Below are 288,358 nucleotides of genomic sequence, written 5' to 3'. Positions count from 1 at the left end.
TTGTCAAGGCTTAAAAATCGTTATTTAACCCGTCTCCTCCCCTTCATCTACACTGATTGAAGTGGATTTAACATGTGACATCAATAAGGGATCATAGCGTTCACCTGGATTCACCTGGTCAGTCTAAGTCATGGAAGGAGCAGGTGTTCTTAATGTTTTGTACACCCAGTGTATGATTAAATCGAATATTAAGATATTTAACATTGATGATTGTGAAGTGCAAGACTATCATGCGCAAGACTATATTCTATTTGAACTTCACAAATCAAAACCGTGTCTTTTTATCAGCTAGGCTATATCAATATCTTGAACAATAAGTCAAATTGAATTAACTAAGCCTCAATTTTTTTGCCATAATAAGATTATTTAATGAGAACGTGACTATTATATCATAAATAAGCACAACAATATCTTGTCATTAACTGTGTTGATATTTTTTTATGCCTCATTTACATATTTTTCAGTAAAAAATTAGTTCTTGGAATCAGAAAAATCTTAATTAGATAGGTAGCCTCTTCTGTCATGCTGTAGAAAATTAAATAGCATTGCTCACCAGAATATAACAATAAATTAATAAAAATGAATGCATAATCAACAATCGATTTTACATTTGTAAAGTTGTCTCTTTAATTTCTGCTTCTCTTGCGGAGCGTGGATGTTTTGTGAATGACCGGGGAAATGTCCTGCGCAAAATGTCTGGTGTGACTGGTGAAAAGGACTGAAAACAATCCAACATGTTTCTGATAGTACTTGTATCTCAGTTCGTCTTGGAATGGATATTATGACAGGCTACATGTGAGGCCTACAGTCAGTGTCCAGACTTCAGTTACTATTCCTGTTCCCATCTGAACTTCAAAAGGTGCGCAAACCAGGGGGGGGACGGCCACGCCCCGCAACCCCTACTTACGCCATCTCTGGCTGGCAGGCCAGACCAGGGCTGAGAGATTATGTCGTATAAGGACAGAGATGGCATTGTGCTCCGGACACCAGATGGTGGAGAGAGAGATTAGCTGCTCTGGTCCGTTTCTAAAGTTTCTTTTGTCCAACACTAAGCGTGCACTGTATTCCTGAGAAATGTAGAGGTGGTGTCCATGAATCCAAGGTACTCATCTTTCTTACCAGGGACAGGTGCCAAGGTTATCAAACCGGTTAGGGGCACAAAGAAGTCAATTGTGGTGGATCAAAGCTATACTGCGGTATTTAATAACACACACACACACCCTTTCTGCTAATTGCTTTGAGGCAATAATACTGATGAAACAGTGCAAGGATCAAACGGAACGGAGACAGAGTGGCAGTGAGGGTAAGAGGTCAGGGAGTCTGGTGGCATACCATCTAACTCCTTCTCCACTGACAACTCAGAGCTAAACCTCAAGCGGGACATTTCACTTTCTGCATTACATTTATAAGTTCAACTTAAGTGAAGGATTTTCATTTTATGACTGCATAAAGTCATTTCCGCAGAAACATGATCTCAACGGGTTGTCACAGACCGCACGGTTAAAGAACTGTTTCAGCACATTATCACGGCTATAAAGACTCCATACACGTGGTTGACACCACGCGATTCACTCTCTGTGGCCGTTTGTTGGGATGGGAATCTCTGGGGCACATGAGGGGCGCAGTGATGGCATTTAGGACCATAGCAATCACACTGAGCCTACAGTGACAGATGACATAGACACGCACACACATTAACATAAAGCCAGTCCCTTTCCCCAGAGGGGAGGCTAACTTACATTTTGATGTTCTCATGGTACTGCTTGGTATCGGAGGGCTGGTTGTACAGAGGCTGGGAGAGAGAAGAAACCGATGGAAAGGTTAGGTGATGCTGCCAGAGGTGAGAATCCTGTTTCACAGCAGCAAGGAACATCAACTCTAGAGGGTTAAACATACAACTTCCACACGACTTCCCTGCACACGGTCTGGTGTCACTGCAAAGTTACTACGCTAAATACAGCAACGCAATTTACCCATTACATTCTACCTACAAGATGCTGAACAGAGTCAGACATAAGACAAATGTTATGAATTCATGCATGTTTTATCAACCTAACCGAGAAAGGTCTGTCAAAAAGTTTTGGCTCACATTGTGTACACGGTTCTCCCCGAAGAATGAAAGAATGGAAGTTATTTGTTATCATTTAAGGCAATGTTCAGCTCTAGATTGCTGGAAATGACAGGTGTTAAAAAAGGGGAGGATATGTTGAGTTTACCCCCGTCCGGACCTCCCCCTGGCGTACTCAGCAGCACCACCTTCTTACAGATTCCTGGGGAAAACCCTGGTGCACCATCATTCAATAACTCAACCAACTCAACCATTACATTCAATTATTACTGAATCTATTATCCATTCAATCAAAATCCCATATAAATCTATGTCTATGAGACAGAGTGAAACAAAGATCTTTGCTCCATGATAGTATATAACTGTTAATGCTGTGCCAAGCTGACAACGACAAGCAGTGGGTACAACGAGTACATGACACCCTAATTCAGCCCCTCTCAAGAGACAGGACTGTACAGAGTGAGAACCGACTCATAAGCGAAGGAGACCATCTTTGTGTACAATTTGTATAAGTTTGGCCACAAAAACAAACAAAACATTTTTTATTTCATGGCACAAGGGGGATTAAAAGTTGTTTAAACCAATGAACGACAAACACCTTCCCACGGGTCAAACATTTGAATCTGAACTTGTTGTTCTCCACTATATTTTCAGTTGCTCACGACAAAACTCTTCGAAAGCGAACATTAGGTATTATTGTCAAACCCAAATCAGCTTATAAAGAGCAAGTATGATGTCCGACTCCCAATGATAATATACAGTACTGTCAGTAAGATCCTCTCTTCCAGACAGCAGCAGCTCATTTATGAAACACTGGCCGTGTCTGGCTCCTAGCCATCAGAGACAGACAGCGCCATCATTCTGCCCGTCCATCTCGCTCTCATCCCTGAACAGAAGAACGAAACCCACCTCGGCCTGTCTCCAGGGCCTGCTCCCTACACCCCCTGCTACACATGGACATCTTTCAATTCCGACAAACTCCTCCCCCTCTTTCTTTCTCCTCCCTCTAACCCTCCTCCCCTGCTACTTGTCCCTCCTCCCTGTGGTCAAATAATACAAGTTGCTAGATATTTTATTCAGATGACCATTAAGAGGTGAGAAAACATCAGAGGCTCACCAGTTCTACTCGGGGTCCCAGTCCTTCCAGAATCCAGTGAGCTTCCTCTGCCTTTTTCTGAGGAGAGAACACACAAACATACTCAGCACATATCAACTACAAAGCCTCACGTCTCCCATCACCAAGGCAACGCAGCAGCTAGCTCACTCAATGAATGACGTTTGGATGGGCACTGTGTGCAGCAACTATTTTTAGAGCTTTTAACACAAGGCAAAAACTCGATCCGCTCCCTCGCTCTTCTCCTACCAGAGAAAAGATTACTCACCTCCCCGAGCACACACTGAGGGACAGAGAGAGGTAGAGCGAGAGCAAGCAGGTGAGGGAGAGTGGGAGAGTGGGAGAGGAAGAGCAAGAGAAAGAGTGACACACTGACAGAGTGAGTGCAAGACTGTATGGCTGCAGTGCTTCTCCATAAGGAACATCTGACAAAACAGAGACAAAGATCTCTCCTTCGCAGTGCGCTCAGGTTGAGGTTTCACTACACAAGCTTAAGAGATAAAACAGAACAGGTTGGCAGTGATTGTGAAGAAGAGAAGCACAACCCCATCTCTGTACCTCTATCACAGATGACCTCTACTCAGCTGAGCTCTATACATTTATATTTAGCCATGTCACGTGCTGTGTGCAGTGTCCCTGAATGTTGTTTTGGAGGCAGCTCTGCAGAGTGGTCACTAGCTGGCACAGCCACAAAATCGTATTATTTTTTCAACCCTAAACACACTGCCGACTCTAATGCCTAACCCTAACCTTAAATTAAAACCAAAAATCCCATGTTTGTTTCTGCTAGATGGGCTAGATGGAAATTGCTCAGTTCTTCCTCTAGGGCAAGATGCATGACAAACGTCAACCTGCTGACCCCTCTCTCTGGCTCTGTCGCCCTCTCTCTGGCCCTGTCGCCCTCTCTCTGGCCCTGTCGCCCTCTCTCTGGCCCTGTCGCCCTCTCTCTGGCCCTGTCGCCCTCTCTCTGGCCCTGTCGCCCTCTCTCTGGCTCTGTCGCCCTCTCTCTGGCTCTGTCGCCCTCTCTCTGGTGCGCTCTCTCTCCCTCCCCCCCCCATGCTCGCACTTTTTTCTTTCTTCCTTCCTTCCTTTCTTTCCGATGCTTCCTCATCCAAAAGAAGGCTGTGACATTCTGCAGATTACTAATACATGTATTTTTTTAAGGACTGTTTAATGGACAGCAATTAACAAGGATTTAATCCTGAGTGAGAGAAGAGGGAGAACTGGAAACGTCTCTACATGTTGCCATTTCCTGATTAGGACTGTCCCCTTTATGTCCACCATATTGTACAGATAAAGACCTGTAAATGCAGCCTGTACATTTGCCATGAATTGTATGTCCGATTAAGGGCATCAAAAACTATACTCAAGGGCATCGGCAACAAAGGGGATAAAGGTGTAAGCTAAATTAAGAGGAGTAATGACAACACCGTGTTGATCAACATGGAGCTTTGACATGCTACAGTTCCTCCTCAAATCCATCTCAACCAATCACATCTGATATGAGATTACCAGTGATTGTGAGTGAGGCCAGTCCACTTCAAACATGCCCCCTAGTGCTTAGACAGGAGGACTGGCACTTGAACAGAAAACTAACTGCGCTGCTCTTTCCCAACAGAAGTCAAAGAAGCATTTTCCGTCTAAAGAAAATGGAAATATTGGTTACATCATAATATATACGAAATTAAAACGAGAGGGTTTAATAGTGACACAACCAGACTGAAGGTGCAGGGCCTTGAGGGCTCTCTGTACCATGTGTGTGTGCTACAAGGAACTATGGTAGTGCAGTTCCAGTGAGAGTCCCAGTTGTCTCTCTTGTATGTATCCAAGGCAGCCATGTTCTAATGAGATGAGTGAACATGAGTGGCGTTGCCAGTGGCATTGACAAAGGCCTGTGGGTGTCTCCTTGTCTCAGAGATGAGGTGATACTGAGCCCACAGGGACAGATGACACCAGCGACACAATGGAAATATGGGCTACATCATAAAAGATACGTAATTAAAATGAGAGGGTTTAATAGTGGCACAACCAGAATAAAGGCGCAGTGCTTTGAGGGCTCTCTGTTCCGTGTGTGTGTGTTACAAGGGACTATGATAGTGCTACTGCTACTGAGGCTGGTGTAATTACAGCCAGGTGCTGAAACACACACAAACACCCCTCCCCGACACACACCCCTCCGCCACACACACCCTCCAACAATACTAGAGTACCCTATACAAAGGCTGAGGAGGGCAAGGGACCAAAGACAAACATCAACACCCATGCAGGTACACAAAAGAGGAGAGAACATATCCAGAAACGACATGATTACCTTGCCTTCGTCACATACACCTTCCTGCATAATACATTTGCAAACATACCATCAGTCACTGTGCCACACCATCCCTTTGGGCTGGGACTTGTAGAGGGCTGTGTATATAATGGTGTAATCTCGGTGAACACAGAACTCAAATCGTACATAATTAGGTCAGATTTTTGTTTACATAGTCTGGGGAGAGAGTGGGGCCAGTGTGGTGGTGCGAAGTGTTCCAGAGGTCAGGGACATTGGACGAGTCCTCCACACACTTCCAGGCTTTGAGATCATCACATGGGTGCTCAGCAAACTCTTGCGGCATGGAGTCAATCATGCCATTATGATTTAGCTCTGGGGTGAAAGGTATACAGTACTATTGTCTTCAGCAGGTCTCTATCAGATAATGACTTGTTCTAGTATATAATAGAAGATAACTAGTTTAAGAGTTGACCTTTTAGAAGACTCTGACATGGCCACTGAATCAAATCAAATGTTATTTGTCACATGCGCCAAATACAATCCCTTCCCAACAATGCATAAAAATAAAATACTAACACATGAGGAATAAAATACACAAGAATGAAGCTACATACAGGGAGTACCAGTACCATATCAAGGTGTAGAGGTACGATGCATTTGAGGTAGATAATATACATGAAGGCAGGGTAAAGTGACGATGCATCAGGAAAGATAATGTACATGAAGGCAGGGTAAAGTGACGATGCATCAGGAAAGATAATGTACATGAAGGCAGGGTAAAGTGACTAGGCATCAGGAAAGATAATAATACGGTATTTGAGGTAGATAATGTACATGAAGGCAGGGTAAAGTGACTAGGCATCAGGAAAGATAATGTACATGAAGGCAGGGTAAAGTGACTAGGCATCAGGAAAGATAATGTACATGAAGGCAGGGTAAAGTGACTAGGCATCAGGAAAGATAATAATAAGGTATTTGAGGTAGATAATGTACATGAAGGCAGGGTAAAGTGACTAGGCATCAGGAAAGATAATGTACATGAAGGCAGGGTAAAGTGACTAGGCATCAGGAAAGATAATAATAAGGTATTTGAGGGAGATAATGTACATGAAGGCAGGGTAAAGTGACTAGGCATCAGGAAAGATAATAATAAGGTATTTGAGGTAGATAATGTACATGAAGGCAGGGTAAAGTGACTAGGCATCAGGAAAGATAATGTACATGAAGGCAGGGTAAAGTGACTAGGTATCAGGATAGATAATGAGTCAAATAAAGACCATCCTGGCACTTACACAACATTATTAGTACTTCATTTAACCCTTATTTTACCAGATAAGTTGATTGAGAACACATTCTCAATTACAGCAATGACCTGGGGAATATTTACAGTGAAGAGGAGGGGGATGAATGAGCCAATTGTAAGCTGGGGATGATTAGGTGGCCATGATGGTATAAAGGCCAGATTGGGAATTTAGCCAGGACACCGGGGTTAAAACCCCTACTCTTATGATAACTGCCATGGGGTCTTTTTGTGACCACAGAGAGTCAGGACACCCGTTTAACGTCCCACCCGAAAGACGGCACCCTGCACAGGGCAATGTCCCCAATCACTGCTCTGGGGCATTGAGATATGTTTTTTAGACCAGAGGAAAGACTGCCCCTTACTGGTCCTCCAACACCACTTCCAACAGCATCTGGTCTCCCATCTAGAGACTGACCAAGACCAACCCTGCTTAGTTTCAGAAGCCAGCCAGCAGTGGGATGCAGGGTGGTATGCTGCAGGACATACAGGGGACCATCTGGAGTCTGTACGATGAGTGGGAGAAGACCCTGTACAACGATATACTATTGCAATCAACACAATCAGTTTTATACAGTTTTGTGTGTGCATGGAGCAGTGCTCACCACTAGGTGGACTAAGAGTATTGGAAATGACTGCTTTAACTACTACTACATAATATCCTACTCATCAAAACAAACTACATTGGTAGACGTAAACCTGTATGACATTCTTACATTCAGACAATTTTAAAATTAAAGACAAAAAAGAGAAAATGGTTCACCTGCTAAATGATGCTGACCTTTGGCAGACTACACCATCAGACAGGAGAACTTTGCCTGGTATTTCAATAAGACTGGGAGGCTAATGAATGAATACCTTCTAATACAGCCTTTCCACCTCTCTATTGACAGTTGCATTTGACAGTACTGTCGAGCTAAGTAACAGCAATGACAGAGCTCAGAGTTTTATCTCTTCACAGAATATCAATCTTGGTCATAGCAAAACTCAACACAAAAAAAAAACGTTCCATGTGGCCTTCAAATGATTAATTAGGTTCTCAAACAGCAGGATTCCTATTTTTCAAGGGAGAAGCCAAGTGACAGTCTACCATACTAGTGTTTCATCATCAAAGAGCTGTCAGAGACTTCCTCTACACTACATCCAGATGCTCCCACTCTACTTCCTCCACAGCTTCCGCCTCAATCTCAACCTATTTCTGTGACCCCAAAAAGACCAGATAAAATCAAATAACACAATTTCAGTCAGACAGCAACATTCATTCAAAATGATCTAAGATAATGAGCAAAACCATTACTAAAACTCACTCATCATCCCGCCAACAACTAAAGGCCATAATGATGATAGTTGGTTACGTGCACACAATTAGATTGTGGATAGTCAGATTAATTGAATAAACATTTGTTTAAAATGTTTAGATGCTTCGCAAGAAGATCACCTTCCCTAATAATCCTGTCTACATGGACACATCTGAAATCAGGCTACCTGATGGGACTTGTGCAGGAAATCCCCAATAAAAATAAACATTCGATAAATGTCATGTCAAATAACTGTTATTTTTTTGAAGCCTAATTGATTCGGAGTTGGGACATATAAAGTTTGTATGTGAAAACTATTTCTAAGAAGCTGACTGTCAGAATTCACTTCCCACACACATAAGAGGGAGGCTTGCGCTACGGTACATGCGCAGATCAAAAACACCGACAGAATGACGATTAAGCTGTTTACATGTACTAATAATTCTAAAGATTTCTCAGAAAAACAGCTATTTTAATCGGTTTATGCCTATGTCGATTTTGACCTTAGGCTGATCAAGATGAGCAGAGAGAAGTGTTTACGCGACTATTGCGATAATCAGTTGATTATCGAATTATTAGTGTTCATGTAAACATACTCAATGTGACACAGGGGAGAGCTTGCGACGTGTATTCTAACACTAGCCAACAGTGAGGTTATTAGCACTGATTACAGCAATTCCAGCCCCATGCACTGATTGAGATGCAGATAATTACACAGAGAGAAAGCAGTAAGTGTGTGTGTACGATGGTACTGACCCTGTTTTCGTCGTAGATGATCTGCACCAGGCTACGGTGCTTGGCCTCGCTGGGCGGAGGGGAGATCATGGACCGCTCCGGCTCCTGGGGCTTTGCTGCCTCCTCCTCCAGCTGTTGCTACAGGTCACACACACACACACACAAACACACACAGTTACTGGTGAACAAAGTGTGCAGGCAAGATGTCCCTTTAAATCAGATTGGGGGAGAAGAACATGCAAGAGAAAGATGACAGATAAAAGGTTATCATCACAAGCCATGAACAAAGGCAAAAGGCCCGATCCTGCAGCACTTTTGTGCTCCTCTGTTTCCGTGGAGACAGGTTACTCAAGCAGTGTGTAGCTCCTCCCCCTCTTGCTCCTCATCTCCAGCAATGATGTGCCTAACTGTCCTATTAACTGCAAATAGCTTAACACTTGAACATCCAGTTAAAAAAACACCTTACCGCACAAAGGGGACTGTGAAAAGACGCAGCCATTTTATATATCTTGTAATGTAATTTTCACTGTACTATGTATTAGACCTAGATATTGTGTGAATGTACTGATATGTAGGCTGTGTGACACTTTAAATCTACGCATTTCAGTCCATGACTAATATTGTTCTGTACTACGTGTCATGTTTCACGTGGACCACAGGAAGAGTAGCTGATGCTTTTGCAGCTGCTAATGGGGATCCTTATGAATATCAAATAGGACAACGGCCACTGACGTTTGATTTAGGTTTTATTAACAATCTGCAACAACAAAAAAAGCTACGTCCTCCATCCCTGACTTTTCCTACATATTGGTACATTGCTCAGTTGTCAGAATTTTACAAATCACAAACAGAAACGTATTTAGAGGCTGTTAACCTGTTGTTGTTTGTAGTTTTTTTCCCACTGATTACGACCTTAAGGTGCTAAGACAATATCTGCCGTAGGGCCTCGGTACCCAGGCGCTAATACGCCGCTTTCCTCACTGAATGAATGACGTCAAACGGATGAATGGGCGACAGAAACCCAAAACTGACCATTGAGACGTGACTTCCCAGTTGAATTTAAATGGGACTGAATGATGAGCATGAGGAAGGTGATTGAATTTGAACGATCAAATGTGGGGTCTTCATCTCATTCTGACGTTGACTTTGAGCCTCTGCCTCCCATGCCTGAGCCTGTGAGAAGCTGTAACTGGACTGTATTACTTACTAGAAACTCTTTTACTAGTCAAATCTATAAATACAATTGATCAGATGTATTACACTAATGTTTTTATTGGAAGGGAAACGGAATAGGCTATACATGTTGCAGTAAGCCTTTGTAGAATAATACAAAACAGATCCCTGGCTCTATCCAAACAAATGACATGTTTTAATATCTTTTCATGAACATATACCCACGAACAGCCGATTTCGTCATGCAATTCATCCTTTACAATTGTTTATGTCCAATTTATTAAGCGTTGGTGTCTTGTGGGTTTCTATGAATCTGATGTATATGCTCAAGGGGATGCCCGACAACATTCTCTAGCGGGTACTTATAGGCTGAAAGGCCCATCGGTTCTAGTGTTAACTCCCCTGGGTCCGGTTAATCAGAGGGTTAACTTACCACCACAGAGATCCTATTAACTTACAGTATTCTAATTCTGATTACCACAACATGGAGTAAACAAAGCCAGGGTCGGCCCCATGCCAGAGAAGAGAGTGAGAGTAGTACTGAGGAGACAAAGCATTTGGGGGCGATTCCACACCAGCGGGAGCGGAACATATTTTTGGTATCTCAGAATGTTCTGGCAATTCTCACATAGAAGCTTCATTGGAAGGAAGGCGTTTTTAAATGCTTTTTTACATTTGAATCACAAACCATTTGAGAAAATCGTGATGACAGAGGCCATTTTAGGCCCTTTTTTAGACCTATACGCTTCCAGTATGAGCCTATGATTTGTGAACCGTACATGATACAGATAACATCTTGGTGTAATTATACTTCTTATAGTGTGCTCCGAGTCAGAAATACAGAGTATGCTTTGATTCTGAAGGGGTGGGAGAATCACATTCATTTATTAAAACATAACAAAATATTAATATCTCAAAATGACCCTTTTTTTATTTTGTTCATGTTAAGACATATACGTTTGGAACAATATATTCTACATGTAACTTAAATTTCCCAAATGGGTACCCTGCTAATTTTGAAGGTATGATCAATTTTATCAGCACCACCAACACGGTGAATGGGAAAATGGATTCAAAGAGAACTCCCTCTGCTGATTACTTGCTGAACTTGCAATTCTAAAGGAGGGCTATGATTGATTAATGGCTTATAGTGTCCATTTTTAGGTACCACAGAGTCCACTCTGGAAATTTGACATGTTTGTAGAGTAAGATATATATATTTTTTAAATAAGCAAAAACCAAAAAGGTTAGCTGAGATATTAATATTTTTTTATAAATGTGAAAATGTGAATTTCAGAATCCAGACATACTTCCTTTTTGAGAGAACACTAAGGAGTATATGAACACCTATATGTTACTGTATCATGTACGGTTCACAGATCAGTGTCTTACTGAAAGAATATATAGTTCTAAAAAGGGCCTACTATTGCAAATGTCATCATGAATTGCACAAATCTTGCTTGTGATACAAATGTAAAAAGTTTAACATCTTTCCTCCCAGTTAAGTTCCTATGTAACAATTGCCAGAACATAGTCAAAGCAACAGCACAGTGGTCATGCCAGCGTCCATTGAACTGATCCATTATGTTCACAATGTGTATTAAGTGGTGACATTATGGCCTCCTCAGTGCAAAGGCACAATCGTAGATCACCAGTAACTGACATAACAGTTGATTACATCTTCAAGTAACATTTCTAAAGTGGAATAAATGTATGATGCTCCAATAAACAGGATAGGTAAGTAGGAATAATAAGACACTTGGCATAAACAGACAAGAGGCTGTTGGTTGTATGTGGCAGCAGAGCTGCGGGTCTGTTAGTGGCCCAGCCAGGGGTGTTAGTGAAGCTCTTTCACTGGGGGCTGGGACTCCCTGTCAGTGTACTGCCTGCTGTGCTGGGAGGTGATCTAAACTAGATCCAGTCCCCTTCTTCCCCCCTTTCCCCTGAAAGAGGCCAGGGGCTCAATAGGGGGAGAGAAAGCTGGCCCTGGGCCCCCAGAGGATCCCCAGCAGAATGGCGCGTGATGGATCATCCTGTGCCCCAATCGGGCTGGATAAGCATCTGGGGAGGAAAACACAAACATTCCCAGAACCCCCTTCTCTTCCTAAACCCACCATGGAGTAAAATAAAATAAACTAGCCGTCCTGAGCCTGGCTGACACAACACAGGCTGGCTGTAACCTGATCCCAGGCCCACACTCTGCCAGAACTCTTTAAATAAAGTTTTACCACACTACTTAATTGCTCCAGATGTTTTAATACTTGGAGAGCTGTGCGGAGGAAAGCACTATGGCGGGGGGTGGGGTTGAATAGTTAAAAAAAGAAAACATCCATTCAAAAAAAAACATAGCGTTTGTTGAGGGGGGTTTGATTTATTTTTCTAGGTAGCAGAGCTTACTCTCTCAATCATTCACTGGACCTCACCACGCTCGCTCTCTTCTCGGCTGCCACCCACCACAGCCCATCCCTCGCATTCCTCCTCCGCTGGCTCGATTTTTTCAAACTTATGGGCTATTCACAATAAATAAATAAATAAATAAAATATATATATATATATATATATATATATATATATATATATAGAGATAAAGAAAGAAAGAAATAAGCTTTGTTGTACAATTAAAAAGGTCAAATGCAGTGCAAACAGTCAGTAATGATCTAATGAATGTAGGGGTTGTGAAGACATACCTAGGCTAAATATAAGCCTTCAACAACCATTAACCTGCTTCTTGCAATAATCACTGATCTGGCTTGGAAATCGGTCTATGAAAATTACCTTTTTTTTTTATAAAAAAAGAAATGTCCAGAACCATGCCTAATGCACATTCACTAATAATGACTAACTTGTTGTAGCAGGTATTAGGCTAGAGAGAATTAACCCAGGTCTCATGAACAATCTCTCAAGCACCACGTTAGTGAGTAGCCAGCTTTAGATTTCCAGTTGAACCAACTTGGATCTATTTGCTAGCTAACAAAGTATAACAGTTGAGTTGTTATGAACACACCCTTCAGTCCTTCAACTGATTCAACAGCATGCTAGCCTATATACTTTGTTCAAATGTTGAAATCAAGGGGCCTACCTCATTTCACAGAACGAGAATGAGTTGCCAATTCCTTGTATAACCGTTTTATGCTTATTGCACAATTATAAAACAGACTGGACAGCTAGTATAACAGTCTTTGGCTAAAATTATATCAGCAGTACTTGAATGTGTGCGACAAACTGAGCATTAATTTTCCCGAATCCGGGTTCATTGATATGGTCGTTTTAGTGGTTTCTGCTTTGTGCACAATTTGAGTAGATGAACCATAAAGGGTTTGTTAGATAAAGGTTCATTTCTCCTCTACTACAGTAAAACAATGTCTCAATGTGTTTTGGTGTCCATAAGACCCATTCTGTTGGACCAAACCTCAAATGCAAATAGCGAGTTGAAACCGCTTGTCGGAGAGGAAAAAGTGATCTCTCCTCTTTGTTATTGTGAGCGACAGGGGCTTGGTGTGTGTAAACCATAGAGGAAGAGGCAAAGCGAGAGGCTTCACTCTCACTAAAAATCCATCCAAAATAAGCCCAATGCGTTTTTATGGGCTTATTTTGGACCTAAGCTTGTCACCTGCCTTCCTGCCTTTGGCACAACAAATCCCATTATTAGGTAGGAGACATGTGCATGTCGTCATAATATTTATTTTTATTTTTTTTATTTTACCTTTATTTTACTAGGCAAGTCAGTTAAGAACAAATTCTTATTTACAATGACAGCCTAGGAACAGTGGGTTAACTGCCTGTTCAGGGGCAGAACGACAGATTTGTACCTTGTCAGCTCGGGGGTTTGAACTTGCAAACTTCCGGTTACTAGTCCAACGCTCTAACCACTAGGCTACCCTGCCGCCCCATATACAAATCTCTGGTGTAAATGGGAAGGTGCACACAGCACAGAAGGCGCAAAGGAGACGAGACCTAAAAGACAACATGAGAACCAGCGGACATAAACGCTCATAATAAAAAAAGAAGAAAAGGAAAAAAAAAAAGAAAATACATTCTTGAGGCATTTGGAATATTGGGCAAAAACTAAATCGAATGGATCAAATTAATTTGATATATCGCCCAGCCATACTCTTTCCCCTCCCACAGCGGGCCATGTCATGGGTTGCAGGTGGCCTAGATTTAAGAAGAAGCGTGTTGAGTGCCAGCCAGAGAAGAGAAGTGAGAGGGGTAGGGAAGGCTGGAGATATCGGCACACTTGCGTAGAGTGCATGGTCTAGGGTGGTGGGGGTTGGGTGGTTGAGCGAGGCCTGTGACTAATTCTATAAAACATGATGTGGCAGGCAGCCAAGAGGGAGACGGCGAGGAAGGAATACGAGTGGTTAAACAGTCACAAAACCTCCGCCATAATCCTCCTCTCCCCCGGGGGGAGCTGTTATTTATGGCTTGTGTATTTATTTTTTTAACCTACATTTCTCCTAAAAAAAAGGAAGAGAGGAGAAAGTTAAAGGAGAAGAGAAAGCAACTGCCATGAAGCAGAGCACTGTGGCAGGCTGAGTGAGCCCTAACTACAGTAGTAGCTTAGTACAATAATTACAGCAATATAACCATGTCTGGGCTCAAGGCTTTACTGTGTGAAAACCCACTGAAGACAGGCAATGAGAGGGATAATGGATTTAACCACAGATGGGAGCATTTTCAGGGAGACTGCTGGAACTGTCAGAGAACACGCTGACAGTAAACACACAGTGTAGGCCACGCACTGTCAAAGAAATTCAGGCGCAATGAGAAATAATGACACGGATAGACACTTAGGTCATCCTTAGAAGATAAAGTATATAGATCCTGTCTCAGCCTCCAGTATTTATGCTGCAATAGTTTGTGTCGGGGGGCTAGGGTCAGTCTGTTATATCTGGAGTATTTCTCCTGTCTTATCCGGTGTCCTATGTGAATTTAAGTATGCTCCCTCTCTCTTTTCTCTCCTTCTCCTCTCTCTCTTATCTCGGGGGACCTCAGGACTACCTTAGCCCCATGCCTCAGGACTACCTGACCTGATGACTCCTTGCTGTCCCCAGTCCACCTGGTCGTGCTGCTGCTCCAGTTTCAACTGTTCTGCCTGCGGCTATGGAACCCTGACCTGTTCACCGGACGTGCTACCTTGTCCCGGACCTGCTGTTTTCGACTCTCTCGCTCTCTCTCTACCGCACCTGCTGTCTCTAACTCTGAATGATCGGCTATGAAAAGCCAACTGACATTTACTCCTGAGGTGCTGACCTGTTGCACCCTCGACAACCACTGTGATTATTATTATTATCTGACCCTGCTGGTCATCTGTGAAAGTTTGAACATATTTGCCATGTTCTGTTATAATCTCCACCCATCACCCCTCAGAGCCTGGTTCTCTAGGTTCCTTCCTAGATTCTGGCCTTTTTAGGGAGTTTTTACTAGCCACCGTGTTTCTACATCTGCATTGCTTGCCGTTAGGGGGTTTTAGGCTGTGTTTCTGTACAGCACTGTGACATCGGCTGATGTAAGAAGGGCTTTTTAAATACATTTGATTGATTGATATACCTGATTGCACTTGGTACCAAATCTAAAACCATTATCTAAACACAGTCTCATAAATTACAAACAGACAAGCACCAAACAAACCGTAGTGAAGAGGACCTAAGCCATGGTTGTACGGTACCTGTACCTGTTTCTTGCGTAGCTTGCAGATCTGTTGCTCCACCATTGTAATCTCCCGGTCCACACGATCCATGTTCTGGATGAGCTCCTCCTTGGAGAAGCGAGCGGGCACCAGGTCCAGATCAGGGTCCATCTGGGCCGGGCTGACGGGGGAGATTGGCTCCAGCTTCCCCATGGAGCTGCCCCGGTCCTGGAGGAAGATAAGAGTTGACATAGAGTAGTGGTTCCCAAACTAGGGGGCGGGGCGCGAGGGGTTCAAGAGTAAGTTTAAAGCTTTAAACTTACTCTTGAAAGGTGTAATAGTAGAATACAAACAGTGCATTTTCAAAATTGGGTAGTGCATCATCAGTTCCTCTTGTCATGTTAGTCATTGCATAACTTAGAGAGCCATGTATAACTTGTCAGAAATGTCCAGATCCACTAGGCCATGTCAGCTAACGTTTTTAATTAATTAATTTTTTGCCAATAGATGTGTAATTTTTTTTGTCACTCAAATATCACATGAATACACAAACATGGAAAAATGTATAGAATTTCAAGAAAATTTGCTTTGAAACTACAACATGTTCTATGCACCGAATGTGTAGAATTGCAGGAAATAATCCTTAAACTTGCTGAATTTTCTTCACCAATAAGAGGAGTCTGAACAGTCTGTCATGAACAATGCTTGTGCCCACAGAATTCTGTATGTGATGTTCCCCGATCCTGGAAAGGGGGCCCCGAAGGGACAAGGTTTGGGAACCCCTGACAGAGGACGTTAACTCATCAGTTTATAGGTGTTTCACAATACTAACACTGCTTACTTAGTCCATTATGCAAATTATCAGGTTGCTTGGCAAACAGAACACAAAGTATACAGTTATAAGGTGAACTTCTAGAAAGGCCTGAACCCAGATGGATGCAAATAGATGGATCTATTCCTATGTTTAGATTGTAGCCATTGATTAGACAGCAACGCTAAACTGGCCCAGCCAAATTCTGTAACTGGTTTAGAGGCAACAATGACATGCTGCATCTCTGTCTCGGTCTTTCTCTCTCCCTCTCCCCTCTGTTATGGTCTGTGACATGGTTTACTCCGATAGACACGTGATCTAAACACCCTGGTTACATCTCCTTGGGGAAGGCAGCGGCACGCTATGATAATGAAGTCCTCTGGGTAATAAAAGCTTGTGTCAGTGTCTCGGTGACTAACGAATATTAAATCCGGCTACAACCAGGTATATTCTAAGAACACGGAACCTGGCTCAGTGAGGATTTTTGGTTTGATTTGATGGATGAAATACACAGTTCCCAGGACAAACCCGGGGGGGGATCCCTTCTGTACATAGAACTGAATGGATGGGCTGAGTTGTACCTTGGATCCAGAGATGCCCACTTAGCTGCATAGTCTGGTGCAGGAATCATCAACTAGATTCAGCCACTGGCCATTTTATCTAGAGCGTATGGTCAGGGGGCCGGAACATAATTACAAATCATTTGAAGACTGCAAATTGACCGCAAGAAGCCCAAACAGATATATTATTTACCTAAACATTTTTTTTTTTTTTTAATCGAGCCTTGTTTACTATCACATACACTAAATGACCAAAAGTATGCGGACATCTGCACGTCAAACATCTTTGGTTTTACACTGCTGCTACTCACTGTTTATTATCTATGCAGTCACTTTACCCCTACCTACTTGTCCAAATTGCCTTGACTAACCTGTAACCCCGCACATCGACTCTGTACCGGTACCCCCTGTACATAGCCTTGTTATTGATATTTTATTATGTTACTTTTTATTATTTTTTACTTTAGTTTATTTAGTAAATATTTTCTTAACTCTATTTCTTGAACTGCATTGTTGGTTAAGGGCTTGAAAGTAAGCATTTCATGGTAGGGCTGCTGTATTCGGAGCATGTGACAAATAAGATTTGATTTGTTTAGATCTCATTCCAAAATCATGGTCATTAAATCGAGTTGGTCCCCCTTTGCTGCTGTAACAGCCTCCACTCTTCTGGAAAGGCTTTCCACTAGATGTTGGAACATTGCTGCGGGGACATGCTTCCATTCAGCCACAAGAGCATTAGTGAGGTCAGGCACTGATGGTGTGCGATTAGGCCTGACTTGCAGTCAGCGTTCCAATTCATCCCAAAAGGTGTTCGATGGGGTTGAGGTCAGGGCTATGTGCAGGCAAGTCAAGTTATTCCACACTGATGTCAACAAACGATTTCTGTAAGGACCTCACTTTGTTCACGGGGGCATTGTCATGCTGAAACAGGAAAGGGCCTTCCCCAAACTGTTGGCAGAAAGTTGAAATCAGAGAGACATATAGAATGTCACTGTATTCTGTAGCATTACGATTTCCCTTCACTGGAACTAAGGGGTCTTACCCAAACTATGAAAAACAGCCCCGGACCATTATTCCTCCACCAAACTTTACAGTTGCCACTATGCAGGTAGTGTTCTCCTGGCATCTGCCAAACTCAGATTCCGTCTGTTGGACTGCCAGATGGTGAACTATGATTCATCACCCTAGAATAGGCATTTTCACTGCTCTAGAATTCAATGGCGGCAAGCTTAACACCACTCCAGTCGACGCTTGGCATTGCGCATGGTGAACCTAGGCTTGTGTGCGGCTGCTCGGCCATGGAAACCCATTTTATGAAGCTCCCGACGAACAGTTCTTGAGCTGACGTTGCTTCCAGAGGCAGTTTGGAACTCAGTAGTGAGTGTTGCAACCGAGGACAGACGATATTTACATGCTACGCACTTCAGCGGTCCCGTTCTGTGAGCTTGTGTGGCCTACCACTTCGCAGCTACGCAGTTGTTGCTCCTAGACATTTCCACTTCACAATACCTGCACTTACAGTTGACCGGGGCAGCTCAAGCAGGGCAGAAATTGGACAAACTGACTTCTTGGAAATGTGGTATCCTGTGACGGTGCCACGGTAAGTCACTGAGCTCTTCAGTAAGGAGATTCTACTGCCAATGTTTGTCTATGTAGATTGCATGAATGTGTGTTCGATTTTATACACCTGTCAGAAACGGGTGAAATAGCCGAATCCATTGTTTTGAAGGGATGTCGACATACTTTTGTGTGTGTGTGTGTGTGTATATATATATATATATACTTTTGTTTTGTGTGTGTGTGTGTGTGTGTGTGTGTGTGTGTGTGTGTGTGTGTGTGTGTGTGTGTGTGTGTGTGTGTGTGTGTGTGTGTGTGTGTATGTATTTGACGATTTGTTAAAAAAGTTTGAAATATCCAATAAATGTTGTTCCACTTCATGATTGTGTCCCACTTGTTGTTGATTCTTCACAAAAAAAATACAGTTTTATATCTTTATGTTTGAAGCCTGAAATGTGGCAAAAGGTCGTAAAGTTCAAGGGGGCCGAATACTTTCGCAAGGCACTGTATATATATCCCTCTAGTATGCATTTGAAATAGATTTCCAAAAAATGTAAATCACTTGGAACTGATTTTCTTTCTTTATTTATGTTTTGCTCAGAAAACTTGAGGGGCCAAATAAAATAACCCGCGGTCCAAATTCATCACACGGGCCACCAGTTGGGGAACCCCAGTGGTCTCAGTGATATTGCTGATGCATGTCTGCAGGAGGGTTTTGCTTTGTGCTTGGTCAGCTTACATGCTGTACTTGTGACGACCCTCCCACTCTGTCTGCCGTATTCTGTCTTTGTTCTTGTTTCCTTATTAGGATGCCGGTGGGCGGAGTTGGGGAGGGTCGTCAGCTACATGGGAAACACCTGGGCCAGGTGTGTCCCAGGATAAATAGACCTCTTCCACATTCATGGAGGAGACTCTCTCCATGCAGACACCATTGTAGATTGTGTTGTGTATCTTGGTGGCCTTTTGTTTGTTTGCTTTGGCACCTTTCAACACCCTGCATTATCACATTCATGCAAAACACTCACTTACACTACTGATTACTGATTACACACACCATTGTATATTTTCCTTAGTTGCTTTGGTTAATAAATATACTGTTGTCTCCACTGTTGTCTCCCTTTGTTACGGGCTTTGAGCCGGTTCGTGACATACTTCTCTGAGAAAGAACATTGTCAGCAGGTGAGGTGCGCCCTGTCTCCATTTCAACTAACTTACACATACTGTACTGTATACAACAGGGACAGGCAAAGAGGACTATAGTCCATAATTGTTCAGTGTAGCTTGTCATTTTACAAGCATGGACTAGGTATTTGACAGTTATAGAACTGTACATCCTAATCTCAGCCAAGGATGAGAGAAGCAACACTCCAAAGGTTATTCATGTTACACACATGGGAAGCTTTGCTGAAAAGAACTATAGCATCTTAAACCAACAACTCCCAATAAGCCACTGATCCCCCAATTGTAAACTCCCGCCAACACACCGTGAGTGTATGTGTGGGGGAGACAGCAAGAAAATAGAAGTGTCATTGAGTGGGAACCATGTTTCCTCCTGCGTAAGGTATGTGTGTTTGATCCAGCTTCGGGTTTAGTTTGGTGTTATTTTTAAACTGCTAAAATGAGCATTATAACACTAATCTGGAGGAAGCAGGCAGGCTAAGTCAGCTGCTCACTAGACCTACTCTAGCTGAAATGTCACCGGGAGGAAAGGGGTTGAACGGACTAGCTGGGCCTGAAATGGCGAGGCTCCAGGCTGATATTCATACACTTCCATTACATGAGACGCACACAATCCTCCCAGTGCCTTGTTTTGGCTGCTAAGCGTCTCCCTTTCTAATCAAAGATGTGGCATGCTGCTACAACCCCTTGTTATAGATGAAAGGGGCAAACTGCAGTTCAAACAATAAGGAAGTGGTCACTAGCTTGTAAGGAGGCGGTCTCGGATCCATCACTCTGAGAAATGATGTAAAAATTGGCCGAGATGAAAGAAGAGATAGCCTAGCCTAAATATTGCGTGATTGTGCGTTTGTACTTTGAAGGAAAATCCTTGATATAATGTCTATAGAAAAGGCAATGTAGGAGGATGAAATTGTAGTCCTACTTCAATGAACTGAAATATCATATAAAATGGTAGGTACAAGGTAAGACCTTCAGAACAACGGTCTGAAAAGCTACACGTTTCAGCTCTGCAACCTCCTATACCAGAGTTAACTCAAGGACTTTGAGTTTGTGAGAGACATTGAGGTGTTTGGTCAGGAGGGGTTTCAGGGGGATATCGATCAATCAAAAAGAGGGTTAGTTCTCCTGGGCATTCAAGTGTCGAGACCCACACCATGTCTAGGGCCTACATCATGACTGTCCTCTGTTCTTGTGAAGAGCAGCACGTCTCCACACACTGCTAGCAGACAAAGTGTGAAAATAAGTGACCCCGATGTTAAAGCCTGTTCCCACTGCAGATCAGATACCCTGGTTAATACCATTCAAACTCAAACAACTTTAACTTTTGGACTGTGTGTACGTGTACAGTCGTGGCCAAAAGTTGAGAATGACACAAATATTAATTTTCGCAAAGTCTGCTGCCTTGTATGATGGCAATCTGCATATACTCCAGAATGTTATGAAGAGTGATCAGATGAATTGCAATGGATTGCATAGTCCCTCTTTGCAATGCAAATGAACTGAATCCCCAAAAAAACATTTCCACTGCATTTCAGACCTTCCACAAAAGGACCAGCTGACATCGTCTTAGTGATTCTTTCGTTAACACAGGTGTGAGTGTTGACGAGGACAAGGCTGGAGATCACTCTGTCATGCTGATTGAGTTTGAATAACAGACTGGAATCTTCAAAAGGAGGGTGGTGCTTGGAATCATTGTTCTTCCTCTGTCAACCATGGTTACCTGCAAGGAAACACATGAAGTCATCATTGCTTTGCACAAAAAGGGCTTCACAGGCAAGGATTTTGCTGCCAGTAAGATTGCACCTAAATCAACCATTTATCAGATCATCAAGAACTTCAAGGAGAGCGGTTCAATTGTTGTGAAGAAAGCTTCAGGGCGCCCAAGAAAGTCGATCAAGTGCCAGGACCGTCTACTAAAGTTGATTCAGCTGCGGGATCGGGGCACCATCAGTACAGAGCTTGCTCAGGAATGGCAGCAGGCAGGTGCGAGTGCATCTGCACACACAGTTAGGTGAAGATTTTTGGAGGATGGCCTGGTGTCAAGAAGGGTAGAAAAGGAGCAATTTCTCTCCAGGAAAAACATCAGGGACAGACTGATATTCTGCAAAAGGTACAGGGATTGGACTGCTGAGGACTAGGGTAAAGTCATTTTCTCTGATGAATCCCCTATCCGATTGTTTGGCATCCGAAAAAAAAGCTTGTCCAGAGAAGACAAGGTGAGCTCTACCATCAGTCCTGTGTCATGCCAACATTAAAGCATCTTGAGACATTTCATGTGTGAGGTTGCTTCTCAGCCAAGGGAGTGGGCTAACTCACAATTTTGCCTAAGAACACAGCCATGAATAAAGAATGGTACCACCACATCCCCCAAGAGCAACTTCTCCCAACCATCCAGGAACAGTTTGGTGACGAACAATGCCTTGTCCAGCATGATGGAGCACCTTGCTATAAGGCAAAAGTGATAACTAAGTGGCTCGGGGAACAAAACATTGATATTTTGGGTCCATGGCCAGGAAACTCCCCATACCATAATCCCATTGAGAACTTGTGGTCAATCCTCAAAAGGCGGGTGGACAAACAAAAACCCTCAAATTCTGACAAACTCCAAGCATTGATTATGCAAGAATGGGCTGCCATCAGTCAGGATGTGGCCCAGAAGTTAATTGACAGCATGCCAGGGCGTATTGCAGAGGTCTTGAAAAAGAAGGGCCAACACTGCAAATATTGACTCTCTGCATGAACTGCATGTAATTGTCAATAAAAGCCTTCAACACTCATGAAATGCTTGCAATTAGACTTCAGTATTCCATAGTAACATCTGACAAAAATATCTAAAGACACTGAAGCAACAACCTTTGTGAAAAAGTATATTTGTGTCATTCTCAACTTTTGGCCACGACTGTACACACAGTACATGTGCAATGAATGCATGCCTGCTGAGTGAGCACAAGCTTTGATAGAGCGTGTGCTGTATGTGCAGTGTGTCAGTGAACATACACTGAGTGTACAAAACATTAGGAACACCTGCTCTTTCCATGACAGACTGACCAGGTGAAAGCCATGATTCCTTATTGAGGTCATCTGTTAAAATCACTTCAAAATCAGTGTAGATGAAGGGGAGGAGACAGGTTAAAGAAGGACATTTAAGCCTTGAGACATGGATTGTGTATTTGTGCCCTTCAAAGGGTGAATGGGCAAGACAAAATATTTAAGTGCACTTGAATGGGTAGGTAGGTGCCAGGCGCACTGGTTTGTGTTTCAAGAACTGCAACGCTGCTACATTTTTCAGGCTCAACAGTTTCCTGTGTGTATCATGAATGGCCCGCCATCCAAAGGACATGCAGGCAACTTGACAACTGTGGGAAGCATTGGAGTCAACATGGACCAAAATCTCTGTGGAATGCGTGAGACCTTGAAGTCCATGCCCCAACAAATTGAGAGCAAAAGGAGGTGCAACTCAATATTAGGAAGGTGTTCCTAATGTTTTGTACAGTCAGTGTATGTGCGACAATTGAAAGGAGCAGAGAAAACATCCTGTTGTTTTCATGTTAGCAGGTGTTCGTGAGATCACATGATTTAGTCTTGTTAAAAACAGAAAGAGGTGCACAACTCCTCTTAGCCTAAGTTACATTCTGAAGTAAGATTAATTTTGTGTCAATGGCAATGCTCGAACCCACAGAAACAAGAGACCCTTAAATTTACTCACAGCAAGTGCCACTAAGTGGGGGTTAGCCTAAACCACTCAGACAACCGTGTGAAGCCTGACCTTCCCTGACCATAAAAACAGCCTGTGCCAAAAGCTAATCAGTACAGATTCAGAGCTGCCAGTAATGACTGACAATACACAACCGACCAGCAAACAGGAGAATGTGGGGGAAAGGTGTCCAGGGAAGGGGGCAGCACGCACGCACACACACAGGCATGTGACTATGACATCCAAGCTGGCAGTCTGGCATAGACATGAAAGGTATTTTGGTTTCCACAACAGCATAACTATCTCTGTCAGACTGACAGGTCAGCCCACGTGTTAGTGCAGTGTGGGCAGAGTGTGGCACGCATGGACATTTGGTGAAGTTACAGATCGGAGGTGTGAAGGAGAGGCCTTCATGGGTCCAAAAAGGTGGAACCGTTCCGAAATTGACCTGTGGCTTTTACACCCGGAGCAGATATGCATAAATAAAAAAATTGACGGACACCCATTCCGAATGGACCCGAGTACAACTACATTCGTTCCGTATAGACCTGGTCGGATCTAGACCCAGTACGATCAGTGGGGGAAGCAGCAGAAAAAGCTATTTTTAAGCTACTTAATTAAATCGGAGCTGATAAAGCCCAAGGGAGAGGAGGTAGCGAGAGGTGACACACTAGCAGGGGCCATGCGTGTTGTGCGTGTAGGCTACCTTGACTGAGCGAGTGACATGGGGAGCAAGCAGGGAGGTAGAGACGAGACTGCAACCAACCAAACCGACTAGTAGAACCCGTCTTGAGTGCATCATATTGGGAAAAGCTAGTTAAGCTAGCTAGCTAGCCTAATTGAGGCTGCATGCTCTTTCTTGTCCTACACAACTCCGTTCAGAATATTAAGTAGCATCCTACCTGTTGGCTCTTGTTTGTTGTAGTCCATCTTTCTCCTTTAACTTTTCATTCTGTTATTTTAATTCCCATTGGGATTAGATACCTCATAAATTTTGCGACAAATAGAGGCTCTATGACTGAAGCCTATTGCAACGTTGATGACTTATGATTAGCCAACAACAACAAGCTACACACGCCACTTTCGTGAAAAGCAAAAGAAGCAGCATAAATTCTACAATCTCTCTCTCTCTCTCTCTCTCTACTGCAGCAGTCGCGTTTGAGACCCATGACAATCATATCTGATCTGACGCAGACCCGTGAAACTATTTAGAATTCTGGATTCGTACCCGCTCAGGATTTCTGGTACAGGTGGATCCGTGAAGACCTCTAGTGTGAAGAATGACCTTCCAGTCCCCAGACAGTAGCCCTCCCCCTCCAAACTCCACCCCCCACACAAAGATAACAAACCTACATATTTTTTAATAAGATCATATTTGAGAACTAACAGCCACCAAAAAAAAGAAGAAAAAAAAACTAGACAGTCAAGGAGAATCTAAATTCAAAACATGTTATGGCATGGGGCCCCAATTGATTTCATGTGAGAGTCACTCAGATAGCATAAAAACAAGGCATTAGCTTTGAAACTGCCATTTCTCTCTCAGGCCCATGACAAAATCTCAGAAGACTGACTTTAAAACTGCAGCCAAGAGGAGGACCTCTAAAGCCAGTGTGATGAGATGGGATGAAATGACGAGGCCCCAGGCTGCTAGTCATACATGTGCATCACATCAGACTGGAGGTCGACCGATAATGATTTTTCAACGCCAATACCGATTATTGGAGGACAAAAAAAGCTGATACCGATTAAATCGGCCAAACATTTTACATGTATTTGTAATAATGACAATTACAACAATACTGAATGAACACTTATTTTAACTTAATACAATACATCAATAAAATCAATTTAGCCTCAAATAAATAATGAAACATGTTCCATTTGGTTTAAATAATGCAAAAACAAAGTGTTGGAGAAGAAAGTAAAAGTGCAATATTTTTAAGAAAGGCATTGATGTTTATGGTTAGGTACACGTTGGAGCAACAACAGTCCTTTTTCGCGAATGCGCACTGCATCGATTATATGCAATGCAGGACAAGCTAGATAAACTAGTAATATCAACCATGTGTAGTTATAACTAGTGATTATGATTGATTAAGTTTAATGCTAGCTAGCAACTTACTTTGGCTTGTTACTGCATTCGCGTAACAGGCGGGCTCCTTGTGAGGCAGGTGGTTAGAATCCCTGAGCTGACAAGGTAAAAATCTGTTGTTCGGCCTAGGAACCCACCGTTCCTAGGCCGTCATTGAAAATAAGAATGTGTTCTTAACCGACTTGCCTAGTTAAATAAAGATTAAATAAAGGTGTATAAAGATATATATATAGATATAAAACATTTAAAAATCGGCAAAATTGTGGTGTCCAAAATTACAGATTTCCGATTGTTATGAAAACTTGAAAATTGGCCCTAATTAAATCGGCCATTCCGATTAATTGGTCGACCTCTACATCAGACACACGCAATCCTACCAGTGCCTTGTTTGGCGACAATGATGGGTCCTAAAATTGTCCCCTGTGATGAAGCGTATTGCAGAATGGTAGACTGTGTCCAAGGGTTTTAAAACTGAAGCCACGTGCATGTAAACAATACCACCAAAATCCAATACAGTGAGAAGCGTTGCTTGAACAATCTTTCTCCTATTTTTAATATTAAGGCACTAAGGAATTTCGATATTTAAAAAAAGATTATCTTGGATCTTAGCTTCTTAGATTTTGATATGCATTGTGAAGGACAACTTGTCATCCATCCTGTCAGGACTCTCAGCCGAGCAGTGAATTTCAAACACAGATTCAACCACAAAGACCAGGGAGGTTTTCCAATACCTCGCAAAGAAAAGCACCTATTGGTAGAGGGGAAAAAAACAAACAAACATTGAATATCCCTTTGAGCATGGTGAAGTTATTAATTACACTTTGGATGGTGTATCAATACACCCAGTCACTACAAAGATACAGGCGTCCTTCCTAACAGTTGTCGGAGAGGAAGGAAACCACTCAGGGATTTCACCATGAGGCCATTGGTGACTTAAAAACAGTTTCAGAGTTTAATGGCTGTGATAGGAGAACCCTGAGGATGGATCAACAACATTATAAGTACTCCACAAGACTAACCTAATAGACAAAGTGAAAGAAGGAAACTTGCACAGAATACAAATATTCCAAAACATGCATCTTGTTTGCAACAAGGCATTAAGGTAATACTGCAAAAAATGTGGCAAAGCAATGAACTTTGTCCTGAATACAGTGTGTTATGTTTGGAGCAAATCCAATACAACACATTACTGATGATCACTATTCATATTTCAAGCATAGTGATGACTGCATCATGTTATGCGTATGCATGTAATCGTTAAGACTGGGGAGTTTGTCAGGATTTAAAAAATGTAACTGAAAAGAGATAAGGCAAAATCCAAAAGGAAAACCTAGTGCAGTCTGCTTTCCACCAGATACACCTTACAGCAGGACAATAATTTAAAATATAAGGCCTAATGTACACTGGAGTTGCGAACAAAGAAGTCAGTGAATGTTCCTGAATAGCCGAGTCACTGTTTGGACTTAAATCCGCTTCTAAATCTATGGCAAGACCTGAAAATGGTTGTCTAGCAATGATCAACAACCAATTTGACAAAGCCTGACGAATTTTGAAAATATATTTTTTTTTTTAAATGGCCAAATATTATACAATCCGGGTGTGAAAAGCTCTTGCAGCCTTACCCAGAAAGACTCACAGCTGTAATCACTGCCAAAGGTGATTCTAACCTGTATTGATTAAGGGGGTTGAACGCTTATCTAATCAAGATAAAAAAACATATATATATTTTTTTTTTTTACAAACGTTAGAACTGGTCTTCCACTTTGAAATGACAGAGTATTGTGTGTATATCATTGGCAAAAAAATGTCAATTAAATCAATTTTAATCCCACTTTGTAACAAAACAAAATGTGGAAAAAGTCAAGGGGTGTGAATACTTTCCGAAGTATTCACGTATTCAAGTATATGCCTGCTAGACAGGCTGCTGCTATTATATAGTCTCGTCTGCTCTCCCTTATCCTGTCCCTCTGTCTCTTACTCCTCCCTTTCCCGTTTCCCCTTCATCTGTGCCTCTCTCTGTATTTGCCCTTTGCCTCTGTTCCCCATCCCCCGCTCTCCTCTCGTTTTGCTCATTCTTTCCATACAGTGGTTGAATCTGACAACACTTATATAATGGCTTCACAGCCCTCAGCACTGAGGAATTACTAGCGTTCCTGAATATTTCCCAGCTAGCTTAGAGAATCTGTGTGTGTTTTGCAGTCTCCTTTATTGGCATATATATTTATCATTCCTTGGCTGGCTGCCTCCCGTAGCAGTTTGAAGTGCTCGGTACCATGTCAGGAACATCTCACTAGACATTATCTCTGCTCTTCACTAGACATTATCTCTGCTCTTCACTGTGATGCTGCTGTTTTCATCTTCCTCTGCTATGGTGCTTAATCCTGAGAGAGGCCCATCAAATCTAGGTCAGCAGCTCCATTATTTATTAATTGTTTGTTTCACAGCTAGCTCATATTCCCCACATATTCCCTACTCAGAATCCCCCTCCCTATCCTCCTCCCAGTCCCAGCTCACAATGTGGTTTCTAATAATACCCTGGCTGCCCCAGGGGAAGATGCTGCCACTCAGCAGGATCTCACACAGCGCAGTAGAGGGAGTGTGAGATGTCCTTGTCCTTGCTGCTGTCCCAACAGGCAGGTCAGGCCAGGGATGACTAACACCGGGTAGAGCTAGGGCTGTTACGGTGACCGTATTACTGCCACACCGGTGGTCACAAGTCATCATCACAGTCAAATTCCACATGACCATTTAGTCACGGTAATTATGCATCTCCAAGCTCTGCTGCTGATGGTCATTAGCAGCCTACCAAACTTGATAACTGCCTGGTACTCAGCACTCTGTTGTCCCTCTAATCACTCTGACATCAATTCAAATGTTTTCGATAATCAAATCAAACACTTCATGAAAGCGCATGAGCTCATGTTGAGCAACATTTCAATAGGCTACGCAATTGTGTGAGAAAACAGAGTTTTAATGGCTATTAAAAGTAGGATCCCATCAGCTTTCTACAGGCTAGGCCGACTATATTTATTAACTTCACTAATAATCACATTGCTTGTCTTTACAACAGGAGTACAGCCTACCTGGCTGGAATGAAAATAAACCACGGGAAAAGCGTCTTCCATTCGCTATTTAGATGCATAGATAACAAGTATTTTTTCCGCTGCCCCTGTTCTGATACTGGTGCATTCTAAATCAAAACAAATTTCACACATATATTATTAGGTGTAAAGACAATACTAAATCAAGAATAGTCTGATGGGTGACAATATTAGCTTATTCCCTTGTGAATGATGCATTATCCCTTGTGAATGATGCATTATCCCTTGTGAATGATGCCCAGTGTGTGCAGTAAGGAACGAAACATGCTTTTTTTGCAACTTTTTAAATCATAGTCGCACACCTCATGCAGACTAGCCCATAGGCATAACCGTGTTGATAAGGTTCGTATCACAACTAAAGTGGGCAAATAACGTGGCCAAAAGAATTAAGCACATTAATCTGCTTTACAACAGGTGTAGAGCCTAGTTGGCATACACCACCGGTCAAAAGTTTTAGAACACCGACTCATTCAAGGGTTTTTCTTTACTTTTACTATTTATTGTAAAATAACTGAAGACATCAAAACTATGAAACCCCACATATGAAATCATGTAGTGACTTAGTGCCATATAGCCACCCTTTGCCTTAGTGACAGCTTCGCACAGACTTGGCATTCTCTCAACCAGTTTCATGAAGTCGTCACCTGGAATGCATTTCAATTAACAGGTGTGCCTTGTTAAAAAGTTCATTTGTGGAATTTCGTTCCTTCTTAATGCGTTTGAGCCAATCAGTTGTGTTGTAAAAAGGTAAGGGGGGTATACAGAAGAAAGCCCTATTTGGTAAATGACCCGTTCCATAATGGCAAGAAAAGCAACAAAAAACAAAAAAAATGTAAAAAATACATAAAGAACAGCTCAAATAACCAAATAGAAACGATAGTCCGTTACTTTAAGACATGAAGGTCAGTCAATGCAGAAAATGTCAATAACTTTGAAAGTTTATTCAAGTGCAGTCGCAAAAACCATCAAGCGCTATGATGAAACTAGTTCTCATGAGGACCGCCACAGGAATGTCAGACCCAGAGTTACCTCTGCTGCAGAGGATAAGTTAATTAGAGTTTTCAGCCTCAGAAATTTCAGCCCAAATTAATGCTTCAGAGCTCAAGTAACAGACATCTCAACATCAACTGTTCAGAGGAGACTGCGTGAATCAGGCCTTCATGGTCGAATTTCTGCAAAGAAACCACTACTAAAGGACACCAATAAGAAGGCTTCCTTGGGCCAAGAAACACGAGCAATGGACATTAGACCGGTGGCAATTTGTCCTTTGGTTCCAATCGCCATGTCGTTGTGAGACGCGGTGTGTGTGAACGGATGATCTCCGCATGTGTATTTCCCACCCTAAAGCATGGAAGGAGGTGTGATGGTGTGGGTCTGCTTTGCTGGTGACACTGATTTATTTAGAATTCAAGGCACACTTAACCTGTTGTGTGTAGGGGGCAGTATTTTGATGTTTGAATTAAAAAATGTACCCAAATTAAACTGCCTATTTCTCAGGCCCAGAAGCTAGAATATGCATATAAATGTCAGATTTGGATAGAAAACATTCTAAAGTTTCAAAACTGTCAACATTTTGTCTGTTATAACAGAACTGATATTGCAGGCGAAAGCCTGAGGGAAATCCAACTAGGAAGTGCCTCTTATTTTGAAACCTCCCTGTTCCATTGCCTGCCTTCCCTCCATTTAAAGGGATATCAACCAGATTCCTTTCCCTATGGCTTCAAATGGTGTGAACAGTCTTTAGACATAGTTTCAGCCTTTTATTCTGAAAAAATGAGCGAGAACGATCACATTGTCAGTGGATGGCTGGGTGCCAGCAGAGTTTTGCATGTGCCAACAGTATAGAGCAGACATTCTCTCTCTCTCTCTCCTATTGAAAAAGCTACGGTCCAGTTGAAATATTATCGATTATTTATTGTAAAAACAACCTGAGGATTGATTATAAAAAACATTTGACATGTTTCTACGAACTTTCCGGATACTATTTGAAATTTGTCTGCCCCGACATGACAGCTCGAGCCTGTGGATTACTGAACATAACGCGCCAAACAAATTGAGGTATTTTGGATATAAAAATAATCTTTATGGAACAAAAGGAACATTTATTGTGTAACTAGGAGTCTCGTGAGTGCAAACATCCGAAGATCATCAAAGGTAAGCAATTCTTTTGATTGCTTTTCTGACTTTTGTGACCAATCTACTTTGCTGCTAGCTGTTTGTAATGTTTATGTCCTTACATAAACGCTTGGTTTGCTTTAGCTGTAAAGCTTTCTTGAAATCTGACACGCCAGGTGGATTAACAACAGGCTAAGCTGTGTTTTGCTATATTGCACTTGTGATTTCATGAAAATGAAATATTTTTAGTAATTTAATTTGAATTTCGCGCTCTGCAATTCAGCAGATTTTGACAGAAATGATCCCGCTAATGGGATGGGTGCGCCAAGAAGTTAACCAGCATGGCTACCACAGTATTCTGTAGCGATATGCCATCCCATCTGGTTTGGACTTAGTGGGAATATCATTTGTTTTTCAACAGGACAATAACTCAACACACCTTCAGGCTGTGTAAGGGATATTTTACCAAGAAGGAGAGTGATGAAGTGGTGCATCAGATTACCTGGCCTCCACAATGCCCGGACCTCAACCAAACCATTTAGATGGTTTGGGATGAGCTCGACCGCAGAATGAAGGAAAAGCAAGTGCTCAGAACTAGTTGTGGGAACTCCTTGTACAGAATATATTTAGATTTGTTAAACACTTTTTGATTCCATTATGTGTTATTTCAAAGTTTTGATATTTTATTCTACAATATAGAAAATTGTTTAAAAAAATAAAGAAAACCCTTGAATGAGTCGGTGTTCTAAAACGTTTGACCAGTAGTGTACATAGGTGACGCTTGAGTTTCAAGTTTGGGGAAGATAATTTACCATAAAGTATCACATGCATAACTGCATTTGCGATCACATTTGAGAACAGCATTTTCCTCTAATTGATTGTATTTTGGAACATTTGCCATGTGTGCATTGCTGCGCTTATAATGTGAAGAAATAGCCTAATAGTTCATCAACATTTTAAGCTAAAACGTTCTGATCTGTTGCATCAGCCTCATTGCTTTTAAATGTTTGTGGTTGTATTAATTTGGGATCTATCGCATCCAACAACTGTCCCAGCGTATGTTTGGAATATTTATTTAATGCACAAAAGAACAAGTTGACCAGTCAACCAGTCAACTTGAGTCAACTTTTGTACTGTGGGGGACAGTAGATTAACATAGGCTAGTGCTGTTTGTTAGGCCTACTCATCTCGTTGGCTGATGAAAAGTATGCTAAATGTAGACAGTTCTTCTAACATCTTCAACGTGGACTCGGGATTTGATGTGTCCCCGATGTGTGTCCGGCTTCACTTCTAGCCTACTTCCTAGCTGTGAGAAGGACCTGATCATGTGATGGGCATTAGCTAATACGAATTGAGATATCAGAGAGAGACATGTGAGCGAGAGGTGCTTCGGAGTATGGCAGCCTAGGGAACGGAATTTTAATTATTATTTTAATCCGAAGAGCACAACAGCCACTTTGGTCGCAAAATGCATAGATGTTTTAGGGGGCATTACATCCACACAAGGGGGTCGTCATCTGGAAATTCAAGGCCTGGTGAAAATATTATCAAGTGCTTATCAAATTGTGAATGAGAGACTGATGAAGTGTGTGCAGCCTGCACAAGAAACAACTCAGAGCCTTTCATGCCACTTTAAAAAAAATTATGTTTAGTCGCATCATGCAGCCTTAGAATGTATTAAACATCAAAACATATAGCCCAACATTTGTATCTCAACTAAAGTTGCAGAAATAACTTGTAAATAGCATATATATATTGCATATAGGAGGACCTGTTTCTTTGTTAAGCGCTCAACACAGAATAGCCGCATGTGCGCACTTGCCTGGCAATCGTTTGGAGAAAATGTCCTTTCTATTTTATTCAGCTATGTTCAATTGTATTCTTCATACCATAACATATATATTTTTAAATAGTGCCATGGAATTCTAAGCAAATATTGTCTGCTAAATGAGCTGGTGTAGCCGCCAGCCATATGGCATAGCTAGATTAGGGCCTAACATAAGGACAACTCAGAGTATGCTATTCTATTATTCTGAAATAGACTACATTTTAATTCATATCATGTTCTTTTAGACCTGCCTAAAGTAAAAAATAGTTTTATTGTGAAGGCTATATTACATGGATTTATTAGACTTTTAAAATGGTGAGTTGCTAAAATGTGTTTATGTTCATTAACGGTCAGTTACCGTGACACCGGCAGTTATTTGCCCTAGGTAGAGCAGGCTAGTTTTCCCAATGAGGCAAAGCTCATTCTCTTGCCCCTTATTCAGAAATGGACTAAATTGACTAGAAATTAAACATCCTCCGGAATAGATTAGCAAAATGGCCAAAATTACTATTCTGCTAACATTTGACGTGTAGAAGACACCAACAGGACATAGCTAGCTAAACAGCAACAGTAAGTGTGGGTGTAACAACATAGCACTCTGGGAACAATCTTGGCTACTAACAACTCCCACCGACGCCAGATGGTAGAGTATGAGTGGGAACAATCATTTCTTCAGTGCTTTTTCAGAATCACCTTCCATGTGCTATGACTTGTTGATGAGCAGAGAAACAGTACGAGCAGAGTGTCATCCACTGTGTTGATGACAGGTGAAGGGAGAAGAGAGCAGTGAGCAGCACAACCTTCCCCCGAGCCTCTGACCTAGAAAACAGAACCTGTAGAAAGCAACACACACTGACTGTGCCAGCCCTATTCATGGGACACATTCTCAGAGCTAGCTAACATTCCACACATCTGTGTCTGCTGCCACTTACCGTAAAACTTTAATTAAACGCAGTCTCAAATAGCAGCTTGTCCCTTTTAATAGCCAGGAATCGGCACACATTTCAGCAAATAATTGCCAGTTTCAAACAAAATGCGGGATCGAAATGAATTTTTATGAGTGAACTTCAGTGAGTAACATAAAGATTGAGCAAAAGACGAAAAAGGAGAAGAACATCATTTCCATTGAGGAGACTTTTTACGCAAAATCAGGGATGTATGATAGGCAAGTCTCATTTGCGATGGATTTGTTATTATAATGTTTATACTGGTCACAAACGGTGTGGTAGTCTTTTCAACATCTTACAGAGCAAAAGCTTCCTGCATTAAGGAAATAGATGCCTGGACCAAGCAGAAGGAGGTCTCTAAAAAGCGGTTGTGTTCCGTGACTGAAGCAAATAAATGCCTGCGCTATTCATTTAAGACACAGCAGTTACCAGTGCAGCTAAAGCAGAGCACAGTTGTTGTGCAGTAGGTCCGGACCTCTAAAAGTGAAAGACAATCTGCATTACTTATGACTGGCTCACCTCCATCAAGGAACTGATCCCTTGCTGAAGAGGAAATATTCATTACCATTAGCTGCTATGTTATGCATTTACACTGTTAAACCTATGCTTTTGGAGTGTTTCTGTGACCCAGCAGACACATAGAAAAATATATTCAAGCCAGTACCCAGCCATTCCTGGGAGAGAAAACAACAGCACAGCTACTTCCCACATCACTGCTTGTTTACTCTGGGCATTTAGTAGCTATAAATAACCACAGTGTCAAATGACTCACCACACCATGCTAAATAACCACTTAACCTCAGCCAGCCAGACGAAATGTCAGCACAGTTAAGAGAAAGCTATCCTATCCAAATCAGCACTTTAAACCAAACCAATCAAAGTAGGAGTACATTTCCTAAGTAATCAACACTGACCTTTGACATGTCCTCTGCCCCTCCCAGAGGAAGTTGTGGGCGGTGGGCTGAGTGCCTCATGAGAGACTCTGCCCCCATGTCCAGCCGAGGACGCTTCATCTCAGCATATTCCACCTCTGATAGGCTGTTGGGATCGGGCAGGTATATGTGCTCATAGCGGATGTGTTGCTCCTGACCTCTGTAGGGACAAAGAGAAAGACAGGTAAACAACTAACATCTGTAAGTATGGTATATCAGACTCGGAGGAAGTCAAGCCAGCAAACTGGCACCATAATAGTTCTGAGCTGATGTAATAAAATAACCACTGGATATTCAGAACTGTATATTTGTTAAATCAATTCACACAGATCAAATTCAATGTTGCGGGGCATGAAATAAAAGCCCTCTATTTAGGGCTGGGCGATAAGGCCAAAATATCATATCATGGTATTTTTCAAATTTGACAATATTTTATGCTTTGATTAATAAAAGTTCTACAATTGCATTATGAATAGTGCGTGACCCTAGGGTGGAAACACATATCTGAAGTATTTCAATGGGTTTTTCACCATTTTCATTATTTTATACTGTTCAATTCAACTTCAACCTAAAATAATTTCCTGCATTTCCATTCATTTCTGCATTTCCTGCACTCATTTGAGATCATTTACACACTGCCACGATATGGGCAAAAATACTAGGCCTTATTTTTAACCAAATGTTGCAATTGTGATTTAGATCAAAACACTTGTGACCTTTTGGAATCATGGAAATAGAATGTTTATTATAATTCTAGTTAGAATATAAACAATAGTGGGCACTTTGAACACAGTGTTTGACATGACAACGAATGAAAATGCAGTGGACGAGTTATTGTGACAGGGTAGGAACCAAAGTGATGTTCAGTGTTCCCTAGCGGACCCTATAGTCTTTGGCTACATTAAATTTTTATTCATGTAGCCAACATTTTCATGCTTCGCCTATTCCTCTTGATTTAGAAGATACTGTTGCACAAACAACATGCTGATTTAGTCCTCCACCAGCACTGGTATCAGGCTGTATTAGCTAGCTACGTTTGCTCTGACTCAGTACTTTTATTAGCTAGTTAGCTTGCCATCTAACTTATCCATTAGCATTAGTAGCTAACACGATTTAGCTTAACTTGCTAAGAAAAAAAACAAACTAGCTGTTTGCAGATGTAACAAACACAAAATAATATTGTCATTATAGAACGCTTGTGGATGTATATTAAGATCAAAGTGGAAACAACATTGTTGCATGTGCTGCATTGACCATGCAGACTGAACGAAAGTGTCTCGTGGTCAAGCAACAACAAATGTGCTCTTTGAGTGACAGGGGGTGGGACTCGGTCTGTGTGGAAAGCGGCATGGAAAGAGAGAGAGAGCGGAGAGGGTTGACTCATGTAGAGGTGTAAACTATAAAAATGGGCGTTACAAACGGCGTATCACATTTAACCTGTTGAAACTCTAGGGGCGCAATTTCATTTTTGGATGAAAAACGTTCCCGTTTTAAACAAGATATTTTGTCACAAAAAGATGCTCGACTATGCATATAATTGATAGCTTTCGAAAGAAAACACTCTGACGTGTCCAGAACTGCAAAGATATTTTCTGTGCGTGCCCTAGAACGTGAGCTTCAGGCAAAACCAAGATGAGACGGCATCCAGGAAATGAGCAGGATTTTTGAGGCTCTGTTTTCCATCGTCTCCTTATATGGCTGTGAATGCGAGAGGAGTAAGTCTGCCCTTTCTGTCGTTTCCCCAAGGTGTCTGCAGCATTGTGACGTATTTGTAGGCATATCATTGGAAGATTGACCATAAGAGACCACATTTACCAGGTGTCCGCCCGGTGTCCTGCGCCGAAATTGGTGCGCAAAAGTCAGCTGCAAGTATTTTTCCATGGAATTTAGAGAAGAACGCAGGCTTCCACGAACGATATATCAACGAAGAGATATGTGAAAAAACACCTTGAGGATTGATTCCAAACAACGTTTGCCATGTTTCGGTCGATATTATGGAGTTAATTCGGAAAAAGTTTGACGTTGTAGGTGACTGACTTTTCGGTTCGTTTCAGTAGCCAAATGTGATGTACAAAACGGAGCGATTTCTCCTACACACAGACGCTTTCAGGAAAAACTGCGCATTTGGTATGTAACTGAGAGTCTCCTCATTGAAAACATCCGAAGCTCTTCAAAGGTAAATGATTTTATTTATTTGGTTATCTGGTTTTTGTGAAAATGTTGCGTGCTAAATGCTACTCAAAATGCTAAGCTAGCTTAGCATACTCTTACACAAATTAGTCAATTGCTATGGTTCAAAAGCATATTTTGAAAATCTGAGATGACAGTGTTGTTAAGAAAAGGCTAAGCTTGAGAGCAGGCACATTATTTTCATTTTATTTGCGATTTTCAGAAATCGTTAACGTTGCGTTATGCTAATGAGCCTGAGGCTTTAGTCACGATCCCGAATCCGGGATGGGGAGTTTCAACAGGTTTTAACAAACCAAACATTCAAATACCATTATAGAAAGTAAAAACCCAAACTGGTCCATGCATCAATACCAGTACATAGTAAAATACGATATACTGCCCAATACTTCCCCTATTAACAAAATAATGTTCCATTGTCTATTATATGACATATTACAGTAATATGGAGTTATTCACGGTCATTGTGTATTATAAGACGTATTACAGTAATATGGAGTTATTCACGGTCATTGTCTATTATATGACGTATTACAGTAATATGGAGTTATTCACGGTCATTGTCTATTATATGACGTATTACAGTAATATGGAGTTATTCACGGTCATTGTCTATTATATGACGTATTACAGTAATATGGAGTTATTCACGTCATTGTCTATTATTGTGCTGAATTTATTTCAGTAATATGGAGTTTTTATTGTGCTGAATTTAAGGAAGAGATTCTAGACGTCATCGTCTTGAGTGATTGCCAATATCCATTCCTAAGAGCTCCTCCACCCCCTCCGTACAATGATAGAAGTGCTTTATCACTTGAGAACACCACTCTGCTACATGAAAAAGTGTCAATCCATGAAACACTCAAAGCAGATAATGGTCCTGTGGGAGACAAGGGATTTGACAACATGACCATAATGATGAACTTCTCCATTTGTATGGCCCACACGGTGAGCGGGCTAAACAAAGGAAACGACACAAGAACAACCAGGCCTATCCTATCCCACTCACCGCGTGACCCACTTACGGCAGCATACAGGCCTTGCCTATTTCTGGTCCCTTCTGTACATATGCCTAGGTTTACACAACTGATGCATTCCATGTCTGCACACAACCCCAGGGCTATTAGCTAAATGTTTGTGGTCCTACTGACCTAAAATAGTACTTGTGTCTGTACAGTATGACCAGATAAGCTAAAAGGCTCAGTTGGTAGAGCATGCCACTTGCAACGCCAGGGTTGTGGGTTCGATTCCCACGGGGGATCAGTATGAACAAATATGAAAATGTACTGTATGAACTCACCAAGGCGCTCTGGATAAGAGCGTCGGCTAAATTACTCAAAATGTAAAAATGCAAATGTAAAAACCCATGACTTAAACAGAAGGAGCAGCATAGTTAGTTATTGGACAGGAATGCTGAGGCAGATCAAACAGACACCAAAAATGAGTTCTGTAACCCACCTTCCGACTGCCACTACTAATACACTACACTAAAACACAGCATAAAGCCTAGTTGCTCTTCTATCTTTTTGAATTGTCAAGTGGTCACTACTCACTAGGGCCACACACACAGATACACAAAACCATGACTGACCTCTCCTGCGGCCCTTTCGCTGCAACAACCCTGTACTGTAGCTCCAAACCAGAACAGAGCAGGGCGGCCTGGAATGCTAACAATTAGATGGCTAAAATCATGGGTGGAAGGGAGAAGAGGGGAGCAGAGCTGCAATACAATAGGTCTTGATCTGCTATACGTGTGGTTTTAGACTCACAGTACATTTAAACTCAGGGAATTCAAACAAGCAAAAAAACATTATAAATAAAGGGTCTGGAAAAGCAGGCTGTGTCCTTCAATGTTCAGTGAAATGAAAGGCTTTGAATATTCAGTTCACTACTAATCCCATTCCCAGACACTTCCGCCCAAACGTGTGAAGAGTCTGGTGGACCATAGAGTCAAACTTGGCCTTCGTTAGCCAATAGAGAAAGACCGGGAGAAACTCCTGGCGCATAGGCTTAGGCTTATTCACCTTAATCTACTAACCATTCATCTCCCACAACACCTTCCCCCTTACCCCCCCTGTAAACTAGCACACCACAACACCTCCCCCCTTATCCCCCCTGTAAACTAGCACACCACCTTCCCCCTTACCCCCCCTGTAAACTAGCACACCACAACACCTCCCCCCTTATTCCCCCTGTAAACTAGCTCACCACCTTCCCCCTTACCCCCCTGTAAACTAGCACACCACCACCTCCCCCTTATCCCCCCTGTAAACTAGCACACCACCTTCCCCCTTACCCCCCTGTAAACTAGCACACCACAACACCTCCCCCTTACCCCCTGTAAACTAGCACACCACAACACCTTCCCCCTTATCACCCCTGTAAACTAGCACACCACAACACCCCTTCCCCCTGTAAACTAGCACACCACAACACCTTCCCCCTTACCCCTCCTGTAAACTAGCACACCACAACACCTTCCCCCTTACCCCCCCCCTGTAAACTAGCACACCACAACACCTTCCCCCTTACCCCTCCTGTAAACTAGCACACCACAACACCTTCCCCCTTACCCCCCCTGTAAACTAGCACACAACAAGCACAGAGCCCGGCCTTGCAGTTGTGTGAGTCGCTAAAATTAAATGACAAACACTCCCATAGAATTCTATGGTCACCCCCACTAAGGCCAACTTTGAATCGTTGATGTACCATGCTTATATACGCAACAGCCTGGGGACGAGGTTAGTTCACTACATACATCAGTTAAGGTTAACGACTTGGTAATGGTGCTCTGTTCCAGATTAGGCCATGATTTTCTAAAAACCTGCCCTTGAGGCATTCTTAGGTAGATGCTGGAATGTCAGTGACAAGACTGGCAATGTCAAAATGGAAGTGGCTTCTTAGGGGTGGGAAACAACTGGGAAACACAACCACAATTGCCAGTGCAGAGCCACAAAGGACTACTGTGTGGTTCATTTTAGTGCCAGTGAGCAGAAAGCGTTGTCTTGCAGGGTGCCACTGGTACTATAATAATTTAGCCAGGATCTGCTATATTCTCCCCATTGACGGGACCGCAGGAATGTAGCAGTTACATATTACACAATCCTGAATCTGCAAGTGAAAGGTGTTATGGGGTGGCCTGGACTGAGAAATGACAGAAGTCCTTGTGTATACTTGCTTAAAGGTATAGTTCACCCAAATTACAAAATGACACATTGGTTACCTTATACTGTAAGCAATCTATGGACACAGTATGACAGGAACCCATGCTTTGGTTTGGTTTCCCTGGCACTGCTTCCCCACTCAAGTCATGGGACTGCTATTATTCATAATTTTTTCAACTCATGTTCAAATCATCTATAAGTGACTTTGTTGAGCTTTACAGTCATTTTTTTGTTACTTTCGGATGATTTGGTTGAGACACGCAAAAAATGCTAATAGCATGACTTGAATGAGATTTGGGAAATGCCCCTAAAATTACCATACCTTGTCCATAGACTGCTTACAGGGAAAACAACATGTAATTTGGGTGAACCATCCCTTTAAAAAGTGATGCAAAAAAATAGGTGGCAAAAAATGTAAATCCAGATGGTGTTTTAAAGCCCCTCCCCCTCACTCCCCTTTTAGATACACACCCCTCTGATTGCCAGAGGCTTGGCACTTACATAATCACATCATCAAGCTCTGTGGCTATTTTATATTCCTCCCTTTTCCCTCTCCCTCTCTCCAAGCTTATGCATGAGCGTGCAACATAATCTGATCCCTGGGGAGGATTTGACAGGAGTAAAAGGGGGTAGAGGGGTGAGGGACATCAGGGAGGAGGCGCAGCGCAGTGATACAATACAACAACGTCTCCATTAGACTCTCACTGGCTCAGGTCCCCTTATGAGCAGAGCACAGATCATGCGTGCCGATAGCGCTGCGTTATTGTGGAAGCACTATGCGTTTGTGCCTTTGCCAATCTCCCCCCTCCCCCAGAGGAAAAGCTGCAGCTGTGCAGAGAGCAGGGGAGGCTGGGAGAGAGAGGGGGCCAGGGGTAGAAGCTCCATGGCAGGGACGGGGAACTGAGTACAGGAAGAGAGAGACAAAAAGGAAAAAACATCAAACAGATAAAAACGGGATTACCAGTCGACTCCGCAAACTAAACATCAGAGACAAATGTGTTTGATAGTTGATTAAAAAAAATTCAGAGGATAACTTCTACGTGATGCAATAGCCTAGATTGAGTGCTGTGCCTTAGGCAAAACAACACAGTAAGAAAAGGGAAATATTCCACTAAAGCGTCCTTCAGAGAATTTGTTCAAATAAGGATAGTTCAAGACTAAGGTTATCATCATTAACTTTCCGCATAGAACAAATCAACAGATTCCCTGATCCTAGCACATCACCCCTGCTTGCTCATCATTCTTTAGACACACCAAGGTCTCCTTTAGCTTTCAAAAGCACTTAACTGAAAGGCTAATGCTGAGAAGAAAAGAAAGTTCACTGACAGCCCTGCTCCATTTATTTCAGGTGACCTCGTACAACCTCTGAGACTCCTGGTACACATAGCCCATGGGCCTAGATTAGGCACCTAAACATTTTATTTTAAAGTGGTTTCTGCTGCTCTACAGTGAAAGCCATTATCCCTGATGGGATTTAAGAGGCCAATAGGAAAAAGAGAAATAGTATGTGTGAAAGACTGAAAGTGTATTACAAGCACATAGAGAGAACACTGTTTTGCTTAGGGAATCAAATTGTCATTATGAAGTAGATATTAGAGGTCGACCAATTAATTAGGGCCGATTTCAAGTTTTGAACAATCGGAAATCTGTGTTTTTGGGTGCCGATTTTGGAGATTTTTTATTTTTATATATACACCTTTATTTAACTAGGCAAGTCAGTTAAGAACACGTTCTTATTTTCAATGACGGCCTAGGAACGGTGGGTTAACTGCCTTGTTCAGGGGCAGACCGACAGATTTTCGCCTTGTCAGCTCGGGGGATCCAATCTTGCAACCTTCAGTTAACTAGTCCAACGCTCTAACCACCTGCCTCTCATTGCACTCCACGAAGAGACTGCCTGTTACGCGAATGCAGCAGAAGCCAAGGTAAGTTGCTAGCTAGCATTAAACTTATCTTATAAAAAACAATCAATCAATCATAATCAGTAGTTATAACTACCCATGGTTGATATTACTCGTTTATCTAGCGTGTCCTGCGTTGCATATTATCGATGCAACGCAGGGGGATGATATAACAAAAGCGCATTTGCAGAAATAAGCACAATGGTTGCACGACTGTACCTAACCATAAACACCAATGCCTTTCTTGAAATCAATACACGGAAGTATATATTTTTAAACCTGCATATTTAGCTAAAGGAAAATCCAGGTTAGCAGGCAATATTAACCAGGTGTCATTTCTCTTGCGTTCATTGCACACAGAGTCAGGGTATATGCAACAGTTTGGGCAGCCTGGCTCATTGTGAACTAATTTGCCCGAATTTTACGTAATTATGACATAACATTGAAGGTTGTGCAATGTAACAAGAATATTTAGACTTAGGGATGCCACCTGTTAGATATAATACCGAACGGTTCCATATTTCACTGAAATAATAAATGTTTTGTTTTCGAAATTATAGTTTCCGGATTTGACCATATTAATGACCAAAGGCTCGTATTTCTATGTGTTATTATGTTATAATTAAGTCTATGATTTGATAGAGCAGTCCGACTGAGCGATGGTAAGCAGCAGCAGGCTTGTAAGCATTCATTCAAACAGCACTTTTGTGTGTTTTGCCAGCAGCTCTGCGCAAGCACAGCGCTGTTTATGACTTCAAGTCCATCAGCCTACTGGATGGTGTAACCGATGTGAAATGGCTAGCTAGTTAGCTGGGTGTGCGCTAATAGCGTTTCAAACATCACTCGCTCTGAGAGTTAGAGTAGTTGTTCCCCTTGCTCTGCATGGGTAACGCTGCTTCGAGTGTGTGGCTGTTGTCGATGTGTTCCTGGTTTGAGCCCAGGTAAGGGCGAGGAGAGGGACGGAAGCTATACTGTTACACTGGCAATACAAATTTGCCTATAAGAACATCCAAGAGTCAAAGGTCTATGAAATACAAATGGTATAGAGAGATATAGTCCTATAAATACTATATTAACTACAACCTAAAACCTCTTACCTTGGAATATTGAAGTTTCATGTTAAAAAGGAACTACCAACTTCATATGTTCTCATGTTCTGAGCAAGGAACTCAAACGTTAGCTTTTTTACATGGCACATATTGCACTTTTACTTCTCCAACACTTTGTTTTTCATTATTTAAACCAAATTGAACATGTTTCATTATTTATTTGAGGCTAAATTTATTGTTATTGATGTATTATATTAAGTTAAAATAAATGTTCATTCAGTATTGTTGTAATTGTCATTATTACAAATAAATACTTTTTTTTTTTATTAAAAAAATCGTCTTGAGTAATCGGTATCGGCTTTTTTGGTCCTCCAATAATCGGTATCGGTGTTGAAAAATCATAAAATCGGTCAACCTCTAGTAGATATAGCCTATGAGATTTCTATAGAACCTACACGGGTGTAGTGACCTGCAATTTGACAGTGATATATCCTACAACAGCTATAGTTTAGGTTTTTAATGATAGAGGAAGGGAGTTATGATTGGACATGTAGGGGCCAGAGCCCATACTGGGCTATAAACAGGTTTCCATCCAACCTTTCTATGCGAGTAAAGTACACCTCGAATAAAACATTTCACAACAGGCCTGATGGTAACAGAAAATGTATAGGTAAACTTTAGACAAAACGGTATGATAGACAAGGTTGGATCTTTTTGTGTCAGTAAAATGAATTCTGAGAGAAATGTCGGTGGAAACGCTTTTATTAATATAATAACTATCATCACGCAATGACGTGTGTGGTCCTACCACTACAACTTATTGGGAAAGCATGCGGTTTATTGGGCTACAGATTAAATAAGTTGTGATGAACAGGGTGGTGAAAGGGCAAGTTGATCTTGATGCTCCCGAGGGCTCCCGAGTGGCGCAGCGGTCAGAGGAACTGCATCTCAGTGCAAGAGGTGACACTACAGTCCCTGGTTCGATTCCAGGCTGAAATCCAGGCTGGTGATTCCAGGCTGGTGACATGACGATCTATGCTTGACTGCCGTTTGAAAAATAAGAATATGCTCGCTTTTCTCCATAATAATGTCATCAGGAAGACTAGTCTACCCACACTGTATCTGTTAGCTGTTGGCTAGAGCACATCTGTCAAGACCAGAGCAGACACATTTGCTATTTAACACAACAGTTTCTGTGACAAACTGATCGGTAGAGTTGAAAATGCAATGGAAACACATTGAACATTATATTTTAATTTGGTGCATGAACATTTAAAAGAAAAAGTACATTGTGTCTGCACTGTCATCACTTACTGATTTCAATCTGCAACAAGTCTGTTTAATGGAAATACACCACTGCTGGGAAAATGTGGAGATTTTCTTTATGTAGAGTTTAGAATTAGTCGCATGAAATCTGCCGCCAACTTGACGGAAAGCTAGCTAATGTCTCTAACTTTTCACTTTGAATTTCATTCCTTATTCATCCTTCTAATATGAATGACTTGTCTCAATGAGGAGGATGCTCAGACGCCAAATATAGCAGAGTGCCTAGAACTATGCTTCTGAAGTGAGTACCTGGCACCCCAGAGGGAAAGAGACTGATGCTTTGCCAAGGACAGATTCACACTATTCAGAAAAGGTGTGTGAGAGACGGCAAATTCTCAGGGTGGAATCTCAGCCCACTTGAAGCAATGCTGAGCATTTACGGCTAATGCTTGACTAGGGGACTCACAAGCTGACGCCTCTCCGCAAAACCTTTCAGGATGCTCTCGATGGTGCAGCTGTAGAATGTTTGAGGATCTGGGGACCCATGACAAATCAATGTCCTCTTGGGATAATGACGAGAACAATGTGGAGTCCTCTACTGTACCCAGAAAGAAGACAGGGCAGAGAAGTAGTGGTCAAGGAAGGACACAATGCTCCCTGGGAAATGCTGCCTGGGCAGGTTCTTCAATAACAAAGTCCCAGAGAGCCAGTAAGCCTGTCTGACTGATACTGAAAGACAAGGCACAGCCAGCCACACACAAACGGTTGGCCGCACACTGCTACACATTACACACACACTGACACAACTACCATCTGGTGTCGGCCAATGTGTCCCAGTAGAATTCCTGAGGGTAATGCTGCCTAACTCACTTGACATCCTCTTGAGACAGGGCCTCCATTACAACCACAAAGAAAGATGTGCAGGTGGATTTCTAGAGAGGAGAGGACAGTGAACTAATACAAATGAATAGAAAGACCTCCCAGAGAGCCACTGCTGCACAGCGCTGCTTTGACAGCCATTTGACTAGTATCCAGTTGACCTCATGAGAAAAACACTTCACTTCAGTTGCATCTTGCACTTTCTTCCTAGCTAACATATGCAGAAATATTGGCTAAGTCAATCAACTGAAGAAAAAGAAAAAAAACACTTTGCACTCGAGGCCTTTCATCTGTGTGATACGCAAACAATTACGCATATACATAATTCATAACCACTCATCAAGATGACTCCTCAGAAAAAGCATGAATATATAATGAATAAACCACTTGGATAGATATAATACCTGACTCTTCTGAGATGCGCTACATAGATTGTAATGCTGTGTCTGACATGGCTCTACTGTAGAAGGCTACCAATAACCAGGCTACATTACGCTCCAGTCCAGAGCAGCTCAGCACCACGCATTACAATGGAAAGACATGGGTGTGCCAATTACATTAGGTTTGCGTAAACTTAGTAAGAGGGAGAGCAAAACATATTGGCTCGGAGGGTTAACACTGAGAACTGTGACAGAAAAATGCTGAAGGAAAGTGTTTTGCCTCAAAATGACTTGATTTTCTCTGCTGCTCTGCCTGTCAAAGGATTCCATGAAGATTAAATAAGCATGCCGACATCTGAACACCCACCACACTAGAACAAATTGTGTTTAAAATAAAATTATTGTAGGTGATGACCAAAGGTGACAGGGGCTTCTAGGAATGTCAGAGATCAAAGAAACCCATGTGTTAAAATACTGGGGGGGGGGGGGGGTCAGGGTGTGTGTAATCATGTCAAATAGTAGTACAAAGTAGGAGCTGGCTACATACCTCTCATTCCCTGGCTGGAACTCGGACAGTAGAGAGGGTCTGCGGCGGTGGGGCTGAGCCAGGTGGGAGCTGTAGTCCCGAGAGTGAGGGTGATAGTCTGCCAATCCCACATCCTGAAACATACAACACAGCAACGCATATGAGGAGAGGACAACTGGAACATAACTGTACGCAAAACAGACAGCAAGACAAGTCTATGACGGCGTGTTTCAACTCTCACCAATGTTTTTTCACTTATTCCCCTTATTTCTCGCTCTACCTCCCTGGACATTACTGTATAATCCTCACTCTCCATTTCCCTCACACACATGAGAGTGGCCTTCTCTACACGTGCACATCTCTCACTGAGCTGAGGCTGAGGGATTGACTGTGGGGAAATGGACCGTCTGTCTACCCTTATCTCCTCCTCAAGTGATGACGAGTTGGAGTGGGGGGGGATTAACAAGCAGGCGCAGCTGTGGGGATCCTGGGGGGGTAGCCCTTGGATTCCCTCCTTATAGTAGAAAGAGGCTCAAGCCAACATGGGACATCACGCCACAAGATGAGCGTACACACTAGCTAGGGGCCTCTTGCGAGAAGTCTACCTCTGATCCTGTAAACCAACCATCATAACCATTATGAAATGAGGGAAACCCTTAACATGATTCCACCATTTAGTTTTTTCACCTTTATATGAGCCCTGCATGAACACATCATTGAAGAAGAATTACACTATACATATCTACACAACATGAAAAGCAAACAAAACACAATCATATGAAAACACACATTCTTCCATAAGAAAGGCCCTTTAACATGCGTCCGACTTGCCCTAGAGGCACAAACCATGACATGAACTATCAACTCAAACATCTAATAAGGGAGCAGGTTTTAGGGTGTCACGCCCTGTGTGCACACAACAGTGTAGCCTCAGAACATTACTGTTAAAAAAACACAACCTTGGGCCCCTAGGGTCGTGCTCCCTCCATCGGTGCAGCATAATTCTCTGTTGACAAAATCACTGCTAACGATTTGGAGCCCGGGTAACATCCACAATTATACGCTCAGCTTTTCATGTGAAGGTGCTAAGTACCAGTGTTCCTGGCTTCAGCGAAAACCAGCCCAGAGTTTCCCAGGGCTCTTACCGTGTGTGCCCGTGCCAGCTGCAGTGGTAGACTGGCAGGGTTTGGCAGGTGGCGGGTGTCCACAGCCCTCCGGCCCTGAGGCACAGACTGGGGGTGGGAAGACATACTGGTGGAGCCGCTTCCTCTACAAACAGGAAGTGGGTGGGACTGTAGAGCAGGCGCTGTACATCATGGGTTGGGTCCTGTAGACAGCGACCTGTAGGGAGAAGAGAACAGCAAGGTGAGACACTTGTCTCTTACAAGTCAGGACAGTTGACCAGCCCAAATCAAGCCACTTTGAAGTCAGACATTCTAAAATCAGGGCTTTAGGAGTCTTTGGCACGGATATCAGCTTTCTGCAGAACAATAATAGCCTAATCCTTCTAGTAGATTGAGAAGGGTGAAACACTGTTTGGCCACCAGCTCTTTTGGAACAGTTACAGTCGAATGTTTCAGTGCATCCTGGTTTAAGTGTCAGTACATCTCTTCAGCAGCTGCTAGCACTTTCCCTGCTCCTGAGGGAGGGGACTGGGAGATCTTGCACCTGCTTGGCCGGATACATGGCTCCCTGGTCCTGCACACTGAATGGCCTTCTGTCCCTTGCACTGGAGGAGTTGTCTATGAACAGCTAAGTCAAGCAGCTAGTTTATAGCCTAACTCCCAGGGTTTAACAGGGATTTCCATGCACTGTATGTACACTATGTTAAGACATGGATGTTCCAACACTAATTAAGTTTTAACGCCAAGGACATTTCACCAAACGGCAGCAAATGCACTTCTAGTGTGACAGAGATGGATTCAAATGGATTGTGATACAACAAGTGCTCAGTGCTGTGTTTGGTTACTCCCCCACAACCACTTTGTAAAACCTCAGGGTAGTTATTAACCTGTTAAATCTATGGGGGCGCTATTTCATTTTTGGATAAAAAGACGTGTCCGTTTTAAGCACAATATTTTGTCACAAAGATGCTCGACTATGCATATAATTGATAGCTTTGGAAAGAAAACATTCTGACGTTTCCAGAACGGCAAAGATATTGTCTGTGAGTGCCCAGAACAGAAGCTACAGGCAAAACCAAGATGAAACTGCAACCAGGAAATGAGCAGGATTTTTGAGGCTCTGTTTTTCATTGTCTCCTTATATGGCTGTGAATGCGACAGGAATGAGCCTGCCCTATCTATCGTTTCCCCAAGGTGTCTGCAGCATTGTGACGTATTTGTAGGCATATCATTGGAAGATTGACCATAAGAGACTACATTTGCCAGGTGTCCGCCCGGTGTCCTCCGTCGAAATTTGTGCGTCATCTTCAACTGCACGTCTTTTTCCAAGCGATTCACCGGAGAAAGGAGACTACCACGAACGATATATCAATGAAGAGATATGTGAAAAACACATTGAGGATTGATTCTAAACAGCGTTTGCCGTGTTTCAGTCGATATTATGGAGTTAATTTGGAAAACAGTTTGCCGTTTTGATGACTGAATTTTCAGGGTTTTTTGGTACCCAAACGTGATGTACAAAACGGAGCGATTTCTCCTACACAAAGAATCTTTCAGGAAAAACTGAACATTGGCTATGTAACTGAGAGTCTCCTCATTGAAAACATCCGAAGTTCTTCAAAGGTAAATGGTTTTATTTGAATCCTTTTCTGGTTTTTGTGAAAATGTTGCCTGCTAAATGCTACGCTAGCTATCACAAATGCTTGTTTTGCTATGGTCTGAGATGACAGTGAGATGAATCTGAGATGACAGTGTTGTTAAGAAAAGGCTAAGCTTGAGAGCTAGCACATACATTTAATTTCTGAAGTTCTTCAAAGGTAAATTATTTTATTTGAATGATTTTCTTGTTTTTGTGAAAATGTTGCTGGCTGAATTATAGGCTTATAGCTATGCTAGCTATCAACACTCTTACACAAATGCTTGTTTAGCTATGGTTGAAAAGCATATTTTGAAAATCTGAGATGACAGTGTTGTTAACAAAAGTCTAAGCTTGAGAGCAAATATATTTATTTCATTTCATTTGCGATTTTCATGAATAGTTAACGTTGCATTATGCTAATGAGCTTGAGGCTATAAATAGAATCCCGGATCCGGGATTGCTCGACGCAAGAAGTTAACCAACATTTCCAGGGATGTTACTCCACCAATACGCATCTGTCCCAGTTTCAAATGTTTAAGATGCAAGTGCATTGGTGTGCGGGACCCAAACCGATCCAAAATGTAGAATGCTTGGTTCAGAAAATCGATTCAAACCTCCGAAAATACCTCATATTTTGTGACAATTAATGCATTTTTTTAAGTAACCTTTATTTAACTTGGCAAGTCAGTTAAGAACAAATTCGTATTTACAATGATGGCCTACACCAGCCAAACCCGGAAGACGCTGGGCCAATTGTGCGCCGCCCTATGGGACTCCCAATCACTGCCGGTTGTGATACAGCCTGGATTCAAACTGATCACTGTGTACTGCTTCACACGCAATATTAGGCTTTGTAATTTGCTAGATTATTATCAAATACGCTGTTGAAAATGTTGTTCAACCAGAATAAAGTAGCCTAAGAAACCACCTGAGATGCAACTCATCTGGTCTACCTGCTGATCAGGGCTAGATTATATTCAACATTTTTTTCAGATTGTTAAGGATCACCATCAGATTCAGTAGTTTTGCTTGAAACAAATCAATGTACACTACCGGTCAAAAGTTTTAGAACACCTACTCATTCAAGGGTTTTTCTTTATTTTTTTTATTTTCTACATTGTAGAATAATAGTGAAGACATCAAAACTGAAATAACACGTATGGAATCATGTAGTGACCAAGAAAGTGTTAAACAAATCAAAATATATTTGATATATTTGAGATTCTTCAAATAACCACCCTTTGCCTTGATGAAAGCTTTGCACACTCTTGGAATTCTCTCAACCAGCTTCATGAGGTAGTCACCTGGAATGCATTTCAATTAACAGGTGTGCCTTCTTAAAAGTTAATTTGTGGAATTTCTTTCCTTCAGAGTGTTTGAGCCAATCAGTTACTAGCTAACAAAGCAGAGCAATTGAATTGTTGTGAACACACCCTTCTGTCCATCTCCAACTGTTTGAACAGCATGCTAGCCTGTCCGCTTTGTTCTGATGATGAAATCAAGTGGCCTACCTTATTTATCAGAATGAGAACGAGTTGCCAATTCCTTATAAAATTGTTTTTTATGCTCATTACACTTTTATAAAAAACAGACTAGACAGATAATGTAACAGTCTGTGGCTAAAATGCTGCAAAATGATTCCTGTAATATCACACAATTCAAGCATAGCCAGTATGCAATGATAATGTATTGGGCCTCATTGCTACAGAACAGCTTTTAATAGGTTAATGTTTTTTTAGCAGCCTAAAATCCACTCCATGGTGAAGCAAATTGGTGGAGTAGTCAGAAACATCACCATGAAATCTGAGCGGTAGCTGGTTTGGTGACCACTGCTGTATCACATCAGAGCACATGTGTATCCAGGGGTCACATTAACACAGGATTGTGTGTTTCATGCAGAAAAGGCACGATAAAACACAGAAAAAGATATCTTGCTGCGTTTGTAACATTGTTAATTGCTTGTTATTGCAAATTCTGCTACGCTTTAGTCAGGGTTTGCTCCAAATCATGAATGGAAAAGGACTAATCGCTTCAGTTGCACTTCTCCCCTCTGATTGATGTGTAGGCTACTTTTCTCCAGTGTAGTTTTTCTCTGGTAGCAAGTTAAAATGAAAGATTAACTTCAAGAAAAACATTAGGAAACATTGCTTGCTACATTCTCTTTTTATGATACAACAGAAATATAAATGGCTATGCATTGTTTTTGCAAAAAAATATATCTTGCTTTTTCATTATAAGCTGCAAGGCCAAATAGCGTTGCACTTCTATTGTAATCTGATGAAAACTATTTTCTGCCGAATGTGTTGCACTAATGTATTTTCTTTGAAGAAAAGTGTCTTCACTAACATTTTCAACCTCTCCCTGTCCGAGTCTGTAATACCAACATGTTTCAAGCAGACTACCATAGTGTTCTTGGGCACAGGGACTTAAGTAACCTGCCTGAATGACTACTGACCCATACCACTCACGTCTGTAGCCATGAAACGCATTGAAAGGCTCACATCAACACCATTATCCCAGAAACCATGGACCCACTCCAATTTGCATACCGCATTAACAGATCCACAGATGATGCAATCTCTATTGCACTCCACATGGCCCTTTCCCACATGGACAAAAGAAACACCTATGGGAGAATGCTATTCATTAACTACAGCCCAGCGTTCAACACCATAGTGCCCTCAAAGCTCAATACTAAGCTAAGGCTAAGGACCCTGGGACTAAATAACTCCCTCTGCAACTGGATCCTAGATTTCCTGATGGGCCGCCCCCAGGTGATAAGGGTAGGTAACAACACATCCGCCATGCTGATCTTCAACACGGGGGCCCCTCAAGGGGGGTCAGTCCCCTCCTGTACTCCCTGTTCACTCATGACTGCATGGCCAGGCACAACTCCAACACCATCATTAAGTTTGCTGATGACACAACAGTGGTAGGCCTGACCACCAACAACGAGACAGCCTATAGGGAGGAGGTCAGAGACCTGCCCGTGTGGTGCAAGGACAACCTCTCCCTCAACGTGATCAAGACAAAAGGAGATGATCGTGGACTACATGAAAAGGAGGACCGAGCATGCCCCCATTCTCATCGACGGGGCTGTAGTGGAGCAGGTTGAGAGCTTCAAGTTCCCCAACAAACTAACATGATCCAATCACACCAAGACAGTCGTGAGGAGGGCATGACAAAACCTATTCCCCCTCAGGAGACTGAAAAGATTTGGCATGGGTCCTCAGATCCTCAAAAGGTTTTACAGCTGCACCATTGAGAGCATCCTGACGAGTTGCATCACTGCCTGGTATGGCATCTGCTCAGCCTCCAACCGCAAGGCACTACAGAGGGTAGTACTTAAGGCCCAGTACATCACCGGGGCAAAGCTTCCCGGCCATCCAGGACCTCTATACCAGACAGTGGCAGAGGAAGGCCCTAAAAATTGTCAAAGACTCCAGCCACCCTAGTCATAGACTGTTCTCTCTGCTACCGCACTGCAAGCGGTACTGGAGCGCCAAGTCTAAGTCCATGAGGCTTCTAAACAGATTCTACCCCTAAGCCATAAGACTCCTGAACAGCAAATCAAAATGGCTACCCAGACTATTTGCACCCCTGCCCCTACAATGCTGCTACTCCGTTATTATCCATCCATAGCCACTTTGATAACCCTACCTGCATGTACATAATTACCGCAACCAGTGCCCCCGCACATTGAACCGGTACCCACTGTATATAGTCCCGCTATTGTTATTTACTGCTGCTCCTTAATCATTTGTTTTTCTTATCGCTTACTTTTTTTTATTGGTATTTGGTCATGGTTGTATTTCACTCTAAGGTTGTATGTGACAAATAAAATGTTATTTGATTGAGCGGAAGTCGGTTCTCTAGAGAGAAATCAAATAATTCACGGGAAACCTAGTCAAGAACTACGTGGGACGCTGGGCTGAAGGGAGTTGTAGCTTTCATTAAGCAAATATTCAACCTAGTTCAGCGCAGAAATGCGGTAATTAACTACAATGACCATAATCCATTGCGCTTGTTCTTTCCGGCACAGACTGAGATGGCTACATTTTTATGCCTGCTACATTAGGTTAGATGGGTAGACCACATGAATGAGGAATGTAAACAATGACAAGAGGGACAAAGACTGTTTGTGAATGTAGGCGTTATTTACTTAAGAAAAACAAGTAAAATGGTGGTCAGACAGCTCTGCAGAATGCTTAGGCAGGATAGAACATTATCTGGCTGCTATTGCCTGGGAAAAGATGAGATGATGACTAAGAAATGAATAAAGTCGTCAAATAAAAACTAAGGAACATACCCAACTGAAAAATTGTGTAATTTCATTTTTTCCATTCATGTCTACACAATGTGGACCTGACTGAGAGAATGGGATATTTTCAATGTTTTGGCAATTGAATGTTCACCATTTTTGGCTTTGGAATTTCCATTTTTTTGCTTTTTAATGTCATAATTTCAACAACAAAAATATAAAATCCAAAATTGAAAACCATGATTATTCATTTTTAATCTAACCAAAACCGAACTGTCCTCAAAAAGCACTAACCGTTCAGCATTAGCTCAGGGACAAGATCTCCTATCCTTCATGGTGATGAAGAAATGTAAATAAAAGAGTGGGAAGAGAGGCGTAATCCTCTTACTGTTTTCATGCCCATTACAATACACATTAATGAGAGAAAATAGATCGACAAAACTACTTTAGCTATAGAACACAGCAGCAAATAGTCTATACAGCAGACATTTTGTGAAGCAGTGAGTGTGTGTACAGTACCAAATGCCCTGCAATCAACGATTGCTTGTTATTGCAGAGCACACTAACAAAACTGAAAGAGAAAGATCACGTTTAGATTCAGACGCATTCTCTCTCACACACCCTTGTATTTTTATAGTAATTGGGAGTACTCCTAACATCTGACCTGTGAATCTTGCCAAAATAGGCATTAGGACACTTGCCATTTCCCTGGGCCACTGAGGAATGATGTTCCTGGAAACTCAGGTTTCACCACTAATCTGTGGGGTGCAGTCTACACATGGAGGGCAGTGCGTATTGGCTGCCAGAAATATGGCCTAACAACATGTGACATTACAGTGCCTTGGCTTTGAGCAACCACCCAAACCAGAGCGCCCTCTCTCACATACCGTAGATACAAGGCATAAATATTTGCAGCTGTGGAACTGAAAACTGTACAATATTACTTGCCAGTAATCTTGAAAGTCAAGTCATCATGAAACCCTCCTCTAACCTGCGATACCAGCTATTAAATTAAATTCCACCATACTTTATTACTGGTTCGATTCCAGGCTGTATCACTCCCGGCCGTGATTGGGAGCCCCATAGGGCAGCATACAATTTGCCCAGCATCGACTGGGTTTGGCCGGTGTAGGAAGTCATTGTAAATAAGAATTTGTTCTTAACTGACTTGCCTCGTTAAATAAAAATATATATACACACTACCGTTCAAAAGTTTGGGGTCACTTAGAAATGTCCTTGTTTTTGAAATGCCCAAATTTTTTGTCCATTAAAATAACATCAAATTGATCAGAAATACAGTGTAGACATTGTTCATGTTGTAAATGACTATTGTAGATTTTTTTATGGAATATCTACATAGGCGTACATGGGCCCATTATCAGCAACCATCACTCCTGTGTTCCAATGGCACATTATGTTAGCGAATCCAAGTTAATCATTTTAAAGGCTAATTGATCATTAGAAAACCCTTTTGCAATTTTGTTAGCACAGCTGAAAACTTGTAATGATTAAAGATGCAATAAAACTGGCCTTCTTTAGACTAGTTGAGTATCTGGAGCATCAGCATTTGTGGGGTTCGATTACATTCTCAAAATGGCCAGAAACAAAGACTTTCTTCTGAAACTCAATCTATTCTTGTTCTGAGAAATTAAGGCTATTCCATGTGAGAAATTGGCAAGAAACTGAAGACCTGGTACAACGCTGTGTACTACTCCCTTCACAGAACAGCTCAAACTGGCCCTAACCAGAATAGAAAGAGTGGGAGGCCCCGGTGCACAACTGAGCAAGAGGACAAGTACATTAGAGTGTCTAGTTTGTGAAACAGACGCCTCACAAGTCCTCAACTGGCAGCTTCATTGAATACTACCAGCAAAACACCAGTCTCAATGTCAACAGTGAAGAGGCAACTTCGGGATGCTGGCCTCTTTGGAAGCTGCCAAAAATGTGCTTTTCTTTCAAAAACTAGGACATTTTCAAGTGACCCCAAACTTTTGAACGGTAGTGTATATAAGCATAAATATGAGTTTGTAATATTGATGGGCACCAAAATCATTTCTACCTGGTGTGTCAAATTGCAGTGTTTTTTTGTAATAAATAAATAAACTATGAAATTTATGTAAAACACAAATGTATTTCATCTCAATGGTGCTTGAGCTTTATTTTCTGAAAATATGTTGGATGTTCAACACTTGTAGATCCAGATGATATATTAATGAAAAAAGTGACCCAAGTCTCTCCAGTATGTGAGTACAGTGAGAGAGTGTGAGTGTGAGAGGGAGAGAGAGAGAAAGAAATTGTGCTGCAGGTCCAAAGGTAGACATACTGACTATTCATAGTATGTTAAAGAATTCTAGTGAAGTAACCCTTTTGGACCACACAACCTGCCACATTGAAGAACTCCGGGTTCAGTGAATTATCACTTCTACCTCTAATCAGCAATCATAGGATTCATTCATGCTCCTTACATGCCAATTTTCTGTCATGGTCTATGGACCCCCTGAAGTAGCCTTGGCCACCCCCTGAATAAAACTCTAGTTCCACCACTGCTAACTTGCCAACCATGGTCCCGGCAATATCAAAATGCACAAAAATAACCTAAGAAATAGGTTAAATTACCAGAGATTCTCACGTAGCCCATTGTATTAGGCTATTGTATTACTGGGCTATATCAGCCAATAGGTTAGACGTAGTTTGAAGGGAGCAGAGTTGGAGAGACTTGCACTTTCTCTTGAGCTACGTTTATAACAGTTTTTAGGACGATTTTCAGACGGAGACAAGTATGATGATCAATATTCGTTTCTAGGCCATGTAGTAAACTACAGACTCATATTTAGGATGTACATTTCCTTGGAAAGATAACTGCCCTGTGCGTCTCCGTCCATGTATAGCCTACTATAATTTGAGATCACACGCACACCTGATCTCACAGATACAGATACAGAACTTGAAGCAGCAAGAACGATGAAAGCAGACACTTGCACTTTCTCTAAAGCTACATTGTGTATAAAGGATATTGTCTACCTTTGAGGAGAACGATTTGCAGGCAGAGACAAACGGGTAATCAATATTTATTGATAATGAAAAGGCGCAACGCTCGCTCACCATGGTAGCCTCACCATGGTAGCCTACGCTCGCTCACCATGGTAGCCTACGCTCGAGTTGCACCTTCTCCTTTATCACATTTTGATTGCACTTCTTCGACTCACGTTGGTTGAGCGCCCCCCACTTCTTTCCATTATCAATATTTATTCACAGACACTGTCGTAAAACTATAGTCTTAAATCACATTTAATTCAATTTCATTGGAAAGATAACTGTCACATGATTCTCCGCCCATGCATAGGCAGCGTAGTCTATTTCATTGAGACCACACAAAGGCCTACTGTAGGCACACTTGATCTTTCACACCCAACTAGGAGAGGTAGGCTACTTAACTTGAAGCAGCGAATTCAGTGTGTGAATAAGACCATACCCAAGCCGGCTGCGCGCATGTGCCATCGTGCGCAAATTGATTTAATCCCCCCACACCAAACATGATCACGACAGCAGATTGAAATATCAAAACAAACTCTGAACCAATTATATTAATTTGGGGACAGGTCGAAAAACATTAAACATTTGTGGCAATTTAGCTAGCTAGCTTGCAGTTGCTAGCTAATTTATCCAGTTTAGCTAACTTGCTGTTGTTAAATCATTTGTCCTGGGATATGAATGTTCAGTTTTTATTTTACCTGAAATGCACAAGGTCCTCTACTCCAATAATTAATCCAAACATAAAAACGCTCAACCGAATCGTTTCTAGTCATCTGTCCTCCTTCCAGTCTTTTTCTTCTTTGGACTTCATATGGCGATTGTCATAATTACCACGACGATCGACTGAACTCAGTTCATCTTTCAATCACCCACGTGGGTATAATCAATGAGGAGATGGCAGTGGGTATCTGCTTCTATAAACCAATGAGGAGATGGGAGAGGCAGGACTTACACCGCATTCAGCTTCACAAATAGAACTGACTTCTATTTTAGTGCTTGGCAATGCAGACGCTTGTTGGCGCGCGCGAGCAGTGGGGGTGCAATAATTGAATAACATGTTTACATTTATTTGCAGGACAACAAAAATATTTTCATCCCAAAATTGTCTGTCTTACCACCCACTCACAACCCACAGCATGAAAAAGGCAGACTGTGCCGCAATGATCTCTGACGGGACCCGCTGGTATGCAGGTACGTGGGAATGAAGCACTCTACCATAAAGCACAGTGTCTATGAGGTTTAAAACAATCAATGTACTAGCCTCCGTATAAGTGGCTTCTCATTCTGCCCACGTTGTCCTCTCTCCATTGATGACACAATGAGGAGCACTACCTGCTCTTCCTTCCTGTCTCACTATGTGCCACACAGTGTTGCTTGATTTCACAGTTACACGGTGGCAGTGTTGGTCTGCTGGTGAGGAACAGAGGGGCTTTATGCACACAGATGCCACGAGAACGGCACGCTGCAGTCTCACACCAATGGGCCATGGAGAGGGGAGCGCACAGCAGTCTTCTGGCTGCTTCACTAAATAACTGTCATAATCAATCAGTAATCAGACATGGTTTTGGACCATTACAAGCTAAATCTGCAAAGTCCTGTTCTGAAAACCCCAAGTATTTATAATTTTCTTAAGATCACTGCCGAGCTTGACTACTCTCTTGGACTTGTATTTAGCTAGCAACGTTAGCCTCGATCACTACAACAAATGCTTGCCCTCTTAATATTCATATCAATACTGGTAACAAACATTTCATAAACACGTTGGTGACATTTTTGTTAAATATTTTAATTAATGTGAACAGTGTCTTTGAGATTGACTGTATTCATACAAATGGTCAGATCTGGGAACTTCATTAAAAATATATATTGTTTAACAGTCCTGGGATGAACTCCTGGTGAAAGAGATGTGGGGGGGGGAACACCATCTCCCATAAACCCTGTAATGAGAAAAGAACTCAACCAAGGCAAAAAAGGCAAACAAGACAGAGGGCTGGGAAAAGCTTTCCTCCTCAGCGGCCTCTCGAAGATGAACGTAAAGGGGTTTGAAGTCAGTCACAAGACCTTCAGGGAGTGAGCCGATACAATGAAAAAGCTTTGACATAAACACAGAGCAAGGCCTTCCAGATGGGAGGCTAAACACATGCACTGGCACAGCTACAGACACCCACAGGCAAGCAACTGGCTCACTGCCAACACTGCTTGAATGAACTCTGTCACCCTACTCTCTTGCTCTATAACTCCTCCTTCTCACTCCCTCCTGCTCTCCAGCTCCACTAGTGCAGAGCGAGAATGAACCTACCTCTGCACTAGGCTACATTTCATCTCCACATCTTCCATCCTCACCATTTTAGGAATGGCTTTGTGAATGCAAGCACACACACACAGAGACTGGACCTATATAGGCTAGTTCTGCCAAGAAGGAGAGTTGGAGCATGATTTCAAACAATGACTTTATTATACTGGAAATGAACGCGCCAGTCATATCTGTGGAGAAGACAGACAAGACATGTCAAGCCTTCGAAGAGTGTGCCTGGAATTTGTCAACTTTATATTGATATTTTCTCTAATAGTAGCCAACGTATGACTTGAGGGCATATTTTCAGGAGACAGCTAGAGCTTTGTACTGCCAATTCATAGCAATATGAGAGATGAAATAGATGTTCTATTCCATACAAGTGTGTTGTTGACTTTTAAGGCTACATGGAGTTTTGTTTGAACATGAGGCCTTTTCATTTAGGCCTATTTAATCTGTCCTTACAGCAGCAAGAACTTTACTTAGGCTACTTGAATGCATCATCAGGGCTCTACAGTGCAACCATTTTACTCGCAGACCTGGAATTGAACAATTTTTCATTGTGCTCCTAAATTTGTGTGTGAGCCTGCACCTACACGTGCTTCTTGTTAAAAAAAGAAGAAAAAAGATCAGAGTAGACCCCTGCATCATGCTATAAACCTACGCCTGTTTATAAATCCAGCTCAGTTGGTCTATACCAGTTTAATGTAACTGCTTTCTGTTATTAGTCATCTATTTCACAAAACCTCCTTGACTTCATGTATTTATGATCTGGTCTGTTGATGTTCTCTTACACATAGGCCTATTTCCTGTTCCTATTTGGAAAGCCTGGATTACAAATGACTAACAATCAAGCACTGTTCTTAGACATCATCTTTCTCTCACACCCAGAATTACACAATAAACTCCACCACAAAGCCAAGCCCTTCAATTCTTACCACTGTGAGAAGGCAGATGAGTGAACTAGTAATGGGCATCGGCCCGTCGGTTTGGTAAAAGCTTCAGGAGTGTGTTAAGTTAGCCGTGGAGAGCGGAGGGGAGGTGGGCGGCAAGGACTCTCAGGCCAGGAATGTGGCACCTTGTCAGGTCTCATAAGGATTTCTCTCTCCGGACCCTCATTACCAAAGGGCCCTGGCCAACGCGATGGCGTCTCGCTCACACACACACACACACACACACACACACACACACACACACACTCTTGATTGACACGCGGTTACGGCAGAGAACAATGACATGTCCTTGTGGTAATCTGCTCATGTTGTAGTTGCTGATTTAAATCATGGTATGAAGCAACTCTCCAGTCGTCTATTTTCACACTCAGGAAATGTGAACACACGAAGGGGCTGACTGATCACGTCACAGCATATCATTGCCTTAATCTCCTTCCTAAGAAACCAACACAATTTTCTTCACTGTTACTGAAATCCAACAAATAACTTCTTACTGCTGGGCAAGCTAGAATTGAGGGCTTGTTTTGGGTGCTAAACCTGACACACGCTCAAACTCTCTTACGCTCTCGCCTTTGACATGAAAACAAAGCCATGCGTTTAAGCCATTGAAGGCAGCGCCAGACAGAACTTTATAAAAGTATGGATACTTTTATTTACTGGATGTGGACAGATAGTGATGCGCAGCTTGAAACGATTCATTCTTTTTGAACAACTTTTTACTAACTCGAGAGTCGTGATTGGTCATTTGAGCTGTTAGTTTGACCTTGTTAAAAGTATCAAATAATCTTATTGGTATTCCAAGCTATCACAAATGAACATCGTTTGAAGCACACTTTTATCATTCTCAGTCACAAATGACAGTTCCAATAAGCCTCCTACACGCACAGAAAAAAGGTACCTAAGGTACTAAGGAGAAGGAGACCTTGCTGACCGAGATGCATGCTGGGCATTTGGGAGTGAAGCGCATGATTGCCAAAATCAACCTACGCTTCTGACGGGGAATTGTCAAGGTGGAGGAAAGCTGGGCAATTGAAATAACCTTCTGTTTATCAAATCACATTCTATTATACATCAGAAATTATTATGATTTCAATGAATGTTATAGAAAGCACACATTTCAATGTCACTTTTTGCTTAAAAAGGTCATGAACCCTGTCTAGCCTGCCAGAAATTTGAGAGGGAGAAGACTGTGTTGAAGTTGAAGCCCATCAAAAGTTGTTCACCGTGGCACATGATCGGTAAGCGTCCCAATTCAAATTGCACCCGGATGAGTTGTTTTGCCTTAGTTGACCACAGCAGAATTCAGTATTATAGAAAGTGTGTGTGTGTCAGTATCCTTATAAATATAAAATCTGCATACCCTGACACGGATACGGGTAAAAATAATGTAATCTTCCCTCTAACACTTTAAATGTTAGGGGTGAATCTCATCAGACCCTTCACGAAATCCAGGAATGGCAACAGCTGGTGTCTGGCGGCGACTGATCACTTCACCAAGTGGGTGGAGGTAATACCCATTAAGGTCAGTAAAGGAAGACTACGGGCTGAACTCTAAATTCCCTTCTGTAACCCATTAAAATGGATTTTTTGTTCTGTATGGATACCCATCCAGAACGAGACTGGCGAGGCCACCTCCAAGGAAATGATGGGCATTTGTTACACCCACGGTCTAGAGGTCATGACCGCTAGAACAAGGTACGGATGTTCTCGGTTATATTCTGTCACCAATGGTTTGTTTAATTTATTTCTTACAATTTGTTTGACTTTTCCATGGTACATAAGACATATTTCAATAATCTTACATTGTCAATAGATATCACTTTCCTAGCCCATCCAGGTTTGATGAACTGACCAACCAGGCCCTCAAGACTGCCATGGGCAAGTCCCATCATTTGTACCAGGAAGGGTGGGAGCTAATTCTCTGCACACAACAGCAGCATCCAGGCCTGCACCGAGTACGGACGGGAGCCGCAGCTGTTGACTGAGGTAAACAATGCAATTGTATATAGAATTATAGTATCTAAAGTAGTCTTTCAAATTTTCATTGACTTGGTGTTTGTCTATTGCTATTTTTGCATAACGTACTTTCAGATCACTGAAACCCCACCTGATGTTGTGGAAGATGTCAAACCAGATCAGAACGCCTTCGAGGACCACCTTCAGGCACGGACTGGGAAGGTTTTTGAACATGAAAAAAAATATTGTTCGCTGTTAATTTCTTTTTCTGGCCATCCAAGAGGTATGTAAGAAACGTATTTGTAATATGAAATATAAATTGCATTTATTCCTGTTATCAATCAAGGTGAGCCTCTCTGCGCACGGAACCCGGTAGCGGGATGAAATTCGACAACATACGGTGATCGCTACATAAATAGTATATTTATTACACAAATAGTATATTAAACATTCATGAAAATACAAGTGTCTCACATGTTTCGAAAGTCTAGAATCTTGCTAATCCAACTGCGTTGTCAGATTTAAAAAAGGATTTACTGCGAAAGAATACGATTATCTGAGGATAGAGCCCCATAAAAAACAACTATTTCAACCAGCACAGCCGTAACAAAATCACAAACTGCAATAAAATAAATAGTTTACCTTTGACGATCTTCCTCTGTATGCAGTCCCAATGCTCATTGTTACACAATGAATGGTCTTTTGTTTGATAAAATCTATTTTTATAGCCTAACACGGAACATTTTGTGAACCGCTTGTGTCGTGAATTCAGTCTCATTCCATTTTCAACGACACATTCAAGGTAAATACACACACAAAATGTGACTTTTCCAGTCATGTTTGGTTTCATTGCAATCAACTGGTTTGTTTGTAACACACACAAGCGTTTGTAACACAACCAAACATGATGGGTCATTTCGCTGGATGTATTGACTGAAAGAAACCGATTTGAAGACAACAAGTCATGACATTGTGCACCAATGATTTGCCCGCTGTTTCGTTGATTGACTGTCTTTTAACCCAATGACCACTGATAGTCTTGAAATCTAGCTGGGTAGATAGCCAATGAGCTGAGGTAAACGGCAATATGTAATGTTTATGTGTTGGAAGACCAACCCATGTAGTAAACTCCGGCGTAAAGAGGTTCAATCGTCATTGATGATGCATACCGGAAGGAGCAACGCATGTTGCGCACAGCATTGTTTTGGTAAAGCGCATATTCAGCTGTTTATATATCAATCAGTATGGCGACTAAGTCAGGAAAAGCTAAATCTAAGTCTAGATATACAGATGTACACACAATTATAGAAGAAATTGATTGAGGATGATTCATTTAGCGATTCCCAAATGGAGGAATATTTTTTGAATGGAGAGGACATCGTTTTGGACTGGTAAGTTCTTCTCATGCTAATGCCGTTGTTTGAAATTAATAATATAAAATATTATTTGTGAAATGAAATAGCCTATTTGAGGCTGTTGAGGGGAGGGCAGGCCCACAACAATGGCCAAAGTGAAATGGAGACAGTAGATCTAGCTGGTCTGTCATAATATAAGAGAAAGTAGCTCTAGCAGGTCTATAATAATATATTCAACCTTATGTTCCCTGTACTTATATATATATATAAAATTGACTGCGAATGGTATATATATATACATACATACAGTGCCTTGCGAAAGTATTCGGCCCCCTTGAACTTTGCGACCTTTTGCCACATTTCAGGCTTCAAAACATAAAGATATAAAACTGTATTTTTTTGTGAAGAATCAACAACAAGTGGGACACAATCATGAAGTGGAATGATATTTATTGGATATTTCAAACTTTTTTAACAAATTAAAAACTGAAAAATTGGGCGTGCAAAATTATTCAGCCCCCTTAATAAGTTAATACTTTGTAGCGCCACCTTTTGCTGCGATTACAGCTGTAAGTCGCTTGGGGTATGTCTATCAGTTTTGCACATCGAGAGACTGAAATTTTTTCCCATTCCTCCTTGCAAAACAGCTCGAGCTCAGTGAGGGTGGATGGAGAGCATTTGTGAACAGCAGTTTTCAGTTCTTTCCACAGATTCTCGATTGGATTCAGGTCTGGACTTTGACTTGGCCATTCTAACACCAGGATATGTTTATTTTTTAACCATTCCATTGTAGATTTTGCTTTATGTTTTGGATCATTGTCTTGTTGGAAGACAAATCTCCGTCCCAGTCTCAGGTCTTTTGCAGACTTCATCAGGTTTTCTTCCAGAATGGTCCTGTATTTGGCTCCATCCAGCTTCCCATCAATTTTAGCCATCTTCCCTGTCCCTGCTGAAGAAAAGCAGGCCCAAACCATGATGCTGCCACCACCACCATGTTTGACAGTGGGGATGGTGTGGTCAGGGTGATGAGCTGTGTTGCTTTTACGCCAAACATAACGTTTTGCATTATTGCCAAAAAGTTCAATTTTGGTTTCATCTGACCAGAGCATCTTCTTCCACATGTTTGGTGTGTCACCCAGGTGGCTTGTGGCAAACTTTAAACAACAGTTTTTATGGATATCTTTAAGAAATGGCTTTCTTCTTGCCACTCTTCCATAAAGGCCAGATTTGTGCAATATACGACTGATTGTTGTCCTATGGACAGAGTCTCCCACCTCAGCTGTAGATCTCTGCAGGACTTTGCAGTCTCCCTCTTCAAGTCCCCCTTCTGAGACTGGCTGCCTGTTGAGAACAAGTGACAGGCAGAACCTCCCACCCACACAGCAACCACCTCCTCCATATTCCACACCAGAATTCAGTATTTTAGTCTACCATTGCCATGTGACGGTACAACAAATCTCTGAAAATAAATTAAATAACACTATTGTACCAAAAAATATCAAAAGTTTATGTATTACAATCTTAAATATTGCCAGGTTGGTTTTCACAGCTGTTTCACAAGGTGTTCATTATTGTAAGTTGAAAGGTATCCTTTGATGGTATTTATTTGTTCCACATTATTCATTGTTGTATCATAGGACCTACAATAGATACAAATATATCCAACCACAAAGGTGCACTAATGAGAAATCATAAGAGGACTAGTGAAATTATAGCCCCCATAGCTGCCTCTTTACCACCAAAAACCAATGCTGGTACTAAGACCGCACTCATACTGGCAGTTCAATCACCTGCAACATCCCAAGTCAGCCCCTGCTCACCTCTGACAGGATATGAATCTGCTGTCAGCCCACAGCATATAAATGGCAACAGGAGGCTGCCATCTAAGTGTCAACACCTACCACACACCCACCCATAACAACGGCCATACTGCGTCAGAGAGAGAGTGGTAGAAACACCTCCCTAAGCCAGGCTATCACACCTCTCATTCTGCATCTGACAGAAGATACATATTCACACAAGGATCTCAGCGGTTGCCACAGCTAAGCTCGATCTCAGTAATCCGCTTTCACATTTCAGAACTCAGCAAACTTGGCTTCCTATTTCGCAACAAAGCATCCTTCACTCATGCTGCCAAACATACCCTTGTAAAACTGACCATCCTACCAAACCTCAACTTTGGCGATGTCATTTACAAAATAGCCTCCAAAACCCTACTCAACAAATTGGATGCAGTCTATCACAGTGCAATCCGTTTTGTCACCAAAGCCCCATATACTACCCACCATTGCGACCGGTACGCTCTTGTTGGCTGGCCCTCGCTTCATATCTCTCTTGTCATCCCCAAAACCAATTCGTTCTTTGGCCGCCTCTCCTTCCAGTTCTCTGCTGCCAATGCCTGGAACGAACTACAAAAATCTCTGAAACTGGAAACACTTATCTCCCTCACTAGCTTTTAGCACCAACTGTCAGAGCAGCTCACAGATTACTGTACATAGCCCACCTATAATTTAGCCCAAACAACTACCTCTCACCCTACTGTATTTAATTGATTTATTTTGCTCCTTTGCACCCCATTATTTTTATTTCTACTTTGCACATTCTTCCATTGCAAATCTACCATTCCAGTGTTTTACTTGCTATATTGTATTTACTTTGCCACCATGGCCTTTTTTGCCTTTACCCCCCTTATCTCACCTCATTTGCTCACATCGTATATAGACTTGTTGATACTGTATTATTGACTGTATGTTTGTTTTACTCCATGTGTAACTCTGTGTCGTTGTATGTGTCGAACTGCTTTGCTTTATCTTGGCCAGGTCGCAATTGTAAATGAGAACTTGTTCTCAAACTTGCCTACCTGGTTAAATAAAGGTGAAATAAAATTAAAATAAAAAAAACATAGCCTACTGCATGGTCATTTTCTCATTTTACTGGCGTGTTGAACAATATGCTAAGTCAATGAAGCAATCCGGGACTGTCCTAAATGAATGATCTAATTCGGCTCCATGGAGTGACCAGGATGCTCAACATTCTGACACCACAGACTGGCTATACTTTCTCCTGCCAATGACACACAGCAAGGATCCTGTTCCTTTGTTTGATCTTGTTGCCCAAAGACGATGAGAATATTAAAAAGTACCTATGACTGAGGAAAATGACTACAACCACTCTAATACTACAAACAGGGCGAATTACATCACACAAAACGGTTGACAATGTTTGACATATCTGAAAGACAAAGAATTGGAGACGAGAGCTGTTCTTATGCCAGTGATTGGCTAGCCTGTACGTCCAGATGTGCTTTCCCAGCTGTATCCTGAATGCAGAGCAGAGTTACTTTACTGCCTGTTCCTGCGCCCGCCGTCCATCTCAGACACACGGTGTGGATTACATAAGGCCCTCCAGGCTCCCATGACCATAGCTGGGCCTTCACACTCTGCCTCAACAGCCAACTATGAATCCCAGTAACCATGGCGGTCCAGGCATTCCACCGTGGAAGTGCCGAGACCCATCATAGGGCTGGGCAGCATACCGTATTTTACTATATACCAGTATTGAAGCACAGGCCGGTTTGTGTTTTTACTTTACCTTCTATAACGGTATTTGAATGTTTGGTTTGTTAAATGTGTTATGCTGTGGGTAACGTCCATTTTTATTAGGGATGCACAATATATCGGTGAGCATATCGGAATCGGACGATATTAGTTAAAAATGCCAACATTGGTGTCGGCCCAATGTCTAGTTTAACGCCGATGTGCAAAACCAATGTCAAAGCTGACGTGCATACCTATATCACGTAGGTAGATGACGTAATGACGCCACGAAAAATACTAAGCGCACACACCCACAACAACTAAACAAGTTCAAGTTGAGCAGTCATTTGAAAGATCAAGAAAATGTCATGAGACAACTCAAAAGGCGAAATCCATTAACGACCAAGATAATGGAATTTATTGCCCTTGACAATCAACTGTTCTCTGTCGTGGATGATGTTGGCTTTCGCCGACTGGTCGAGCACCAGCGCACACTAACAAGTAGTCACTATTTGTCAGATGTTGCCCTACCGGAGTTACACAATATTGTTGAAAAACATCCATGAGCTACTTGCTATGGCGTCACTGATATGGGTGTCACTGCTGTTAAAACTTACAAAAGTAGTCGAGGCTGTGAACAAGAGATTTGGTGGCATTCTCTGAGCCTCTTTAATGTGTCGCCACCATGCTCGATGCTAGGTACAAGGACCACTACTTCGATGCAGACAAGAAACAGGGTTCACGTGAAATGTTACAGACACAGCTGGACAAGATGGAAATGGACACGGTGACAGTGCGCACCGAGGAAGAGAGGCCACAGACAAACAGATCTGGAACTTCACTGCTTGACATGTATGATGAAATCCTGGTTGAGAAGGAAATGACTGAACAGAACAGCACAGCAAGTGGAAGAAATGGGTTTTGATGATGTTTTACTGGTAATGGGGTCATACGTAAATGCCAACAAAATAACTTTTTGGTCAGTGTGGTGTGTGTATGTCTACCCCTTATTTAACCTAGAACAGAGACACACTGGTGTATAATAACTCTCAGACCAAAATACATTCACCCCGAACTGTCGGAAGATCTCCCCACATACTATATCTACCTCTCAATATAATAAGTCAACTCTCCCCAGGGCAGCATTTCCAAACTCATAGTCATATTGACAAAGTTGTTGCGGCGATGGGGAGGGGCATGTCTGTTATTAACAAAAAAGATGTCCTGTGTTTCTGATGCTCTGCCACCAGAGGTGCACGGCAAAAAGCAAATTTAGCTTTAAAAAACAGATGTGATGATTTGATGGTGAGAGAAGGCAGAGCTAAAGTAGCCCAGACTTCCTCTCGGATCCATCACAGGCCAGGGAGTATCATTGATCAGACACACATGTTAGGATCTGATGGCCACTTCTCCCACGCCATTACACAATGAGTAAGCCTGTTTTGTATGGCCCATTGCTCCAGGTGGGTAGAGAGTGTGCAAAGCTGTCATCAAGGATAAGTGTGGCTACTTTGAAGAATCTCAAATATATTTTGATTTGTTGAATACTTTTTTTGGTTACTACATGATTCCATGTGTTTGTAGAATAATAATGAAGACATCAAAACTATGAACAATGTAGAAAATAGTAAAATAAAGAAACGCTGGAATGAGTGTGTGTGCAAACTTTTGACTGGTACTGTATTTTGAAAAGGAGACAAGGAGAGGATGGAGGAGTTAGCAAAGCCAATTGAGAATCTCCCTGAGAGTTCACCACATCCAGCCCTCCACAGACACACCCTCCCCATACCTCACATAATATACACAAGCTGAATATACACTGGAAAACAAACATACAGACAGCCTAATCCCTCTCAAGCATATTCTCATACTCAAGAGATCCTACACATAAGCATTCAAAAATACACATGCATATAAACTCAAGCTAATCACACAGTTAAAAAATATGCCTAACCCTCTCCCTACCCCAGGGCTCTGAAGTGTGACCAATTTGGTTGCATATGCAATGAAATATTGTTGCGGGCCGTTCTAAAACTATTCGTGGGCCCTTAACCATTTGTTTAACATTTTGTTCAGTCATGTTTGTTACCTTATTAGCTAGCTAGCTAACAACCTGGTAACTTTACCAATAAATTATATGCAACAAAAACATGTATTTACTAGAATTCATATAGGCTATATTTCAATAGATGTTTAACTTTTTAAAAGTGGGGCGCACCAGTGCTACCAATTACATGTTTTAAATTTAGAGCCCCACCACCAAACGTAGTCCACACACAAACTATAGTTGTCCTAAAATGCTGCATCACTTACCACAGAGCCATTTCTAATCTCTGTTCATCCTCTCTGTACATTTGATTATGGCTGTCTGTGTGTAGGTCGTCTTCAACAAAAAACTACACAAAATGTTTCCCAATAAATTAGCCTAGGTGGTCATACTAAATAAAAAAACAAAATGAAAAACAATGAGCCACAACAAACCAGTAGATTTACAGTCAGCGAGGCATGTCTGTGTTAACAAATTGATCATTTCAGATTATACTTTCATCGGATTGATTAAATTGAGGTCTGAATATATCTTACATTGGAAGAATGTGATGAGGTCTGTGGCTCGGTTCTGAAAACAGGCTTATTAAACACTACACTGAGGGTTTGATTAAGTTCACAGAGGATTATGTCTTCAAAACACATCTCTGACACTAACCAGGTTTCCATCCAACCGCTTTATGCGAGTAAAGTACATGTCGGATAAAAACAGGCTTGATGAAAACAGCAAATTTGTCAGTAACGTTTCCAAAAACAAAAAACGCTAGACAAAGTGGGATGTTTTTGTGTCTGTATCATGAATTATGCAAGAAATTGCTGTGGAAACACTTGATATAATCACCATATAGAAGTACACTTGGAGTCACGCGATATGTTTGTTGTCCTCCAACTACTACCTGGGAAAGCATGCAGTTTATTGGGCTACAGATGAAATAAATGATGAACTTCACAGGGTGGTGAAAGTGCACGGTGATGAGCTTTATGCTCTTTTCCAATAAAGATCCAGGGTCTTATTCTGGTGACATGATGATGGATGCAGTTTGACAAATAAAAATAATCTCACTATTTTGTCCATAACAATCTGATTAAGGCTTTACCCACACTATCTGTGCAGGTACCTGGACCTGAGTGGGCACAATCACGATATAAAACAACATTTTACGTGACAAAAAACATCCATACAGTTAGAAATGTGATGGAAATCCATTTCACTTTTTATTCCGGACATGGGAATTTAACTGCAAAAGTTATTTATGTGCACCATGTCATCATCAGGCCTTTAATCCACAACAAGTCAATTTGATGGAAACATCTCTGGTAGAACAATGCGTATTTTCAAAAATCTATTAAAAACAATGTGCGCATGAAAATCTGGCCCCCAATTGGATGGAAACCTAGCCACTGGCCCTAACTTGCATGATATGTCACAGGAACGAATAGGAAACTTCTCGGTCTTAAACAATGCTTTGAAAGGTTTGTGTGGGGGGAAATATCTGCTTTATGACGAGGTGTTATGGTACAGATTGAGGACAGCTCCAACATCAATAACATGGCACATGCAGTAACGGAAACCATGAATAACAAGGCGCACGCAGTGGTGGATGTCCATGAACGAAAGCAACAAAGATTACATGGGCCGACCCAGGTGACAGTCAGTTATGAAGAGGCCCAAGTAATTCTATGGGGCTCTAGGCTACACACTGCTGGACTACCTGTGTCCCATCGTTTCATATTCACATGTTGAACAAAGCTTTCACACACTGCTAGACTACCTGTGTCCCATCGTTTCATATTCACATGTTGAACAAAGCTTTCACACACTCCTCGTCCCCACTGCTTGAGCGGCAGACGTTGACTTGTTCGCATGGCATTACAACAGGAAACGGTGTGGAGAATGAAAAGAGGAGTGATACTACAACCCCATGCTATGTGAGGAAATGGCCTGAGATAGAGGTCTGTTTAGTTGGTCTCTACAATGGGAAAAGGGTTAAGTGTGTCCGTCTTCGGGTATTACCACTCAAAAGGCAGCAAACATTCTAGGGTTTGCCGGTTTTACGATTGCGTCGCCTATCAACGATGTTTGACAGCCAACGTCGATAGAGACAACATCGTGTTGTCACAAATGATGGTTTAGCATATTTGAATTTGACTGCAGGGCGACATGCCAAATGTCCTATTCCCCCATTTGCCATAGTCAAATAAATGTCTATGCATATGTCGTAGTTATACTATCAACATAATGCAAGAGAACCATGTAGATTGTGGAAAGAATGGAGAGCACAAAAGCAGATCAAATTGTCAGATACAGGGCCTAACGTGTTGTTCCCCCTTTCACAGGCCTTCTTAAGCAGACCCTCCATTGTCAGGCTTATCATTTTAAAATCAACCCCTTTTTCTCCCCCAATCAATTTGAACATGACTTGTTGGCCTAAGCATAGCCAACTCTTTCATGATCAACCATTGACTGAATCTATAGGCCTAACGGAGTTCCATCACAGAAAGTTGTTTGCAAATAGCCTAACTAAAAACATAGCTAGTAAGGGTGTGCCGACATGACTATAATCGTATTGGTAATCGTATCAGTAAATCAGTTGATAGTCGGATCGGATGATACTCGTGATCAGAAAAAAAAGCTGTTTTAATATGCCTATGTAGATGTTGGCAACATACCTCCCTACACGTTTTCACTGCAGAAAAAGCTGCACATTGATAGCAAACATCCTCGTCATGTGATTTATCATAGTAGCAGGCAGTAGCAATCTAAATGATCAGACTGAATATGCAAGGAAAAATGAACAGGTGAAATTATGAAGCGAGTGGACGGAGAAATACAGGTACACTTCATCCAATCAAATCAGCAGGATCAACGTACAGCCCGCCCTTCATCTTCACAGATAGGCAAACTAACCAGTCATGTAGACAACGTAGAACCTTGCACATAACTGACTGACATGAGAAAAATGCATGCTGGCAGTTGAAAATATACAAAAAGAATCATTACAAAAAATACTTGAATCATAATCATGTGCACAAAATTCCCAATATCCATTATGATACTTGTTTTGTAAAACTACCCAATAAAACCCTAACAGCTATTATAGTAATTAGAGAGAACAAACAATTGCAAGATAGACTAATGGATTAGGAAGTTAAAACAAACCTGGTACGTTTCTGCTTTACTTGACCAAATTGTAGGCAAAATAAATTGCGTCGTCAGAAAATCCCTCCTTACTTGTTGTGCCAATTTTGAGTATTAGTGTAGCCTACTTCTCTACTGTAATGAATGAAGTGACCAAGAGGAGAATCCACTTCCCTTATGCAACTGGAGGAAACTTGTTTTGCCATGATCTGGATTCTATTGTTTACAAAGTGGGATGAGAGCAAGTTGTGACATTTGCCTAATATCTGTAGCCTATCTTTACAAGCATTTCACCATTTAAATAGTTGTCCATTGAGGACCAGCTGAAGACCTCTCCCACCAAACAAAGAGAGCCCTCTGCCCAGTCTGCTCGAATGAAACTCCCCTCCATAAATCCTGCACTGGCCCTGTTGAGCTCCACACAGTGACAGGCCTAGGATCAGTCTCGCCGCCAGACCCCATTAACCCCTGGGCCAGCCTCAGGAGCAACCCCCATCCACCCTCTAGACCCCTCCACTCTTTGTGTAATGAGTTCCACAACTGTGTCCAAAATATGTTAGAGACAGCTGTGTGTGTGTGTGTGTGTGTGTGTGTGTGTGTGTGTGTGTGTGTGTGTGTGTGTGTGTGTGTGTGTGTGTGGGGTGTGCACACTGATCACCATAGCCTTCACTAAGTAATAGGCATGGGAATTGAAGTATTTGTGACCGCAGGTCACTGGATCGGTTGTTGCTCAGTTGATGTAGAAAAAGTATTCCATTTTTTTTTTTTTACTGCAGAGTAGAGTACAAATACAATTAAGCTAGGTGCAGATATATTTTGTTGCCACAGTGACAGACAAACTTTTCAATAACAGCAGACCAGAAAATGAGATTTCAGTAACCTCAAGAGCTTCTAGCAAACCACAAACACTGCTACTGTGGTGTGCTTTGTCTTAGCAGTAACCGGGCAGACTCTCTTCTCACATGTCCGTCGTGACACGAACCAAGGTCTTTCCATTGTCTCAGTCAACTCTAAAATAGGTATCTGCACAATTTCAGGCCAGGAGCAGAGCGGCTGTGTCCAACTTAATGCCACTTTGATTGTGAGATTCATTAAGAGGCTTCTCTCTGAGCCAGCTGCAGTGGATCATGCCACTCTGTCGGACCGATTGAGTCAACCAGAACATGCGCCTTGCACGGAATCTACCAGGTGCAGTCCACCAGGAAACCAGTGAGCAAGAAATGCCAGACAGCTGTTGTTACTCATTCAGTGAGAAAGAAGGATGGGAAGAGGGAATAGGCCTGGGAGGCTGTTTCACGGTGACTGCTTCATATTTCCCTCTGTGTTCTGCATGTCAACTCAAGTGTTTACAAAGGTGTGCCAGGACATACCACCCTCACGCCACTTCTATGACATTATGTTTATGTTGCAATGCAGCCAATCTGGATTGACATTATAGGGAAAGTCTGTAGGAAAGATACATGCCATATACAGTGGGGCAAAAAAGTATTTAGTCAGCCACCAATTGTGCAAGTTCTCCCACTTAAAAATATGAGAGAGGCCTGTAATTTTCATCATAGGTACACTTCAACTATGACAGACAAAATGAGGAGAAAAAAACCAAGAGAATCACATTGTAGGATTTTTAATGAATTTATTTGCAAATTATGGTGGAAAATAAGTATTTGGTCAATAACAAAAGTTTCTCAATACTTTGTTATATACCCTTTGTTGGCAATGACAGAAGTCAAACATTTTCTGTAAGTCTTCACAAGGTTTTCACACACTGTTTCTGGTATTTTGGCCCATTCCTCCATGCAGATCTCCTCTAGAGCAGTGATGTTTTGGGGCTGTTGCTGGGCAACACAGACTTTCAACTCCCTCCAAAGATGTTCTATGGGTTTGAGATCTGGAGACTGGCTAGGCCACTCCAGGACCTTGAAATGCTTCTTACGAAGCCACTCCTTCGTTGCCCGGGCGGTGTGTTTGGCATCATTGTCATGCTGAAAGACCCAGCCACGTTTCATCTTCAATGCCCTTGCTGATGGAAGGAGGTTTTCATTCAAAATCTCACGATACATGGCCCCATTCATTCTTTCCTTTCCACGGATCAGTCGTCCTGGTCCATTTGCAGAAAAACAGCCCCAAAGCATGTTTCCAACCCCATGCTTCACAGTAGGTATGGTGTTCTTTGGATGCCACTCAGCATTCTTTGTCCTCCAAACACGACGAGTTAAGTTTTTACCAAAAAGTTATATTTTGGTTTCATCGGACCATATGACATTCTCCCAATCTTCTTTTGGATCATCCAAATGCTCTCTAGAAAACTTCAGACGGGTCTGGACATGTACTGGCTTAAGCAAGGGGACATGTCTGGCACTGCAGTCCCTGGCGGCGTAGTGTGTTACTGATGGTAGGCTTTGTTACTTTGGTCCCAGCTCTCTGCAGGTCATTCACTAGGTCCCCCCGTGTGATTCTGGGATTTTTGCTCATCGTTCTTGTGATCATTTTGACCCCACAGGGTGAGATCTTGCGTGGAGCCCCAGATCGAGGGAGATTATCAGTGGCCTTGTATGTCTTCCATTTCCTAATAATTGCTCCCACAGTTGATTTCTTCAAACCAAGCTGCTTACCTATTACAGATTCAGTCTTCCCAGCCTGGTGCAGGTCTACAATTTTGTTTCTGGTGTCCTTTGACAGGTCTTTGGTCTTGCCCATAGTGGAGTTTGGAGTGTGACTTGAGGTTGTGGACAGGTGTCTTTTATACTGATAACAAGTTCAAACAGGTGCCATTAATACAGGTAACGAGTGGAGGACAGAGGAGCCTCTTAAAGAAGAAGTTACAGGTCTGTGAGAGCCAGAAATCTTGCTTGTTTGTAGGTGACCAAATACTTATTTTCCACCATAATTTGCAAATAAATTAATTAAAAATCCTACAATGTGATTTTCAGGATTGTTTTTCTCATTTTGTCTGTCATAGTTGAAGTGTACCTGTGATGAAAATTACTGGCCTCATCTTTTTAAGTGGGAGAATTTGCACAATTGGTGGCTGACTAAATACTTTTTTGCCCCACTGTGTATATATATATATACCCGAGAATCACAGGTGCAGTCTTTGTGAATGGATCTGAAGAGCAAGCTTAATAACCTTCAGTAATTGCTAATTAGACTGTCTGTTATTCTCAGCAGTGCTTCCAGTGTGGCTCAGAATGAGCAACACTAGGCAGATAATGCTGCTCGGCTCTGAACGAGCTACTCATCATGCAGAAAGGACTCTTATAAGCAAAACACACATGTTTATACATCGTATATAAACCCAGTAAACCACCATTTCCTCAGAACTATAAACAGTCACACACACCGAAAGGTTGTAGTCATATAGGCTAGTTAATTACAACAACTAACCTAGGCTAATAGCTTATTCCCCTAAGAGAGCAACAAACCCACTTAACAATTGAGCTCAGTCAAATAAAAATTGAATGGATTCTGTTTCTGGAATTGTAACGGGCAATAACGGAAAAGGGAAGGGACATCACCTGACTTGAAGGCTACTCATCACAGCCGGCCCCCTGGACTGTGTTCCTCATTGGGCTCCAATGGGCCGCGCCCCCCTTTCCGCAGTTATGGTTCCCGGAACTGACACACCCACTAAATTTCAACATGCTGGTCGCGTGGTTCCAAACATCGAAAAGGTACAAAAATCCCCAGTGTGAACCATTAATTCAAAAGATAAAAAATTGCATTTAAAAAACTGATACAGGATACAACACTGCACATACCAGAGTTAGTTGACAATCAAACTACTCATCCCATACAGCATTGCGGCCTGTATCGTCCAATCACAGAGCAGATACAACTCACGTGATCTGTTAGCGAACACGCGATGGCACATAAGGGCTGCAGTCCAGATACATAAGCTTACTAGGTACATTAATAGCTTCAGGTTGATTGTTATTAAGCTCAACATTAAAATTTCCACCAAGGAAGTTGTCTCGCCAATCATCACTCTCCCTTGCTTGGGCAAGGGACACTTGTATCTGCTCTGTGATTGGACAATACAGACCACAAGGCTCATGGCTTGGTGCTCTCTGAAACATTAACTGAAGTTAAAAACAATTTCTCAACACAGAGGTTGAAACATTCATAACCGATGTGCACTACTTCGTTATAATTATTTTTGCAATCTCTGTAGAAAATATAATATCTTTGTTGCACAGCAATATCACTATTGCTAATATTTGATACCACCACAGGTTGAGGATTCAGAATACACGTCCGGAACTCCTCATTGCAGCCCTATTCACAGTAACAGCAGAGTGGATCGTCCCAGCCAACACCAGAGGCAGTCAGTCAGTCCCCTCCCAGGCAGCACACAGCTCCAACACATAGCGGTTTGGAAAAGGACCTGTATTGTCAGCCCTGCTGTGACATCATGTAGAACTTACTGTATACTAACCCCCTCTCCCTTCTCCATCGCTTTTCCTCTAAACAATGACTGCTGCTATTTCAGGAATATTTCAAAAGCAGGACGTAAAAGCTCTTGACTTAAGGTACATTCCAGTGGTTTCTGGTTTAGCTCGTGGTGTGACTTAGGGAAATTGACATACCGGTATTCAACATAGGCCTATGCAAACTGAGGAATTGCGAATTTACATCTGAAAAGGTTTCGCACAGTGATCTGAAGATTTCCTCCCCTCTCAAAGTGTACAACAGACTTGTATAGCCTACTAGCTATTCCCTCTCATCTAGTTCCATTACGGGTTTCATAATGCTAGCAACACTGGGACTAGTAGTAAAACTGTCTGCCACGGTCTCCCTCCGGCCTCACACTGAGCACGGGATAATCTCTGCCCCCATTACCCAGTTAGACAGGGGGGGGGGGGTTGTCACACAAACAGTTATCCCTTCCCCATCCAAACCACTGGACTAACTGAGTCCAGATGACAGGCAGGGTACCGTGACTGCTCTGAGGCTGGACTTAAAGGAGGCTAAACCTTCTCTTCTCCCACTACCATGGATTATCAGCCGACTTGGTGATCTCAATCCCTGATTGGAGCAGATGATCCTGTTTAATAGAGGAGTCCGACTGAACTGCACTTCAAGGTGGGATTTCATTCAGACAACATATTCAGACACAGAAATCATCTCTATAAGATTTAAAGACCAACAACACACATCACTGATCAAGGGTTAAAATAAAGAGGTTATCCCACCTCCTCAGTTCCTTATCAGTCTTGAGCAGGGAAGCATTCAATAATGCATCAATAAGCACAAAATAAATAGGCTATTTCAGCTGCTTCATAGATCACTGTTGTGGCTTTATAGGAATAATTTACAGGAAGTGTTTGTAATATGCTTGATGTACAATGATATAATCAAATCAGAGGAAACCTTCAAGGCAGATTGTAGCCAAAACTAACTTAAAGCATAGCTTTTTAACAAAGTAAAATATATCATATTTGACAAACTGTTCTCTACCTACTCTTGCAGTGAACATCATTTGATATTGGATTGTAAAACAATTTAATCTATGCCATGCATTTTACTCAAAATGCCAATCAGAGCAGCTTGGCCTTGTTCAATAACCACCAGCAGCATTTCATAATATTCAAATATATGCTGAATGGCATTTGGAGCCAATTTTCCTTTTATTATTGTAATTAAACACTTGGCCTGGGCTCTGGCATTTAATACTACAACAGAATTCATGCAATTGACCTTATTAACTATGGTCTGTTCCTCAAAAGGGCCAATACAGAAATAAAGATCTTACCCCAATTTCATGCTCTCTCAAATTATGTTGACAGTGCAATTTCACTCTGTTCATCAATCAAGATATGGTATTAAGCAAAGCATGATCTAGCCTGATTGACATTCGAGTCAGTCCAATAAGACTTATGTTCAGCAATATTCTTGATGTGTATAGGTAGCTGCCAAAATAAAGGAAACACCAACATAAAGTATCTTAATAGGGCATTGGGCCGCCACGAGCCACCAGAACAGCTTCAAAGTGCCTTGGCATAGATTCTACGTGTCTGGAACTCTTATCAGAGGGCCATTTTTCCTTGAGAAATCCATAATTTAGTGTTTTGTTGTTGGAAAACGCTCTCAGGCACCGCTTCAGTCTCCCATAAGTTTTCAATTGGGTTGAGATTTGATGACAGACACAATCACACACCCTTTAAAAAACCCTATGTTCCTTTGAAACCCCTCTTTCAAAGTCACTGATCTCCTCTAGCTATGGTAGCTAAAATAATGGGCAAGTTTACTTTTTTATACATGACCCTAAGTATAACAGGATGTTAATTACTTTACTCGGGAACTACACCTGTATGGAAACACCTGCTTTCAACATAATTTGTATTCCTCATGTACTGAAGTGTTTCGTTTTTGGGGGACAGTTAACCTACCTGTAGAGCTTACTTTGGTAGACTATTTCTAAGAGACTCATATTCATGTAGTCCCCTGATAGACCCCTTATAGTAGACTAACCCTTTTAACTCTAAAATATGAGTTTGCTCAATGAACACATTGTTTCAATTCCTAATTGTAATTCAATAAATTATCCTACAGAGAGCACTGATTGACCTTTTGTCCCCCTCAATGCAAGTGTTGTTTTCTGACCATGATCGTAGTAGTAGGGATTTGTAGGTTGACTGGTGTGAGTCATGTTTTGGGTTAAGTATTCTCCCTACCTCTATCGTTACATGAAATAAGCCTTTGTTCATTTCTTTATGAATGTATCTGTGCAGTACAACTTTCACTTCTGCCCAACTTTCAGACAGGTCATAGAAAAGTAGGCAAACAAATATTTTGACAGGCAAACATGTTCTATAGGTAGTTAGCTACCTACCTACCTTACTTATACATTTCGAATAATATGCCAACAAAACTGTTTGTGTAAAAGCACGCCAAATCGTCGCCGCAGTACGCTTCTAAATTAATTCGGCAGTCAGGACACCTAACGTCAACAACAACCAACGCGAATAACCGCGCAGTGTTGATAAACGTATCACAAATCAATGAATCTGGCCATAGGAGTAACTGATTAATTTGTCCCAGTGCCCACTATCTAGGTAGTCAGCCAAATGGATTAAATACATTACTAAAACACGGGCATTTCAGAAGATGCCTGGTTGGTGACAAACGCTTACTAGCTAGTTAACTACTTTAGGTACCCTGCTAACTATGCTACCTAGCTAATGGTTTGTTGTTTTATGACAAGGTCTAACTAGTCATCAATTGAAATCATCCGAGTTTGCATTAGGTTTCTAGAAAGGTTCGCTATACCATCAAGTATATCAAATTCTGTATGCTTGTTAGCGATCGAACATTATTTATATGATACGGTCAACTAGCTAGCTGGCTAGTTAGCTGTTAGCTAGCTAACATTGTTTAGCTCGGTGTTAGCTCGCTAACAAATGATAGCTACTGGTTTGTCTAGCTAGCTGGAGCGTGTCAACCTTAGCAGCAGTACGGGTAAAATAGCTAACAAATAAGATGACCATTTTACCGTATAATTCCAGTCTTTGATGTTGTTCCTAATGTATTAGCTAGTTTCCGCTTTTGGTGTGGGTTTATTTTTTCCAGAAGTAATCCACATGAAAGAAGCGTTTTCGTTCTCAATCGCTCCACTCCTTTCTACTTGCGGCAAATGTCGCGTCTACTCCATAGACTATAAAAAATACTCTCCCCGAGAATGGTGCTGAAACGCCTCTCTTGATTCAGGTCTTTTGATAGGTCGCATGTTCTCGCACACTCTTGCTCTCTCCTCTCAAACCCTCTCGTTCAATCAGACAAGTAAGCCTTTGCCCTATTTCGTGTGCCTAATATCTTATTTTTTATTATGATTTCTCGTGTGTTTTTGTTCTACCTTATGTTCTTGTTAGTATTACATTGTTATTGATTACTGCATTGTTGGGTTTAGAGATTGCAAGAGAGGCATTTCCATGTACTTGTGCACGTGACATTAAACAACTCGACACTTGAAACTAGAAAATAAACAAAGAGCACAGATTTTCAATTTAATCTGATGCTGCTATTTTGAAAAGACCAACAGTGTGAAAGAGTCTCACCCTCCGATTAGTTAGACTGACACATAGCTAATAATTTGTAGTAAAATAATTGTATTTATTTTACTAGGCAAGTCAGTTAAGAACAAATTCTTATTTTCAATGACGGCCTAGGATCAGTGAGTTAACTGCCTGTTCAGGGGCAGAACGACAGATTTGTACCTTGTCAGCTCGGGGATTTGAACTTGCTCTAACCACTAGGCTACCCTTCCGCCCCACCATTGTTGTGGGGCAACCTTTCACTTATCCTATATTGCTTGTAGCCTAGCAAGTCAAAAAAAGACAAATAAGAAATCAATTCAGAGAGGGTAAACAACCATGGGGCAGAGGTGAGCTTTTCCATTTGAGAAATGTAGGCTATGCATTTAGAGTTAAATTAAAATATACCCCCCCCCCCTTCTCTCTCAATTTCAATTTAAAGGGCTTTATTGGCATGGGAAACATGTTAACATTGCCAAAGCAAGTTAAATAGATAATAAACAAAAGTGAAATTAACAATAAAAAAATGTACAGTAAACATTACACTCACAAATGTTCCAAAAGACTCTCTCTCTCTCTCTCTCTCTCTCTCAGACACACGTTTTTTCAAATATCCATAACCTGTGGAGATTGCATAATGGGTCATTCCTCCTCGTGCTGTGGCACTTCAGGACCTCTACATCTGTGCAGTTTGATGCCCAGCGAGGGAACAAGCTGTGAATACAGCGACTAACATTGAAAAATAGTATTTGGGAGATCACAGCATTCCATGCTGTGGGCTTAGCAGATGATGTAGGTGAAGGCCAGTGCCCTGTTAATGGTCTGAAACCATTCACCTCTGGCCCTGCATGAACCCCCACCACTACATAGTCTCCATCTAACATCTAACAGTCAAAAGACACAAGTCAGTTACAATTGAGGGACTTTAAACTTAGATCATTTCTCAGTGAGAGAGTGAGTTTGCCCTCTGAAAATAAATCCCTGAAAATATTATTCACCTCTTAATCCTGGATTCGTTAAAGCCTAATGTAATCTATTTTTCTATTTCCATTCTCAGATGTGAATTATGTCATCCAGTTTAAACAGGCACTGGTGGTTTGGTAACAGTATTCTCTCTAACTAACTAAACGCTACAGTATATCCACCAGTTTTTCACATTTGTGTTTCTTCATCAGAAATGATTGCTTTTGGGTACTTTCATGTGTGTGTAAAATATTACTGGTCTCAGATTTTTTATTAATAGATTATAGATGTATATGAAAATGAGTTTTTTGTTGTTGTGCAAAATTCCATATATCCATTGTTTAGCTGGAATGGAATGTTTGTACCCTGTACTGTATATTTGACTGTGATATGTGGTGTTCTCACCTTGCTGTCTTAAGATTCATGCGCTTACTGTAAGTTGCTCTGGATAATAGCATCTGCTAAATGACTAAAATATCAAATATAAATGTTTTACATACAAAAATATGCATTTTTAAAATATTGATGCCACCCACCACTGCGACCTGTATGCTCTCGTCGGCTGGCCCTCGCTATATATCCGTCGCCAGGCCCACGGGCTCCAGGTCATCTATAAGTTGTTGCTAGGTAAAGCTTCTCCTTATCTCAGCTTGCTTGTCACCATAACAACACCCACCCATAGCACGTGCTCCAGCAGGTATATCTCACTGGTCATTCCCAAAGCCAGACCACCTTTGGCCACTTTTCCTTCCAGCTCTCTGCTGCCATATATTTCCTTCACTAACTTTAAGCATCAGCTATCTGAGCAGCTTACCGATCGCTGCAGCTGTACACAGCCCATCTGTAAATATCCCATTCAACTACCTACCTCATCCCCATATTGTTTTTATTTACTTTTTTGCTCTTTTGCACAACACTATTTCTACCTGCACATCATCGTCTGCACATCTATCACTCCAGTGTTAATTTGCTCAATTGTAATTACTTCGCTACTATGGCCTATTTATTACCTTACCTCCTTACTCCATTTGCACGCACTGTATATGGATCCCAAGAGTTTCTATTGTGTTATTGCCTGTACTTTTGTTTATCCCACGTGTAACTGTGTTGTTTGTGTCGCACTGCTTTATCTTGGCCAGGTCGCAGTTGTAAATGAGAACTTGTTCTCAACTGGCCTACCTGGTTAAATAAAGGTGAAATAAAAAGTAATAATAATAAAAAATATATATATAATTTGTACTTTTCTTTATAAAAAAATGTAGTTATTTGTTACATTTGACTGTTTAAAACCTTGCAGTACTACTTATTTATCAGAGAGTGAGGCAGATATATATCATTTTGAGAGAAAACATGATTATTTGTTTCTCTTAAATGAAATCATCGAGTGATAGAGTTTAAACAAATACATGTCTGTCATTGAATAACCCCATGACATGATTAGACAGTGACAAAACACACCAATCTCTTTGATAATTTCTTTAAAAAATAAAAGCTAATTTATCAACAATTTGAAAATGGATACATTGTGTTTTGTTAAAATAACTCTTCACTTGTTATTGTAACATTGGGAGCAGCAGGTTTTATCTGACCTAAATGTCAGCTTTCAGCTTTAGCCTGCTGCTCCGTGATGTCAGATGAGATTGTTTTTCTTTCCTGTGTTTTTCTTTCTGCTTTGTGGTTTGGGAGACCCCCTCTAACCACCACCACAAACACCATCTATCTCTCCATCCACCCATCACAGAGCAGGGAAGAGCTCTGTTTACTTCAGCTGGGCTTTCTGTACCCTGACGTGTCTCTCACTAATCTAACTCCATCTTTGCAATGCTCAATTAATCAGCTCAACGATAAAGTACAAAGTGTTTTCAGTTGCCAGTTTTGATGGCAACAGCTGGGTTTAATCAGAAGCAGGACTCCGCCACCCGCAGTGCTAACCTGGTGTTGAGACAGTCTAAAAGGGTTTAAATGGTTTTCATTATTATTGTACCTTTCCTGATGAGCATAATATTCGCTACATTTTGCATAATAAATAGCAAAGAGGTGACTGGTTGGGCATTGAAAGGTACTCAACGATTTAAACTTGTTTTTAATTATTTTTTATAATTGTTAATAATCAGAAAACCAGACCAGAGTTTATTACAAGAGTGGCACAAACAATAGTGACAACAGTAGACATTTACAACCTGCCTTGGAGGGAGCCAATTTATTTCTGTTGTTATATTTTCAAGTGAATCAGAAAAGTAAAAGCTAGTGTAGAGGTGGGGTTACATCTGAAGACGAGCATCCTCTCAATATGACTCCACCAGCTCCACACCCTGGAAATATGGATTTCAAAGCTTCTCCATGGATAGATGCACCCAAGACGGTCATCAAGCAAATAAAATAAATGATGAACAACTGAAAATCCCTGGGAAAAGAAAGGGAGAATGAAATGTCAGATGACTGAAAGCTTTGAGCAGAGAGGTAAACCCTGATCAAATAAATTGGCTCTCAGGAGAGAAGCTGGCAGCTGGAATTTACTCGGTTAATTTAACCCCCCTCAATGGAAGATCAGCTTTGATATCAAATCTCCTCTAGCCAAACTGTCACCCATTATAATGGATGGCCAGTTCAGAACTTCTGCTATGTTCCATTGTCTTGTGCTATACAGATGCCGTATCTTAATTTGATTATCCTGTTGTTGCAGGATGCTAATTTCTAATGTATATAATGTTTAAAAAGGCTTCTAAAGTTTGTAATTTCCACTTTAAAATGTAAGACTTAATTTTCCCTCACAAAAAATGTAACAACCCCTGCAGAAAATGTCCATTAATTATAATCCACATTTCCTGTTGCTGCAGGATTATGTTCCTGCTGTGAGAAATGGGGTCAAATTAAGATATGGCATCTGTAATGCAGTATTTACTGTATCATAACAATTGTGAATGAAATGTTGATGACCGATGCTCAGTTTTCATTTTCACCGTCTACATATCCATCCCCATGTTGCATTATAACTTCTTCGAAAAATTCTGATCTAAATGAGGTGTGAGAATGTTGTCAATTGTATTAGAATGGTTTCAATGGGCTGGGAAGTAAACCAATTTGAATAGTGTAGAACTAGCAGTTGCTATTTGTACTCTTCTTGCCAAGGCCAAACCAAAGTAATACAATACAAATAACAATTTCAAGCAGTGTTTAATATATTCTCATATCATGAAGTCCCTTATTCTAAGAAGTAATGTGGCTCATCTTAAATGTGATTTTAAATAGTGGTGATGGATTCTTTGTGGCATCTGCTTCTATATATAGTGTCAGTATAATTACATGCCAGGTTCTTGCTTGGACTGTGATGTACATTTCAGGCCCAGGCATAATTCATTCTGCCAGTCCTAGCATTTATTATAGTCACAACGGAGCCTGGTCAAGCATTCTGGGAGAATTATCTTTCCTCTCAGATAGACTGAGACAGAAAGGGGATGAGAGAGCGGGACTCGGAGTGATTAAGGGAGAAAGAAATAAAAGGAGCGAGATGAGAAAGGAGATTGTTGACTGGATGAATTGTTAAAATGCTGTCTTCAAGAATGTCTTAATTCTTCGTTCCTATAGGCCTGGGTTCCCCAACTGGTGGCCTGTGGGGGATTTTATATGGCCTCCCATTTTTTGGGTTGTTGAATTTCTGTTGTTGGACATAAAAGATTGTAAAACCACCAGGAAATCAGCACAAGTCATTTACATTTAGGAAATCTGATCCCAAGTATTTCTATACATAAATAGAGAGACATATGTGATCGTATCTCAATGTAATCAAGGTTTGAAATTATTCTGTTTTTGTCAAATACTTTATCTGTTTGTGCTTTTTGCTGTCAATTATCAGTGTATTATTATTGTGATTTATAATTATGTTCCGGCACCCTGACCATCTGCTCAAGAAAGAATCAGCCTGTGTCTGAATGTAGTCGGGGACCACTGCTATAAGACAACTCACTTGGAGAGCAGAATTATTTTTGTGCACAAAGCAGATATAGAAGTACCTTTAAAAAGTTCACATCGTAAACCCGAATAGCTCTTGCTACTTTCTGAGAATACCACAACAAAGGAGAACTTGTAAAGAGAAATGGCACTATTCCACTGAAGAACTCAATGACTGCCTGCATTGTTGAAATTCCGCCCCAGCTTCCCGTGTCTGTCTCCACCTGGACTGCTGCCAATGTACTCTTTTCTCCCTTTTTTCTGTTCCTTCTTTTTATCAACATCATGTGTTGCTTTTACTATATGACCAGATTCATTCCAGTCTGACAAAACCAGAAGTTGAGCAAATTAATAATTTTCCTTAGAAAGCCACATATGTTGCAGAATGCAGAAGAGTATTTTTTTTGATGGATGTAATAAATACAAACATTGACAAATATTCCAAAATATGCATTGAGCCACTATGAATGAGTTTCTCTGGTATTTTGTGTAGTGCTCAATATGTCTGAAATGTCTTTGATATCTGTATGGCTGTGGTGGTTGGCGTGACAGGGACAGATATATTCACACTTGTCACAGGTCCAGCTGAACCCCTGTAATGAAATTGGCAGCGTTGCTGGAGCTCTTCTCAGTGGACCATCTGTGCATGTATCCTTGCAGAGAAAACCAGAGTGGACCCTGTCAGGGGAGATTCCAATATCGCAGTTGTGACATTAATGTCCTCCATGAATTGCTGAAATATCCCATTTCTCTTTTAAATGAAAAAAGCATGTTCGCAAACTGTAATTCACAGTTTTTGATCAATGCCAGTTTTTGCTTTCTACAAATGAGCTCCAAGTTCAAGGGAGGATCTACAGTATAACATATGTATTATTGTTTTCACATGGATTAGAGGTCTTGGCAGTAACACTTGGAAAAATAACTCAATATATAGAGGAAAGCCAATGCAAACAATCAAACAACCTAAAGGCCTATCAAACAGACAAAACCAAAACATTCACTTCTCAGAAATTTAACAGAATTGAAATACAGCATATTATATTGGGTGAAATCAGGCCATGGAGTATTGTTGCCTTACTGTGAAGCTTTTTAAGCACACCATCTCTTTTTCCAATCAAGATATTTGTTGTTGAGCCCTGCAGTCATGTTTTGTTTGTGGCTGATGGTGGTACGAGCTCATCTTGTGGCCTCAGATACCACAGCCAGATGTTTGTCCGCTGTTTAAACCAGCAGGGGCGGCAGGGTGGCCTAGTGGTTAGAGAGTTGCACTAGTAACTGGAAGGTTGCAACTTCACATCCCCGACCTGACAAGGTAAAAATCTGTCATTCTGCCCCTGAACAGGCAGTTAACCCACTGTTACTAGACCGTCATTGAAAATAAGATTTTTTTCTTAACTGACTTGCCTAGTTAAATAAAGGTATAAAAAATAATACTAAACCACAGTGTCAATTATAGACCCCAAACATCGATCTCTGTGTGGATGAGTGGCATGGTAACTGACATTTTCCCCTGTAGTAAAGATAATAGTTCGATTAGCTTGTTAGCCACCCCAGCTAGCGCAACAAGGACTCTGGGGGACAAAGCTGGCGCTGGCTCCCGGTCCACAATAAGTGGCAAAGCCATAAGCCCAGAGGTGAATTGCTGCTACTCAACCAACTCAAACAGGGCTCTTTTCTGCTAAAAGTGCTCAGGTGGTCAGATCAGCTGCAGCTCTCCATACTGGATTAGAAGTCTGACTGACTGCTACTATTCCCTCTGACTCTATGCCGTTCTAAACACATGCTATCTATCTAGCCCTTTGTCACCTTGTTGATAGTGTGTTCACATACTTTCCATATCTTGACTTCCCATGAAAGAAGGCTTTGGCTAGAATTTGTACACAGGAAAATGTGTGTGGGAGGGAGAGAGAGTACATGCACTCTGAGAAAATAGAAGGCTAAAGAAAGGGGGATGGTGAGAAATAAATACAGAGGGGGTGGTAGTGAGAGAATAGGAACAATTTGGGAGGGAGAGAGAGGTTCCAGAAGAGAGCAGAACCCCCATAAATAAAGATAATGAAATGTCGTTGAGTCTAGAGAGAGGTGGAATGGGTGGCTGGCTCTCACCCACACTCTGATTTATCCTCAGTGTCTCTGTGAGCACAGCAGGGAGATTAATTAGCTCACCTCATCAATAACTGCAGTGGAACTGGAGAAAAGGCCTGCTTTCCATGCCGTCGCCCACCCCAGGACCCAACTCTATAAGGCACGCTCAGCGGGGGAGGGGGAAAGGCCAATGTAATGTAGTCACACTGAGAGAGAGTAACGGATCTCAGCTCATGGATGAAGAAGGGAGGGTGTAGCTCAATATACAGAGCACATCATTTCAGTGAGCCTACACACACACACACACACACACACACACACACACACACACACACACACACACACACACACAACCACATCACACATTATTTGCCACTGTCTTCAGTCATTGGTAGGACAGTGAAAGACAACAGTAATATTAAAGGATCTGTAAGATCGCACAATTACACAGTGAAATAGAACTAAGCAAACCTTGACTGTCACAGGCTGAAGGTTGACGAGGTTCACTTACTGTACTGTATGTCTTCTCTGTGGCTTAAATGGGAAGCTGTATGGACTTCACATAATTATTTTGTGTGACCAGAGCTGATTTACACATTGCTTATATAAGGGATCATGAACAATATGTCCGCAGATTAAGAGTCTAAAGGTTGCTTGTGAATATGTGGGGAATTCCTAGAAGGATGGTTGAAGATAACAGAGGACTGGAATAAAACATATCATATACTGTATGTTATTAGGCCATGGAAAGTGTGTTTCATCTAACAAGACATCTGAGAGCACAACCCTGCAGATCTTTTAAATTGTTCAACTGTAATTAGTATAAGGTAATATCATACGGAATTAATAATACAATTATTTCAGCCAGTGCACTAGAGATCAGAAATGCAGAATGGTTTGGGCCAACAGTTCTGTCCAGCTTTCTTTTTGTGTGGGATAATTGTAACCAGACTCCTTTTATCACAGGCAATAAAAAGTCAGAAAGAATACAGAGTACAGGTACAAAAAGCTGAGGATATGTACTGTAAGTTACCTCACATACAGCTTTAGAATGTTACGGCAAATGAGTGAGGAGGTGTGGAGTCAGGCGCAGAGAGCAAAAGATGTGGGAAAAAAACACGCTTTAATGTCCCGGAAAAATAACATGAACAAAAGTAGGAAAACAAATGATCAGAAATATTAACGGACAGCGCGAAACCCAAAATACAAACAAAATACACTCAAACATAGAACAGGCGAACAAGCCCGCACGAAACAGAAGCGGGCTGAACAAACTATATATAACCCTATCCTAACAACCAAACAAGAAACAGGTGATACCAATCAGACAAAACCAAAGGAACACAGAACAACGGATCGGTGATAGCTAGTAGATCGGCGACGACGACCGCCGAGCGCCACCCGAACAAGAAGGGGAGTCACCTTCGGTAATATTCGTGACATAGAACTGATAAATGGGATCAAGTTCATTTGTTATATGCGCAGGATAAAATATTTACTTTTTTTTTTGCATTGTTTGTAACTTATTTATGTACTTATTTTGTACATGATGTTGCTGCTACTGTCTCCTATGAACAAAAAGAGTTTCTGGACATCAGAACAATGATTTTTCACCTCAAACTGGACAAAGAGTTTTTTTAATGAGTCCGACTTGAAGGATATACTGCATTCTCGAGACCAGGCCCAACCCCAGTCATTTGCGTGAAGAAAGACCGAGAAAAAAGGTGGTGGAGGTCAGGCTGCCTTCTGAGAATTCGTTGGAGAGTGAGACTTCCACTAATATCCGTACTATTGGCCAACGTGCAATCACTGGAAAATAAAATGGAGGATCTGTGAATAAGAATATCCTACCAACAGGACATTAAAAACTGTAACATCTTATGTTTCACCGAGTCGTGGTTGAACGACTACACTGATACTATAGATCTGGCTGGTTATTCCGTGCATTGGCAGGACAGAGAAGCTACGTCTGGTAAGACCAGGGGCGGGGGTGTGTGACTACTTGTAAATAACAGCTGGTGCACGATTTCTAATATCAAAGAACTCCAGAGTTATTGCTCGCCTAAGGTAGAATACCTCATGATAAGCTGAAGACCACACTATCTACCAAAAGAGTTTTCATCTATATTATTCATAGCCGTCTATTTAACATCACAAATGGATGATGGTACTAAGACTGCACTCAATGAGCTGTATAAGGCCATAAGCAAACAAGAAAACGCTCATCCAGAAGCGCCGCTGCTCGTGGCCGGGGACTTAAACGAAGGCAAATTTAAATCAGTTTTACAAAATTTCTACCAGCATTTCACATCTGCAACCAGAGGGGAAAAAACACCTTTACGACACACACAGAGACGTGTACAAAGCTCTCCCTCGCCCTCCATTTGGCAAATCTGACCATAACTCTATCCCCCTGACTCCTGCTTACAAGCAAAAACTAAAGCAGTGACTAGATCAATACCGAAGTGGTCAGATGACGCGGATGCTACGCTACAGGACTGTTTCGCTAGCACAGACTGGAGTATGTTCTGGGTTTCATCCAATGGCCATTGAGGGGTATATCACCTCAGTCACTGGCTTCATCAACAAGTGCATCGACGACGTAGTCCCCACAGTGACCGTAAGTACAAATCCCAAAAAGAAGCCATGGATTACAGGGAACATCCGCACCGAGCTAAAGGCTAAAGCTGCCGCTTTCAAGGAGCGGGACACTATTCCGCACCAATTGTGCAAGTTCTCCCACTTAAAAAGATGAGAGAGGCCTGTAATTTTCATCATAAGTACACCTCAACTATGACAGACAAAATGAGGAGAAAAAAATCCAGAAAATCACATTGTAGGATTTTTAATGAATTTATTTGCAAATTATGGTGGAAAATAAGTAAGTAATTTTTGCCCATTCCTCCATGCAGATCTCCTCTAGAGCAGTGATGTTTTGGGGCTGTTGCTGGGCAACACGGACTTTCAACTCCCTCCAAAGATTTTCTATGGGGTTGAGATCTGGAGACTGGCTAGGCCACTCCAGGACCTTGAAATGCTTCTTACGAAGCCACTCCTTCATTGCCCGCGCGGTGTGTTTGGGATCATTGTCATGCTGAAAGACCCAGCCACGTTTCATCTTCAATGCCCTTGCTGATGGAAGGAGGTTTTCACTCAAAATCTCACAATACATGGCCCCATTCATTCTTTCCTTTACACAGATCAGTCATCCTGGTCCATTTGCAGAAAAAAAGCCCCAAAGCATGATGTTTCCACCCCCATGCTTCACAGTAGGTATGGTGTTATTTGGATGCATTCTTTGTCATCCAAACATGACGAGTTGAGTTTTTACCAAAAAAGTTCTATTTTAGTTTCATCTGACCATATGACATTCTCCCAATCTTCTTCTAGATCATCCAAATGCTCTCTCGCAAACTTCAGACATGTACTGGCTTAAGCAGGGGGACACTTCTGGCACTGCAGGATTTGAGTCCCTGGCGACGTAGTGTGTTACTGATGGTAGGCTTTGTTACTTTGGTCCCAGCTCTCTGCAGGTCATTCACTAGGTCCCCCCGTGTGGTTCTGGGATTTTTGCTCACCGTTCTTGTGATCATTTTGACCCCACAGGGTGAGATCTTGCGTGGAGCCCCAGATTGAGGGAGATTATCAGTGGTCTTGTATGTCTTCCATTTCCTAATAATTGCTCCCACAGTTGATTTCTTCAAGCCAAGCTGCTTACCTATTGCAGATTCAGTCTTCCCAGCCTGGTGCAGGTCTACAATTTTGTTTCTGGTGTCCTTTGACAGCTCTTTGGTCTTGGCCATAGTGGAGTTTGGAGTGTGACTGTTTGAGGTTGTGGACAGATGTCTTTTATACTGATAACAAGTTCAAACAGGTGCCATTAATACAGGTAACAAGTGGAGGACAGAGGAGCCTCTTAAAGAAGAAGTTACAGGTCTGTGAGAGCCAGAAATCTTGCTTGTTTGTAGGTGACCAAATACTTATTTTCCACAATAATTTGCAAATAAATTCATAAAAAATCCTACAATGTGATTTTCTGGATTTTTCTTCTCATTTTGTCTGTCATAGTTGAAGTGTACCTATGATGAAAAGTACAGGCCTCTCTCATCTTTTTAAGTGGGAGAACATGCACAATTGGTGGCTGACTAAATACTTTTTTGCCCCACTGTATGTGAGAATAATGTTAATTGACTACAGTTCAGTGTTCAAAATACTGTTCATTGACTACAGTTCAGCATTCAACACCATAATGCCAGCAAAGCTCAACACTAAGCAAAGGACAATGTGACAAAATATCTCCCTCTGCAACTGGATCCTGGACTTTCTGACGGGCGCCCCCAGGTGGTAATGGTAGGCAACAACACATCTGCTACGCTGATCCTCAACACTGGAGCTCCCCAGGGGTGTGTGCTTAGTCCCCTGGCGTACTCCCTGTTCACCCACAACTGCTTGGCCAAACACGTCTCTAACACCATCATTAAGTTTGCTGACGACACAACAGTGGTAGGCCTGATCACCGACAACGATGAGACAGCCTATAGGGAATAGGTCAGAGTCCTGGCAGTGTGGTGCATGGCAGTGTGGTGCCAGGACAACAACCTCTCCCTCAATGTGAGCAAGACATAGGAGCTGATCGTGGACTACAGGAAAAGACGGACCGGAAAGGCCCCTATTAACATCGACAGGGCTGTAGTGGAGCGGGTCGAGAGTTACTGTCCACATCACCAACTAACTATCATGGTCCAAAACACCAAGATAGTCGTGAAGAGGGCACGACAACACCTTTTCCCCCTCAGGGATTTGTCATGGTCCCCAGATCCTCAAAAGGTTTTACAGCTGCACCACCAAGAGCATATCCTGACCGGATGCATCACTGACTGGTATGGCAACTGCTCGGCATCTGACCGTAAGGCGCTACATAGGTTAGTGCGTACGGCCCAGTACATCACTGGGGTCAAACTTCCTACCATCCCGGACATATATACTCGGCGGTGTCAGAGGAAGGCCCAAAAAATAGTCAAAGACTCCAGTCACCCAAGTCATAAACGGTTCTCTCTGCTACCGCATGGCAAGCGATACTGGAGCGCCAAGTCTAGGACCAAAAGGCTCCTTAATAGCTTCTACCCCCAAGCCATAAGACTGCTGAACAATTAATCAAATGGCCACCCGGACTATTTACATTGACACACTCCCCTCCATTTGTTTTTATGCTGCTGCTACTCGATGTTTATTATGGGGCGGCAAGGGTAGCCTAGTGGTTGGACTAGTAACCGAAAGGTTGCAAGTTCGAATCCCTGAGCTGACAAGGTACAAATCTGTCGTTCTGCCACTGAACAGGCAGTTAACCCACTGTTCCTAGACCGTCATTGAAAATAAGAATTTGTTCTTAACTGACTTGCCTAGTTAAGGTAAAAAAAATGTATCTATGCATAGTCACTTCACCCCTACCTACATGTACAAAATAACTTGACTAACCTGTACCCCACACATTGACTCTATTTTTTTGTGTTACTTTTCATTTGACTATTTTTACTTTAGTATATTTAGTAAATATTTTCTTAACTCTTTCTTGATCTGCATTGTTGGTTAAGGGCTTGCAAGTAAGCATTTCACTGTAAGGTCTACGCCTGTTGTATTCGGAGTATGTGACAAATAACATTTGATTTGATTTGATACACATGGTAGACAGTCAGTATAATGAAATGTTTCTCTTAGCGGATATGAATCACAGACATTTTACTCTCATTCGCTCTGTCTCTCTGTCTCTCTGTCTCTCTGTCTCTCTGTCTCTCTCACTCTCACTCTCACTCTCTCTCTCTCACCATGCCTTTCACACACTCACACAAAGACACAAGCTCAAAGGAATGACAGTTCCTTATGATCTAACCACACTGAGCACATCAAAGCCTTGACTCGTGTGTGTGTGTGTGTGTGTGTGTGTGTGTGTGTGTGTGTGTGTGTGTGTGTGTGTGTGTGTGTGTGTGTGTGTGTGTGTGTGTGTGTGTGTACTGGTTGAGGCTAGTCCTTTATGTGCTTTGTGCGGTGAGATCACAAGGCACTGTCAGTCTATGCGTCAGGATTGAGTAACACTCCCTGAGGGAAGAGCCTTTCAGGAGATAGAAGAGAAAACCAGCTAATCACACAGGTTAGGTAAAGCCACAAATAGTTAGCTTGGTGCCATTTTTATCAGTCTCCTCCTTTCTATATTTAATATAAAAGGATCCGAGGCCTGGCGTGGATTAGGATCTCTATTCACAAGGAGAAGCCATCTTAAAAGTCCATAAGTGGGTTTTGTTTTTAACCACTGCTCAGTACACACACTGCTCTAGACAGTGATGGACCCTATGTAGCTACAAAGTCAAAGAGAGAAATAGACCTTTCCTGCCTCAGACTGGATCACCACAGACAGAGCACGTGGATTTGAGGTCAGTGTTCATCCTCACACTGCCTTCCCCTTCCTCACTCTCCCTCCACCTCCTCTCAAGCAGACCAGAGCTCTGCTCTTCTCTCCTCAGGAGCTGTCTGTGAGTCACAGCAGCCAGCCCAACACTCCAACCTCCACAGGACAATGGAGAGACCTGGGCTATTTATAAGCTCCACCTTTGCTAGACCAATCTTATGTGCCCACTCCCAGCCATAGTCCTCTTTTTCTTTATGTTTCTGGGTCTCAGTGGACATGCTGCTAATGTGCTCTTTCCTTATGAGTGGAAGTTTGTGTGTGTGTGTGAGTTACATCTGGAGCAGACAGGTCTCCCGACTACCGAAACACAATGTCGACATGACTTGGCTTCTGCAATGGTCCAGTTGATCCCTAAAAGTTCTCTGGCCTCAGAACAAATAAATGAATGGAAATAGTGCTCCAGTGCAATATCATAGTTGATATAGTGCTGAATTCAGTGGAGCCTTCTCAGAGGAGGAAGGGGAGGACCATCCTCTTCAGTGGATTTTATTGTTTGAAATGATAAAACATTTAAAAATGTATCCTTATCAGATACAACTACACTAAATATAATCACATGTCACCAAATAACTGATTGCAGTAACCTCAACAGCACTCGGTAGGGTAGCACCATGGTGTAGCCGGAGGACAGTTAGCTTCCGTCCACCTCTGGGTACATTGACTTCAATACAAAACCTAGTAGGCTCATGGTTCTCACCACCTTCCATAGACTTACACAGTAATTATGACAACTTCCAGAGGACGTCCTCCTGCCTATCAGAGCTCTTGCAGCATGAGCTGACATGTTTTCCACCCAATCAAAGGATCAGAGAATTAATCTAGTACTGCAAGCATAAACTACAGCTAGCTAGCACTGCAGTGTATAAAATGTGGTGATTAGTTGGCTCAAAGAGAGAGAGAAAGATAATAGTTTAACAGTTTTGAACAAATTAATTTCTTCCAAAATGAAGGAGGATCAAGAGAGAGAGAGAGATTGTCATTTATTTTTACTTTCAGTTTCACTTACTTAGCAAGCAAATGCAGCTAGCTAGATTAGCCTACTGAAACACCCTGATCAAACAGAGGAATGCTATGTTAGCTAGCCGGCTATGACTTTTCAACACAACAGTGGAACTCTTCCAAGTCAATGTAAGCTTTTGGTATTACTAATTTATTGCCACCGGGGCCCACCTGTGTAACTGCTTACTGACTGTACACTGTAACATTACTGCATGATTGTAGCGGGGTCACTAACATGTTAGTTCTATTAGCTATGTGTAGTGGTTTGGCTTGGAGAAGGTCTTTCGCCTGGTCACATACAGCTGATGTGTTGTGCGTTGAAGTCCAGAAGTGAAGGGAAGAGCTGAGAGAAGGAGAGCGCATAGGTGCAAAAAGGAATACAATGTGGCTGCCATGAAAGTGAACTGTGTTTATGTGTGATCAGGGGTGTATTCTTTCCGCCGATTCTGTTGAAAAACATTTCTGAAAACGTAGAAAACGGATAACATACCTGAATTTGTCCAATAGAAACTCATTTGCCACTGTTGGTCTAATGATTACACCCTATATCAGATAGATGCAGGCAAGAGTGTGCAAGACGGTATTGAATGTCACTGTCTGTCCATGTGTCACTGTCTGTCACCTCAAATTTGTCTCTCGACCTATGTGCACCTACGCTGTAAACTTTCATTCATAGGCTCGATAGTAGAAACCTCATGATGGGTATAGGGAAAATTTGACTGTCATGTAGTAGCCTAAACCTATCGCTGTTACATTGAACTGGGTGAATTGAATATGAATGAGAGTCATCCAATATGCTGTAATAGAAATAAGACCATGCTCATGAAATTATTTTTGTCCTCCCTCATCTTAAACAGCACTGACCGCCACTGTCTGAATTACATGTAACAGATATTTGTTATACTATGTTTTGCTTATGGATACGTTCCCCCAAACTAATATATATGAAAGAACAATACAATGACATGAGGAAAGAAGTCTTACTCTCACTTTCATTCAAAATGAAATGCCTGGCATCAACACACACATCCCTATTGCCATGGGATGTCCGGGAGGAAGAGGGAAATATCCTATTCAGAAGCTGCTGTCTGTCTCTGCTGACATCAAGGTCACAACTAACACACACACAGCCCTGCTAGAGAGGGAGGAAAAGTACTCTACAAAACAACCTACTCAACCAAGCACCTGTCTGTTTCTTGGAAAAACTTTGATGCGGGAATGCAGGATCCTCTGAGAGTAGAGCCAATGAGCCAGGATACAGAGTACGGTCGCGGCAGCCTTGTGCGCATCTCCTGTCTGAACATCCACAATGTTCTCACCTGGGTTCATCTTCTCTCGTCTACCTTTTCTATCACAGACGAAACATGCATTGATTTCATCATTGTTTCTGAATTTTCTTATTTGTCGAGATTTCTACAAATAGATCACGCTGATAAACGTTAACACATAAAGTGATGTATCATTACAATAGATAGTTATTATAGAATCATTATATGACAATTATGATCACACTCCTCAATCCCTCATGTAACTGAACTTGATACGGGAACAAAATACATAAACTGCCTTGTGGCTATCTAACGTTATACTTTTTTCTTTAAATTAATTTTATTTTACCTTCATTTAACTAGGCAAGTCAGTGAAGAACAAATTCTTATTTTCAATGACGGCCTACCAAGAGGTAAAAGGCCTCCTGCGGGGACGGGGACAGGGACGGGGACGAGGACGGGGACGGGGACGGGATTAAAATAAATAAATAAATACAATATAAATATAAAACAAAAGACACATCACAACAAGAGAAACACAACATTGCATAAAAAGAGACCTAAGACAGCAACATAGCAAGGCAGCAACACATGACAACACAGCATGGTAGCAACACAAAACAAGGTACAAACATTATTGGGTACAGTCAACAGCACAAAGGTCAAGAAGGTAGAGACAACAATACATCACACAAAGCAGCCACAACTGTCAGTAAGAGAGTCCATGATTGAGTCTTTGAATGAAAAGATTGAGATAAAACTGTCCAGTTTGAGTGTTTGTTGCAGCTCGTTCCAGTGGCTAGCTGCAGTGAACTGAAAAGAGGAGCGACCCAGGGATGTGTGTGCTTTGGGTACCTTTAACAGAATGTGACAGAATGTGACACAACGGGTGTTGTATGTGGAGGATGAGGGCTGCAGTAGAAATCTCAGATAGGGGGGAGTGAGGCCTAAGAGGCTTTTTATAAATAAGCATTAACCAGTGGATCTTGTGACGGGTATACAGTGAGGACCAGTTTACAAAGGAGTATAGAGTGCAGTGATGTGTCCTATAAGGAGCACTGGTGGCAAATCTGATGGCCGAATGGTAAAGAATGTCTTGTCACTCGAGAGTACCCTTACCTGCCGATCTGAAAAATTATGTCTCTGTAATCTAGCATGGGTAGGTAGGATGGTCATCTGAATCAGGGTTAGTTTAGCAGCTGGGGTGAAAGAGGAGCGATTACAATAGAGGATACCAAGTCTAGATTTAACTTTAGCCTGCAGCTTTGATATGTGCTGAGAGAAGGACAGTACACCGTCTAGCCATACTCCCAAGTACTTGTATGAAGTGACTACCTCAAGCTCTCAACCCTCAGGTTGTAATAACACCTGTGGGAAGAGGAGCAGTCTTCTTACCAAACCAAATGACCTTTGTTTTTGAGGTGTTCAGAACAAGGTTCAGGGTAGAGAAAGCTTGTTGGACACCAAGAGAAAGCTTTGCTGTAGAGCATTTAGCACAAAATCTGGGGAGGACCCAGCTGAGTATAAGATTGTATCATATGCATATAAATGGATGAGAGAGCTACCTACTGCCTGAGCTATGTTGTTGATGTAAATTGAGAAGAGCGTGGGGCTTAGGATTGAGCCTTGGGGTACTCCCTTGGTGACAGGCAGTGGATGAGACAGCAGATTTTCTGACTTTATACACTAAACTCTTTGAGAGAGGTAGTTAGCATCTGACCCAGATGGTTTTGAGGGGTCAAGTTTAAGGAGCTCCTTTAGCACCCCAGACTCAGTGATCGCCTGCAGGGAGAAACTTTCTAGCGAGGCAGGGGAAAACGGGGGAGAAGCATCGGGGATAGTCGCATTAGAAGGGGTGGGAGACGAGGAAATGTTGGACGGGCAAGGAGGCATGGCTGAGTCAAATAAGAATCCTGACTTAATGAAGTGGTGATTAAAGAGCTCAGCCATGTGCTCCTTGTCAGTAACAACCACATCATCAACATTAAGGGACATGGGCAGCTGTGAGGAGGAGGGTTTGTTCTCCAGGTCTTTAACCATTTTCCAGAACTTCTTATGGTTAGACCCACAAAGTAGACCCACAAAGTTAAAGTAACTAACTTTGGCCTTTCGGATAGCCTGAGTGCACTTATTTCTCATTTGCCTGAACGATAGCCAGTCAGCTTGAGTGTGCGTGTGCCAAGCCTTTCGCCAAATGCAATTCTTGAGGTGGAGTAACTGTGCAAGTATTCCAGCTCACTTAATCAAAAACAACTTATGTTTGCCTGTACAATAGTGATTCCCCTCAGTATGACACAACCAAAGAACAGCCTGAAACGCCTATTTACAATAAGAGGAAACAGAGCAATGGAAAAAGCTGAGTGGTCATCTTAACAGTGTAACAAAATAGGAATTTAGTCCTCTGCTGCCAGAGGTAGTGAGTCACATCCAAGTGGAGAGATTGTCTTTGGATTTGGGAGAGGGGGAGGTGTGTGGGCAGCATTTCTGTTGTATACCAAGAAATAAATCTGTCTTCTTTGGAAAATCCTCAAGGCCTTTGAGGCTTAAGAAGCAATGAGAGGGAAAGACAGTTGTGTGTGTGTGTTGTGTTTGAATGTTTGTGTGGTGTATGTGTGGTGTGTATGGTGTGTGTGAATGTTTGTGTAGTGTGTGCGGTATGTGTGTGGTGTGTGTGAATGCTTGTGTGGTGTGTGTGAGTGTGTGTGTGGTGTGTGGTGTGTGTGTGTGTGTGGTGTGTGTGGTGTGTGTGAGTGTGTGTGTGGTGTGTGGTGTGTGTGTGTGTGGTGTGTGGTGTGTGTGATTGTGTGAATGTGTGCTAACGTCAGCTGTATAGACATTTATATTCTATCATATTAATAATTGGTGCCGAGACTGCTGGCAATAATGTGCCAATTCTCTGGCGTTTCCTCATAGGGGTCAGAGGTGCTGGGTGATTAACACACAGGATATGACCTTTAACCCAGAAGCAGTTCCTTGCAGCATTAATCTGAGTCAGCCAGCATTCAGCTCTGATAATAGCATGTTAATTGATGACACTCTTTTGAGATGAGTCAGCCAACACCACCGCCAGGCACAATGGTTGACTGGTTAACCCCTCACACACTGGCCTGCTCACTCACTCACTCACTCACTCACTCACTCACTCACTCACTCACTCACCCACTCACTCACTCACTCACTCACTCACTCACTCACTCACTCACTCACTCACTCACTCCCCCACCACTCACACACACACACACATGCACATGCACACACACTCACACAAACAAGAGTCGGAGTAAAATATGAAGCATGTGTACAGATAAGATCTCTATAAAGCCTGCATGATTACAGTGTAAAGTCCTTAAGAAAACGATCATACTTACCCAGACGATCTGCATGATTAACTGATATGCTGGTTCAATATCCAACATTGTTTAAAAAAAAAGAAGCTATGTTTGGCTGTCATGGTAGTCCTAAGTAGAGCTCTTAACAATGTAATGTAATGTAATGTGTCAGAGTACACAGGAACAGTAGATGATACATACTCACTGGTACATACCAACATACCTGTGTGCATGTTTTAGCAAGCTGCACGTCAAATTCTCTCTGTCTTCCCCCTCCCTATCCCTCTCTCTATCTTTCTGTAATATACCCATTCATATCATACGTATGCAGGCTATATATATGATACATCCAAAGAATTCCCACAGTCCCAGTTGGAGTAATACATATAACATCAAATAGTTCTACTTTTGTCTCTAGTTAAATGTTGCCATAAAAATGGGAGGCAACATGCTGAGGGAGGGCCTGGTCATGGCTGATCATGTGTAATGTGTACATTGGGGTTAGGGAATATGATGTGGTGATGTGAAGGAACAGGCCCCACAGTAAAGGGCAGAGGTGTCATTCCCTGGGATCATTGACTGCATTTATGCACTCCAGAGCACATCCTACTCCTCCCCTGCCCTTTCTTCCCCAACCAGTGGTGTCTGGCTGTGAAATGTGTAACCATGATCACAACCCTGCCTGTCTGGATGTGCCATTATTGAATAAATACATCTCTCCTCCTGCCTTCCTTCCTTCCTCCCCTCCCCCTCCATCAACAGTTTGGGACGGCTCAGAGAGGCCTCTGGCCCAGATACTAGACCCCCACGCTGCACGACAGGGAAGTGTGTTTGTGTGTGTGTGTGTGTGTGTGTGTGTGTGTGTGTGTGTGTGTGTGTGTGTGTGTGTGTGTGTGTGTGTGTGTGTGTGTGTGTGTGTGTGTGTGTGTGTGTGTGTGTGTGTGTGAAATTTATGTGTCGTGTCCTGTCTCTGTGGGAGCTCAGAAACTAAACTGCAACCCCTTCCGTCCCACCCCTCTGACAAAGCTACTTTCTGTGCGTGTGCGTGCGTATGTACGTGCGTTTGTGTGTGTGTACGTACATACCTGCGTGTGTGTGTGTGTGTGTGTGGCAGTTGGGAGTTTCCCTAGACAGAAAATATGAAAGAGGTGGTGACTTCAGACTGTGCATCCAACCAGTCAACATTCCTAGTTGTCAGAATGTGTAGAATGTGAGTACATAACGGACGTTAGGGCTATTGTATTTATTGTTTTTATGAAAGATATGTATGTAATTTCATGTAACTCAACCGGAAGGTCCCCCTTTCCAGTCAGTTCAGTTGTAACACTGAAAAGTCCTAATTTATCCAGAACACATACACTACCGTTCAAAAGTTTGGGGTCACTTAGAAATGTCCTTGTTTTTGAAAGAAAAGCACATTTTTTGTCCATTAAAATAACATAAAATCGATCAGAGATACAAGATTAACAATGTCTAAACTGTAAGTGACTATTGTAGATTTTGAATGGAATATCTACATAGGCGTACAAAGGCCCATTATCCCCAACCACCATCACTTCTGTGTTCCAATGGCACGTTGTGTTAGCTAATCCAAGTTGATAATTTTAAAAGGCTAATTGATCATTAGAAAACCCTTTTGCCTGTACCACTAGTTTGGCCGGCAAGGATATCCTTGTCTCATCACGCACTAACAACCCCTGTGGTGGGCCGGGCGCAGTGCACGCTGACACGGTCGCCAGGTGTACGGTGTTTCCTTCGACACATTGGTGCGGCTGGCCTACTGTCTCAAAATGGCCAGAAACAAATAACTGTCTTCTGAAACTCGTCAGTCTTTTCTTGTTCTGAGAAATTAATGCTATTCCATGCGAGAAATTGTCAAGAAACTGAAGATCTCGTACAATGCTGTGTACTACTCCCTTCACAAAACAGCACAAACTGGCTCTAACCAGAATAGAAAGAGGGAGAGGCCCCGGTGCACAACTGAGCAAGAGGATAAGTACATTAGAGTGTCTAGTTTGAGAAACAGACACCTCACAAGTCCTCAACTGGCAGCTTCATTAAATAGTAAAAGAGCAGTCTCAACGTCAACAGTGAAGAGGCGACTCCGACATGCTGGCCTTCAAGGCAGAGTTGCAAAGAAAAAGCCATATCTCTGGCCAATAAAAATAAAATATTAAGATGGACAAATGAACACAGACACTGGACAGAGGAACTCTGCCTAGAAGGCCAGCATCTCGGAGTCGCCTCTTCACTGTTGAGGTTGAGACTGGTGTTTTGCGGGTACTATTTAATGAAGCTGCCAGATACTCAACTAGTCTAAAGAAGGCCAGTTTTATTGCTTCTTTAATCAGAACAACAGTTTTCAGCTGTGCTAACATAATTGCAAAATGGTTTTCTAATGATCAATTAGCCTTTTAGAATTTCTGATCAATTTGATGTTATTTTAATGTACAAAAACGTGCTTTACTTTCAAAAACAAGGACATTTCCTAGTGACCCCAAATGTTTTGAACGGTAATGTATATTTCTTTCATTCATACTGAACCCTCATCAGACATTTAGTGTCCAGAATGATTGGCTGGTGAGTATAAATATAGATGTTTGCTTCAATCACTTTCACATGCAGTCATTTATGTACAGGACAGTTTCAAAAATGTGCACGTACACACACACACACACACACACACACACACACACACACACACACACACACACACACACACACACACACACACACACATTATACAAAGATAGTGCTTCCCCCTCGCATTAATCTTTCACATTTATCCCAATCCACCTTGGCAGCTCATGTTGCATATCAACACTTCCATTTGTGCAGTGTGAGGTTTCAGTAGGTTAGAGGCAGGCATGCACACTCCCCTTCCATCTCACAGCCCTCCAGGCACTAAATGATTCTGTCAGTGAGGCTGGTGCTCGTTATCGACATGCTCACAGGCTGGAAGTCTCAACAGCCCTATCTACATAGTAACACACCACAAGACCAACACGCATAGCCACACAATAACACACCACAAGACCAACACAAACAGCCACACAACAATACACCACAAGACCAACACACACAGCCACACAACAACACACCACAAGACCAACTCACACAGCCACGCAACAACACACCACAAGACCAACACACACAGCCACACAACAACACACAACAAGACCAACACACACAGCCACACAACAACACACAACAAGACCAACTCACACAGCCACGCAACAACACACCACAAGACCAACTCACACAGCCACGCAACAACACACCACAAGACCAACACACACAGCCACACAACAACACACCACAAGACCAACACACACAGCCACACAATAACACACCACAAGACCAACACACACAGCCACACAACAACACACAACAAGACCAACACACACAGCCACACAACAACACACCACAAGACCAACACACACAGCCACACAACAACACACCACAAGACCAACACACACAGCCACACAATAACACACCACAAGACCAACACACACAGCCACACAACAACACACAACAAGACCAACACGCATAGCCACACAATAACACACCACAAGACCAACACGCATAGCCACACAATAACACACCACAAGACCAACACACACAGCCACACAATAACACACCACAAGACCAACACACACAGCCACACAACAACACACAACAAGACCAACACGCATAGCCACACAATAACACACCACAAGACCAACACACACAGCCACACAATAACACACCACAAGACCAACACAAACAGCCACACAACAATACACCACAAGACCAACACACACAGCCACACAACAACACACCACAAGACCAACTCACACAGCCACGCAACAACACACCACAAGACCAACACACACAGCCACACAACAACACACAACAAGACCAACACGCATAGCCACACAATAACACACCACAAGACCAACACACACAGCCACACAATAACACACCACAAGACCAACACAAACAGCCACACAACAATACACCACAAGACCAACACACACAGCCACACAACAACACACCACAAGACCAACACACACAGCCACGCAACAACACACCACAAGACCAACACACACAGCCACACAACAACACACCACAAGACCAACACACACAGCCACGCAAAACCACACCACAAGACCAACACACACAGCCACGCAACAACACCCCACAAGACCAACACACACAGCCACACAACAAGACACCACAAGACCAACACAAACAGCCACACAATAACACCCCACAAGGCCAACACACACAGCAACACACCACAAGACCAACACACACAGCCACACAACAACACATCACAAGACCAACACACACAGCCACACAACAAGACCAACTCACACAGCAACACACCACAAGACCAACACACACAGCCACGCAACAACACACCACAAGACCAACACACACAGCCACACAACAACACACCACAAGACCAGCACACACAGCCACACAACAACACCCCACAAGACCAACACACACAGCCACACAACAAACACCACAAGACCAACACACACAGCCACACAACAACACACCACAAGACCAACACACATAGTTACACAACAAGGCCAACACACACAGCCACACAACACACCACAAGGCCAACACACACAGCCACACAACAACACACCATAAGACCAACACACAGAGCCACACAACAACACACCACAAGACCAACACACGCAGCCACACAACAACAGCAATACTAGCATGTGTAGCGGAACTAAGAATGTATGTAACTAAGGTTATATTTTCCTACACTAAAATACCAATACAAGCCAAACTAAATATAATCACATGTAATAGAGCTAAACGTCTATATTCAAGGCTAAACTTATCCTTCTACAAGGCAATACCAATACAGCTCTAAGAGAGAATAGGCAACGCCAAAACACCAACATAGCCACATGATATGGTCAGGCATTTGGTGACATAAGTGTACAGCCATTCCAATCATCTGAATTAAGACATGCTTAAAGAATGCTAAATATATTATGAATGTTCATCACCTCCCCTGTGTGTTTAAGACAAGCTTACACCACAATGAGTCACAGTTTTCATGGAAAACTCCTGTACTGTGTCTTCCTCAGAGCTCCCTTAAATAGGAGCAGCTTCAGCAGAATAACAGCCCCCTCACAATAAATTCCCTCCGTCTTGACTGGCTCATCCTGGATATTACCTAGGATTTTCAGACCCAAGATACACAGAGACAAGAGATTTACGTTCCTCTGTCTGCACATTGGACAGGATTGTTTGTGCCCCTCCTCAATCAGTTGACGAGGTCACCTTTAACAAAGCATAGACCTCCATGGAGGAAGTAGAAGCATGCAGCAGACTGCATGCTCAAAGTTGTTTTAGAGACCATCTCTTCTCCTGTGTCATTCCAGCCTGTGGTGACTGCTATCAGAGGGAGATTTGTGGATGTGGTTAGACCAGAATAACAATACTCAGATTAATGACCTCTGTTCGGCTCAGCTTCCTAGCTATGTAGTAATTCATGTCTGTTTGTGGCAAGGTTGCATATCTGGATGTTAGTGTGTGTCTATGCTAGGGTTTGTTTGTGCGTCTGGGGACTCTATGACAGTTCCTAACCTATGAAATTTAACATGGTGTTGCGGAGGAGAATCTGTTGAGTACAATCAAATCAAATCAAATCAAATTTATTTGTCACATACACATGGTTAGCAGATGTTAATGCGAGTGTAGCGAAATGCTTGTGCTTCTAGTTCCGACAATGCAGTAATCTAACTAACAATTCCTAAACTACTGTCTTATACACAGTGTAAGGGGATAAACAATAAGTACATAAGGATATATGAATGAGTGATGGTACAGAGCAGCATAGGCAAGATACAGTAGATGGTATTGAGTACAGTATATACATTTGAGATGAGTATGTAAACAAAGTGGCATAGTTAAAGTGGCTAGTGATACATGTATTACATAAGGATGCAGTCGATGATATAGAGTACAGTATATACGTATGCATATGAGATGAATAATGTAGGGTAAGTAACATTATATAAGGTAGCATTGTTTAAAGTGGCTAGTGATATATTTACATCATTTCCCATCAATTCCCATTATTAAAGTGGCTGGAGTTGAGTCAGTGTCAGTGTGTTGGCAGCAGCCACTCAATGTTAGTGGTGGCTGTTTAACAGTCTGATGGCCTTGAGATAGAAGCTGTTTTTCAGTCTCTCGGTCCCAGCTTTGATGCACCTGTACTGACCTCGCCTTCTGGATGATAGCGGGGTGAACAGGCAGTGGCTCGGGTGGTTGATGTCCTTGATGATCTTTATGGCCTTCCTGTAACATCGGGTGGTGTAGGTGTCCTGGAGAGCAGGTAGTTTGCCCCCGGTGATGCGTTGTGCAGACCTCACTACCCTCTGGAGAGCCTTACGGTTGAGGGCGGAGCAGTTGCCGTACCAGGCGGTGATACAGCCCGCCAGGATGCTCTCGATTGTGCATCTGTAGAAGTTTGTGAGTGCTTTTGGTGACAAGCCGAATTTCTTCAGCCTCCTGAGGTTGAAGAGGCGCTGCTGCGCCTTCTTCACGATGCTGTCTGTGTGAGTGGACCAATTCAGTTTGTCTGTGATGTGTATGCCGAGGAACTTAAAACTTGCTACTCTCTCCACTACTGTTCCATCGATGTGGATAGGGGGGTGTTCCCTCTGCTGTTTCCTGAAGTCCACAATCATCTCCTTAGTTTTGTTGACGTTGAGTATATTATTTTCCTGACACCACACTCCGAGGACCCTCACCTCCTCCCTGTAGGCCGTCTCGTCGTTGTTGGTAATCAAACCTACCACTGTTGTGTCGTCCGCAAACTTGATGATTGAGTTGGAGGCGTGCGTGGCCACGCAGTCGTGGGTGAACAGGGAGTACAGGAGAGGGCTCAGAATGCACCCTTGTGGGGCCTCAGTGTTGAGGATCAGCGGGGAGGAGATGTTGTTACCTACCCTCACCACCTGGGGGCGGCCCGTCAGGAAGTCCAGTACCCAGTTGCACAGGGCGGGGTCGAGACCCAGGGTCTCGAGCTTGATGACGAGCTTGGAGGGTACTATGGAGGGTACAATGGAGGGTACATTGTCCCTTGGAGGGTACAATGTACTGAGTGTACATACTGTCGTGTCACATCCTGCACTGTACTATACTGATGAGTACTGCAGCAGGGTTTCCTGGGTTCTCCATGCAGAGCCCTGATCATGAGATCCCCCTTCATTATCTCCCGCCGATCTCCCAATCCAACACACCTGTTTCCCCATCATGGCCGTGATTCCGGGTATCGCCCAGAATTCCACTAAAAGATCTAGCATCTAGACTGCGTGCCCAAATCGATCCAGTTGCCATAGAAATAAACACAAGAGCGGAATCCGGCTCATCATTTTGCATATAGAATACAGGACAGACATGACAAGGATGCGGTCAACGAGTAGTACACCACATTCTGAAGCTGCACTCTGCACTGAACATGTGCTGACCATGCAGTGGCTAGGCATCAATCATGCACTGACACCAAACTGTCCACACACTGACCATGTGTGCAGTCACATGCATGCTACTATATAGACTAGTGCATGGTATAAAACATGATAGGATTGTCCAAAATCAGTCTGTGTATCATATCATCCCCACAGCTTCTACCCTAAAAGCCATAAAACGGCTGAACAGTTAATCAAATGGCTACCCGGACTATTTGCATTGACCCCCTTTTTTACGCGTTATTATCTATGCATAGTCACTTCACGTACATGTACATATGACCTCAATGACCTCGACTAACGCGTACCTCTGCACATTGACACGGTATCAGTAACACCTGTATATTGCCTCATTGTTATTTTATTGATACTGTTTGTAAGGGGGCAGATCAGCTTAGATAATTAATTGTCTGCATCACTTCCAATCCCCCATATATGTTTTTGAAAAAAAAATGTGGAAAAAAATAAATATATATGTATTGTAGTCGGAAGTTTCCATAGCCTTAGGTTGGAGTCATTAAAACTCGTTTTTCAACCACTCCACACATTTCTTTTTAACAAACTGTAGTTTTGGCAAGTCGGTTAGGACATCTACTTTGTGCATGACACAAGTAATTTTCCAGCAATTGTTTACAGACATTATTTAACTTATAATTCACTGCATCACAATTCCAGTGGGTCAGACGTTTACATACACTAAGTTGACTGTGCCTTTAAACAGATTGGAAAATTCCAGAAAATGATGTCATGGCTTTAGAAGCTTCTGATAGGCTAATTAACATAATTTGAGTCAATTGGAGGTGCACCTGTGGATTTATTTCAAGGCCTACCTTCAAACTCAGTGCCTCTTTGCTTGACATCATGGAAAAATCAAAAGGAATCAGCCAAGACCTCAGAAAAAGACCTCAGAAAAAAAAATTGTAGACCTCCACAAGTTTGGTTCATCCTTGGGAGCAATTTCCAAACGCCTGAAGGTACCACGTTCATCTGTACAAACAATAGTATGCAAGTATAAACACCATGGAACCACGCAGCTGGTATACCGCTCAGGAAGGAGATGTGTTCTGTCTCCTAGAGATGAACGTACTTTGGTGTGAAAAGTGCAAATCAATCCCAGAACAACAACAAAGGACCTTGTGAAGATGCTGGAGGAAACAGGTACAAAAGTATCTATATCCACAGTAAAACGAGTCCTATATCGACATAACATGAAAGGCCGCTCAGCAAGGAAGAAGCCACTGCTCTAAAGCTGCCATAAAAAAGCCAGACTATGGTTTGCAACTGCATGTGGGGACAAAGATCTTTTTGGAGAAATGTCCTCTGGTCTGATGAAACAAAAATAGAACTGTTTTGCCATAATGACCATCGTTTTGTTTGGAGGAAAAAGGGGGAGGCTTGCCACCATCCCAACCGTGAAGCACGGGGGTGGCAGTATCATGTTGTGGGGGTGCATTGCTGCAGGAGGGACTGGTGCACTTCACAAAATCGATGGCTTCATGAGAAAGGAAATTTATGTGGATATATTGAATCAACATCTCAAGACATCAGTCAGGAAGTTAAAGCTTGGTCGCAAAAGGGTCTTCCAAATGAACAATGACCCCAAGCATATTTCCAAAGTTGTGGCAAAATGGCTAAAGGACAACAAAGTCAAGGTATTGGAGTGGCCATCAAAAGCCCTGACCTCAATCCTATAGAACATTTGTGGGCAGAACTGAAAAAGGGTGTGCGAGCAAGGAGGCCTACAAACCTGACTCAGTTACACCAACTCTGTCAGGAGGAATGGGACAAAATTGGGAAGCTTGTGGAAGGCTACCCAAAACGTTTGACCCAAGTTTAACAATTTAAAGGCAATGCTACCAAATACTAATTGAGTGTATGTAAACTTCTGACCTACTGGGAATGTGATGAAAGACAAAAAAGCTGAAATAAATAATTCTCTCTACTATTATTCTGACATTTCACATTCTTAAAATCAAGTGGTGATGCTAACTGACCTAAGACAAGGAATTTGTACTTGGATTAAATGTCAGGAATTGTGAAAAACTGAGTTTAAATATATTTGGCTAAGGTGTATGTAAACTTCCGACTTCAACTGTATATACATTTTATGGACAGTCTATTTTACAATGGTTCTATGTTTGTTTTACTGCTGTCCTTACTCAAACCTCAACATCTCCCATCTATTACTTTTTTAACTTTAGTTTATTCAGCAAATATTGTATTACTTTGCATTGTTGATTCAGGGCTTGTAAATAAGTATTTCACGGTGAGGTGACAAAGATATTTGATTAATTCCACTTCAGTCCATGAGTGAGGAAAAGAATGTATGTACAATCCATTCACAAATACAGCCTATTACTGCATGCTGTAGGCAATTACCATGCGTGATATGCAAACACTGACTCACCACCAGAACTCAGTGTATAGCTTTAAGGGGGATAATTACGGTAAACTGAGGATGAAACTCAAGGCCTCTCTCTGCCGTGCCCCCACCCAGGATTTATCCAGTAGAAAGGAGAAAAGATAGAAGACCGAAGAGGTGGTTTGATAGCGAGCCATCAGCGGGGGCGGATCAGGACAAGATCAATGGGAGTGATGTGGAGTGCAGGAGGCAGCAGGAGGTTTGAGCCAGGCCAATAAATAACATCCTAGTGAGACAGCCATCTCCTGGGACCCCAGGCCTGTAGACAGGGCCCCTGATTACTACCTCAGAGGGGGGATGGAAGAGCTGTCTGCACAATACACCTCTGAACCTGAGCCCTCACTCACTCTCTCTCCTCCATTTGTTGAACATTCATCTTTCAGCATGTGTGTGAGTTTGTTTAGGGGGTGGGCGACAGGGGGAGGGAGGGAAGGTGGGTGGGTGGGTGAGGACTGGGGAGGGTGGGGAGAGAGGCGATTGCTCATGTTTTTGTACTCCTTCTCTGGACCAGCACGATACCCATCCCCCCTCAACACTATTCGACCATTCTATCCCCAGGCTCCGTGGCCCACTGTTGCTGTTCCAGTAAGTGTGTGTGGTGAGTTAAACATTAGCCATTGCAGCTCTCCTTCCCCAGAGCCAACATCAAGAGTGGTCTTCTCCAAGGTCTGGCTTCCAAGCAGGGAGAGTCTTATCCATTCTGCTAGCATGACAGCTGGCGCCTAGGAGCCAATTGTACTTCATTTCACTCATTGAAAAGGGTACTGCATTGCTCTAAACTGACACACACACACACACCTCATTGTGTCAACCTGTCAACTTGCCTCCTTGCGGCACAAATGTGCACATTTTCTCGAACTGTCCAAATTTTAAATCCCTTGCTGCTCAGAAAAGAGGTGTCTTTTTCACTTTGTGTCCCTTGAGTTTATCATCATACAATTTCACACAAATTGATATAATATAATGTATTGTACATGGGGGTCCAAATAGATACAAGCAACACTTGTGGTAGCATTTTTTTACAATGGTAAAAATAGATTGTGACGCCTTGTGCTCTGGGCACTGCTCCCTTCAAAACATCCCTACAGATGTAGGATCTTATTTTGATCAACTTGTTGCAGAAGAACTTTCCTGCAATGCAGAACATTTAAAACATTTAAGGCTTCTGAAGATTGTAATTTCCACTTTGACATTTCAGACTTGATTTTCCGTTATGAAAAATGCATCAACCCCTACAAAATGTCCATTAATTATAATCCACATAATAATTCACATTTCCTGTTGCTGCAGTATTATTTTTCTGCTGTAGCAAACTGGCTAAAATTAAGATCATACATCTGTAGATATTAACTGAGGCTTTTTATTTTACCAGGTATGTTGACTGAGAACACATTCTCATTTACAGCAACAACCTGGTTACAGGGGAGAGGAGGAATGAGCCAATTTCTTTTTAGACCAGAGGAAAGGGTGACTCCTACTGGCCCTCCAACACCTTTTCCAGCAGGATCTGGTCTCCCATCCAAAAACTGACCAGGACCAACCCTGCTGAGCTTCAGAAGCAAGCCAACAGTGGGATGCATGGTGGTATGACTGATTACAATTTATGCTCCTCTCTCAGTTACTAGATATATTAGATTAAAGTCGGGAATGGATTTGGCATGCCCAAATGAGAGATAGTACCAAGTTAGGAAGTGCAATTCAAGTCAAGTGACTTGGCTGTCTTCCCTGGCCTCAGTAAATGAATGATATGAAGTCTAAAAATAGCCAAACCACGTAGGACAGCAGCGCCAACGAGATCACAGGCAGATTTAGTGAGTGACTGCAGATTAGAGGAGAGACAGAGGGAAGTGGAGCTGGCTCTGGATTGATGCTGCTGGTGTGGATCAAGCTGATCTGACTGGGCCACACCACACTGAAATGTATCACTAAAAGAAAGATGGCTGAAATAACTTCTCTGTACCAGGTTCTGGGGTCAATTCCATTTAAATTCCAGACCATTCAGGAAGTACACTGACAATCCAATTCTCTTCAATGCTTCTTACAGAGAAAAATTTGAATATTTTGGAAATTGGTTTACTTTCTGAATTGACTGGAATTTAAATGAAATTGGCCCCAAACCTGCTCTGTAGTCATACGACCTTTGCTTTGACAACTGTTATACCAAAAGCAGAGAGAGAGAGAGAGAGAGAGAGAGAGAAGAGTGGCACAGATAACGCATGTCTCGCTGGTACCTTTAAAGTAATAGGTCTTGTCCTGGCCACAGGAGTCGCCTACTGCACCCACAGGATAGACAAATGACAGAGTACAAAGCTGTCAGACTACAGGGACAGACAATAAATACAATAGGTAGAACATTACACCCATATCATATGGGTTTTATTCTTTAGATGTCTAGCTATCATATGCCATGTGTGATAAGGTGCGTCTCGGTGAGAGGTGTAGGAGTCAGGCGCAGGGGAGCAGGGATTTCTGAGAAGCGTGTTTAATATATTGTCACGGCTTTCGTTGTGGGAAGGAGGAGCGGACCAAAATGCAGCGTGGTTGTTATTCATTTTATTTAATAAAGAAACTATACACGATAAACTAACAAAATAACAAACGTGCGAAAACCGACAACAGCCCTATCTGGTGCAAAACACAGAGACAGGAACAATCACCCACAAACACACAGTGAAACCCAGGCTACCTAAATATGGTTCCCAATCAGAGACAATGACTAACACCTGCCTCTGATTGAGAACCATATCAGGCCAGACATAGAAATAGACAAACAAGACATCCAACATAGAATGCCCACTCAGATCACACCCTGACCAACCAAACATAGAAACATACAAAGTAAACTATGGTCAGGGTGTGACATATATATACAGTGCCTTTCGAAAGTATTCGGCCCCCTTAAACTTTGTGACCTTTTGCCACATTTCAGGCTTCAAACATAAAGATATAAAACTGTATTTTTTTGTGAAGAATCAACAACAAGTGGGACACAACTTTTTTAACAAATCAAAAACTGAAAAATTGGGCGTGCAAAATTATTCAGCCCCTTTACTTTCAGTGCAGCAAACTCTCTCCAGAAGTTCAGTGAGGATCTCTGAATGATCCAATGTTGACCTAAATGACTAATGATGATAAATACAATCCACCTGTGTGTAATCAAGTCTCTGTATAAATGCACCTGCACTGTGATAGTCTCAGAGGTCCGTTAAAAGCGCAGAGAGCATCATGAAGAACAAGGAACACACCAGGCAGGTCCGAGATACTGTTGTGAAGACGTTTAAAGCCGGATTTGGATACAAAAACATTTCCCAAGCTTTAAACATCCCAAGGAGCACTGTGCAAGCGATAATATTGCAATGGAAGGAGTATCAGACCACTGCAAATCTACCAAGACCTGGCCGTCCCTCTAAACTTTCAGGTGTTAGAATGGCCAAGTCAAAGTCCAGACCTGAATCCAATCGAGAATCTGTGGAAAGAACTGAAAACTGCTGTTCACAAATGCTCTCCATCCAACCTCACTGAGCTCGACCTGTTTTGCAAGGAGGAATGGGAAAAAATTTCAGTCTCTCGATGTGCAAAACTGATAGAGACATACCCCAAGCGACTTACAGCTGTAATCACAGCAAAAGGTGGCGCTACAAAGTATTAACTTAAGGGGGCTGAATAATTTTGCACACCCAATTTTTCAGTTTTTGATTTGTTAAAAAAGTTTGAAATATCCAATAAATGTCGTTCCACTTCATGATTGTGTCCCACTTGTTGTTGATTCTTCACAAAAAAATACAGTTTTATATCTTTATGTTTGAAGCCTGAAATGTGGCAAAAGGTCGCAAAGTTCAAGGGGGCCGAATACTTTCACAAGGCACTGTATATATATAGTCCACCAATACAAAATTGGCACAGATGAAAATCCAAAACTACGCTCTCGAAGGAACAGAAACTCGTGTCAATACACGGAATACACGGAGGAACAACCACAGTTCCGACACTACATACACGTACGTAATAGCGAAAACAATAAACAGCATAGATAATCGAACGCAAATACACACAAGCTTAATCCTGCACGAATTAAGGCAGGTAACAGGTGCCCTATATACACACAGAAATAAAAGCAATTGAAACCAGGTGTGAAAAGGACCACAGACAAAACAACCAGAAAAGGAAAAAGGGATCGGTAGCGGCTAGTAAACCGGCGACGCCGAGCGCCGAGCGCCACCCGAACAGGGAGAGGAGTTACCTTCGGTAGAAGCCGTGACACAATGTTTAACTCCACGATCAATAGAAGAAGGAATTGCAATGATGTACTAGCAGTGTAAGACATTAACAACATTATCAATGCACAGTATGTTATTATCATTTAAAAACCGTAAACTATTCAGAAATGGCATACGTATATTGATATGACACACCCCACATATAGAGGTATTAGTATTCGTACCCTGTACGACATGAGGTGCTGTTTTACCAACCCCATGGTACGCACACAGAGGGGTAGCAATTGGTTTCCATGACAACCCTTCGGTATGGCTGAAGTTCTTTGAACTTAGCTGGAAGCCCCCTGGGTCTCTGTGATCAGAGACTGACTGGCCGTCCAATCAGGGCATAACGGAGTGTGCCAAGCTAGGTAAATAGATAGGTATTGTGTTTCTATTACTAGGATCAAGGTACAATAGAATAGTACAGAATAGATTGTCAATGTCAGGATAGGTATTTCCCTTTATCGTCAACTTACAAGAATGACAGGAGCATCGCAGGGACAGAGGGCTGCTTCATTCCTGAGTGATTTGTACCGCTAAATGTATTGTGCTCAGGCAGTATCTGGGTCTCAGACAGACGTCAGCAAAAGCCCCAGCTGTGTTCGTGTTGCTAACCTGACTGAAGCATTAGACTAATAATGATAGTATCTCTCTGACTGGAATAAGGCTATCATTGGCAAGGCTTTCCTCCATGTCTTACACAGCTCAGGGCTTCGCTTTCACGGCTCTGTGAAACAGAGAGACAGCACACAACGGAAAAAGAGCACTCGATCCCACTGTCTCTCACATTTGACACCATTTAGAGCATTTGAGAGGGCCCTCCTGAGGTAAACACTTCATAGGATGTCCACCCTACGCCTGAGCTGAAAAATGAAACTGACTCTGACAGCTCCACCAGCTCTACCCAGCACTGCTTTATCTACTCCAATTGCACGCGGGAGACACTTTCAATGGAAATAGAGATATCAAAACACTGAGTGGAACTTACACTTGTAAAACTTCATTTTCACTGGCTTCTAGATCAGAGCTCTTGCATCATTGTTCAGTTTTAAAAGGGAATGAGGAATCACCTGAAAGGCAACAGTCAGCCATGTTTCTTATTTAAGAAGTTAGACTTCATCTTGCCTCATTATCTTAGGTATATGATTTAAACAGTTAGGGATGAAAATTAGCTATTACAATAATAGAGATGTACAACAAACACACAATTCTGTATTTCATCACTCTCTATCTCTCTCAGTTAGACACACACTTGCGCGCACACACACACACACACACACACACACACACACACACACACACACACACACACACACACACACACACACACACACACACACACACACACACACACACACACACACACACACACACACACACACACTCGAGGGGGGGAAAGAGCACATGCACGCACAAGCACATACACTCGGGGGTATGATATGAATGAATCGGGTAAAGTGCTGTGATCCATCTACTGTCCTTAACCCCACCATGACAGCTCCTGTCCTCTGAGGTCTGCTACATCACCTCCTCCCCCAGATTTAATGGTACCAGCCATTATGGCCCTCAGAGGTTTCCTGTGTGGTGATGTATCTGATTTTATGTCTTGCCATAAAAATCCTCCATCATTGGCTCTGCATTGACCTGCAGTGAAATCCTCCCTATATCATCACTCTTAATCACGATGACCCATATTACTCTCTTCCTGTCTGCGTTGGTTACCTGCCTAATGTGCAATCAAATGTATCCATGCATTTGACATTGAGAGAGCAGCAGCACCCCCTGAAAAAACAGAATTTAAAAAATATATTATTCAAAATTAAAAAATAAATGTAAAATTCAGAAAAGTGGTGCACTGGGCCTTTGTTAGTATTAAATCAAAGCAAATTGTAGTAGTCGCATGTGCCACACATGAGTAGACCTCACAGTGAAATGCTTTCTTATGAGCCCTGAACCAACAATGCGGTTAAAAAAATATGGATAAGAATAAGAAATAAAAGGAACAAGTAGGTTTAATTAAAGCGCAGCAGTAAAATAACAATAACGAGACTATAAACAGGGGGGGGTACCGGTACAGAGTCAATGTGCGCGGACACCACTTAGTTGAGGTAATATGTACATGAAGGTAGAGTTATTAAAGTGACTAAGAATAGATGATAACAACAGAGAGTACCATTGCTGTAAAAGATGGGGAGAGGTGGGGGGGGCAATGCAAATAGTCTGGGTAGTGGTTTACAGTGTGGTTTACAGCTTATCATGAGATGCATTACCTCAGGCAAGCAATAGCTCGAGACTTCCTTAGATATCGTACACCAGCTGTCATTTACAAAAATACATAGTCCGCCGTGAAGCATAAGATGTTACAGTTTTGAATGTCCCGTTGGTAGCTTAATCTTCCGTGTAGGTCATCTACTTTATTGTCCAAAGATTGCACGTTTGCTAGCAGAATGGAAGGAAGTGGGGGTTTATTTGATCGCCTACGAATTCTCAGAAGGCAGCCCGCCCTCCGGACCCTTTTTCTCCGTCTCCTCTTCACGCAAATCATTGTGTGGCTGTAGGGCAGGTGGGTGGGAGGCGGGTTGAATAAAGAGAAACATTACCTTTAAAAAAATCCATAAATGTATCATTATTGTGCAATTTATATAGGCTACATTGAGGTTTTTATTTCATTTTGGCTAAACTTTAGGGTTTAACTCTGTGCATGCCAAATAGCCTACACAGCCAATCGCCAAAGCTTTTGGGAACGGGCAGAATTTTTTTTTATTTTATTTTTAATTTTACCTTTATTTAACCAGGCAAGTCAGTTAAGAACAAATTCTTATTTTCAATGACGGCCTGGGAACAGTGGGTTAACTGCCTGTTCAGGGGCAGAACGACAGATTTGTACCTTGTCAGCTCGGGGGTTTGAACTCACAACCTTTCGGTTATGAGTCCAACGCTCTAACCACTAGGCTACCCTCCGTTAAAGCCAAATAATGCTTTAACGGAGGCAAAAGGACATTGTTGAAGTTTAAATCAATAAGAGAAAGTCTGCAAAAGGAGAGTTGAAAACAAGAGGGGGGGCCAGAAATGTAATATTTGGAAAAACTTTGGTGAAGTGATAAAATAGTATGATAGCAGTGCCGGCTATGTTGTGTGATGATTGTGAGGCGCTATACACCTTCGACAGTCACAAGACGGGACATCATATATGCCTATGGCTTGTCAAGGGAACTGCAGCCTACTGTTTAGATGGGTTAATTGGAAACTGAAATCTGGACATTGACTGTAGGTTTATAACCTCTCACATAGCCTTAATAACTCCTGCAAAATGAAGCATTTCTTGCAGTAAAATGATACACAAAATGTAGGCAAAATCTGATCTAGCAAACAGGAATGGAGAAATATGACTTTGTTATTTCTACATCTTGAGAGAATGCAACGCTCATTTAGATCAAATCTGTAGAGGTGCTGTCTTCATCGTCAAAGCATCATAAAAATTGACAGTATTTCAATCACATAAAATATGCATCGAAGCCAAACTGAAATCTTATCAGAAACACCTTGGGTCGTTTTCAAAACTTCTAAACTGGTCAAACTTTGGACATTTTGCTCATTATTGTATTTTCTCAACAGTCCCTAAACCTCCTTGCTCAGCGAAAGGTTAAAGTGAAAACTTTATTACATTATTAGTCTTCTAGGGCAACATATAATAACAAAATAGAAGCTACATGTATCTAATTATAGACAAGTTGACAAAAAAATTGCCTACCAAAATGTTGGAAATTATAAGCCGAAACATACGCTACATGAGCAAAAGTATGTGGACACCTACTTGTCGAACATCTCATTCAAAAATCATGGGCATTAAAATGGAGTTGGTCCCTCCTTTGCTTGTATAACATCATTCACTCTTCTGGGAAGGCTTTCCACTAGATGTTGGAACATTACTGCTGGGACTTAATTCCATTCAGCCACAAGAGCATTTGTAACATTTACATTTTTTTTACATTTAAGTCATTTAGCAGACGCTCTTATCCAGAGCGACTTACAAATTGGTGAATTCACCTTCTGACATCCAGTGGAACAGCCACTTTACAATAGTGCATCTAAATCATTTAAGGGGGGGTGAGAAGGATTACTTTATCCTATCCTAGGTATTCCTTGAAGAGGTGGGGTTTCAGGTGTCTCCGGAAGGTGGTGATTGACTCCGCTGTCCTGGCGTCGTGAGGGAGTTTGTTCCACCATTGGGGGGCCAGAGCAGCGAACAGTTTTGACTGGGCTGAGCGGGAACTGTACTTCCTCAGTGGTAGGGAGGCGAGCAGGCCAGAGGTGGATGAACGCAGTGCCCTTGTTTGGGTGTAGGGCCTGATCAAAGCCTGGAGGTACTGCGGTGCCGTTCCCCTCACAGCTCCGTAGGCAAGCACCATGGTCTTGTAGCGGATGCGAGCTTCAACTGGAAGCCAGTGGAGAGAGCGGAGGAGCGGGGTGACGTGAGAGAACTTGGGAAGGTTGAACACCAGACGGGCTGCGGCGTTCTGGATGAGTTGTAGGGGTTTAATGGCACAGGCAGGGATCCCAGCCAACAGCGAGTTGCAGTAATCCAGACGGGAGATGACAAGTGCCTGGATTAGGACCTGCGCCGCTTCCTGTGTGAGGCAGGGTCGTACTCTGCGGATGTTGTAGAGCATGAACCTACAGGAACGGGCCACCGCCTTGATGTTAGTTGAGAACGACAGGGTGTTGTCCAGGATCACGCCAAGGTTCTTAGCGCTCTGGGAGGAGGACACAATGGAGTTGTCAACCGTGATGGCGAGGTCATGGAACGGGCAGTCCTTCCCCGGGAGGAAGAGCAGCTCCGTCTTGCCGAGGTTCAGCTTGAGGTGGTGATCCGTCATCCACACTGATATGTCTGCCAGACATGCAGAGATGCGATTCGCCACCTGGTCATCAGAAGGGGGAAAGGAGAAGATTAATTGTGTGTCGTCTGCATAGCAATGATAGGAGAGACCATGTGAGGTTATGACAGAGCCAAGTGACTTGGTGTATAGCGAGAATAGGAGAGGGCCTAGAACAGAGCCCTGGGGGACACCAGTGGTGAGAGCGCGTGGCGAGGAGACAGATTCTCGCCACGCCACCTGGTAGGAGCGACCTGTCAGGTAGGACGCAATCCAAGCGTGGGCCGCGCCGGAGATGCCCAACTCGGAGAGGGTGGAGAGGAGGATCTGATGGTTCACAGTATCGAAGGCAGCCGATAGGTCTAGAAGGATGAGAGCAGAGGAGAGAGAGTTAGCTTTAGCAGTGCGGAGTGCCTCCGTGATACAGAGAAGAGCAGTCTCAGTTGAATGACTAGTCTTGAAACCTGACTGATTTGGATCAAGAAGGTCATTCTGAGAGAGATAGCGGGAGAGCTGGCCAAGGACGGCACGTTCAAGAGTTTTGGAGAGAAAAGAAAGAAGGGATACTGGTCTGTAGTTGTTGACATCGGAGGGATCGAGTGTAGGATTTTTCAGAAGGGGTGCAACTCTCGCTCTCTTGAAGACGGAAGGGACGTAGCCAGCGGTCAGGGATGAGTTGATGAGCGAGGTGAGGTAAGGGAGAAGGTCTCCGGAAATGGTCTGGAGAAGAGAGGAGGGGATAGGGTCAAGCGGGCAGGTTGTTGGGCGGCCGGCCGTCACAAGAGGAGAGATTTCATCTGGAGAGAGAGGGGAGAAAGAGGTCAGAGCACAGGGTAGGGCAGTGTGAGCAGAACCAGCGGTGTCGTTTGACTTAGCAAACGAGGATCGGATGTCATCGACCTTCTTTTCAAAATGGTTGACGAAGTCATCTGCAGAGAGGGAGGAGGGGGGAGGGGGAGGAGGATTCAGGAGGGAGGAGAAGGTGGCAAAGAGCTTCCTAGGGTTAGAGGCAGATGCTTGGAATTTAGAGTGGAAGAAAGTGGCTTTAGCAGCAGAGACAGAGGAGGAAAATGTAGAGAGGAGGGAGTGAAAGGATGCCAGGTCCGCAGGGAGGCGAGTTTTCCTCCATTTCCGCTCGGCTGCCCGGAGCACTGTTCTGTGAGCTCGCAATGAGTCGTCGAGCCACGGAGCGGGAGGGGAGGACCGAGCCGGCCTGGAGGATAGGGGACATAGAGAGTCAAAGGATGCAGAAAGGGAAGAGAGGAGGGTTGAGGAGGCAGAATCAGGAGATAGGTTGGAGAAGGTATGAGCAGAGGGAAGAGATGATAGGATGGAAGAGGAGAGAGTAGCGGGGGAGAGAGAGCGAAGGTTGGGACGGCGCGATACCATCCGAGTAGGGGCAGTGTGGGAAGTGTTGGATGAGAGCGAGAGGGAAAAGGATACAAGGTAGTGGTCGGAGACTTGGAGGGGAGTTGCAATGAGGTTAGTGGAAGAACAGCATCTAGTAAAGATGAGGTCGAGCGTATTGCCTGCCTTGTGAGTAGAGGGGAAGGTGAGAGGGTGAGCTCAAAAGAGGAGAGGAGTGGAAAGAAGGAGGCAGAGAGGAATGAGTCAAAGGTAGACGTGGGGAGGTTAAAGTCGCTCAGGACTGTGAGAGGTGAGCCGTCCTCAGGAAAGGAGCTTATCAAGGCATCAAGCTCATTGATGAACTCTCCGAGGGAACCTGGAGGGCGATAAATGATAAGGATGTTAAGCCTGAAAGGGCTGGTAACTGTGACAGCATGGAATTCAAAGGATTTAGATGCTATTGTAAATCCACTGGACAGGTGGGTAAGGGGAGAAATGTAAATGAATGACCACTTGGGAGAGATGAGGATGACCACTTGGGAGAGATGAGGATCCCGGTGCCACCACCCCGCTGCCACCACCCCCGCTGACCAGAAGCTCTCCTAACTGAGTCAGGTTTGAGGCCTCCTTGCTCGCACACCCCTTTTCAGTTCTGCCCACAAATATTCTATAGGATTGAGGTCAGGGCTTTGTGAGGGCCACTCCAATACCTTGAATTTGTTGTCCTTCAGCCATTTTGCAACAACTTCCGAAGTACACTTGGGCTCATTGTCCATTTGGAAGACCCATTTGCGACCACGCTTTAACTTCCTGACTGATAACTTGAGATGTTGCTTCAATATATTCACATGAAATTTCCTTTCTCATGATGCCATCTATTTTGTGAAGTGCACCAGTCCCTCCTGCAGTAAAGCACTCCCACAACATGATGCTGCCACCCCTGTGCTTCACGGTTGTGATGGTGTTCTTCGGCTTGCAAGCCTCTGCCTTTTTCCTCCAAACATAACGATGGTCATTATGGCCAAACGGTTCTATTTTGGACATTTGTCCAAAGAGTATGATCTTTTTCCCCATGTGCAGTTGCAAACCATGTCTTTTTTATGGCGGTTTTGGAGCAGTGGCCTCTCCCTTGCTGAGCGGCCTTTCAGGTTATATCGATACTTTGGATATAGATACTTTTGTACCTGTTTCCCCCAGCATCTTCACAAGGTCCTTTGTTGTTGTTCTGGGATTGATTTGCACTTTTCGCACCAAAGTACGTTCATCTCCAGGAGACAGAACACATCTTCCTCCTGAGCGGTATGACAGCTGCGTGGTCCCATGGTGTTTATACTTGCATACTATTGTTTGTACAGATGAACGTGGTACCTTCAGGCATTTGGAAATTGCTCCCAAGGATGAACCAGACTTGTTGAGGTCTACAATTTATTTTCTAAAGTCTTGGCTGATTTCTTTTGATTTTCCCATGATGACAAGCAAAGAGGCACTGAGTTTGAAGGTTGGCCTTGAAATACATCCACATGTCCACTTCCAATTGACTCAAATTATGTTAATTAGCCTATCAGAAGCTTCTAAAGCCATGACATAATTTTCGGGAATTTTCCAAGCTGTTTGAAAGCGCAGTCAACTTAGTGTATGTAAACGTCTCACCCACTGGAATTGTGATGCAGTGAATTATAAGTGAAATAATGTCTGTAAACAAATGTTGGAATAATGACTTGTGTCATGCACAAAGTAGATGTCCTAACCGATTTGCCAAAACTATAGTTTGTTAACAAGATATTTGTGGAGTGGTTGAAAAACGAGTTTTAATGACTCCAACCTAAGTGTATCTAAATTAGGCCCCAAGAAATCCTGCACCCCCTGTCAAAAAAAGTCCATTCTTACCAACTACTTAATTTAAAAACAAAATCTCACAAAATGTGTGATTTGGACTAAAATAGACATCTTCAGCACGGGCAATTGTTTTTCTTCTGCACCCCCACTTCAGTCAAATTGCAGCACCCCCAACTACTTCCGGCGGCTATGGGTACATCATAGCAGAGGAGTTCCAAAGAAAGACCATCTCAGACCATCTACTGTATGTCCCTATTCCCCCTGTCCTCTGTTCCATGTCACCTACCCTGTCCCTGTTACTGTTTGTTGAGGCAGAAGACTGACCACAAAGTGTCAAATGGGAGGAGTGATGGAGGAGGGAGGTGCAGACATGGGAAAGATGCTAGAAAAGCATTGATACATTTCTGATAAAACCCAAGGCTGACACCACAGTGCCCCCTAGCGGTGCAGCAAACACTTGCATCACTCCCGCCACTGATCTGTTCACACCACAGGAGGTTGGTGGCACCTTACTTGTGGAGAACGTGCTAGTGGAAATGGCTGGAGCTAAATAAGTTTGAGACATAATGAGCCGTCCTCCCCTCAGCAGCCTCCACTGGTTCACCCATATACTGTACCTCTTGAAGAAAAAGAGTATTACCCCTTTTCTATTCATATGTATTGCTCTGTGGGGAAGTAGCTGATGACTAATAACGGGACACAAGACAGTCACAAGGAGGGAACAATCAATCTGATGCTACACATTGTACTGTACCTAAAATAAATCCACAAGAGGGTGACATACATAGCATGACCAGGTATTTCTTAAAACCAAGTAACCTTTCCCACACTTCTCAAACAAAACTATAGTGATTCCATTAAGTAGGCAGGTAGACGACTGACTAAGGGTGCGTTCGTAAATTCACTCTGGCCATCGAATCGGATTTCAGAGCACTCTCATCTGAATGTGCCAGAGCGCAGAATAACTGATTAATTTACAAATGTGCAACACCTGTTGAATATGGCCAGTGTCAATAAACATTGGCAAAAAAACATAACAGTTACAGTCACTAAGGCCTCCCGAGTTGCGCAGTGGTCTAAGGCACTGCATCGCAGTGCTAGAGGCGTCACTACAGATCTGGGTTCGATCCCAGGCTCTGTCGCAAGATCCGGGAGACCCATGAGGCAGCGCACATTTGACTCAGTGTCGTCCGGGTTAGGGGATGGTTTGGCCGGCTGGGATGTTCTTGTCCCATGGTGCTCTAGTGACTCCTTGTGGTGGCCGGGCGCATGCATGCTGACTTCAGTCACCAGCTGTACGGTGCTTACGGGTAGAGTGAGCAGTGTGTCAAGAAGCAGTGCAGATTGGCGGGGTCGTGTTTCGGGGGATGCATGGCTCTCTACCTTTGCCTCTCCCGAGTCCGTACGGGAGTTGCATCAATGAAACAAAACTAACTACCAATTGGGGAGAAAAAGGGATAAAGAGTTCAAAATTATTAACTGTTAAGAGTCACTAACTCTAGATAACATGAAAACAGCCTGACCAGCTATGCCAGGATGAGTAAAATGATCAGAGTGACGTGTTCTCTCATTTGTGTCTGGAAGTAGCTAGTGAGCTAGCCAACTTTAGCCAGTGAGCTTGATTGCCTTTGCGAATCAACCCTTCTCCACAGCCAGAGTGTCCAGTGTGCGTTCTGAATTCTCCCAGAGCGAAGCGCTGTGAATTTCTGAACAGACAATCTGAAAATGCTCTGAATTTACAAAACAACCCAGAGCACACTGACACACTGGAGGCAATTTACGTACACACCCTAAATAATCAACTTGAAAGTAGCCAACACAGTCAAGAACATGCTTTTGGAGATATACATTGACTATGGAAGAAGAATATGTAAGTGAAATTTTGGGGAATGTAGATTGTTTTAACCCCCTTTTTCATGATTTCCAAGTGGTCGTTTCAGTCACTGCAACTCCCTACAGAAGCAGGAGAGAGCCATGCGTCCTCCGAATCAACCCTGCCAAGCCACACTGCTTCTTGACATACCGCTCGCTTAACCCGGAAGCCAGCTGCATCGCTTAACCCGGAAGCCAGCTGCATCAACGTATCGGAGGAAACCCCATCCAACTGGCGACCATGTCAGTGTGCATGTTTTAGTGTTAGTGTTTTTTAAAACTAAATTAGCTCTGATAAAGCTTTAGGTGTCTGAGCTTTTGGGTTCGCACTAAAGGCCACTTGGCTTAGACCTTGGCTATAGCCTAGGGATACATCCCAATAATATTTCCTGTCTCCTGAAGTGTACACTCATTCTCTACTTCCCACAAATATAAAGTCATTGGAATGGGGGAGGCATGGGCTAGAGAGGGAGGATGCACATTGCGTACCAAATAGCACCTTAATCACCATGTAGTGCACTTCTTTTGTCTAAAGCCCTGGGGAGCTAACTTAAGGACACCTCTTTCAATGTTAAATTGGTACATTGAAAATGTTTATGTGAATGTGTTTCTATGGGTACAACTCTGCAATCACTAATGGCTCAGGGCTTTTTTGTGTGAATACATGATTCACAATGACAATTAGCAGGTGGACTGATTTCCTCACTTTTATCTTTCTGCTAGTCAATGCAACGCACCTGTAGTACTGAGATGCAGCCATATTACTATACATGTGAATTGATCAGTTTGTCCGAAGCAACCTAACACAGGCGTGAGACATAAAATGAACAGACCAGAAACAGTGATTGTGGTTCTTTTTCTTTCGCATTGTTTACTAAATGGGACTTCTTTCGCCATACAAAATAAATCCAGTACAGGGAAGGTCCAACGCGGTGACACCAGCGTCACAAAACAAATAAACTAAGCCGTCGACCAAAAGGCCGCAGCCAAAAACCGAAAGCAAAACAACAAACGGTTACTCCTGTCTGAGACTATCATCTACAGTCGAAGGTTTTGAGAATGACACAAATAATAATTTCCACGAAGTCTGCTGCCTCACTTTGTATGATGGCAATTTGCATATGCTCCAGAATCTTATGAAGAGTGATCAAATGAATTGAAATTAATTGCAAAGTCCCTCTTTGCCATGCAAATGAACTGAATCCCCAAAAAACATTTACACTGCATTTCAGCCCTGCGACAAAAGGATCAGCTGACATCATGTTGGTGATTCTCTTTATTAATACAGGTGTGAGTGTTGATGAGGACACGGCTGGAGCTCACTCTGTCATGCTGACTGAGGTTGAATAACAGACTGGAAGCTTCAAAAGGATGGTGCTTGGAATCATTGTCAACCACGGTTACCTGCAAGGACACATGTGCCGTCGTCATTGCTTTGCACATAAAGGGCTTCACAGGCAAGGATATTGCTGCCAGTAAGATTGCATCTGAAGCAACCATTTATCGGATCATCAAGAACTTCAAGGAGAGCGGTTCAATTGTTGTGAAGAAGGCTTCAGAAAGTCCACCAAGCGCCAGGACCCTCTCCTAAAGTTGATTCAGCTGCGGGGTCGGGGCACCAACAAGTACAGAGCTTGCTCAGGAATGACAGCAGGCAGGTGTGAGTGCATCTGCACGCACAGTGAGGCGAAGACTTTTGGAGGATGGCCTGGTGTCAAGAAGGACAGCAAATAAGCCACTTCTCTCCAGGAAAAATATCAGGGACAGACTGATATTCTGCAAAAGGTACAGGGATTGGACTGCTGAGGACTGGGGTAAAGTTATTTTCTCTGATGAATCCCCTTTCCGATTGTTTGGGGCATCCGGAAAAAGCTTGTCCAGAGAAGACAAGGTGAGCTGAGCGCTACCATCAGTCCTGTGTCATGCCAACAGTAAAGCATCTTGAGACCATTCATGTGTGGGGTTGCTTCTCAGCCAAGGGAGTGGGCTCACTCACAATTTTGCCTAAGAACACAGCCATGAATAAAGAATGGTACCAACACATCCTCTAAGAGCAACTTCTCCCAACCATCCAGGAACAGTTTGGTGATGAACAATGCCTTTCCCAGCATGATGGAGCACCTTGCCATAAGGCAAAAGTGATAACTAAGTGGTTCGGGGAACAAAACATCGATATTTTGGGTCCATGGCCAGGAAACTCCCCAGACCTTAATCCCATTGAGAACTTCTGGTCAATCCTCAAGAAGCGGGTGGACAAACAAACAAAACATTCGGACAAACTCCAAGCATTGATTATGCACTAATGGGCTGCCATCAGTCAGGATGTGGCCCAGAAGTTAATTGACAGCATGCCAGGGCGGATTGCAGAGGTCTTGAAAAAGAAGGGTCAACACTGCAAATGTTGACTCTTTGCATCAACTTCATGCAATTGTCAATAAAAGCCTTTGACATTCATGAAATGCTTGTAATTATACTTCAGCATTCCTCAGTAACATCTGACAAAAATATCTAAAGACACCGAAGCAGAAAACGTTCAAATCTTTTGGCCACGACTGTACACATAACAGTTACAGGAGGAACGCTTCTCTCTACCTAAAGCCTGCCTAGGTTAACAGAGAGACAAGGTACCCAGTCACAGAAGCTTTCTCTGAGGTAGGAAAAATCGAACATCCGTCATTGAACTCACATGCCTTCCCTCCCAAGATCAACCCAGAGGGGCGTGCGCCAGACGAGACCTCCGGGTGTTGATGGGATAACGCGTCTGCATTGCCGTGTGCTCTCCCCAACTGGTGAACCACCTGGAAATTAAAAGGTTGAAGTGACAGGAACCATCTTGTTATTCAGCTGTCCGTGTCTCGCATACCCGCCACCCACTGGAGGAGCGCATGATCCATGACCAGCCGGAATCATCTTCCCAGGAGATAGGAATTCCAGGGCCCACTTAGTTGTCAGTCCTTTCCTCTCTATCGTACTTCCGCTTCCTGTTGGACAGCTTATAGATTATCTATAGGACGGGAATTTCTTACACCACATCCCTTTGGGACAGAACTTCACCCAAGCCGGTTCTGGAGGCGTCAGTGTGGACAGTGTCTTGGCTTCCCATGTCCATACCACCCTCACCGGGTTCCTCTTCTTTGTCATGTTGGTCAGTGGGGTGGCGATGGTGGCGGAGCTTGGAATGAACAGCCTGTAGTACCCCATTAGGCCAAAGAATGAGCAGCCCCCTTCTTGTCCCTGGGCCGCGGCCATTTCTGGATGGCCCGATGGTACCGATGGTGTAGCCGAGGTATTCAGCCTCGTTCAGTCCCAGGTGGCACTTTGGGTTGGCTGTCAGGCTGACCGCCTCCAGGCTGGCCAGTACAGAGTGCAGCTGGTGGAGGTGGACCTTCCAGTTGTCACTGTGTATTACCAAGTAATCAATATAGGCGGTGAAGGCCTGGTGAGAACGTAACAGCATGTCCAAAAGCATCTGAAAGGTGGCAGCCTCTCTGTGCAAGCCGAAGGGGAGGAAAACGTTTTGTGGCGGTCTTCGGGGGCCACAGGAACCTGCCAGTACCCCTTTGTGAGGTTAAGGGTCGATATATAGCGGGATTTGCCAAGCCACTCGATCAGCTCATCGATCCTCGGCATGGGGTAGGCGTTGAACCTAGAGATGGCGTTAAGGGCTCTGAAATCGTTGCAGAAGCAAATAGACCCATCGGGTTTCGATAGGCTGGACCATTTGATGACCTCCATTTTCAACATCTCCCTCCCCTCTTTCCATACCATCTTCTGGCGTGCCTCTGGTACCCTGTAGGGTTAGAGCTGGACCTTCTTCCCTGGCTCAGTGGCTATGCGACGGCAGAGCAAGGAGGTCTGCCCCAGAAGGGGGGAGAAGACCCATTGGTTCTGGTGGACAACCTTTAAGGTCTCGCGTCTGTTGAGCCACATGAGTGGTGCCAAAAGGCACCTTTTCTGGCAGACGTTTCTCTCTGTCTGCCTTAAGTTCCATCACCTGTGCCTCTCGTTCCACATAGGCTTTTAACAGGTTGATGTGGTATATCTGCTGAGGGCGCCGTCATCCAGGCTGACTCACCCTGTAGTGGACGCGGGAGACTTGCTCTGTCACCACATATGGGCCCTGCCACTGAGCCTGGAGCCTGTGTTCCAGTGTGAGGATGAGGAAGAGTACCTTATCTCCTGGGCAGAACTGTCTCGGCTGGGCCGTTCTGTTGTACGAGCTTGGTCATGTGTTCCCTCACCACCGGCCATATCGCTGCCATTCGGTCCTTCATGAAGATGACTTGTTCGATGAGGGAACAGTACGGGCAGGGCTGGTTCTCCCAGGCAATCCTTAGCCAAATCAAGGATGCCGCGACAGGGCCGCCCATTGAGCAGCTCGAAAGACGAGAAGCCCGTGGACGCCCTCCCGGAGCACGAACATGAGGTGGGGCAACAACATATCCCAATTCTTCCCGTCCCAGTCCACCACCTGGCGTAGCATGCTTTTCTTCAGCCCGTCCGTCTGGGGATGGTACACACTGGTCCTTATTTGTTTGACCCGGTATAAGTGACAGATCCTTCATCAGTCTGGACATGAACGGTGTGCCCTGGTCGGTCAGGATGGTGGCCGGGAGGTCCACTCGGGAGAACATGAGATACTGTTCCTTTGCTTTGGCTTTCGTTGACGTCGAGGGAATAGCCTCTGGGAACTTTGTTGCATAGTCCACCACCAAGATATACTCATGTCCGCGCGTCAAATGCAGAAGGGGTCCCACCAGGTCCATGGCTATGTGCTCAAACGGGGTCTCTATAATTGGGAGAGGGATAAGAGGGTTACGGTATGTTCACTTGGGAGCAGTGTGTTGGCAAGTGCCACAAGATTTGCAATACTTAGCGACATCTTGGGTAATCCGCGGCCAATAGAAACGCCACAGCAACTGGTCTTCTCCCTGGTGAGGTGCCCCCCTAGTACATGTGTAACACTACATCTCTGTATGAACGGGGCACCATTAGCAGATCTGTTCTACCCCTCTACGTTTGGCCACCCAGTACAAGAAACCCCACTTGATGGCATAATAAGGAGTGGTTACTTCACCCTCCGAGCCGATACTCCTCCCATCTATCTTTTTCACCTTCCACATCACCTGGTGAAGGTTAGGATCCCAGGGTTGGGAGGTTCCGAATTGGCCCATTAGCTCTTCCAACAGGGTGAAGTTGTGTGTGTGTTGGGGCAAGGGAGGCTGCGCTCCTGGTCGGGGCCAAACCCCTTCCTGGTGCTCTCCCTCGATGACTCCTGAAACACCTGGCATAACTGCTCCCTCTGGAGCTTGTCAACTTGACTCAGGTCGGAGGTCTGGTTAGATCCGGCTCCCACGAGTTGCTCTCATACCCCTCGTAAACAAATAAACAAACTAAGCCGTTGACCAAAAGGCTGTGGCCAAAAAGGTTAAACAAAACAACAAACCGTTACTTCTGTCGTCTACACATAACAGTTACAGGAGGAACGCTTCTCTCTACCTAAAGCCTGCCTAGGTTAACAGAAAGACAAGATACCCAGTCACAGAAGTTTTCTCTGAGGTAGGAAACACCAATGTCCTTACAGGTTCCCATCTCTACTCCCAATCCTCACCAAGCTCCTCTCCTGGCACACCTATATAGACGAAGACACAAAGCAATTAGTGGCCCCAGCTGTGTACTAATTGGCTTTCCACTGAGGACCTATCCCCTGAGGAGGGTGCTATCGTGTCGTCTTTCTCTGGCTGGTCACTGAACTCTCACATACATTACTTGATCATGATAAGATTGCTTTTTCCAGAAGGGTATTTTCTATATCTATAAACAACTAGGAAATTAGGAATCCCAAGTGGGACACTGTATGCCAAAGTGGAATCCCTTTCACAATGCTTGTATACTCTGCAACAGGCTTCAGTCAAAGCTAAACAAATAATTTCACAGAATGGGTAGATCTCAAGTCCAAGGGGAAGAATCAAATCAAATGTATTTATATAGCCCTTCGTACATCAGCTGATATCTCAGAGTGCTGTACAGAAACCCAGCCTAAAACCCCAAACAGCAAGCAATGCAGGTGTAGAAGCACGGTGGTAGGAAAACTCCCTAGAAAGGCAAAAACCTAGGAAGAAACCTAGAGAGGAACCAGGCTATGTGGGGTGGCCAGTCCTCTTCTGGCTGTGCCGGGTGGAGATTATAACAGAACATGGCCAAGATGTTCAAATGAAGAACTTCTGGATAAAGCAGTACTGTGATTCCAGTACTGTGCCTCCGGAGAAAGCTGACTCCAGTACTTTGCTTTTGGAGCACACTGACTCCAGGGTTCTGCCTGGTTCAACCCTGAACTCATCTTCAGCAAGTAGGAATGAGTCACCCATAGCAGAACCCAGTTCATCCGCTGTTCCTAGAGGACATCTTTCATCTGGCTCTGTAGAAGAGAAAACACTTGAGACCAGAGCAGATTATAGTCATAGTCAGAACTCTCCTCTGCTTAGTAAGAGTGAGGCTGTACTGCAAGAGGTCAGTCAATTCAATTGGACTTGGTGCTTTCCGCAAATGCCAGAGTGGGAACTCCCAACCTCTACTGGTTCTCTGTGATCTAAACCTGGAGCCCTGCACCAAAGAGATCTTATCTCAGATTGTGAATGTGTATAGGTCAGAAATATCAGGCTTGGAATCCACATCCAGTGTTGTTGAAAGTTCCTCTGACAACTCCCTTGAAGTCTGTGACTTTTTCGATGGTATCATGTCTTACCTAGAAGACATGCCCATGTCCAGTTCCCCATAGGAGTGTTAATCCAGCCTCAGTCATTGAGAAGCTCTCAAGTGACAAGTTCCAGATGAAGGCAAGCAATTAAGTCAGAAAAATACCGATCAAATCCATCAATAGCGTCCCCAGCAAAGTCGGTTCAAGCCAGACCGATTCTTAGATGTTGCCAGCTAACATTCACCATTTCCTTGAAGCATACAGATTCAGCTGCTTCTACAATGTTATGGCAGGCAGGCTCAATGCTTAAACAGTGATGAGAAAACCTTAGAGGCCACTGAGGCTGCAGCTATCAATTCTCATTCTGGTGTAGAAATATCTGAGAAGAAAATCTGGACAACTGCATAGGACTATTTACCACAATGTGAAGGCAAAGATGAGGGATTATTTGTCATTGCAAAGACAAGCCAAAGCCACGAAGGCTCAAGCCAAAAATACCCTCAGCCATATTCTGGTTTCCATTCAGAAAGAACTGTAAACAACGGTGACTGCAGGAGAGCTTTCACGAATAAAGAAAGTGGTTGGAACTATGCTGGAGGACGTTGAGAAGATACGCAGCGAATGTGGTGAGGAACTGGTCTATCAAGAGTAACGGTGGTCTTCCTCCTCATCTGCCAAGTTAAGTCAGAGTGGGAATTTTCACTCCCTGGCACTCCCTCCCATCCCTTCCGAGTTAACCAAGATTACTGCTCAGCCCATTGTAAAATGCTCAGTCATTGAAATTAGAGAATATACTGTAACTAAGCCAAAAACATATGGTATGTGATGCCAGAACAAGCATGCCTGCGATAGTGGATACCATCACAAAGAAGGTATATCCAGAGAAAGAAGGGCAGGTTACATCTCACCTGGATCTGACAGCCGAAATAGCTAGACTGGAGGAACTCATATCTCAGTGTAGGATTGGTGCTCTCTACTGTGATCTCAGTCACCAAGTCAACCGCATCATTTCTAAGAGCAACTTGGCCCCTCTGGTACTGACAGTGCCGGCTGGAACGAGTGCATCTGATACGGTCCCTGTGAAGCTGAAGCCTACATGGATGGAGAGGACGTGGAAACCTCCAGTTGTTCTTGTGTTGCTCAGAACATTGTCAGGGAAGATATGTCAACCAGCCCAGACATGGTCAAAGATGTTCCACTTCCAACTCCATCCTCTGATAACTCACACAGTGATGATGACTTCACCGGCCTCATCAGCATGTTAGTGGTGAGACTTCTAACTAAATCCAAACCCCAACAGAGGAGTACCCAGTTGACATTGCACACGTCACAAGACCTGGTCCAGAAAGTCATGACTGTCTTATGTGCATGGTCAGGCTGCTCTGAGACCCAAGCACATCCCAATAACCTGAGGATTCATAAACTCTACAGGGCCGTCTACAAAAATCTGTTGGAGGAGTTTGGCTCTGAGAAAATCCCTCAACGGACTGTGTGGACTCAGAACTCTACATTTAATAGGATTCTTGTCTTTGAGTGAAGAGTTTCTCCACAGATGTAATGAGGCATCGATGGCAGCCTCAAGAACATCGTTCAAAGCCACCAGGCCTGAGGCTCTTCCTCTGGTTGAGAATGTGAAGGCTACTGTCTATAGGCCCTATAGGACAATAAGCTATAGAAGCAGGAAGTGTCCTTTCCTACAAAGGCGGAACAGGGTGACAATTAACTTACTGTTGTGGAAGAATACAAAATATACAATGAATTCTGAAAGTTTTCAGAACCCTTGACTTGTTCCACCTTTTGTTACGTTACATCCTTATTCTAAAATGGATTAAAAAATAATAATATTCAACAATCTACACACAATACTCCATAATGACAAAAGCAAAAACAGATTTTTAAAAATGTATGCAAATGTATTAAAAATAAAAAACAGAAATACCTTATTTAGAGAAGAATTGAGAACTGTTGCTATGAGACTCGAAATTGAGCTCAAGTGCATCTTGTTTCCATTGATCATCCTTGAGATGTTTACACAACTTGATTGGAGTGCACCTGTGGTAAATTCAATTGATTGGACATGATTTGGAAAGGCACACACCTGTCGATATAAGGTCCCTCATTTGACAGTGCACGTCAGAGCAAAAATCAAGCTATGAGGTTGAAGGAAGTGGCCAGGATTGTGTCAAGGCACAGATCTGGAGACGGGTACCAAAACATTTCTGCAGGGCCTTGTTCAGGGAGGTGACCAATAACCCAATGGTCACTCTGACAGAGCTCCAGAGTTCCTCTGTGGAGATGCGAGGACCTTCCAGAAGGACAACCATCTCTGCAGCACTCCACCAATCAGGCATGTATGGTAGAGTGGCCAGAAGGAAGCCACTCCTCAGTAAAAGGCACAAGGCTGCACGCTTGGAGTATCCAAAAAGGCACCTAAAAACTCTCTCAAACATAAGAAACAAGATTCTCTTGTCTGATGAAACCAAGATTGAACTCTTTGCTTTGAATGCCAAGCGTCACTTCTGGAGAAGACCTGGCACCATCCCTACGGTGAAGTATGGTGGTGGCAGCATCATGCTGTGGGGGTGTTTTTCAGCGGCAGGGACTGGAAGACTAGTCAGGATCAAGGCAAAGATGAATGAAGCAAAGTATAGAGGTCCTTGCTTAAAACCTTCTCTGGACCTCAGACTGGGGTGACGGTTCAACTTCCAACAGGAGAACAACCCTAAGCACACAGCCAAGACAACACAGGAGTGGCTTCGGAACAAGTCCGAATGTCTTTGAGTGGCCAAGCCAGAGCCCAGTCTTGAACCCGATCGAACATCTCTGGAGAGACCTGAAAATAGCTGTGCAGCAATGCTCCCCATCCAACCTGACAGAGCTTGAGAGGATCTGCAGAGAATGGGAGCGTCATACCCAAGAAGACTTAAAGCTGTAATCGCTGCCAAAGGTGCTTCAACAAAGTACTGAGTAAAGGGTCTGAGTACTTACAGAAATGTTATTTTTATACTTTTGTTATGTAATAAATGAGCAAAAAATGTCTAATCCTGTTTTTGCTTTGTTGTTATGTGTAGATTGGGGGGGGGGGGGACGACGACAATTTAATCAATTTTAGATGAAGGCTGTAACCTACCAGAACATCACAGCATATCATTTCTAAATCAAAGTGCATGTCAACTCTCCCTCTTCTGTAGCACCCAGCATAGTACCATATGCACTGCCAGAGGATCTCCCCTCCATTTTTCAACAGAAGTCTTGCCAACATCCACTCCAAAGGCCTGTGAAAGCCCTTCAAACAGTTCTCAAATACCAAGTAACTCAGACCATTTATTGGCCAACTTATTAAAAATAATTTATTCTGTTAAATTGATGTTTTTTCTGTCTTATGTGCTCCCCCGTTAACAAATCAGATGACAAAATAACTGGCTTTTTAATGTTAGTGGTCGCCACATTAACTATAGTGGTGTTTGTATAGCTAACTCTTCTAAATAAGGTCTGATCCAGATGGTCTCCTGACACTGGTGTACCCTCTGAACTATGATCTGAGTGGCTGTAGGCCTGAGCCTCAGCTCTCTCTGCCCTCCTATCCCAATACATTTTGTCTCTTCAGCATAGGAAAACTGTGAGAGCTTTCTTGTCTCCCTCACTGCTGAAATACAATTGCTATCTATTGCAGCATATTCAACCCTTTGTTTTAACATATTATACATGAGTAGTCCCCATCAATAATTTTAAACGGTCATATAAAAAGTCAACCTATGACACTGAAAGACATCAGCTGGTTGCCGCTATGGTTATGCAGGTGCACAATGGTAACACTGCCTGCCATCACTTATCCAGGTGCCAAAGACACAATCAAGACAATATGCTTTTAAGAGTCTATGACCTACATAACTCACTCATATACAAAGATTGTTTTATCATTCACTAAGGTCAGCGCAGATAGTGTATAAAAACAAAACAATTTATTACAATTAGGCTGAAAAAAAATCAAATAAACTACTTTACAAGTACAAATGTTTTCCATTGTTATTTACATTTTTTTTTTTTTTTTTTTTACATCAATACAAAATGACGTGAGAAAACAAGATACTTAATGTTTACAGTGTTTGTTACAATGGACTAAAGGAACGTGCATTATTTTCCATAGAATATCTGCAAAAGTCACATCCAGACTATTTTATTTGTGTATTGTTGTTTAACTGTGATACAATGACTATTGGTGTAGTTTGACATGGCAAGCTTAAATGAGCTAACTTATAAGGACACCTCTTTCAATGTTAAATTGGTACATTGAAAAAGGTTATGTGAATGAATGGTATGTGAATGAGGACTGAAATCTTCACTTATCCTTCTGGTAGGCAACGCAGCTGTAGTACTGATATGTAGCTACATTACTTGATCATGATATGATTGGTATGTTCTATATCTATAAACAACTAGGAAATTACAGACATAAAAAGGTAAGCACGAGGACAGTGTATGAATATACAAAACATTCAAATGAACATTCCCCCAAATTAGTGATGCACCAGCCCATAGGCTTCAGCCACGTAGTAACATGAATATATTCATCAATATAAAAAGGCATGAATATGCTTTTCAGATCTTTATTAGATGTTGGTGCAGGGGTAGGTTGCCTCCAGGGGTGACCTTCTGAAACAGTTACAAAACTGTTGTAGAAGATTAACACTCTTGAAGACATGCCATTCCTTTACATGGAGCAGTTCCTTTAGCCAGGTTAGATTAAACACAGCCACCTCAGTCAGGACTTCACCACTCTGCCAAAGTGAAAGCATCTCTTCATGTCATTGTGAGTGCATTTACACTGATGATATGGGCTCTTTGGCCTAGCTGAAAGGGGAGTGCAAACTATTCCTGTGGGCTCCTAGCTGCTGCCCCCGCTGGGCTTGGCCTGGTTCTTGCCCCTCATGGCCCCTCCGCGAGCCTGGCCCTTGGCTGGCTGCTGTAGTATAGGGGACTCGGCTGCAGCAGGCGCTTGGGCCTGCTGGGCCGGGCTGTGAGGAGAGGTGGTCTGGATCTGAGGCGAGGCGACTGCAGTCACCACCTGCTGCTGGAGAAGCTTCTGCTGAACCACCTGGGATGTGCCTGATGGGATCATCTGGACCTGGGGCTGGGCTGAGGACGCAGTCTGGGTCAAGGGCACAGTCTGGGAGTGGATCTGGTACGACACAACAAGAGGGTCACATTAGACAGACGACAACGTTACCAGACTATACTGCCCTCTTGGTAGCTATATTCACTGTCATGACATTTCACAAGAGTTTGAAGGGAATGATCAAAATGACAAAACGCACGAAAGCATTGTGCAATTTAAGCAAGCTGATTGGTATTTGAGTCACATGCATGGAAGACGTGAAAGGTCATGACGCACAGTAAGCAAAACCTGTTACTTCTCATTCCTTATGCCTCATAAGAATCCTGTATAATTCTGCCCTTCTGTTGGGGCATAGTGCTCTTACCTGCTGTGGAGGTGATACGATCTGCTGGATGTTGGCCACAGTGGATTGCCCCTGTACTATCTGGGGGAGCTTAGCCACCTAATATACAAGGGAAAACAGTTAGCGTTCCTCACACCTCTGGATAATGCCCTCTATACATGTATGACCCAGAACCTAAAGGCCAGTGGGTTGAAGTATCTGAGTAGTAAATGAGTGCATACCTGGATTTGCTGGGCCCCAGTGGGTTTTCCAGCCTGGGCGATGGAGGTAGTGAAGAACTGGGTCTTGATGCCAGTTTGGAGCTGGTTGGTGGCAGCATAGGTGACCTTCTGCTGCTGGGCGCCCTGGGGACTGTGCACTGTCACCTGCTGGGTGCCCAACTGAGGGAGAGGACAGAGCAGAACTAGGTTCACAACAAGATTCTTCTGACAAAAATGCATGGCAACTATTGACAGACTGGATTGTAGTTTCATAAGCGCCACTTTCAGTTCAGATTAGAAATGCACCACTGACCAGCCCATACCCTTATGGTAACAACAAGAGAACACGTAAATATTTGTCCCTTGAGCCGCACCTTCTGCTGCACAGTGGCCGGTCCTTGCTGTGGCTCCACTGCTTTCTGCTGGGCTGCTGCTGCCTGCACGGCTGCCTGCTGCTTCTTCATCTGGAGCAGCTGCTGCACCTGCATCTGGGGGAACGGGGGCGGCAACACCGGCCCACCTACAGGAGCAGAAGAGAAACATAGTGACTCGGGGACAGGACACCCTCAACCAACAGAGGGAGTGTGGGGGTATGTGTTTTTGTGCTAAGAGGGAAAGATTCTGAGTGCTTCAGTCTAATCAGTTGCTGAGAATAGGAGGGCTTCCCCACCTGTTTTCTGGGCCTGGCCAATGGCCACACTGATACCAGCCACAGAGACGGGCAGTGTGGTGACGCCAGCGGAGGAGACCACAGCGGGCACAGAGACTACAGGGGACTTAGTGAGGGTCACCTGGGCCGTCTGCCCTGGCTGGGCCTGGATCTGACCCTGGGTGGGCACCCGCGTCTGGGGTGGCAAAGACAAACACTGTTCTAAACACTGTTTCAATGGATCATTAATTCATTACGGTTACTTCTGGTAGATCATTATTCAAAATGGACACGTCTCAGCAGTGACATTGTGTGGCATTTACCAGTCTGAAAATAATAAAGCACAACAGTGGTACTAATCCCCTAGACCAGGCTACATACTGTAGAAAAAAAAACAAGAGCAGGGGATAAAGTTGGTCCTCACCAGTCTGGCCAGCTGCAAGTTGGCTACGGTGGAACCAGCCAGCACGGCCCCGGCTCTGGGAGCAGCAGCTACAGCAGCTAGCTGTGGGTTGGCCTGGGCTGCCTGGGGGTTAGCCAGCTGGACCTGAGAGGCCTGTTGGCCTGCCTGCTGCTGGCCCTGGGCTGCTGCCACTGCCACCTGCTGTGGAGACATCTGCATCTTCTGCTTGTGCATCTTCAGCAGCTCCTACAGTCAGAGAATGAGTTAAAGTCAAGTTATATCTCAAGTGCTTTAACATCTTAAGAATCTGGAATATAGTGCAGTGTGGTTCGCTGACTGATGAATTTTGCAATCCTACGTGAATCCAATTTAAGTGCATTCACATAGACTTGCAAAGTGTTAAACTTGCACTGCTTTGAGAAGGGGACTGAGCATCAGTAGCAGCAAATGCCAGGAGGCCATGCAGTGAATGAAGGGCTTCTATGTAGAGCACAATACCTGGGGTTTGCCCACAGCCTTAATGCCTTGTGGAGAGGAAGCCTGCTGTTGTTGCTGCTGCTGGAGCTGCTGCTGGCGGAGCATGTGGAGGTGGGCCTGGGTTATGGGCTTCCCCTGGGACAGCTGCATGCCTGTGGCTGGGGACAAAGAGGAAGAGGGGTCAGATCACAAAACCAGGCAACAGGGCACTTTAAGTATGTTGTATGTTTTCTTTGACAGGTTACTTTAAAGTTGGTGTTTTTTTTTTTTTAATTTAATTTTACCTTTATTTTACTAGGCAAGTGAGTTAAGAACACATTTTTATTTTCAATGACGGCCTAGGAACAGTGGGTTAACTGCCTGTTCAGGGGCAGAACGACAGATTTGTACCTTGTCAGCTCGGGGATTCGAACTTGCAACCTTTCGATTACTAGTCCAACTTTCTAACCACTAGGCTACCCTGCCTTAAAAGGTCTTTCTAAATTAATTTGATAGATTAATTGATTGATTGTTTGTATGTGTTCAGTATGAATAATGTGTCCAGTACCTGGTGTGACCTGAGTGACCAGGGAGCGGGTCTGAGACTGCACTGGGGTCAGAGTGGTGGACACCACCGCAGAGGCGGTCACCGGGGTAACAGCCCTGACACCCTGACCTGTAGCTATGGCGATCATCTCTCCAGGGGTGGCAGCGGCAGGTACGGCTCTCTGCTGGGAGTGGACCACCTGGGCTCCTGCTGCACCGGCAGGCTGGAGGGGGGACACAAACACAGGACATCATGTTAGACCAACAGTCAACACCTACTAGGACCATTCACTTCAGTCAGCAAGACTGAATATTTCTCAAACAATGGTGATTGGTGTGTTATAACAAAAACTGGGAAAGATTCCTTTGGAGTTGAGGGAAACAATAACAGGGTAAATACATGGAGTGACTTACAGACAGTGTGCCTGGTATGACTTGACCTGGTGATGCCAGCCGTTTGTTGGCCTGGAACGGACTTGGAGGAACTCCAGACACTGTGTTCACAATCACGTTCCCCGCTACGGTGCCTGAAAGGGACAAAAAGGAAATTATTTAATAAGTGATTATTTCATTACAGACCAAAAGTTTTGTAATGATCAATGACTGTGCCATGAAAACCCACCAGTTTGAATGGTCGCCCCTCCAGCAGCATTCTTAATGGCTCCAGCCTGAAATACACAAGCAACGTTCTCGTAAAAACATTTTCTTTCCCCAAAATAAATCTATATAGACAGCTCTTGGTCTGACATTGAAAAGGGTCTGGTTTTCCCCATTCTCACCAGGACAGTGGTGTTGGGTACAGCGGTAGCTCCAGTTGCTGCAGGGGCCTGGGGGACTCCCGGGGCCTGGGCTTGGCCTACAGCAGGAGCCCCAGCCTGGGGTTGGGCAGCACCGGCCACGGCCTGGGGGGCTCCAGCCTGCTGAGCTAGCTGCTGAGTCCTCTGCTGCTCTGCTAGGGCCTGGCAGGACACACAGACAGATAGGAATGTTGAAGATCATAGCACGAGCACTGTCACACTGCATACTTAGCCATTAATCCAAAACCAGAGAGAACATACAGTAACAGTACACACCTTCTTCTCCTTGGCAATCCTCTCAGCACGTTGTGATGCCACCTGAATGGGAGGGAGGGGCTTGTCGTAGCCGATCCCACTTTCTGCCAGGACGGAGGCATGTTTGGGGTTCTTCTGGAATGGGTTCATCCCCAGACTTTGAAGACGAAGCAAACATTCCATAGAGTTAATTGATAGTTGCACACTAAGCATGTTTATCAAGAGGCTGTCATCTCCCGTCTGGATTACTGCAACTCGCTGTTGGCTGGGCTCCCTGCCTGTGCCATTAAACCCCTACAACTCATCCAGAATGCCGCAGCCCGTCTGGTGTTCAACCTTCCCAAGTTCTCTCACGTCACCCCGCTCCTCCGCTCTCTCCACTGGCTTCCAGTTGGAGCTCGCATCCGCTACAAGACCATGGTGCTTGCCTACGGAGCTGTGAGGGGAACGGCACCGCAGTACCTCCAGGCTCTGATCAGGCCCTACACCCAAACAAGGGCACTGCGTTCATCCACCTCTGGCCTGCTTGCCTCCCTACCACTGAGGAAGTACAGTTCCCGCTCAGCCCAGTCAAAACTGTTCGCTGCTCTGGCCCCCCAATGGTGGAACAAACTCCCTCACGACGCCAGGACAGCAGAGCCAATCACCACCTTCCGGAGACACCTGAAACCCCACCTCTTCAAGGAATACCTAGGATAGGATAAGTAATCCTTCTCACCCCCCCCTTAAATGATTTAGATGCACTATTGTAAGTGGCTGTTCCACTGGATGTCAGAAGGTGAATTCACCAATTTGTAAGTCGCTCTGGATAAGAGCGTCTGCTAAATGACTTAAATGTAAATGTTAAATGTGATAAAACAACATGCATTACTTCATGCTACAGAGGAATGGTCATGTTGAGTGCTTACAGGGGTTTGATGGGGGGACTCCTCTTGCTGGCGATGATCTTCATGAGCTCAAAGCGGCTGTTGTAGAGCTGGATGTGTGTAGCGTTGTCATCCTGGGTGTAGATCTGACAGGTCCGGAGTGGCCGGCTGTTCTTAGACTGGGGAAGGAGAAAGGAGGGAAACTGGCCAATCAAGAGAGCTCTGTGAATCGAACAATATGACCACTGTAAAAGACAAGAGAGGGCAATGGACCTTGTATATGCTCTTGGTTTTCTTCTTGGGGTTCGCCTCATACACCAACTTAAACGAGTAACAAAAACGGGTTATGGGTTAATTATCTGAATACTCAAAACAACAGCTGCCATTCAGGACTTTAGTAGTCATGGCTGCTCACCTTGCCCTCCTCCCGGGGGATGATGACGTTCTCGTAGCGGTTGCGACACTGCTTGGGCGAGCGGTAGATCCGGCTGCAGGAGTTGACCACGTCGCTGACCAGGTCCCAGTTGGGCGTGTGGGCCGGAGACATGATGGTTAGGTTCAGAGGGAGCTCCAGGAGCTGCTTCAAAGCCTGCCGCGGACAGAGAGACGGGACACTTATTTCACTAACGGAACACATCATACTAACTTAACTACAACACATTTCACCACAATTACAAATAGCTTAGTTTCTAAGTATATTTTAGTTCACCTCATCTGAGAGTACCTAGCAAACGTACATTATGACAGACATTTCCACTGTGGGTAAAACAAGCCATTTCAGTAGAAGCCTTCTCAGTACCTGTAGCAGGGCCCAGTCTTCACTGATGAGCCACTCTGGGTTGTCCTGTCCGGCCTCCATGGCAGGTTTGACTAGCGAGGGCAGAGGCTTGGCGAAGGGCGCCTGCTGCTTCAGGGAGAAGTTCTTCTTTTGGTCCTTGCCCTCGCGGCGGACCTTGAGCATGCTGGCCTTCTCGAAGAGGGAGCGAGGAGGAATCACTGTCTCCCCATGACCCTTCTTCTTCTTCCTGCCTGCTGCGGAGCACAAGCACATGGGTTAGGACAGAGCTCACAAGTGCATCACACACACACACAATGTACCATACTGTAATGCTTGTTACAGAAATACAAAGCCTTACCCGAGGAGTCCATCTTGAGTCTCTTGTGCTCCTTGCGGATGTAGACAGGAGGCAGTTTGGACTCCGGCATGGGAGCAGAGTCGTACATCAGACAGATGACAGAGTCGATATAGATGTCGTTGTCATCCTGCGGTGGGGTAGGTGGAGTCCACAGCTGCAACCAGAACCATAGGTTAACATACAGCTGACAGGCTCATGAATCATATGAGGCTTCACTATGACATAGCTCAGGTACGGTCATGTCTTGCTCGTTCTGATAAGTCAGTTTTTTGTTGATTATGTGTGTATTGTTATTGTATTGCTAGATATTGCTGCGTTGTTAGAGCTAGAAACATAAACATTTCAATGCACCTGCGATAACATCTGCAAAACTGTGAACGTGACCAATACCCTTTGATTTGATGTCGACATTATGCGACTGACTTACCGGCATGATTTCCGTTTGGCCATCTTCTCCATCAAACACATACTCCTGTTGAAACAGAGACAAGAGCTAAGCTCCCATTACCACAGAGTAATAGGGTTAGAGGCAGAGAATCCCAGTGGAAAGAGGGGAACCGGCCAGGCAGAGACAGCAAGGGTGGTTCGTTGCTCCAGAGCCTTTCCGTTCACCTTCCCACTCCTGGGCCAGACTACACTCAATCATATGACCCACTGAAGAGATGAGTCTTCAGTAAAGACTTAAAGGTTGAGACCGAGTTTGCGTCTCTGACATGGGTAGGCAGACCGTTCCATAAAAATGGAGCTCTATAGGAGAAAGCCCTGCCTCCAGCTGTTTGCTTAGAAATTCTAGGGACAATTAGGAGGCCTGCGTCTTGTGACCGTAGCGTACGTGTAGGTATGTACGGCAGGACCAAATCAGAGAGATAGGTAGGAGCAAGCCCATGCAATGCTTTGTAGGTTAGCAGTAAAACCTTGAAATCAGCCCTTGCTTTGACAGGAAGCCAGTGTAGGGAGGCTAGCACTGGAGTAATATGATCAAATTTTTTGGTTCTAGTCAGGATTCTAGCAGCCGTATTTAGCACTAACTGAAGTTTATTTAGTGCTTTATCCGGGTAGCCGGAAAGTAGAGCATTGCAGTAGTCTAACCTAGAAGTGACAAAAGCATGGATTAATTTTTCTGCACAGAGTTACAATGGAAACTCACTACAGGCTCTGTTCTCTTATCTCAACACCGTGACCACCAGATGAGAGAGTGAAAGCCTACCATGTTGTAAGCATCCTCTCTGGTGTAGGTGAACAGGTTCTCCTCGTCCTCAATGATCATCCTCTCTGAGTCTTCAGCCTTCAGTTTCTGGAGGTGCTGCATCTCCCAGCCTCTCTTTGCACACAACAGTCGCTCCTGGAATTCACATTAGTCATGAAATAATTTTCAACATTGTTTTTAATTATGGTCTGGTGCTACTTGAGAATGCAAGGTCTTACGAGTTAGACATCCAGAGGTACTACTGAGAGGACTGTTTTGAGTCTTACCTTGGCAACATGTTCATCTTCACTGACATGAAGATACTCCAGGTATTGCAGCGCATATTTTTCTATCGGCGTCAGCTGATGGAGTATAAGTTTAAGACAATTCAGCTGTAGTTAAAACTGATGTGTTAGCTCCCTGGTATGTAGTCTACAAGACCATCCAGCTGTAGTTAAAACTGATGTGTTAGCTCCCTGGTATGTAGTCTACAAGACCATCCAGCTGTAGTTAAAACTGATGTGTTATCTCCCTGGTATGTAGTCTACAAGACCATCCAGCTGTAGTTAAAACTGATGTGTTATCTCCCTGGTATGTAGTCTACAAGACCATCCAGCTGTAGTTAAAACTGATGTGTTAGCTCCCTGGTATGTAGTCTACAACATACTGTAAGAAGGCATTTAATGACTGTTTATCACCTGGTCCATGACAGCACTGAGCTCCTCCAGCTGAGAGGGCTCTTCTTTGACTTGTGCCTCTTTCTCCAGGTCCTCCTCCTGACCCTCCTCCCCCTGCCACTCTGATGGTGGGGCATCCAGGCTGATGCTGTGAAGGGCCTGGATGTAGGGCCTGGCCACGCGGGGAGAGATTGCTTCAGAGGGAGACGGCTCCTGGTGCAGAACAACGAACTCCTCAACCTTCTCCCCAGAGCCGGTCTCCACCTCAAACAGGTCCTGGATGGTCCGCTGGACAGAAACACGGCATATGAAATAATTAAGTATGGGGTTTTAGTCAGAGTGGGGCTGGTGTCTGGTTGGTGTGAGGGTAAAATATCCTACCTGTGTGAGTGGGGCTGGTTGGAGTGAGGGTAAAAGATTCTACCTGTGTGAGTGGGGCTGGGGGCTGGTTGAAGGGAGGGTAAAAGATCCTACCTGTGTGAGTGGGGCTGGTTGGAGTGAGGGTAAAAGATTCTACCTGTGTGAGTGGGGCTGGTTGAAGGGAGGGTAAAAGATCCTACCTGTGTGAGTGGGGCTGGTTGGAGTGAGGGTAAAATATTCTACCTGTGTGAGTGGGGCTGGTTGAAGGGAGGGTAAAAGATCCTACCTGTGTGAGTGGGGCTGGTTGGAGTGAGGGTAAAAGATCCTACCTGTGTGAGTGGGGCTGGTTGGAGTGAGGGTAAAAGATTCTACCTGTGTGAGTGGGGCTGGTTGGAGTGAGGGTAAAAGATTCTACCTGTGTGAGTGGGGCTGGTTGGAGTGAGGGTAAAAGATTCTACCTGTGTGAGGAATGCCAGGGTGTAGTCAGTCCCCTGGGCAGCCACCTCTCTGATCAGATCCTTGGTGCCGTTCTTCAGCAGCTTCTCTTCAATGGAGTTCCCACTCTCCAGTCTGGGATACAAAATACCAAGTTACCAACTTCAAACTGACTAACATTCCAGTTAGTCATCCTGATATGGTATGTAGAGTTACAGTTGAAGTCAGAAGTTTACATACACTTAAGTTGGAGTCATTAAAACTCGTTTTTCAACCACTCCACAAATGTCTTGTCAACAAACTATAGTTTTGGCAAGTCGGTTAGGACATCTACTTGGTGCATGACACAAGTCATTTTTCCAACAACTGTTTACAGACAGATTATTTCACTTATAATTCCCTGTATCACAATTACAGTGGGTGAGAAGTTTACATACACTAAGTTGACTGTGCCTTTAAACAGCTTGGAAAAAGCCAGAAAAGTACACCTCCAATTGACTCAAATGATGTCAATTAGCCTATCAGAAGCTTCTAAAGCATTGACATCATTTGAGTCAATTGGAGGTGTACTTGTGGATGTATTTCAAGGCCTACCTTCAAACGCTGTGCCTCCTTGCTTGACATCATGGGAAAATCAAAAGAAATCAAGATCTCAGAAAAAAATGATAGCCCTTCATAAGTCTGGTTCATCCTTGAAAGCAATTTTCAAATGCCTGAAGGTACCAAAGATCGTACTTTTTGGAGAAATGTCCTCCGGACCGATGAAACAAAAATAGAACAGTTTTGCCATAATGACCATCGTAAAGTTTGGAGTAAAAAGGGGGAGGCTTGCAAGCCAAAGAACACCATCCCAACCATTAAGCACGGGGGTGGCAGCATCATGTTGTGGGGGTGCTTTTCTGTAGGAGGAAATGGCGCACTTCACAAAATAGATGGCATCATGATAAAGTAAAATTATGTGGATATATTGAAGCAACATCTCCAGACATCAGTCGGGAAGTTAAAGCTTGGTCGCAAATGGGTCTTCCAAATGGACAATGACCCCAAGCATACTTCCAAAGTTGTGGCAAAATGGCTAAAGGACAACAAAGTCAAGGTATTGTAGTGGCCATCACAAAGCCCTGACCTCAATCCTATTGAAAATTTGTGGGCAGAACTAAAAAAGCATGTCCGAGCAAGGAGGCCTACAAACCTGACTCAGTTACACCAGCTCTGTCAAGAGGAATGACATTTCACCTTCTTAAAATAAAGTGTTGATACTAACTGACCTAAGACAGTGAATGTCAGGAATTGTGAAAAACTGAGTTTCAATGTATTTGGCTATGGTGTATGTAAACTTCCGACTTCAACTGTATGGCAGAACATGTCTTTAGCCTGTCTGTTACCTATAGATGTGGATGTCCTTGAAGCGTCCGATCTTGTCGCACCACTCCTGGGTGCGGGCGTCCATGCTGGGGTTGAGGTCTGTGTCGTAGAATATAATGGTGTCTGCATCGAACACGGTCCCCACGGCCGAGCAGCAGCGGTTGGTCAGAATGCTACAGAACACCTGTCTGTTCCTGTTGAAGGTCTTCATATGCTCCTGATGGGAGGGAGGGAGATATCGTGAGAAACCGAGAGAGAGACAGATTAGTCCTAAGGAGAGGGCTTCAGAGTTGGATCCTATCCCAATACTCCAATTAAGATAATTGTATAGGTAGCATTACGTCTTGTGACCCTGATCAATACTAGCATCTAGCATCTACAAAACACATGGTATAGATGGTTGGAGAGGTCTAAATCCTACAAATTATAGTATGGTTTATGATAAGAGTATATGCTGCATCAGTGACTGGTGTGCTGAAACTGAGCAGTTCGTCACAACTATACTTTGTCTTTTAGACAAATGAAGACACGCTTCCTCTGCTTCAAATGTTACAAACCAAACACCTCCGGTATACTTCCCTCAGCTAACCGACAGAGAGACGGAAGGAGAATTAGACAAGAGGTCGGTTAGACAAGAGGCAGACACATCTGATTGGACAGCCAGAAAATAAAAATAGCGAGTGTAGCAGAAACAGGTTTTTCAGACAGAAAATGAAACGGCAAGTATAGCAGAAAAGTAAAAAGTACAGCACTAAAAAAGCCCAATAGCCCCATAGGTTCTCTAGAGTTGTCACTGTGTGCTTCTCTTAAGGCCCTAGGAGGAACAGAATCCAGTAGGGAGGGAAGAGAGCATAGTACTCTGTCCCCTTATAGTGCCAGAACACTGCACTGAATCAAGAGGTCCCAGTGTTAGACAGGGAGAAACAGAAAGAGAAGCAGGGCTGTCACTGAGTGAGTGAACTACAATTAACCCTAGTCATGCAACACAATAGAAGTCTCTGTGTGTGAACTCACTATAACACAGGCACCATAACTGGTGCAGCGGATGACTTCCTTGGTACAAAGGTGTTTTACCTGGCGTTCCTCTGTGGTCAGGCTCTCGTCCACGCGGATGTATGTGAGCTGCCGGTGGTCCAGGAAGGCCTCCAGGATGTCCAGCATCTTCACCATCTGTGTGAAGATGAGGACTCGATGATTCTCCGACCTCAGCTTCTGGAGCAGAATGGCCAGGGCCTCAAGTTTACCTTCGGCGGGGGAAAAAAAGAAGCTCATTTTTGCGTAATTCTAACAATGTGTGCAGCCCACGCACCAAATGGACTACCTATGTTGAGCCAGGCTTATAGGAGAGCCTAGAGCCCTGGCACACAAAGCTAAATATAGTCTTATGCTGAGCTCACCTGAGTCCATCTGCATGAGCTGCAGGTCAGGGAACTGGAGTTGGTGTCCAGAGGCCAGGCGGTGGATCTCTGTGCTGTAGGGGGCTGCAGCCTCCCGAAGCCTGCGACTGATCGACTTCTGCTCCAGGCTGTAGGGAGCTGGGGGATTGGCTGCATACAGGTGAGGGGGAGGAGCTACTGCGACAGGGACAACACATGATAACCTAAAGAGAGGAGAGTTTTTAATGACTGTAAGAAATACAAAAGGCTATATGAACTCAAGTAGGCTTTAACTCAATTCACTATACGTAAACATAACTATACTTTGAACCAGGGTGATCACGTCCATCCTGAAATAAAAGTTTAATCTGACAGTGATGTGAGGTGATTGACCATCGTGGGAAGTTGGATACCTGCTGACTAGGTGGCTGCCGGCATCCTGGCGGTGTGTGGAGGAGAGCAGGGCAGACTGGAGGTGTGTGGTGGTGGCCACAGGGGTCCTCTGGGCCCTGAGGCAGCTGTCCCTGCCCACCCACCTCCAGCCCCTGGGGCTCAGGGCAGAATGAGGAGCCCCTGGGGTCACAGAACAGGCTTGGAGCAGGTCAGCCCCGTACAGGACACTGCGGCCACAGCGCCGCTCGTTGGAACTGAACAGGCGGCTCAGACGCTCCTTCAGCAGACGACTCCTCTCCTCTGACGACTCCTTGTACATGACACACAAGAACGGCATCATAGTGACATTTCATCGTGTTGGTGAGAATATGGATCATGGGACTATAGAAATAGGTATGTAGTTTCGTTTCATTTTCTACTGTGTTTTACCGGTGCCAGTTCTACCTACCTGAGGGGCAATAGGAGCAGCAGGAGCTGGCTTGACGCTCACCCCTGAGGCTGAAACTTTACAAGTAAAGGGAGAAAGACCAAGGCCATTACGGCACAACCACTGTCAGAAAGGTGACTATAGAGTTGTAAGCCATGACAGCAGAGACAGTGATGTAATTCTTCAGGCACCAGCTGCATTATTCACAGTTGAAGGTGGATGGCTTACCTTGGTGGGTTGGGGGGGATGGGGTGCCAGGTGTGGGGGAGGAGTTGGAGACGGGTACAGCTTGAGGTACCGTCTGCATGAGCATGGAGCCCTGAGGCCGGAGGATCTGCTGACCGGGGGCCGACACTATCTGCAGGATATTACCTGTACCACCACACAACCAGGCACACAGACAACACGGAAACCTTCAAACAGCTATTTCGGGTAATAACCATTTAATTTCATCACTCTCTAAGTAAAAATGTCTATACATGTAACATCGGTTATCCAACTCTAAATATTTATATGATTTGGAATAAATTACATGGCAGAGAGAAAAGTAACATTTGTTGCAAGTGATTGCAATATATTGAAGGGAAAGAGAGGTAATAAGGAGAGTATGAAATGTTGGGTGTACATTACCGAGTGTACCTTGGAGCTGCAAGGGCTGCCCTGTGGTGAGCTGTCGGAGCTGGCTGGGGGACAAGGTGAACTTGTTGCCCTGGAACTGCAGCGTGACGGGGGTCTCAGGCTGGGAGATCCGGTTCTGACTGCCTGCTATGGATGCCAGCTGGGCTATTTTCACCACATCTCCACCTTTAGGAGGGAAGACACACACACACACACACACACACACACACACACACACACACACACACACACACACACACACACACACACACACACACACACACACACACACACACACACACACCTCTAGTCAAATAACACCACAGACCAAAAGAGGACTGCTGTCAGAAACAGTCTAACAGTGCATCACCAAAAAGACAAAATAAAAGACATGTTTGATATTTCAGTTAGTTGAAGGGTGAGGGGGACTAGACATGCAGATCCAGGGTGGGTTAATGAGTGGGACGAGCGTAGGTAGCTGCACTCCACAACACCAGAATCATTGTGGTTGCTAATCTCTATCAGAACCTGAGGGGGAAATTTAAAAAAAAAAGAACAAGTCATCTTCAGGTGCCACTGCTTTTTTCAGTTAAAGTGGCTTGCACTTAACTGCTTTTTCAACAACAACACCTATTGCAGGCATGCAATTACACGATGCACCTTTATCCAAATGATTGCCCAAAAAGACCTGTATGCTCTTTTAAAGATACATTTTTTGGCAATAATAGTTTTAAATGCTATAATTTCTGAGTTGTGTGTTTGAGTTACTATTGAAAAGGTAACCGTGTGTGTTCACACTGGGGGTAAGGACCGGCCTGAGGTCAGCAGTATGTGCGACCATTTACACATGCTTAGCAGTGCACACCTTCAGAGTAGAGGTCGACCAATTAATTAGGGTCGATTTCAAGTTTTTATAACATTCGGAAATCTGAATTTTTGGACACCAATTTGGCCGTTTTTTTCTTCTTACACATTTATTTAATCTTTATTTAACCAGGCAAGTCAGTTAAGAACACATTCTTATTTTCAATGACGGCCTAGGAACGGTGGGTTTACTGCCTGTTCAGGGGCAGAACGACAGATTTTTACCTTGTCAGCTCGGGGATTGAATCTTGCAACCTTAAAGTTAACTAGTCAGTTAACTAGCTCTAACCACCTGACATTGCACTCCACGAGGAGCCTGCCTGTTACGCGAATGCAGTAAGCCAAGGTAAGTTGCTAGCTAGCATTAAACTTATCATATAAAAAACAATCAATCAATCATAATCACTTGTTAACTACACATGGTTGATGATATTACTAGTTTATCTAGCGGGTCCTGCGTTGCATATAATAGATGCGGTGCGTATTCGTGAAAAAGGACTGTCATTGCTCCAATGTGTACCTAACCATAAACATCAATGCCTTTCTTAAAATCAATACACAAGTATATATTTTTAAAGATGCACATTTAGCTAAAATAAATCCAGGTTAGCAGGCAATATTAACTAGGTGAAATTGTGTCAATTGTGTCTGCATTGCACGCAGAGTCAGTGTATATGCAACAGTTTGGGCCGCCTAACTTGCCAGAATTTTACGTAATTATGACATAACATTGAAGGTTGTGCAATTTAACAGGAATATTTAGACTTATGAATGCCACCCGTTAGATAAAATATGGAACGGTTCCGTATTTCACTGAAAGAATAAATGTCTTGTTTTCGAGATGATACTTTCCGGATTCGACCATATTAATGAGACCAAAGGCTCCTATTTTTGTGTGTTATTATGTTATAATTAAGTGATTTGATAGGGCAGTCTGACTGAGCGGTGGTAGACACCAGCAGGCTCGTAAGCATTCATTCAAACAGCACATTCGTGCATTTTGCCAGCAGCTCTTTGTTGTGCTTGAAGCATTGCGCTGTTTATGACTTCAAGCCTATCAACTCCCGAGATTAGGCTGGTGTAACCGATGTGGAATGGCTAGCTAGTTAGCGGGGTGCGCGCTAATAGCGTTTCAAACGTCACTCGCCCTGAGACTTGGAGTAGTTGTTCCCCTTGCTCTGCATGGGTAACGCTGCTTCGAAGGTGGCTGTTGTCGATGTGTTCCTGGATAGAGCCCAGGTAGGAGCGAGGAGAGAGTCGGAAGCTATACTGTTACACTGGCAATACTAAAGTGCCTATAAGAACATCCAATAGTCAAAGGTTAATGAAATACAAATGGTAGTCCTATAATTCCTATAATAACTACAACCTAAAACTTCTAACCTGGAAATATTGAAGACTCATGTTAAAAGGAACCACCAGCTTTCATATGTTCTCATGTTCTGAGCAAGGAACTTAAACGTTAGCTTTCTTACATGGCACATATTGCACTTTTACTTTCTTCTCCAACACTTTTGCATTATTTAAACCAAATTGAATATGTTTCATTATTTATTTGAGTCTAAATAGATTTTATTGATTAAGTGAATTGATTAAGTTTTTTTTATTGATTAAGTGAAAATAAGTGTTCATTCAGTATTGTTGTAATTGTCATTGTTACAACTAAAATAAAATACATTTTTTATGTAAATCGGCTGGTTAATCGGTATCGGCTTTTTTTTGGTCCTCCAATAATCGGTATCGGCGTTGGAAAATCATTATCGGTCGACCTCTACTTCAGAGTCAAAATAAACCAGAAAAGACGACATCAACAAACAGAGGAACCAAAGATTTAGGATCCCTTCCTGCAGAGGCAAAATATTAGTAAAATAGGAGAACCAATATTTAGGGGCGGGGGAATATAATTTTAAAACAGTCTTGTGTGGTCTATCATGGCAGCAGACGTTGGGTTGTGGACATGCAGGTTTCAGAAGAGATACTGAGGGGGCTGTTTGGGGATGCTGCTGACGTGGCTGAAGTTCTCATTTTTAAAGTGCCTTTTATCTTCACTCAGTGATACGCTGCAGTAAAATAGGACAATGGAAATGCCATAGCTGTAAACCTGAATATGTTTTCTACCTTTAAAACTATATCAAACAATACTGTTAACATGACAATAATATTCTAATACTATAATTCCACAATGACATAGATTTTTGTATTTACACAGAAAGAAGTGCTGTTTCTTTAAAAGCCAAGACCCAAACACACATCAGCAGTGTCCCAGAGAGAGAGAGGCCTGTTGTCAGAGCAGCCCTATCTGTTGAGCCGAAAGTGGAGGGAAACGTTGGAGGGAGGGGGCCACTTACTAGGCAACCTTGCCTGGGCCTGGGACGTTAGAACCAGCCTCTGTGGAACCAGGCTGGGCTGGATGGCATGGGTGGGGCCTAGGGATGGCCTGTGGACCTGGACAATGCCAGGCAGAGTGGGCTGGGCTGCACCACACAGAGCCTGGCCCAGGGCCACAGTCCCCACCACATGCTGGCCAGTGGCAGCGCTCCCAGAGGAGCCTACAGCAGACCCAGTGGTGCCGGTGGCTGCAGAGGTAGTCTGGACTTTCTGAATAGCCGTCCCAGCCACTGTGAAGTACAAGGGGGTTTGGAATGGGCTAACTGTTAGGAAGGGACTGGAACAACGCGTCAGTTAATTCAACAGCACAACCCGAGGGTGGTGGGTCCATCACATAGGTTTGGTTTATACCAGTCTGGGATAGATAGGTCCAGAACAGGGATGGGCAACTGGCAGACCCCCCTTTGTAGGCCCGCAGATCAATTTCCAATTATTATAATATTTTGATTAAGGAACTCAGTCGGGTGTCTCAGCGTACTGTGGAGAGTTAGAATAGTATAATACACAAAGTGCAAGTTGAAAATGTGGTTGTGAATCAGCAGTTATGTCAGTCACTGACAGTCAAATAAGTAGCCCATGTCAGTAAAATGTGTTGACTTGGAGGAAATTACCTATAAAACTACACATTTTTCTCTCCGCCATCATGGCAAAATGAGTAGAATTGCGTGAGATGAGTTAAAAAATGTCTAAATCTTCTCTCCGCTCCATAGCAAAATATGTAAAATTGCAGCAAACTTGTTTTAAAAATGTGTAGATTTGCAGGAAATCTCACCTTACCTTTTTTCCCTCTTCACTGTCAAAGAGGCACCTAAAATATGTTGCTTGCAAAATTTCACTTAGTGTCCCCAAACAGTTAGGGCCGGCTCTGACCTCACACCCGCGAGCCACGGCATCCCCTCATGGAGAGTTCCCATTTTTGATGGCCCCCACCCCCATCAAAGTTGCCCATCCCTGGTTTAGAGTCAAAAGAGGATGTCAATATAATAACATATTCACCTTCGACTTCCCTGCTTCAGAATACATTTGGAGCAGTAAAATGTTTTGTAGATTTTTTTCCAAAATGACGTTGATGACCCCATCTTTTAAAGTTACACGTGCATAAACCAGACAATTTCAAAATGTAAACGGCAGTAATGACACAATATGCAGTTAGTTTAATTAACTTCACTAAAATGCAGTTTTTAGTGTCATGACAGACTAAAACCACACATGCCATTACATGGTAGTATCATGCGATTATCTGTGTGATACACACTGCAAAAATACTGTAAATAATCAACTGCAATTATCAAAACACATTAAGATAAATGTTTGATTTACGTCAAGTTATTCAACTTGAAAACAGTGTGAACCCCTGTGCATACCAAGGTGCACCCTTGTTATAGGGATCTATAGTGAGGTCTTACCCTGTGTGGCGGTAGTGGTCTGGGCTGACTGAGGGGCGGTGGAGGTGTCGGGGGTAGTGGTGGCTGGAGGACGCTGCTGACCCACAGTACTACTCATGGGCACTAGACGACCCTCTGGCTTGGTACCATACTGCACTGGCTGGAACAACCTGTCAATCAAATTATAGATTCAATGAAAAGGTCAAGCAAGTCAGCCTAGCGCTGTGAGAATTCAAAAATATACTTCATTCGGCATTTTAGTCAGAAACAGAATGTAATCATCCATGCCATGTGGTGTGTTTTATGGTTTCCATGTGATGTGAAAGGCAGCGCACAGACCTCATGGGTTTGATCTTGCAGGGCTTGGGCCTGGCCGGTGGGTCCGGGGTTCTGTGGAGCTCCTCGATCAGCTGACGGGTGACTTTGAGTTTGGGTAGAACCTCCTCCGTCTCGTAGCGCGTCAGTCTGTTCTCATTACTGATCAGGTCAAACAGGGACAGGTCCAAGCTCTAGAAAAGGACAAAAGGAAAGTGTGTTCTGAATGTAGGTGGAGACTAAGTTGTCAGATAAAGACCTAGAGATAAATCACAACCAATCTAATTAATTTCATTCTACATCATTCAGGTGAGCAGTACTAATGAAATAAAATAATCGGAATAAAAACCCTCAGGAGTTTTTAACTGTGTGGTACTGGCACTCTCCTAGTCCTACCGTGCGTTGGTCCTTCTGCAGGGCTCCCAGCACCAGGGAAGGGGTGTTGTACTGCAGAGACAAACATACGTAGGAGCTGCTGGTCTCCCTGATGTTTACCAGGTCTGGGTGGTTACAGATCCTCTGCAGCTGCAGCAGCACCTGCAGCACACTCACAAAATGACCCGGCTTCAACGCCTCCTGGGCTCTAGGGGCAGACAGAACAAAACATTCAGAAACAGGGCAAGTGAATTTAACATCTGTGCAACCATGCTCTGTTAATAACCAAAGAATCATCATGCATTTCTACCGTTGAACCTGTGCTCAAATATTCAGTCTACAAGAATAGGACAAAATGCAATCAGGTTGTCCATACATTAGGCTGAGGAACTGTGGTGTCTGGAGGCCCGACTCACCCTGGCTGAGTGAGGATATCTTCATACATGCTCCTCTGTCTGCTGGACAGGCGACACTTGAGGATGTGTTCATACTTCTTAGGGAGCTGCTTCTCCACGTCCCTCTTACAGCGCCTCAGAATGAAGGGTTGGATCATCTGGAGAGGAGAGGAGAAAGGATGTCAGATCAATTGGTAACTAGGTATGAACAGCTATGCCCTGGTAAATGGGAATCATACTGACCACCAATGTTAAGCAAGATGTCTTCTTTAATGATGAAACACACACATTAGGAATGATAAACAACTTCACACCACAACTAAACTGCCATCGAGATCCATGAAATCAGTGACTATTGACAACCTCTAAACACACAAGGATTAGAAAGATGAGCGTTTGGTTGTACCCCTACTGACCCTGTGTAGGCGAATGACCAGTTTGTGGCAGTAGTCCTGGTTCTGGTCTGTGCCTGGCTTGACAGGGAAGTCTGTGTAGGGTCTGGTGATGCCTGGCAGGAGGAAGTGGATCATGGTCCACAGCTCCTTCAGTGTGTTGTGTAGTGGAGTGTTGATCAGGAGGATCCTCTGCTGACTGGAAACACAAACCACAACAACACATCATCAGTTTTAGTTGTTTCTCTTAGTCACAAACAATTTAAAATGCATGGAAAACCACAAGGTAAAAAAATAATACATTTCAGAGTTTAGCCTTCATTTCATGCTAAGTAAGCTGTCACGGAAAAGCCCTCGGCAGACCAGTATGTGATTGGGTGTAACCACAGAGCTAATCTAAAATAAGAGTTGTTCACCTCTTGAGAGCAAAGATGGTTTCCCAGTGTTTCTCAGACATGTTCTTAATGAGCTGCACCTCATCCAGGACCAGGTGTTTCCACCTCCTTCTCAGGAAGTGGCTCTGGTCCTTCAGCAGCAGCTTGTAGGACGTCACACACACATGGAAGCTATTGGCCTCCGCCCACCACTGGAGACACATCAACAATACGACAAGTTACAGACAGACAAATGCAAACGGGTATACAAGGGCATTTGAAATAAGACAAACAGAGAAGAAAATTTACATCTTTATGGCACTGTATTCATGAGAAGTGTCCATGGTTTACTGTGTCACATTTGGTGCTGCTGTCCTGCCCAAAGCCTCTCTGCTGGAATGGATCTCATGGGTCTGTCTATTGAAAAAGGTCCTATTGAAAAAGATCATTAGTAGTTACCCTTCTCTTTGCTCTGCATTCATGTCTGTTGCCAAGGTAGAGGAGGATCTTGAGGCCAGGACACCAGCGTTTAAACTCCATCTCCCAGCTCAGCATCTTACACGTCCTCACCACAACTAGGTGGGGGCCCCAGATACCTACATTTAAAAAAATTCAAATAAGTCTACATACATGGTTACATACAGAAACGTAAAAGAAGCATTGAATAACCTATTTCAGCATTAGGTTAGATTACCCTCTTGACAGGCCAGATGGGCCAGGTAGGCCACAATCTGCACGGTCTTGCCCAGTGCAGTCTCGTCTGCTAGGATGCCATTGAGGTGTTTCTTGTGGAGGCTGGCGAGCCAGTCCACTCCGATCTGCTGGTACTCACGCAGTGATCCGTGCAGCAGGAAAGGAGCCTGGCTGCGGACCTGAGATACATAGCAAAGGGTCATAATGATTCCCTTTTTGTATATAGTAACCCACTAACTGTCCTCTTAACTGTAGATTAAGTTTATAAGCAATTTTGTTATTTCATTAATCTTGCCAAATTCCTCTCATTCTCAAAATGGTTATATGACACCCAACAGTGAACCACTGGGTCAGTGTGAGGCTGAGATGTGAGGACTCACAGAAGAGGTGGTCCTGGCACTACCCTTGGGTAGGATGAGTTCCGTGGCGGCTGCCACCTCTGCTATGTCCTTCTTAGGCTTCCCGTCAGCACCAGGGGGACAGGCCTTGTCAGAACCTCGATACTGGTCCACACTGAGCAGAGAGTCTATCACTACAGCCTCGTGGGGGCTGTCCAGAAAGGACTCCATCTCTGAGATGGAACAATAACCACATCAGCACTACAGAGAGAACACCACCCGTCCACAAATCCTTATGCTTTGAAACATCATCTTGGCATATCAACAATCACACGGCACCGAGCAAGACGGGTACACAGAGATGGAGTTACATGTAGCGTTTAAGTGTACCTTCAGTCTCCTCCCGGTCCTCCTCATCACTTGGTGGGGCAGGCTGGGGCCAGTCAAAGTTGTCAGTGTAGGCACCAGCATACTGTTTCACCAACGCATCCAGAGGCATCTCAGCTGAGAACGGTACAAGACAGAGAGGAAAGGCTCAGCATAGACAAAACCCAAGGGGCACTTATAAACAGAAAGAAAACACCATTAAATAAAGGTCATCGGGCTAAATCCATCACTGGTTCTGGTGAGAAAAAGGCGTGTCATGCTGACCATCCTTAGCCAGATCGGCCAACTCTGCCCTCTGATCAGCTGTCACCTCCATGGCTTCCTGCTCCTCTATGGTGCTCTCCTCATCCTGAACTGTAAGAGAGAACACAGCCATAGACAAGTTACAGGATAACTTGTGCTCAAACAACTGTTCAATGCAAGAGGGTACCTGTTGGCACCCACCTGCTCAAAGCCTAAACAAAATGACATCTATACTGAACACAAATATAAATGAAACAATTTCAACGATCTTTCTGAGTTACAGTTCATATAAGGAAATCAGAATTGAAATAAATTCATTAGGCCCTAATCTATGAATTTTGTATGACTGGACAGGCGCACCCACTTGGGAGCCAGGCTCACTCACTGGGAGCCAGGCCCAGCCAATCAGAATGAGTTTTTCCCCACAAAAGGGCTTTATTACAGACATAAATACTCCTCAGTTTCATCAACTGTCCGGGTGGCTGGTCTCAGACGATCCCGCAGGTGAAGAAGCCGGATGTGGAGGTCCTGGGCTGGCGTGGTTACACGTGGTCTGCGGTTGTGAAGCCGGTTGGATATACTGCCAAATTCTCTAAAACAACGTTGGAGGCGGCTTATGGTAGAGAAATTAACATTCTATTCTCTGGTAACAGCTATGTTGGACATTCCTGGAGTCAGCATGCCAATTGCACACTCATTCAAAACTTGACACATCTGTGGCATTGTGTTGTGTGACAAAACTGCACATTTTAGAGTGGCCTTTTATTGTCCCCAGCACAAGGTGCACCTATGTAATGATCATGCTGTTTAATCAGCTCCTTGATATGCCACACCTGTCAGGTGGAAGGATTATTTTGGCAATGGAGAATTGCTCACAAACAGGGATGTAAACACATTTGAGAGAATAAGCTTTTTGTGCATATGGACAATTTCTGGGATCTTTTATTTCAGCTCATGAAACATGTGACTAACACTTTACATGTTGGGTTTATATTTTTGTTCAGTATATTTTTGACACATACCTTCTTCAGCCAATGAAGTGCTGGACTTTCGCTTCCTTGATGACATAGTGGGTTCCTGTGAATAAGATTTTAAATAAGTGTCATACCACCCCCCAAAAATATTAGATTATGTCTGGATAATTTGGACAAGAGCCAGGAAGTCAATGCAGCACCTACGTCTTTTTCAGCTTTATCTGCTGTCGACTGAGTAGGTTGAACATCTTGTCCTGTGACACAAGGAACAACCAATATATTCAATAGATATATGAAAGTTAGCTTGTAGTAAAACCATTTCAAAAGGCTCTTAAATAAACTCCTTACTCGATGCTCTCTGCAGGCTGAGCATTTTCAGTCTCTTCTCATAAATCTCAAACTGTAGTTTTATTTCCACAACCTGAGAGAAACCAAATGGAACAAATTAATTAGGATGGACAGAGTGTATCACACTCTTGAAATTATTAAGGACAACAATGGAACAGTTCACATCAAGAGAAACTCACCTGCTCAATGTTGGACCAGAAGAACTCCACCTCTCTAGCGATGGTGCTAGCAATGTGACGAAGCCTCAGTTCTTCCTCTTTCTTGAACTTCGCTTCCATTTTCTTCTGCTCATCATGGTAACGGGAACAGGTGCGAACCAGCTGGGGAATGGGGAATATGTCATATGCAGTTATGATCGTGTACCGAAATCTTAACAACGACAGTACTGCAGTAACAGTACACCAAGAGGACTATGTCATCATACCTTCTTGGCAGCAGCCATCTTCCACCTCCTCTCCTGGGCAAAGTCAGCTGCCATCCACTGCATCTCCTCCAGTAGGTAGTCCCAGTGGGACTTGGGCCGAGAGGACTCCATGAGCTTGGGCAGCCTGCTGGCTGACCACTGGCCCTCTTTCCTCAGCTCAGAGATACGCTGGTGCACCTGGCTCTCCTGGGGGGTCAGAGGTCACATCATGAGCAGTCTGAACACTAAAGCACCTGATCAGTCTGAACATAAAAGCACCTGAACAGTATGAAACACAGTCTGAACACAAAAGCTCTTGCAGAGTCATAGGTTTTTCTGAACCAACTCCTCACCAGTTTGGTCTGCTCAGCTTGTTTGTCCTGTGAGCTCCCTTCTGATGACTGCATACCTGAGCCCTGAACAAAGCCACCCATTTTGATAGTGGAAGTGCTGTTGGGCCCGGCCAGTTTGGACTGTGTGGCAGGGGTGATGTTGGACCCGGGGTGGCGGAGGGGGCTAATGGTGTGGGGGAGGGGAGTGAGTTGGGAACATTGAGGGGGGCAGGAGACATGGAGGGGTTAGACAGGGAGTTGATCATCATTCTTTGGCCAGGTTGGTTGGACTCTGCTCCAGGACGAGCAAGAGCCACAGTCTGATCAAGGGAGAAGAGAGAAGGCAAACTGTTGATCTACAAACCAATGAACAAACCAAAAACATGCAATGTTTGGAAGTTACCCTTTGGACTCACCGCCTGTCCTGGCTGCAGCATGGGCTGAGGCTGCTGTAGCTGCTGAGCCTGCATCTGGAGGTGAAGGCCAGACTGCATCTGCTGCTGGAGCTGTGTGTGGTGGTTTACTGGAGCCATGATGGGGCCGGCCCCCTGCACTTTCACCTGGGCCTGAAGCAGGTTGGTGGCCTGGGCTGAGCTATCCAACAGCTGTGACTGCTGAGATAGAGCCATGGGCAGGCCTGCCATGGGGAGGGCGCCCTGTGGGAGGCGACCTGGCAGCTGGGGGGGAGGGGTGTGCAGGCTGGCAGCGTTCTGCACCGGAGGCCCTTTAGACGGGTCATAGAGCGGCTGGTTTTGCTTCTGCCCGGGGATCTGAACCGACTGTGGGTTGGGGGGCATCCCGCCTGGTGCACAGTAACCAAGTCATAAGGAAAACAAGGAAAGGAGCAGAGAGAGGGAAAGAATAACAAGGTGTGGCTGTGAGTTACTGTTTCTCTGTCCATACCAATCCTGCTCTCTCTAAAATAATGGCCTGTTAAAAACACTACACTCTGCACTGGACTGAGATTCAGGTGAGCACTAAAGGGGGACTGAGCAGTACTCAGGCCAAAGGGCATTTTGTGCCTCATTCTTAAGCCAATATATTTCAGTACTGACTGAACGTGATCATCTGATTCTAAAACGATAGTGTTTACTGCTCCATCTATGGTACCAGCGACCCAGAACGTCTCAATTGGATGTACTATGAGTCAACAGCAGTGTATTTCTTACTGTTGACGAAGAGAGAACATTCATGAAAATTATAAAGAACAATGGTTACAGAAGAAACAAATCAATGTGATCATCTACATGTCCTTCAAATAAAATACTACTTTTGTTAATGCAAAAATAAAAACATTATCTTTAAAATGTTAAGAGAAGAGAATGTGATTAAAACAGCAGAAATAATCATGCATAAACAGTTTCAGCAGAGGGACTGAGAAGAAAGGGTTCAAAATCAAATGAAACAGAAAATATTGAAAATAGAAAACAGAGGGGAAGAAAAAAGAAAATAAATTGAGCAATCACCATCACAAAAACACCATATGTTCAGCATGCATGAAGCAATGTCATGCCGAGCTGGAATGCTGGCAAATACTTGCCTCGAGTTTTGTGGTCAGAGACCATAGCAAAGCAAAGCAAAGGAGTGAGCAGGAGGACACACATGTGATCTTGCAGACAGCAGGGCTGAGCGGAGCTGTGCACACAGACTGAGCAGCACCTGTCTTACCTCCCTGACCATCACACATCATCCCCTAGACCACATCAACACCTGGCCCTGACATACACCACGCCAACCTGTGACATGTCATGACTGCATCAAGCTTCCTCCATACGGCTCCCCTCCTTCCTACTACAACTGGGGGAAAGAGGCCAAGTCAGAACGGTATGCCATGGAAACAGATGGGGGAATCCAACAAAGGATGAGCATGATGGAACAAGAAAAGGAAACAACGGATGCTCTTGATGACTAATAACTGAATTTAGTATTGAAATGCATTGTGAATCCATGTTGACAATGCAATGACGGACAACGGAGAGGGAGGGAGGTGCAGGAGACAGAGGGATGAGAATGATGAGTATAAAAAAGGAAGAACAAAAAAGCAATCACCGAATGAGCAAACATGCCCCACTGGAAAGATACATTTGGTTTTTTCCCAGGGTTCCTCCTGTCTTACTTTCCGTGATCCGCTTGTGAATTAGCCAAAGCTCCAACGGCACAGGAAAGTCCGTCCAAACAGACGCTCGAGAAGAACACATTTGACAATAGAAATGGATGGAGACGGATGATCAATAAAACATAAAAGTCAAATCATAAGACATGGCATCTTCCCAGTGAGGCTACTCCTTTCTTCAGACTTTTTTTTTTCTTCTTCCCCATTTTATCCCTTGTTCTAGAGAGAGAGAGAGAGTGCTGGGAGACCTATGCCTGAACTTCCTGGGGTGTCTGTCCAGCGGATGGATGAAGATCACTTTGTTGATGCTGCTTTGAGGTTTCGTTGGAGACAATGGGACGCTGTTGGAATTCAGTTTGTCTCATAAGATTGATGACACGTCCAGCAGCATTGAACAGAACACATAACGGCCTGGTAGTAGCACTCCTACCTTGCGCTGTCGGCATAAGCTGCTGGAGTGGAACGCCAGGTGATCCTAAAACACCAGGATGCTGGAAAATCATTCTATGGCGACCAACTTCAATCCGGGACCTCTTAGCCTGATCTGGGATTTAAAACACACAATACCCTCATAACGAGAAAAAGACACTCTGCAAACAGCAATTACTTTCTGTACACCATACAGACCACCTCTCCTTCCTCGGGTTAAGACTTCTACACACAGCGCTAGTAGAAGATGCCAAATATCTAAAAGCAGAAGCAATTTGAGGTAAGAAAACAAAACAAAAAACAACAACAAAAAGAACGAAAAGGGGGAGGAAACAAACCAACAAAAAGGCCACGGGAGTGTGCTGTCATTGCCCTACCTGCGTGTGCCATTGCCTGTTGCCTCTTAAAGGCATCCATATCTCCTGGGTTTGTCATGCTGCCTGATGCTCCCAGGTGGACCTGAGGAGACATATCCAAGGGTTAACAAGAGCTTGGATACAAGAGATCAAAAATGGTCTTCCAAGAGATAAAAAAGGAAACATTTAAAACAACGATAAATCCGTTCCATCCGCTCTGGTTATAGAGGTTGCAGTCACTTGGTGCCCCCATCACCGTTCTTCACCTGGAACTGCTGCTGGGAAGAGAATGCTGCTGAAACATTGGGTGGAAGCTGTGTAGCTATGGCAACTGGTGTCCCCGCCTGTCCATCCTTTCCAGTGACAACCTTGACCTGGGAGTGGCACAGAGATTTGAACTAGATTCATGTAGTTCAGGATAACAAGTCGAGGGGTTCTGAATATAGGACTTTAAAACACAATACAACAAGATATCAATCAATTCTGTAACGGTACCTCGTCATTGATGACCTCTGACTGCTCCTCCTCTTCCGATTCCTCTTCAAGGTCCAGGTCATTCTGCCTCAGGTAAGTGAAAAGCGGGACGCAGGGCTTCTTCTTGAAAGACAAATAGTCCATCATGTTCCCCTGGAGGTGCTGGAGGAAGAACAGCTCAATCAGGTAGTCTTTGAAGACCTCCTTCAGACCCTCCATCTTCTTAGTGTGGTGCTCCAGACACTGCTTCCTCAGCTGGGCCACTTCTGGGTTGGAAGGTGCAATCTCCTCCAGCTTTTTGGGTATCTGTTTCTTGATGGAGCCCATGCTCATGCCGGTAGGCGTGAGGGGGGGATTGGGGATGCCTTGGGGAGGGTTAGTGAGGGAAGGGCTGGAAGGAGGAATGGTGGAAGGCATATTGAAAGATGCTGTGGCAGCTGTCCCCACTCCAGCTACCACACCAAGAGTCTTCTCAAATATCATGGGACGCGCCAGCTGCCCCTGGATGATACTGCTGATTTGAGGTGGCAAGTTGGAGGTGGTGATGTGGCCTGGGCTCCCCAGTGTGGGCAGAGCAGTGCCACTGACCACAGGACTCTGAGGTCCAAGGTGGTGGATGGTGCCTCCAGTCTGTAAATGGGGCTGTGACAACCTGCGTTCCCGCACAGAGCCTGGTGCCCCTGGGGAGGACAGTTGCAGCTGCACCTGCCCAGCTGTGGTTGGAGCCAGCTGTGTCAACCCTGTCCCCTCTTGGTAAACAAAGTGGCCACTTCCAGATGGGCTGCCAAGACTGATTTGTCTCACAAGCATGCCAGTATCAACAAAACGTGTTGGGCTCTGTCCACACACACTCAGTCCTGCTCCGGGTGCCCCAGGTCGATGGAGGGGTACTGGGTTGTGCTGGGTGGGACTTTGGGGCTGCATGGTTTGGGGCAGGGGTGAGGTGACTTGGATATAGGAGGACGGGGCATGCTCAAACCTCCATTGCGGAGCTGTGTGCTGGAAGCCGGGAGAGCCTGGGTTCTGGAGGGGGAGCGGGGTGAGGGTGATCTGTTGGTTGCCCGTCACCATTTGACTGACGTTTTGTAAGGTGATGTTCATGTTCTGGCCTGTGACAGGGCTGCGGCTCATGATTATCTGGTAGTTGGGTGACTTGGGGGCTGAAGGGCTGGCTGCAGATGCAAACGTGGTCACAGGTGATTGTGGGTGGTTGGCTGTTGCCTGCTGTTGAGTAACTGCCATGGTCTGCAGCTGCTGGTCTTCTGGTTCAGATCCAGTGATGGACTTGGATCTCTGAAGTTGCCGTTGCATATGCTGTTGTCCACTCCCATGGTGCATTGCGTAACACTGTTACTTTATGGGAAACAATACCTGCAGCGGGTAGACATTATCATCAACTCATTTAGCCAATATTGGTTTCATATTTTAATGGTCAAAACTATGCAAATATGTATCATTCAATCAAACATTGACATATTCTTGTATCAATGTCAACCATGAATAATTCTGTACATAACTGTAGCTATTTGACGCTGTAACATTACTTTTCATTTTGACAGCAAATGGCAAAGAGCAGTGAATGGCTTGGCAAAGGTAGCCTTTCATGAATGAGTTCCATCATGCAAGCTCGCTAGTTATATTTGACGTGTTTTATTTGGTAAAGAAATAAAGAAAGACATCCACTGACAGACGCAGTTGAGCATCTAGCTAGCTTACTAACAATGTTGTTTGCATAATTTAAGACAATGTAACAATGCTATTTGAGCTCGTTAACGTTAGCTAGCTAGGTAATAATAGCTGCCGAGCCATTTCATATTATGCAGCTAACTAGTTAACACCACCTTCATAACCAGCAGCATAATAAACAATTAGGCTGCCTATATTTTCAAATGAGCTGTAGCTACAGTAGCTCGCTAAACTATGCTTATGTTTTTGCACGGCCTTGTCCTAACTCAGATGTGATACAGCTAACTATAATGCTACGGTCGAGCATTATATTAGCCAACTATGCAGCGTTGACCATGCATTAATGAAATGTGTCTTTACGTTGCTTACAAAAAGCTTTTGAGTCAACTAGCTAAATGTCCAAATACTTGGCACGCGTAAGGTCGATATTCCGCTCCTTCCCTCGGATAGCTTGCTACTAGCTCGCGCTAGCTAATGCGTTAGTCTATGGGTAAATAGACGGAACTAGCTACTTACAGCAAATACAACTCACGCTGTAGTGTCATCAACCAAAAAGTATTATTTCAAAATAAAGAAAAATGTATGAAATGTAAATACTGCTATACGGAAATATTACATGTAATGTTTTGGACATATTTCATTCTGAAACATGGCGGTGGCCACCTTACATTTTTCAAGGATCGTGCTATCTGGTATCCTTGGGACGTCGCCACCCTAAACCCCTAACCTTAAACTAACATTTACCATAACCCTTACTTAACCCTAACTCTTACCTCAACCCAGGGATCATCAACTAGATTCAAGCAAGGGACGATTTTTTCCCTGAGCGGCTGGTCGGTGCGGAACACAATTACAATTTTGTAGATTGACCGCAAGGAGCACAAACATACATCATATTTAAAGCTGCGCTTACATTTGTATATCATCATCTGTCTCTCTATTATGTGTGGAAATACTTGGGAACATATTTCCACAATTAAAATCACTAGGAGCTTGGGGGCAAATAAACCGCATTTGTCCTGCGGGCCGCTTGTTGGGGTACCCTAACTTTGTTTTTTTTTAAATACATTTTTTACAAATTATTATTCATAATACAAAAAAACTTACATTGCTACATCAAACATGTCTACCAAAACAAAGCACAGGTATTAACAAGAAAATACTCAAACATACAACAAATATCAATGAAATAATAAAAAAAAGAAACAATTTTTAGTGCAAAAATCGATTTATAATGATTCAGGAAGATGTTAGTCTTGTTGTTATTTACTAGGGATAATGTCTTAACAAGATAATTAAATTAAATCAAAGAAATGTGTAAATTTGGTATAGAATATTTTTGTTTGTGTATAAAGTATTTGGCAACAAGAATTTTAAAAAATCACAATAATTTCAATGGTCTTGTTATCATTGTAATAGTAACATATTATATCTATCATGTCAAAAACATGAGTAGTGTTCATAATGTTAAATAAGTATTTTGCAAGATTTTCCAAAAATTCTGACACAATTTTACATTCAGAGAACAAGTGAGACAGATTCTCACCTTCTTTTTCACGGAAAACGAGGATATCACCAATAGCCACAAATTTGGAAATCATGGAATTACATGGATATATCTTTTGTCAAATTTTAAAGTGCCCTTCCTTAACTTTGTTTGGTATACAATATTTGTAAGGCCTTAACCATGCATTTTTCCAGACAATATCAGGAATAAGCATGTTCCAGAAAAATGTTCCTCTCGGTGTAAGTTGGTTTTGTGAATGAAGAATTTGTCTTATATATTTATTCCAACAAGATTTCTCAAGTAAGCCCACTCCTTCTAATCTGAGTTCTGGATACATTTTATAATCGTTACCAAAGCTAAGATGAGTTTTCATTAGTGTAGTTAGACCCCTGGGAACGGCTTTGATCACAGAAATAAACTCTCTGAAAGGAATTGGAAACCCTTTCAATGTTATAAATTGTTCATATGTGAGAACATTACCCTTGTTGTTGAAAACATCAAGAACAAAGTCAATATTCCCCTCATGCCAGCTGGGGTGAACAATGACTTATTCCTTACAGTTATGTCTGAATTATTCCACAAAAGAGATTTATGTGGGGAAAGGTTGTGCAGGAAACATATTTTCCAGGGCATTAAAGCTTGTAGGTGAAACCTAGCCAATTTAGCAGGAAATCTTTCAGGAATATAATTTAATTTCAGTAAAAATTGAAGACCTCCCAACTTATTAAATACATTATTTGGAATGAAATACCATTATGAATCAGTATTGATCAAACATCTTTTCAACCAGTCGATTTTGAAAGTATTATTTATGTCAACAAAATCCAACACTTCTAGACCGCCTTCAGCTCTTTGGTTAGAAAGGACAGATTTTTTTAGTTTGTGAGACTTATTTTTCCAGATGAAGTCAAGAAAGGTCTTATTGATCTCTTTACAAGTAGCAGGATTTACACATAAAGATAATGAGGGGTACACAAAATGAGACTCTCCCAAGTATAGGAAGATCTCTTTGTAGCCAATTATTAACTATATTTTTTGTTTTCTTAATTTTAGGAGATAAATTCAAATGTTGTCTGACTAAGTGGTTTTTTGACAGATGTATTCCTAAATATTTAACACAGTCCTTTTCAGGAATATTTTCTATTTCTTTATCATCAGAGTCAAATAAACATAAGATTTCACATTTGGGTACTCTGCCTTGGTGTGCCCTGCCACTTCAATGGAGTGACGTCAGGGTTGAGCGCCCCGAGGATCCCTTATAGAAATTTCAATCTATTCTTTGAAGAACCGGAAGCAGTTCCGTTTCAAAGGACCTGAACGACCCTGGACCGAGCTTGATTGACAAGAATTTAAACCAATCAACAGTTTTAAATAAAATACGATCCTCTTTGTACATCAACAGAGAATAGAGGGAGAGTTTCTTAGTAAAGGCTCTTTCTAGTACCTCTATGGGTGCTTATTCTAAAGTTTTCAAAAAAACTAGCTATAGCCAATTGAGTATCTCTCATGCTTTTTTAAAATATTGAGTGTTTATATTCTTTATTCCCTAAAACCAAGTGTGAAACCTTTCTATGAGTCACACAATAACACTTAGTCATGAGCTATGACTATTCAAAATATTATAGTATATTTTACCTCTATCTCTACCTACTAATGCCTCACATCAAAACATGCCACCTCTATACTGTAGATCTGCATTTGGTCAAATGTTCTGTGGAGCAGCTGGCGTGTGTAGGCTAGAGGACAACAGAAACATGCCACATAATGTAACACATATTTTAATCATTCTTACACAATATTCTCATATGAAACTGATTTTGGCAGCTTGGTTTTGGTGAACAAGAATAACATACAGTCAAAATAATTACAAGGACATTTAATATTCAAAAGGTGCCTAGTCAAAAAGTAATTCGGAAAGCTGATACCATTTTCATTGAATGTAAAAACAGAAATAGGTTCATTCAAATGTATAGCCACAAGTCAGTCATAAAAAAACGAAATATTAAAACCAACCACTCCACACAACACAAACCCCCCAGATTTATACAAAATCTTACTAAAAATATAAAATACAGAACAGGTTTTCTGTACTGAAGTTTAACCTATTTCAGCCATTTATTTGCCTCATCCGCAAGCCTATACATTACTGATCATTCACTAATATTTGTGCAAAAACAGACAAAAGCATGCAGCTCGATGTGGTGCTCGCTGAGTAAAATGACCATCTTGCTGGGAACACTGGGAAAGAGTGGCTTGAAATTTGACAATCTTTACAGAAGATTAAGATCTCGACAATACAGTAATGACATTATCTGACAAGTTCCTAACAGTTTATGAATAAGTCTATCATAAATGTATTTGTGCTACAGTGTCTTGTCAAAAACATACACATTGCTAAAAGCAGTTTTTTAAAAAGACAGTCATCCTTAAAAAAAATAATCTGCTACAAATTGGCAATACTTGGTCTTCACTTTCTCTTACACAACTTTCCAACTCCCGAAAATGATGCATATTTTTGCCTCCAGTTTAAAGCTGCAATTTGTAACATTTTGGGCGAAGACCAAATTCACATAGAAATGTGTGTTATAGATCTGTCTGACGTTGTCATTGAAAGCAAGTCTAATACGCAGTAGATCTGTTCTCTGTGCGCTATTCAGCCCGTTCTTAAGTTTAGTTTTTGTGTCTTTTATTTTTGCACACCAGCCTCAAACAGCTGAAAGTACAATATTTTTGGTTATGGAAAATATATTTCACAGCAGTTTAAATGGTACGATGATTCTCTAGACTATACTTGCTTCTTTTATTCCATAAACTGAAATGGTGGAGCGATTTCTGCATAGTGCATCTTTAAATATAACACCAGCTGGTACCAAAGATATTTAGCAAATTCCCTTCTATTATTGAGTGCCACCTTCTGTACATTAAATTACACTCTTAGACATCTATTTACTCTCAAACAACTATTTCAAGTAAAATGAGCTAATTTGAGATGAAAATAATAATTTTGTCCAGTGATGCCTGATAAATCCAGTAGATTAACAGTAACATACTATTGGCCTGGCATAACATACGGTAGCATGAAACACAACACACACTGCTCTCAGAGTGGAGTCCGACAGAACCAAACCCACTCTTCTTCTCCTCTCTTCTGGCACTAAAAATGTTTAGTGCTCGGCTGTGGGTTGAGAGCAGCCATATCAGTGGCCTTGTTACTGAGCATGTTCAGTTCAAAGTGCTTATGTGTGTCAACAGTCCAAGGAGCACCATCTTCACATAGGACAGAGGGACATCAGAGGGACATCAGAGGTCTGGAGGTGCTCTAACCAAGCTCAGATGTTCAGCTAATATTGTAGCTATAGTCCAAAAGCCTTAAGCTCAATCACACTGTGCAGTCTGCAGAGCAGAGAGGAGGCGTCTCTCAATACACTGTTTACCTGAGACCAAAACAAAGGGAGAAACACAGTGAGAGACATTCCTAATTCATATCTTCAAATAGATGTGTGTGTGTGCACATGTTGGCACGTGTGTGTGTGTGCGCGTGTGTATCTATAAGCTACTTACATTTACTTATGTTGTCGATGTCTGCCTGCTCTGTGATGGTAAGGGACAAGCCCTCCATGAGCAGAAGGGCTTTATGGTATCTCTGGATGGGCGCCTGGCCACGGTGGAACATCTCATCTAGGGCTGCTGACTGCACCTGGAAAATAGCAACACACACACTCAGCTATTAACATTGCATAAATACTGCAGTAAAAGTAATGTCATAAAATGATATTTACTCTATCTAATATTCATTGTATATCATACAATATGCATGTCCAATGAGTATGTTACACTATACTGAAGACCACTAGACAGAGAAAGAATGGGAGCACATAGAGAGCACAGAAATGTACAGTACTGTGCAGTGAGAGAGAGGAGACCTTACCATGGTCACGGTGTGACTGTAGATGAGTTTCTCTGCAGTGATGTTGCTCATGTGGTCCATCAGTCTCTGCTTGTTGAGGAGGAAGCTCTGCAGGCGGGCGTTGAGGGACCGACAGGACGTCACACTGCTCTTATACAGCTCATTCATCTTCTTCATCACTACATACAGGATAAATGACTTCCATTTAATGCACTTTATAAAGCATGATCATTAGCCTCCTACAGCCTAAACCCTGTCAAAGCTGGGGAATCAAAAGGAAGTTTGTACTGAGGTGTCTGTCCTATATCTGAGAATTCTAGGACACGATACATTTCTTGGGGGGCATGTATTTATTAACCCTTTTTTTTGGCACTAAACTATCTCCATAAAAACGGGTACCAGGGGACCTTCAGACGAGTCTTGTGAGGCTTGTGGGCGTCCTAGAGCAAAACAACTGACATGGACGTGTTCGGGAGAGACACCTTTCCACAGAAGGTGTGTAGCCCAAATTGTTTGGACACTACAGACAGAAGTTGGAAGATCGGCTGTACCGATTTCAAAAGAATCCCAAGACGCTTGTGGGGGTCGTAGAACAAAACGGAGAAACACCATCGTGATCGCGAGAGTCTCATCTTTCCAATTGTCTGTAGGCCAAACCGTTTGAATGCTACAGACGTTTTCGTGAGAAGACCGATCATCTAGCTCTGCAGAAGTGGAAGTGCAACATCTGCAGATGCGTTGGATTGAGACGCATCCAATGCAAAAAAACCCAGATATCTCTTGCTTAAACTGACCGATTTTGATGGGGATTTTTAAAATTATGCTAATTAAATTTCCACTGGGCCGCGGGGAAAATCAAAACTTTCGGGATTAACAGGATCTAATGGCCATTTTTTTTGCACACATCAATGAGAAGAGGAAAATATGGTCTCATGTCTCACCTTGCTTGACTGTAGAGGAGGGGAAGAGTCTGCCTTCTCTGATGTCCTCCATAGCAGTGTGTAATGCAGACGAAAGATATTCTGCAGCCTTCATGTACAGCACCAACTGCTCTGCGTAGCTGCGATAAACACATTGTGAGTACCAACGTTAACTTACACAAAAAGATTACTCCCCAAAATAAAATAAATACATCTTGAAGTACTAAAAATACATCATTACGCTGTGATTTAAAAAAAAAAAATGGTCCAATTTAAAGCTCAGGGAATCAATAACAGAAATGCATCCCCTCACCCCCACTCCCGACTTAGAAGACTGATCTGATCAGCCACCAGGCTTTGCTGCAGGAAAGACACATCAGGAGCGTCCTCACTGGTCTCACTCTCAAGTCCAGTGTCTTTAGAACTGGCTATCTCCATGACACAGTGGACAAAGGCAAGAGTGAAGCGCAGGTTTCTCAGGCCATCTGTATGCCACTGCTGTGAAGGACAGCCAGAAAGGATTGCATTTTGTCAACAGTCTAGTTTCTGGCAATGTGCAAACTGATGAATCCATTCATGTACAGAGATCTAATATATTATAAAGGAGTGTTTATGTGTTTACCCCCATCAGTGTCTCCTCTGGGAGCTCTGGGGGGTCAAAATCAATGTCCCTGTCTGGGCTGGATGTCATGGGGTGGGTAATATGCTGGTAGTTAGGTACATCTCTATGGGTTCCTCTGCTGATTGACCAGGATGGGCTGACATAGCTGGGGGAACCCACTGCTAAGAGGAAACATCCAATATGAAAAAGTTATTTAATAGGATTCAAAGCATTTCTCCCTCTGCACATCCCATTACATAGACCCTGATACCATGCTGGAATTCTGAATGTCTAATCAGATTATACTGATCTACTATGAGAACCAAATAAGAAACCCTTCTAAGGTAGTTGAAGATCCCTATGTACCTGAGAACGTCCTGGTGGGATTTGGTGGGGTCCCGGCATTTCCTCTGGATGGAGATCCCCCAGTGAACACGACTGAGGTGGGACTGCCTGAGGCTGAGGTTCCTGCAACCCTCAGAGCACCACTAGTTGGAGCTGTAGGGACACATCAGGGGGGGAAATGGTGTCTACTGGCTGAAATGTCATGGACATTGATCATGGACCTCCAATGCAAATGTATGGTCATATACCCACTGACTTGCAGTCAGGAACATTATCAAACATTTACTTTTCTTGTCAAGCCTCACATGGGTTATAGATGAGGCTTGTCCAGGATAGATTAAGATCCTACCTAATATATGAAAAGAGTGGGCAGTGGCACAATTCCATAACGTCTAACCCAAGGGCAACAACAGGCTTATACAATTAGAAACAAACAATATATTTTTCCACAGCTCAAAATCCAATCCCCTTGGTTTGCCCATGGTGCCCTGGTACCTGTGGTGTCCATGGACCTCTCAGTGGGAAGGCTCTCGTTACTTCCTCCATCCAGCAGCTGAGCTCCAAAAGCAGCCTTTAGCATCATGTCAGACAGACGGCCTGCACTCAGAGACCTGGAGATAGGACACACACACACAGAGATACCTTCAGAGGGCATCAGCAGACACGTTTAATCATTAATCAATCATACCTTAAGATAGAGCCCACTACCACAATTATGGATATCAGATCCAGTATCTGTAGAGCTGGTTTTAACCTTTTGAAGGGGCCCTTCCTCTTCCCTGTGGCCCTGCTGATGTGGCTCAAGTCTGATACTGTCCGTGTTCGGGTGGGAATGATGGGCAAATCCTCAAAGCTGGTGGGCCGGGGGAATTCATGTGGAGGCGTGGCCTAAGCAGGAATCAGGAAAATAACAACATGAGAATGTTGTATTACAGAGTAACTACTTCACTCTTGAGCTTGCAGAAGAGACCACTAAATGTGACATTGTTTAGTGGATGACCTGAGGGCTCTGTTGTCCTGTCCAGGTGCTGAAGAGGCCAGTCTGCTCTGGGGTCTCTGGGATAGTGCCCACTGTGGGAAGAGAAGTGAAGAAGCACATGTTACAGTGAGTATTGTAGTAATGCAGTAATGGAGGTCTGAGGGGATACCTACTGTACCTTGTGGAGAGGGCTGGTAGGGTTTGGCCCCTCCAGCTGACAGCCTGCGGTGGCTGAGCACTGCCCCCCCGGGGCCTGATGGGAGAAGGGAGGCTCCAGTCTTCCTACTCCCTGGGGAACTGCCACTACTACTATCAACACAGCAAAGGGTGGCCCTGAAACAGATGTGTAACGTGTCATCAACAATTTCCAGAATAGAAACGCCCCACAGAGAGAGAAGAGAGAGAGTGAGAGATATGTACCTGGTTGAGCCATGCAGGCCAGCGGGGTGTAGGTTTTGTTCTATGCGCTGGTAGTTGTGAATCTGTGTTGGGACAGGAATGGGTACAGACTGGCTGTAGTTACTCCCATTGAACTCTGCAGGCCTGCTGCACAGACAAAAAAGGAGGGGTGAGAGGAAAAGGATGAGTACACCTCAGTGATTTTGTAGGATTGAACACAGCGGGGGGTTGAAGGGAAACAAACACAGTAAATGCCTGTAAAAACAATACTTGTTCCCTCGTAGATGTGTATCTCTAAGTTAGGACAGGTCCATTCTCCCACGATGTTTGTAGTATGACAAACACTAAAGGATGTTATTATTTGATACCTATCAGTTAAACAGGAGTGTGCTTTATACTAAAGTCTGGACAGATTAAAGGAGGGTGAGATGGACAAATGCTATGAAACTTCTAATAGCCCAGGTTTACTCCCCATCTGTCCCCCTCAGTCAGCCCTGCTCTTACCTAACAGGATTAGGGGGGCAGAGGGGTGAAGAGGGGGGTGGTGTCCTGCCTAGACTCCCAAGTACCCCAGCAGCCAGCAGAGAGCTCCTTTATCATCAAGACAAAGGTACAGGACAGAGTCAGTCAGTGTTACCCACTATCTACTTGCTGCTATAAGGACCTCTCATAACCATCTCCATTGTACAGATTTCTACAGTAGGACTATACATTTCCTGATTAAATACAACAGAGTTATATCATTCTCCTGTGCTCAACTTACCCACTGTACAACATGCTGCCCTGGACAGGTGACCCATCTCCCATGTCACATGTGATCTCACCTGGTGGTAACAAAACAGGATCCAGGGACATATCAGTCACATGCGTTTACAGCATTAATCAAACCCATATCAAGAACACAATGCTGGTAAAGTCAGAGCTAGAGAGACAGAGAGAGAGAGAGAGAGACAGAGACAGACAGACAGACAGACAGAGAGACAGAGAGCGAGAGATAGACAGACAGACAGACAGACAGACAGACAGACAGACAGATAGACAGACAGACAGACAGACAGACAGACAGACAGACAGACAGACAGACAGACAGAGAGACAGAGAGAGACAGACAGACAGACAGACAGACAGACAGACAGAGAGACAGAGAGAGACAGACAGACAGACAGACAGACAGACAGACAGACAGACAGACAGATAGGGTGTCTTACTGGGGAACTGGGCAGGCACCATGACAAAGTCATCCATCTCAGAGGAGGTGTTCCTGCTGTAGTGGAGGGCTGTGTACCGGGAAGGGGTGGGCTCGGCCTTGGGCTGGAGTCTCTGCAGCACCGCATCGGAATGCTGAAGGGGAAAATATCTAATATTAGACCCTAGGTGACTGGTATTGGTAGCAGATCATTTTCCCTTCACATTATAAAGCATTGGGCTGAGCACTTGGAAAAGTGCTATATAAATCCTATTCATCATCGTTATCACTCCCCAGAGAGGAGGGGGGACTCACTTGAGGGGAGGAGGCCAGGTGAAAGGTGGAGGAGCTGCTAGAGGAGCTGGCAGACCCAGAGCTGGGGTAGGAGGGCATGGGCACCGGAGAGGCTGGAATGATGAAGGACACGGTCACAGTGCTACTAATCCCATCCTCATACTGGTGGCATGCCATGGCTTTGGTACTCTTTATTTAGGTACTAAATAACTTGAGTTGTACATTAAAACTCATTAATAATTCACACCTGCAGTTCTAATCCACAGAGCAATTTGCCTGTATGGCCTATAGGGATACTCACATTTCTTTTTGGATGAACTTGACTCCAGGAAAGAGTGATGGAAAAACTCATCTGTGTGGGTAAACAATGTCAAATAAATTGAAATAAGACAGACATTGCAAGGACCGATTTCAGTTCCATTCTTGTGAAAAAGGCATCATACCAGACAGGGCCACAGTGTCTCCCAACCCCTCCTCTCTCAGCCTCCAGTATTTATGCTGCAATAGTTTACAGTGAGGGGGAAAAGTATTTCAGCCCCTGCTGATTTTGTACATTTGCCCACTGACAAAGAAATTATCAGTCTATAATTGTAATGGTAGGTTTATTTGAACAGTGAGAGACAGAATAACAACAACAAAATCCAGAAAAACGCATGTCAAAAATGTTAGAAATTGATTTGCATTTTAATGAGGGAAATAAGTATTTGACCCCCTCAATCAGAAAGATTTCTAGCTCCTATGTGTCTTTTTTACAGGTAACGAGCTGAGATTAGGAGCACACTCTTAAAGGGAGTGCTCCTAATCTCAGTTTGTTACCTGTATAAAAGACACCTGTCCACAGAAGACATCAATCAATCAGATTCCAAACTCTCCACCATGGCCAAGACCAAAGAGCTCTCCAAGGATGTCAGGAACAAGATTGTAGACCTACACAAGGCTGGAATGGACTACAAGACCATCGCCAATCAGCTTGGTGAGAAGGTGACAACAGTTGGTGTGATTATTCGCAAATGGAAGAAACACAAAAGAACTGGAGTATTTCTCAAGTCTTAGCCGGTGTCCTGTGTGAATTTAAGTATGCTCCCTCTAATTCGCTCTCGTTTCTCTCTTTCTCCTCTGTCTTTCTTTCTCTCTTCTCTCGGAGGACCTGAGCCCTAGGACCATGCCTCAGGACTACCTGCCCTGATGACTCCTTGCTGTCCCCAGTCCACCTGGTCATGCTACTGCTCCAGTTTCAACTGTTCTGCCTGCGGCTATGGAACCCTGACCTGTTCACCGGACGTCCTACCTTGTCCCGGACCTGCTGTTTTCGACTCTCTCTCTCTCTCTCTCTCTACCGCACCTGCTGTCTCTAACTCTGAATGATCGGCTATGAAAAGCCAACTGACATTTACTCCTAAGGTGCTGACCTGTTGCACCCTCGACAACCACTGTGATTATTATGACATCTTGGCCATGTTCTGTTATAATCTCCACCAGGTACAGCCAGAAGAGAACTGGCCACCCCTCAGAGCCTGTTTCCTCTCTAGGTTTTTTCCTAGGTTCTGGCCTTTCTTATGGAGTTTTTCCTAGCCACCGTGCTTCTACATCTGCATTGCTTGCCGTTTGGGGTTTCAGGCTGGGTTTCTGTACAGCACTTTGTGACATCGGCTGACATAAAAAGGGCTTTATAAATACATTTGATTGATTGAGACAGCAGTGCAAATGTTAGTGAGTGAGAGAGTGAGTGAGGCTAACCAAAGTCCATGCGCTCCTTATGGTTCCTTTGCAGCAGGCCCAGGAGCAGGTGTCTCAGGTGGACTGACGTCTCCCGTGGAATGCTGGGAGAAACACAGGTTTACAGGTTTCACTTTGAAAACATATATCTTTAATGACCTTAGGACAAAACAAGCTGCATGTTCAACAAGGACACAGAGTAATATCACACATTGGACTGTTTTGTGTTTGTGTGTTTTGACTATTTATAAGATTATGTTTTGAGATTATAAGAGTTTATAATAGCAATAAGGCCCGGGGGTTGTGGTATATGGCCAATATACCACGGCTAAGGGCAGTTCTTAAGCACGACGCAATGCGGAGTGCCTCATTGATTATCCCTTACTAAGCAATGTATCAGGTTGTTATGACACCCTGAGCTGTAATGTGGTGTGTGGTTGTGTTTTCCTAGCACTAAGAGCAAGACTGTGGGGTATGATACTGACTGAGTGTGGCCGTGTGCCTGTGTTTATGTTTGAGTGACTCAGGGAATTTTGACACCCTGACCCTTACAATAAAAGGTTGCCGTTTTGAAACTGCAGTGAAAGTGCAGTAACTGCAGTCGACTGTGGTATTTTGGATGCAGTATTTGCAGCATACTGCAGTTAGACTGCACTCTGAACGCAATATTTTTTTGTAAGGGGAGCCGTGGTGTGTGTGATATATCTGGGTCATGTGGAAAGTGATAGTGGTGCAGTAGCAGGCAGCTAACAGCTGTTATAAATAGTGAAAAGCAAATACTAAACCCTGTAACCCACACAAACATCCACATCCTTATCACAGGCTTTATCAGAGACAGAGTTCTACTAAACTGGTATTCCCCTGAGTGACACAAATACACAAGCTCACAAAGTACAAGATTAAAATATAACAAATGCATATGGCTGTATTGCACTTCAATGGGGATGGATAGGGGGATAATATTTGTAACCCTGAATAAGAGATACACAATTATACAGCTGCACCATCAAGAGCATATTGACCGGTTGCATCACTGCTTCGTATGGCAACTACACCGACCTCAATCGCATGGCACTACAGAGGATGGTGCGGACAGCCCAGTAAATTACTAGGGCCGAGCTCCCTGCCACCCAGGACCTCTATATCAGGCGGTGTGAAAGGAAGGCCCGGAAAATCATTAGACTCCAGCCACCCAAACCATAGACTGTTCTCTCTGCTTCCACATGGTAAGCGGTACCGGACTGACTCTATGCACATTCACTCTATGCACACTCTACACACACTTCATTTTCCCACCCACACACATTCATACTGACTCTACACACAAGTACACACACTGACATAAAATCATCATATTCGCTGCTGCTACTCTGTTTACCATATATCCTGATGCATAGTCACCTTCCCCCTATACACATCTAACTCTATCTCTTCAGTATCCCTGCTCATTGTAAATATGCTTTTGACACTGACCCTGGAACTGATCCTGTATGTAGCTTACTTACATTGTCGTGTTCTTCTTCTTTCTATCTCTCGTGTGTTTTTGTTCTACTTGACTTTTTAGAAATAGAACCACTGATACTGATAACTGCATGCAAGAAATGCATTTCACTGTACTTGTGTATGTGCCGAATAAAACGTGAAACTTGAGTGTATAAGAGTCTTTAGGTGTGGCAATAATGTTGACATCTATAAAAAAAATATATAAAAAACAAGTGTTAAATAAAATATCTTTCTCTGTGAAATTGTATTAAGCACCTATCAGAGTCCAAAACATGTACACGCACGTAGAAACAGTGTTCTAGCATATTGGACCATTGTCTTCCATACTTTACGGATTCTCAGTGTGGCTCAAGCAATTTCTCCAACTGTCAAAACTTTCAAATGAATAGAGGACATGTTCTCCGAGTCGCGTTGGTTGGGAATGTTGGTGAGGTGGGCGTTTGGACTGTGCATCCCCCACAGATGGTGGTCTGAGAGCCGAGTAGCTATGTGTCACAATGGGAGGCTGGACTGTGGACTCTGCGTCTGTGGACTCCGAATTACGATTTATTATGAATAATATAATTGTCCTATTTTTTGGAGCTTACAATATAGCTCGGTGTTTGAATTATTTATTTTATACAGTTTTTTTATCTCATCTTTGTCAAGGGAGCCAATCATTTTGGAGGTGACTGGACATTATAGGGTTACCTAAAGTAATCTGCCAGTAAGCTGATTAGACACATAAGACAGATCTGCCTGTTTATGCTATCCTCACACCTAATCCTGTGTGTGTGTGTTTCAACTCTCAGAGCAGAGGCCTGCAGGTCTCACTACTAACCTGGGCTGGAGGTCCCTGTTTCTCTCATAGAAGAGACGCAGCTCCTGGGGGCTACTGGCCTGCATGACAAACACACAACACAGGGGACACACACACATCCTGTCTGTAATGGTCTGTTACAGCTGGAATACACACCTACCTGTTCACTTACAATCACATGCAATCACTTTATTTATGAAACGTTTAACGCTTTGCCGCAAAATGAAATGATGAATGAAAAACAATTTGCAATAAAGAAAATTGCCTATAAGAAATCAACTGTGATTTTACACTTCGGGTCAGAGGACATACAAGTTGTCATTTTATTAGTTCTCTTTTGTGGTTGATTGTACACTGGATGTTTAGGACTTGTCAACTAAAACCAGGTGACATGGACAGTCTAAGTGAACACTACACCATCACATGATCACCCTGCCACTGACCCTGTCTGCTCTGAACTTACTGGCCTGTGCTGGCATGCTTCTCTCTGGGTAATTGCTATTCAAATAATTTAATGCAGGAATAGCCCTATACCAAGTACAAAGGTTCAAATCTTCGAATTTCAGACAGCTTCAACCTAAAGCTAAATCATTGCTGACTTCCTAATAAACAGGCAGATCACTTAGCCTTTCAAGGAAACATGAACATAAGTCAAACTATTCTCGCTTGGCAAACTTGCTGACAGCTCTCTAGAACTCTCTCAAAACATGATTCAGCACAGCATCAATCAACCCTAACCACATATGCCACAGTCCACCGCATAGAGTGGCCTCCTAGATGGTAGGGTGATAAAACCCCTGCCTGCCCTGGCTGTTGTGAAACAATGTTTACCCTGGTCTCAGCCATTTCCTCATCCACCTGGCAGCTTGGCTGTTTGTAAACAGGGATCTTTCGGAACAAGTGGACACACTGTTCAGACCCCCAGGGGGAACATAACAGCAGGGGAACACACAGAGAGGCACACAGTGTGCTGTGTGTGTGTGAACATGCTGTTTATCACAGGCTCGTGATGTGTTCTCGTACTTTATGCGAACAGCTGTCTTTCATATGATCTATGGTCAGTTCTTTCATAATATAACATGAACCACGGTAGTCAGCCTGTTCCGAAAGGCATTCGAAATCATAAAAGACCTATTTGAAGTTTCTATTGCAAGAGCATTCAGAGGTTTTAGAAAACATTTTAGATTAGCATGAGTAAGTCATGTAACTATAAAGAAAACTATATGTTTCCTAACATTCTTGTTTCCTAAAATTGTGAGAGTGTGTGTTTATCACTCACCTGAAAGGGAGCTTTCCCAGTTAAACACTGGTACACTATGGTTCCTATGCTCCACAGGTCGGCCTTGGCATCATAGTTCTGGGACATGATCACTTCCGGGGCCTGAGCACAGACAGACACAGCACAGTGGGTTAGGGTCACATGTACAGTATTTGACCATAAGGTGGGTTAGGATGTGTAGTGGATGGGCAATAGGAGTTTCTCACCATATACATTGGGGAGCCACACAGAGTGGCTGCCATAGTGTTACACTGGAGGTGACGTGCAAAGCCAAAATCAGCTGGAGAGAGGGCAAAATCATCAGCCAAAAACACACCTCAAAACACATGTTTTCACTTATTTTCATTCTCTAAACCCACAATGAGAAACGTTTATTTCTTTCAGAAGGGAAAACTGGAGGCTAAATGATGGACTCTTTCCAAGTGAATGATTTAAGAGACTAGGGTAGCTGTATCCTTTAAGTGGCAATATGACAACTAACCGTCATTGATCAACAAACAAATCAGTTCCCGACCACACCCTGCAGCAAAAACTGTCCAGCTTCTCTTTTGTGTACTTAATGTACAGTATATTACCCAAAACATCCCAAAACACAAACCTATCTTGATGCAGGTGTTGTTAGGGCTGGACTTGCGTCCCTCGGGGTGACAGAGGAGGATGTTCTGAGGTTTGAGGTCTCTGTGGAGGATGCCCTTTTCTTTCAGCACCTTCATGGCCCCAGCTATCTGCTGGAGGAAGATCCGGATGGTGTCCTCACTCAGAGTAGCCTTAGCTGCAGTCACGTCAGAGGCCAAACAGGAGAACATACATGGGAAATAAAGTTATTCGGACAAGGGTCATGAGATCTGACAGTGGTACGGTCACGAATATATAGCTAGCTGTAGGAACTTCTTCCAAAATGTGTAAAGGACAGGAATAACTAACTGACACCATAATCCCTCAAGCACCTCATCTATTTTTAGCCTCCGTGTTTTTCCACCCTAGGAGAGGAGATAAGTCAGCGACAGATGGATGAGGTCATGTTGGTACTACAGGAGCCTTGCAAGGCGTGTCTGGGTGTTGGATGTGCCAACCTAATGGCAAGGGCAAGCAGGCACAGGAGATGCAGGCAAATGTCTTGTCAACAAAACAAGACAGCTTGCACTAAAGCAAAATCAGGCCACAACAGGCCTTCGATCTTTAAATAGACTCATGGACCTACGCACACATGGTAAATTTAGTCAATGAGACATCTGTATACCCTCTGTCTCGTCACAGTTTCTGAAGGGGAGAGAGTGTAATAGAAGGAGGAGATTGTCCGTTGATATTCTGCTAAGAGTATGAGAGGAGAGAATGTTTTATTGTTGATTTATGATGGTGCCAGTGGGACGATTATTATCCATTTTGGCTATGAGAGAGCAGGCAAAATAGGGAGGTATATTCAATGCTCAATATTGTTATGTTACTCAAGGTCTGTGTGTGAAGGAGAGATATTGTCAGTGGCCTTGTGTTTCTTCAGTGAGTGTAGGGAAACATTCATTTTGGTGTTAATCACAAATAAATCCTGTTCTCTATGTTGGGCTTAATTTGGGCCAAGTATTTGTTGTACAGGCCTAGGCATTGTGTCAGCAATGTAACCCACAACTAAATTATATGTCACATTGTTTTGCCCAAAGATGATTATGGTTTTACATTTCATGATCTTTCAAAATAAAATGATTACAAGTACTCAACAAAGGCCGCAACGAAGTCCTCAACAAAGTGTCTGGCAGATTGTACTACTATAACAACAATAGCTTATCACAATAACCTGCAGCCAAATCTTTGTTAGGTTGGTCTCCGTTTGACCCTGTTTCACACTAGCCAATGGTGTTTGGTTCTTCACTCTAAGCAATACAAATGGGTATTAATACAGGCACCTGAAACCCCTACAGTACAATCACAATGAAGGTGCTAGAATGCTTAAGATGTTAAGATGTTTCAATTCCTTTTGAAGTTCAAACATGAGTTAAGAGGAGAGACACATTTGTCAAAGCTCTGATTGTGAGGTGACAGTATACTCACAGTGAAGGTATTCTGCCAAATCTCCTCCATTGCAGTACTGGGAGCAGAAAGTAATGGAACATTTCATTAGATATAATTGAATTGTTTCTTTCTACAACCACTATTAATCCACATACTGTATACAGTAGCCTATACATAAAGCAAACGAGACTTCATCTTACCTCCATGACCAGATACACACACCCAGCCATTTCCTATTGGAGAAAACATAAAAATCATTGATTGTGGTGACATAATATATCCATATAGATTTTTAAGATCGCAAACGTTAACTAAAACTGTGTATGTTCAAAATACATTTACCCGGCAACAAGGGGAAAAAACCTACAGCCTTTGCAATATATAATTATTACTTTTGTTCTGTTCATTTTCCCCCCAAGGCAAATTAATTCCATCCACGGTTGTTTTAAATTAGATATGCACTACAGTCCCAAGTGGGATGGGCACATGTAGTAGGTTTGAATAATGCATAAATGTAGAGACTATCCCATAAGAAACAAACGACACCACTTCATAATTTAGAGTGGGCTGGCTCCCATTTGGCCGATCATGCAGGGTTGAGCTGGCAGCAAGGAAGGTGAGAGGGTTAGGCTGTCAGTCCAAGCTGACTGCTATTGAATGGATTATAAGGGTGTGACTGGGAGGGGAGTGAAGAAGTGGATTCAGGTTTCACTTGAATTTAAAAGGTTTTAGTAGAAACCAGTATCCTTTATCCCCACTGGGTACAGACATCAATTCAACATCTATTCCATGATGTTTCAACATAATTTCATTGAAATGACATGGAAACAACGTTGATTCAACCAGTGTGTGCCCAGTGGGTCTTTTAATAATTAAACAAATATTGCTCAGTTACTCAGCAAATGGTCCCATTTAGAGATACAATACATTGTATCAATCAAATGTCATCCAAACAAAATGGAACTGAGATAAAAATGGGCTGAGTAAATATTAGATACATTACATGACCACTAGCGACATTACAGTAGGACAAAAGCCTTTCCTTTCATGTCTCCATATCACCTAGCAGGTGTCAGGTCATTAATGATCATTACTCATTAAGTTGCTGAAGACTGGTCCTGGGGAGATTTCTGCTGACTGAGCTCCTTGTCTGTTGTCTTAAGCCATTATTTAGCTTGCAGGCCGGCTGCACCCTGCCATCTGTTTAAGACCAGTGAACCCAAACAGATCAGCAAAACATCTAATGTCTGTCTGGTGACATAGGGCCTTTAAGGAAGGACAGCCAAATACAGCTGCAGCTGAAGCCCCATACAATACCTGAGATGGGAACATTGAGATACTCACCTACACGCACATTTGATACGTTTATTCATTAACCAGATGCCAACTGACAGTAACGGATATGTTATAACAATGTATCAGATTAGGTGTCTCCCATTTACTGGGATTGGATTGGCTAGTAAAGAAATCTATAGATTGATTGTTCTGGTCCAACAGCTGGCTTCAGCAACAGCTCTTCTTCTAAGGCCAGCTGCCACTTGGGACAAGAAAGTCTTACCTACTGTACGGTACTGTAGCACTCAGCCATAAACTGGTCTACACGTGAAAGTTGTTCTTCTGCTTCACATGGGAATATTTTTTACAGAAACCTCTAGGCCCCTGAAACTCAACTCTGGACCTCAAAGCCAGTCCTACTGTGTTTTTTCAATGTTCCCCTCTAATCAGGGACTGATTTAGACCTGGGAAACAAGGTGTGTGCAATGAATTATCAGGTAGAACAGACACCCATCAGGCTCTGGACCTCGTAGGGCTGCAGGGATCATCAATTAGATTCAGCCGTGGGAAGATTGTTTCTTCAGTGGATGTGAACATAATTACAACAAAAAAATTAGATTGCAAATTGACCGCAAGAAGCCCAAACAGATACACTATTTCAAACCTTGCTTACATTTGTATATCCCTTCTCTCTATAATGTGTGGGAATACTTGGGAACAAATTTCCAAAATGAAAATCACTTGGAGATGATTTCCTGGTGTTTTTACAATATTTTATGTCCAAGATTAAATATACACTGCTCAAAAGAATAAAGGGAACACTTAAACAACACAATGTAACTCCAAGTCAATCACACTTCTGTGAAATAAAACTGTCCACTTAGGAAGCAACACTGATTGACAATAAATTTCACATGCAGTTGTGCAAATGGAATAGACAACAGGTGGAAATTATAGGCAATTAGCAAGACACCCCCAATAAAGGAGTGGTTCTGCAGGTGGTGACCACAGACCACTTCTCAGTTCCTATGCTTCCTGGCTGATATTTTGGTCACTTTTGAATGCTGGCGGTGCTTTCACTCTAGTGGTAGGTGGCTCAGGTAGTGCAGCTCATCCAGGATGGCACATCAATGTGAGCTGTGGCAAGAAGGTTGTGCTGTGTCTGTCAGCGTAGTGTCCAGAGCATGGAGGTGCTACCAGGAGACAGGCCAGTACATCTGGAGACGTGGAGAAGGCCATTGGAGGGCAACAACCCAGCAGCAGGACCGCTACCTCCACCTTTGTGCAAGGAGGAGCAGGAGGAGCACTGCCAGAGCCCTGCAAAATGACCTCCAGCAGGCCACAAATGTGCATGCATCTGCTCAAACAGTCAGAAACAGACTCCATGAGGGTGGTATGAGGGCCTGACATCCACAGGTGGGGGTTGTGCTTACAGCCCAACACCGTGCAGGACGTTTGGCATTTGCCAAAGAACACCAAGATTGGCAAATTCGCCACTGGCGCCCTGTGCTCTTCACAGGTGAAAGCAGGTTCACACTGAGCACATGTGACAGACATGACAGAGTCTGGAGACGCCGTGGAGAACGTTCTGCTGCCAGCAACATCCTCCAACATGACCGGTTTGGCGGTGGATCAGTCATGGTGTGGGGTGGCATTTCTTTGGGGGGCCGCACAGCCCTCCATGTGCCCGCCAGAGGTAGCCTGACTGCCATTAGGTACCGAGGTGAGATCCTCAGACCCCTTGTTATAACGGCGTTCATCTGTTGAAGGAGAAGCGGACCAAAATGCAGCGTGGTGGTTACTCATGTTCTTTAATGTAAATGAACGAGACATGAAAAAACTACAAAACAAAACAACAAACGGAACGTGAAAACCTATACAGCCTATCTGGTGACTACAAACACAGAGACAGGAACAATCACCCACGAAATACTCAAAGAATATGGCTGCCTAAATATGGTTCCCAATCAGAGACAACGATAATCACCTGACTCTGATTGAGAACTGCCTCAGGCAGCCATAGACTATGCTATACACCCCCAAGACAAAACACACCACAAAAAACTCATGTCACACCCTGGCCTGACCAAATAAATGAAGACAAACACAATATATTTTGACCAGGGCGTGACACTTGTGAGACCATATGCTTTTGCAGTTGGCCCTCGGTTCCTCCTAATGCAAGACAATGCTAGACCTCATGTGGCTGGAGTGTGTCAGCAGTTCCTGCAAGAGGAAGGCATTGATGCTATGGACTGGCCCGCCCGTTCCTCAGAACTGAATCCAATTGAACACATCTGGGACATCATGTCCCGCTCCATCCACCAACGCCACGTTGCACCACAGACTGTCCAGGAGTTGGCGGCTGCTTTAGTCCAGGTCTGGGAGGAGATCCCTCAGGAGACCATCCACCACCTCATCAGGAGCATGCCCAGGCATTGTAGGGAGGTCATACAGGCACGTGGAGGCCACACACACTACAGAGCCTCCTTTTGACTTGTTTTAAGGACATTACATCAAAGTTGGATCAGCCTGTAGTGTTGTTTTCCACTTTAATTTTAATTTTGAGTGTGGCTCCAAATCCAGACCTCCATGGGTTGAGGTTTGATTTCCATTGATAACATTTGTGTGATTTTGTTGTCACACATTCAACGATGTAAAGAAAAAAGTATTTAATAAGAATATTTCATTAATTCAGATCTAGGATGTGTTATTTTAGTGTTCCCTTTATTTTTTGAGCAGTGTATTACATATAATAATACTAATTTGTAGACTGCAAATTGACTGCAAAAAGCCTAAACATATATAATATTTGACTAAAACAATAATTTCAAACCTTGTTTACATTTGTATATGATCACATGTATCTCTCTATTATGCATGAGAATACTTGGGAACAGATTTCCAAAATTAAAATCACTTGGAGCTGATTTCCTGGTGTTTTTACAGTCTTTCATAACCAACAATGAATTATTATTATTATTAGAATTATTTTTGCTCAGGAAACATGGGAAGACAAATTGGGCCACTGGCCTCCAGTTGGGGAACCACTGTCACGCCCTGACCGTAGATTGCTTTGTTTGTTTCTATTTTTAGTTTGGTCAGGGTGTGATGCAGGTGGGTATTCTATGTTGTAGGTCTAGGTTTTTTTTTTCTATGTGTTTGGCCTGGTATGGTTCTCAATCAGAGGCAGCTGACTGTTGTTGTCTCTGATTGAGAGCCATACTTAGGTAGCCTGTTTTCCCATTTTGAGTTGTGGGTGATTGTTTTCCATTTCAGTGTTTTCACCATACGGGACTGTTTCGGTTTTCCTTTATTCTTTTGTTAGTTTGTATTCAGTGTTCAGTTTATTAAAATAATGATGAACACGTACCACGCTGCATCTTGGTCCTCACCTTCTTCCACCAACGGTCGTTACAGAACTACCCACCACCAAAGGACCAAGCAGCGTGATGAGGAGCAGCAGAGCTATCTGGAGAAATGGACATGGGAGGAGATACTGGAAGGCAAGGGACCCTGGGCACAGGCTGGGGAGTATCACCGTCCGCAGGAGGATTTGGAGGCAGCTAAGGCTGAGCGGAGACAGTATGAGTTAACACAGCTGGCAAGAAAGCCCGAGAGGCAACCCCAAAAATGTCTTGGGGGGGTGGCACACGGGGGAGTGTGGCTAAGTCAAGTAGGAGACCTGATCCAACTCCCAGTGCTTACCGGGGCGAGAGGTTGACCGGGCAGGCACCGTGTTATGCGGTGAGGCGCACGGTGTCCCCAGCATTCACGCATAGCCCGATGCGCTACATCGCAGCTCCTCGTATCGGTCGGGCTAGAGTGGGCATCGAGCCAGGAATGAAGCCGGCTCAGCGCATCTGGTCTCCAGTGCGTCTCCTCGGCCCAGGTTATATGGCACCAGCCCTACGCACGGTGTCCCCGGTTCGCCAGCACAGCCAGTGTGGTCTGTTCCACCCGCCGCACTTGCCGGGCTACAGGGGGTATCCAGCCAGGACAGGTTGTGCAGGTTCGGTGCTCGAGACCTCCAGTGCGCCTCCATGGTCCGGTCCATCCGGTGCCTCCTCCACGCACCAGGCCTCCTGTGGCAGCCCCACGCACCAGGCTGTCTCTCCTTCTCCTCCCTCCAGGTGCTCTCTCCTGTCCGGAGCTTCCATAGCCTTCCTCCTGTCCGGAGCCGCCCGTCAGTCAGGAGCTGCCGGAGCCGCCCTTCACTCCGGCGCTGCCGGAGTCTCCCGTCTATTTGGGGCCCGCTGCAAGGGTCCCCAGTCCGAGGTCGGCGGCGTGGGTCGCCGCTCCAAAGGCGCCACTTAAGTGGGCCAAGACTATGGTGGAGTGGGGTCCATGTCCTGCGCCAGAGCCGCCACCGCGGACAGATGACCACCCAGACCCTCCCCTATGAGTTTAGATTTTGCGTCCGGAGTCCGCACCTTTGGGGGGGGGTACTGTCACTGTATGTTTCTATTTTAGTTTGGTCAGGGTTTGATGCGGGTGGGTATTCTATGTTGTAGGTCTAGGTTTTCTTTTTCTATGTGTTTGGCCTGGTATGGTTCTCAATCAGAGGCAGCTGTCTATCGTTGTCTATGAGAGCCATACTTAGGTAGCCTGTTTTCCCATTTTGAGTTGTGGGTGATTATTTTCCATTTCAGTGTTTTCACCATACGGGACTGTTTCAGTTTTCCTTTATTCTTTTGTTCGTTTGTATTCAGTGTTCAGTTTATTAAAGGCATCATGAACACGTACCACGCTGCGCTTTGGTCTACTCCTTCTTCCACCAACGCAAAACCAAGTTGTCACGTTCTGACCATAGTTCCGTTATTTTATTCTGTGTTTTATAGTATGGTCAGGGTGTGAGTTCGGGTAGGCAGTCTGTTTGTTTTTCTATGTTTGGGTTTTGAGGTCAACCTAGTATGGTTCTCAATCAGAAGCAGCTGTCAATCGTTGTCCCTGATTGAGAATCATACTTATGTAGCCTGGGCACTTTTGGTTTGTGGGTGTTTGTTTCCGTGTGAGTATTTGAGCCACACGGTACTGTTTTCGTTTTGTTCACATCATTTATTGTTTTGTATTTCAGTGTTCAGTTCGTTTTGAATAAATCATCATGAACACTTACCACGCTGCTCTTTGGTCCGATCCTTCTTCCACCTCTGAATGCCGTCACACACGTTGCAGGGTAAGAGTTGAACAGCCCTGCTCTAAGCCAAAAGTACTCTCTGGATCTTGTAGTTTGTGGACGTAGGGTACGAGGGGGTAACGAACCCCCCCCCTAAGAACAATTTATAATTGCTGACACAAAAAGCAACGTTTTGAAAGAAATGGTATGTGAATCAAGGTCATGCTAAGGCGACTAAACTATAAAGGGAAATAAATGACTACATTAGACTTTTTTTTGTTATTTCATGAAATGTTGTTTTTAGAAAAGGGGCTTTTTTAATGTCCCGGGGTAATTGGGCGTGCCAGTTACCCGAGTAGAAGATTATGGCATAGGGATTCACACAAGTGTGTTAAAATCCATTTAATCAGTTTTATTTAGGAATGTCTTTAAGTAATACTTAAAAGCTAAGTCTAGTTGTCTAATTGTAATTATTAAAATAATATATGGTGGGGGAGAGGGGGTGTTGCACATGTGACCATTAATATCTGCACTATGAGGAGATTTGATGTAGTCCCTCTTAACTCACCTGCACATTCATTTCCTTTGTTCTTTGTTGTTCCTTTTCCATACAATCCATTATGTACACTAAATATTATTTGAACAATGCAGGATTTTAAATCCCAGCAGTCTTTAAAATGACATTCAGGAGCAAAACGTTTTCAATAGCTGTTTTTAATATAATATTGGAATGGAATATAACATTAAATAACATTGGAGTGTAACATTGATGTGGCAACTCTCTTATGCTCTGCTATTGCATGATTCTAATCTGTACGTAGGTCACAAAAAAATCTATCCCCAGTAAAATTGGAGCACAACTCACTAGCCCACCGACTGCACTGCTCACACCTACAGTAATTCCACCTGTGACTGAAAATGGGGAGAGATGCTAATTTAAAAGCTCCCTCTTAAAAACGTAGCTAGCGATCCAGCAGTATGACATAAAATGCTGTGTAAAATAGCTAAAAGGCTATAAAGTAACATTAACTGTAAAGATATCAGCCACTAGTGGAAACATTTACAACTGCAATTAAGTTACGTTATCTTTTATAATGTATTTTACCTCAGACGATCTGGTAGTAAGGTTGCCCCAACACACTCATCCGACATATTAATACTTAAAAAGTAAATACATTTTTCTCTCTAAACGGGTGGATTATTTATCTTAAGGCTTTCCTAATTGTATATATATATTTTTTTTAACTTGGTGACATCTTGTGGTCTTTATGTGAATTACAGGGGGGGGGGGGCAGGTACTCCAGGGGGCTAGTTACCCCCTAGTACCCTACGTGTTATCTATATCAGTTCTTAATAACATACACGCCTATCAACAGAGTATGAGCGAATGAGATGCAATGTTCTGCACATCGAATGTCAACAATTGCGCATGTGACAGCAGGTTTAGGAAAAGCTGTTAGTCAGTTTATTGTGTAGAACTAGAACAGTGTGTGATGATACTGACATGTACAGGTAGGCTCCATGTGTGTTAATAATACATAACGATGTTGAAAATCGACGCATACCTGGAAGTCAAGTAGTCCAACGATATTCTCATGTTTCAGTTCCTGTGTAGGGGAACAACAATTGAATGGTTCATTTGTCTAGGTCTGGACTTACAATAATTGCATAAAGTTTCGTCGTCAAATTATTACCTTTAATATTTTAATCTCTTTTCCTAACAGGGAATGGGATTTTGCCAAGTTCTTCTTGTTAATACATTTCACAGCTACTTCCATGTCATGCCTCTGAAAAAGGCAAAGGGAAGGACAGACGATGAACGGTTACAAAATCTCTCAATACAAAATGTATATAGGACTATATAGGACTCACCCTGGTTATAACATATGTATAATGGCATACAAATTACCTCCTTATGTCTCCCTTTGAACACCACGGCAAAGGCACCATGTCCAATCAGGTCTTTCCTGTTGAACTCGAATTTCCCAATAGTCTCCATACTGTTCAATAATAATAACAGGTGCTGTGTATATCCAGGTGGAATCAGGATGTTGAGGTTGCCACCGGAACAATTTGGAAGTCGCCACCGTTCAACTCCAGACAGCAAGAGAGGTGTCTAGATCCTTCAAGTCTCTCCCCGATTAAAAACCCGAACACTTCTTGAATCATGACGGTTTCATTTAAAATATTAATATCCTATATTAGAAGTTGTTGTCACCATTATGCCTTTATATAAAAACCAAAATGACAGATCTCATATAGAACAGACTGAAAACTGTTTACAAAAGAGAAGAGTCAATTTCCCGTCGTTAGTTGGATATAAGCTCCAAAGTAGTCTATATGAATTCTCAAAACGTACGTTTTCTTTACACATACAGATAAGTCACCTTTATCCAGACACTGTAGGCTATACTGGTTACATTTGTTGCGAGTCTTCACCTATCACGAACAAACGATCTCACTGTAGTTATTCATATCCCTGGGTGTGAGCATGCGCAACAGGAGTTATAGCAGTGTTCACCTAGTCAGAAACATGAGTGCCACTGGCGCGCAATAATAACTTGTCTAATCGTCATGGCCACAGGTTGCTTAACCTAACACAACGCAATATCAGTGTATGTGTATATGTCATTTTCACACATGAAATAATGCCTTGTCTACCAAAGCCTTTTCTTTGTTTTAACATTGCCACTTCTTAGGCCTACTGCAGTTTCAATACTTCCAATAGATAGTGCAGGTGAGACGTATTCTTTTTAACATACAGTAGGAAGGATACTGGGGTCTGTTGAGAGGAATTACATACAATACGTTTTCATGTTTTCATGTCTTTTTATTCAGCAAACTTGAACACAGAAAGTACCTTAGAAAACAAGCAAAAGACAGGCCATAAGATGATGGTCTGTTCTGAAATACTGAAAAAAGACAAGTCATGGGAAGTGTTTTTAAATGATTTCATACAGCAAATCCTATTGTAGGAGACTAAGTGTTGGTACAGTGTCAGAACCCTCAACATCTCATCAGACATTTCTCTCCAATCTCACAGTGAAACTCAACAAAAGACAATTTGCTGTGCTCAATTCAAAGTCCCACTCTTGTGTTTGTGAAAGACATGAATATGCTAGCCTATAACTATGTATCCTCTACTCAAAGATAAAGCATAAAACATCTAACGATCTACGTAATTTGAGAAGTTAAATGGAACACTGATAAAAAAATTCACAGAATTGTGTCTAACACAATTAATAATTCTCTATTTTTCAAAAAAGCATGAAATACTGCAGCTTTACAGAGACATGATGTACATTATGAAATACCATTGTCAACTCATCTTCATCGTAAGAAGAAACAACACACAAAGAAAACATCAAAAGAGAGACAGGTATCAAACATTATGAGTATTTTGAGTGACTTTGCAAAAAAAATGAAGAATCACAAAATCCATAAATAAATACATTAAACTGTGTTTTTTTCTTCTTCATTTGATTACACTTTTTACATTAGTGAAAGTATTATTTATTATTATTTATTTATTTATTTTTAACTATCCCTACACTAAGGCACATGTTTATTTGGGGCTAGATTTAATGTTCTGCACTTTCTGGAAATTAAATATTTCAAACAGAAAATAATTGTCATTTATTATTTTCATTGGTTCAACACATAATGCCTAGTGTGCCATGCAGCCAGGAGCCTGTGATAATCATGTATTAGAATAACCATTCTGAACCAGAAGTAACCGATTACCAGGCAGCTATTAGCCTCTTTGTCATAACCATAATACATACCGAAAGTAACTATAACACTCAAAAAGGTAAAAGATACACGATGTTTACATATCACAAAATATACCAATGCAAAACATTGGATAGCCTCTGGTCAAATGGATCATTATTCATAAAAAATACTTGGGTAGAAACATTTCAAGACATTATACACAATATGGTGGACAAAAAAACAACAGTTAATGGCATGCTTTAAATCCTCAAGGTTAACAGCCAATATAATCTCACTCTGTTCCCTAACCATGGGTCCCCTCAGAATCCCCTTCTCTAAATGGGTCTGGCCAGCTGTCTTTTATAAGAGAAAGGCACAGTCAGAGTCTGTTTGTCATCAGGGGGAGATTACATTAAGTTCCATTTGGGGTTACAGCATTACATCAAATCATTGTATAGTGGAGGAGTAAGGGAGCGGGAGGCTGCTAAGCTCAGAGATGCCTGTAAGAATGGATACTCACTGTCATTGTGTATAGAGGTCTGAATGAAGACGCATGACATCCTGACTATGCAGCTGAACCACAGCATACCCCCTTATCTTTTCCTTCTGAGTCATATATCACATATAACAGTGCACAACAGCACAATGCTTTAGCCAGTGTCTGTCAATTAATCTACACTAGTCAACCCCTGGTTGGCATGGCATCCTATTTCCGCCCTTACTCGAAGTGATGCCCTCCAGTTTTAGACAGCAGAGAGGTCGATCCGATTGGCTGAGTTGGTGCTTTTGTCCCATGTGTTCATCTTTGTGGGGCTCGCCCCTCCCCTGTTTCCATTCATCTAAAAGAGAAAAAGGAGAGCACACACTTGATCTCACGTTCAAAGTTAGAAGTTGAATTCACTTCTTTCTTCTTAGCCAATTAGACACCTCTATCTTGGTACTCACAACATCAGAATTGAAGGGTTTCACATTGATGTTGCGAATGGAGCTGCTGGTTAGAGACCACACCTTGGTTTTGTGCTTAAAGGCAGCTCTGACCTACCGCAAAACAGCACAACCATGAGTAGGACCAATAACAGATGCAAGGTTTCATAAACCTCGCCGGACATATTAGAAACAAAAGAAACTATATCAACACTATAACAACATGAGGGGTGTGCCTTACCTCAGAGTTGAGAAGGCAATGGAACAGGAAGATAAAGAATCCCTTTAGAGAGAAAAATCCACATGATTGTGTTCAATTACTGTAAATAAAGGCTATTGTTAAAGATATTTTATGAAATGTATTAGTTTGCATAATGGCACATTTACAGTACGCTACTTACCTGTAATGAGTTGAAAACAGCAAACATGTACTGGAACATCAGTGCGTGATCGTTGATGGCCAGTACCCCAAAGATCCAAGAGATGCCCAGAATAGGAAGGAGCACAGCCACTGCCTTTGCAGTCAGCCTATACACACAGAGAGACACAGAAACACTAAATGTCAGCATTCTATAGTGTATTAATGTCAGTCTGACTGAGTCAGAGTTTGGATAGCATCATCACCATGATGGTTTCAGCCCTAAGAACAGAGATGATGACTCACTTGACTGCGTTGGCATCGCCATGAACCTTGTAATTCTCTGAACTAATACGAGAGATGATCCTCGTTACAGATATAAGAATCACAATATTCACCTAAGTAAGAGAGAAAACAACACATATCAGTTAATGTCTTCATATCACTTTCATGAACAAAAAGCTTGAGCTCCAGTGATTAATTAGCTGTAAATTGTAAAGTAAATAACGTAAATAAACAAACAGTTAGTGGTGATTTCTTCAGTTCTCTTACCACAATGACAAACAGTGCTGGTGCCACAAATGCCCAAATAGCCCCATTCTTCAAGGACAGCCAACAGCTGAGGGATGGAGGAGGAGAGATAACAAGCTTGGTCGACATCTCTCACATTATACTTCCCATCTCCGTTTACTCTGTAAACTACGTATACATAAATATGCCTAGATACATATCTCTTAACTCATGGCATTTTCATGGCACCAGTATTGATATTTTAACTATATCCAATGGCACAAAGTGCTGCCAAGTGGTTTTGAATGTCCAGGATGGAGTGTGTTGACTCAGTGACTTACTTCCCAACCTCTCCATAGCTGTCCAAGGCTGATGTCATAGAGACCACACATATCACCAATGGAGACCCTGGGAGAAGAGAGGACATGTTAGTTACAAGATAAAAAGATATCACACACATCATGACATCTCTAACATTACATTGTTTAGTATATGCTTCCTTATACAGTATTGACTTCAGTCTAATGCTTTCTAAATCAGGTTTGGCAAGGAGTATGAGATGAAAGTTAGCAAGACCGACAGTAGAGGACATCGGATGTATTTTAATTCCCACCAACATGGTTCTAGTCTTGCTCATGCTCTCATCTGTTTTAATGAGTTGCCAAGTCCACAGCGATTTACAGACTTCAATTCAACTGTTACGCTAAAGGAGGAAAAGAAGAATAAGGGTCAGGAGCCTGATTTCACTGCGAACAACAGGAGCTGTAAATTACCAAATGGCAGTGTTAAAAAAAAAACTTAGGCTGGACACATCTACACTCCTTAATTTGCTGTTGGCCACAAATTGCAGCATTACTTCGGCCAACAACATAGGAAATGATAAAAATGGTAACTTATTTCTATGAATCACTCCAGCATGTGGAGGAGATGCCGTGTTCCCAGAAAGCTAAAAGAAACACACACACATTCTCCTGTCTGTCTGTCTGTCCACTCTGGCTAACAGAGACCTGTGGAGTCTGAAGGCCAATCTTGAGGTCTGCTAAAACCAGTCCTTAAAGGTCAACATTTTAATTGTGGGAAACATTGTTCATGATTAGTCTTTTGAAGCACAGCATGTAGCTGCAGGTGTACGTGGAAAAACGATTGATCCAGTTTGAGATGAATAAAAACATGTGGATCATTAAGACATTTGTGCCTAAAAAGGACCATTGATACAGTTACAAGATGTACCCCAGCCAATCCCGTAGTAGTAGAAATGCTTGCTGCCCTCTGAGCCGAAAACCTTGATGACCATGCTGTAGAGGTGCAGGCCCTCCACCAGCATCCAGGCAAACGCACTCAGGAAGAAGAAGTGGAGCAGCACAGCCATCACCTTACAGGGCAGCTGGGAGAGGAGAGGGGTTAAAGGTGAAAACTAGGGCACAGGGTGCATCATTATCTCTGTTGGCACGCTCTGCCTCCTCTTCTTTATCATCACCACATAGTAAGTGCAAATCACTTCCTGGTTCTAGCCAATGAGATCCTCTGACTCTGGTTATGAGGTGCTTACCGTGCCTGGGTCAAAGCAGAAGCTGATGAGCAGCAGGATCTGGGCCACCAGGATGGCAAAGGACAGGTTGGCATGGATGTGGTAGCGTTGATTACGGATAGTGCTCACTGACCTGCAAGGCCAAACACAAATAGAAACATTGAATATTACAAGAAAATATAACATAAGTTTGATATAACATTTAATCATAATGGGGCGAATACCACTCACAAAGAGCATGTGTGACACACAGCACATGTGAGGTGCTTTGATAGTTTATTTTGATTGAGTCAGTGAACAATAAAGATGGAGGGATACTCACGACAAGATTGCAAATGTCACCAGTGTGATGGTCAGACAGAAGATAGATATAGAGCAGCCAATGTAACTGATGGTTGATAACGCCACCTGGTGGGCCTTGGTTAGCTGTGCAAATGTGAGAATCATCACAATTCAGTAAAACATTCCAGACACAAGTTTGATGTTTAGATTCATGTTCGGGCTGATTCATTTCAAAAGGATACAGACCAGAATATATTGCATTGAACACATTACTAGAGAAATAATGTAAAGCTGAACTGAGAAGAGCATTAAAACAAAGTAGTCATTCTCTAGAAGGGACACAGTGTTTAAACTGATCTGAGTTTCACTATGAACCAACACTGCCCTCTGTGGGATATTTCTGGTAAGTAGCCAAGTTTGTGGTCATACACACGTCCTTTAAAAACGTGGTGCTGGGCTAATAAAGAATACTTGTGAAGAACAGGAAAACCTGCACACTGTTTATGCTCCCAATTCACTGATTTATTGACAACGTTTCGATCCAAAATGGATCTTTTTCAGGTCAAAAAGACGGAGCTGTTATACACATTTCACCTCACGTGACCATTACGCACATGATGGACGTGTGGAAACAATTCAATTAACTTTTGTGCATAGTCAATCATAATTAATCACAGAGGTGCATATGATCATAAGGGATTATATACATACAAATTGGTCCGAGTTAAAAGCTAGGCAAAGGTAAAAAAAATATTACATTGGAAACTTTTGGAATAACATTACGCACAGGACACGCGGTGGCCGTAGATATAAATACAGTGACCTATTTCAAAACAACTTGTGTACCTCTAATAATTTAATATCAATGAGATGGGCACATGTAGTAGTTACAGAAAATCTAATACATGCATATGTACAAAATTAACAAGTGGCGAACTGCATGTCAAGACTATTCAACGTAACATATCCGTGTAATAAATGGTCTGATATCAAATTCTTGGTTCAGACCTTCAGGAGACATGGTGGACAAACGGTGAATCCAATACAATTATATTTTCAGTGGAAGATTATCAGTATCTCCCTTTCCTAAGAGCCTTGACGTGTTCGATAACAGCGTATCCCAGAGAGATGATGTTGTGACTAGCCTCCATGAAATGCGCAGCCCTGAAATTACTCCTGTGTTCTGCTATCCCTGTTTTCAGAGCATAGCATAGCATAGACCACAAATACACTTGATCAGGTATACCATTTATTTTGTAGAACACGTAATGATGCCTTTGCCCGTAATGGGGTGATTGGACGTTGTGCATGTGTTCGTAAAGTTACAATGGGTACATCCGCCACATATGTATTTACCTTCCAGCACATTGTCGGAAGGTAACATTGTTACCGGCACATTGTGCGCGTCTGAAGACTACCTGCGGGTCAGTGATCATGATGTGAGAGTGTTTTTGAATGATATGGAGTTACACCTAGGTCTTCTGGAGGAATTCCAGACATTGGCAGAACGCCATGACTGTGCCTTGAATACATTGCTGGAGCAATTCCAGAGGATTATCTGTGAGGCCGCCGGCCATGACGGTAACCTCCCGCTGTCAGCAGTGCGTCTCTCCAGGGCACCCAGGCTTCCCGAGAACCCCGCTTACCTCCTCCAGAACGCTTCGCTGGAGGGTCAGGAACCTGTCAGGCATTTCTCTCTCAGTGTTCCTTTATCTTCAAGCTGCAGCTCTCGTCCTTGCCCTCGGACTACTCGAAGATAGTGTATCTCATAACGCTAATGTCCGGGAGGGCTCTCGCCTGGGCTACAGCAGTGTGGGAACCACAATCTGCCATGTGTTTCAGTTTGGAGGAGTTCGTGGCTGAGGTGAAAAAGGTTTTGGATTCTTCGTTGTCTGGGAGAGAGGCTGCCCGGAAGTTACTCAAGCTTCGCCAAGACTCCCTACAGTGTGGCGGCCTATACAGTTGATATCTGCACATTGGCTGCCAAGAATGCCTGGAACCCGGAATCCCTGTTTGACACATTCCTTCATGGATTATTGGAGGAGGTTAAGGATGAGCTCGCAGCCCGGGAGCTGCCTACGGCTCTCGATTTGCTCATTGCCTTGACCATCTGGATCGATGGGTGGCTACAGGAACGTAGGAGGGAGAGGTCTGATTCTGGTTCCAATCACTCGCCAAAGGATCCCACCTTGCCTCCGAGGAACTCCGGAAGTCCCCAGCGTCTATGTCCCTGAGAGGATTCGAGTTCCCCCGAGAGTCTCAGAGGTCTGCCGACTCTCCTTTTTCGGAGCCAATGCAACTCGGCAGCACTAGGCTGTCACCAGCCGAGCTCTTACGCAGACATACCACCCAGAGTTGTCTGTATTGCGGAACTGCTGGTCATTGTGTCTACCTGTCCTTTAAAGAGACCAGGCTCATCAGTAGGTATGAGTACTCCCTTACTTGCACCCCTCTTCATGTCATCCTGCTGTGGGGCGACCAGTCTAAATCTCTCCGGGTTCTCGTTGACTCTGGGGCTGACAAGAGTTTCATGGATGCCACCCTGGTGTCTGAGCTGGGCATCCCCACTCAGCCCCACTCCAGTTTCCTGGACGTTAGAGCCCTGGATGGACGCTCTATAGGCAGGGTTACCCACAATACTACTCTTATCTACTGGTGTGTGTCTGGGAACCACAGTGAGTCTATGCAGTTTATGCTCATCAAGTCTCCTCAGGTCCCCGTGGTATTGGGGTTGTCTTGGCTCCAGTTCCACAATCCCCTTATCAACTGGGCTGCTGGTACTATCGTGGACTGTAGCCCGTTCTGCCACGCCCATTGCCTGAAGTTCTCCAGGGCACTACACCACCCCGGGGACGGTTGTATTCACTGTCGGGTCTGGAGACCAAGGCTATGGAGCCGTACATCGAGGACTCCCTGGCTGCAGGGGGTATCCGTCCATCTGCCTCCCCCACCGGTGCAGCGTTCTTCTATGTGGAGAAGAAGGACAAAACTCTACGCCTGTGCATCGACTACTGGGGCCTCAATGACGTCACGGTTAAGAACCGCTATCCGCTACCACTCATCTCCTCGGCTTTCGAGCCTCTCCAGGGGGCCACTATCTTCTAAGTTAGACCTGTGGAACGCCTACAACCTGGTACGGATACGGGAAGGTGACGAGTGGAAGACAGCCTGCATCACTGTTAGCGAACACTATGAATACCTGGTGATGCCATTCGGTTTGACCAATGCTCCTGCTGTATTCCAGGCCCTGGTTAATGATGTTCTCCGGGATATGTTGAACCGGTTCGCCTACCTCGACAACATACTCATCTTTTCCCTGCTCAGCCACTGGGCTCTCGTCCTTCGAGTGCTCCATGGGTTACAGTCCCCCGCTCTTCCCAGAGGAGGTCAACATACCCTCTGCCCAGATGTTCGTCTGCCACTGTTGGCGTACCTGGAAGAGAGCTCGGTCCGCTCTTCTCAAGACCACCTCCAGGTATCGTTGACAGGTGGATCACCACCGGATGCTGGCTCCCCGCTTTTGTCTTGGGCAGAGGGCATGGCTGTCTACTCGGGATCTGCCCGTTTGGGTAGAGTCCCGCAAGCTTTATCGGCCCTTACCCTCTGCTGTTGCCGGCACCCTCCATATACATACCACGTTTCATGTATCAAAGATTAAACCTCTGACTCACTGCACAATGTTTCCTCTTTCCAGGCCCACCCCTCCCCCGTCTCATCTCCTGAGTGTTCGACCTCGGAGTTGGGCATTCTAGCAACTGGTTGACTGGTAGGGTTATGGTTCAGAGGAGAGGTGCAGGGTCCCCGCTAGGAACATCCTGGACCCAGCCCTAATCGCTGAGTTCCACCGCTGGCATCCCGATCAACCAGGTATGTGCCCGGGTAGGATGCCACACCCTGATCTGTTTCACCTGTCTTGTGCTTGTTTCCACCCCCCTCCAGGTGTTGCTCATTTTCCCCATTATCCCATGTGCATTTATACCTGTGTTTTCTGTTTGTCTGTTGCCAGTTCGCCTTGTCTCGTCAAGCCCACCAGCGTTTTTTCCCGTACTCCCGTTTTTCTCTCTAGTTCCTGTTTGGACCATTCTGCATGCCCTGACCCTGCCGTTCTATACCTTGTGACACTACCCTGGATTACTGACCTCTGGCTGCCCTTGACCTGTTGTTTACCTGCTGTTACGGCTTTCTAGGTGGGAAGGAGAGTCGGACCAAAATGCGGCGTGTAGATTACGATCCATGTTTATTAAACTGAAGCAACACGAATCTAAATACAAACACTACAAAACAATAAACGTAACGAAAACCGAAACAGCCTATACTGGTGTAAATAAACACAGAACAAGGACATCAGGACACTAAGGACAATCACCCACGAAACACTCAAAGAATATGGCTGCCTAAATATGGTTCCCAATCAGAGACAACGATAAACTCCTGCCTCTGATTGAGAACCACTTCAGACAGCCATAGACTTAACTAGAACACCCAACTAAGCTACAATCCCAATACAAACACACCACATACAAACACCCATGCCACACCCTGGCCTGACCAAATAAATGAAGACAAACACAAAATACTTCGACCAGGGTGTGACACCTGACCCGTTTTTGTAATGCACTTTTACTTCGAACGGTCTGCATCTGGGTTTTATCCTGAGGTCTGACAGATGTTGACCCTTCTCATTTATATCAAATAATTATTAGAGGTACACAAGTTGTTTTCAAAATAAGTCAATGTAATTATACTGAAGAGAAAAATAACATTCAACGATTTCACAGTTCATAGAAGGAAATCAGTCAATTTAAATAAATTCATTAATCTATGGATTTCACATGACTGGGCACCCCCACGGGTGATGAAGCCAGATGTGGAGGTCCTGGGCTGGCGTTGTTACAAGTGTTGAGGCCAGCTGGATGTACTGCCAAATTCTTTAAAATTACATTGGAGGCGGCTTATGGTAGAGAAATTAACATAAAATGATCTGGCAACAGCTCTGATGGACATTCCTGCAGTCAGCATGCCAATTGAACACTCCCTCAAATTGAGACATCTGTGGCATTGTGTTGCGACAACTTTTTAGTGGCCTTTTATTGTCCCCAGCACTTGGTGCACCTCTGTAATGATCATGCTGTTTAATCAGCTACTTGATATGCCACACCTGCATGCATTCTTAGCACAGGATAAATGCTCACTAATAGCGATATAAACATGTGTGGACAAAATCGGAGAGAAATACGTTTTTTTGTGTGTGCGTATGTAACATTTCTGGGATCTTCCATTTCCGCTCAGGAAACATGGGACCAACACTTTACATATTGCGGTTCCATTTTTGTTCAGTATAGATCTACAGCCAACGCGCGTCCTGAATGTAATGGTCTTATGGGAGTGTATTCCAACAGTTTTGTTTATTTTTTTATTTTTTACTGTTGCCTAGGTTTTAACCGATTTTGTACATACAGTATACAATCCTTTATGTCCATATGTACCTCTGTGATTAATTATGATTGACTTTGCGCAAAAGTATCTCTACACACATCATCTTCTGCTCATTTATCACTCCAGTGTTAATCTGCTGCTCATTTATCACTCCAGTGTTAATCTGCTGCTCATTTATCACTCCAGTGTTAATCTGCTGCTCATTTATCACTCCAGTGTTAATCTGCTGCTCATTTATCACTCCAGTGTTAATCTTCTGCTCATTAATCACTCCAGTGTTAATCTGCTGCTCATTTATCACTCCAGTGTTAATCTGCTGCTCATTTATCACTCCAGTGTTAATCTGCTGCTCATTTATCACTCCAGTGTTAATCTTCTGCTCATTAATCACTCCAGTGTTAATCTGCTGCTCATTTATCACTCCAGTGTTAATCTTCTGCTCATTAATCACTCCAGTGTTAATCTGCTGCTCATTAATCACTCCAGTGTTAATCTGCTGCTCATTAATCACTCCAGTGTTAATCTTCTGCTCATTAATCACTCCAGTGTTAATCTTCTGCTCATTAATCACTCCAGTGTTAATCTGCTGCTCATTAATCACTCCAGTGTTAATCTGCTGCTCATTTATCACTGACTTGTTTATTGTATTATTGGCTTGTTTATTGTTTATTCCATGTGTAACTCTGTTGGTGTCTGTGTCACACTGCTTTGCTTTATCTTTGCTAGGTCGCAGTTGTAAATGAGAACTTGTTCTCAACTAGCCTACCTGATTAAATAAAGGTGAAATAAATAAAACATTTGTTTCCACACCCACCATGCGTCGTGTGTGTGTGTGTGTATATGGTCATGTGAGGTGAAATGTGTATATTTTGGGATGTGAGAACTCGAAGATCCGTTTCGGATCGAAACGTTGTAATAAAAAAAACAATGTGCAGGCCTTCCTGTTCTTTACATGTTCATGGTAAGTGACATAGTTACATTTAAAAATAAACGTCAGACACTCAGAAGATCCTGAGTGGCGCAGTGGTCTAAGGCACTGCATCTCAGTGCAAGATGTGTCACTACAGTCCCTGGTTTGAATCCAGGCTGAATCACATCTGGCTGTGATTGGGAGTCCCATAGTTGGTACACAGTTGGCCGGGGGAGGCCGTCATTGTAAATTAGAATTTGTTCTTAACTGACTAGTTAAATAATAAAAAAATATATTTCCCATACTTCTGATCATGCCACTCTTTTGGGTGTAATTTTATTGCTTTTATTGCATGGCTAGTCTCTACGGCAGGAAGTTACTTCAATATGTCTGACCTCCTTAGTGCTTAGAGTCCTGTCCAACCTCCCTGGCCAGTGCCAGTCCCAGTGCCAGCCAGTAGAGTGGTGTGATGTTGAGTGCTGGGCTTTAACAGGGATCAGTGACCCTCATTATTAGTGTTCTCACTGGAGGACCTCTGTGCTGGACTGGACTGGGTAACACTGTCACCATTTTAAAGCTGCTGTGGCAATGTAAAGAGAATACCCCTGACCTGAATCTCAATGAGGTCCACTCTCAAACTATGGTGCTGCACATATGTCTTGTCCTTGACAATTGTATACAGTATCAAGGATGATTCCCCTTTTCTCTTCCTTTGTCTGTGTGTGTGAGTGTGTGTGTGTGTGTGTCTAGTTACAGGTAACTGCCAAAATAATGGAAACGCTTGAGCAAATTAGGGATACAATGTACTGTATATTGAAAGTAGGGGCTTCCACAGTGGTGTGGTTCCTGAGTTAATTAAGGAATTAACTAATAGGATGACAATGCCCCCATCCACACTTATGGGAGATTCTTGAGCAGCACCTGAGCCAGCATTTACCACCACCATCAACAAAACACAAAATTATGGAATTTCTCAAGGAGGAATGGCGTCGCATCTCTCCAATATAGTTCCACAAACTTGTAGAATCTATGCCAAGGTGCATTGATGCTGTTCTGGCTCATGGTGGCCCAACGCCCTATCAAGACACTTTATGTTGGTGTTTCCCTTATTTTGTCAGTTACATGTATATGACTGTGTGTGTGTTGTATGGCATGTTTCTGTTTTTTTATAGCTGAGGTTATTTCCAGACATTGAGGTTTGATTCTCCATTAACTGCAGCGTGTGCCTTGTCATTTGGCCAGTGGAGCAGTCACAACCTTCCAGAATAGGGATGCGTGGGATGTTCCCATCCAGCTGAGGGATAAGGCTGCTGCCCACTAATTAGAGAGGGACTTGAGGAAAGTATAGCATCAAGGAGACGACTGCCTCAATACATTACTGAGTAACGCAACAAAAAGGATGGTTATCCTTTTCTATTTTGGGAATCTATTCAGGATGGATGGTCAGTCACCACACTCACAGGGTGAATATTGCTGGCCTTTTGATAACAGAGGAGGGTTATTGTCTCTGGCCTCTATTGCGTTGGTTACCATTTAGGAGAATACAATGCACTAATGGTGATGAACTGTGATGTGATCTGGACTGTGTTCCTATAAAAGTTTGGGGTACAGGTTTATGAAGAAAGGGAGATTGTGGCCTTCATGGCATGATATTGACATGTAGTTGGTTAAGTAGTGTGCATACATCTATTACAAAGAGGGAGGTTTACACTCACCGGACAGTTTATTAGGTACCTAAAAGGTGTCGGAAACATTTGTAGCTCACTGGAATCAAGGGACCTAACGTGTGGCAGGAAAACATTCCCCACACCAGCACACCAACACCACCAGCCTGTACCAGACCGGATAGGTCCATGGACTCGTGCTGCTTATGCCAAATCCTGACTCTGTCATCATCATGATGCAACAGAAACCGGGATTCGTCGGACCAGGCAATGTTTTCCCACTCCTCAATTGTCCAGTGTTGGGGATCGTGTAAACACTGGAGCCGTTTCTTTTGAGTTTTTAGCTGATAGGAGTGGAACCTGGTGTTATCGTCTGCTGCAATAGCCCATCCGTGACAAGGATCGACAAGTTGTGCGTTCCGAGATGCCGTTCTGCATACCAATGTTGTACCGGAGCCGTTATTTGTCTGCCTGTTAGCTTGCACGATTCTTGCCATTCTTCTTCGACCTCTCTCATGAAAGAGATGTTTTCTCCCACCTGGACTGCCACTGGCTGGATATTTTGTGTTTGTAGCACCATTCTCGGGAAAACTCTAGACACTGTCATGCGTGAAAATCCCAGGAGGGCAGCCATTTCTGAGATACTGGATCCGGAGCGCCTGGCACCGACGATCATACCAAGTCCCTTAGGTCACTCGCTTTGCCCATTCTAACGTTCAATCGAATAGTAACTGAATGCCTCGATGCCTGTTTACCTGCTTTATATAGCAAGCCACGGACACGTGACTCACTGTCTGTAGGAGCGATCCATTTTCGTGAACGGGGTGGTGTACCTAATAAACTGGCCAGTGAGTGTAGCTTGAGAATCCCTGAGCCAAACAGACTATGGGAATAGATGGTCTTTGAGGCATGGATCATTGCCTCATGTCGAGACCCAAAGAAACCACACCTAATCATGGTAGTCTGCAGCAATGCCCTATTAAATCACTACTGAAAACAACGTTGTTACTTAGGTATGCTGAAAATTCTAGCAGAACCAGCACCTCTGGATGGGGAAAAGTTACTGTGTGGTGAACCACAGACCCCTGTGCAAATATACTCACATAAATCACTGGTGCACTGATGGATAAACACACACACACACACACACACACACACACACACACACACACACACACACACACACACACACACACACACACACACACACACACACACACACACACACACACACACACACACACAGCAAGGTTCTGCATGGGACTGCGTGTTGTGGAGGAGAGGAAAGGGATCTTACCTCCATGGGAACCACCTGCATGAGAATGGCAAAGTTGGTGAGATGGTTACACAGACACACCGAGTAGGACATGTTCCCTCCGGACCGCACACAGCCCTCATTGGACCAAACACCCACCTTTGAACTGATGGAGGATAGACAGACACACACACACACACATACATACATACATACATACATACATACATACATACAGACAGACAGACAGACAGACAGACAGACAGACAGACAGACAGACAGACAGACAGACAGACAGACAGACAGACAGACAGACAGACAGACAGACAGACAGACAGTCAGTCAGTCAGTCAGGTAGAGGAAGGAGACACACACAGAGACACAGGAGTTGAGACAGAGAGATTGTCAGACATATATGCAAGCACACACATAAACATGCCTGTCAAAATAGCAGGGATAAATCTACAATGGCACATACTCCCTAAACCAGATTATATTCTAGGTAAAACGATTATGTGAGAGGCCCTTTAACACATGTTTTGCAGAATTAGATTTTTAATAGGGCTGTCAAATATTTCATTTTTTTTTCATGAACCACAGAAGGAAGGGGACAGGAAGCATAATGAGTCCAAGTAAAACAGTCACAATTCACAATGATTTATAGCATTGAAACAGCCAAAACATTGGCTTATCAGATGGCAGTGTTTTTACTGAAGGTTGTACACTCCCTTCCTCAATATATATACTGTACCAAATGTATTGATGCTATGTATCAAGGATGTACTGTATATGATGATGATGTTTTGGGCCTAATGAGGTATTTCAGTGATAGACATGAAATAGACATATTTCAGTGTGCATATGTAAACCCAACCTGTAGTCGAGGAAGGCACAGTAGAGGAACACTTTGTTGCTTTGGTTTAAGGCTTGACCCTGCTGATCCCTGTTCTGAAAAAGGAAAACAATGTCCTAATTTCACAGTTACAGCTCTACTTCACAAACCTCTATTGTGAGATGGGCATGTGTGACATTTTGATATTCTTTGACATTTGTATCTTGTCAAAATCAAATCCCAAAGAAGGCCTCATTTTATATTTCTGAACAGAATTCAGTTGATGAACCAGAAGTCCAGGTCTCCCTTGAAAAATGGGTTGTTTTACCTCAAGGAGACAACCTGTTAAAATAAATCATTAAATAGAAAACAATTGACTTGATTGTATTAGTGAGTTGGAGTGATGGCCAACCCTGGCTTTTGTTTACTCCCATAAACCAGAGCAACCTGTTAGGAAAGTTACTGTAATCACCATGAGAGGGGCATGGGATCATTTGGAAGCTTTGGAAATGAGCAGCTCTCTCGAAGACGGCTTTCCATGACTCCAGTTGGCTCTCTCTTCATAAAATAAGCTTAACAACACCATTAGAGCTGGCTCGATGCGCTCCAAAAGTAGCAATCTCTTTTGAATTTGGAAGAATGAACCACCTTCTTTCTTTTTGTTTTGTGAAATCAAATAACAATGTCCCCTTCACTGGTGTTGAGAGACCAATAAACATCTGAAGAAGACTTCAGCTTAACAAGCTAGAGCAGAGGTGTCAAACAAATTTTGCCCCGTGGGCCGCATTTGGTCTTCAATGAGGTCCGGAGGGCTGCAGTGAAAATTGGTAACATTTCCTTGTGCTAAAAATAGTCCTCTATCTATCGTTTTAGGAACTGTCAATGCTCCCTGACTGTCTAGCTGGACACAGTCAAGAAACTGTATGAATGCATGTCCATTATCATATCTACACAGTTTAGATTTGGTTTTAGCCATTTTAAAGTACAGTTGAAGTCAGAAGTTTACATACTGTACACCGTAGCCAAATATATTTAAACTCAGTTTTTCACAATTCCTGACATTTAATCCTAATAAAAAGTCATTTTCTTGGTCAGTTAGGATCACCAATTTATTTTAAGAATGTGAAATGTCAGAATAATAGTAGAGAGAATGATTCATTTCAGCTTTATTTCTTTCATCACATTCCCAGTGGCTCAGAAGTTTACATACATTCAATTAGTATTTGGTAGCATTGCCTTTAAATTGTTTAACTTGGGTCAAACATTTCAGGTAGCCTTCCACAAGCTTCCCACAATAAGTTGGGTGAATTTTGGCCCATTTCTCCTGACAGAGCTGGTATAACTGAGTCAGGTTTGTAGGCCTCCATGCTCACACACGCTTTTTCAGTTCTGCCCACACATTTTCTATGGGATTGAGGTCAGGGCTTTGTGATGGAGGGAGTTGAAAGTCCGTGTTGCCCAGCAACAGCCCCAAAACATCACTGCTCTAGAGGAGATCTGCATGGAGGAATGGGCCAAAATACCAGCAACAGTGTGTGAAAACCTTGTGAAGACTTACAGAAAATGTTTGACCTCAGTCATTGCCAACACAGGGTATATAACAAAGTATTGAAATAAACTTGTTATTGACCAAATACTTATTTTCCACCATAATTTGAAAATGAATTCAATTAAAAATCTTACAATGTGATTTTCTTGATTTTTTTTGTCATTTTGTCTGTCATAGTTGAAGTGTACCTACGATGAAAATTACAGGTCTCTCTCATCTTTTTAAGTGGGAAAACTTGCACAATTGGTGGCTGACTAAATACTTTTTTTGTCCCACTGTATATTATTTTACATTATGATGAAGTGAAAACATGTTTTTAGAGATTTTTGCAAATTTATTGAAAATTAACTACAGAAATATCTATAAAATATTCACACACCTGAGTCAATACTTTGTAGAAGCACCGTTGGCAGCGATTACAGCTATGAGTCTTTCTGGGTAAGTCTCTGAGATTTCCACATCTGGATTGTGCAACATTTGCCCAATATTATTTTCTAAATTCTTCAAGCTCTGTCACATTGAATGTTGATCATTGCTAGACAACTATTTTAAGTTCTGGCCATAGATTTTCAAGTAGATTCAAGTCAAAACTGTCACTGGCCACTCAGGAACATTCACTGTCTTCTTGGTAAGCAACTCCAGTGTAGATTTGGCTTTGTGTTTTAGGTTATTGTTATTGTTACTGAAAGGTGACTTAATCTCCCAGTGTCTGGTGGAAAGCAGACTGAACCATGTTTTCCTCTAGGATTTTGCCTGTGCTTGGCTCCATTCCATTTATTTTTTTATCCAGAAAAACTCCCCAGTCCTTAATGATTACAAGCATACCTATAACTTGATCCAGTCACCACTATGCTTGAAAATATCAAGAGTGGTACTCATTAATGTGTTGTATTGGATTTGCCCCAAACATTACACTTTGTATTCAGGACAAAAAGTGACTTGCTTTGCCACATTCATTGCAGTATTACTTTAGTGTCGTGTTGCAAACGGGATGCATGTTTTTAATTATTTTTTTATTCTGTACAGACTTCCCTTTTTTCACTCTGTCAATTAGGTTAGTATTGTGGAGTAACTACAATGTTGTTGATCCATCCTCAGGTTTCTCCTATCACAGTCTTCAAACTGTAACTGTTTTAAAGTCACCATTGGCCTCATGGTGAAATCCGTGAGTGGCTTTCTTCCTCTCCGGCAACTGAGTTTGGAAGGACGCCTGTATCTTTGTAGTGACTGGGTGTATTAATACACCATCCAAAGTGTAATTAATAACTTGTCTGCTTTATTATATTTACCCATCTCCCAATAGGTGCCCTTTTTGCGAGGCATTGGATAACCTCCCTGGTCTTTGTGGTTGAATCTGTGTTTGAAATCCACTGCTTTACTGAGGACCTTACAGACCTTACACTTTGATATTATGGGGTATTGTGTGTACTGTGGGCCGGTCAGATAAATTCACAATTCACAATTTAATTTAATTCACAATTCACAATTTAATCAACTTAAAATTCAAGCTGTAAAACAACAAAATGTGGAAAAAGTAAAGGGGTGTGAATACTTACTGTATATATATATATAAACAATTCTTACCCAAACCACCCAGGCCGTATTGGACACCCTGACTGACGGGTTTGACACCCCCCCGAGCTAGATCATAACAAAGGCTCAACCCCGCAGCAAAGGTGATTATTACATTGTGTGAGACTCCTTACTGTCATTTTATTTGATTATAACTCACTTTTTACATATAATTCCTTTAATCAGATTTAAATGGAGTCCCCAGAGACAGTGAGCTAATGGTTGAAGGAATGTGGTAATTCGGGCCTGGCTATGGTTTCAGGTTCACCCTAACGCTCCATCCAATCTTTCCTCAAGACAAAACAACGTATTCATAGGCTGGCATGGTGTAACATCTACAGCAGACCCACCTCTCCTTATTCCCTGGGCCTTAATGGAGAAATTAGATCAGAGTGTTGAGATGAACTGTCTCTATTCCCTTCTGGAAAAAGTGAGTGAGCAGGAGAGTGAATCTGACAGTGAGGCACGATGCCTTGTGCATGTGTCTGTTTCCTGGCCCTACCATACACTCTCTGTTTCATATTACCTTATAATGTTAGCTATGGGCCAAACTCTTGCCTTCATAGTATATATTTTGTGTGTGATTTTCGCCTTACTCACACAATAGCTAAGTCTGTACTTTGATCAACCTGTGTAGAGCAGTGTGCTGCTCACCTGAACATTGTGCTTTATGTACAGAAAGGACTCATGTGTAGGACTGTGTGCTCCATAGACAGGCCTTGAGAGCAGCACACATGCAGCCCATCAGCATGGGAAACGTCTGTCTTTGACGAGGTGCGAGAGACCCTCTGGGAGAGTTTACAGGGCCCTGTGGGGTTTAATAACTCACTGGTTCTTGGTGGGTGTAAATAGAAGCAGATGGGAGGGTGAGGTACAACTAGGATCCATTCACAGTCCAGGAAGAGAAAGAACAATTATACACTGCCATCAGGCATTCCTCTACTCTGGAACATGTGTTCTCTTCTATCGCTGAAACTTTGATGCTATTATGTAGTGAGAAAACTAGGGGACTAATTTTCCACATTGAGTGATTACGGAGAGGGAAAATGTTACAAGCTCTGACATGGACCAGACCCATGATGAAAAGCACACTGATGAAACGGACAGTCACAGATGGGAGATGTGGTATTATTCAGTCACAATGTCTCTGTGGCGACACAGTGGTTGTTTTTCTGATATGTCCGTTAGGTGTTTCTGAGCCCATATCTGGGGAGAGTGAGAGTAGGGAGAGTGATGTGGAGTTGAGTCTCTCCTCAGTGTTAGAATGCAGAAAGAAAGTGAGAGAGAGAGAGAGAGAGTGAGAGAGAGAGAGAGAGAGAGAGAGAGAGAGAGAGAGATGTCATCTGGTCTGTGTGTGTGTGTGTGTGTGTGTGTGTCTGTGCGTGTGTCTGTGTGTGTGTGTCTGTGTGTGCGCGTGTGTCTATGCGTGTGTGTCTATGCGTGTGTGTCTGTGTGTCTATGCGCGCGTGTGTGTGTCTGTCTGTCTGTGTGTGTCTGTGTGTGCGCGTGTGTCTATGCGTGTGTGTGTGTCTGTCTGTGTGTGCGCGTGTGTCTATGCGTGTGTGTGTGTCTGTGTGTGTGTGTCTGTCTGTGTGTGTCTGTGTGTGTGCGCCTGCCACTGCTCCCTCGTCTCCCTGGTGCCCTGCAGCCTCACCGTCTGCCAGGAAAGAGAGCCCCGCTCCATCAATTTATTAACAACAGAGGGCTAGCAAAATTAGCCTTGGAAATCACTTCAAACCTCATCTGAGGGAGAGAAAGAGAGCGGAGAGAGAAAGACAGCGACAGAGAAACAGTCAGAGAGAAAGAGACAGAGAACGGAGGAGAGAGAGAAAGACAGAGACAGAGACTGGAAGGCAGATTGAGGGAAAAAAATAAGTGAATGAGACTGCCAGAGGAAGGCCGAGAATAAGTGGCAGAGTGAGTGAGAGAAAGGGAGTAAGAGACACAGATAGTAGTAAACTACTGTAGTTCCCCTCTCTCTTTCCTCAGAGATCATTAAATGAGTAGTGAAGAAAGCAGTTTGTCTCAACTGTTCTGTCAACCCACTAGGTCTACATCACAAACAATGAGAGACCAGCGACATCCATCTAATCATTGAATCAGGGCATACCATAGAGTATGGATCGAGAATCCTGCAGCTCAGTAAGGAGTATAGTTAATGATTATGCAACTCTTTAAGGGTGAACGGGGTATTTTTCAGCTGCCATGACATCATGACAACACGCCTATCATGTGGCAGCGTGTTGCATAACAACATTTGGGGGAGATTCGTAGGGAGTATTATGCTTCAGGGATGAGTGGCATATGCTGGTGATTAACGAAAAGCCCCCCCCCCCCCCATCTGTCATCATGGTGAAAGAATGGCCTTCCACGTCTGCCCTGCCAACAGGATAAATACCGGCTACATTCTGATATGTCTATTCTGGTCATATGAACAAATGTTGTGCTTTAGCTAGTTAATGTCAATGCAAAGCTTGACGTCTTTGAAGACAATCTCACAATGTCCATGGACAGAATGACAAGGTAAAAATACAAACTCTCACACATAACATCTGCACATAAGCCCCCCTACATGACATACCCGCCAAACTCTTCGAGCTCCTCTCTGCACTGTGGCATCTTTCAGACCTCCCATGATTGCCAGAGCTGGATGTCAAGCCCTCTCTGTGGTTGAACTCACCTCCCCAACCACTGACAGGACACGCCTTCTCAAATCCAAAGAGATCAGACTATTCCAGGCCAAATTGAATACTAGCTTTTGACAGCTGGTTCTAAGACAGAAAGAATAAAGTGCAAAAGAAGAGGGAAGGGCGTATGGATGGTGGCTCACTCTCATGTGGACCTCTTGTAGGCTTCAATGCAGTGATTCTGACACATTGATACAGGAATACTGTATATACTGTACAGCAACTATGACACTACCTATCCATCAAAACTAAGCCCAACACCACCATATGTTCTTGAACTTCTTCGATATAGGGGGTGCTCTTTTAATTTTTGGATAAAAAAACGTTCCCGTTTTAAACAAGATATTTTGTCACGAAAAGATGCTCGACTATGCATATAATTGACAGCTTTGGAAAGAAAACACTCTGACGTTTCCTAAAACTGCAAAGATATTGTCTGTGAGTGCCCCAGAACTAATGCTACAGGCGAAACCAAGTTGGAATTTCATACAGGAAATGCCCCAGATTTTGAATGCGCTGTGTTCCAATGTCTCCTTATATGGCTGTGAATGCGCCAGGAATGAGCCTACACTTTCTGTCGTTTCCCCAAGGTGTCTGCAGCATTGTGACGTATTTGTAGGCATATCATTGGAAGATTGACCATAAGAGACTACATTTACCAGGTGTCCGCTTGGTGTCCTCCGTCAAAATTATTGCACAATCTCCAGCTGCGTCCACTTTTCCATTAGGTTCAGAGGAGAAAGGCAACTGCCACGAATGATTTATCATCGAATAGATATGTGAAAAACACCTTGAGGATTGATTCTAAACAACGTTTGCCATGTTTCTGTCGATATTATGGAGTTAATTTGGAAAAACGTTTGGCGTTGTAATGACTGAATTTTTTCTTTTTCTTAGCCAAACGTGATGAACAAAAAGGAGCGATTTCTCCTACACAAATAATCTTTTTGGAAAAACTGAACATTTGCTATCTAACTGAGAGTCTCCTCATTGAAAACCTCTGAAGTTCTTCAAAGGTAAATGATTTTATTTGAATGCTTTTCTTGTTTTTGTGAAAATGTTGCCTGCTGAATGCTAGGCTTAATGCTATGCTAGCTATCAATACTCTTACACAAATGCTTGTGTAGCTATGGTTGAAAAGCATATTTAGAAAATCTGAGATGACAGTGTTGTTAACAAAAGGCTAAGCTTGTGAGCCAATATATTTATTTCATTTAATTTGCGATTTTCATGAATAGTTAACGTTGCGTTATGCTAATGAGCTTGAGGCTCCCGGATACGGGATTGCTCGACGCTAAAGGTTAACGTACAGCCAAATAGCGGACTAACTCACAAACTCCCTCTGCACACTGTCCAGCTCTACCACACTAACCCACATTCTCTGGGCTGGCATTGCTAGTCTGTAGTAAAGACTTGTACATTTACAGCCATTTTTTATCTCAATATCAAATAATTTCTGGGTAACAATTAAGTACCTTACTGTGATTGTTTTAAATGAAAATGGTCACAAGCAAAGAACAATTTCTCAATAAATAATTTTGCTTGGACTGTCTGAGAGTGGTCTGAGTGGGGCGGGGAAATCTAAAACTAGCTGTTGTTAGCAGAGATGCTTGAAACTCTCTTTCTTATTGGTCTATTAACTAATTTACCACCTGGTGATGTCACCAGGCAGGCCAAAACTCCATCCCACAAAAACAGGCTGAAATTTCAGGCGGTCTTATCAAACAGTTCTTACACTATAACGACAACATCATTTTCAAAATGTTCACAGAATTATTCCAAAATCATAGTGGGAAAATATATATAAAACACAGAAAAATCACATTTTTGACAGCACTGAGCCTTGAAATTCGTGTCTTATGTAAAACACAATTAATAAAAATAAAGTCACCAATATCTTTTCAATTTCCCCACGTTTCGACATAGCAATCTAATTAAGAGCATGGAGAGAGACAGGGTGTAATTTAGAATTACTCTGAGGTGTGTGGTGTGGGACAGATACAATCGTCAGCCACTGAAAACTAGTCTAACAGCACAACCGTCTGCAGAGACAAGGAGAGCATTGAAACTCAAACTACATCAGCCACACCATTATACCAAAAACACATGAATGAACTTCCTTTGTTGCCTTAGTATTTTAATAAACAGGAGAGTTCAGGTAGAGCTAAACCCGGTGTCTGGTTCCACTATATAACACGTAGAAAGTGCAAACATATGCATCTCCCCATGGCAACACTTACTGTAGTTAAAATTAGCCACAAAAGGAAGCACTTTATTGCTCTATGTCTGGGACAGGCACACAGAGGTGCAGTGAAACACTATCCAGTCCAGCAGGCACAATGGACCAAAGCACTCAGCACAGCAGGTTAGGATCACAGCAGAGCTTTAGTCACACATCACTGACTTGGGATCTGTTATGATATTATTTCAGACTGGGATCCACTTTTAATTGGTGGGTCTGAGCTAACCCCAGGACAGTTTGGGCTTAATAAACCGGCAATATTGCTATGATATAAAGCTCCATGGTGTCAGACACACCAACTCATTTAGAGGATGTGGAGGAACGGTTAGTGCCATCCGGGATCCTTGGGATTTCCCTATCCTAAACCCTAACCTTAACCCCTACCATTACCCTAACCCCTACCCTAACCTTAACCCCTACCATTACCCTAAACCCTACCCTAACCTTAACCCCTACCATTACCCTTACCCCTATCCTAAACCCTAACCTTAACCCCTACCATTACCCTAACCCCTACCCTAACCTTAACCCCTACCATTACCCTAAACCCTACCCTAACCTTAACCCCTACCATTACCCTAACCCCTACCCTAAACCCTAACCCCTACCATTACCCTAAACCCTAACCTTAACCCCTACCATTACCCTAACCCCTACCCTAACCTTAACCCCTACCATTACCCTAAACCCTACCCTAACCTTAACCCCTACCATTACCCTAACCCCTACCCTAAACCCTAACCCCTACCATTACCCTAAACCCTAACCTTAACCCCTACCATTACCCTAACCCCTACCCTAAACCCTAACCCCTACCATTACCCTAAACCCTAACCTTAACCCCTACCATTACCCTAACCCCTACCCTAAACCCTAACCTTAACCCCTACCATTACCCTAACCCCTACCCTAAACCCTAACCCCTACCATTACCCTAAACCCTAACCTTAACCCCTACCATTACCCTAAACCCTAACCCCTACCATTACCCTAACCCCTACCCTAACCCTAACCCCTACCATTACCCTAACCCATACCATTACCCTAACCTAAACCCTAACCTTAACCCCTACCATTACCCTAACCCCTACCCTAAACCCTACCATTACCCTAAACCCTAACCTTAACCCCTACCATTACCCTAACCTAAACCCTAACCCCTACCATTACCCTAACCCCTACCCTAAACCCCTACCATTACCCTAACCCCTACCCTAAACCCCAACCCCTACCATTACCCTAACCCCTACCATTACCCTAACCCCTACCCTAAACCCTAACCCCTACCATTACCTTAACCCCTACCATTACCCTAACCCCTACCCTAAACCCTAACCCCTACCATTACCCTAACCCCTACACTAACCTTAACCCCTACCATTACCCTAACCCCTACCCTAAACCCTAACCCTACCATTACCCTAACCCCTAAACCCTACCCTTACTCTAACCATAACCTTAACCATTTTAAATGTCAACTTCAATGTGGTAGGGATGTCCCAAGGAGCCTGGAAAGCAAGGACAGCGGAGGAAACATGTGAGCATAGCTTCACAACACAACTGGCCCAAAGCAGAGTGAGGTCATGATATCAGGGGAAATGTAAGGCTTGCAGCTGTGGTCTGAGTTGAGCCTTCAAGGTATAAACACAAAACAACTATGTAAGTGTTGATAAGTGTGAAGAAAAGTGAAGCCAATTAAATGCTGGAAGTTGCCATTTTGTTTTGATAGGGCAGGAGGCCAAGATCTGGAAGTCTAACAATCTCACTCTAGTTATATTGCAATATCCTTGATTGCAAAATGATATGGCATTTTGTTGAAATTATATGCTGGCCTTGCTGGGATAAAACAATCACACTACATACACCAAGCTTAATCTGAGATATTGGTCTTTTCATTGAGTTGTGTTAATATGGGAGAATGTTACTTAAAGGAAAGATTCAGACATTTTCAATGTTATATAGTTTTGTGCATTTCTGAGCGATTTTCTATCGATTCCCTGGGCCATTTCATGTGATTCATCATGCAAAACTCATCATACTGGTTGTATTTCTACCTGCTTGAACAGCAATAGCTTAGATACACATGGAAACATGAAATTACCCCGGTAATCGATAGAACATCGCACAGAGATGCACAAAAACGATATAACATTGAAAATGGGTGAATCTTTCCTTGAAATATGCGCCACACTGTCACTTTCTCTTTTGCCCCAGGAAATTAAAAGGAAGTTCCATTTGAGTAACTTTGGGAAAGGGGAACAGCGCAAGGGGGAGAGAGAGAAAAAATTGGGTGGGGGAAAGAGAGACCCTCAATGCAAAGCTCCTGGCAAGAGGAGGATAGCAATCGCCAGACCTCCATCTGCGATTGATCAGCGAGCTGGCCCAAATGTGTGAGAGAGAGAGAGTGAGAGAAAGGGAAAAGAGAGAGAAAGAAAGAAAGAAAGAAGAAAAGGAGAGAGAGAGAGAAAGAAAGAGAGAGACTCACCCACAGGGTTTGGGTTGGATGTGTACTGGGAGCTATAAAAACTGGCAATAAAGACTGCTTGTGGCAGAGACGACTGATACCATCGTTGGCTTACTTGTTTAAAAAATATTGGGTATCAGGGTTCTTAAAAAAGGTTTCGGTGGGTTTATTTTCTCCGTTTTTGATTAATAATTAATTCCACCCTTATTTGGAAGCTCCTGAAAGTCTACTAGACTTGCAATCCCTGATCTCCCCTTCAAACACTCTCATCCTCACACCCCTTTTATGTTTTTATTAAGCAGACATACAGCAGATGGATAAAATTCGGATCAATTACAGGGCAAAAGCAAGCTCTATAAAATGAAGTCAATATGACACCGAGCATTCATACTCGTTCTTTCATTCCAGCACCTGATAAAAGTGGCTGCTGCAGAACAGTATTAATGTGAGGGTCAGTTCTGGGAGAGATGGACAGAGGCCACCAGTGCTCCTACACTACTTTCTGTCCATTCCTCCACTCCCCACAGTCTCTCTCATGGAGCTGCCGCCGCCACTCCGAAACACAGTTTTATTGGCCTGTAAACTCAAGTCCTGCTTGTCAAAACCTTTTTTTTAATCCTTTCAATTTTGACACTGAGCAACACCGGCATTCGGTGAAATCACACTTTCCATTTCTTCACCTCATACCATCAGTGTGATGCTTTAAGCGAAGAGGAGGAGTGGGGTTTTTATGTATGTATTAATGTTTAACTACAGACCCCAGTGCCCCTCTCTCCTCTCCGCTGACCCTCCCACGCCAGACCCACATCGGACAGAGCTAATAAATCACGGTTGGAGCCAAGGCCCAATCAGCAACAGCGCAGAATAGCGTGAGAAAGCTCATGGGTTTCTGGCAGACCTGATAACACCTTCGCTCCGTATCGGAGTTGCTCCCCAAAACCCTGTTGGCTGGCGTGGCGTCACCTTGGACCAGACAGATACGACACAGCCAGTTAGCTCTGGAATGACATGACCTCGCTAGATGTTTGATGAGGCTCTGAGCTCACAAGTTATCAATCATGGATGCAAGGTCAAATTCACTGGCCATCCGCTCAGACCTGTTTGTGAACGATGCTAACAGCCATAACACAAGGTCATTATAGTTCATTACGACTGGTCAGTGACACTGTCAATTAATTGCATACAGTTTTAGTCATTCACAGCAATAGGTTTCATGAAGTAACTTTTTCAGCCCATAAGACAGTTGTCCTCCATGTGAAATAAAGGATGTGGACACACACAGAGATGCATACAAAGCTCGCCCCCACCCTCCATTTGGCAAATCTGACCATAATTCTATCCTCCTGATTCATGCTTCCAAGCCAAGGAAGTATCAGTGACTCACTCAATACGGAAGTGGTCAGACGCGGATGCTAAGCTCCAGGACTGTTTTGCTAGCGCAGACTGGAATATGTTCCAGGATTCATCCAATGGCATTGAGGAGTACACCACCTCAGTCATCGGCTTCATCAATAAGTGCATCAACGATGTCGTCCCCACAGTGACCGTACGTACATATCCCAACCAGAAGCCATGGATAATAGGCAACATCCGCATCGAGCTAAAGGATAAATCTGCCGCTTTCAAGGAGCGGGACACTAGTCCGTACGCTTGTAACAAATCCTGCTATGCCCTCAGACGAAACATCAAACAAGCAAAGTGTCAATACACGATTAAGATTGAATACTACTACACTGGCTCTGATGCTCGTCGGATGTGGCAGGGATTGAAAACTATTACAGACTACAAAGGGAAACCCCGCCGGGGCTTGCCCATTGAACGTGTACTCAAAGCATGCGCGGACCAACTGGCAAGTGTCTTCACTGACATTTTCAACCTCTCCCTGACCAAGTCTGTAAAACCTACATGTTTCAAGCAGACCACCATAGTCCCTGTGCCCAAGGAAGCGAAGGTAACCTGCCTAAATGTTTTACCGCCCGTAGCACCCACGTCGGTAGCCATGAAGTGCTTTGAAAGGCTGGTCATGGCACATCAACAGCATCCTCCCGGACACCCTAGACCCACTCCAATTCGCATATCACCCCAACAGATCCACAGATGACGCAATCTCAATCGCACTCCACACTGCCCTTTCTCACCTGGACAAAAGGAACATGTGAGAATGCTGTTCATTGACTACAGCTCAGCGTTCAACACCATAGTGCCCTCAAAGCTCATCACTAAGCTAAGGAACCTGGGACTAAACACCACCCTCTGCAACTGGATCCTGGACTTCCTGACGGGCCACCCCCAGGTGGTAAGTGTAGGCAACAACAAGTCTGCCACGCTGATACTCAACACTGGGGACCCTTAGGGGTGTGTACTTAGTCCCCTCCTGTACTCCCTTTTCATCCATGACTGCGTGGCCAAACACGACTCGAAGACCATCATTAAGTTTGCTGACAACACAAAAGTGGTAGGCCTGATCACCGACAACGATGAGAAAGCCTATAGGGAGGAAGTCAGAGAACTGGCAGTGTGGTGCCAGGGCAACAACCACACCGTCAATGTGAGAAAGACAAAGGAGCTGATCGTGGAACTCAAGATAAGGCGGGCCAAACAGGCCCCCATTAATATCGATGGGGCTGTAATGGAGCGGGTCGAGAGTTTCAAGTTCCTTGGTGTCCACATCACCAATTAACTATCATGGTCCAAACACACCAAGACAGTTGTGAAGAGGGCACAACATATCCTGTCCCCCCTCAGGAGACTGAAAAGATTTGGCATGGGTCCCCAGATCCTCAAAGACTTTTAGAGCTGCACCCTCGAGAGCATCCTGACCGTTTGCATCACCGACTGGTATGGCAACTGCTCGGCATCTGACCGTAAGGCGCTACAGAGGGTAGTGCGTATGGCCCATGGCCCAGTACATTACTGGGGCCAAGCTTCCTGCCATCCAGGACCTATATAATAGGCGGGGTCAGAGGAAAGCCCATAAAATTGTCAGAGACTCCAGTCACCCAGTCATAGACTGTTCTCTCTTCTACCACACGACAAGCTGTATAGGACCAAAAGGCTCCTTAACAGCTTCTATCCCCAAGCCATAAGACCCATGAACAATTAATCAAATGACCATCGGACTATTTACAATGACACTCCTCCTTCCCCTCCATTTGTTTTGCACACTGCTGCTACTCGCTGTTTATTATCTATGCATAGTCACTTCACCCCTACCTACATGTACAAATGACCTCGACTAACCTGCACCCCCGCACATTGACTCGGTACCGGTACCCCCTGTATATAGCCTTGTTATTGTTGTTTTATTGTGCTCCTTTTTATTCTTTTTTGGTTTATTTGGTAAATATTTTCTTAACTCTTCTTGAACTGCACTGTTGGTTAAGGGCTTGTAAGTAAGCGTTTCACGGTAAGGTCTACACTTGTTGTATTTGGCGCATGTTACAAATAACGTTTGTTTTGATTTGAAACATGAGGTGATGGTGGAGGATGAATGGCACAACGATGGGCCTCAGGATCTCAGGATCTCGTCACGGTATCTCTGAGCATTCAAATTTACATCGATAAAAATCTGTTTGTCGCCTGTAGCTTATGCCTACCCATACCATAACCCCACTGCCACCATGAGGCACTCTGTTCACCACACTGACATCAGCAAACCACTTGCCTACACAAAGCACTACAAAGAGACGTGATCGTATACAAATGTAAGCAAGGTTTGAAATGATGATGTTTTAGTCAAATATTATACCTGTTTGGACTTCTTGCAGTCAATTTTCAGTTTACAAATGACCAAAAATCTGCCCGCGGCTGAATCTAGTTGATGATCCCTGTACTACAGTATTACTAATACACAGGAGCTGTTGTTACCATGGCACCATGACCAGGATGGTGAAATATGGTGGAGCTGACAGGACTATGCTGCTGCTGATTACCCTGCTCAGACTTTAATAAAGTGACTAGATGTCTCTCTCTCTTCTCTTGCTGGCTAAAAGCGTTGGGAAAACAGAAGGGTCCATCACAAATCATTAAGCTACCCCTGAGCAATGGAGGCACGCCACGGGAAGTCATTAGGGAGTGGACTTGGGACAGGCAGTAAAAAGCGGAGTGAACAATGACGGGAAAGGTCTTCCACATAGTGGGTGAGCAGTTCTCCCTCTTTCCTAGTTCAGAGGGTGATAAGTATCCACCAGCTCGCAGAGACATAAAAATTCCCAAAATAGTCAGTCACTTTTGGCCTGAATCTATCCTCCGGCTCACAACAGACCAGTAATAGCATATGTACGTTTTTTTCTGGTTAAGGTTACAGCCAAAAAGTGATGTGTGAGGTATGCAACTTCCAAACATAAGTCTCAGCTATTGTCTTACGTTAGGTGTTGGCACTTGGGAGTTCCCAAGTCAAAAACCAAAATCACATACTGTACGGTAATTTGTCATAAAATATTTGGTGTCACTGGAGTTGAGGTCCAAACTATTCCCGTCACATGACCAATGTTCATTTCTGTGAAAACTATTGCTTGATCACTACTTTATCTTGTCACCATAACAACAAGCGGTAAGGCAGTGTAAGTGAGTGTAAATAGAAACACCTTGAATCAAGATGAAAGAGCACTGAAATGCATCTCCAGCACTTCATAATACAGGAGACTCTCCCCTCTCTTGTGGTGTCTGCTAAAATCATGTCACAGGAACCCGGTCAGATCATTGCAGCATAAACATTTATTTCCATGGGAAAATGGAGGCAAACAAAGCCCATTGCCATGGTTTCACAAAGCCGCATGGTTTTAATTTGTGCTCTTAAGAGAGACGGAAGGAAAAAAATACCTTTGATGGTGATTCACTTTAATAGCAAGTGAATATTTTCAACTGAGCAGCTCACATGGCAGGAGAAGCACATTCTCTACAAGTAAAATGGACTGGGGCTACTTATGTTAGCTGATGGAAAAATATCCCATCTTATTTTTGGTAAAAAATTATTGGATAAAATTACTATTGGATGATATCTTGTGGAGTTCATTTTGCCCTCCTCCAACTATTGAGTGTTTATGGAAAAGTGTTTGACTTGAAGTGGGTGATTTAAGATCACTCTATGGATGGACTTTCGAGCTCTCCATTGCATTTCTGCATTTACAGTAGGACTAACAATTGCCATACACGTTTTCTAAGTTAACTTTCATTATGGGTTTCAAATGCCATGGGAGAGGTCTAAAGCAGCTGGCAACACTTTCTCCACTAAATCCCTGCCACAAAGCAGAAAGGCAAAAAATATGTTGTTCATAAACTCAAATGTTTGTTTCTTTCAAAGTGCACAAAGCTTACAGTTCAAATGTTGATAATCACTTTTCTTTTGGGAAGAATCATGCTTTATTCAGGAAAATGAAGAGGTCTAATGGAAACAACAATAAATGTCCTTTGTCTTTGTGAGTACTGAGCTTCACAAGAAACAGTTCTTTTCACATACTGTGAGGGAAAACAGGGGGGGGTTATTTTTGAGTGCCTTTGGAATGATATAGATCAGAGATGGGAACTTTGATGGGGGTGGGGGCCACAAAAAGAGTGACTAACAAAATCAATGGGGGACCCCGGTTGGTAATTTGACCATGATTACTAGGTTAGATAGCAGGCTAGACTAACTTACCAATCAAAAAAAAGATAGCTGACATGGACTAATTGAGTGACTGTCCCCTACTGAGCCCCCCCCCCCTAAAAAAAAGAAACAATATACAAAAGGGGATACTCCTTAGCCAAAATCACACCCTTCTTCCGATAAGGTAACAGTCCCGCAACCAGCAACTGTGATGCCCATTTCTGAAGAACCATTGCTAAACAGTTTTCCAGCACAATTTTTCAAGTCCCTCACTCATAACAGAGATGGTTTCTTATGGCCAGTAAAATGGTAATCCATCGTCATAGCTTGGTAATTCAATACACTCCTGGGCGGTGTGTGTTGGTATGTACTCTTACCAGGATGTGTGTGAGGACGATCTTGATGAGCGGAGCCCCAGACAGGTTGACGGACAGGGCAGGTGATGGCTCCACCTTCAGTGAGATGAGGAAACTAGCCACCTGGATCTTATGGTCTTTGAAATCAGCTGCCTCGTTGATCCTGAGAGAGATGGTTTGTCACTAACACCAATGAGAGGTGTTTTATGTACACAGTAGTGTCACAGAGGGCTCAGAACAGTAGCAGGAGAGTGGGACTCTGAAACACCTGTCATGTCATCAATCACAGTGAAAACACAGCATTACGTCAGGAGCTTTTTGAGGTCAACAGGTAAGTGACGGTAGGTTGTAGAGGCAACACCCCCGTATCATTATACAGACGGACATTCTCACCCACTGGGGAGTGAAACACAACCATTGGGAACTAACCCAATCATCAAATGTGAAGTAAATAAGTTATGCCTTCTAAAATGGTGGCATACTTACACCAAATGGAATTTCCTGAATAAACTGCTTTTCTACTTTGTAAACATGGGTGTTTATTATTGTCATCCAGTTTTACTGAGAAACTCGTTTAGAAGAAAGTATATTGTAGCAGAAGCTGATTGATCCTAAGTGCCGTATCACTTACACATGGTACTTTTAGGCTGCGTTTACAGTTTGCACTGTTGTAATCTTTTGCCATTCATTGGTCGTTCGACCAATTAGATCAGATCTTTTGCCAATAATTGGGCAAAATATCAGAATTGGGCTGCCTGTGTAAATGGTGTAAACGCTGTTGTAGATTCTGGATTTCTGCAGAGGCAGTCAAAACTATTTGCTGTACTGAGGGCCACAACAGTCAGTCCAACTCCTTGAGCATAATAAGCTGTATTTCTAGACGCAATTATGCTATTGATGATGTCTGCCAGTAACTACATGTTAATCAAACAAGATTGTTTACGCTTAGACCACCAAATTACTTTAATCAAATTCAAGTAAAATATTTATTTCACAGGATTATCGTAATATGCTTCCCCTATTATTGGGAAAAGAAGTGTGTGGCCAAGTTCCTGTATGAAGTTAACGGCAGGATGTATCAGCCAGTGGAGGTTAAGTGGTCAGATGAGAGATTGCCTGGTGGGAGGCTGATAAGGAATGGCCCCAGGCATGATCTGTTACAACAGGACAACAGGAAACAGGGACGCCACTCCGCCAGGGGACCACAGCGGACACACAGGAAGTGATCCTGGCTGATGCTCAGAGCACTTATCGCCATAACATCCCTTAGATCCTCTGAGATCACTTCTTCTCAATGACTGTAATTCTTAATTGCAAGGCGTGCAAAGTAAACTATTTAGTTTATTGCGTACTTTTCTGATTGGTCCCCAAAGAGATGCTTTGACAACCTCAAGCCTCTTCTGAATGCTTGTAAATGAGAATATTATGTTACTTTCTGCAGGCTCTAAACTTACTTTAAACAGTGCTGTCTACTGTACTGTGTTTGGTCAGGATAACTTTATATCACACATTTAAGTGAATCATAATTCCTACATAGAGAGCATTTCTGTTTGGTATGATCAGGGCTTTTTATGTGTCCTCCCATCCCCCTTACCTGGTCCTGAGTGGGCTGATCTCTCTGTAGTAGTTGTGCATGTTGTGGTAGAAAAGACCCACGATTGTGGTTTGGGCTGAGGTGGAAAGAGGGAGGGAGGGAGGGAGGGAGGGAGGGAGGGAGGGAGGGAGGGAGGGAGGGAGGGGGAGGGGGGGGAGAGAGAGAGAGAGAGAGAGAGAGGGAGGGAGGGAGGGAGAGAGTGGTCAAAGGTGAAACAGACTCATAGCAGGGTTGAGAATGTGATGAGGAGTTGCTAAAATGCTCACAGTGAGGGGAACTTAATTAAGCAGCCTCGCTGCCTCAAGTTGGCACTCCCTGACTAATTGGAGAGCTGTATGCTCACACACAGGTGATATGGAGGGGGACCACGGACCACGTGTGTGTTGGGAAATTATGCAAGTCACAGTGCCATGACTGAAACAGTACAGCAGGAGGCCTGTGCCCAACTCTTGTACACTCTCACCACCACATAGGCAATCTACAACATGGTAACTACTAGAGAGGGATCTGAAACGCTTGACGGTGAAAGTACCGCTTTCATGAAATCAAATCTACCTCAATGAGTAAGAAAATAAACACTGGTGTTGAAAATACATTGTCTATGAAATAATCTGAATTCATATCACAAGTCAAGGTTTTGAATCTAATGAACTTTGAATGTAATGACTGTAATGCCCCCTACCAGACCTTTGTAGGGATCAGTTGGTGGCCAGTTTGCCTATAAAGCTTTTCTAAGGAAGAAAGAAAATAATAGAAAAAGGCATAATCTGCATCATTTTATGAATACTTGGAAGTATCTCAGTCCAAGAGAATTTTTAAAAATCTGTAACACTTTCTCTGCGCTTAATTGGCTTATAAAAGCGCCACTTGGTGCCTTTAATACAGTATGCCATGTGTCAGGACACACAACGCTACATTAACTCACTCTAGGAGCTAAATTGCCAGCAGTAACATTTATATTCAATTTCTGATAATGAGGTTTTAACAGATTATTAAAATGGTTTATTTAAAAGTTAGTGTAGCAACGCAGTGTGTTTGGGGGCCAGGTGGAGCCAAATGGATCTGACCCTAACGCAAGTCTAACAAACACAGTTTTAATACTGCCATAATTTCTGCCAAACCAGCATTCACAGCGCCGCTAAGAATGGGCTAAGTAAATCAATGAGTTCACTGTGAGTGGAGGGGCTTCTTTTGAATGGAGAGTAAAGTGGATGAAACATATCCCTCTCTCTGTCTGTGGTATATTGCCTCTCTGCATAGAAGTCATACAGTACTGTAGCTGTAATCCTGCACTTTAAAGTCTCACAAGCAGTTTCATGGTGGCTCTCTCACACACTACCATTGCTATGTTAAAGGTCTTTAAACCTATCATCATAATAAACCTCTGCCCAATAGCAAGACCTTACTGGTTAGGCAAATGTGTCTTAGCAGAAACAGAGTGCAGAAACAATGGCCAGTATTTATTCGCATTCAAGACAATGAAGCTATGTGCTGAGGAGGAGTAAGAGCCAGACTCAAAAGAAAGATGAGCATATGCTACATTCGAGCAGTGTAATACACACACAACATACGAATTGCTGTGAGAGAGTGAGTATTTCAATGTATTGTATGTTTTTAGAACATAGAGTGAAATGGGATGTAGGACACTCACACTGCATGGTGAACGCCTCGCCGGGCACTGAGATGTAGTTCTTTCCTTGCATGGGGAAGCGGTAATGGGGAAGATTGTAGTTCTGTGGAATCTTCATCAGAGAGTAATCTATTGGGGTCGGGGGTTGGAAACAGAGAGAGAGGGAGCACTGTGAGTGGTTAACTAACTCCAACACCAGGCCTGGAAGGGTTCTGACAAGGAGCCAAAAGCACAGTGTTATCTGCTGGTGGTGATGATTCATGGGCGGATCAAAGATTTGACTGAGCCCCTGGGAGAGAGACAACGCAGGCTTGTCCACAGGAAAACAAAATATTGTGCCAAACTAACCCCTACCAGAGGGAAATTAGTTGCATGGAAAGGACCATGGTTATCTAAGCTTGGTCAGATCTCTATCTTCTGAGGGAAACATACTGTATGTAGCCAGTTAGCTCAAAACTCTCCTTGAACTTCCTTCTTAGAACTTCCTTCTTAGTACAGTAACTCTCAACCCTAACTTAACACCACAGTCTGTGAGTCATACAGTACAGTCAGGAGAGAATTGCGTCATCACGGTACTGACCTGCTACAAAGGACTTTCCTCCCAGTGAGATGAGAGATCGGGGGCTGGGGCTGGACTCCAGGCTGGACACCATCTGGACCATCACGTTGTCCACTGTCTCAATCAGCCCACTGACCACTGGGGTGGACTCCTGCTCCAAACGGTCCAATAACAACATTCACACTCATAGAGACACACTGGCAACTTACTGTATCTACTGTATTTTGAGAGTTGGTAAACTGTCCCTGATAGACCATAAAACCAAGTAGTAGCATGTGTTAAGAGTCTTATCAGCTGGGCTGATATTCACTGTATTACTGTAAATTCCATCTGACTTCCTTTTGATGGTGCTCTCCATGTCCAAGTCCAAAGTTTCCATGCACTAAGAAGGTCTGGTTCAGCTTGCTCACATGAAAACAAGCATTCCTGTAATCTCACGTGTGAGGGCGCTGAACTTGAGCCTGAACGAATGTGATCATATTCACAGTTCACTATCATATAGCTAGTTTGCTGTAAACCCACACAGTGACTTCACAGAGATATCATGAACTCGATATATTTCATATTTTTTATTTCTAATGTGTTCTTGTTCTACCGTGTGTTATGTTTAGTACTACATTGATATTGATTAGTGGGTTTAGAGCTAGCAAGAAAGGCATTTCACTGTACTTGTGCACGTGACATTAAAAACTTGAAACGTACTTACCTCATCTTCCCTGGCCACTTCAGAAGACAACACCTCCTCCACACTCTTCAGAAAAGCCTGGGCGGGACACAACAACACATCATGTCTGTGATCTGAAACAAACTATTACATCCTACTTTAGTGTGTGTGTTCGTGTGTGTGCCTTCGTGCGCACTCGCATGTATATATCCTTGTGTTCCTGTACCTGTGTTAAGTTGTTGGCAGTGTCGTGGGGGATGGTCTTGTTGGGCAGGCTGAATGGCAGAGACTCCAGGAAGCCAAACATGGGCACAGGGTCCTGAGAGCTGTGGATCTCCTCACTCAGCTTGTTGATGATAGAATAGGACACATATGCGACTCCCTGAGGGAACAAAACACCAGGCATTACTCTCCACAGAAACTCTCCAAAGACCAAAATGGGACCAATATACACAGGAACACATTATGGTGACCATTACCTTTAGTAAGAACTCTTTCTGCATAGAAGTCTGCTGTAAAAGACTGCTGGTCTTTTTCCAGCGTCATGCCCTACAGGGACCCATTTTGTGCTGTGTTGAACAGCTGTCTCTACTTTCTTCACTCTACGCCCACAACTGCCATTTAATAGACAGGAGAGGTCTATTCACTTGTGTTCTCAATATCCCCCTTTCCAATTCCTCAGTCTTAAAGGGAAGAAAACAGTTCCATAATAAATGAATTGTTTGTGTTTATTGCGGTTCAACCGTCAGCCTTCTACCTAATTTCCTGCGAGGCTGCTGTGTGTCTGTTCTAGTAGTAAAACCCTGAAAACGGTTTGAAATATCCACTTTCCCATGGTAAGACGTCAATCTGTATAAATCACCAAATTTCAAATCAAGTCAAATCGTACTGGTCACATGTTTAGCAGATGTTATTGCAGATGTAGAAAAACGCTAATGACTAGACCCCATTGTGTTGAGAAGTTGAGAACTCACCAGTGTTTGCATCGTAGAGGAGACTTCTTTAGGAACGCTTGTTGTGGTCGGGTAAGCCAAAGTATCACCTAGTTGGAGTAATACAAGAGTCCCATTAGCAGTGTTCTTCCACTGGTCATCAAAAGCAACACTAGCTAGATGCCAAATAGAACGCTTCGAGAAGTGCTGGAATTGTTCAGGCCACAAAGATTCCTGATTCCTTGGTACATGTCTGATGATGGTGGACCTTCCCCCAGCCGGGGATAGATGAAAAGAAGTGCTGTGCTATTGTACCTGCTCTTTAGATAATCAACCGCCAGATACATCACTGAGGTACTGTACAAGCCAAAGAGATGTTAGAAGGAAGTCATGACATCATGCTGTCTGTAAATAACACACCAATTAGTGTACTTAGCAACAATAAATGACCATATATGGTTTTACATTAGGAACGTCCCTTCCAACAGTCTGCTCTTCTTTAGTCCCATTCATTATCTACAGGTATAACATATTAAAACACTTTCCATAACCATAACAACCTTCTTGTTCATGTCTGTTATGTCGGAGAAAATTAAGGCTACGCCTTCATGCAACATGACCACCTGAGTCCTTCACAATGGGGTCTAGTCATTAGACAAAAACTCAGGGAATGGGTGTCCAGACCCAAATTATTCCTATTTTTCATAAGCATGACAAGTGATTCATCCATTTTGACTATCTTATACACATTTCACCATGCTCTGAATAACATTTCTTGGACCATACAGAGGACATTGTCCATTTCTTTTGAGTTTCAGAATCATTCTAGACCACACAAGATAAATCAAAGCAGCAATGAAAAAGGTCATTATGAGTGGGTTCATTCCAGACTGACGGTGACATCTGACATTACCTGTGGCAGCTTTGTAGTACATGAGGATCTCCTCTGGTGACAGGGCCCTCTCCCAGATGACAAACTCATCAAAGGCTCCTGTCACGTAGTGTCCATAGGACTGCTCATTTCCTGTCCCAATGACCAGGTCAGGGTAAGGGTCCCCATAGTTCATGGACACGTTGCCAGTGGGGTCGCTGGTGTTGAACGTCCCGTTGATGTAGATGTTGAGACCGTCCGTCAGGGTCCAAGTGAACAGAATGTGGGTCCAGAAGGGCCCTGAAAGGGAAGAGAGTGGAGAAATCATCAATCAGGACTTCACCTTCCCTTCACCTAAAGTATTTATCTACTCACACAAATTTCAATTGTGCTTTTCCACTATATCCACCCAATATGTCCCCATGTTCCACTCCAACCATTCAGTCAGCATCTCCATTCTATTCCTTCAAACGTTTCCGATAGACTTCTCCAAAGACAAAATAACATCTTCAGTTCTTCTGAGGTAAACGGACAATAAAGAGAATCCAATATATTCAGTGTGAACACTTCCACCAGAAGAGGCTGGTTCAGAGTGTTAAAACACAGCTATACTGTTGGGATTGGCTTAAACACAAACCAACAACTTCCCCATTCACACTTACAATCTCCCTTTCCTTTTAATCTCTCCCGCTATTTTAGCTAGAAATGTTTCTGTCGCAGGTTAGGCTGGGACACATTGTGACAGGGTCTACTGAACCAGTCATGTCTCCTGGTACTGGTACAGGTCTCATAAGAGCTGGTTCAGTCATAGATCTGTTATGAGCCTAAGGATAAACAACTGCATGGTGAAATGGTGACATATCATCATGTCAAAATATAAGAACCAGATGTTTGATATCCTGTAAGTAATAATCAAATAAATCAAAAGTACACATGAAGTCCTGACGCCTCATGTTCATAACCTTAATTAATTGTAACAAAAACAAGACGACGGAGGACATTTGAGAATGTGAACGAGAATGTTTCTTTCTTATTCAAAGAACCTGCAGTGCACAGAGCGACATGATATGTTTTCCTCCATAAATAGCATATCTGAGATTGTAAGGGATGGAGAAAGAGTTTTGCCCATGTAGAATGTTTATGTTATTTCAATTACTTAATTTAGAGTCTACTTGGACCTGTGAGTTTGAAAAACAGTGCATTTGGAAAGTATTCAGACCCCTTGCCTTTTTCCACATTTTGTTACCTTACAGCCTTATTCTAAAATGGATTAAATAACACATTTTCGTTATCAATCTACACACAATACCCCATAATGACAAAGCAAAAGCAGAATTTTTAGAAATGTTTGCAAATGTATTAAAAATGAAAAGCAGAAATACTTTATTTACATAAGTATTCAGACCCTTTGCTATGAGATTTGAAATTGAGCTCAGGTGCATCCTGTTTCCATTGATCATCCTTGAGATGTTTCTACAGCTTGATTGTAGTCCACCTGTGGTAAATTCAATCGATTGGACATTATTTGGAAAGGCACACACCTGTCTATATAAGGTCCCACAGTGCATGTCAGAGCAAAAACAATAACAGCCAGGAGGTGAAAAGAATTGTCTGTAGAGCTCCGAGACAGGATTATGTTGAGGCACAGATCTGGGGAAGGGTATCAAAAAATGTCTGCAGCATTGAAGGTCCCAAAGAACACAATGGCCTCCATCATTCTTAAATGTCAGAAGTTTGGAACCACCAAGACTCTTCCTAGAAACTACCAGAAGGACAACCACCTCTGCAGCACTCCACTAATCAGGCCTTTATGGTAGAGTGGCCAGACGGAAGCCACTGCTCCGTAAAAGGCACATGACAGCCCGCTTGGAGTTTGCCAAAAGGCACCTAACGGACTCTCAGACCATGAGAAATAAGATTCTCTGGTCTGATGAAACCAAGATTGAACTATTTGGCATGAATGCTAAGCGTCACGTCTGGAAGAAACCTGGCACCATCCCTACGTCGAAGCAGGCTTGTGGCAACATCATGCTGTGGGGATGTTTTTCAGCGGCAGGGACTGGGAGACAAGGGAAATATGAACGGAGCAAAGTACAGAGAGATCCTTGAAAACCTGCTCCAGAGCGCTCAGGACCTCAGACTGGGGTGAAGGTTTACCTTCCAACAGGACAACGACCCTAAGCACACAGCCAAGACAAAGCAGAAGTGGCTTTGGGACAAGTCTCTGAATGTGCTTGAGTGGCCCAACGCTCCCCATCCAACCTGACAGAGCTTGAGAAGATCCGCAGAGAAGACTGTTAGAAATTTGCCAAATACAGGTGTGCCAAGCTTATAGCGTCATACCCAAGAAGACTTGAGTCTGTAATCGCTGCCAAAGTGCTTCAATAAATTACTGAGTAAAGGGTCTGAATACTTATGTAAATGTGGTATTTACAAAAATGTCTAAAAACCTGTTTTTGCTTTGGCATTATGGTGTATTGTGTGTAAATTGATGAGGGGAAAAAAATGAATGAATCTATTATAGAACAAGGCTGTAACGTAACAAATGGTGAAGTGTGGTGAAGTGTGATTCATCCCTCCAGGGAACGCGTTTCCACTGCTCCAGAGTCCAATGACGGAGAGCTTTACACCACTCCAGCCGACGCTTGGCATTGCACATGGTGATCTTAGACTTGTGTGCCGCTGCTCGGTCATGGAACCCCATTTTATGAAGCTCCCGAAGAACAGTTATTGTGCTGACGTTGCATCCAGAGGCAGTTTTGAACTCAGTGGTGAGTGCAACCGAGGACAGACAACTTTACGCACTACACGCTTCAGCACTCGATGGTCCCCTTCTGTGAGCTTGTGTGGCCTACCTTTTGGTGGCTGAGCCATTGTTGTTCCTAGACGTTTCTACTTCACAATAACAGCATTTACACTTGACCGGGGCAGCTCTAGCAGGGCAGAAATTTGACGATCTGACTTGTTGGAAAGGTGGCATCCTATGACGGTGCCACATTTAAAGTCACTCAGTAAGGCCATTCTACTGCCAATGTTTGTCTATAAAGATTGCATGGCTGTGTGCTCGATTTTATACACCTGTCAGCAACGGGTGTGGCTGAAACAGCCGAATCCACTCATTTGAACGGGTGTCGACATACTTTTGTATATATAGTGTACATATGCAGTATTTAGAATGCTGTTCAGTATTTACTGTAGTTACACAACAATATGGAAACAGGCTTGCCAGTAAAAAGTAACACATTTATAGTTTTAGATAAAGAATTAATTGAGTCCATTATTGAAACCATAAACTCTCTCCGGGACCAACAGTATCTGCTGATGATTGTAGTTCCATCTACATACAATCAACCAAAACATTTACATTTATGGTTAAAAATGAAAACATTATTGAAAATCACAATACATTCCTCATGCATTCATATAAGAATATGTAAATCCCCCAAAATATATATATTTTTTCATTTTTCCTCCCACCACCCACATCGGAGGCCAGGAGGTTTATATAAAAAAGGTTTCAATTATTGTTTAGTATCATAATGAATTTGATCAACTTATCCACCTTAATGGTTTTCTATTTTTGAATGGGATACTTTGGGATTTTGGCAGTGAAGCCGTTTATCTCCTTACCCAGAGTCAGATGAATTTGTGGATACCATTTTTATGTTTCTGTGTCCAGTATGAAGGTAGTTGGAGGTAGTTTCGTGAGCCAATGCTAACAAGCGTTAGCGCAATGGCTGGAAGTCTATGGGTATCTGCTAGCATTAGCGTGATGACTGGAGGTGCTAAAGCAAGCTAACAACTGCACGCAGACATAAAAATGGAATCCATGAGTTCATCTGACTCTGTGGAAGTAGATAAAGGGCCTCTTTGCCAAAATCCCAAAGTATCCCTTTAAATACCTGGTATATTGATGTTAGCCCTCCACCTCTTCGAGTTGCCTCGTGTGTAGAACTCTACGTATCCAGCGTAGGCATTGGCATAGACAGAGAAGCCATTGGAGATGACTTTCCCTCCAGAGGCTATTGCAAAACGGGACTCTGCCTCCTGGTTCTTCCAAAAGAAGGAAAATGTAATCCCTGAAAAACACGAACATAGATTTATTAAAGATTTAAAAATAGGGGAAATTGTTTCAGACCACAAGTCATGCTAATTATAATACATTTAGATCTACATTAAATGACATAAATTAGAATTTTTGTGAGTTACCCCATTAGATAGTTACTTATGATTTGTGAAAATATTACACATCTACTGTGTAGAATGTTGTGGAGATGAGATCGAGGGAGGCAGAACTCACCCTCAGGACCACACAGAGTGGGGTCACTAATGCAGGAGTTCTGGTAGTTCCCAAAGTGGAGAAAGGTGCCGCCATTATCTCCATTCAGATAGATCCCCTTGTTGACCATCCCTTCAACTATGTCTACAGGAGGATGAAATAACAACATTATTTTGCCTGATGAGAAAAGAGGTAGATTTGTCTCTGAAGTAGGCTTTTTATAGGCAAACAATTAGGCAAACCAGTATCATTGATTTATGAACAGATTCTCTGTACTGCACCAAATGTTGGGTGTTTCCACTGCATAATGATCGACCATTTATGAATGGTAGCCAGCTACGACCCAAAGATTTATCTTTGATGTTCTCCTGCCTTAAATCATGTTATCAGACAAAATGAAATTGTCCTGATGTATTGAGGTTCAAAAGTCAAGCTCAACTTTGCAGCACTCTAGAAACAGATCTGATAACCTCCATACTCAATGCTTGTCTAATCACGATTTACACACTGCAGTCTCTGCTCTTTTTCCAGTGAAGAAAACAACTGTCTCTCCCTGACTACACACACCATCTTACACACACACACACACACACACACACACACACACACACACACACACACACACACACACACACACACACACACACACACACACACACACACACACACACACACACACACACACACACACACACACACACACACTAGCAGTGTGTGGCACACTCATGGCAACTATTGGGCTGGTACACAATGTACAGAACAATGACCACTGAATAACCTTAACATGATAGATAGCACTACAGTAACACCAACAGAACAGGGTGACTGACTACACACACAAATTAATTTCAGTGAGCAGTGATTTTCCTCACCTACTGTTGCAGAAATGTTAGTGTAGGCAGAGTCATTGGTATACACAGAGGAAGAGTTATGGGAGGAAGGGAGCACAGTGTGCTTGTGGATTTGGAGAGCTGGATGAAACATAGAAAACAAACAGACAAGGGAGAAAAAGGTGATTCACATACATACACATGAATAACACAAAACAACCAGAGGACACACCAGACCAGTGAGAGTCAAACGCAGACACTAGGCATTGTGAGGGATGTGCTGCGTGAGCAGGGATGAGATGAAGTGTGATGTTGGGCTCAAGGAGGAACAGATCAATCATTTCCCCTTTTCTTTTAGGATGAAAGCACATTTTGTGTGGAAATTGTCATGTCTTGTTATGTCTGTTCCTGTCCTTTCTCTTCATTCTCTCTCTCTGCTGGTCTTTTTAGGTTACCTTCTCTGTCTCTCATTCCTCAGCTGTTCTACATCTGCCCTAACTAGCTCATTCTCTCTTTCCCCACCTGTTCTCTCTTCCCCCTCTGATTAGGTCTCTATTTCTTTCTCTGTTCCTGCTACTTTCAGTGTCTGATTCTTGTTTGTGTTTTTTGATGCCAGAAGCAAGCTGTCGTCTCGTTTGCTTCCACCTTGTCCTGTCCTGTCGGAGTCTGCATGCATGGCAGGTGCAACCTGCATTATACTACGTTCTTTTGTTCCATTGACTACGTTGGAAGAGGATTTATGCCATTCCTGTTTTTATTAAAGAACTCTGTTTTCTGTTAAAACCGCGTTTGGGTCTTCACTCAAGTTCATAACAGAAGAATCAGACCACGAATGGACCCAGCGGCTCCGGACCCTTTTCACTCCGCCGTCGAGATCCAGGGAGCGATGCTAGGCAGACACGAGGAGGAATTGTCTGCTGCTCAACATGCCGTTGAGACCCTGGCCGTCCAAGTCTCCGACCTCACAAGACGGGTTCACCAACTCCACCTCGATCCACCGCCCACTTCCAGGGTTTCCGAGTCTCCGGAGCCCAGGATCAACAACCCGCCGTGTTACTCTGGGGAGCCCACTGAGTGCCGCTCATTCCTCACTCAGTGTGATGTGGTGTTCTCTCTCCAGCCCAACACTTACTCCAGGAGCGCAGCCCGCATCGCCTACGTCATTTCTCTCCTTACCGGACGGGCGCGTGAGTGGGGCACGGCAGTCTGGGAGGCGAGGGCTGAGTGTATTAACCAGTATCAGGACTTTAAGGAGGAGATGATACGGGTTTTTGACCGTTCTGTTTTTGGCGAGGAGGCTTCCAGGGCCCTGTCTTCCCTATGTCAGGGGAATAGATCCATAACGGATTATTCTATTGAGTTTCGCACTCTCGCTGCCTCTAGTGACTGGAACGAGCCGGCTTTGCTCGCTCGTTTTCTGGAGGGTCTCCACGTCGAGGTTAAGGATGAGATCCTCTCCCGGGAGGTTCCTTCCAGTCTGGACTCCTTAATAGCTCTCGCTATTCGCATAGAGCGACGGTTTGATCTTCGTCGCCGAGCTCGTGGAAAGGAGCTCACGTTCTCCGTTGCTCCCCTCTCCACATCACTGCCACCTGCCGCATCACTGCCACCCTCCCCCGCCGGCTCGGATGCTGAGCCTATGCAGCTGGGGGTATTCGCATCTCGGCCAAGGAGAGGGAACGGAGAATCACCAATCGCCTCTGTCTCTACTGCGGCTCCGCTGGTCATTTTGTCACCTCATGTCCAGTAAAAGGCCAGAGCTCATCAGTAAGAGGAGGGCTACTGGTGAGCGCAACTACTCAGGCCTCTCCTTCTGGATCACGCACTACCTTTCCGGTCCATCTCCGCTGGCCCGGTTCATCTGCTTCCTGCAGTGCCTTGATAGACTCTGGGGCGGAGGGCTGTTTTATGGACGAGACCTGGGCTCGGGAACATGACATTCCTCTCAGACAGTTAGGGAGCCCAGGGCCTTGTTCGCTTTAGATGGTAGTTCTCTCCCCAAGATTCAGCGTGAGACGCTGCCTTTAACCCTCACTGTCTCTGGTAATCATAGCGAAACCATTTCTTTTTAATTTTTCGTTCACCTTTTACACCTGTTGTTTTGGGTCATCCCTGGCTAGTGCGCCATAACCCTTCTATTAATTGGTCTAGTAATACTATCCTATCCTGGAATGTTTCTTGTCATGTAACCTGTTTAATGTCTGCTATCCCTCCTGTTTCCTCTGTCTCTTCTTCACAGGAGGAGCCTGGCGATTTGACAGGGGTGCCGGAGGAGTATCACGATCTGCGCACGGTGTTCAGTCGTTCCAAGGCCACTTCTCTCCCTCCACACCGGTCGTATGACTGTAGTATTGATCTCCTTCCGGGAACTACTCCCCCGGGGTAGATTATACTCTCTGTCGGCTCCCGAACGTAAGGCTCTCGAGGATTATTTGTCGGTTTCGCTCGACGCCGGTACCATAGTCTCCTCCTCCTCCCCCGCCGGCGCGGGGTTCTTTTTGTTCAGAAGAAGGACGGGTCCCTGCGCCCATGCGTGGATTATCGAGGGCTGAATGACATAACAGTTAAGAATCGTTATCCGCTTCCTCTTATGTCTTCAGCCTTCGAGATCCTGCAGGGAGCCAGGTTTTTCACCAAATTGGACCTTCGTAACGCCTACCATCTCGTGCGCATCAGGGAGGGGGACGAGTGGAAGACGGCGTTTAACACTCCGTTAGGGCACTTTGAATACCGGGTTCTTCCTTTCGGCCTCGTTAACGCTCCAGCTGTCTTTCAGGCACTAGTTAACGACGTCCTGAGAGACATGCTGAACATTTTTGTTTTCGTTTACATGGATGATATCCTGATTTTTTCACCGTCTCTCTCGATTCATGTTCAGCACGTGCGACGCGTCCTCCAGCGCCTTTTGGAGAACTGTCTTTATGTGAAGGCTGAGAAGTGCACTTTTCATGCCGCCTCTGTCCCTTTTCTCGGTTCCGTTATTTCCGCTGAGGGCATTAAGATGGATCCCGCTAAGGTCCAGGCTGTCATTGATTGGCCCGTTCCTAAGTCACGCGTCGAGCTGCAGCGCTTTCTGGGCTTCGCTAATTTCTACCGTCGTTTCATCCGTAATTTCGGTCAGGTGGCAGCTCCTCTCACAGCCCTTACTTCTGTTAAGACGTGCTTTAAGTGGTCCGTTTCCGCCCAGGGAGCTTTTGATCTTCTTAAGAATCGTTTTACATCCGCACCTATTCTTGTTACACCTGACATCTCTAGACAGTTTGTTGTTGAGGTTGACGCGTCAGAGGTGGGCGTGGGAGCCATTCTTTCTCAGCGCTCTCTCTCTGACGGCAAGGTCCATCCTTGCGCGTTTTTCTCTCATCGCTTATCGCCGTCAGAACGTAACTATGATGTTGGTAATCGCGAACTGCTCGCCATCCGCTTAGCCCTAGGCGAATGGCGACAGTGGTTGGAGGGGCGACCGTTCCTTTTGTCGTTTGGACTGACCATAGGAACCTTGAGTACATCCGTTCAGCCAAACGACTTAATGCGCGTCAGGCTCGTTGGGCTCTGTTTTTCGCTCGTTTCGAGTTTGTTATTTCTTATCGTCCGGGCTCAAAAACACCAAACCTGATGCTTTATCTCGTCTCTTCAGTTCTTCTGAGGTCTCCACCGACCCCGATGGGATTCTCCCTGAAGGGCGTGTTGTCGGGTTGACTGTCTGGGGAATTGAGAGGCAGGTAAAGCAAGCACTCGCTCACACTCCGTCGCCGCGAGCTTGTCCTAGGAACCTTCTGTTCGTTCCCGTTCCTACTCGTCCGGCCGTTCTTCAGTGGGCCCACTCTGCCAAGTTAGCCGGCCACCCCGGCCTTCGGGGTACGCTCGCTTCCATTCGCCAGCGTTTCTGGTGGCCCACTCGGGAACGTGACGCGCGTCGATTTGTCGCCGCTTGTTCGGTCTGCGCGCAGACTAAATCTGGGAACTCTCCTCCTGCCGGCCGTCTCAGACCGCTTCCCATTCCCTCTCGACCGTGGTCTCACATCGCTTTAGATTTTATCACCGGACTGCCTTCATCAGCGGGGAAGACAGTTATTCTTACGGTTGTCGATAGATTCTCTAAGGCGGCTCATTTCATTCCTCTCGATAAGCTCCCTTCTGCTAAGGAGACGGCTCAGATCATTATCGAGAATGTTTTCCGAATTCATGGCCTTCCGTCTGACGTCGTTTCCGACAGAGGCCCGCAGTTCACGTCTCAATTTTGGAGGGAGTTTTGCCGTTTGATTGGGGCTTCCGTCAGTCTCTCGTCCGGCTTTCATCCCCAGTCTAACGGTCAAGCCGAACGGGCCAATCAGACTGTTGGTCGCATTTTACGCAGTCTTTCTTTTCGTAACCCTGCGTCTTGGTCAGAACAGCTCCCCTGGGCAGAGTACGCCCACAACTCGCTTCCCTCGTCTGCTACCGGTCTATCCCCTTTTCAGTGTAGCCTCGGGTACCAGCCTCCGCTGTTCTCATCTCAGCTCGCCGAGTCCTGCGTCCCCTCCGCTCAGGCTTTTGTCCAGCGTTGCGAGCGCACCTGGAAGGGGGTCAGGTCGGCACTTTGCCGTAATAGGGCGCAGACTGTGAGGGCCGCTAATAAGCGTAGGACCAAGAGTCCTAGATATTGTTGCGGTCAGAGAGTATGGCTCTCCACTCAGAACCTTCCCCTTAAGACAGCTTCTCGCAAGTTGGCCCCGCGGTTCATTGGTCCGTTCCGTATTTCCCAGGTCATTAATCCTGTCGCAGTGCGACTTCTTCTCCCGCGCTATCTTCGTCGCGTTCACCCGGTCTTCCATGTCTCCTGTGTTAAGCCCGTTCTTCGCGCCCCCGCTCGTCCCTCCCCCCCCATCCTTGTCGAGGGCGCACCCATCTACAGGGTTCGTAAGATTTTGGACATGCGCCCTCGGGGCCGTGGTCATCAGTACCTAGTGGATTGGGAGGGGTACGGTCCTGAGGAGAGGAGTTGGGTTCCCTCTCGGGACGTGCTGGACCGTTCGCTGATCGATGATTTCCTCCGTTGCCGCCAGGTTTCCTCCTCGAGTGCGCCAGGAGGCGCTCGGTGAGTGGGGGGGTACTGTCATGTCTTGTTATGTCTGTTCCTGTCCTTTCTCTTCATTCTCTCTCTCTGCTGGTCTTTTTAGGTTACCTTCTCTGTCTCTCATTCCTCAGCTGTTCTACATCTGCCCTAACTAGCTCATTCTCTCTTTCCCCACCTGTTCTCTCTTCCCCCTCTGATTAGGTCTCTATTTCTTTCTCTGTTCCTGCTACTTTCAGTGTCTGATTCTTGTTTGTGTTTTTTGATGCCAGAAGCAAGCTGTCGTCTCGTTTGCTTCCACCTTGTCCTGTCCTGTCGGAGTCTGCATGCATGGCAGGTGCAACCTGCATTATACTACGTTCTTTTGTTCCATTGACTACGTTGGAAGAGGATTTATGCCATTCCTGTTTTTATTAAAGAACTCTGTTTTCTGTTAAAACCGCGTTTGGGTCTTCACTCAAGTTCATAACAGAAATATTCCAAAACCATTCTAGACCTGATGCTTCACAATTATTGTCCCATTTAGGAATGTTATTGGTGCTTCCATAGTTAAAATAATACAGTAAGGTTTTTGGAAATCAGTTTAGCAAACAAGACAGTTCATTTAATAGTCTTAACATTAATCTGGAAAGTCTGCATCAAATATACCTGGGGGTGAAGGTTAAGCTTCTTATCCCATTTAGTTTATTGTAACACCAAAGTGCTTTGATGTACATTACATTACATAGGATTAACAGGGGTGTAAGGTAGCCTTCAGACTTCTTGTCTTTACTCTCTACTTTGTTCATTTGTTTTTGCAAATTTGACTGTAATCAAATTTGAGCACTGCACACAGCTGCACCTTTTAAAGCAAGGAGTTGGTGGCTGCAAGACGGACAAAAAGGTGAATTGAAAGTAGGAGTGAATAACAGCTGTAGACCATGCAGACAAAGAACATACAAGACTGGGTATTCTATTCCTAAGTATAGGACTATGCACATACTTATATCACTTCCATTAACATGACCTGGTCTGTTTCCAATCTGGTCCCACAGTCCATGGATCCTGTCCACCGAATCCAGCGGCCAATAGTGTGAGGCCGTGGCCAAGACCTGCAGGCCTGGATGGAGAGTTCATGGGTGAACAACGCTCCAGATGGGACTTCTCCCTAATCATGCTATTTCAATTAGTTATGTTCCTGGCGTTGCTCAGTGTGTCTTTTAGGATTAAAAAGATAAACGATACAGCTCAATTGTTGATGTTTGGGTATCTCATTCAATAAACACATTTTGTATGGCTTAATAAACCACTATTACCATAAGTTTAACTTATGGTAAACCATAACCAATAATTCATCATCCCAACATTATGTATATTTAGCTAAATTACCAATAATACTCATCATATGCTGTAGGTTAATTTCAGACACAATACAGAACATCAAGCTGTAAAGGAATCCACATTTAACATGAAGTATAATTCGATTTACCTGGATGCTTGGATGGATTTGGCTTTACTTCACCATTAACCTGTAAATAAATCAAATAAACTCAACATTGCAGTAGTCTTCCTACACATAATGGTGAAGGACATTAAAAAAACAACTGTTTAAATTACCGGAATCAATGTGACAAATGTAGTTACAAACAGAATTTCGAATAATAGTTCCATGGCTTGATTACAACTACAAATATATTATATATATACACACACACATATATATATATATATATATAATGATTATTGTTGTTTAAATCCCCAATGAACGATCGATCCAGAAAGCATAAATCATTATTCCAAGATGCTGAAAAAAAAAGCAATCTTCTTCTCTGGGTATTTATTAGTCCACGTCTCCAATAAAGAAAACTTTCTCCCAAAACTTAACATTTTGTAAAACTGCAATAAAACTAAGCGGTGGACATCATAATTATATAGTGCGTGTCCATTCAAAATTTCCCCAAAAGTTGGTATTCCATGTCTCTCAATACAGAATAAGAAATATTGTAACTATTTCAGCGACGGATTTGGGTACTTGTTGCTTGATGCGCTCTGCTGTCTGTCTATACTAGGTTTGCACTGAGTGGAGGAATTCTCCGGGCTGTTCGATTGGATGTGGGAATAGAAAAACGTGATGTCATTTTTTAGAGCATTGGAACCCAAGGTGGGGCCTAGTGTGCGTAAATAGCAAATATCAAGTGCGTAGCCTAATTAGAGATAATGGAGTGCGCATAGGCCTACTGTCCAAAATCTATTTAAAAAACATATAAAAACCAATACAGATTTAATCTACACAATTACAGAGCTGTGTCCTTTTGACTTGTCAGAACATAACGGACAGTGATGCTGATGGACATGGATGGATGCTGACTGTATTTTAGGCTATTTATTTGGACTGTCATCTTTATGAAGGGAATAGAACAGGCACATATTCAGGTGCACTGATGTAAGCAGGTATGAAGCCCAATTGAATTCCTTAGGTAGACCTAAATTGGATTGAGTGAATTGAAAGTAGACATTCTCAGGAAAATCGACATCAATTAGTCTAGTAACTTACTGGCAGGCCTATCTACTGTACTCATACCTGAAATCAAATCCATCGCTGTAGGATGCAGGATGCCTTCATCGAATTGTGACTCCTGTTTCATGTTCTTTATCCTCTGGGCCTATTGTAGACTCATGGCCTGAACATAGAAATGTAATTACTACAACTACAACCTAGTCTAAAATAAACTATTCTTACATGTTGGAAATTGGCCGGTAGATTTGGAATCATCTGCGTCCAGATGAATCATGGCGGGAAAAGGAAAGGAGATAACCGCACACAATACAGTATGTTATTAAACATCGCCACTGTGTGGCCAATAACTTGAACAACAACTGCAGTCACAGGAGCAGTGCTGGGTACGAGCCTCCTCTGGCAGAGGAGAGGCGTATCCCATTCTGACAAGCTTGTAGGAGCATCATGCGAATTATGTTGTCTGCCACAACCAGATAGTTAGCTAGCAAACTTGGACTACGTTTCCTTAGCTAATGATTGAAAGAGAATAAACTTTCCCCATGGCATGCCAAATCGAAATGGATGTTTGTTGAACTCAGCCCTAGCAAGCAAAGTTAGCTAGCCCCTTGTACCAGAGCTAGATGCGATGGAGTTGATAAGTGCTTGCATTACTTTGCTAACGTTAGCCAGTCAAAAACGCATCGAACATAGCGATGAAGGGCCGGTTGGGTGAATTAACCGCAATAAGTACATGTAGCCTACTAATATGATGTCACTGATCTAATCAGTCATTAATGTAGCCTTCTATTGTATTATTTTATATTCTCTAGGTCTAGGGAATGCAACCCTGGTTGACATTACGTGAGTCGCGTCAGCCAGGCTAATAATATGCCATGTCATTATAACATCATTGTCTTCAATATCTTGTCAACTTATTTGCCTCACATTTATGGGCAGTGTGCAAGAGGCTTTACTCCCTAACAATGGACTGTGTCTTCACACTTTTGTCTTGACAGAGCAGAACACAAGCAGAGGAGGATGTCATTCAGAAGGGCAAGTCAGTACTGTTTGTTTTCAGATGAGCTAGATGATAACTGTAAAATATTGCAAGTGTCTGTGCATTGAAATAAGACTGAAAATACTGTATGTGCATGACTCAGGTGGAAGAGGTTAGGAGGCAGATCAAATATATTCTGAAGTGGATGAGGTGAGGAAGAGGCACAGCATGATCCTGTCTGCACCCAATCCAGATCAGAGTAAGTTGATCATCAATTAAAACCCTCTGTCAGACAGGCCTGCTGAGTGGCGCAGTGGTGTGCCACTAGAGATTCTGGGTTCGAGTCCAGGCTCTGTCGCAGCCGGCCGTGACTGGGAGACCCATGGGGGGCACACAATTGGCCCAGCGTCGTATGGGTTAGTGGAGAGTTTGGCGGCAGGGATGTCTTTGTCCCATCGTGCACCAGTAACTCCTGTGGCAGACTGGGCGGAGTGCACGCTGACCAGGTCGCCAGGTGCATGGTGTTTCCTCCGACACATTGGTGCAGCTGGCTTCCGGGTTAAGTGGGCATTGTGTCAAGAAGCACTGCGGCTTGGTTGGGTTGTGTTTCGGAGGAGGCACGGCTCTCGACCTTTGCCACTCCTGAGTCCGTACGGGAGTAGCAGCGATGAGGCCAATTGGATACCACGAATTTGGGGAGAAAAAGGGGTAAATAAATCAAGTGTATTAGGCTATTCCGCCACGTTCCCAAAGTGAAGACGGTTTGAGATCTAGCTATGTTGTTGCTCCTCCCCTATTGTTTTCAACATTTATTTTCTCTGTACTACAAAAGTATGCAATTTAAAGTGTTGAATTCAAAACTTTTGCATGACTAAATATAGGCCTTGGTATTTGCATGGTGACTTCTAAAGTCATAATAACAAAAATAAACAAACGTTCTTACTTCCTCTAACATGATTGCCCTCCTTCAGGCAGAAACACATGACTCAATACAAATAGATGGCTCGGTGTCTGGAAGCCTGTATAGAAATCAATGCCATGGCCCAGCCTTCGTAGACCAGTCTGTGGGTGGGCTTTGGCTGACCTCTCTAGCAGCAGCAGGGCCATTTTACTGAGGGCTTGGACAAGTTACGCTGTGCTTGTTCAGAGTTGATCCACTGTGGAGACTGAATAGGCATGAGGAGCTAATCAAGGCCTGCATGGACAAAGGCCCTCAGTTGACTCTATAATGCAACACGGCAGCATCAGTATTACCAGCAGAGTAACAAAGTATCAACCATCTGCTACACAATAATACTAACTGGGAATGTTAGTCATTTCAATGTAATTATGTTGAACCAACATGGAACAGTGGAGTGTTTCTTATCTATATAAATATGAAGAATAGGTTACTATTGTTATAGAAGCGTTGCCAGGTGATATGATTAATGCTAATATTTTTCCAGGACAATTTTGGAAATGTGCAATAATGCATTTATTTTCTGTCGCTGATATTTCCTGAAGAGATGAAAGATGAACTTGACCGGTTGACCAATGAGATCACAAGCAATGCCAACTCTGTAAGTGTTCATCTAAAATGGAAGTTTATCACCACCACGTACAGCGCATTTAAACAAATATTTTGTTGTTGTCATTTTGTCATTATTATGACAGGATCAAATGCCTATCCCAAATGCTGCTCGCTAGATTTAGAAAGGTAGATGTGGGAGATTTGTCTGAGGTGTTATTATAGCTACTGTAATCACTGTTATTTCTGTTCTCCGCTGCTATGGAGCAGAACCTGCCCAAGGATGATGTTTCTAACAGTGCCTCAGTTGATTTCCGCATTCAAAAAACCCAGGTCAGGAAACAGTCTTCCTGAGACTTATTCTTCACATTTTTGCGAATTCTAAAAGGTTGTGATTAAGGGCAGAGAGATTATTGGAGGCTAACGTACCTGTATACATGTATAAGTTTACCATGTCTGCCACTAGGGCTGGGCGATATGTCGATATATATCGTGTAAATATATTGTTTCATATTATGCTTTATTCTTTATTTCGTTGTGTCGCAAATCACACTCTTTACGGCAATATTTTTTGTCAATTGGATGTCACTTTGCGTTCACACGTGCCGTGTAGAAGGACATTTTCAACACATACAAACATGGAGGAGAGTGAACGTGACACAGAGCACAGAGACCGTACCTAAAAGAGGGACAACTTCGGTCGCATGGACGTGGTTTGGGAATGAAAAGTCTGACACGGACCAGAAAACCGTCCTCTGCAAAATACGCCGCAGGCCGGTCCTGACAACAGGCTCAAACACCACTAACCTTTTTCACCACCTACGCAAGAATCATGTAAAACATTACAGAGAGAGTCTACGGATGAGACCCAAAAAAGTACAGTCGAGGGCTCAAAACAAACCCCTGACTCAGACATTGCAAGAGGCTTTTGCCCGCGACACAGCATATGGTAAAGAATCACGAAGATGGAAGGAGATAACAGCTACAGTTACAACTTACATCTGCAAAGACATGGCCCCAATTTACACGGTTGAGAAACTGGGGTTTTGTGAGTTGGTGCCAACACTCTACCCAAGGTACCAAATGCAAATACCTTTTATTTGATGAGTATAATTCAAAATGTAATAAGAAATAGGCATTTACATGCGGTCATTTTTTAAAAACTATTTATTCATTGAATTTACAGAAAATGTGTATATTGTGATATGTATCGTTATCGTGAAGTGAAATGACCTACAGTTGAAGTCGGAAGTTTACATACACCTTAGCCAAATACATTTAACTCAGTTTTTCACAATTCCTGACATTTAATCCTAGTAAAAATTCCCTGTCTTAGGTCAGTTAGGATCACCACTTTATTTTAAGAATGTGAAATGTCAGAATAATAGTAGAGAGAATGATTTATTTCAGCTTTTATTTCTTTCATCACATTCCCAGTGGGTAAGAAGTTTACATACACTCAATTAGTATTTGGTAGCATTGCCTTTAAATAGTTTAACATGGGTCAAACGTTTTGGGGAGCCTTCCACAAGCATACCACAATAAGTTGTGTGAATTTTTGCCCATTCCCCCTGACAGAGTTGGTGTAACTGAGTCAGGTTTGTAGGCCTCCTTGCTTGCACACACTTTTCAGTTCTGCCCACAAATGTTCTATAGGATTGAGGTCAGGGCTTTGTGATGGCCACTCCAATACCTTGACTTTGATGTCCTTAAGCCATTTTTCCACATCTTTGGAAGTATGCGTGGGGTCAATGTCCATTTGGAAGACCCATTTGCGACCAAGCTTTAACTTCCTGCCTGATGTCTTCAATATATCCACATAATTTTCCTTTCTTATGATGCCATCTATTTTGTGAAGTGCACCAGTCCCTGCTGCAGCAAAGCACCCCCACAACATGATGCTGCCACCCCCATGCTCCACGGTTGGGATGGTGTTCTTCGGCTTGCCGGCCTCCCCCTTTTTCCTCCAAACATAACGATGGTCATTATGGCCAAACAGTTCTATTTTTGTTTCATCAGACCAGAGGACATTCCTCCAAAAAGTACGATCTTTGTCCCCATGTGCAGTTGCAAACCGAAGTCTGGCTTTTTTATGGCGGTTTTTGCAGTGGCTTCTTCCTTTCAGGTTATGTCGACATAGGACTCGTTTTACTGTGGATATAGATACTTTTGTACCTGTTTCCTCCAGCATCTTCACAAGGTCCTTTGCTGTTGTTCTGGGATTGATTTGCACTTTTTTCACCAAAGTATGTTCATCTCTAGGAGACAGAATGCGTTTCCTTCCTGAGCGGTATGCCGGCTGCGTGGTACCATGGTGTTTATACTTGCGTACTATTGTTTGTACAGATGAACGTGGTACCATCAGGCATTTGGAAATTGCTCCCAAGGAAGAACCAGAATTGTGGAGGTCTACAATTTCTCTTCTGAGGTCTTGGCTGATTTCTTTTAATTTTCCCATGATGTCAAGCAAAGAGGCACTGAGTTTGAAGGTAGGCCTTGAAATACATCCACAGGTACACCTCCAATTGACTCAAATTATGTCAATTAGCCTATCAGAAGCTCCTAAAGCCATGACATAATTTTCTGGAATTTTCCAAGCTGTTTAGAGGCACAGTCAACTTAGTGTATGTAAACTTCTGACCCACTGGAATTGTGAAACAGTGAATTATAAGTGAACTAAACAATTGTTGGAAAAATTACTTGTGTCATGCACAAAGTAGATGTCCTAACCGACTTGCCAAAACTACAGTTTGTTAACAAGGAATTCGTGGAGTGTTTGAAAAACAAGTTTTAATGACTCCAACCTAAGTGAATGTAAACTTCCGACTTCAACTGTATATCGGGATGTGAGATTTTGGCCATATCGCCCAGCCCCATCTGACACCATATTTTGACATGGCTGTTTAACATCTCACCCTTTCAAAAGTTTGAGCTTTTATCTGCTTTACTGTTGCTAGTGGTTGAAGCTCTCTTTCCTCTATCCTCTCCTTACCTTACCTTCTCTAACCCCACAGCACACAGTGCTCTCCAGGACGTTTGTGGATGTCATGACTCAGTACAACGAGACTCAAGTGTCGTTTAGGGAGAGAAGCAATTGAAGGATCTAGAGACAGCTGGAGATAAGTGAGTCACAAACTGGGCCAGCAGCAGGGCAGACAGGAACATGGAAAGGAAACCGACCACACCAAGCAGCTTTCTTTCCAACACATAATAACACATCAGCTACAGTGTTCACAATTCCAATCAAACTATCATATGATTGCCTATTGCCTATCGTCAGATAGCACAACGATTCCGGTTCCACTCTATGTTATTGTTTATTGTCATGGTATGGATAATGAGGCCATTAGACCAATCAGACTACGGCCACATAAAATATAGGATGATAGTGAAGGATTTGCCTTGAGATGCTGAAGAGACTAGCTGTAAAGAAACCATGGCAGAAACCCATGTATTGTTCATATGGAGTATTTGTCTTGAATGAGAATAATTGATGATGACAAAAATAGATGTAACCTCTCCAGTCCCTTAGGATACTCCTAATGAAAATCTCTACTACTGCAGACTCTAGATGGAAGAGAAGTGTGTTAGTGTTGTCTCTACACCTGTCTATAGAGAAGCTGGTCACATGGCCAGTGGTGAGCTCATGGCTGTGCTGTATAGTAATCGTTGATCATAGGTTATATATACTGTATTCACTGGGGTGGAAGGGCTTACATGATCCCAGGTTGTTTGTAAGCCACTGTGGGTTTGATCATGTTAGGCAGTGAGGGTTGATTCCCTCTGAGGAATAGCCGCCCTAGATCATAACACTGTGGTTATGACTACAGAGACTATTCTCCCTATAGAAAAGAGAGAATATGTGTTTTGTTTTCTGCTGATGCTTTAGCACCTGTCTGGTGAAAGTATTTTCTTTCCTGGTTCTAGCTGGGAGAGTGGCTAGCAATGAGGAACTGGAGAACATGCTGGAGAGTGGAAACTCATCCATTTTTACATCTGATCTAAGTTCCTCCTCAATCTACAGCTTTTGTTGGGTGCTACTTCCTCATATCCATTATTTTCTTAGGACAAATCAGACAACTACCAACACTATCTAGTTTACCAAGATAACTCAGGTGGTGGTTTGAACATATTCCAAGACAAATAATATTCTGTGTAAATGCAACACCAATCACCCATATGTATGTATTTGAATTAATTATACTGTCTCATTGGCTGTCGTCCTGTCTCCCAACCCCTCCCTCAGATTATTTTGGACTCTCAGATCACGCGGCAGGCCGAGAATGAGATTGAGTCACGGCACCAGGATATCATCAACCTGGAGTCCAGCATCAGGGAGCTCCATGCCATGCTCATGGACATGGCCATGCTGGTGGAGAATCAGGTATTGTAGCGCAGTACTGTAAAGCTGTCCAGAATATTATTAGTTCTGTTTTTTGTCAAAACTATATGGAACTCATGTGGTGTTGTCTAAAAGGGGGATATGGTCAACAACATAGAGAAGAATGTCTCCAACGCAGCCGAGTACATAAGCCAAAGAGGAGACCAAAAAAGCTGTGAGATACTAGAACAAATCCCAGAGGGTAAGTCTCCATTTCCCCAAACGGAAGGTCACATGGTGTATCTACTAATAATACTATATAATACTGCTCAAGTTAAGACTCTTTTAACCAATGCAACAGCTCTGAATGGTTTGGTCAGAAGAATAATATTATTTCAGTATTTTATACTGATAAGATTTAAAATGCCAGACAGAATGTCTACATGCCATATTTACTAGGGCTGGGAATTGCCAAGGACCTCACGATATGACGATATTATCGCGATACTTAGGTGCCGATATGATATTTGTGTCAGGCTTCGAAGAGTGATGGGTGTGGAGTCAGGCGCAGAGAGCAGAGGATTCGGAAAAAACACTTTATTCCGTACAATCACAGCGCACAAAGAGGGTGACGCCGAACACAGGCGTAAAACACTCCAAAATGTAATACACTGGTACATACGCTGTACAGAGGAAAATCCAAAAGACAGTCTGCACAACTCTGCCAGGACCTAGGATCAAGAGAGACGCTCAAGTGTTTTAGTACTATATCTCTTGACACAATGATGAAAATAATCATGGCCTCTAAACCTTCAAGCTGCATACTGGACCCTATTCCAACTAAACTACTGAAAGAGCTGCTTCCTGTGCTTGGCCCTCCTATGTTGAACATAATAAACGGCTCTCTATCCACCGGATGTGTACCAAACTCACTAAAAGTGGCAGTAATAAAGCCTCTCTTGAAAAAGCCAAACCTTGACCCAGAAAATATACAAAAAATATCGGCCTATATCGTATCTTCCATTCCTCTCAAAAATTTTAGAAAAGGCTGTTGCGCAGCAACTCACTGCCTTCCTGAAGACAAACAATGTATACGAAATGCTTCAGTCTGGTTTTAGACCCCATTATAGCACTGAGACTGCACTTGTGAAGGTGGTAAATGACCTTTTAATGGCATCAGACCGAGGCTCTGCATCTGTCCTCGTGCTCCTAGACCTTAGTGCTGCTTTTGATACCATCGATCACCACATTCTTTTGGAGAGATTGGAAACCCAAATTGGTCTACACGGACAAGTTCTGGCCTGGTTTAGATCTTATCTGTCAGAAAGATATCAGTTTGTCTCTGTGAATGGTTTGTCCTCTGACAAATCAACTGGAAATTTCGGTGTTCCTCAAGGATCCGTTTTAGGGCCACTATTGTTTTCACTATATATTTTACCTCTTGGGGATGTCAATCAAAAACATAATGTTAACTTTCACTGCTATGCGGATGACACACAGCTGTACATTTCAATGAAACATGGTGAAGCCCCAAAATTGCCCTCGCTAGAAGCATGTGTTTCAGACATAAGGAAGTGGTTGGCTGCAAACTTTCTACTTTTAAACTCGGACAAAACAGAGATGCTTGTTCTAGGTCCCAAGAAACAAAGAGATCTTCTTGAATCTGACAATTAATCTTAATGGTTGTACAGTCGTCTCGAATAAAACTGTGAAGGACCTCGGCGTTACTCTGGACCCTGATCTCTCTTTTGAAGAACATATCAAGACCATTTCAAGGACAGCTTTTTTCCATCTACGTAACATTACAAAAATCAGAAACTTTCTGTCCAAAAATGATGCAGAAAAATTAATCCATGCTTTTGTCACTTCTAGGTTAGACTACTGCAATGCTCTACTTTCCGGCTACCCGGATAAAGCACTAAATAAACTTCAGTTAGTGCTAAATACGGCTGCTAGAATCCTGAGTAGAACCCAAAAATTTGATCATATTACTCCAGTGCTAGCCTCCCTACACTGGCTTCCTGTCAAAGCAAGGGCTGATTTCAAGGTTTTACTGCTAACCTACAAAGCATTACATGGGCTTGCTCCTACCCATCTCTCTGATTTGGTCCTGCCGTACATATCTACACGTACGCTATGGTCACAAGATGCAGGCCTCCTAATTGTCCCTAGAATTTCTAAGCAAACAGCTGGAGGCAGGGCTTTCTCCTATAGAGCTCCATTTTTATGGAACGGTCTGCCTACCGATGTCAGAGACGCAAACTCGGTCTCAACCTTTAAGTCTTTACTGAAGACTCATCTCTTCAGTGGGTCATATGATTGAGTGTAGTCTGGCCCAGGAGTGGGAAGGTGAACGGAAAGGCTCTGGAGCAACGAACTGCCCTTGCTGTCTCTGCCTGGCCGGTTCCCCTCTTTCCACTGGATTCTCTGCCTCTAACCCTATTACAGGGGCTGAGTCGCTGGCTTACTGGGGCTCTCTCATACCGTTCCTGGGAGGGGTGCGTCACCTGAGTGGGTTGAGTCACTGATGTGATCAGCCGGTCTGGGTTGGCGCCCCCCCTTGGGTTGTGCCGTGGCGAAGATCTTTGTGGGCTATACTCAGCCATGTCTCAGGATGGTAAGTTGGTGATTGAAGATATCCCTCTAGTGGTGTGGGGGCTGTGTTTTGGCAAAGTGGGTGGGGTTATATCCTTCCTGTTTGGCCCTGTCCAGGGGTGTCCTCGGATGGGGCCACAGTGTCTCCTGGCCCCTCCTGTCTCAGCCTCCAGTATTTATGCTGCAGTAGTTTGTGTCGGGGGGCTAGGGTCAGTTTGTTATATCTGGAGTACTTCTCCTGTCCTATTCGGTGTCCTGTGTGAATTTAAGTGTGCTCTCTAATTCTCTCTTTCTTTCTCTCTCTCGGAGGACCTGAGCCCTAGGACCATGCCTCGGGACTACCTGACATGATGACTCCTTGCTGTCCCCAGTCCACCTGGCCGTGCTGCTGCTCCAGTTTCAACTGTTCTGCCTTATTATTATTGGACCATGCTGGTCATTTATGAACATTTGAACATCTTGGCCATGTTCTGTTATAATCTCCACCCGGCACAGCCAGAAGAGGACTGGCCACCCCACATAGCCTGGTTCCTCTCTAGGTTTCTTCCTAGGTTTTGGCCTTTCTAGGGAGTTTTTCCTAGCCACCATGCTTCTACACCTGCATTGCTTGCTGTTTGGGGTTTTAGGCTGGGTTTCTGTACAGCACTTTGAGATATCAGCTGATGTACGAAGGGCTATATAAATACATTTTATTTTATTTTATTTTGAGTAACGCTCCTGGACCAAAGACAGCAAACAAGCCCGAACACAGGCGGGCTAACTGAACTTAAATAACCCCAACCCAAAACCCCAAACAAGCACGAACACAGGCGGGCTAACTGAATTGAAATAACCCCAACCCAAAACCCCAAACAAGCACGAACACAGGCAGGCTAACTGAACTTAAATAACCCCAACCCAAAACCGCAAACAAGCCCGAACACAGGCAGGCTAACTGAACTTAAATAACCCCAACCCAAAACCGCAAACAAGGAACAGGTGAAACCAATTAGACCAAACAAAAGGAAAAGGAATCGGTAGCAGCTAGTAGACCGGCAACGACGACCGCCGAGCGCCACCCGAACGGGAAGGGGAGCCACCTGATATGTAACTATCAATTTTTTCCCCCCATCACTAATATCTAATGTCTAAATTGAATGTCAAAATGTCTCCATGTCCCAAATCCACAGGCATTGACAGAATATTGTTTTCACTAAAATCAGTGTAGTGTTTTGGGTCATGCACTATAAACCTAATCTAACCACTTTGTTTCTGTCCTTGGCAGAAACTCTTCATCTTTGGCTTTGTTCTATTGATACTGCACGCTGTCATTGCACTAATCGTTGGGCTGTCTGTTGGACTAACCAATCCCCTGTATGAGTCCTGTCCTGCTATCTGTCTGAGGTAACTACTTCTACACATTTTATCAACATCACATTCAACACCTTTCATTTACTTCTTTTAACACAATGAGGTACTGTACTTGATAGAAGTTGATGTTAGGCTTGGGCAGTATCCAGTTTTTAATATTATCATACCGTCCTTCTCTTATCCTGGCATTTACGGTATTACAGGCATAGCACACAAGGATTTGCTAAAAATGCAAGAAAAGCCTATTGGACCTGTATTACCAGAATGCTAACACAATTAGCACAAACTAATAGCAAAATCACAATGACACTGTTAACTACGTGCTAACAAACTAATTGGAAAGACAGGCAAATCCGGCTCATAAAGTTATAAATTGTGCAAATAAACAAAGTTGTGATGAATGCGTTTCTGAAGGAAGAGCAGCATGTGTAGCAGATTAATGAAGGAGAACAAAAAACACTAGTAGGAAGCACAGGGATAAAATGAGCTCTTCCAGAGGTGTTAGCTGCAGGTGTTAGCTTCAAAAGTAGCAACAAATATTCTAATGTATTGAAAAACATTTAATAAATAGTTTTGACGGTATTGAAAAACCATCCCGTGGCTTTTTTCAAATAACCCGGTATACAGGTATATACAGTATACTTGTCACGGATCCCCCACGGTACTGCTGCTCATTCTGTTCACCAGTTCCGGAGGTCTACGTGGCAGGCTTTCTAGTCTTCACTGAACGGGATTCATTATCATCAACCCCGGTCTTGTCTGATTACACACCTGGTTCCCATTTCCCCTGATTAGTATGTTATATATGTGCCCTCTGTTCCCTCTGTCGGTTATTGTTCTCATGTCCTTTGGTGGTGTGAGTACCTATGCGTTGGTGCAGCTGTTATGCGGCGTGCTTTATATATTGTGTATTACAGGTATCGTTCTGTGTCGTTCAACAAGGCTTACCCTCGCTCTTTTGTTTGTGTACAACCCAGTGTTTTTGTATATGTGTTTGTTTTGGGTTTATTAAAAATCCCTGCGCCTGTCTCTAAATCCTTTATACCAGCGTGACAATACTGCCCAAGCCTAGTTGATGTTGAATCACAGTAATGGGTCAGTTTCCCAAGTAAGCACTAATTGCCTACTAATTGGTTGATGATGACATTGGAAACACTTATCTTCCACTATTTCTTTTTACTACAAAACATAGAAACGTGCCGTTTTCACATACTGTATGTTGATGTTGGGGTAGTGCTGGAGAGGATGAAGAAGTAGGAAGTAGGAAATTGCATGGATTTTGACAATTACAGAGGAGGTGGACATTTCTCACAAAAGGCTTTTCAAATTTCATATTTCATGGCTTTTAGAAAGGGCTCACAGAGCTTGTTTTTCCACTCACGGCTGTCTCTCAGTATTAGTTATGAAGATGAGAATGTTATTGAAGAATTACAGACCAAATTGAAGTGTCTTGAGTTTTGTTTGCATGTTCTACAGTCTTGTAAAGATAGGGGGAGACTGGGACAGGCAATGTAACATCCATAAGGTTTTACATTATTTACAAATTGCACCTTTACATCAGATCATCTTGAAACTTTCTCTGTAAAGTAAAATTTCATCAAGGTTGTATATTGTCTATAATTGGTTTCTCTCTTTTTGTCAGTGTCCTTTTTCAGCGTTATATCTCTAATATCCATAATGGTTGTGGATGTGATGGATAGTGATGTATCATAACTTAGCTTCTTAGCCATCTTGTTTTCTGATGTATTCTTTGGACTTTTATTGAAGCAATTGTTGACATCTTGAGAAATTATGTGTTCTAGCTAAGATTCTATTGGAAAATATATGCTGAAAGGCATTTCTCCTATATGGCAGTACTGTTTCTTTTAGAACTGTGAATAGTCCTGGAGTGTTTTTGTTCAAATGAAGGCCAGCATCCCGGAGTCGCCTCTTCACTGTTTTTGCGGGTACTATTTAATGAAGCTGCCAGTTGAGGACTTGTGAGGTGTCTGTTTCTCAAACTAGACACTCTAATGTACTTGTCCTCTTGCTCAGTTGTACACCGTGGCCTCACACTCTTTCTATTCTGGTTAGAGCCAGTTTGCTCTGTTTTGTGAAGGGAGTAATACACGGGGTGTACGAGACCTTCAGTTTCTTGTCAACTTTTCACATGGAATAGCCTTCATTTCTCAGAACAAGAATAGATTGACGAGTTTCAGAAGAAAGTCTTTGTTTCTGGCCATTTTGAGCCTGTAATCGAACCCACAAATGCTGACGATCCAGATACCCAACTAGACGAAAGAAGGCCAGTTTTATTGCTTCTTTAATCAGAGCAACAGTTTTCAGCTGTGCTAATATGCATAAAAATGATCAATTAGTCTTTTAAAATGATAAACTTGTATTAGCTAACACAACGTGCCATTGGAACGCAGGAGTGATGGTTGCTGATAATGGGCCTCTGTACGCCTATGTAGATATTCCATTAAAAAAAATAGTAGTTTCCAGCTACAATAGTCATTTACAACATTAACAATGTCTACACTGCATTTCTGATCAATTTGTTGTTATTTTAATGGCCATTATTTTGCTTTTCTTTCAAAAACAAGGACAATTGTAAGTGACCCCAAAATTTTGAACGGTAGTGTATATATTTTTGAAAATAATCTTTGGGATGGTAAAACGTTTTCAAGGTCAACCTCAAGGTCAACCTAAACTAAACTAAAAGCAGATATAAAGGTAATGGAGCTATATCTTTTTCAAATAAGATCAGCTTTGAGAACTAACAATCACCAAAATAAAAACTAGACTGTCCCTGACTATCTAAAATTCCCCAAGTGTCATGGCATGGGGCCCCCATGTGTGAGTCACTCAGACACAATAAGAACACGGCAAATGCCATGGAAAAATGTGTGGAATTGCAGGAAATTAGCTTTAATACTGTAGAATTATATCTCTGCCCATGGCAAATTGTGTAGAATCCAAGGGATGTTATGCTATGATATTTAAACCAAATACCATTAACCTATTGGATTTATAACCTGCACTCGATTCTGAAAAACGGTATTTCTATTATGGAACTTGTTTATTTTCCATTTACGGAGGAAACAAAAACTGTTGAAAATGCAAATTGCTGAAGAGAAAATGGAGAGAAAAGGATGGGATGTTTACTTCTGGCCTAATGAGCAGTCTGCACAAAGTGCTTGACTTTTGTGTCATCAGGCAAACAGGATTAGTGAAGGAAGTGGAAGCAGGTCCCCAGAGGGTTTATACTTCTGCCTTTAAATGGGTAAAGGAAAGCTTCAGAGGTGGAACCAAAGCCAAATGTCAGTGAACTTCTACACAAGCTAAAGTATACAAATACCATACACCAGATGTGGTTGCCAGTTTATTGAAATGAGAAGTGATCTTATGAACTCTTAAGATTCACAGGCATAGGCTACATGATCATTGCCCAGCTCTGTCTGACCATCTATGTTTTTACATTCACAGCATGTCAATCAGATTCGTTAGACTGCACTTTGTAGATGTCCTTAGGTACAGGAACAATCTGAATCATATTTTTCTTGTGTTCAGAAAACTAAACACTTAGTTGCCACATCTCACTTACTCAATGATGCTTATTGGGTAGAATATTGTATTTTGCCATCCCCTCATACCTGCTCTCTGTTCATGTGGAATTGCAATGAAATAATGAAACAAATATTGAACTCACCAAGAGCAATTCAACTAGCTGTGACAAAGTTGGGGAAGGTGCAGAGACTTGCACAAGGGCCTTCGTCTGCTAGACAAGGAGAATGTGAATGTGTCTGTCACGTTTGCTGGAATAATGATCGGACCAATGTGCAGTGTGATCTGGGTTCCACATCTTTATTCAGTGAAACGCACAAAACAATAAAGCAAGAACGAAACGTGACGACAATGAAGTGCTGACATATAACTACCCATAAACAATATCCCCAAAGGTGTGGACCCCGGCCGCAAAACGTGAAACCAAAAGGGAGGGTTAGGGGTGGTGTCTAGTGTCGGTGGTGGCTCTGGTGCGGGGCGAAGAACCCTCTTATCCCGCGGATCCGCCAGCATCGGGGGCGGCTCTGGTGCGGGCCGAAGAACCCGCTCACCCTGCGGATCCAGCCATGGACCCAGGCTGAACACGGTGCCTGGACTGGACCTAGATGCTGAGTAAGGTTCCTGCCATGGAGCGGGACTGGACACCGGCCCTGGCCTGGACATCGGTGCAGAGGAAGACTCCTGCCATGGAGCGGGACTGGACACCGGCTCTGGCCTGGACATCGGTGCAGAGGAAGACTCCTGCCATGGAGCGGGACTGGACACCGGCCCTGGCCTGGAGATCGGTGCAGAGGAAGACTCCTGTCATGGAGCGGGACTGGACACCGGCTCTGGCCTGGACATCGGTGCAGAGGAAGACTCCTGCCATGGAGCGGGACTGGACACCGGCTCTGGCCTGGACATCGGTGCAGAGGAAGACTCCTGCCATGGAGCGGGACTGGACACCGGCCCTGGCCTGGAGATCGGTGCAGAGGAAGACTCCTGTCATGGAGCGGGACTGGACACCGGCTCTGGCCTGGACATCGGTGCAGAGGAAGACTCCTGCCATGGAGCGGGACTGGACGCTGTGCTTGGACTGGGCATCGGCGCAGAGGAAGTCTCCTGCCCTAGAGCTGGAGGTTCTGGACCGTGGACCGTCGCAGGAGGTTACAGACAGTGGACCGTCGCAGAAGATTCCGGACCGTGGACTGTCTCAGGAGGTTCTGGACTGAGGACCGTCTCAGGAGGTTCTGGACTGAGGACCGTCTCAGGAGTTTCCGGACTGGGGACCGTCGCCGGAAGCTCTGGACTGGGGACCGTCGCCTGAAGCTCTGGACTGGGGAAGCGCACTGGACGTGACAGTGTCCGTGCTGTTGAGAAACTTAATAGTATCTTTATTGTGCCTTTTTCTGATGTTTTTCTTGCCAAGGATTGAAGAGGGTGAACATGAAAAACACAACATTCAGAATTGAATGGCAATAGCCAAAGGGGAAAGTTACATAATGCAGAAGGCCATTGTGCCAGGAGGAGCAGAACAGCAACTGGAAGAAACCAAATGCTCCTGACCTATGACTATATGCAACTGAAGATGAGACCAGAAAGCACTGGGCATTTCAATATGACAAGTCATAAGGTAAGTTTCAGATAACAATCTGGATTGGAATGAGGGAAAATACTTAAAAGTCAGATTGGAGGTGGCCTGTAATGTGCATTGTAATGACCAGGTAGGAGTCTGCCTGCAGCTCAATCAATTCTTCTCCGTCATCACCACGGCCGTTTACATCCAACCTCAACCCGAACCCTCGACGGCCCTCAAAGAACTTCACTGGACTTTATGCAAACTGGAAACCACACATCCTGAGGCTGCATTTATTGTAGCTGGGGATTTTAACAAAGCAAATCTGAGGACTAGGCTGCCGAAATTCTTACATGTTGACTGTCCCACTCGCGCTACTATGACTCTCAACCATTGCTATTCAAACTTCCGGGATGCTTACAAGGCCCTCACCGCCCTCCTTTCGGAAAATCTGACCACGATTTCATCTTGCTCCTCCGGTCCTATAGGCAGAAACTCAAACAGGAATTGCCCGTGCTTCGTACTATTCAACGCTGGTCTGACCAATCGGAATCCACGCTTCAGGATTGTTTTGATCACATGGACTGGGATATGTTCTGGGTAACGTGTGAAAATAATCTAGACGCATACATGGATATAGGAAGTGTATAGGAGATGTAGTACCCACTGTAACTATTAAAACCTACCCTAACCAGAAACTGCGGATAGATGGTAGCATTCGTGCGATACTGAAAGCCCAAACCACCGCATTTAAGAATGGCAAGGCGACTGGTAATATGGCAGAATATAAACAGTGTAGTTATTCACTCCGCAAGGCAATCAAACTAGCTAAACGTCACTATCGAGAAGATAAAGTGGAGTCGCAATTCAACAGCTCAGAGACGTACAGTATTGTGCAAAAGTTTTAGGCAGGTGTGAAAAAATGCTGTAAAGTAATAATTATTTCGAAAATAGACATGTTAATAGTTTGTATTTATCAATTAATAAAATGCAAAGTGAGTAAACAGAAGAAAAATCTACATCAAATCAATATTTGGTGTGACCACCCTTTGCCTTCAAAGCAGCATCAATTCTGCTAGGTACACTTGCACACAGTTTTTGAAGGAACTCGGCAAGTATGTTGGCCCAAACATCTTGGAGAACCAACCACAGTTCTTCTGTGGATTTAGGCAGCCTCAGAAGCTTCTCTCTCTTCATGTAATCCCAGACAGACTCGATGATGTTGAGATCAGGGCTCTGTGGGGGCCGTACCATCACTCCCAGGACTCCTTGTTCTTCTTTATGCTGAATTTAGTTCCTTTAAATAAATAAAATACAAAATCACCTTTATTTAACCAGGTAGGCAAGTTGAGAACAAGTTCTCTTTTACAACTGCGACCTGGCCAAGATAAAGCAGAGCAGTTCGACACATACAACAACACAGAGTTACACATGGAGTAAAACAAACATACAGTCAATAATACAGTAGAAACAAGTCTACATACGATGTGAGCAAATGAGGTGAGAATAGGGAGGTAAAGGCAAAAAAGGCCATGGTGGCAAAGTAAATACAATATAGCAAGTAAAACACTGGAATGGTAGATTTGCAGTGGAAGAATGTGCAAAGTAGAAATAAAAATAATGGGGTGCAAAGGAGCAAAATAAATACAGTAGGGAAAGAGGTAGTTAAATTATAGGTGGGCTATGTACAGGTGCAGTAATCTGTGAGCTGCTCTGACAGCTAGTGAGGGAGATAAGTGTTTCCAGTTTCAGAGATTTTTCCTAATGTCTTTCATTGTATGTTTGGGGTCATTGTCATGCTGCAGAATACATTTGGGGCCAATCAGATGCCTCCCTGATGGTATTGCACGATGGATAAGTATCTGCCTGTACTTCTCAGCATTGAGGAGACCATTCATTCTGACCAAATCCCCTGCTCTATTTGCAGAAATGCAGCCCCAAACTTGCAAGGAACTTCCACCATGCTTCACTGTGCCTGCAGACACTCATTAGTGTACTGCTCTCCAGCCCTTCAGTGAACAAACTGACTTCTGCTACAGGCAAATATTTCAAATTTGGACTCATCAGCCAGAGCACCTGCTGCCGTTCTGAACCCCAGTTCCTGTGTTTTTGTGCATAGTTGAGTCCAGGGTCCCACTGTTTTCTGCCAATTATTTTTGGCCTTCCTGTGACATCGGGTGCTGTAGGTGTCATGGAGGGCAGGTTTGCCCCCGGTGATGCGTTGTGCAGACCGCACCACCCTCTGGAGAGCCTTGCGGTTGAGTGCGGTGCGGTTGTGTGCGGTGCAGTTGCCGTACCAGGCGGTGATACAGCCCAACAAGATTCTCTCGATTGTGCATCTGTAAAATTTTTCAGGGTTTTGGGTGACAAGACAAATTTCTTCAGCCTCCTGAGGGTGAACAGCGCCTTCTTCACCACACTGTCTGTGTGGGTGGACCATTTCAGTTTGTCTGTGATGTGTACGCCTTCTCCACTGCTGTCCCTTCGGTGCATCAAAGCAGGGACCGAGAGACTGAAAAACAGCTTCTATGTCAAGGCCATCAGACTGTTAAACAGCCATCACTAACACGTTAGAGGCTACTGCCAATAGGCATAGACTAGGAATCACTCGACACTAAGGAATGGGACTTTAATAATGTTTACATATCTGGCATTACTCATCTCATATGTATATACTGTATTCTATACTATTCTACGGTATCTTAGTCACTTAATGTTTACATCTGGCATTACTCACCTCATGTGTATTATAATTATTTTTTTTTACCTTAATTTTACTCGGCAAGTCAGTTAAGAACTAATTTTATTTTCAATGACGGCCTAGGAACAGTGGGTTAACTGCCTGTTCAGGGGCAGAACGTCAGCTTGGAGATTCGATCTTGCAACCTTTTGGTTACTAGTCCAACACTCTAACAGCTAGGCTATCTGCTGCCCTAATATATATACTGTTATATATACTTATATTATAGTATATTATATATACTGTTTTCTATACTATTCTATGGTATCTCATTCACTTAATAATGCTTACATATCTTGCATTACTCATCTCAAATGTATATACTGTTTTTCTATACTATTCTACTGTATCTTAGTCTGTTCCGCTCTGACATCGCTCATCCATATGTACAGTATATAGGCTTAATTCATTCCTACTTTGTTGTGTAATTTGTTAGATATTACTTGTTAGATATTACTGCACTGTCGGAGCTAGAAGCATTTTGCTACACCCGAAATAACATCTGCTAATCACGTGTACGTGACCAATGCAATTTGATTCGATCATGTGTGAGGTCATAGTGCCAGAGCGTTAAGCAGAGGTGTGCAATGGAGACTGTCAATTGGGATTGCAGAGAGGGTCCTGCTAGAGGAAGGGTGGGAGGGCACTAAACAGAGAAAAAGAGCTGCTGTGGTTGCTAGGCAGCCGAGCAGAGGAGAGAGAGCATATCTATCTGTTTTGGGCTCTGTTCATTCCCTCCCTTCCACTCCAGTGCGCAGTACCAGAGTCAGCCAGAGGTGGCAGCTTCAGCATGTGTTTTCTCCTCCTCTTTCTCCCAATAGGGGAAGAACCCAGGACGGCACAAATAATCTCCTTTAATACCCTTCTGCGCTTGATTTCCCCATCTGGGATTGGATGGTAATGTTCTTGCTGTTGTTTGGGGTAGCCGATTGGTCGTGTCCACTGTGCAGTGAGAGAGGGTTTGCCTGGTTGGGCCTTGGGGTATCCTTTTCAGAATAATGACCCATGAGGAGCCTGGGCAGGGTCCCAGTTTCAGTTTACACAAATAATTGTGGTGAAAGACTGCAACGGAGCAGGGAGGAATGAGCAGGGGGAGGCCACAGCCAAACAGAACCTCATTTGACCTTGTCACCTTCAATCATGGCTTCTCATCAGCTGTGGGGAGATTGGCTGGCTGTGTGGGGGGGGTGCTAAAAGGACATATGGACATATCCACTCTCTGTAATTGGAGAGAGTAAAGAGGAAGAGAGAGAACTGACAGTGATTTAAGGCAGTGACTGAGAGCCATCCTAGAGAGAGTCCTGCTGTGTACTGCACTGCCTCTGCACCCCTGCGTGCCTGTGTCTGTGTGAGTAAGCGTGTCTGTGAGAGAGAGCGAGAGGAGAGAGGGAGCGAGGGGGGGCGTGTAGATGTGTGTGCTCTGCTGCACAGCCACGGTAGTGTGAGCCGAATGATGCTCTCTGGCTGTCTCTCTCCATGCTGCCTGGCTGTGCCGCTCTCTGCTTCCGCGCAGCGCTGATGAAACATTTTAAGCTGCAGCGGACACACACAGCCTGACCAACCACCCGCTTCCCTGCCACGGCCATCGTCTTGGTTCTACCACCTGCTGATGGTCTGACACAGTAGGACACTGCTGCCTCTGCTCCTACAACAGGCAAATAAAGCGACAGGACTGCAGATCGTGAGGTACTGTCAAGCCCCCTCTGTTTTTCTCTACAGGCTGCACTGTACTGGCGTTTTTTCTACTGCTGCTGATGTTGCTGCAGAAGCACCGTGCTGCTGGGGGAATGATGATCATAACATGCCTCTGTGTCACGGCTCAGCTGCTCTGCAGTGCTCTACATGGATCTCTGCTATATCTAGACCCAAGAAGAAGAAGGATGCAGAGTATTCCAGCGGTACCAAATAGAATGCTAGCAGGATGTACTGTAGACCAGCTTTAGCATGTCAGGAGAGGATCTGGAGGGATGTTCTATACGATTCCTGTGCTCTGGAGTTGAAATGATTGGAGGACACTAGTATTTGTGTAGTGTGGTAGTGAAGACTTTAGGGACTGTAGTGTTTGGTGCTAATATGCAAGGGAAGACACTTTGTGTTCGTGTGCTGGGGAAGTTGATTAGGAGACTGTGTGTATTAGTTGTGTTTATTTGTAGGGGACATATAGTGTGCAGATGATATGAATGGGAAACAGTGTAAGTGTGTAGGTGGAATCAACATGGGATAAGACAATTAGGAGAAAGCCTATTGGTCAGTTTTAGTGGATTTAGAAATGCTTGTTTTATTAGTGGTCAATGTGTTAGTGTTCATCACTTGTGAGAAATCAGAGGATTCCTGGTATTACAGTTTGTGTTAAAGGGGTTGAATAATTAGCGGTTTGACGTTTGTCATGAATCTTTCCCTGGAGGCTGCAGAACTGGGCGATTCCCGCTACATGCTCCGGGTGCAAATATGAATGAAAACGAAAAGGTATATTTTGGTCTTAATTTAAGGTTAGGGTTAGGTATTAAGGTTAGCAGTGTGGTTAAGGTTAGGATAAGGTTTAAAATTGTGGCTGTGCCAGCTAGTGAACACATTCATGACAAATATCACCCTGCGAATAATTAAGGGGTATGATGTCAGTGTTTCATTTGTACTTACTGAATTAGGGTACAACCTCGCTTGGTTGGTAAGTTGATAAGTAGCTTTAATGGGGTGGCACTGTGGCTGGCATTGGTCCCACTGGGAACACATTGGTCCCACTGGGCACACATTTAATTTCAATGAATTTATGTTGAGCCAACGTGGAATAGATGTGGGGTGTGTCTTCTCAGGGATTCATTCAGCGTCGAGCAGCACTTTTGTTTTTGAGCGATAGCAGAGATGAGAGAAAAAGGAAAGAAGAACTGTATTTTAGTGTGTGTGCGATAGAGAGAATGTGCGTGTGTGTGTGAATGAGTTCTGTCTGCCTCCCAAGGTCGCTTCTCTGAAGAGGTCCCATAATTAGGGATGTCACTCTCCACCAATCACCTGGGGCGTGAGAGAGTAGCCCTCCACCCCTCAGCCTCATTCACAGCTCCACCTGCCCACTTTGACAAGGAAACATGATAATTTATCATCTCAGTTACTGTCCCTAAAATGCTATCAAGCTGGTTTTCATTACAGCGCATTCAGAAAGTATTCAGACCCCTTGACTTTTCTACATTTTGTTACATTACAGCCTTATTCTGAAATTGATTAAATAATATTTATTTCTCATCAATTTACACACAATACCCCATAAGGACAAAGTGAAATATTAAATATTTAAACAGAAGTACCTTATTTACATAAGTATTCAGACCCTTTGGTATGAGACTCAAAATTGAGCTCGGGTGCATCCTGTTTCCATAAATCATCCTTGAGATGTTTCTACAACTTAATTGGAGTCCACCTGTGGTACATTCAATTGATTGGACATGATTTGGAAAGGTAAGTACAGAGAGATCCTTGATGAAAACCTGCTCCAGAGCGCTCAGGACCTCAGACTGGGGCAAAGGTTCACCTTCCAACAGGCCAACAACCCTAAGCACACAGCCAAGACAATGCAGGAGTGGCTTCGGGACAAGTCTCTGAATGTCTTTGTGTGGCACAACCAGAGCCCGGACTTGAACCCGATCGAACATCTCTGAAGAGACCTGAAAATAGCTGTGTAGCAACGCTCCCTATCCAACCTGACAGAGCTTGAGAGGATCGGCAGAGAAGAATGGGAGAAACTCCCCAAATACAAGTGTGCCAAGATTATAGGGTCATACCCAAGAAGACACGAGGCTGTAATCGCTGCCAAAGGTGCTTCAACAAAGTATGGACTAAAAGGTCTGAATAATTATGGAAATGTGATATTTCATTTTTATATTATTCATAATTTGGCTAAAATTTTAAAAAATCTAAAAAAGTTTTTGCTTTGTCATTATGGGATTTTGTGTCTAGATTGATGAGGGAAAAAAACAATTCAATCAATTTCAGAATAAGGCTGTAACATAACAGTGTGGAAAACGTCAAGGGGTCCGACTACTTTCCGAAGGCACTGTATGTACTGTAGTACACATTGGTAGCCGTTTGATGACAGAAAGGACTTGTGATTTCCAAATAGACTCAAATAGAATTTTCCAGTTCCGATCACAACAGAATTTATGCCAACAACATGACATTGATTCAATTATCATTTTGTGGGAAGGGTTTTTCTAGCTTCAATCCTATTAAAATGTTTAATATGCCCCTCTTTCAGTGATGAAACGACTGCATCGCTAGAGGCATGGTGGTGCTTCCAAGCTGACTGAAATAAAATGATTGACCGTGCCAGACCTATATCATGCAGCCTAATGCAGCCAGTGAAGCCAACAGTGGTACAGCAGTACGTGTAGAGGTTTTGTCCTGCTTCCTTCTAAGCAGTAGATGCATTATGTAAGCGGGTCAGTGCTCCTCCTGCACTGACGAGGATGCGGTGGTGGTGTGGTGTGCGGTAGTAACAGCTGGAGCAGTGCTGAGTGAGGCCGAGACTGATGCGGAGGCATGGGTCAGGACTGGCCCCTCAGTAGAGGAGAAAGGATGGGTTATGCAAGAGGAGCGGAGCGTGGCCCTGTGCACTAAATGCTCACTCTCGTGACGGAGCTGAGGCTGTAGTAACAGCTGGATCCTTCTATTACTGCTGCTGCTGTGAGGGGCTGGCCTGTACTGGCTGCAGCACGTGACCAGCGCTAGCTACCATGGTGGGAGGTATCAGTGATATGAACAGCAGGGTCTGTGTCCAGGATTACGCAACAGCATCTTCTCTGCCTGGGAAGGCAGGTCTGTAAAGATGCCAGTAGTAGACGGCCCAGTGACAGTGCGTCATCACCCCCGTCATTGTTGCCGTGAGCCTGTCCGGTGCATAAGACAAGCATGTGATTTTTCTCTTCCCTTCCGCCTGCTGCTGAAAAGCGATGTGTTTCAGGGCTTTTCCAAAGTATGCGAGCAGATTTAGTTGTACCATATATTTGCAAACCCAGTTCATCCATAATTTGTAATTCCTCTCTACACACTCGATCCTAAGCTTCCAGATACACAAGTGTGTCTTTGTACATTTACATATCACAGTGCACACACACACACATTTGCGTTATGCTCTAGCTCCCCCGAGCATTCAGCGTGTGTATTATTCATTTTTATTGAACCTTTATTTAACTAGGCAAGTCAGTTAAGAACAAACTCTTATTTACAATGACGGCCTACCCCGGCCAAACCCTCCCCTAACCCGGACAATACTGGGCCAATTGTGCATCGCCCTATGGGACTCCCGATCACGGCCGGTTGTGATACAGACCAGGATTGAACCCGAGTCTGTAGTGACGCCACTCAGGATCCCTCATGTAAATGGAATGTAAGTGGAAATTTTGTGCCAGCTGTAGGTCATTGTAGCCACAGGGCTGCTGGGTTTGTGTGTGTGTGTGTGTGTGTTTGTGTGTTTGCTGCAGGCTCGAGGAGAGGCGGGGAGATCCGCTAGTAAACTACCTCAGGGATTTGGCCTGAGCCCATTCATAATGGATTCGTTTGGAGTTAATCTGGGGGTATCCACTCAGTCAGAGGGCTATACTGATTGTGCTGTTGGGACAGACAATCTGATGGATGCTCTGTAAACTTCACGTGGAGGGTTATTTGTGTTACTTTACCCGGTAATCAGGGGTCCTATTCAATCAAACCTGGTCTGGAATAAGTCAAATAACATCATTATTGTATTGCTAGAATGTGTTTAGATGCATATACTAAAAAAAGGTAGAAAAAAAAGATAGAAAAAGACAATCAAATGCATATCACTCATGTCTTCTACAAAGTCAGTATTGGGTTGAATTGTTTGGACTGGTCTGTGGTGGTGTGGTTTGGCTGCACACAGAGGCTGCTCTATCGCTGGCACTATGTCCTAGTCAGGTAAAATTGATTGTCTTAATTTGGGGTGGCAGGTAGCCTAGTGGTTAGAGCGTTGGGTCAGTAACTGAAAGGTTGCTGGATCGAGTCCCCGAAAAATCTGTTGTTCCTAGGCCGTCATTGTAAATAAGAATTGTTCTTAACTGACTTAGTTAAATAAAAATAAAACATTTGAAATGAATAAGGAGAAGAGACTTTCTGGGAAGGAGTGGGCTCCTGAGGCAAGGCTGTGTAATGGCTGCAAGGGACCACTGTGGTGAACAAGGCTTCAGTCAGAGGGAAAGCACAGGCAGCACCCACATTTTCATCTGCATTAGTAAGATATACAGTATATGAAAATCACATTTAAACTGAAGATAGGGTGACTACAAACCAACATCTTGGTAATAGCAACAGCTTCTTTGGTGCTTGTCAAAGTGCAGGTGATCTTTTTTATTTAAAGGTTGGGGTTCAGTTCCATAGAGCTTCTCTCAGTCAGCAGTGTCGGCTTTTCCCTTAACTTTCAACAGATTAGTGAAGATTGTCACTGGTTGGAGAAGTCGGGTCTATCTGCTGTTCCGGTATGTCTGTCCAGGTCTCCAGTCACAACATACAGGATGAATGGGACAGCCTTAGTTTGGGCAGCCTGTTAGTGTTCACTAGAGATGGCACATCACGTCATTCCAGTCCAGATCAGGGTAGGTGCATGATTACGTTGGTCTCTAGGGTCTGGCCAAAATCCAGTGGAGGCAGCGACGATTAGAGCCAGGATTTGCATTGTAATGAAAAAGCTTATCTCTGCAGGTTCAATCTCTATCTCTGTCCCCGGCCAGCTCGGTTTGGTGTATATTCTCCCTGATCTGATCACCCTCTGCTATGGTGTACTGTGTTAGAGCAACTATGAATGAAGTGGATCTGGATTTCTAACAGCGTCAAGTTAGCTTGGCATGTTTTCCTCGGCCTTTCTGATATGCATCCTGTATAACAATGTCTTGTTGGATGTTGCTTCCATATGCTTAGTTTCATATGCGTACAGTTATCTACACATCAACCAGGCAGGTGCTTCCAATTTTTTTTGCGGGGGTCTGAATTCAGAAAGAATCTCTCAGATCCTCCTTCTAATACTTGCGGTATGAGACTGTAAGATTGGCCAGTGGAATCGATTGATATACCACTGCCTGCTTCCAATGGAAACCCACAAGAACATGATACACTAGACTAGAGCAAGTCAGGACATGTGTGACGTGAGAGACATAGGATCCAGTGTGTGCTATAGTTCTTCTGTCCATAGTGACATGCTGCAGCTCCTCTCAGTGTACACTGTCCACCCTCCCCTGTCTGTCTGAGGTTAATGGGAGTAACTGGCCGCTGATTACAGCATGGTATTGGCGGGAAGCAGAGCAGACACACACTGCCAGTCTGCTGCTCGTGGCACGCTGGCTGTCTGGCTGGTTCCACAGCATTTTTAAATTTTGACTAGAATTAATGGATGGCTAATGTGCAGTGGTGTTAAATGCTTTGTGTTTGTGTGGGGGAATTAATTCGTAGGCCCTGATCAAGTGGAGTTTCACACATTACGAGGAATAGCTTTTTTTCCCTCACTGGGCTACTATATAATCATTCTCATTTCTTAGGATTCATCTTAAAGTAACTGTCCAGTCAAAATCTCCCTTTTAAAAGTACATATTATATTAACTCACCCAAATAATGTTGTTCACTCTTGCTATGCTTGTATGTGCATAAAAGCATAACTTTTAGGAAAAACACACCAAAAAAACACCTCAAACTTGTGTCTAAAAGAGACCATTGCAAAAATGCTTGCTATTTCCTCATAGAGGATGATGTCATTAGGATGAACTGGCCAATTAGAGGTCTACCCGTATGAATATTTTTAATGAGCGGTATACGACCACACCATTGTAAGGGGTGTGTAACTGGTGGCAGGGAAGTCAAACGCAGGAGAGCAGGACTTGGTGAATAGCCAGAGCAGTTTAATATACTGTATAAAACTAACTGCTTACAAACAACAAACACATGGGTACAAAACCCGTAGCGCACCAGTAACACATAGCACAAGTACTTACAAAATAAACAATTCCCGACAAGGACATGGGGGGGGAAACAGAGGGAAAATATACAACATGTAATTAGGGAATTGAAACCAGGTGTGTGTGAAAACAAGACAAAACAAATGGAACATGAAAAATGGATCGGCGATGGCTAGAAGACCGGTGAAGTCGACCGCCTGAACAAGGAGAGGAACTGACTTTGGCAGAAGTCGTGACAACCATTCTGTTTTTGGGGTACTACCACACCCTTCACTCATATTGTCATTAATTACAAGTCATATAAATCTGTAAACACTGGACAGTTACTTTAACCATTTGTTTGGTAGGCTCTCTTCAGGGATGCAGTGTCTGTAATGTGGAGTCTATGGGTTGGGTATAAGCCTCCTCTCCCGTCTCCAGTCTCCATGCACAAGTCACAATGGACAGGGGCACAGGGTAATTTCATAAAGAATCTCTAATAAGATGGATTGAATCAGCCTTGTTCTGGCTAAAATGAATTAAAAAGATAGACATGACATACAGACTCCTAAATTGAGTCATTACACCTGCTGAACTCGAGCTAAATATGACATGTTCCTATTTCAACAAGTAAATATTTACTAACCCTGGGCCACAGTCCAGGTTGAGCTCTGTACAAATGGTCCTCCACTGGAAATCAAATGGAGAATTTGATTGAGCCTGCCTGAGCCAGAAATGCATATACAGTGCTGCATTAAAGTATGTGAACCACTTGTGCATTTACAGATTTTTAAAAGTTTTTACCATGAAATCTTCATTTAATCAGTCTTTTTGATCTGACATAACAGGTTTATATTTACCAATACCATGTTGGTGTAGAGGAAATCATGTTTGTAGTATAATTAAGTATAATCATGTTTGTAGTAAAAAATAAAGGAGTTATGCAGGTGCAGGTGCAAAAAATAAGTGAACCCCAAGTTGCGTTGGTTAAATCAAGTAGGTAAGTAGAATCAGGTGGGTAAATAATTGGGTACCAAATGAACCAATCAAAGGAGAGATCGTTAGGAAAGCGTTTGGGCGGGACTCTGATAAATAGAGAAAAGAAACCTGGTTAGTTTGGTGTGACCCATCCATGTGAATGCAAAGCACACAATGCCGAGAGGAAAGGAGATCTTAGGGGAAATCAGGACAGCACATCAGTAGTGAGAGTAGTGAGAGCACACCAGTAGTGAGAGCACACCAGTAGTGAGTGCACACCAGTAGTGAGAGCACACCAGTAGTGAGTGCACACCAGTAGTGAGAGCACACCAGTAGTGAGAGCACACCAGTAGTGAGTGCACACCAGTAGTGAGGGCACACCAGTAGTGAGAGCACACCAGTAGTGAGAGCACACCAGTAGTGAGGGCACACCGGTAGTGAGGGCACACCGGTAGTGAGGGCACATCGGTAGTGAGGGCACATCGGTAGTGAGAGCACACCGGTAGTGAGTGCACACCGGTAGTGAGTGCACACCAGTAGTGAGAGCACACCAGTAGTGAGAGCACACCAGTAGTGAGGGCACACCAGTAGTGAGGGCACACCAGTAGTGAGAGCACACCAGTAGTGAGAGCACACCAGTAGTGAGGGCACACCAGTAGTGAGGGCACACCAGTAGTGAGAGCACACCAGTAGTGAGAGCACACCAGTAGTGAGAGCACACCAGTAGTGAGGGCACACCAGTAGTGAGAGCACATCAGTAGTGAGGGCACACCAGTAGTGAGGGCACACCAGTAGTGAGAGCACACCAGTAGTGAGGGCACATCAGTAGTGAGAGCACACCAGTAGTGAGGGCACACCAGTAGTGAGGGCACATCAGTAGTGAGAGCACACCGGTAGTGAGGGCACATCGGTAGTGAGGGCACATCGGTAGTGAGAGCACACCGGTAGTGAGGGCACATCGGTAGTGAGGGCACATCAGTAGTGAGGGCACACCAGTAGTGAGAGCACACCAGTAGTGAGGGCACACCAGTAGTGAGGGCACACCAGTAGTGAGGGCACACCAGTAGTGAGGGCACATCAGTAGTGAGAGCACACCAGTCTGGGGAAGGCTATACAATCATCTCAAAAGGATTTGATCTCAATCAGTCCACTGTGAGGCAAATCATTTACATTCAACATGACAGCAACTTGTCCTGGAAGTGGACGACCTTCCAAAATATCCCCAAGAACCACAAGAGCAATAATAATTCAGGTAAAAGCCAACCCAAACATAACATCTAGAGATTTGCAGACCTCCCTTGCTGCACCTCAGGTAACTGTGTCTGCTTCAACAACAATAACAACACGGAATCCAAATGCCATTCATGGGAGGGTTGCTAGGAAGAAGCCTCTGCTGTCAAAAAAGAACCATCTTAACTCTGCCAGAGACCACCTGGACAAACCTGAATGTTTGTGGAAGTCTATTCTCTGTACCGATGAATCCAATATTGACCTTTTTGGTCACAATCAACACCACTATTTTTGGCGAAAACCCAACACTGCCTACCACCATAATAACCTTTTCCCAACAGTCAAGCATGCGGACCTGCATCCTTTCACTCCCTCCTCTCTACATTTTCCTCCTCTGTCTCTGCTGCTAAAGCCACTTTCTACCACTCTAAATTCCAAGCATCTGCCTCTAACCCTAGGAAGCTCTTTGCCACCTTCTCCTCCCTCCTGAATCCTCCCCCCCCCTCCTCCCTCTCTGCAGATGACTTCGTCAACCATTTTGAAAAGAAGGTCGACGACATCCGATCCTCGTTTGCTAAGTCAAACGACACCGCTGGTTCTGCTCACACTGCCCTACCCTGTGCTCTGACCTCTTTCTCCCCTCTCTCTCCAGATGAAATCTCGCTTCTTGTGACGGCCGGCCGCCCAACAACCTGCCCGCTTGACCCCCTCCCCTCTTCTCCAGACCATTTCCGGAGACCTTCTCCCTTACCTCACCTCGCTCATCAACTCATCCCTGACCGCTGGCTACGTCCCTTCCGTCTTCAAGAGAGCGAGAGTTGCACCCCTTCTGAAAAAACCTACACTCGATCCCTCCGATGTCAACAACTACAGACCAGTATCCCTTCTTTCTTTTCTCTCCAAAACTCTTGAACGTGCCGTCTTTGGCCAGCTCTCCCGCTATCTCTCTCAGAATGACCTTCTTGATCCAAATCAGTCAGGTTTCAAGACTAGTCATTCAACTGAGACTGCTCTTCTCTGTATCACGGAGGCGCTCCGCACTGCTAAAGCTAACTCTCTCTCCTCTGCTCTCATCCTTCTAGACCTATCGGCTGCCTTCGATACTGTGAACCATCAGATCCTCCTCTCCACCCTCTCCGAGTTGGGCATCTCCGGCGCGGCCCACGCTTGGATTGCGTCCTACCTGACAGGTCGCTCCTACCAGGTGGCGTGGCGAGAATCTGTCTCCTCGCCACGCGCTCTCACCACTGGTGTCCCCCAGGGCTCTGTTCTAGGCCCTCTCCTATTCTCGCTATACACCAAGTCACTTGGCTCTGTCATAACCTCACATGGTCTCTCCTATCATTGCTATGCAGACGACACACAATTAATCTTCTCCTTTCCCCCTTCTGATGACCAGGTGGCGAATCGCATCTCTGCATGTCTGGCAGACATATCAGTGTGGATGACGGATCACCACCTCAAGCTGAACCTCGGCAAGACGGAGCTGCTCTTCCTCCCGGGGAAGGACTGCCCGTTCCATGATCTCGCCATCACGGTTGACAACTCCATTGTGTCCTCCTCCCAGAGCGCTAAGAACCTTGGCGTGATCCTGGACAACACCCTGTCGTTCTCAACTAACATCAAGGCGGTGGCCCGTTCCTGTAGGTTCATGCTCTACAACATCCGCAGAGTACGACCCTGCCTCACACAGGAAGCGGCGCAGGTCCTAATCCAGGCACTTGTCATCTCCCGTCTGGATTACTGCAACTCGCTGTTGGCTGGGCTCCCTGCCTGTGCCATTAAACCCCTACAACTCATCCAGAACGCCGCAGCCCGTCTGGTGTTCAACCTTCCCAAGTTCTCTCACGTCACCCCGCTCCTCCGCTCTCTCCACTGGCTTCCAGTTGAAGCTCGCATCCGCTACAAGACCATGGTGCTTGCCTACGGAGCTGTGAGGGGAACGGCACCGCAGTACCTCCAGGCTCTGATCAGGCCCTACACCCAAACAAGGGCACTGCGTTCATCCACCTCTGGCCTGCTCGCCTCCCTACCACTGAGGAAGTACAGTTCCCGCTCAGCCCAGTCAAAACTGTTCGCTGCTCTGGCCCCCCAATGGTGGAACAAACTCCCTCACGACGCCAGGACAGCGGAGTCAATCACCACCTTCCGGAGACACCTGAAACCCCACCTCTTTAAGGAATACCTAGGATAGGATAAAGTAATCCTTCTCACCCCCCCCCCTTAAATGATTTAGATGCACTATTGTAAAGTGGCTGTTCCACTGGATGTCATAAGGTGAATTCACCAATTTGTAAGTCGCTCTGGATAAGAGCGTCTGCCAAATGACTTAAATGTAAATGTAATGTAAATGTGATGGGGATGACAAGATCTGGGGCTGCTTTTCCTCCTCTGGACCTGGACGACTCCACATCATTAAGGGAACCATACATTCTGAGGTAAACCAGGTGATTCTTGAACAGAACGCCAGGCCGTCAGTCAAGGATCTAAAGCTGGGGATAGAAATGGGTCTTCCAACAAGACAACGACCCAAAGGATTCAAGCAAATCTACCAAACAATGGCTCAGGAAAAATAAGATTGTGTTTTGGATTGGCCAAGTCAAAGTCCTGACCTAAATCCAATCGAGATGCTGCGGCAGGACCTGAAGTAGCCAGTTCATACCAGACATCCCTCCTATGAGGAGGAGTGGGCAAAAATCCCTCAAAAGTGGCTATAGGAGACGTTTAATCCAAGTTATCACTGCTAATGGAGGTGCCACAAGCTATTGACTGAAGGGGTTCACACATTTTTGCACATATCAAATCTGAGTTTCTGTTAAACCACTTTCGTTAAATAAACAATGTAAATATATATATATTTTTTGTTTCTGTCATTTACTTGGAATGTCTTTATTACGAATTGGGGTTTAGATAAGGATTTAATGTTTATTTTAATATTTTTAGTCAAAATAATGACCAGGCCTGTAGGGATCACATAGTTTCAAGCAGCACTGTACATATTGATCTTGATATAGCGTGTCTTTGACTTAATGCATTCTGATTAAGGTATATAGGGAGACCTACCCTTCAGTCCTGGCAATCACAGTTGACAGAATCATTTTTCCTTATGGCCCAGAAATACAGCCCTTGCCTATTGCCTACACTTACAGTGAGTGAGTGCTACACTACCCTTCAACAAAAATGCACTTATGAATCATTCCTGAACATATAAATGTTCTCAACCACATTTCAGGTTTTCCATGAATGTGGCTACTGACAAGCATAAGTATCTGATGAAAAAACACAAGTCAGTGTTGCTCAAATTTCTGGAGCATTTATAGAGCATAAATATTTAATCTCAATGCTATTGGACAGGGGCATGTGGCGGGGTAAGAACAACCTGGGTCCAGATGTCTGTCTGAGTTACGGAGCTGCCTCCTGCCGTTGGCCTCTGATTGGAGATGTGCAGCTGGGGACGAGTGGTAAAAATATCCCTGCCTGTTCCATACCCATGAGTGGCAGGCAGGCATACAGCGCCATTGCATTTGTATGCAGTGCTAGAGGATGGCACCAGCACAGACATCTTCCGGCCATTTCCACAAATGTCAGGGCAGAGGAGGGAGCAACACCAACACTGGGGCCGGTAAATTGCCAGCAACCCCTTAGGGTGAGCTGCTCCATATGGACTGGCCTACTGAACCATCGTCCTCTAAACACTGGGAGGGAATGTCACATAGAAACAGCAAAGCTGCAGGTGTCATGACACCGTAGTGTTGTGTTTCTGTCCCCAGCTAGCTAAAGCCAGGCTGTGTTCCCATGATGCAGGCATTTCCCCCTCTCCCATGCAGAGATGGCCTTCCCTGGCCGAGTCGAGTTACAGCTCTTTCTCTAGTCTATGACACAGAAGCAGCATCTGGTTCCACCTGACTGAAATCATGAATAATTCAAGAGGGCATTATTATTTTGAGCTAGCTTCACTGGCTTGGCAATAATAAGTAGTTTAGCTACTGCTATCATCACTAAGTGGTCCAACATGGAGAGAGGATGTTATTTTACCACGTCGTTGGCAACTTATACTTGTGTGGGTTTGTAAGAATTAGGTTGAGTGAGTGTTGCGGTGCTTTGTTACCTAGATATATAGATGTTTCCTTTGCCTGGTGTTGGAATGGAAGGAATTGTATGTCAACAGTCTTGGGCCATCTGTGTGTTTGTGGTTTGCTTTCCTACCTTCATATCTCTGTCCCTGAGCTCAGTATTGTACAGTATGTTTCAGTTGATGTTTTATGGACAATATCTGCATGATGTTCCAAGCATGTTACAGACATGACCTAGTATTATCCATGATCAACAAATATGATTTTTTTCTTAGCCTGCAGTAGACCTACATCTATGTAGATTATGCCTTCATGGAAAATTGCTTACTATTTCTCCTTTAGTGAGCTTTTGCTTGTCTGTGTGTGTGTCTGTGTGTGTCTGTCTATCTGTCTGTCTGTCTGTATGTCTGTCTGTTTGTTTGTTTGTTAGCATGTATAGTCCGATCTCTTTAGAGCTGTATGTTTGCTCAAGGCAACAGATGTGTAGCTGGTATAGTCCGATCTCTTTAGAGCTGTATGTTTGCTCCAGGCAACAGATGTGCAGCTGGTCTAGTCTACACTCAGCCCTTTGTATCCTGTAACTGGAGCCTTACTGGAGCATCAGGGGGAAAAGTGCTCATAATTAACCCAGCAGCAGGACAGGTTGTTTTTCCACTCAGACCACCTGCTAGTCCTGTTCTGAGTTACTCTATAACCCACTGGGCGGACACAGGGAAACTAACATGGTGAATAGTGTAGCTATATGTCAGCAACACTCGACTGTAACATCTTAGAAAAAGAACAGGAACTTCGCATGAATATGAACAGCGTAGGTGTAACGGATGTGAAACGGCTAGCTTAGTTAGCGGTGCGCACTAAATAGCATTTCAATCGGTGACGTCACATGCTCTGAGACTTTGAAGTAGTAGTTCCCCTTGCTCTGCAAGAGCCGCGCCTTTTGTGGAGCGATGGGTAAGGATGTTTCGAGGGTGACTGTTGTTGATGTGTGCAGAGGGTCCCTGGTTCGCGTCCGGGTATGGGCGAGGGGACGGTCTAAAGTTATACTGTTACATAAGCTATACTAAAATAGGGTAAAAAACGACAATACATTTTGAACAGATTATGATAAAGACATTAGGTTTGGACCATTGGTTTTCTTAGGGTGTTATCTATCTACCCAATTGGTCAATAGATGCGTTTTTGACTGGACACCTTAAACATTAGCAACATTTTGTGTAAGTTGAATACTCCGTTATCTTTTATTAAGGTGGGGGTGAGTATTGATAACTGGCCGCACAATTTGCTACCAACAACATTGAATCACCATCAGTCGATAAAAATGTCAATTCTGAAAACTTTTACCAGTACATATGTTTGTCCTGTACATCTCTGGGCCTTCCACAGGGTTCTGAAATTCGTACTTTTAATAAAAACGTATCGAATACAACCACTGACTTTTTCCTAATTTTGTTGCTCAACTGGAGACGTTCTACAGCAGGGGGGAAACTCCTTCCATGGAGGGTCTAGTGTCTGCAAGATTTTGATTTTAACTTTTAATGAAGCCCTAGACAACCAGGTGTGTGGAGCTACTTACTAATTAGTGACCTTAATTCATCAATAAAGTACAAGGGAGGAGCGAAAACCTGCAGACACTCTGCCCTCAGTGGAATGAGTTTGACAGCTGTGTTCTACAATATGTAAACTGAGATTCAATTGGTACAAGTGCATTTGCGCTGAGTTGAGCAACACAAATGAGGAAAAATTCAGTAGTATTTGAAAAAGGTTTATATTAAAATAATGAATTTGAACACCTTGTGGAAGGACCGCAGTTACAAAGGGACAGGTTAGCGGTTTCAGATTATTATTATTTTTACAAGTATCAACTGATGGTGACTAAATGTTGTTGCTAGTAAATCGCGCGACCAGTTAATATAAAATATTATTAATATTAAACTTCGTCTCAAAATAAGAGAATGGAGTTGAGCGTTCCTCAGCTAGTCATAACCATTTCAGGTCATTGATAATGACTCGCTGAAATAATTCAGATGGCCATGACAGCATTTTAAATTTATCTCGTGTTTACTCCACAGTTGAGAAAGGAAGTTGTGCCCCTCCACTTCCCAGACGTAGCGCCCCACTGTCAGCGGGGGGAGAGACTACGTCTTCTAGAGGACAACAATAGAGCCCTGAAACTGAAGCCTGGGGCTTTCAACCAACACAAGCTACAACATATACTGCTGGTGAGTCATTGACTCTCTATCTATCTGAGGCTGTAGTGGTGGATATTATTTTCAGTGGCAAGAGGCTGCTGTCTTCTTGGAAAGGTAAGGCCATCAGAAGCTGTATTTTCCCCCTTTGTTTCCCTGCTCTGGACTGTGAACCATAAATAATTGTTCCTACAGCTAGACCGCGAAATATTTAAATAAGTTGACTGTCTGTTCATTTGCATGTTTGGAGTAGTAGGCTGACGGATTAATTGGGGACAGTTTGAATAGTTACTAGTAATGTCACTGCTGCTGATGGACACAGCTTTAAGATGTTGTGGCTCCAGACCCAACCTCTGAAGCCTAATAAAAATCCTCTCTGCAAAATCTAGTCTCAAGAAAGTGAAGGCTAAAGATCTGTTTGGAAGCCACAGTCTACTACTCTCCTTATTTAGCCAACAGTTTCCAGCCCTGACATGTGGGAGCTGCAGTAGCCGACTCTGCTAGCCATGCTACTGGCCTGGTATGCAGCAGGGCAATGGCATTGGGAATAAACAGGTTGTTGGAGGGGGGCAGGCATGTTACGTATCCTCCAGTCCTCAGGCTGATCCCAAGCTGTGTCTTCACAGCGGAGACTGCTTGTAATTCCCCAGGCTTCCCCTGATGTCTTCATGTTGTTTAATATGAATGAGCTACATCGATTAGCTCTCAGGGCACTGCTTGTGTTGAGGGGATGGGAATTAGCTGTGTGTGTGCACGTGTGTGTGATTTTATAACTTGCTGTACTGTTACTTTGAAATCTTGAATGATAGCTAGATTGGTGTATAACTGTTTCTTGTCAGTGGATGTTTGTACTATCAGTTTGATTTTTCTGTTTGTAAGATTCCACCAATTGCGTGTGCTGAATGGAAATAGAGAAAAGGTCTAAACAGCTTTCAAGGTTATTCACAAACTTGAATAGTGTTGAGATATAATGAGATATTGTTGTGGCAGCTACAGTCTAAGGGTGTGAGGTCGGTGGTTCTGTGTGTTGTTTGCAAAGACAGGAAGGTGTTAAATTGTATTTTTCAATTCTCAGCTATGTGATACTGAGCCTTCAAAGAAATAGTCTGTCTTTTCACCATTCTTCTGTCAGCTATTTAATCCCACTGCCGAATCAAACTCTATTATTTTGAACACATTCTTGGCCCAAGACTCATGTAATATTCAGTTGAAACCTCATTCTCCTAGAGCTTCTAACGAGCAATGTAAATCTGGCCAATGTTATAAAACATGACTTTAACCCACAATATACAGCGCTAGAGAAGCTGTCCAGCAGAGAAGCTGTCCAGCAGAGAAGCTGTCCAGCAGAGAAGCTGTCCAGCAGAGAAGCTGTCCAGCAGAGAAGCTGTCCAGCAGAGAAGCTGTCCAGCAGAGAAGCTGTCTAGCAGAGAAGCTGTCTAGCAGAGAAGCTGTCTAGCAGAGAAGCTGTCTAGCAGAGAAGCTGTCCAGCAGGCCATTAGCCGCCAGCCAGGTCTTAATTTGTTCTGTGATTGTCTTGTTTCGGTGACATGGTCAGACGAGCTCTGGTCACACAAACCCCTGCTCCCTCTACCTGGAAGTTGCTATGAAACGAGTGCTTCTGAAGTCAACTTAGATCCTATAATTTCATTAAGCTGTTTTGCATTTCTCAGTCAACAGAGAAATGGGATGGGAGGAACAGGAAAGAGACAAGGGGAGGGATGTTTGTCCCCTGAAGTGAGAGAATGGCAGATTATGGTTTCTGAAATGATTGTCGTGGCATCGGTAATTACTGATACTGGATGCTCCCATGGAAGACTGAGTGAAGTGGTAATGAAAACCTAACAGAGCGTGAGGTACTTCAGTAGCAAGCCCCATTAGCCTCCAACTCTGTTATCTTCTAATGGAGATACAACCAGCAAAGCCACAGACTCATGTTAGCAAAGGTACCACTTTTCATGTACATGGCTGTCTGCTGACATTAACATGTGACCACCACAAAACATTCCTGTCATGTTTAATGCTAGCTCGATAAGGATCGACAAGGATGTCTTGTGTATATTTTATTTTTTGGCAATAAACAAAAACATATACATAGACAAAAACAATAGACATTTACATGCATACATTTCCAGCAACATGAATGACATCACACTTGCTTACACCCACATGTTCCCACCGTATTCACACCCAAGGTTATTTTTAATGCTTGTAAGACTGCCCCATATGATTTCAAACTGTGTTATGTTTGTCTATAGACAGATTTTTTTTAAATATTTAAATTAAGTATTTGATTCTTCCATTCTCTACTCCAACTGTCAGGCATAGGTGTATAGGTGGCAGGGAAGTCAGGCGCAGGAGAGTCAAACGAAGTGTAAAATGGAGTCTTTTAATAAAGTCCACGTAGCATGCTCCATAACACTAAAATGTACATAAACAAACAAACATGGGTACGAGGACCCGACGCGCACCTATACAACATCAAACTACACTGACAATAAAACAATCTCTGACAAAGACATGAGGGGAAACAGAGGGTTAAATACACAACAGGTAATGAATGGGATTGAAAACAGGTGTGTGGGAAGACAAGACAAAACCATTGGAAAATGAAAAATGGATCAATGATTGCTAGAAGACCGGTGACGTCGAACGCCGAGCACCGCCCGAACAAGGAGAGGCAACGACTTCGGTAGAAGTTGTGACACCAACGTTCAACTTCCAGTATTTAAGTAATAGCTTCTTTAATATTGTCCAACCCATTGCCATGTCTTGAAATAGACAGATAAATAATGTCTTTGGTGGGGTAATTGGTATTAACAAAAATAAACATTTGGGAGCCATGCCATTCTAAAGAGATGTATTCTACCTGGAAGATTTATGGGGAGATTGTTTCATTTAGTTAGATCTGCTTTCATGTTGTTGAGTAATGGGAGAAAGTTATCTTAACATGTTTGTCACTTATTAAGCATCCTGTGTATTTAATATTTTTTGTGGTCCACTTAAAGGATTGCTGTAGATCAAGTGTCAAACTCATTCCACGGAGGGCCAAGTGGCTGTGGGTTTTCGCTCCACCCTTGTACTTGATTGAGGAATTGAAGTCACTAATTACTAAGGAACTCCCCTCACCTGGTTGTCTAAGTCTTAATTGAAAGGTAAAGATAAATAATAGATCAAACTTGTGGGCGCTAAGCCCTCCATGGTATGAGGTTGACACCCCTGCTGTAGATCATGAGTTATTATTTGTGTTTTTCCCATTGCCATCACATTCATTTTATATCCTGAGATAAGAGAGTATTCACAAAATATTTTTAACAGGGGGGGCATTGGGTTTTCTATTTTAAACGCTTGACGAGCTGCAAGTGCTCATTGGTTTTTATGAGCATACTAACCCACATGGGTGATTGAAAAATGAACAAAGTCCACACTCCAGTCCAGTTGGTGGCGGTAATGCACGTTAAAGTTGGTTGCCAACTGCCATATAAAATCCACAGATGAAGAAGAAGCAGGATGACCTAGGAGAGATGAATGAAAGAAAACTAACTAAAACGTGGTCAAAGGACCCCATTTGGGAAACCCTGAACTAGCTAGCTAGGTAGCTGTTTGGCTTTCAAGCATATTCACTCATTTGTTTTGTAAACAGTTAACTAGGTAGTCAGCTACCACATGTTCTTGACAAACTGTCAACAGAGTAGCTGGCAAACAACAAGATATACCAAATAATGGTCTAAAAACCACTTCAGGATAAATAAATCAGATTTGACCGTTCAGACAAGTCGCATGGCCAGGAATCAGATTTGTACCTGACTTCAAACCACCTACAAAGGTGGCTGGAAATGTGGCTTGAAAGATCTGATTTTAATCGGATTTGAATCGGATATGTCACAAATTGGATTTGAGTCACAACTGGCATTGTGAATAAGGCATAAGAGCATGTCAGTCTCACAGTAATCACACTACTACTACTGCTCACAATCATGTTCATCATCAACCTCAGTTAGGGATGCAAAGGAAGGAGGATTCCTGTCTGAAAGGCACCCTGTTGTCTACAGTGGTTGTGTTTTAGAACAGGAGAACAGGGGATGGTGAAAGCGCTGACACCACTACTCTACTCAAGCAGTGACGCAGCCTGAAGGTGTGTGTGTTTCTGCTCTTCCTGTTCCACGCTCCTCTGCATTTATTCCCTCTGATCTCTCTTTATTGCGGCATCAGAACTCGAACAAACACACACAGGAATATTCAGATGGGGGGGGTAGTGATGATGCTACACAATCCTCACAAAAACTGTGTGTGTGATGCAGCAGGGCAGGCTGCTGTACTGGGGGGCTGCCTCCCCATGCCCATGTTTACTTGAGTAGTAATGAAATTAGAGCGGCGTGGCGCCCACACTACAGGCCTCCACCGCTGCCGTAATTCAATTAGCCTTCTTATTAACGCTCTGGAGCAGCCGGCCAACCCAGCCAACCTGGGACCCAGAACTATGCTGCAGCTCTGTGTCTGAAGATAAACACACCGTTCACTCCTTAGGACTCCTCACTGACTCTAGAACCTTTACATTCACAACATTATTTTTCACTCTAGAATGTTCAGAATAGCGACTGCTTTGTATTCAGAACTGCCTTTGTATTCATTAATGCTTTGTGCTGTACTGGGCAGTATTAGCTGGTACTTTATGACTTTGGTTGGAACAAGGCCCATTCTTGTGTTGTAACAGGTTAAGTGCATTGCAGGAGTTGACATGTGTGCCATACTTGTACTGTACAGGGAGATAAAAGGAGAGGTTGGAGTTGAGCCAGATAAAGAAAACACACATGTACACACACACACACACACACACACAGCTAGTGCAAGAGCCCTTACCTGATTACAGTGAAGATGCTGAGATAACACTCCCCCAGGATCAGGTTCAGTTCGGCTGTGAAAGCCAACTGACATTTACTCCTGAGGTGCTGAACTGTTGCACCCTCTACAACCACTGTGATTATTATTTAACCCTGTTGATCTTCTATGAACATTTGAACATCTTGAAGAACGATCTGGCCTTAAATGGCCATGTAGTCTTATAATCTCAACCCTGCACAGTCAGAAGAGGACTACCCCTCAGAGCCTGGTTCCTCTCTAGATTTTTTCCTAGTTCCCTGCCTTTCTAGGGTGTTTTCGTAGCCACCATGCGTTTACATTGCTCTTTGCTCTTTAGGGTTTTAGGTTGGGTTTCTGTATAAGCACTTTGTGACAACTGCTGATGTAAAAAGGACTTTATAAATACATTTGAGTTAATTCCAGCCTGCTTATACTACAACGCTCTCATGACCATACCTGAATCATTAGCTATCTGATAAAACGTACAATACTATCATTGTGGTACAATCAGTGGACGTATCAACGGTTCATGTAAAAAATCTTTGGCTTTTATTTACCTTGTGTGTGTGTATTTGTTCTAGAGAGAGTGGACAAAGTCACCACAGTGCTCATATAACTGGGTGGGAGAGTTAAAGCTCTGCTAAGTTTCTCAATCACAGTATTGAGGTTATTAAAATTCCAATCTGCTGGAGGCTCCCTTTCTTGCCTTCTCAGAATGAATGTGCCCTTTTAATAATGTAACTGGTTTTAACAAGATCGTATAACGTTCATCTAACTTTCATAAGCCTGTTAGCCCAGTGACGAATTCATGCCATGGCATCCGAGGCTATTACGGAGCCACACTTCCACAGAGAAGAGCAATGAGTAAGAGTGAGAAGCCCCTATGGAGGCTGGAGAGTTGTACTGTACATACTGTAGCGGTTTCAGGGGTTGTGTTGTGGATATGTGCCTGCGAGGTTTCTTTGTTTTTGGTTGCCAGGACCACGGACAGCTCAGGGGAAACTTCTAGCCAAACTGATATATCAGGAATGCTGCCAAAGCCTGATGATGATGATAATAATAATAATAATAATAATAAACAGGTCTAATCCTTTATTCGGACTGGTGTTGTGTGGCTGCATGTGTAAAACCTGCCTTACAAAGAACCCGGTACTGAAAACCCTACATTGTTGGAGAATGTGGATAAGGCAGTGAGGATAATCACGCACCAATTTTTGATTTGTTTTTTTTGTAACAAGCGGAAACCAATCACTTTTTATTGAAGGAACAAAGGGAGTGTCAACTGCAGATGAATATGGACATGCTGAAATCACTGTGGGGAAAATTGCTCCATATTCCGCTGGTTTACCCATCATAGCCACTCGGTATCTGCAGAAAATTATGCCAAATAAATGACGTTGAGAGCGCACGGCAGGATGAGTGGCATGGCCACAGATAAAGTGGGCAGGAATACTGGCTCCATTTCTGTGTGGGGAAGCACAACAGGCATGGTCTGATCTGGAAGCAACAGAAGCCAATGACACACTGAAGAAGGAAATATTAGCACGGTTGGGAGTCACTGTCTCTTTGAGGGCACAGTGGTTCCGTACTTGGACGTATGAACCCGAGAAGGCACCCAGGTCACAGATGTTTGACCTGGTCCACCTAGCAAAAAAATAGCTGGAGCCTGTGACCCTCAGTACTGGGGCCATCGTGGAAAGAATAGTGATTGACCACTACATCTGGGGCTTACCTTACAAGCTAAAGAAGGTTGTCAGACAGGGCAGTCCCACCACAGTGGATGGAGTGGTGGACCTCGTTGAGAGATGTCGAACAACTGACGAACTGCTCAAACCCAGCCGTCTGGACAAAATCACCCAGGAAAAGGGAGGCCTCAAAGAAGGAGGAAGAAAGACATCCCAACTACAGACTCGCCAGGTTTGGAAAGAAAGAACCCAAAGGGCGGAAGGGGAACGTGGGCGCCCGTTTTCCAACCTGAAGCAAAGATGAGGAATAGAGGGGTTGATATCGACACCCGGGAGTGCTACCGCTGTGGTGAAATGAGACACATCGCATGGAACTGTCCCAAGAAGGAGGAACCCATGAAGGTCGACATTTCCAATCTACACCCCTGCCATGTAATTTCTGCCCATGTCCAAGCCCACCGCCACCCACCATACCTGTTGGGTACAGGTCCAAGGGAAAGAAGTAGATGCTCTTTTAGACTCCGGGAGCATGGTCTCCCTCATCATGCCTTCACTACTAACCCAGCTGAGAAAAGACTGCCGCTCCAACCATGGACATCACCTGTGTACATAGGGACACCGAAACGTGTCCAACTGCAGATGTAGAGAGGTAACCTACTGTAGGGTTGATTGAAAATCTGCCATATCCCGTGCAAGTGGGTCACGACTGTACATATTTTCAAGAATTGTGGAAAAGACTACAGGACAAAAGGAGATGGCTGTGCCAGTAATAGGACATGCCAGGTACCATTTACATTTTCCAGTGATAAGAAAATGAAACCACTACCAAAGAACTCCCTGTCCAATGAAAGGAAAATTAGCAAATTGGTACTTACCTGCCCAACTTCCGTAGCCGACATTCGAGTTCTCCTGGGAGAAGAAGGGGAAGGAAATGACGAAGAGACAGGAAACCCAGAAGGGATAAATGGAAGAGGAGTAATAGGAAGAGCAGGGCAAGGGGCCTGGAAATTCCTCCTGAGTTAACACAGTATATGGGAAAGTTTGGTACTGCTCAGCTGAAAGACCCCGCACTACAGAACGCAAGACAGAATGTCAAGGTAGTAGATGGTAAGTTCTGCTAATATAGTCACTTTTCCTCATTTTTCCATGATAAAAAATCTCTTCTACCAGGTCACGAAGTCGAATGACATGACAGTGGAGCAGCTCTTGGTTCCAACCCCGTTTTAGCAAACATTGCTGAGCCGCGCCCATAGCCATTTGTTGGGAGGACATATACGGAGAGAAAAAACACAACAGGTGTTACAATGTTTCTTCTGGCTGGGGGGTGCAGTTTTATGCGGGTATGCAGTTTTGGTAAGGTATTGCCAGGGGTGTCCTGACTGCCAGAGAATCTCATCCCTTCCTGAAATCCATTAATCCCGTTGCCAGTGATAGACATGCCATTCGATTGAATTGCTATGGATTTAATTAGACCATAACCATAGTCTGCGAAAGGCTTTCAACATATATTGGTTGTGGTACATTATGCCACTAGGTATCACGAGGCCATTCCCCTGCGTAGTGCTAACACCAAGAGCCTCGCCAGAGAGCTGCTACAGATGCTCTCCCAGGTACCCCTAGAAATCCTGATGGACTAAGGTACGGTGTTCATGTCCAAGGTGATGGGGACTGGTCTGTTGTTCCCAGTTCTCCTTTGTCACATCTAACAATCCCCTGAGTCCGTGGGAAAACAATAGCTCAAATGGTGAAAAACCAGTGGATGCCTGCTCTCTTATGGCAAACATTAAAAAAACGGCAACTGATCCCAGTTTTGCCCATCCCGCTCCAAGATCCGTCTGAGCATGGATTTCAGGGTTCTATTAAATCTCTTGACTAGGCCATCAGTCTGGGGGTGATATACAGAAGTGTGCAGTTGTTTGATTTGAAGCAATTTACATACAGTGGGGCAAAAAAGTATTTAGTCAGCCACCAATTGTGCAAGTTTTCCCACTTAAAAAGATGAGAGGCTTGTACTTTTCATCATAGGTACACTTCAACTATGACAGACAAACCTATGACAGACCCCTCCTAGGGACGGCATGAAAGAGCACCAGTAAGCCAGTGACTCAGCCCCTATAATAGGGTTAGAGGCAGAGAATCCCAGTGGAAAGAGGGGAACCGGCCAGGCAGAGACAGCAAGAGAGCCTTTCCGTTCACCTTCACACTCCTGGGCCAGACTACACTCAATCATATGACCCACTGAAGAGATGAGTCTTCAGTAAAGACTTAAAGGTTGAGACCGAGTTTGCGTCTCTCACTTGGGTAGGCAGACCATTCCATAAAAATGAAGCTTTATAGGAGAAAGCCCTGCCTCCAGCTGTTTGCTTAGAAATTCTAGGAACAATTAGGAGGCCTGCATCTTGTGACCGTAGCGTACGTGTAGGTATGTACGCAGGACCAAATCAGAGAGATAGGTAGAAGCAAGCCCATGTAATGCTTTGTAGGTGAGCAGTAAAACCTTGAAATCAGCCCTTGCCTTAACAGGAAGCCAGTGTAGGGAGGCTAGCACTGGAGTAATATGATAAAAAATGTTGGTTCTAGTCAGGATTCTAGCAGCCGTATTTAGCACTAACTGAAGTTTATTTAGTGCTTTATCCTGGTAGCTGGAAAGTAGAGCATTGCAGTAGTCTAACCTAGAAGTAACAAAAGCATGGATGAATTTTTCTGCATCATTTTTGGACAGAATGTTTCTGATTTTTGCAATGTTACGTAGATGGAAAATAGCTGTCCTTGAAACAGTCTTGATATGTTCTTCAAAAGAGAGCTCAGGGTCCAGAGTAATGCCGAGGTCCTTCACAGTTTTATTTGAGACGACTGTCTCAATTAATTGTCAGATTCAAGAAGATCTCTTTGTTTCTTGGGACCTAGAACAAGCATCTCTGTTTTGTCCAAGTTTAAAAGTAGAAAGTTTGCAGCCATCCACTTCCTTATGTCTGAAACACTGACTTCTAGCGAGGGCAATTTTGGACTTCACCATGTTTTATTGAAATGTACAGCTGTGTGTCATCAGCATAGCAGTGAAAGTTAACATTATGTTTTCGAATTACATCCCCAAGAGGTAAAATATATAGTGAAAACAATAATGGTCCTAAAACGGAACCTTGAGGAACACTGAAATTTCCAGTTGATTTGTCAGAGGACAAACCATTCACAGAGACAAACTGATATCTTTCGACAGATAAGATCTAAACCAGGCCAGAACTTGTCCGTGTCGACCAATTTGGGTTTCCAATCTCTCCAAAATAATGTGGTGATCGATGGTATCAAAAGCAGCATTAATGTCTCGAGGACAGATGCAGAGCCTCGGTCTGATGCCATTAAAAGGTCATTTACCACATTCACAAGTGCAGTCTCAGTGCTATGAATGGGTCTAAAACCAGACTGAAGCATGTTGTATATATTGTCAGGAAGGCAGTGAGTTGCTGCGCAACAGCTTTTTCTAAAATTTTTGAGAGGAATTTGAGATTCGATATAGACCGAAGCAGCTCTTTCAGTAGTTAAGTTGGAATAGGGTCCAGTATGCAGCTTGAAGGTTTAGAGGCTATGAATATTTTCATCATTGTGTCAAGAGATATAGTACTAAAACACATGAGTGTCTCTTGATCCTAGGTCCTGGCAGAGTTGTGCAGATTCAGGACAACTGAGCTTTGAAGGAATACGCAGATTTAAAGAGGAGTACGTAATTTGCTTTCTAACGATCATGATCTTTTCCTCAAAGAAGTTCATGAATTCATTACTGCTAAAGTGAAAGCCATCCTCACTTGGGGAATGCTGCTTTTTAGTTAGCTTTGCGACAGTATCAAAAAGAAATTTCGGATTATTCTTATTTTCCTCAATTAAGTTTGAAAAATAGGATGATCGAGCAGCAGTGAGGGCTCTTCGATACTGCATGGTACTATCTTTCCAAGCTAGTCGGAAGACGTCCAGTTTGGTGTGGCGCCATTTCCGTTCCAATTTTCTGGAAGCTTGCTTCAGAGCTCGGGTATTTTCTGTATAGCAGGGGGCTAGTTTCTTACAATAAATGTTTTTAGTTTTTAGTGGTGCAACTACATCTAGGGTATTGCACAAGGTTAAATTGAGTTCTTCAGTTAACCACCTAACTGATTTTGTCCTCTGACATCCTTGGGTAGGCAGAGGGAGTCTGGAAGGGCATCAAGGAATCTTTGTGTTGTCTGGGAATTTATAGCACGACTTTTGATGCTCCTTGGTTGGGGTCTGAGCAGATTATTTGTTGCATTTGCAAATGTAATAAAATGGTGGTCTGATAGTCCAGGATTGTGAGGCAAAACATTAAGATCCACAACATTTATTCCACAGGACAAAACTAGGTCCAGAGTATGACTGTGGCAGTGAGTAGGTCTGGAGACATGTTGGACAAAACCTACTGAGTAGATGATGATTCCGACAGCCTTTTGAGTGGGTCTGTGGACTTTTCCATGTGAATATTAAAGTCACCAAAAATTAGAATATTATCTGCTATGACTACAAGGTCCAATAGGAATTCAGGGAACTCAATGAGGAAGGCTGTATATGACCCAGGAGGCCTGTAAACAGTAGCTATAAAAAGTGATCGGGTAAGCTGCATAGATTTCATGACCTAGAAGCTCAAAAGACGAAAACGTCTTCTTTTTTTTGTAAATTTAAATTTGCTATCGTAAATGTTAGCAACACCTCTGCCTTTGCGGGATGCACGGGGGATATGGTCACTCATGTAACCAGGAGGTGAGGCCTCATTTAACATAGTAAATTCATCAGGCTTAAGCCATGTTTCAGTCAGGCCAATCACATCAAGATTATGATCAGGCTTAACTGATAGCATTCCACTGAACTCTCCCCCTCTCCTCTGCCTCATATATACTGAACAAAAATATCAACGTGACATGCAACAATTTGAAATATTTTTAAACATATTATACTTTCACATGCCTGGGCAGGGGTTTAGCCATAGGTGGGCCACTTGGCAGCCAGGCCTACCCACTTGGGAGCCAGGCCCAGCCAATCAGAATGAGTTTTTCCCCACTAAAGGGCTTGATTACTGACAGAAATACTTCTCAGCACCCCACCCCTTCCTCAGACGATTCAGCAGGTGAAGAAACCGGATGTGGAGGTCATCGGTTGGCATGGTTACACAGTAGAGAAATTAACATTAAATTCTCTGGCAACAGCTCTGGTGGACATTTCTACAGTCAGCATGCCAATTGCATGTTCCTTCAAAACTTGACACATCTGTGGCATTGTGTTGTGACAAAACTGCACATTTTTTAAGTGGCCTGTTATTGTCCCCAGGACAAGGTGCACCTGTGTAATTATCATGCTGTTTAATCAGCTTCTTGATATGCCACACTTGTCAGGTGGATGGATTTTCTTGGCAAAGGAGAAATGCTCACTACAGGGATGTAAACAAATTTGTGCACAAAACTTGACAGAAATAAACTTTTTGTGCATATGTCAAATTTTGGGGATTTTTTTTATTCCAGCTCATTAAACATGGGACCAACACTTTACATGTTCCGTTTAGATTTTTGTTCAGTCAGTGTATAATGCACATGTGTTATACACAGGGATCAACCCTGAGAAGTCTTGCTTAAGCATGGCAAGAGGGCCTATCATGTTAGATAAAATCTATTTGTGGCTGGTTTTTACACATTTAGATTGGTGGATTAGTGTGGGTTGAATGGAGCTGGGGCTGGGCCAGTGTAGGGGCAGGATAAATAAAAGTGCTCCTGGGTGATTTAGCCTACTGCATGCCTCGTTCTCCCAGCTTCTGCTGGAGTAATGTGACCTTCATAAGCAGATTCAAATATGTAGCAGGCGTGCATTGATTTTTGGACCAGTCACTAAGATTTATGGACTCAGCCAGTACATAAATATTGATACTTGCTCTCTCAAAGAAGATCTGACACTGTGTGTGTACACATTTTATTTTACTTGTGGGTACCAGAGGTCCTCACAACAATAGTAAACAAACTCAAATTCAGAGAAGTGAGGACATTTTGCGTGTCCACTTGTAAAAGGGATATTTTCGTCTTAGGGGTTAGGGGTTTGGTTTAGGTTTAAGGGTTTGGGAAATAGGATTTTGAATGGGAATCAATTGTTGGTCCCAAAAAAGTCCTCAAGTATATTAAGACATAGATGTGACAGTGTACTGGACTTTCTTAAGACAGAACAAAGTAGGAGCCACAGCAGGCACCTCATAAAAACAACTTCTGGTATGAAATGAGAACCTAAATGGGCTTCTGCAGCAGCAAAATAGGTAATTCCCATTAAGTGACGCCGATAGATTTTTTTGTTGTGTGTTTGCTGGTGGTCCCCAAGCTGGAGTGATGGCTTTAAAATACAGCAATGACTGAAATATATTTCCCTTGGTCAAGTCCTCAACATGTAACCTTTTCTCTCCTTATGTATGCACATACATGTAGTATAGCGTCACTATACACTCTCTCTCTCTCACACACCCCTCCCTTACTCGAGACACCCTACACAATTCTCTAATATCGCCAACAGACAGAACACAACGTCACAGTTAGATTGCTTTTCCAAATCTGTAACATCTAATTTAACGCCATCAGAAGGTGGGATGGGTTCAATCTAGCGTTCCTTAATTAGATTGCTGTCTGGGTGGAGGGAAAGGGTGAAAATGGCTGCTAGCGTTTCTCCTTGGGAGAGAGAGGAGCTGACTATAAGAATAGTTACTCCAGGTATCAGAGGTGTTGTGCTGACTGTGGCTCTGCTCACAGACTGTGAGAAAGGTTGAAGAGTTGACTTTTGTTCCAGTGTGTGGCTCACCAAGCCATTGATTCAGAGCCTTTCATATGAACTGTTCACCTGACTGTTACCAGTCTTACTGCTCTACTTGGCTTGATTATTGCACTGTTGTTTCAGAGAGGTTGTGGGGAGCTGGCCCATTGTTTTCTTCCTAAACTCTTGAAGTTGTGACAGTGAGGCTTTTCTCTCTGCAGTTTCTAGACAGCAATGGGTTCTGGATGTTTTCCTTTGTGACGTTTGCTCTTTGGAGACTGCAGAGGACGAGCGTGAAGACCGAGTGATCCTGACAGGTAGACTCAGGATGACTCGGAGTGCTGATATCTTTTCGTCCCAGGAATTCACCAAGAAAATATTGTTTTCTTGGTCATTTGCTTCGATTCCACCCCCCCCCCCTCTCTGACCTCTCCTGCTGTGAATGAATGACCATGTACAGTGCCTTGCGAAAGTATTCGGCCCCCTTGAACTTTGCGAACTTTTGCCACATTTCAGGCTTCAAACATAAAGATATAAAACTGTATTTTTTTTGTGACGAATCAACAACAAGTGGGACACAATCATGAAGTGGAACGACATTTATTGGATATTTCAAACTTTTTTAACAAATCAAAAACTGAAAAATTGGGCGTGCAAAATTATTCAGCCCCTTTACTTTCAGTGCAGCAAACTCTCTCCAGAAGTTCAGTGAGGATCTCTGAATGATCCAATGTTGACCTAAATGACTAATGATGATAAATACAATCCACCTGTGTGTAATCAAGTCTCCGTATAAATGCACCTGCACTGTGATAGTCTCAGAGGTCCGTTAAAAGCGCAGAGAGCATCATGAAGAACAAGGAACACACCAGGCAGGTCCGAGATACTGTTGTGAAGAAGTTTAAAGCCGGATTTGGATACAAAAATATTTCCCAAGCTTTAAACATCCCAAGGAGCACTGTGCAAGCGATAATATTGAAATGGAAGGAGTATCAGACCACTGCAAATCTACCAAGACCTGGCTGTCCCTCTAAACTTTCAGCTCATACAAGGAGAAGACTGATCAGAGATGCAGCCAAGAGGCCCATGATCACTCTGGATGAACTGCAGAGATCTACAGCTGAGGTGGGAGACTCTGTCCATAGGACAACAATCAGTTGTATATCGCACAAATCTGGCCTTTATAGAAGAGTGGCAAGAAGAAAGCCATTTCTTAAAGGTATCCATAAAAAGTGTTGTTTAAAGTTTGCCACAAGCCACCTGGGAGACACACCAAACATGTGGAAGAAGGTGCTCTGGTCAGATGAAACCAAAATTGAACTTTTTGGCAACAATGCAAAACATTATGTTTGGCGTAAAAGCAACACAGCACATCACCCTGACCACACCATCCCCACTGTCAAACATGGTGGTGGCAGCATCATGGTTTGGGCCTGCTTTTCTTCAGCAAGGACAGGGAAGATGGTTAAAATTGATGGGAAGATGGATGGAGCCAAATACAGGACCATTCTGGAAGAGAACCTGATGGAGTCTGCAAAAGACCTGAGACTGGGAAGGAGATTTGTCTTCCAACAAGACAATGATCCAAAACATAAAGCAAAATCTACAA

At 43.5% G+C, this 288,358-nt stretch overlaps 5 protein-coding genes, 1 non-coding gene and 1 pseudogene across 29 annotated transcripts in view; 2 read left to right on the top strand and 5 right to left on the bottom strand.

Moving 5' to 3' along the window:
* The window catches only part of LOC135514179 (nuclear receptor corepressor 2-like), a 131,930-nt gene extending 53,170 nt beyond the window's left edge, over nt 1-78,760 (bottom strand). For 12 of the 15 annotated variants that reach the window (XM_064937444.1, XM_064937458.1, XM_064937454.1 and 9 more), the window contains exons 1-8: nt 78,585-78,760; nt 46,903-47,098; nt 45,779-45,891; nt 34,388-34,565; nt 15,629-15,817; nt 8,809-8,925; nt 3,186-3,242; nt 1,740-1,792 (exon numbers count right to left, since the gene is read on the bottom strand). In XM_064937444.1, coding sequence (XP_064793516.1) covers nt 1,740-1,792; nt 3,186-3,242; nt 8,809-8,925; nt 15,629-15,817; nt 34,388-34,565; nt 45,779-45,891; nt 46,903-47,007 — 812 coding nt within the window. In that variant the 5' untranslated portion in view covers nt 47,008-47,098; nt 78,585-78,760. The remainder of the gene's footprint in view (nt 1-1,739; nt 1,793-3,185; nt 3,243-8,808; nt 8,926-15,628; nt 15,818-34,387; nt 34,566-45,778; nt 45,892-46,902; nt 47,099-78,584) is intronic. The other 3 variants (XM_064937448.1, XM_064937449.1, XM_064937459.1) reach the window with 1 other exon arrangement.
* A 54,160-nt stretch (nt 78,761-132,920) lies between these two features.
* On the bottom strand, nt 132,921-162,517 carry LOC135514178 (E1A-binding protein p400-like). Its single transcript, XM_064937443.1, is given in 53 exon segments — nt 132,921-134,159; nt 134,461-134,538; nt 134,661-134,819; nt 135,014-135,159; nt 135,310-135,484; nt 135,713-135,937; nt 136,190-136,326; nt 136,716-136,917; nt 137,108-137,220; nt 137,316-137,361; nt 137,473-137,652; nt 137,767-137,902; nt 138,654-138,790; nt 138,885-138,932; nt 139,027-139,200; nt 139,411-139,643; nt 139,748-139,901; nt 140,175-140,219; nt 140,955-141,089; nt 141,221-141,295; nt 141,632-141,898; nt 142,429-142,540; nt 143,791-143,987; nt 144,845-145,014; nt 145,168-145,370; nt 145,560-145,849; nt 145,988-146,043; nt 146,195-146,338; nt 146,597-146,770; nt 149,797-150,066; nt 151,243-151,391; nt 151,561-151,730; nt 151,933-152,119; nt 152,328-152,464; nt 152,723-152,897; nt 153,115-153,284; nt 153,532-153,668; nt 153,767-153,944; nt 154,146-154,336; nt 154,494-154,607; nt 154,755-154,844; nt 155,756-155,810; nt 155,912-155,961; nt 156,056-156,128; nt 156,235-156,375; nt 156,480-156,665; nt 156,812-156,990; nt 156,993-157,110; nt 157,207-157,592; nt 159,710-159,791; nt 159,955-160,062; nt 160,184-161,533; nt 162,365-162,517. Coding segments are annotated over 52 exon segments (9,168 nt in total). The 5' UTR covers nt 161,501-161,533; nt 162,365-162,517; the 3' UTR covers nt 132,921-133,865.
* On the bottom strand, nt 144,563-144,692 carry LOC135514450 (small nucleolar RNA SNORA49). The gene has a single exon (XR_010451679.1). It is a non-coding gene; the product is annotated as a small nucleolar RNA SNORA49 (small nucleolar RNA).
* A 2,600-nt stretch (nt 162,518-165,117) lies between the features above and the next one.
* Nucleotides 165,118-188,193, bottom strand: ulk1a (unc-51 like autophagy activating kinase 1a). 7 transcript variants are annotated; one of them, XM_064937438.1, is made up of 27 exons: nt 187,588-188,193; nt 187,373-187,465; nt 187,244-187,285; nt 179,488-179,520; nt 179,327-179,363; nt 177,882-178,055; nt 177,490-177,563; nt 177,284-177,385; nt 176,026-176,084; nt 173,724-173,806; nt 172,288-172,338; nt 172,008-172,099; nt 171,715-171,847; nt 171,270-171,330; nt 171,011-171,097; nt 170,528-170,653; nt 170,286-170,440; nt 170,129-170,199; nt 169,883-170,016; nt 169,624-169,739; nt 169,150-169,281; nt 168,805-168,965; nt 168,496-168,677; nt 168,204-168,322; nt 167,284-167,441; nt 166,917-167,052; nt 165,118-166,789 (listed from the first exon to the last, which is right to left on the bottom strand). In XM_064937438.1, the coding sequence occupies exons 1-27, from the start codon at nt 187,675-187,677 to the stop codon at nt 166,731-166,733; spliced, it is 2,760 nt and encodes a 919-aa protein (XP_064793510.1). In that variant the 5' UTR covers nt 187,678-188,193; the 3' UTR covers nt 165,118-166,730. The 7 variants fall into 7 exon arrangements, with proteins under 7 accessions (XP_064793510.1, XP_064793507.1, XP_064793509.1 ...); XM_064937435.1 differs by having other exon boundaries at nt 168,496-168,680; nt 187,588-188,191; XM_064937437.1 differs by having other exon boundaries at nt 168,496-168,680; nt 168,805-168,962; nt 187,588-188,191.
* A 1,683-nt stretch (nt 188,194-189,876) lies between these two features.
* Nucleotides 189,877-238,025, bottom strand: LOC135514176 (adhesion G-protein coupled receptor D1-like). 4 transcript variants are annotated; one of them, XM_064937430.1, is made up of 26 exons: nt 237,551-238,025; nt 237,423-237,462; nt 236,937-237,053; nt 230,947-231,045; nt 230,096-230,218; nt 229,698-229,874; nt 225,838-226,095; nt 224,967-225,034; nt 224,219-224,374; nt 224,035-224,091; nt 223,350-223,479; nt 222,791-222,898; nt 221,140-221,215; nt 219,567-219,708; nt 203,134-203,207; nt 202,302-202,425; nt 193,035-193,138; nt 192,734-192,845; nt 192,415-192,568; nt 191,526-191,592; nt 191,227-191,293; nt 190,981-191,072; nt 190,718-190,844; nt 190,558-190,599; nt 190,338-190,430; nt 189,877-190,231 (listed from the first exon to the last, which is right to left on the bottom strand). In XM_064937430.1, the coding sequence occupies exons 1-26, from the start codon at nt 237,602-237,604 to the stop codon at nt 190,136-190,138; spliced, it is 2,757 nt and encodes a 918-aa protein (XP_064793502.1). In that variant the 5' UTR covers nt 237,605-238,025; the 3' UTR covers nt 189,877-190,135. The 4 variants fall into 4 exon arrangements, with proteins under 4 accessions (XP_064793502.1, XP_064793503.1, XP_064793505.1 ...); XM_064937431.1 differs by lacking the exon at nt 230,947-231,045; XM_064937433.1 differs by lacking the exon at nt 230,947-231,045 and having other exon boundaries at nt 236,961-237,053.
* A 1,118-nt stretch (nt 238,026-239,143) lies between these two features.
* Nucleotides 239,144-251,640, top strand: LOC135513623 (syntaxin-2-like; annotated as a pseudogene).
* A 21,677-nt stretch (nt 251,641-273,317) lies between these two features.
* LOC135514175 (RIMS-binding protein 2-like) overlaps nt 273,318-288,358 on the top strand; it is a 127,865-nt gene continuing 112,824 nt past the window's right edge. Inside the window, 1 exon segment of the mRNA XM_064937429.1 lies at nt 273,318-273,463. The gene's annotated coding sequence lies outside the window, so the exon portion shown is untranslated.

The sequence above is a fragment of the Oncorhynchus masou genome, chromosome 25 (assembly GCF_036934945.1).
Source record: "Oncorhynchus masou masou isolate Uvic2021 chromosome 25, UVic_Omas_1.1, whole genome shotgun sequence".
Lineage (NCBI taxonomy): Eukaryota > Metazoa > Chordata > Actinopteri > Salmoniformes > Salmonidae > Oncorhynchus > Oncorhynchus masou.
The sequence above is the reverse complement of the archived record's forward strand: the minus strand, read 5'-3'. Positions and strand labels throughout refer to the sequence as shown.

Bases quoted from the DNA above. Each gene is read 5' to 3' on its own strand.
- ulk1a (XM_064937435.1), bottom strand. From the start codon at position 187,677: ATGGAGACTATTGGGAAATTCGAGTTCAACAGGAAAGACCTGATTGGA. The intron at 171,848-172,007 runs GTGAGTCCCCCC...TTTCCCCTTCAG, and splicing joins ACCTGGCCTCCTCCCCTCAA to CATTCCGATGCGGTGCTGCA. The intron at 167,442-168,203 runs GTGAGACATGAG...TCCTGTATGTAG, and splicing joins CTCCTCTACAGTCAAGCAAG to TGATGAAGAAGATGAATGAG.
- LOC135514176 (XM_064937430.1), bottom strand. From the start codon at position 237,604: ATGGAACTATTATTCGAAATTCTGTTTGTAACTACATTTGTCACATTG. The intron at 219,709-221,139 runs GTAAGGGGGATG...CATCTCTCTCAG, and splicing joins ATCAGCCCACTCAGGACCAG to GATCAACGAGGCAGCTGATT. The intron at 191,593-192,414 runs GTACATCTTGTA...CTCTTCTCCCAG, and splicing joins CTACTACGGGATTGGCTGGG to GGTCTCCATTGGTGATATGT.